We start from the raw sequence: 255,443 nt of genomic DNA on the forward strand, positions 1-255,443 counted from the left end.
CTCCGCCTGGTCAGGGCCGGCACTGCAGCGCGCCGACGGGCGGGCTCAGGCGTTCTCCGCGGACACTCGGAAGCAGCGAGGACCCCGCGCCGCTCGCTCCCGCGCCGCCTCTGTGCCTTACGCGCTGGCGTGCGCGCCCTCGCTCTCTCCCTTAGTAGCGCGGTGCAGAGGTAGCAGGAGCAGCGCGGGCGGCGGGGCCGAGTCGGCTTGAGGCGGCCATTCCTAAAGCGAGGAACGCGGCGCACTGAGTTCCTTCCCCCTCCCCTGGGCCAACTCACGCACACGGTGAGGAGGGTTGGCGAGACCCTCTGGGCACCGGCGGGGCGGGAGGGAAGGGTCGAGTCGAGCCTGGGGGAAGTGACCGTTGGTGGGGCGCGCGCCGCTGGCGGCGGGAGGTTACCTTGTCACGTGACCTGGCGCGTCCCCGCTTGAGTCAAGCCCGCTTGGGGGGAGGCTGAGTGGGCGCGCGCCGGCAGGTGCGGCTCGCGCGCGCGCACCCTGGGCGTGGGGAAGCGGCCGTGTGCGCGCCCGGCCTCCCGCGTGTCTCCTCCGGCGGCCCGTTCTCCCCTAACGCGCTTTCGCTCTCTTCTCTCTCGTCCTCACAACACAGAGATGCCCTCGGCTACCAACAGCACAATGGCGAGCAGCAGCGGGAAAGCGGGGCCGGGTAGTGAGGCTGCTCCGGCGGCAGCGGCGGCCGCCCCCCCGCAGGCAGCGACTGGTGGCAGCATCACCTCGGTGCAAACCGAAGCCATGAAGCAGATCCTGGGGGTGATCGACAAAAAGCTGCGCAACCTGGAGAAGAAAAAGGTGCTCTCCTGTCCCCCTCGGCTGGCTACCGCGGGTTGACTGTCCGTCCCCCTCACCCTCAAGGGTGGGCCCTGGGCCCCTCGGACATCCAGCCTCCTCACCCCAGGAGGTCCCCGGTTTTTGGCAAGCCTTGCCCCCAGCGTCGGGTCGCCTCGAGGGACGTTGGACAGCCTCATCCTTATTTTACTTCCTCGTACCGGCGAGACGGTATCCGGTCTCGTCGGCCATGCCCTCTTGCTCCCCTGGGCGAGGGAGCTTGCGGCCTGCTCGGGTTGTTCCCGGTGTCGCCCCCAGGGGCCGCGCGCTGGAAGGTTCCAGAAGGGCGAGCGCCCCTTTCTTGGCCGTTCGCCTTTCGGGGGTCCCGTCGCCCCTTTCGTCGGCTGCCCTTTCCAGCGGCCCTAGGAGCCGGCCGGGCGTGACCCCTATACTCTCCGTCCCTGTGCGGTAGCAGCGGAGGGCAGAGGCAGGTGGGGTCGTAGCTGTCGCCCTGTTCCAACCCCGCGGGCCGTAGCCCCCTTCTCGCTCCCCGCGAGACCCCTCGGCGGCGCGGCTCCCTTCCCCCTCCTTTTGTTTCCCTCGGCGGGGCCTAGTCCATCCCCGCGCTTGGCTCACCTCAGGGAACGGCCCCTCGTTTCCCTTCTTTTCCCCGGCAGCTCCCTGCCGCCGCCTCGGGAGCGTACCCCCTTCCGCGACCCGGAGCGGTGAGCTGCGGGCAGGGACTGCGGCGGGCCGGGCTCCCCTCGGGGCCCGTGCACATGGAAGCAGAAGCTAACATGGCGGCGGCGGAGGCAGCCTCAGCCTCTCCGGCGGAACTGCATTGTGCGAGCAGCCTGCACAAAGCCGGGGGCCGCCGACCACCCCACCCAGGGATTTTTACATCTCTCTGTTTTCATCGCCTTAAGTTCACCCCTTTAGGAGTCTTAGGTCAACTGAAAGCGGCATTTGAGAGTTTATTTTTAGAAATAGCAGCTACTAAATCCATGGTCCTTGGATGGTTCGAGTTGTGACAGAAGAGAAAAAGGGTGTCGTGGTTACTCACGGTTTATGTGGCACCCACTCAGTGCTCGGTCTTGCTAGATTAAATTTGTCTCAGAGGGCTTTCCAGCTTATAGAGCATGAGGTGTCCGTCAGAAAAATACCAGTGTACGTGTAGCCTAAAAATTTGCTTCAAAGCACTGTACTGGTAAGCTAAAATTAGTGAATAGTAAAAAAAAAAAAAATATTGTCTGCCCTAAAAATAATTTTATGTTGAAGCCCTAAATCTGTTTTTGCACTTAAAAATAAATAGGCACAATTACTATTCCAACTAGCATTCTAGATTGTAATGGTGTTGACTAGTACTTTGTATATGTACAAATGTGCAAATATGTGCAAATATTAGCAGTAAATTAAGTCTGTACGGGTGAATTGCAAATGGAACAAGCTGAGCTTCACCTTTATATATGGGTATAGTATAGTTTCCTACTTTAAAAATGGGTGTTGAATTTTCCCAGTATTTAAAAATGAAATGACAAAAAGCAGCAAGCCAGGAGCTTTTAGATAAGATTTAGCATTGGGATCTCTTCTTGATCCTTGTGTGAACAGTGTTGTGTGTAGATAGGACAAGATGTCTGTCTTGGCAGTAATACGAATGAATGTGCACACACAAGAGTACTGGTCCTCAACTGGAGAAAGAATCCTGGTCTGTATGTCTCCAGTTGTTTCAATACAGTAAAGTAGTTTGAAAACATACAAAAGACATAAAAAATATTTTTCTATGATGTTCAAAACCTGTATTTTAATAACTAAGATTAGCAGATGGGCATTCTTCTAATCTAGTCTGCACTTTGGAGTAATGTGGGTAAGCACATTCCTATTGGTGTGCAGGTCAGCTTTGCTTTCTATTTATCTTTTAAAGTAAATAATTTACACCTAATTTACACTTGGCTTAGTCCATGAATGGACTTCAGGTCAACTTTCATTGTATCTTAAATTGGGAGACTGTTAGGCAGCAGAGTGAAAATTTGTGACACTGGTGTCATGAAGGCACTAGGTTTGGATTGGGTAGCTGTGGCTGCTGTAGCGACTTTTGTGACTTGTGTCATAACAGGCAAATGGAGGGGGTGAAAGTGAAAGGCCTTTCTTCTGAAGATGGCTTCTCTTGAAATATCTCCCAGTAAAATTACTTAAAACATCCCTTTTGGGGGTACTTTATGGTGGGTGGTGTGTACTTAGAAAAGCAGAGCCTTGACAAAGAAAAGCTGGGGGTGCGCTGTCACCAGCAAATTGAAGCTCCAAGATTTCTGTGAGTCTTGATGGTCTGAGGAAGTTCTGAAACCTACTGAAGCAAGACTCATGTAAACACTATAGAAATCATGAGGTAGATTGTTCTTGGTGTATTAAGGCAGAGTTACTAATTTGTGGTCTTGAGCCTCTGCCTTGATGGGGAAATCTAGAGTTCTTTAGTAAATGTTGTGTTCTCTAATAAACAACTTAGTATGCTTTAGTAAAGAGAGCCTCATGTGCTTAAGATCCTGAAACCAAAGCTTATTGTACACATGAGCATCAGTATTTTTATTTCAGTACTTGGTAAATTTACTTAGGTTCACAAATTCATACGTTTTCCTATATTTGGGGTTTTTAATGAGAATTATTTAAAAATTTGTTTAACCATTCAGAAAGTAAAATAGTCCTGGATACTGCACAGACAGTAGTGGGTAAAACCCAGTAAACCTCATGGAAAACTTGTGCATATCTAATCCTTTCTTTGTCAGCAGCTGGTAATGAAGGCCAGTAGAGATGATTCTGAGAATTCTGTATTTGAGAACTACAAAAATATACTTAGACACATGCTGATGAAAAGTACCACCTTAGATTTGAAATGGTGTGTGCATGTTTTAGTAGAGGAATGGGCCTTCTGTGAAGAGATGAGGAAATCATGAAGTAAATTATTCAGTGTCTTGTTTCCTTTTAAACTCTGAGTATAAAATGACCTGACCTTCAAAATACATTACACAATTTGAAATCATAATATTTACAGTTTAGTTCTTCGCTGTTTTTAAAGTTTCTCTATAAGGTAGAAGTACTAGGCTACTAGGTAATACTTTCATTTTCTCTTCCTAAAAGTGATCTCATTGTCTGAAACTAGCATTTAAAGGAACTAGAATAAATTGAATTACTGTTCACAAGTGTGTGTGAAAACATGGCCTTAAGGTGTCTGTGTTCTCTTCATCTCTTTGTGCTTGGAAATGATAGGAGTGCTATTGTGTTTTCTTCCTCTCTTCTTAGATAACTAGATAATTGTGTGTGCCTGGGAGGGGGTAATTGAAGGGTATTTCCTCTACAAGGCCTTCAGACATGCAATTTGAGTCTGTCTTGGCAAGTTTAGTTAATTTAAAAGTTGAGTGAATTTCTCTGTCTAGGTTCTTGTTAGGTGTTTGATGTTAAAATCCTACTGGCTCTCCAGGCTTCCTAGGAGAAAACAGTTTGGTAAGGGCATTTTCTTCTCCCTGCTCTTTCACCCTTTTTTTTTTTTTTTGGGGGGGGTGAAGGGGAGAAATACCTTTGCAAATTAAGTCAGTTGAATGTAGATCAAACTACCTTCTTGATACAGTGACAAATTAAAAAAAAAAAAAACACAACAAAGTTATTGTTCCTTTTAACTTGAGTAATGTAGCATGAGCTGTGTAAAAACAGTTTATAAACCAATATTCCATCAGAAGGACAAAACACCTTGTTTGCTAACAGTTGGTTTAAGGTAGGGGCAGGTGATCACAAAGACTAATCTTGGGCAACTGTAAATGTGAAGTAAGTTATCATGACTTGAGCTTGGTGTGTACAGTTGAAGAGATGGCACAGTGTAGCTGTAGCTAGTAACTTGAGATGCTGTTGCTTTATCAGCCTGTCTCTGAATTTCCAAGGAACTGTAATCCTGACTGGGCTGAAAAATTGATGTAAAATGCCCCTGTCATTACATGAGAATCTTCACTGTAAGAGGAGATAGATTTTTCCAAGTTTTTCTGACTTGGTTCCATAAAATGTTGGATTTCCTATAGGAAAGAGTTACAGACTTGTAGTCAAAGTTGAGCTCAGTCTGCTGTTCTTGAAGATGCAGCTAAGGATAGCAGGGAAGCACCCTGCTTCAAGTTGTCTGTCAGTAGCACCACTCCCAAGTGCTTTTGCACCATTGATGGGGCCACTTGGGTGTTCAAGGCTTGTCTCTCCAGAAATTCTACTTGTGAAGTTTGTTTTCAAATGTAACTTTGGAGATTAAATGTGATTTTTTGAAACCAAGAAGTTAGCTTTAAAACTGTGCATTGAATCTTTCACTGAAACCTCTGTTGGGAGCAATTTTGGATAACAAAGCTTCACTCCTTGAAGAAGCAGATTTATCTGTGAAACTGTGGTGCTTGGTACTCTGGTTTGTGTGTAACTGCTTTATGTAGAATGAGGACTGTTTCTCGCAGCAAGTTCTGTACTAGATACATGAAGAATCCTATGAACTGTGAAGGATCTTCTAAAGATTTTCAGATGCTGCCTTGATGTTTTCTTTCACAAGAAAATACAATAAATGTATTGAGAAGGCAGTCTGCTCTAGAACACTCTTCTTATTTCAGAATTCGCCTGCTGTAAAAGCAACATGTTTTGAACATACATGTGTAGAACACAGTCTAGGTCTCTTGCACTGTAGTGAACTCGTAAATTCATAGTGCTTCTCTAGGAAATGATGTATGGCAATATGGTAAAAGCATGCAAAGGTCCAGAGGCTCACTCATCTGTGGCTTCATTTTGGTCTGGTTCCTGAAGTAATGGGTTTTTTTTATCTGTAGTCAACTCGTGAGAGTTTAAAAGGTTTGTTTTGCAAATCTAACATCTCCATCAGCTCTGCGTTCTGTTGGGAAGGAGTGGGTTTTAGAATCATAGAATCAAGAAGGCTGGAAGAGACCTCACAGATCGAGTCCAACCTGTCACCCTAAACCTCATGACTATCTAAACCATGGCACCAAGTGCCACATCCAATCCCCTCTTGAACACCTCCAGGGATGGTGACTCCACCACCTCCCTGGGCAGCCCATTCCAATGGCCAACCACTCTCTCTGTGAAGAACTTTGTCCTCACCTCCAGCCTAAACCTCCCCTGGCGCAGCTTGAGACTGTGTCCTCTTGTTCTGGTGCTGGTTGCCTGAGAGAAGAGACCAACCCCCTCCTGGCTACAACCTCCCTTCAGGTAGTTGTAGAGAGCAATGAGGTCTCCCCTGAGCCTCCTCCAGGCTAAACAGTCCCAGCTCCCTCAGCCTCTCCTCATAGGGCTTGTGCTCAAGGCCTCTCACCAGCCTCGTTGCTCCTAGCCTTTCTGGCATTGCTATTGCTATGTGTGTTTGGTTGATGGGGCTGCTGACCCAGCTGTCAGTCTGGCTGTGTGGCCGTCCTTGTTGGCCTCTGGGAAGGGTCAGGAATGTGTGATGAGCAGTGTGAAATGTACTAGGCAGCTATTATAAGTTTGGGATTATTTTAGTTGCTTAATGCTGTTAGTAAAATTGATGCAGTTTGAGACCTGTCAGAAGAGACTTAATAGCCCTCTCCATTGTTTCTTTGCTTGTAGTGAAGTGTGCATTCCCACTGAAGCTATTAAAGAGGTTCCCTGCTCCCTTCCACCTTGCAGCTTGTCACAAGCACTTGGGCTGCTCTACCTGGTATAAACGATTGCATTGAAATTACCTGGTTAAATATAGTGCCCCCCTCCTGCTCCTGGCCCCCTTTTTTAAGGGTTATTTTTAATCGGATCATTCCAGTGATCCAGTTTATAGCATACCACTGTACATGACTGTAACAGCACAGCTGAGTGGTCAGGCATACTTAAACATGGTATTGTTTGTGAAGCTAATGTCATGTAACTGCCTTTTTTTCCCCCCCTACTTTAGGTTCATATTTTTGAGGCAATTCAGAAGGGGTAATGAGAACTTGAGCATGAGGGAAAGATAGTTGTTACCGTAATACAGTAACTCGATTTTGGTTTCCTGTTAAAACAAAACCTGGGGCATACATAAGCAGTGAACAGCCCCTCTGCCTCCCCCTGCCCCAGTACCCTCTATGTAGTACTTTTTTCCTTGGGAGCTCCAGAATACTTCAAGTGGAAAAAGCTGAAGTGTGGTGGCTTATCTGCAGAACTGGGGTCTGCTGACTCATGAGCTGTTTAATAGACAATTTCTGGGCTCACTTGGCCACTTGATTATTTCTTTATGCTGGTTTAGCTTTTATGCTTTGAGATCTGTTATCAGTGATAAGTGAGGATGAAGTTGTCTAAGGGCAGGTAGAATTAAGATCTTTACTTCTTGCAGATACTGCAGTAGTTGCTAAGCGGGAATGTTACTGCAGTTATTTACAGCACTACTACTGCTCTGAGATTGCTGTTGGTTGACAGAACAGATTGAAAAGAAAGCATTTTCCTTCTTTAATACTTCTGTGTCACACAGCATTTGGATCTCGCAGTGTCTTAGGGGTGATAGAAAAATGCTTACTTGGCACTCCAGTCTTTCTGATAACATGTAACTACACGCTTGCTTGTTCTCTGCATTGCAGCTAAAAGGGCTTCCAGTATGCTTTCACCTTTCTGATATGAATGTTTTTTAAGGAAGAAAACATGAAGAGAAGTAAATTTTTCTGTTCCTAATGGTTAAGAATACATACACTACCTTTTGGGTTTTAGTTGATAAACTACTGAATAAAAATGAAGAAAGAATTTACACTAAACTTGAATATTTGAGCAATCAAGAAAAAAACTTAGGCACTGTTTATTTTATGGTAATCTGAAGATAGCAGCCTTGCTGCATCAAAGTTGACCTAAGTAGTGTTCCAGAATTTGTTGTTCTGTCCTGTTTGACTGTTGTTGTTTATGGGTTTATGTTGGAAACTGGATCACAGAAACAGTTGGTCTTTTGTAGACCCTGTTTAACCTGACTCTATTAGCAGTCTGTTTGCTGTGCAGCCTAACAAACAATTGCATCAGTGTGACCAAGGGAATTGTGATTTGCAGCATGGGAGTAAGTGACCTGAGCAGGTAGGGACTTTTAAACATCTCTTTGTCTGCAAAGCCAGTTGCTTGTAGGATTTAATCTACCTTGGGTGTTGGAGGCATTGACTAACTTGGCTGGCTTTGCACTGAGGCATTGCAGTTTGAGCTCTTCACTCTTCCTCTGGACTTCACAGCTCAGCTACCATCTCCTGAATCATCAAAACTGCTTCTGTGATTGTCCAGCCATGCCATCATCTATTCTAAAATTAGGATGTGGAAGAGTAAAATGACCTAGTTCCCTGTTGTGGTAGATTTCCAATATACCAAACGCTCTTCAGGGCTGGGCTATTGGTATATTATAAACTGTGGCTGCTTCGTTTGACAGCTACTACCCTGCTGGTGTCTGTCCCCATCATGAAATTCCCAGTAATGTATTTTTTGGAGCACAGGAAGTTCTTTCTTTGACTTCTTGCCTAGGCCGTTGCTGGCTCTGCTGCAGTGAAAGATGAAGTAGTTCAGTGTTGGATTTCCAAAGAGTAAACTGTTTGTACTAGGTGACATCAAAAGGGCCAGTCTCATCAGGGTGGTTATGTGTTTAAGTAAGTGATAGTGGGCATCAAATCTGTTGTAAGAGAAGATTTCCTGCTAAACCACAGACAGATTTTGATCTTTCCAAAAGGTCTGAGGTCAGACATAGAAGTTGAATTAGCCAGAAAAATACCAGTAAAATATTTCCTCTGAAATGTCCTGGAACAAAAATACTAAAGAGAGACCACCAGCAGCACCAAAACCTGTCAGTGACAAACTCTGAAACATCATCAGATGCATCAGGGTCTTAATCTTTTGACATTCAAAAAGAAGCATTGCTGTTTACTTTCCTTTACATGTTGTTTGTGCAAGATTGGGAAAAGAATTGTGAAGGATTCATTTTGAGGCTTTGCTTTTAATAAGATCAAGGAAAATTTCATAAATACACTCATATGAGTGTATTTACACAGCAATGGGGAAACCTTGGAGCTGAATAGTTAGGTGTGTTACTCCTATAGACATTGCTTCCTTTCTAAGAACCTTTCCACGTAGCCTGGAGAATCTCTGTCACTTGGTCTTGCATAAGTTTTGCCTCCTTTTGGCTAATGTCACAGATCTGCATGGTTTTGTACTTAAGCAGGTTAGAGAATTGATCCTGATGGAAATTGACCTAATGATTCCCTTTTCAGTTTCTCCCCATGAAAAAGAAATCTCAATGCTCTTCAACAAAAATATTTTAGAGCTGTTCATGTGAAGTGTATTGGTGGGCACAAATGATTAGAAGCTGTTCTAAATTCGTCAAGGCTATCATAACTGATGCAACTACAAAGAAGTTCTGAATCTTAATTGCATTGATAGTGTTCTTTTTTGCAGTTGTGTTTTTGGTGGTTTAGTGATCCAGTGACGATAATCTCTGACTCAAAACTGAGCTCAGCTCTCTGTTGTTGGGACTAGAAGGTAATGTGCACTGAGAGTGCTTTCCTCTTTCAGAAGGGTGTGTATTTCCTCAGATTCTAACCAGTCATGAAGATGCATTGTGATAGCCACTTAAGGTTAAAATATTTGTCTCTTAGGGAAGTAGTTAAATTGTTTTGACCCAGAAGTCAACTTTTCTTTGGCACTATTTTTACATGATAGTTGGGTCCTTGTGTGATGTGTTACAGTCTGTATTTAATATTGCAGTACCTACTTTTGTTAGCACAGGTAGAAAGAAGCAGTAAACTGATTTTGGCTCTTCCTAATAGCATTTTTCTTTCATTTCAGAGCAAACTTGATGATTACCAGGAACGGATGAACAAGGGAGAGCGTCTGAATCAAGATCAACTGGTAAAAAGGGGAAAAAAAATACTATCCAGATGAAAATGTTTTGTGATCTTGGTGGGGAGGGAGGAGGTGAATTTCACTTGCCTGTGTTGAAAGATAGACTTTTCTGAGCTTTTACTTTGCCTCAGTTTTTTATGACCTGAACCACCTTAATTTTTCTGTTAAAAACTGAAAGAACAGGTAGAGGAACGCGTTTCAGTGTTTTATGCTTGTTGAGGTTAGGTTGTAAAGAATCTGTGGTGAAAACTGGCATGTGTTACAACTTAGTACTGTGAAAGAATTAAATAACACCTTTGAGGATCTCTGTACATCATACTTTTCTTCACAGAAAATGTGCCCAGGGAGAACTTAAGCAGCTTAATCTGTTGGAGGTGGCTTGTAAATATGGTGCAGAGGTGGAGTTTAGACTGAGGGCTCTACAAGTAAGCTATGCCCATGTATCTGTCACAGCTGGCAGTGCAGCAGTTCTAAAACTGGACTTGGTGCATCTCTTCTGCACCTCTCCTTGTTGGGGCTGGTTCTTAAAGTAGGTTATTGTACAGTGTGTCGGTGTGAGCTGAAATTCCCCCCCCCACCGACAATAACCAGGCTAGCTCAGTCTGGAAGCAAATGAAGGCTGTATTTACAAGCAAAGTCTAAAATCTACAATGAAATGCAATGAATATGTACAAATATACAAAATTCACAACATTCACAAATATATACAGTCAACAGAAAAAGCACAACCGATCTCCCTTTGCTTCCCCCCAAGGGGACCCTCCCAAAGGGGCCTCTCTCTCTCCCAGGAGCTTCCCCCCAGACCCCCCTGGACAGAGAAGCAGAGTTTAGTTAGAGCAGAAAGTTGTTAACTTAGCTGCCAAGGTCAGTGTGTTATCTTCAGCCAGAAGAGAAGAAGAAACAGCAGCCAGACAGCCCAGCAACTGGCCCCACTGCAGAACGCAGAATGTGCAGAGTGCCTACTTTGTTTTGGGTAATAGTTCTTAAACATTTCTATCTATCCAATGGAAGTGTTTAGAACAATCGTTATTTTGCTTTCTTACACCCAATAGTGACTTATTTACATTCTTTCACTTTCTCTGTTCTGAACTTTGCAAGGAAAAATTAAAAAGACAGTTTCAAACCATCACAGTCCACCCCTTCTAAACAATTCCATTGGCTGCTACTACCATTTATCTAATCTAAAATAATATCTACAACAATAAGTGAATAAAGACCATAGTCCATTCCGGCTATCTCAGATGCAGATGATTCAAAAGAGTCAAATCACAGGAAAAACAGCAAACAGTTTGTTTCCTCGCAGATGGAGCGAAGGAAGGAACAGGGACTCTCAGGTGACTCAGGGCTCTCAGGGTTCGTGCACCGTAGATCTCATGGACTCTCGGGCGCGATGCTGTATCTGCGCAACACTCTGAATTTAACCTCTCTCAGCCAAAGTTAGATTTCTTCGTGGAATGCACTGAATTTCACCATTTTCTTGCATCACCCAGTAGGTGTGACCAGGACCTTCAGCAGAAACCAGCCCTTGGACAGGTTTGGCCTCTCCTGAAGGAGAAAATACCCAAACAGTTTTGCCTAACAGATTCTTTTCTTTGATAACAGGAACTCTATCACCTTCCTCCTTTCGCAACAAATCTGATTGGGCAGGTCCAGCTCGATTCACTGAACCTCTACTATTCACCAGCCAGGTTGCTTGTGCTAAATGTTTCTCCCAGTTTTTCAATGATCCACCCCCCATGGCTTTGAGAGTGGTTTTCAGCAAACCGTTGTAGCGTTCGATCTTCCCTGCAGCTGGTGCATAGTAGGGAATGTGGAATATCCACTCTATGCCGTGCTCTTTGGCCCAGTTTTTTACAAGATTGTTCTTGAAATGAGTTCCGTTGTCTGACTCAATTCTCTCTGGAGTTCCGTGTCTCCACAGGATTTGTCTTTCCAGACCAAGAATGGTGTTACGTGCAGTTGCATGAGGAACTGGATAAGTTTCCAGCCATCCAGTGCTCGCCTCTACCATAGTCAGCACATACTGCTTACCAGATCGAGAACGAGGTAGAGTGATGTAGTCAATCTGCCAGGCTTCACCATACTTGTACTTGGACCATCGGTCACCGTACCACAAGGGCTTGATCCGCTTTGCCTGCTTAATAGCAGCACAAATGTCACAGTCATGGATGACTTGTGCGATAGCATCCATGGAAATGTCAATGGATCTGTCACGAGCCCATCGGTAGGTTGCATCTCTGCCTTGATGTCCTGACGAGTCATGGGCCCACCGAGCTAAGAACAGCTCACCTCGGTGTTTCCAGTCAAGATCAGGATCAGAGTTTGTGTCCACCTGGGAAACTCTTGCAGCTAGATCTGCCTGATGGTTGTGTTGTTGTTCCTCAGTAGCTTTGCTCTTAGGAATGTGAGCATCGATGTGTCTCACTTTCACTGGGATTCTCTCAATACGAGCAGTAATGTCTTGCCACAGATCTGCAGCCCAGATTGGCTTTCCTTTTCTCTGCCAGCCATTCTTCTTCCAGTCTTTCAGCCAACCCCACAAGGCATTGGCTACCATCCATGAGTCAGTGTAGAGATAAAGCTTTGGCCATCTCTCACGTTCAGCTACGTTAAGAGCTAGCTGGACAGCTTTTACCTCTGCAAATTGACTGGATTCTCCTTCTCCATCTCTCGCTTCTGCAACTCTGCGCGTTGGACTCCACACTGCAGATTTCCATCTCCGCTTGTTCCCAACAAGACGACAGGAACCGTCTGTGAACAAAGCATATCTCTTGTCATCATCAGACAGATCACTGTAAGGAGGAGCTTCCTCAGCACGAGTTACTCTCTCCTCTGGAGGTTTTGCACAGCTTGTGCCTTCTGGCCAGTTTGTGATCACCTCCACCAAACCAGGCCTTTTGAGATTTCCCATTCGAGCTCTCTGTGTTATCAGAGCCATCCACTTAGACCAGGTAGCATCTGTTGCATGATGTGGTGAAGAACCTTTGCCTTTGAACATCCAATTCAGAACTGGCAATCTAGGAGCTAGAAGAAGTTGTGACTCAGTTCCAATCACTTCAGAAGCAGCTTTCACTCCTTCATAAGCAGCTAAAATCTCTTTCTCTGTTGGAGTGTAGTTTGCCTCTGAGCCTCTGTAGCCACGACCCCAAAAACCAAGAGGACGTCCTCGTGTCTCACCTGGAGCTCTTTGCCATAAGCACCAGGTTGGACCATTGTCACTCGCGGCCGTGTACAGAATGTTCTTAATGTCTGGACCAGTTCGGACAGGTCCCAGACCCATGGCTTGGACTACCTCTCGCTTGATCTGGTCAAAGGCTGCTTGTTGCTCAGGACCCCATTGGAAACTGTTTCTCTTTCGAGTCACATCATAGAGAGGTTTCACAATCTGACTGTATCCAGGAATGTGCAGTCTCCAAAATCCCACTATGCCTAAGAAACGCAGAGTTTCTTTCTTGTTGATGGGATTTGCCATGGTGGAGACTCTGTTTATCACATCCATTGGGATGTGACGGCGACCATCTTGCCACCGCACTCCCAGAAACTGGATTTCTCTGGCAGGTCCTTTCACCTTGTCTGGCTTGATAGCGAAACCAGCTTGCAAGAGAATGTCAAGGATTTTGTTACCTTTCTCGAAGACTTCTTCAGCAGTCTCACCCCAGACGATGATGTCATCGATGAACTGAATGTGTTCTGGAGCTCCACCTTTCTCCAAAGCATCATGGACCACTGCATGGCAGATGGTTGAACTGTGAATCCACCCCTGGGGCAAACGATTGAATGTGTACTGAATGCCTCTCCAGGTGAAAGCAAACTGAGGCCTGCATTCCTCTGCTATGGGAATAGAGAAGAAAGCATTAGCAATGTCTATGGTAGCATACCATTTGGCCTGCTTGGATTCCAGCTCATATTGGAGTTCCATCATGTCTGGTACTGCTGCACTCATGGGTGGAGTTACTTCATTCAAGGCACGGAAATCAACTGTCAGACGCCACTCTCCATTCTGCTTTCTCACAGGCCAGATTGGACTGTTGAAAGGTGAATGAGTTTTGCTGATGACATTCTGACTCTCCAACTGACGAATCAAGTTTTGAATGGGCACCAAAGAGTCACGGTTGGTTCTGTATTGTCTGTGATGCACAGTTTGAGAAGCAACCGGCAGCTTTACATCCTCTATCTCATGTTGTCCCACAACTGCAGATTGATCTGAAAGCTCAGGTCTAATGGACAACTTCAATTTTCCTCCATCAATTTCTACAGTTGCTATTCCAAAAGCCCATTTGTAACCCTTAGGGTCTTTAAAACGCCCTTCTCTCAGGAAGTTAATTCCCAAAATACAAGGTGCATTAGGACCTGTTACAATAGTATGTTTCTTCCACTGCTCCACAGTTAAACTTATGTCAACCTCTATCTTAAACAACTCTTGAGATCTACCAGTGACTCCCTGAATAGTTACAGATTCTCCCCCTTGATAATTTGATGGTATTATGGTGCACTGAGCTCCTGTGTCAACCAAGGCCCTGTACTTCTGAAATTTTGAAGTGCCAGGCCACTGGATGTACACATCCCAATAGATTCTGTTATCTCCATTATCCCTTACCTCCCCCTGGCGGAAGGCAGGGCACCCCTAATGGTGGGGATTACCTCCACATGTACAGCTGGCACAACGTCCAGCATCAGAATTAGGATCACTGTTGGAGCTATCAGAGTTCTGGGAAACTGAGGAAGCGACAGCTACCCTCCTGGTATTGCTACCTCGGGATCTGCCCCTCTGCAGCTCCCGTAACCTCTTGAAAAGATCAGAAGTTGGTTGACCATCCCATCTGTTCATGTTCTCACCAAACTGATCACGCAGAGTTATCCAGATACTGCCCACGTGATTGCCTCTGCTGTCTGTTTTGGTTTGACCTATTCTGGAATGGCCTCCTTGGAGCACGTCTGATCCTAACAGCTGAAACTTGTATCCATCTGGAGGAAGAGGAATCAGAATCATCCCCCTTCATCAAGTTGGATATGGAGGTTTTAAATTCCTCCTTCAGCTCTTTCATGCAATTCTCAATCTTTCCAGACAAAGTTTCAATGGATGAAACCAAAGAAGTACATGCAAGACTATCCTCCAACTGCCTCATTTGGTCAGTGAAATGGCCAACAGTAGGAGGCACTCCACCATAATTTCTTGCCACAATCCTGCTTGCCAGAATAGTAGCATAATTAGGAGGAGCAAGCTTAATGAGCTTTTTGGCAAGGCCTGTTCCAACAGGAATTTCATCAGGATTCAGAGTCTTATGATCTCCATACATTACTTCTCTCACAGCAAACTCTCTCAGACGCTTGATTCCCTCAGCTATTGTGGTCCAAGGCTTAGGGTTCCATGGTAAATCATCTCTGCTGGGGTACCTCAGCGAGACTGCCAGTAGGAGGTGTGCCCACAGAGGAGCTTTACCAATGCACTTGCCTAGATGCCCGTCTATGCCTGTATCCTTTGAGAGCATCCCCAACTGAGAGGCCGACTTGTCACCTACCACCAATGCTGGGGCTCCCATATCAAAACACCTGGCTAGCCAAGACAAGACTGGCTCATTATCTCCTCTGATGTAATCCTTTCTCACATGTCTAATTTCCTGTCTGGGTGCATTAGCTGACTGTATGTCATCCTCATCATCATCATCATCATCCTGAGGTCGCTGTCCCCATAATCCTGTTGTAATCCTCCATTGAATTTCCTTGAGTTCAGAGGCTCTGCCAGCAGTTGCTAATCTACCAGGGTCTACATCCTGACCTACATCCCCATCATCCATGTGAGGTCTCAAGAGGTCTACCAGAGTTTTAAGGCTAACCCTCTCTTCCTCATCAGAAGGATCTTTCTTAACAGAGGGACCCTGAGTAGAAGGACCCTCATCTCCATCTGCACCATCTCCTGCAGCATCTGTATCTCCTCCTGCAGCTCCTTTACGCTTTCTGGTGATAGTGGCAACCAAATTTACTGGCTTGGTTTTCACATTTACAGCAGAGTTGGAAGAGCAAGTAGCCTTATGTCTTTCTTGACACAGTGCTATCAGTAGCCATATGATTATTCCAAGAAGCAACAAAATTAAGATTACGGCTAGCACAAGATATCTAAGGTACCACTGGTTCCAAGGATCGTCTGTAGTTGTAAGAGGAGTAACAAACTCATATGTGTCTGCTAGCACATCCGTAGTTGAGTTACCATAGCTTCTTAGCCCAATAAGACCACAACAGAATTCACCAACATTCAGTAACTTATTCTTAACCCAAAGAAATGACTTATATGCCACATATCTCACAATCTTGTCTATCATGCAAGAAATGGCCCATCTGTAAACAATCACACTGATAATAGATGAAATAGAATGACTCAGAATCCAAAACAGCTTCATTTTGCTTCCTAATCTGAGCAGAAATAAATCACAAGCAATCGAGCCCCGAGTTGGAGCGCCAAAATAAAAAGTGTGTCGATGTGAGCTGAAATTCCCCCCCCCACCAACAATAACCAGGCTAGCTCAGTCTGGAAGCAAATGAAGGCTGTATTTATAAGCAGAGTCTAAAATCTACAATGAAATGCAATGAATATGTACAAATATACAAAATTCACAACATTCACAAATATATACAATCAACAGAAGAAGCACAACCGATCTCCCTTTGCTTCCCCCCAAGGGGACCCTCCCAAAGGGGCCTTTCTCTCTCCCAGGAGCTTCCCCCCAGACCCCCCTGGACAGAGAAGCAGAGTTTAGTTAGAGCAGAAAGTTGTTAACTTAGCTGCCAAGGTCAGTGTGTTATCTTCAGCCAGAAGAGAAGAAGAAACAGCAGCCAGACAGCCCAGCAACTGCCTCCACTGCAGAATGTGCAGAATGCCTACTTTGTTTTGGGTAATAGTTCTTAAACATTTCTATCTATCCAATGGAAGTGTTTAGAACAATCGTTATTTTGCTTTCTTACACCCAATAGTGACTTATTTACATTCTTTCACTTTCTCTGTTCTGAACTTTGCAAGGAAAAATTAAAAAGACGGTTTCAAACCATCACATACAGCTTGACTCAACAGCACTTTCCCAGTTGTAGTAAATATAATGCAAGTAGCAAATTGAATTTGTGTGATGTAAACATGGATATTGATACTTGCAGAGATTACCAGATGCTCAGTAATCAGCAATGTTTTGTTGCTGGTTTGTAACACTGAAAAAAGTGAAGGGAAAAGAATGTACCCTGCAACTATTGCAGCTGTTCACAATTAGAAGAATGAGCTGTTTCCCTTGGTCCAAGGGATCTTCACATCTCTCTGGGCACCACTTTGGTTTTTCTGTGCCAGCTGGAAACTGGGTCCATGTGGCTCTATTTTTTTGTGAAAATAAAACACACTAAGTTTTTTTTACCTAAGCAGAGAAGGTAACTGAAATTGCATGTTGAGAAGGGATGTCCATGATTGAGTTTTATGAAGATGACAGCTTGACTATCACACTTCATAAAGATAAAATCTTTTTTGGTTGGAGAAATGCTTTCACTTTTGTACAAATCAGTTAAGAATGGTGAATTGTGTAAATCATTTAATGTGTGTATGTAGTATGTGTAAGTTTCCTAGTTAGCTATATTACAAGTGGAAATCCTTAAGGAAAAAAAGGAAATAGAGTTTGTTCTTTGCTTTTCAAATGATGTAGAACCTTGCCTTTTCTTTGGCTCAGTTATTCTTACCAAGAGCATAGCCATCACTAATTTTGCCTTAGCAGGAGTGTGTCTCAGCTGTGGGGTTTTTGTGTTGTGTTGTTTTGTTTTTTCCCTGATTCGATTATCTCTAATTTCTTAGTAATGCAAAGCAGCTTAGGGAGTTTGGATTGCTTTCGTGCTAATCAGAATATTAGATTTAAGAAAATAGCAAATTACAAAGATTTGTGGAGAAGGGAACATCATGCTCTGTAGCATTTTGATTTTTGCTCTGACTCAGTGCATTAATTCTCAAGCCTTTATCTCTTTAGAAGTTTTGAGTTGCAAGTTTGCTCTTCTCCCCCATTCCCCCAGCCTGCCAGCTAGTTGTTGCCAGAAACTGGCTAAAGCCAACTATGGAACCAGTACGTCATGCATGTGAGCATATGTATGCTTGTCTAAGAATCTAAACCTTTTCAGTATGTTGGCCAGTGAAGATCAGAGTTTGAGTAAGAATTATTGCAGTCCCACATGTCTCACTTAAGAACTACAAACCTGGGAATTTGTTTGCTGGAAGTGTGTTTTGTTCTGGTTGTGATGGTTGACTTTCTCTTTTTTAACTTGTTTTTTAGGATGCGGTGTCAAAATACCAGGAAGTGACAAATAATCTGGAATTTGCTAAAGAACTGCAGAGGAGCTTCATGGCTCTGAGCCAGGATGTAAGTAAAGAGCAAGTGGTGCAGTGTGGGCTATCCAAACACATGGGCTTCCAATTCTCTTGCTGATACTAGGCACAATAGTTGCTTTATTTACAGAGGTGAAATGCTTATGATTTCTTCTATCTTCGGCTCCTTTCTTCTACTCTGTGTAGTAGTTTGTCAGGTTCTCTAAAGGCTGATCCCAAAAGATTCTTCAGATGGACTACACATCTCTGGCAACAACAAGAATGTGATAATTTTCTGACAAACGTGGCTGTTTAAAACAACATGGTCACAAACCAGGCCAGTATGGACAGCAGCAGTGTGGACAGCCACTTAACTGCCAAGAGGACCATTACAGCAGTTTCACGGGGCTGCTGCTTCTCTCTTTGGCAGGTGGATGAGTGGTTTCTTTTCTTTATTATCATAGGTTATAAACTCAGCAATTGAAAGCATTGCAGGTTCCTCAGGGTTCTTGCTGTCTTAATTGTGAGTGCATTTTGAAACTACAAGTTTAAGCAATTAAAAATCTCTTACTTGAAACAGATCCAGAAAACAATAAAAAAGACAGCTCGGAGGGAGCAGCTGATGAGGGAAGAAGCTGAGCAGAAGCGTTTGAAGACTGTGCTAGAGCTGCAGTTCATTTTAGACAAGTTGGGTGATGATGAAGTGCGCAGCGACTTGAAACAAAGCACGAGTGGAGTACCAGTGCTGACAGAGGAGGAACTGACTATGCTGGATGAGTTTTACAAGCTGGTGTACCCTGAACGAGACATGAACATGAGGTCAGCTTATGGCAAAGTGCCTTTCTTTATAATTATCAGTCAGTTAAAGATATATTTGTACTGAGGTAATTGGAAGACTTGGTGAAAAATTAACTCTTATGAATAATTCTTTTTTTAAGGTTGAACGAGCAGTATGAGCAAGCATCTGTTCACCTGTGGGACTTACTGGAAGGGAAGGAGAAACCAGTTTGTGGAACAACCTGTAAGTATACCCTCTGTATTAAGAGATAACACACTGAATTTGTGCCTGAAGTAAATTACAATATCTGATACCAGAACTTCAGCAGTTAATTACCTTTGAGTTTTTAGAGTAGCTACTTTTTTTTTTTTCAAACCTCAGCTGGCTTGTAACAATAACTTACTGAAGTATGAATTTAAGTGCTGGCTGCAGTATGAACATACCAAGAGGTATATTTTTATTTTTTTGTCACTGATGCAGCATTACTCAGTATTTAAGCTTAGTCCATTCCTGCTATTTCAGCAGTGTTCTGCTGGTGCTTAGCAGCAGTGCTTTGTTTTCTGGAAATCATAGAATCAAGAAGGCTGAAAGAGACCTCACAGATCGAGTCCAACCTGTCACCCTAAACCTCATGACTATCTAAACCATGGCACCAAGTGCCACATCCAATCCCCTCTTGAACACCTCCAGGGATGGTGACTCCACCACCTCCCTGGGCAACCCATTCCAGTGGCCAACCACTCTCTCTGTGAAGAACTTTCTCCTCACCTCCAGCCTAAACCTCCCCTGGCACAGCTTGAGACTGTGTCCTCTTGTTCTGGTGCTGGTTGCCTGGGAGAAGAGACCAACCCCCTCCTGGCTACAACCTCCCTTCAGGTAGTTGTAGACAGCAATGAGGTCTCCCCTGAGCCTTCTCCAGGCTAAACAGTCCCAGCTCCCTCAGCTTCTCCTCACAGGGCTTGTGCTCAAGGCCTCTCCCCAGCCTCGTTGCCCTTCTCTGGACATGCTCCAGCAATTCAACATCTTTCCTAAACTGAGGGGCCCAGAACTGGACACAGTACTCAAGGTGTGGCCTAACCAGTGCTGTGTACAGGGGCACAATGACCTCCCTGCTCCTGCTGGCCACACTATTCCTGATGCAGGCCAGGATGCCATTGGCTCTCTTGGCCACCTGGGCACACTGCTGGCTCATGTTCAGGTGGCTGTCAACCGGTACCCCCAGGTCCCTCTCTGCCTGGCTGCTCTCCAGCCACTCTGACCCCAGCCTGTAGCTCTGCATGGGGTTGTTGTAGCCAAAGTGGAGCACTCGGCACTTGGACTTGTTGAATGCCATCATGTTGGTCTCTGCCCATCTGTCCAGCCTGGAGCTTTGTCAATTATGACCTAATCCATAAACTGGCATGGCCTTATTTAGTGTCATGTTCTGTTCCTGTTCATCTCCTGCCAAAAGCATTCTGGTTTTGCCCTGTTTAGATGAATGATCTCTGTAAGTCAGGGCATGGTCCTGCAGATGGGCTGCTGTCTTGTGGAAATGTAAAATCTCACAAACGTGTAGATTCCTACATTAGACCTCGAGAAAATAGCTCAGCTAGGCAGTTGACTGTTCTACTATGGGAAATTTTTGTGGTTCTTAATTGAAAATAAATAGGAAACCTACCTTATTTGTAGGTAAGATGGCTACCTTCCCACTGCAGAAAAAAAATGAAGCATCCTTATGTGGAGTAATACTGAGCTGTTGAAAGGGCTTTTTGTGTTCTATCAAAAAAGGAAAAAGAAATTATAGCATTGGCAGTTCTCTAACTTGCTTTACTGGTGGTTTGAGGAGAAGGATGGTATTTTCTGGTTGGAGACCTGGTCAGTCACTCATACTCTGTGCAGTTGGTCTCCATATTGTGTCTGGATCTCAGGGTGAGCTTTTGGTGATGTCATTGGCAGCCTCTGCTGGTTTGCTTTGTCTTAAGGGATGAATGTTAATGTCTGTCTGTGCTTGTGCTTTCCCTGTATCTGTTGATTCACACAGAATTCTCACCTGCCTGGCAGGCATTCTGAATCATCCATTCCTAGTATGCTTTGTTTTTTGTTGGCCTAGACAGTTGGTAAATCTGCATTGCCAAAGCAGCTGATTTGTTTTGGGTTAAGATGTCACAGCATTCATTAGAGGAACTGAGTACAAGTTTGTGCTTGTTTCACTCACATGGGCTATTCTGAGCTACTTCACCTCAGGCAGAGAATCTTGGTGCAGGTGGCATCTGTGTAAGTTTGCTGGTGCTGACAGTTTTGTACAGAATCGACTTACAGTGGGGTTTGCATTAGGAAGCTGCAATCAAAGTAGTTACAGTTGAAACTTCAATGAGTTTCTGAAACTTTCCAAACTGAAAACTAAGCAGCCGTAGGTTTTTGAAACAGCAGAAATCAAAGTAGGATGATTAAATTGATAAACCTTACCTCACTTTGAAGTGTTTCACAAATACTGTGAGGAGCACTACGTGCTCTTAATATTCTCTTTGCCCTTTGGATTTTTTTAAATGGAAATGGATTATTTGTTGATATGATCTAGTAAGACAGAAGCAATTCTCTAACTCTGGTGTCTGTGGACTAGCTTGGAAGGGCATCTTCCCAGCAAAAGTGTAATAAGATTTATGTGGGACCTTTGGCAAAGAAGGAAAAGACGACTGGGACTGAGTTACTATTAAAGCTTTTTCCATATTCCTAGATAAAGCACTGAAGGAGATTGTGGAACGTATTCTTCAAACTAGTTACTTTGATAGCACCCATAACCATCAGAATGGACTGTGTGAGGAAGAAGAGGCAGCACCCCCACCTGCAGTAGAAGACACCGTAGCAGAAGCTGGTAAGAATGCCTATGACTAGCATGGTCAGTTATCTTCTACTGTCTTGTCTCTCTGGATTCACCAGAACGACTAAAGTGCAAATCCAAGTGTTTCAGTTGCAAATTCCGTTGATGTTCTGATGGGTTTTTTTCTTCTGAGACATGCTGCTTTATCTGCCTTGTCACATGGAATTGTTTTGGTTGGAAAAGCCCTCTAAGATCGAGTCCAACCATCAGCCGAACTCTACCATGGCCACTAAGCCATGTCCCCAAGAGCCATGTCCACATGTTTCTTTGAACACCTCCAGAGGTGGTGATTCCACCACCTCTCTGGCAGCCTATTCTGATGTCTGATCACTGTTGCAGGAAAGATCCAGTCTAAACCTCTCCTGGTACAACTTCAAGCAGTTTCCTCTCATTCTGTTACTTGATACTAGGGAGGAGAGACCAACACCCACCTCACCCCAGCCACCTTTCAGGGAACTAAAGAGCAGTGAGGTCTTCCCTCAGTGTCCTCTTCTCCAAACTAAACCACCCCAGTTCCCTCATCCACTCCTCACAAAACCTGTTCTCCAGACTCCGGGATGAGGTTTGTTTTTGAGCCCAGCAGATACTTAACTGTACGACTTAGCCATTTTAAGGCTCTAATTTCAGATCTAATCAATGTCAGCTACTTCAAAACGAGAGAGCCTCTCCTTTTTTACTACAAATGAAGAGTAAACCTCTGTTCCTTCTGTTCTTCTGATGATCCACAGCACTTCTTAATGTAAATGTTTTTGATAAGTGGCTACTGCAAAAAAAGCAGCAGACTTCAAAACTCCACTGTGACTGGGAGATATATTTTCATCTAAATTTCTCTCCTCTGTCTCTAAGGTGGGTTTTTTCACAGAAATGCTACGTTTTTCTTGCAGAGCCTGATCCAGCAGAAGAATTTACTGAACCGACTGAAGTTGAATCTACTGAGGTATTATTCGCTGGAAAGATTGTCATTTTGTATAGCTTTAATGCCACTTACTTTTACTTTCATACCCTTTCTTATTTTTATTTTAGTATGTAAACAGACAATTCATGGCAGAGACTCAGTTCAGCAGTAGTGAGAAGGAACAGGTAGATGAGTGGACAGTTGAAACGGTTGAGGTAAGATCTTGTGTACTGCAGGTAAAATTGCAATCCCTGTTTCTGCTGCCTCAATTCATGATAGGTTTCAGCATTGCACCCTTTCTCCCCCAACATGTGCAAAAATATGTTTTAGCAGTCTCAGATCACTACTACTTCAATTACATATTTATTTAGCTGAGGAACACCTCAAAGAAAAACTGCAGAGGCCAGCTAAGTTTGCAGAGAACTTGGGTTTGTTCAGTAGTGGCTTGCTTGGGAAAAATAGGACTTAAAAGGATTCAAAGACTTAAAATTCTTTTGTTGTTTTATGGGTTTTTCTTTGTTTGAAAGCTTTTTGTTGTTTGATTCTTTTTTTTTGCTTATTTGTTTTCATGTTTGTTTTTCTTTTGAGAGAACTCAGCTGTAAATCTGAAGTTTATCTACCCAGCTGCTTAGAGCATGGTGTAGCTGTTTGTTTTGTTGAGCAGCTCCATGGGGAGGGAGCTGGAAATTAGTAATTTAACTAATATCTATTCCCGATTTCATATGCACATATTTTGATGTTAAACTCTGGTTCTATGTGCATGTCTGCTTACAAGAACTACAGCTCTTCAAGTACTGGACTTCTTACTCCTTTGAGTGATTGTTCACTTGTAATGTGTGTGATACGTTCCCAGTCTAATGATTTAGACTCTAGATTTACCTGTGTGTACAAATCCATTGTATTGCACTAGAATGTGTCTTCTTCACATACTGGAAGGGATGAGTCCCATGGAGTCATTCGTGTGTTTAGTTTGGTGGAACTTGAGTTGTATCTGTCTGTGAGGAATAGCTATGAGCAGCATCTTTCAGGTGCTGGAGACTTCATTTTTGATTCACCTCTGCATCCTTCTGCAGCAGCAAATTACAGGTGGTCAGGTTTTAGACTCTCTTCCTTGGTGTTTCCAGGCTCTTCTAAATGTAGGAGCAAAGTGCTCATGATTTGTTCAAGTGGTGAAAAAGAGCATTTTTATCTCATCTAGCTGCTCATTTTTACATTGTCTGGCTGAAATTGACACCAAGAGGTTTAATCATACTTAGGATGGGTGTGAAGCTTCTAGAGCTAACCAGCCAACTTTGTCATTGTGTGAATGATCTTGGTAGTATCTTGTCAGAGTATCCATTTCCTTACTTAAAAACCCTGAAATATCACTGCAATTCTCATTAAAAATTGAAGCAACACATGAAAGTTGTGCTGGATTTGACTAGTCTTACAAGACACAGTGTGTTAAAGAGCTAGTACTTGATTGGTTTCTATCTCAAATTACATCTGGGTTTTTATCAAATGTCCAGAGCAGCTCAGAGGTTCAGTTCTCTAGTTTTTAGTGTAGGTAGTATGGATGAATATGTTTTCCACACATCTTTGCTAGCCAGCTTAATCTGGATTGTATCAGCTTTGTATCCATAGAACAGTGCAGAGAATATCCACATCAGTTGGCTGTTCTGTTCCAATTTCTTGGACTATATACAATGAGCAATTTATAAAAATTCAGTTGAGGCCTGCTTCCTTGTAATGAAGTTCCTTGTTCTCTCAGATATAATATGAAAAGGGGGAATTGAGAACCTGCCTCTTGCTGTTCTTACTGGCATGAAAAGTACTGCAGAGTACTGCATCCAGTTCTGGAGCCCCTATTACAAGAGGGCTATGGACATGCTGGAAGGTGTCCAGAGAAGGGCCACCAGGATGAACAGAGGACTGGAGCTGCTCTCCTATGAGGACAGACTGAAAGAGTTGGGACTGTTCAGTCTGGAGAAGAGAAGGCTCTGAGGTGACCTTCTTGTGGCCTTCCAGTATCTGAAGGGGGCTACAAGAAAGCTGGGGAAGAACATTTTAGGATATCAGGTAGTGACAGGACTGGGGGAATGGAATAAAGCTGGAAGTGGGGAGATTCAGGCTGGACATGAGGAAGAAGTTCTTCCCCATGAGAGTGGTGAGAGCCTGGAATGGGTTGTCCGGGGAGGTGGTTGGGGCCCCATCCCTGGAGGTGTTTAAGGCCAGGCTGGATGAGGCTCTGGCCAGCCTGATGTAGTGTGAGGTGTCCCTGCCCATGGCAGGGGGGTTGGATCTAGATGATCCTTGTGGTCCCTTCCAACCTTGACTGATTCTATGATTATATGAAAATATTCTTTCTCAGGGGAATGTAACTGAATTGTCCCTAGGAAAGGTGATGGTCCACATTTTGTAGAGCCTTTGTGCTCTTCAGCCCAAGGCAGCTGTGGCATCACAAGTAAGAGTGTGAGTGATTGCAGTGAGTTTTGGAAGCTGATCATACTGTGCAAGAGAACATTCACACAGAGTTCCACAATTGTTCATCAAGAGGAGGGCTATCACAAACTGGTTGCTCTTTCAGTAACCCTCAAGTAGATCTGATACCACACCACAGAGATCTGGAGTGTATGTTTGTAGTTTGAGAAGTGCTAGTGTCTCTCAGGGCCATTTCTGTATGGGCCTTTCATAAGTTTCAAACTGAAGAACTTGAGAATTGCTGAAATGTGTTTGCATTTGGATGATATGCTGATTTAATTTTGGTGAAGAAGTCCTTTATTGGTACTAATGGTGCTTTTGTTTGGGGGTTTTGCTGTTGTCTTGGAGGTTTGGGGGAGTTTTTTGTAGTTCCTTGGATTTTTTTTTTTGTATCTACTTGTTCTATAATAAGTATCTGAATTTGCTGGTATCCCAAGTTCTTCATCTTAGATTATAGAACTTTTGGTTGATTTGATGTGGATTTTGTGTAGAATTGGAAACTGTTGTGTTGAAACTGCCAGAATGGAAGTTCGTTCTGCTTAGTTTGTGGTTTCATTAAGTTTCTCTTTCTACCTTTCCTCCTTTGCCCCTTGGCCTTCTCTACCCTATCATTCTGCTCTGGGTAGTTCTGCCTGCTGAGAAGGTCAGGGGCAGAGTGGCAGAAGGTGCCTGTGCAGCTTGAGTCAAATACCATTCTGCAGAGAGGTTTATCTCCCCTAAAAGTTAAGTTTCACCTCACTGCTGTGCCCCCAGGATAAGTAGAAATGTGTGGTTGGGTAATAACTTGCTTATCTGAGTAGTCTCTGTACCTTTATCATGCAGCAGGCTTAAAGCTGTTAACTTCAGAACTACATCCTGTCTATTGACAACTTCACATACAAAACTTGATGTTTTTATGGTAGTTTCATCATACTGTGCTTGTAGTAGGTCAAAGTTCCTGGTAGTGATAATCAGACTAAAAGAACAGACTAAAAGAGCAGGCCTTAAAGAGTTGTTCTGGTCATTAAAAAAAGCTTTGAAAAAGACACCATGCAATATTAAGCATCATCTGAAGGTCACACTGTACTGTTTGTCAAAAGGAAAATGTTTGATACAATTCTGTCCTTCTTCTGTGTTCTTGATTATTCCATCAGCTTTTTTTTTTTTCTTGAGGATACTGAATTGTTAGAAATTACTTGAGAAGCTTAGTGCCAGTACCCAAATAATCAAGGACATTTGTAGTAATAATTATGAAGGTGATGGGTAGCTGTTGCTTTTGCTTTGTCATCTGGCTTGCTTTTGGTCTTCAATTTTAAAACTTTGTGATTTGCAAGAAGCCTATTAAATTATGTTTTGGGGGAAAAAAAAAACAGTAATTGCCACTTACAGGCCTTGATGTTTTTCAAGCTTTGTGACTGATACAGCAGAGCAGTTTTGCAGTGTGGACAGCCCTAGGATAGACCTCCATGGGAATTGTCAAATTGCTTCCTGTTGGATGGCTAAGAGTGGAGATTTGGGTCTGAGGGGCATCTTGAAGAATGTGGCTTGTGGTTGGTTTTTAGATTGTTCTTTAGAGGTATTTTTTTATTTTAGTTGTTAAGAAAAGTTTGTTAACAGATGGCTAGGGATGGTAGACGGAAAGACTCTGTTGGACTTCATGAGGCAATTGTGTGTGTGAAGTCACAAAACTGGAAGATGCTGTAGGTTTGAGAAATCCCAGAGATGTACAGTCTTTGAGAATAGATAGGAGCTGAAGTTCAAAGTTCAGGCCTGTGATGATAGAACTGGTCTAAAGTAGGACAGTTTTGTTACTTGTCATGACTACTGTACAAAAATGTCTTCAGTTCTAATAAAAAACCAAATATTTTACACAAATGTTGAACTTCAAGGTGCATATGTGCTCACTTAACACCATATACAACTGTAAGTTAAGGCTTGTTTATCTGGAAGGTTATTAATAATTGAAAGCTCATGGGGACAGAGAAGAGAGAAATTCTTGACAGTGAGCTGCTTTTTAAAGGACAGTATTGACATGAAAGAAATTTAAAATGGCTCTATTATGAGAGTTTTGGTAAAGAACAAAACTGGTCAGGGACATGACAGTGCTGTTTTGTGCAGCTCAACCACCGTTAACTGTCTGTCTTCAAGTTATTTGGTGATGGATGTTCTTAGATGCTCATGTTCAGCTTTCCTGGTTGCTCTGCTGTCTTTAAGGTGGTATTTGAAAGCATGTTGCTGTTCATTGTACCTTTGTTTTTCTGCACCATATTGAAACGTGTCCAGTAAATCTGAGCTTTCTTGCCTGCTATGAGTTGTGCTTCTGGGCTTTTGGTGTCCTCCCACAGTGCAGTCTTGCAGTGATTCTGTCATGCAGTGCTGCCCATTGTTCTCTCTGATCAGCTGGCTAGGGTAACATTTGAGAACTTGGGTCTAGACATGGCCATGTAAAACCAAAATTCTCAAGTCTTAAAGAGCTGGAAGTCCTGGCTGTACTAACTTGTATTTACCAACCAGATATGAGAAGTTTGTTCTCCATCTGTGTACAGCTCAGAAACTTGCTCTTCCCTGGCTTTCTTTACACTTCCAAACGTTGATGAATTGCTGTCTTAAATCCTGCTCTAAAAACATCACTGTAATCATAGAATCAGAATGGGTTGGGTTGGAAGGGACTTTAAAAAACATGAAGTTCCAACCCATTGAACAAATTTTTTGAGTGGTGTTCTTAATGGGGAATGAAGTAGGTGGAGAGAAAACAGAGCACAGTCTGAACTTTATAGTCCTGTGAAGTGCTCAGAACAGTAGCTGGCCACCAGTATTGGCATGGCTGTAGGAGGATGTGGTATTTGTCTTCATAAACACTACAGTGATTGCATCCATAATGAATTGGGCAATAGCAGATCTGTGCAGTTTTGCCTTCAGCTGGCATTTCAGTTGGTTGCTTGTTTCCCATTAGGTTGTAAATTCGCTGCAGCAACAGACACAAGCTACATCTCCTCCAGTTCCTGAACCTCACACACTCACTACTGTGGCTCAAGCAGATCCTCTTGTTAGAAGACAGCGAGTACAGGACCTTATGGCACAGATGCAGGGCCCCTATAACTTCATGCAGGTATGATCAACCCACCCTAATCTGGACCTGGAACCAGAGAAACAAAACAGTACTTTCTGGATATTAATCATAAAATAAAGAGTCTGCTGTAGTTTATTTGAAAGATAAACTATTCTTGCCAAAGCCTGCAAACCTGTGTTGCTGTCAAAGTAGAATTAGTGGTTCTTAGCTTCTCAGTCCCTGTCTGTACTGCATCTACAGAGAAGGCAGCAGATAGTGCCTAACTGGGTGCTCTATGTTCTGCTTCAGTGGGACCAGCTGTTAGATCCCCCTCCTGTATCGAGTTCTGAAGTTTGTTGCAAGAAACTTCTGCAACATAAGAAGAGGCTACTTGTTGGGTCGCTTCTTGGGGTCTCTCTTAACCTCTGAAGTCAGACTAGGAGAGAATTGAGATAATCCATTATCTCAGAAAAAGCTGCTCCTCCAGAGAGAATGAATAGACACCTTGGTAACAAACAAGGCATGCACCACTTTTTTTCCTTTTTTTCTTCCTACAAAGTGCTGATTTAGGATGTAGTTCACAATCTATTCTGTCTTGCTGTTAAAATCTCCCTCCAGTTACCTGTTTGTCAGATAAGGTCTAACTTGAATACCTGGGCAGAGGTTTTATTGTGGTAAATAATTTTTAAAATATTTATTTATTTATATTGGACTTCTTATTGATTTAAATGTAAGGTAAACCCAGCAGTTGTTTAACTGTTGGTTAAGCTTCCTTTATTGTGGCCTGGTCATTTCTCTATTCTGAATGTTGCTATTTTTAAAGTACAGTAAATCTGAGTTGATTTTTCTTACTTGTTTTGTTTTCCCAGGACTCTATGCTGGAGTTTGAGAACCAGACACTTGATCCTGCCATTGTATCTGCACAGCCTATGAATCCAGCACAGAATTTGGATATGCCACAAATGGTTTGCCCCCCAGGTTTGTAGTGGTTACTCTTAAACATAAATACTGGGGAAGCCTGGAGGTCTTCTGTTAGAAATGCTTTGGTTACTGCTGTGCTCAGCACGAGTGATCTCACACTACTGTGTGGTAGGCTGTGCTTCCTTAGAAGTGTGGTTGTACTTTGGAAGCATGCTATTTGTAGACTTCTGATACTCACTTGCTTGTAGGTTCTGATTGGAAATGTGGGATGGTCAGAACTTGTTTGTTGCTTAGTCTTTTGGAAATTGTTGGATTATTTTGCTCAACTGGAACAAATTTGTTTTGCGTAGAGATGGTAGTTGGTATTTTCAGTATAGCTTTGCCTTGCTGAAGACATAATCATCTTCAGTTATTGAGCCTCTAACACAAGAAGGACATGAAACTGTTAGAGCAGGTCCAGAGGAGGGCCATGAGGATGATCAGATGGCTGCAGTACTGCTGCTGTAGAGGCAGGCTGAGAGAGTTGGGGCAGTTCAGCCTGGAGAAGAAAAGGCTTCAGAGGAGACCCTAAAGTAGCCTTACAATATTTGAAGGGGGGACTACAGGGCAGTTGCAAAGGCCTGTGGTGACAGGATGAGAGGGTAATGGCTTCAGACTGGAAGAAGCTCAATTTAGATTAGACACAAGGAAGAAATTTCTCCTGAGGCTGGTGAAGTACTGGAACAGAGAGAAGCTGTGGAGGCTCCAAACCTGGCAATGTTCAAGGCCAGGTTGAATGGAGCCTTGAGCAACTTGTTCTAGTGGAAGGTGTCTGGGCCTAGGGTAGGGGGCTGGAACTAGGTGATCTTCCATGTCCATTCCAACCCAAACCACTCTGGGATTCTTTGATTCTTACAGTGGCCACTCTCATTTGAATTAGGTGGGATAGTGATGCTGTGCTGTAAAAGGTTTAATGGTGTAATAAGTGAAATTCTTCTACTTCAGTTCATGCTGAGTCAAGACTTGCCCAGCCTAATCAAGTTCCTGTGCAACCAGAAGCTACACAGGTAAAATGTTTAGTAAGTTATTGTTCTGGATTTTAGGTTTGCTTGCTGCTACAGTAGGATTTAGTTCATAGCTATGTGAGAGACTCCAAGAGCTGAAGTTCTGGTTATCTCCCTCAGCTCTGGGGTGCTGTCACTTTGAGCCTTACTGGGTACAGTTTTTATACTATGCAGACATTGCCTGTTCTCTGTACTGGAGTCTTATCAGGCATTACCCTGTTTGGAAAACTGTCAGGTTCAAGGCTGAAGTGCTAGTTTATTGAGGAAACTGCATTGCTGATTAGAGGCCTCTTAAACTGAAAGGCACAGAAGCAGCTGCAGTTTGCACTGCTCTCTCCATTGTCTCTGTGTGGACTTCCTCAATCTGTGCAGCTCAGCTTGATCTTCAGAATCAGTCTGTGGATGTGATTTTCACAATTTAACTTCCATGTGCCTGCATGTCAGGCTGCCATCACTCAAAATCTGTTCCATGTGAGAGTGGTGAGTTTTATTAACATGGCTGAGAGGAAGGACTTTGGACACTGCTCTGTGTAGTCTGACGCTAATGTAGCACTTCAAGAATTCTTTCTGCATTCTGTTGAAGGTGGACTAAGGATCTGACTTGTCAGTCTTGGCCAGTAGTGTTCATGCATAGTGATGTTCTTAATTTAGATAGAAGCAAGTTGCCTTTTGTTTGCTTATTTGCAATAGAAATGCCAAAACTGAAATCACTTAAAGGGCAGCCTCAAGTGGTCATCAGACCACAGCTAGGTGTAATAGATTAAATCTGTAGTCTATTCCATACTCTTTACTGTTCTCTTAACCATTAGTCCCATCTGTTTGCTTGGGATAGTATTTTAATACTGGAATTGTAGAGCAGTCAGAATGAGTTAAAAAGCTATTTTCAGTTGAGCATTCCCACAACTTCCTATTTAAGTATGATATCTTCAACTTCCTTCTGCAGTGCATAAATGAGCACTCACCTTGATGTGCCAGTTCCTCACTGAACTGTTCAGTGATTAAAGAACTTCCTGATTTTTGTACTAAGAATATGTGGCACCTCTGAAGGACTCTGCTGGTCTCAAATGATGAGTCTGATCCCTGTAGGTATTTGAAAAACAAAAGAAAAAAATCTGGTTAGTAATGGTAGTATAAATTGCTTCCTCTATCATGTCCAGACTAAATCTGGAAGTTTTGAGTCACTCATTTGGACAGAAAAAGGAATGTGTTGGGTTTTTTTTCCCCTTGAGTTTCCTCTTTGTACCTGCTGAAGTAGGTGTTCATCAGTTTTGTAGATGTAGAATAATTTTTCTGGCAGAGTTCTCTCTGCGTGACTTTCACCTTACTGTTAAATGATGTCTGTGACTTACTCCAGTGGGTTATTATTTTCCTCACCTTAGCCACTGCTGCCAATGATTCTCTTGGGGGTCTTGCAAGCAGTAGCTAAACTTGCCTCTTTCCTTTTGAATGTTCAGCAAGGTGATGTGAATACACCCATCAATGATTATCAGTTGCCTCTGAAAGTTCCTGATATCCTTAATGCACAGTCCTTTGCTTTGGTGGCCACTGGACTCTGTGTAGGGGAGCAGAGGAGCAAATTCAGTCCACTGGAAACCAGCACTTTTCTGTTAGTGTATGAGCTTGGAGTTGTCTCATATAAACCTCTATATTTCTCTGTCTTGCCCCTGCTTTCCTTTTACTACTGTAGTTGGGCTTGTGTAAGGAAATGAGGAAAAGGATGTTCTGCAGTAAAAGCAAACACATGTCCAGTTGATCCAGAAATACCCAGAGTACAGGTGGCAGGGGGTGGGTGGTGTGACATGTTAGAATACATGTCAGGATGAAGTGGTTAAACCTCTGCTTGTTGAAGGATTTGATTTTTATGCTGGAATACGTTCTTAACTAGGAAATGCTATTTGGTCCAGAGCTCTCTGATCATTGCAGAGCTCTCTGAATCTTTCTATAAAACTGTGTGAGCATCAGCTGACTTTTGGGGGCTTTGGGGTTTATTTTGTCAGGTTCCCTTGGTTTCTTCTACCAGTGAGGGATATACAGCCTCCCAACCCATGTATCAGCCTTCTCACACAACAGAGCAACGGCCACAGAAAGAATCAATTGACCAGATTCAGGCAAGTCAGCTTCCCATCCCTGTGGAATTACTTTCAGATGTCATCAAATGTTAGTTTGTGTTTCTCTATAATTAAAATTTTGTAACTTTTAGTTTGAGCCTGTCTGTGACCAGGAAGTCCTTCACAGTAAGACTTAATTTACAAGTAAGATCGTCTCTTCAGTTACAAGTAACCTGCCGACATCAGCAAATGAGCATCAATCTTGTCTAAAGAAATGTCATTTAGTTTTTCATATTGGCTAGCAGTTAGCCCAGAAATTTGCTCATTTTCCCCTCTATTTTTTGTTAGTTGTGTTTCAAGTTAAGAAGGTAGAAGACACCAGATTTTTGTGGTTTGGTTTTGTTTTTTTCCCTCTGCCACTCTGCTGTTGTGAATGAGGCTCTTGGGCTGCAGTAGAAATTGCTCATTTTGTCACTCTGTTTAAAGGGAAGTTTTGAAGCTAGTGTTTTGATGTTACTCAAAAGCAGCTAAAGCATTATTATATTTTATTTATTAGGCTTCAATGTCACTGAATGCAGACCAGACCCCATCATCATCATCACTTCCCAGTGCATCCCAGCCACAGGTGTTTCAGGCTGGATCTAGCAAGCCTTTGCATAGCAGCGGAATCAACGTTAATGCAGCTCCATTCCAATCCATGCAAACAGTAAGTAGTGAATGAATACTGCATCCTATAAATATTTTGGTAGTTAGTCCTCTTGTTGTTACGTAGATACTGGAATCAGTTATGCAATACATAAAATAGTCTTTGGATATTCACATCTCAGACTGAGACTTCTTGATGTGATATGGTGAAGAGTTATAACAAATAAGTTGGAGCAGAGCTATTTTTCTAACCTTGTAGGTGTTCAACATGAATGCTCCTGTTCCTCCTGTTAATGAGCCAGAAACCCTTAAGCAGCAAAATCAGTACCAGGCCAGTTACAACCAGAGTTTCTCCAATCAGCCTCACCAAGTAGAACAATCAGATCTTCAGCAAGAACAACTCCAGACAGGTAAATTAACAAAACCTAAAGAGTCAGCAGGGCAGACTTCAGGCTGTGAAGTCCTAGGTGCTGTAGCAGAGCATGTCATGTGTTCTCTGATGTTCTAGTCTTGCCAAGCTTTCCCCTGAACAATACCAGGTTTTGTTATTCTGCCTTGCTTTGAATAATCCACAGGGGATGAAATTTAGGATGTAAAATTCCAGCTGTTGTAAGAACTTTGCCACTTGGATCAGTTTTATGTGTTAGAAAAAAAAATACAGAAACCAAAAACCACAGAGAGAATTGAGGATTATTCTAAGGATGAAAGCAGTACTATGGAGTACTTGTTCTGCTGATTTTTAAGGTTGGGTAATCCTTAAATTTGCTTTAAAAACACAATTACACTATTTGAGATGATGTTTTACAAAGGAAATAAGGAAGCTAGAATTGAGAGCACAGATGGACTGCTTTTCACAGATGAGGTCAGGCTCACCAAAATCTAGAAACTTTTGCTAAAAATCAGGTAGACAAGGATTGAATACAGCAGGCAAAATGCTTTCCAATGTAGCAGCTTCAAAAAAAAAACAATGACATGGTAAAATAAAGTCTGTGTACAAACCTATTCTGCCTCCAGCACTCTCTTCAGCTTCCACTGAGCTAAAATTTGCAGATGCAGAGAGGAATTTTGAGTGAACATAGGACAGGTGACAAAGGCAAAGTGCTAACTGAAGGTGAAGTAAGGAGAAAAAGGATCAGGCTCTTTCTCTGTAACTGGTTACAATCTCAAAATTGTTTAGGTTGGTTGGTTGTTTTTTCCTTGCAAACTGGAATACTGGAGTGGGTGGATGAGGAGAGGGAGAACCAGGTGTTCACTGTTGATCTATAGGGGGGTTTTTTGAGCTATATGCAGCAAAAGGCAGAAAGTCTGGAGAATGCTGGCATCAAAGGTGGGCTGTGCAGTACTCAGTGCTTTACTCAGTGTCAGTCACAGCCTCGGCTCTGTTACAGTGTTACAGCACTGTTACAGCTCCACCTCAGAGAATTTAGTTAAGCAAGACAAATACTTTAGTGGCTTTCTGCCAGTTCAGGGGGAGAAAATTACAGAAGTAGGTTAACTTACTCATGCTGCTTTTTTTTTCTCTAGTGTGCATTGCTGATTTTTTTTTTTTTGAAGGATTTGAAATGGCACAGAAAAAATGTACCTGAATTAGTAGTGCTTGTTGCTGAGCTTGTGCTGGAGGCTTCTTGACTGACTTAAACAAGCTCTGTACCAATTCTGGTTTTTTTTAATACTGTGGAATGTTTGAATGGTAAACTCAACACTCAGTTCTGCAGGTTGTTTTTCTTGGAATGGGTGAGCATTTGTGGCTGTGTTCAGTGACATTTCAGAGCTTTGAGTGTCGAATTTGAAGCAAACATAGATGGGAATATAAACACACACAGACCTCACTACCTTTTTCCCCCAATTCCACTCTAGTGGTTGGTACTTACCATGGTTCCCCGGACCAGAGCCATCAAGTGGCAGGTAACCACCAGCAGCCTCCGCAGCAGAACACTGGATTTCCACGGAACAGTCAGCCTTACTACAACAGCCGAGGAGTGTCTCGGGGGGGATCCCGGGGCGCACGGGGCTTGATGAACGGCTACCGGGGACCTGCAAATGGATTTAGAGGTAAACAGCTTGGACTGCTTTCTGGAAACACCCTGGCAAGATAGCAAGTGTTACTGACCCACTTAACTAACTTGAGCAACTTCCATTTCAAGCGTTCAGTTGTGCTTCCTCATAGGATGTAAAGCAAGTGGATTTTTTTCTGTGCTGTGCCAAAGGCCTAGTGTTTGATTAGGTATCTGCTGCAAATGCAATCCAACATGGAGCTCTATCCAACAGAATTTCTCAGCCATCAAGTGAGGTACTTAAAGGCTAGTTGATATTTAGAAAAATAGTTTCTCTTTCCAGTTATGCTGGAATTCTGTGCCCCATCCTATTGAGAATAGTCTGGGTAACGTACAAATAGAAGAGCAAAAAAGTCCCAGGAGCTGAGGATGAATAAGACAACTCTCATCCTTCCTGGAGGCGGCTGCCAGTGTTACAAAGATGTGTGTGTCAGAATGGGGGGGAGAGAGCGAGAGAGAGACTGGTTCCTTCTCAGATGTTGTGGGGTTCAACTAATGAGCACACCACTATCTGCTTCTGTCACATTCTCTTCCTCATGTGGTTGGTGAGTAAAGGAGAAACCTGTATAATAAAAATACAACTGATGGTAGTCAAAAATGCAGTAGTCACTACATGTCTGGATAAAATTCATCTGGATTCCAAGTGTTAGACCCTGGGTACCAGAGCCATCCTTGGACATGGTTCACAGCCATCAGAAGAGTCATGGCTTAGGAGCAGCTTCTTGCCTGAGGTGACTCCTGTGGCCCTGCAGGTCATAGCTGTTCTATTTAGATCCTAGTGTTACATTAAGCTTTGGATTGAGTGTTCTGTAAATCAGATCTCAAGTTACTGCAGAAATGCATTGAATTGCTGTCTCCTCCCAGTTTTACATCCTTGTTCTTGTTTCTTCTAGTAGTAGTATTGGCAGTAATGTTGCAAATGTTTGCTTGACTGCAGGGGTTTTCCCTTCAGATTTAGGTGAAGTGCTGGTACTGCTTTTCTCTATGTGGTAGCATGAAGTAATAGTTCTCACTTGTGCCCTGTTCCTCAGGAGGGTATGATGGCTACCGTCCTTCCTTTTCCAACACTCCAAACAGCGGCTACACGCAGCCCCAGTTCAATGCTCCTCGGGATTACTCCAACTACCAGCGGGTAAGATTCCACCATGCTGCAACACCTTGGAAGTGGGAAAAGTCCCAAGCAGCTGTGGGTGAAAGTGCTCAAATCTATTAGTGATTGTTTTCTGAGAGGTTTTTGATTGCTTCTGAAGACAGACGTTTTGGGTACTAAACACATGCTTGGAAGCAGTGTTTTAAATGGCTGGTTGTAATTAGGAAATGTGTTCTGCTTGCCTGGTTGATCTCTAAATGAATTTGTCTGGTAACTACAGCAAGGCTGAGTGAATTGTAAAGGACTTTTTCTTCAATGTATTTTCACAGCTTTGTGAGAAACACTTAGAGAAACTTAAGTCACTTGAAATTCTGAAACTGATGCTGATCTGTTACTTTTGAGTTCTGTTGTTCTGAAGGAAGCCTGCTTAGTTTGTTCAAATCTTAGGCTGGAAAATGCCTGCATATCCCCAGACAAGTATTTGTAATCAAATGAGATGACAGATTCTGAGCCTTCATTTATTGATTGATCCTTCAGCAAATTCATCTTTGATCTTTGTGTAGTTTGAAAAATATGTTTGAATCACATGGCCTGCAACTGGAGAGAAAATTTGTTATTGTAGGGTTTATTATTTGTGTGGGGCTTTTTTTTTGTTTGGGTTTTTTGAATTATTTGTTATTGTAGGGTTTATCTGTTGAGGTACTGGAATGTGTCCAGAGAAGGGCAACAAAGCTGGTGAGGGTCCTGGAACACAAGCTCTATGAGGAGAGGCTGAGGGAGCTGGCGTTGTTTAGCCTGGAGAAGAGGAGGCTCAGGGATGACCTCATTGCTCTCTACAACTACCTGAAGGGAGGTTGTAGCCAAGTGGGGGTTGGTCTCTTCTCCCAGGCAAGCAGCAGCAGAAGGAGGGGACACAGTCTCAAGCTGTGCCAGGGGAGGTATAGGCTGGATATTAGGAGGAAGTTCTTCACAGAAGGAGAGGTTTGCCATTGGAATGGGCTGCCCAGGGAGGTGGTGGAGTCACCATCACTAGAAACATTCAAGAGAAGACTGGATGAGGCACTTAGTGCCATGGTCTGGTTGATTGCTTAAGGCTGGGTAATAGGTTGGACTGGATGATCTTGGAGGTCTCTTCCAACCTGGTTGATTCTATGATTAGACCTGTCAGCTATTAATAGGAGTAAGAATTGATGTTTCTAACACAATTTAAAGCTATAATAAAAAGATCTGTTAGTCAGAGGTGTGTGGTGTTGGTATGTATAGGCTCAGAAGCCCCTTACTTTACTAGCAGTTAATAGGTTCCTGAAACACACAAAATGCCCAGGTTCTACATCATAAGTTTTTGTATTTCTCACCTTCAGGATGGATATCAACAGAATTTCAAACGTGGCTCTGGACAAAGTGGACCTCGGGGAGCTCCTAGAGGTAGGTCTTGAGCATTGAATAATAGAGTTGGGTTGAAGGGAAATTTTGATCCATCTTCTGGACTTTTGGATTTTAAAAGCAACCTTGCTCCTTATTCAGCAGGTCACAAGTCAAGAATAAAGTTACTTCTCAGAACCCATAACTGACCCTGCTTTTGAACAGCCTCTTGAGGTCCATTCTGACTTGAATCATACTGTCATCCTTTGAAGTCGTGATGGAAGTTGAGATGGTTGTTGAATGAAGAGTTCTTGAAAAAGAAGTTAAACCAACAATTGCTTTTGACACTTTAAATATAACAGAATTATTTAGTTGCTTTTTATTAATGGAAGCCCTAGGAAAGTGAGATTTATGACTGAAAAACCTCATACTAGGTGCATTAGTATGGGGCTTGAGCTGACTGTCAGCCTTCAGAGCTGTCTGTTCTAAAAGATGTCCTACTGCATCTATCTGTGAAGAGCTGTCTAACACTGTGCTCATCAGTTCCTTGATCCTGTTAGGGGTGTTGATTTTAGCTTATGGAGATGTCTTGTCCTGTAGCTTCCTAAAGAGTGTTTGCCACCTGCTCATCTGAGAAAACAAAACAAAACCCTGCTGTGTAACGAGGCTGTAGCTCAACTTTGAAATGTAATTTTAACTGCCATTTCCACAGTTCTTTTCTTTGTTTTCAGCAGACTTTTGGTGATGAGACTGCTGTCTGTTTTAATATAGACTGCTCCATGAGAATCTTGGGTTCTCAGCAGAGCACCTTGTCAAACAGAACAGCTTGAGGCTGTGTGAAACAATAGTTCTGTGTGGTACTTCGGTTTAGTGCTTGACTATCTTGGTACTGAAAGCCCTGTAGCGTGCAACTGTGGCCTGAAGTTCAGTATTGCAATGGCTGTGATGAAGCCTGATGGCATATTGTAGGAAGCACAAGAAAAGTCTCGGTTTGTTGTCAGGGATGTGCAGGAAAACATGGAAAGAGATTCCCCAAGTGAGCTACAATTCTCATATCATGAGTGTGTGAGCCACAGGCAGTCTGTTTATGCAAGAAGAATGGAAGTTTAAACACAATTAGTTAGCTCACAGTACTTGCATTTAAAATATAGTAAACCAATTATTGCCTTTTGTTACTGCTAAAGCCCTTACTTGAAGTGGTTACAGCAGTTCTGGGAGAAAAAGTATGGGAATAAAGCTAAAAACTAAAGACAAATTACAGCTTTTGGTTCTGGAGGAGCTTTCAGAGCCATATATAGCTTAGACACACACTTAAGAATTAGAGCTGCTTAGAGCAGAGCTGCTAGGATTTATGGGTTTGGGGTTTTTTAAATCGCCTGGTTTCACGCATAATTCAAGAGCTTTTTTATATGTTTTCTAGGTCGTGGAGGGCCCCCAAGACCAAACAGAGGGATGCCTCAAATGAATGCTCAGCAAGTGAATTAAAGAGCTTCACAGGATTACATTAAACGCCAAAAACACACTGGCCAGTGTACTATACATGTTACCAGAAGAGTTATTATCTATTTGTTCTCCCTTACAGGAAGTTTGTTGTAAAGGGACTACTTTCATTACCCATAATGACAGGACTACAGTTGCCAGCTTTACATTACCTGGATACTGAAAGGAACGAAACAACGTTTACTCTGCATGTTCTGTCCTAAGCATCATCTTGAGCCTTGCACATGAGATTTCAGATTCCTCACCCTTGCTAAGAGTGAAGCAAAAGAGGGAAAGGGAAAAAAAAAAAAGGCAATTTTCAGGGTGATCCAATCTCCATGGTTAACTGAAGTGGCAGGAAAAAGAAAAAAAATAGGCAAAGACTCACTTCTGACTTTTAAAAATTTGGATAAAATCTGCAAATTGGTAAAGATTTACAGTGGTGGCAGCTGACAAAATGTAGTGTTCCCATGAAGGGATGGAAAAGGTGAAGTGTAGCTTGGTAGAGCAACTGCATTTCAGCTTTTTCTTACTATCCTGAAGCACTGAAGAGTTACAGATGCATAGTGATGCCTGTCCCTAACTAGCCAAATAGGCTTGTAGCCAGTTTTGAGAGAGTAGAGCACCCCTAGCTGCAGCACTTCTCGTCACTAGGGCCCTGTGGCTAAGGATCTGAGGCTGCTTGTGTAACTGCTGCTGTAGTCATCACAGAGTTGTTACTTTGAAAGAAAAAAAAAAAAGAGCTTTGATTTGGCACTTCACTGAAATTCTGCAACAGATGTGAGATGATCTGGATGGCCACTGTATATTTGCTGTGAAGTATTTAGGTCTCTCTTTGAAACACTTCTCAGTTCCTTTGATAGCAGTGACTTCTGTAAGGAGCGGGTTCCTCTGTCGCTCCTTACGACTCGCACATTGTATGTCACTAATACTTGACCTTGCTGTATTATCACCTAAATAACTGATGCCGGTACTGATGGAAATCTCTCATGGATAATCATAACACTTTTGGTCACATGTCCTTTTGTCTTTCCTGCAGCCTTGAAGGTTTTATGAAATCTCAAATGCCCGCTGCTGCTGCCCTTTTAATCGCTCTCTTTTGAAAAGCACCAGTATGTGTTTGAATTGATTTCCCCTTTTCAGGGAAATGACAGCCAGCAGTTACAGTTCTAGTGGTATAAGCAAGACAAATAAAACATGTTTATAAAAATTGTATCCTGGAACACTGGTTTTCAACGACTGAAACGAATTTAATGTGATGGGGTTGGCATTTCGTAAGGTTTGTGTTTTGGTTTGGTTGTCTTCTTCCCCTGACTAGATGTACCCTTTTGCTTTTCTGCTTTTATTCCAATAGCTGTGACTTCTGGGAAGCGTTTTCTTTTGTGGACTTTCCTTTTCATCAAGGCAGCAATGTATAAAAGAAATGGCATAAGACTAGGAGCTGGAAAAGGCCAAGTCTTACTCAAGTTGTACTGCATACTCGTGGTCTGATCTTTGGGAAATCCCTTGTGCCTGCCTCTTGCGCACACGTTCTCTCTGCAGCGGGGAGCATCTATTGGTAGCTGCCTCCATAGAGGTGTTGCTTCTGTTGCTTTCTGTAGCACATGCAAGAAGAAAAAGTCCTAGATACCTTAAGTATTGCTCATCAAAGAATTTCCTACCTGTGGAAAGGTGAAATCAAGGAACAGCTACCTGTTTGACTGTTCTGTACAAGGCCTAAGGTCGTTACCACTCAGAGGTTCATTTCTACTTTGTATCACAACCAAACTTTCAGAACTCCTAGTCAGGTATTTGGACTTTGTTGTGAAATAATCTGAAACTCCATGCAAACAGGTGGTAGTATCACTTTTTCCATCTTCTGTGTGAAGAGCACAAAAGAGACATGTTTTTACTGAGAAAAGCGATAAGCTTGTGAAGACAACAGTACACACCAGAGATCTGGCAACGCTGCTGTGGGCTAGAGGCAGCAGTTGTAGTCAAGGCCTAGAAACATTCCGTACCAGTGTAACAACACAAACTGCAGTCAGGTGAGAAGTTGCTGTTCTGTGTCTTTTTAGGAAGCTGTTACTAAGATAAGTAGTCCCAACTGGTTTTTGTTTGTTTGGGTTTTTTTTTAATTAACTAGAAAAAATAAAAAGACAAACCTAATGTTGAACTGATGTAGGAAAACAGTGAATTCCTTTTCAAAAATACTTCATTTTTTGTGTATTGGCTCCTAAAGCAGCTGCTAGAACATCAGCTGCCCAGCTTTTTCCCCTGCACACCAAATGCTTCTCCAATAGCTAATTGTAGTTTGACAGCAAGCTTGCAGCAATACCAAATTAAAGATCTCTGGATGGATCAGAACATTCTACTTAAGGTTTTGGGGATTGGGGTTTGTTTGGGGTTTTCTCCAGCTTCAATTTGTTAAAATACTGGGTAGTTGAATGGCATCTTAATTCAGCCACAATTTGTAAGCTGCTTTTACATGTAGGGAAACGGTCTTTAGAGTAGCTGCTCTACTGTACACTGATGGAGGTGTGTTTTAATAATAACCATAAACCAAGTAGGTAAGATATGTTTAAGCTGGGGCCTTGCACAGGTTTTCTAACCTCAGTGCAACATTTAATAAACTATACTGCAGAAGTGGCCTGAGACCCAGTGTGGGACAGAGCTATGAACAGCTGCTCCGGCCTGGGCAGGGCAGCTGCTGCTGAGAATCTTCACTGTAACTTAGCTCTAGAGCTGAGTTACAGCCAGAGTGCAGCACTCCTAGATGTTTCTTCTTCAGAAGATCACCTTTTGAACAAAGACCATTGTAAGAAGTGCTGAGGTGAACCAGAGGCAGTTCTTGGGCTAGTTGTGCAGAGTCCTTCCTGGATGCCAGAGCTGAGCTGTGTTCATTCTAGTTAGGTGCTCCTTTAGTGTCTGATGCCTGTGATTGGGAGCATGAGCAGAACAAAAGTGCTACTTCTGAGCCTGCAAACCAGTTGCACTCTTCGGTGGTTTTAATTGATTTTTCTGTGAATCTGTCTTCTGGGAGCATAACGGACCCATGATGGCAGCCTTCTTCCATGTGCAGCTACTAGGAGGAGATGCAGGTTTGTGTTTTGGTGGGAGCTTCATTATCTAGTGTGAGGCTGTGCTAACACAGTAGTATGTGTTGGAGGGCAAACTTTTACTTCCTCTTGGCTGTAATTTAAGGATTCTTGAGTAAATAACTCAAGTTCCTAGATCTTTCTACCAAAAGTTGCAGTGTCTGGAAAATGTGGACCCTTCCTAGATTTCCTACAACTTCAACGCAGAAATGATGAGCTACTGTCTCATACCTAAGGTCTGTGTTGTCCTATGTTTTACTTCTGTGTTCTCCCTATGCACAGGCTGGATTTTAAGAACAGTTCACCAATACAGTTTTGGGATTTTGCTGTGGAGGGAGTTCTGGACCTAACACCTGTTTTCTTTTCAAGATACACCATCTTTTGTATATAGCAATCTACAGCATACATCACTTGAGAGTAGCTGGAAGAGTAATGGTGACTTGTTAATAGTTAATGTTTTCTTCTGGGACTTTATAAATACTCAGAGAATTTCATGACCTGAAGAATGTGTCTTCTGAAAATGTCCTGCTGACCTTGTTTGTTAGGCAGATTCCTTGACTGGATACAGGTTACCTTCATATGTGTTTTGGAGCATGGATTGAGCTTCCTTCTTTCCCCCACATAGCATCTGAGTAACTACATTGGAGAGAGGAAAGCTGCTGGACAGGCTTTAGCTCTAGAGAAGAACTGAAAACATGTTAAATGATAGTGGAAAAGGGATTAAACTTCACATGATTGAAGGTGAATTGTGCAAAACCTTTGTGACCCAGCAGAGTAAAACACAAAAGCAATTGGTCAGAAAAATCAGTTTCTGTTAAGCGTTTATTATATTTTTTTTTTTTAAGTTCTAGCACTGCCTAAGCTGAGGAGTTGACTTTTTTCCTGGCCTTTTTGCAAGAATTGTTCCTATTTGGGCTCTGGATAAAGTCATGCCATAGTCTTCCATCTTCTGCCATTCCAAGTCTGGATACAAAGGGACGTGAGAACACTGCTCATTAACAGCCCTGTTAATGAGGCTGCCAGTCACATGGTGAAACATGAATTTCATCCCTCTTGCTGACAGAAGATCATTCTTGATTGAAGTGTAAGCAAAGTTGAAGCTTGTGTTGAAGATGCAAGTTTATAGCTGGAGTTGAGATTTGTGACTGGATTGGGCTGTGTATTTTAGTCCTTCAAATCTATGCACCTGTTTTTACAGTGTTCCATCTGTTGAGTATGGATGGGGCTAGAAAGGTTTTGAATCACTTGAGCTGGCACCAGCTAAGTTCTCTGGATGCATGTGAGGTGTTCTTCACTGACTTCAGTGCCTCATCTGAAGATCAAGCAGGAAACTATCCTGAACAATAGAAGTTTCCATTTGAACTTGGAAGATGATACTCTTATTTAAATCTGGGCTTAAATAGAGTTGTGATCATTGTTGGGACCTTTACCAGAAATTCCAACATTGCAAAATTGTAATTTTCTTCCAATCGTAGTTTTCTTAACCAACAGAAGTTGTTAATGTCTTTGTTCTGTTGCAACACCAGCATCTGAGTGCTTGATTGGTCTCTTACTAGTCTTGGCTGGCCTATAGTATGTGGCAGGACTCAGCTGGAGGAGCTTTGACATGAACTTTGGGAAAATTCCCTATTTAACATCAGATTTGCACACCTGATCATCATGAAGGCTAATTACTTAAAAGTATGTGTTTCTGTTTGGCCAATCAACTTTTCCGGGGGAGGGAGATGGGGAAGGTTCTTCAGGCTTCTGGTTTGCAGGTGCTGCATTTACACTCAAATGGTTTTCACCCCAGGCAGCACATTTTGCAGGAGGAAAGGTTTTGTGCTTTAGAGAACTTCTGTGCCTGGTGCCTTACAGTTTGATGTGTTCAACTCATCTAGCATTAAAAAAACAATCTCTGCTGTAGTAGACTTAAAGGAACCTAATGGCTCTTCCTCTGGGGAAGCAAACCTCTGACCCTCATCACTGCTATGAAAATCTTAAAAGCAGCATCTTGGCTTTCTCTCTGTTCTGGCAGAGTTTCAGAAACTGAGTGCTGGTGCTTTAACTTTTGGTGTGGTGTGGCGGAGTCTGATGAGAAAATAGTTGTCTAAACTTTTTGAGGGAAGAGGTGCTATTCTAATAACCATGTGGTTAGGCTTTTGGAACATAATGTAATGGAAATTCTGTGTTGCTCTGTTGATCAAGCCTTAACAGAGGGAAGGAAATCTGTTTTCCAAAATGCACATCCTGAAGTCACTTGGAGCAGTGCTTAAGAGAACTGTACTGGGATGACTTGAGCCTATCTTGACATTTTGTTCTGAACTAAGTTTATCTGTGTTAGCTCTTGCTGCAGCTCTTAACCCAGCAGTTTTAAAGGCTAGGTTCCAGTTCCCTCCCACGCTTCTTAATGTTCACAAAATAATCAGATGGGTATAGCTAGCTCAGCTCCAACTCTGGTGGCCACTTTCTCCTTCCTATGAAATGTGCTCAAATACCTAGTAGTGGATCAAGAGTACACCTGAAATGTTGGTATTAAGAGAAATTTTTAGAAACTGTTTGACTTCTATGAAATGAAAATGTATTTCCTTTTTCGGAGCTCTTCAATTTTAGAATGGGGTTTTAGTAATGCATCTACCATAGAGTGAAGTCTTCAGAATTTTAGTTAATTGTCAGATTAAATACTCTGATGGCCTTAAACATTCCTGTATATATGTGTCTTTGCAGTTCTTTAACGTTTAAAACACATTGGTCCTTGGCTTATGTAAACACTTGAAAAATAAATCTATTTAAATGTTTTATGTCCTTCCCTTTTAAGCAACTATTTCATACCTTAAGGAATTGTCTTGCTGTGCTTCTGTTGCATTGCTGATCTTTTTGTCTCAGTAACGGGGCTCTCCTTGGGTTAACCTCCTTGAAACAACACTGTTCTACAGCCTTCATAATTATTAATTCATTAGTTTCATCATATTTTTGCTCTATTTTATAACTTAGATTTTTTTTTTTTAATCCCTAACTACATCCAGTGGTATTAAACACCTATTTCCTACCATGTTACCTGGTTCAAATATTTTATTCAAATGTTCAAGTTCAAAACTTTGGCAGTATTAAAATCTAAGAATAAATATATCTATGCAAATAGCTTGGCTGAACTTTGGTATTGGAAGGTTAATGTTACAGACTTTAGGTCATTAGGGATACTTTTGCTGGCAGTTGGGAGAGTAAACTTAGTGTTTCTCAGAATTCTTGCTGGAAGTTGAAGACAGACAAATCATTTTTCTTGTTGCAGCTCCACTGATGTGCAGCTCAGAATTCTGTATGGAAAACCTCCAAACAGCTGTGTTCTTAGCAAACAGCAGTGTTTAAATGTTGCAAGCCACTGGTTTCATTGTGAGGTTTCCTGACGTTTCTTGGGAATGCATAGTTTAGTATCAGATAATAGCAAACCCTAAAGCTTTGTTACTTTTCAGTGTATGTGCTCTGTTTGCTCTCTACAGTCTTGCTTCTATGGGAATACTGTGAATCCAAATCCCCCATTCCCCTTCCCCCTGCCCGAAGACACCCAGTAACAGAGTGGCTGATGTAGAGCTGCGGTAGGTGGAAACGGAGCAGCTTCACCAAAATCATTAGATAGAGGCACGGTGTTCACTCCCAGCAGGGCTGGGGTTTGCGTTCAAGCAAGATTTATTTAAAACGATAAAATCCATTTTGCCATTGCATTGGAACTTGGTTTATCCCCTTTTTACAGTCAGTTACACAAAAGTCGCTGAACTAAAGGAACGACATCCATGTGGAAATTCCTGGCCCCTGCCTTTGGACTGGGCTGCATCTCTGGGCTTCTGAGAGTCTGAGTTACTTCCAGATGCCAGCTTTTTTAGGGGGGTGTGATACATAATTGAGAATTGCATTGGTAATTCTAAAAGTAGCCTCCCAAACTTCTGTATTTCTCTGGGGTGGAGAATATGAAATAATTAATTTCTGTTCATTTGCTCTCACAGGAATAAATTCTAAAGCTCAGTTCCTTCTGCTGCTGCGTTCTCTAGCCCAGTGTCAGTCAGGCCGATCTGTAACGTGACTTCTCTCTACCTTCTCACACAGAGTGCGGGTACGGCTGAGTGCGTTGCTGCCGGGTGGCTGCACTCACTTCCCTTTTCCACACAACCTCAGCTGCTGCTCCATGAGAGTCCTTCCTCCGGGAGCCCCTTACGGAGCGAATGGCAGCCGCCCATCAGGGAAGGTGTAACACAGCTCAACCCGTACAGTAACGAGTGCACCGCCGAGACTCTGCTCACTGTTTTCCCCATCTCCACCGCGTCTTTCCCATGAGGAAAAGCAGGTTGAGTGCCTAACCAGACCTGTATGTGCGCAGGCGAACGGTGCGGACAGCCTCGGGGTCCTTCCGCGGGGCGCGGCGCACGCGGCCTGGGCCGCGCCGCTCCCACGCGGTTTGAGCCGCGCGCCGCCGGAGCTGGCGCTGAGGGGCTCAGGGCCGGGCCGTGAGGGACTCGGGCTGTAGGGGAAGAAAGGTCCGAGCGTGCCGCAGCCATGCAGCGCCGGAAAATAGACAACCGCATTCGAGTGCTGATCGAGAATGGGGTGGCGGAGCGGCAGCGGACCCTCTTCGTGGTGGTCGGTGACCGCGGCAAGGACCAGGTAACGCTTTCCCTACGGGCAGGCCCTGCCTGCGGGGCCGGTGTGTGTGTGCTGATACCGGACCCGGGCTTAGAGGAACGGTTGATCGGTGATCCCCGGTAGCGGCGTTTTCCTCAGCACAGGATGAAAACAATGGCTGTCTCAGGTGAGGTAACTCCCTCGAAGGGGCTTGCACGGGGTTTAGGAGACTGTCCTGCAGTACCTGCGGATTGAGACGCTCGTAGACATTAAATGAAAGCGAGCACAGGCAAATCGGATTTGCAAACTGAGACTAAAGATAGATAGTGAAGCGGATAAAGGGTCTGGAGAACGAGTTTTGAGAGGAGCAGCCGAGGGATGTTCAGCCTGGAGAAGAGACGGCTGAGGGGAGATCTTCTGGCTCTCTACACCTCCCGGAAAGGAGGCTGGAGTCAGGTAGGGGTCGGTCTCTTCTCCCAAAAAACAAGCAACAGGGCAAGAGGGAAGGGTATCAGATTGCCCTAGGGGAAGTTTAGGTTGGGCATTATGAAAAATATCTTCACTGAGAGGGTTGTCAAGACTTGGACCAGGCCACCCGGAGCAGTGGTGGAGTTCCCATCCCTGAAGGGGTTTCAAAACCTTGGAGATGTGGTGCTGAGGGACCTTGGTTAGTGGTGACCTGGGACTGCTGGTTAATGGTTGGACTCCATGATTTCAAAGGTCTCTTCCCACCAGAAGGATTCTGTGATTCAAACCAACCTTGGATTTGAGAGTACAGTTGATGAAGGTGTCTGTGTTTTGGCAGGTGGTTATACTTCATCACATGTTGTCTAAAGCAACTGTCAAGGCCAGACCCTCTGTGCTGTGGTGTTACAAAAAGGAGCTGGACTTTAGCAGGTGAGATACTTCTTGTGTTTCGTGCTGTGCTGGCTGCTCTGTGTGAAGCAGAAGCTTTGTGACTGGTCTGATGAGCACAAGTTGAATGATTGGGCCATAGGAGAAACTAAATTAGTTCTGGGAGGGGCTACAGGAAGTCTGCTCTTGCAGAACTAAACTTTGCTGCCCACAATACAATTGTCATCAGCACTAGGTACTTCCAGTTTACTTCTGTAGCTCTTTGGTTCTGAACCCATCTCTCTCTCACCTTTTTAACCTCAAAAGGCCAGATTCAGTTCTGTGATTCCAGCCAAGTGGTTTGCAAAGCCAGTTGGTTCTGTGCAACTTGGACTGAGGGCAGATGGGAGCATACCATGACAGCAGCATCTTGGATCCATGATGTTTTCCTTGGAGGCTGCTCTCTGACTTCTAGTTAGGTCTGAGGGTAGACCTGAATGCACATTGCTCAAAGCTTTTTCCAAGGAAACTTCTCTGTCATTTTGTTCTCCAGCCACCGCAAGAAGAGGATGAGGCAACTGCAGAAGAAGATTAAAAGTGGAACTTTAAGCATAAAGGACGATGACCCCTTTGAGCTGTTCATCGCAGCCACAAACATTCGCTACTGTTACTACAACGAGACTCACAAGATTCTTGGTAACACTTTTGGCATGTGTGTGCTCCAGGTGAGGATGGGGAGATCTTGGGCTGTAACATCATTGCACTGAGATCTGCTTTCAGCTCCAGTGTTGCAGGAATAGATTTTGTTGCTTTTGTCATTTTAATTGCAACAACCTTACTCATCTTTTACAAGCTCTGTGAGGGTGAGGCAGCCTTGCTGGCAGGATTTTAATGTGATGTTGGTCAATACAAATGTGAACTCTGAACTAAATTTTCTCAGAGCTTTAGGTTTTCAGTTCCTTTTAGGAGGTGCTAATTGTGCTGATGAGCTCTAGGCAACCTGGAAGTTCTATTTATTTCCTAGGATTTTGAAGCCTTGACTCCAAATCTGCTTGCTAGAACTGTTGAAACAGTAGAAGGAGGTGGAATCGTGGTGATTCTCCTCAGGACTATGAACTCGCTGAAGCAGCTCTATACAATGACCATGGTATGTTCAGTGTAACTGTTATGGGCTATGATCTTCCTTCCATCATCCTTCCTTCTTCATTCCTCTGTCACTGAATGTCTTATGCCTAGGCAGTTCTGCCAGGCTCTGTGTCTGGGAATGCTGCTGGGTTGTAAGGAAGCAATGCTCCTCAGTCACAGGTGTAACTGTCTTCTTTCACAAGAGATTTGGAAGCTATTTATGGTAGCTGCCCACATTACAGAAAATTTAAGTGAAAAATGAGCCTTTTGAGTATTTTGTGACCTGTTTCTGGGTGAGAACAGCTTTACAACTACTATGCACACTGGGTGTGCTCAACCTAGAGCAGGAACAGTTTCTGTTAGTAGTAATGGCAGTGGACAAATTAAAGTGATGGACCAATTTTTCCTAGCATCTCTGAGGTGTTCTGTACCTAACAGAATGGACCTGTCAGTCAGGCAAGAATAAGAGCCTTGTGACAAGTGTTGGTGGGAAAAGTCCATTTTTAACAAGCCTTTGGAAAGTGAGAGTGTTTCACAGCCAGCAGAAAATCCACACTCTCTCTGGGATCTGGAGTGGATGGGAAGGGAGAACGTAATTCACAAGAGTGGAAAAGAAATTGGATTGTCCTATGAGTAACAACCTTGTAAACAATCACTGCTGCTGTTGATTCCCCAGAGTGACTTTTCCCTTTTTGCTTCAGGATGTCCACTCTCGGTACAGGACGGAGGCACACCAGGACGTGGTGGGACGGTTTAATGAGAGGTAAGGTATTAAAGGTGTCAGGGGTGTAGGCTGTTGCCCAAGCATCTGGAACAGCAGCTTGTATTCACATTAGGAAAGCATCCCATAGCTTTGCATGAGAGTGGAGCTTGGCTGCTTCAGTGGAGTTCATACGTTCTGTTCTGGGACTGAATAGAGTCTGGTGCTGGAGGAATTTGTATACAAAATGTTGGTGTATGGTACAAGGGACAAACAGACCCAAATTTGGAAATGTTCTCAGTCCCATTCTTGAAGTCCTCTTGGAGGAGACCTTTGAGATCACCTGCTCTCTAGAGCTCACAATCCTGCCACTAAACCGTGTCCCTTGGCCCCACATCCACACAACTTTTAACCCTCTCCAGGGATGGTGACTCCTCTGCCTCCCTGCGCAGCCTGTTCCAATGCCTGACAACCCTTTCTGGGAAGAAGTTTTCCTGATACCCGACCTCAGCCTCCCCTGGCACAACTTGAGGCTATTTCTTCTTGTCCTGTCACTTGTTGCATGCGAGAAGAGACCAAGCCCCACCTGGCTCCAGCCTCTTTTGAGATAGTTGTAGAGGGCAATGAGATCTCCTCTCAGCCTCCTCTTCTGTAGAAACAAATGCTCCAGGTGCAGCCAAGTTCAGATTCTTGCACTGTAAAACATGAAACTGCCTGGTGTGGAGGACTCTCTGGTTTTATAAGTCTCCTGCAGGTGTTTTCTCTGCCTCTGTTGTATCAAGCAAGCAGCTGTTACCCAGTGAGCAAGGCCTAGCTCACACCACAGGCAGACTGCAGGAATTGTTGCATTTGTGTGCAGCTGGTTACGTGATGTCAGAAATTAGATGGAAAGGCTGAGCAAGCCAGTGCTGACTGCAGGCTTTGGTGGCCAGAGCTTGTCAGAATTGCTGTGCATTCACATCTTACATTTTTATGCAGCTGCTCCCCACTTAAATGCTCTCTTGGTTGTCTGTAGTTAGCATTCTGTGGAGACAGCCTGGTAAGTGGGTGTTTGTTTTTTGGATAGATGATCCTGATTTTATGATAAGAGATACCCTGCCAGTTGTGTGAGGTTGTCATAACTCAGCTGTAAGTAGCTGTAGCTGTAAAGAAGAGTTTAAATGAAGCCCCAAAACACAGGGCTGGTGCTAGTGTTCTTGCTGAGTTGCCTTTGCTTTGCTGCTCAGGTTCATCCTCTCCCTGGCCTCGTGCAAGAATTGCATTGTGATCGATGATCAGCTGAATATTTTGCCCATCTCCAGTCATGTTGCAAACATCACACCTGTTCCACCCCAGTCACAGGTCAGTAAGCAACATCAGCCATTTGCTCCTGGGCGAAAGTGGTCTGTGCTGGCCCCACAGTGTGTTAAAGATCTTGAAAAGGAGGGAGCTTTCCCTTCACTCTGATTTATGTCAAATAATGGTCTTGCAGAGAGGAAGCAGAATGTTCTGCTCTGGTGGAGTGTGGGAAGCTGTCTTTTCTTTCTATCCTTGTTTTTTTTTCCTGTCACAGTTTGGGTTTTTTTTTTCATATGTGTGCTTGCCTGTATTGATTTTCCTGTATTGCTGCTTAGCCTTGTGAGGTGCCAGAGTGTCCTTTATTAACCCCCTTAAGGCAAATCCTGTGCTTGCAGGAGGATAGCCTGCGGCCACAGGACTTGGAGCTGAAGGAACTGAAAGAAAGCCTGCAGGATACACAGCCTGTAGGAGTTTTGGTGGATGGTTGTAAAACCCTGGATCAGGTTGGTGTGGTGGTGAAATCTGAGACACTCTGTGCTGGATGGGTCACTGTAGGTACTGATGTTTGTGTCTCATCTTGCATGTCATCAAATCTAAGTGTGAACAGTGGTGGGTGCAGCCTTGGAGAATTTCCTTGACAAATGGGTTTGGCCATGGTGGCTCAGTGATAGTATCAGTGGTTTACTTCTTGAAGTTCAAATAAGTGGCAGGACTAGAATGGAGAAGCCCACCTTTAAAAAGATGATGTGGTCTCGGGGCCTGAGCTCAGCAGGAGCTGAACCTGTCCAGATTAGTTCTGAATGGCAGCTGAAAAGACTCTTTGAACATGCTCCTGTTGCTGCCCCCCTTACACTGCTTTAACTCCAGTTTGAGAGTCACTGACCCTGTTGCAATTGTCTTTCCTTAGTTCTGAGTATGCACTGAGAAGCTATAGTTCAGCCTGGGGGCTCCCAGAGCTCTGCACTGCTGAAGCCCTTTTGTAGTAGATCTTCTGACTGCCCAGGTGTGTGCCACATCTGGCACATCTGTCTGGGTTTTAATGTTTGTCTCCCCCATCTTCTCCTTCTCTTCTTCCTGTTCTAGGAAGGAAGATAGATACTAGTGCTAAGAGTAAGTAATGCTGAATTTAAACACAGTTTATTTTTGTGGTTTTTTTTCCTGATCATCAGGCAAAAGCAGTTCTGAAATTTATTGAAGCCATTTCTGAGAAGACTCTGCGGAGCACTGTGGCATTAACAGCAGCCAGGGGCCGTGGTAAATCTGCTGCTTTGGGGCTGGCTATAGCTGGAGCAGTAGCTTTTGGGTGAGTGAGCCCCTCCAGTCTCTCAGGTTTTATTTGCATCCATGAGCTAAAAAAGATGTTGACAGAATCTGAATATATTTGTAATTTCCAGTCCTGCATCTCCTTTTTTATTCTTACTTCTTTTGATTGCTGCATGTGCTGATAGCCAAGTTTTTCTGTTTTATAGTAGTAATCAAAGCTCAGTCTTTAAAAATCAAGATGAACAGGCACAAATTATCACAGATGATCCTTAAGGTCCCTTCCAACCCAAACCATTTCTATGATTCTAAAGGAATCTGCTGAGTTTGGGTTATTAGGTAAAATCAAGTCCTCATGTAAAGAAAATACTCCACTTAGTATCTATGTGTAAAATGTCTTAAACTCCTGCTTTATTTTTCTGTGCAGTTACTCCAATATCTTTGTCACATCTCCAAGCCCTGATAACCTTCACACTCTCTTTGAGTTCATATTTAAAGGCTTTGATGCACTGCAGTATCAGGTAAGGAGAGCAAACTATCTGCCAGTACTGTCAGGAGGGGGTTTGCATCTCACCTGTGATTTTTGTGGACTCGTATTAGCTACCAGCATCCTCAGTCCTGTGCTGCAAAAATGAGTGATGGCACAGTTACGTTTCCTTCTCTGTTTTTCAGTGGGGTGAAACAGTTTGTGAAATAGTTCTTCATATAAGTAAATAATTTCTCAGTTCTGAGGCCTCTGAAGCTTTTGTTAAAGAGGTTTTGGGTAGGAGCTGAAGGGACAGTGTGCTCTCAATGAGCTTGTTTGGATGCTGCTGCTACTTTCTTCAGTCTCAGCTTGTTCACACTGTTGTGCAATGTTTTCTGTCAGGAACATCTGGACTATGAGATTGTTCAGTCCTTAAATCCAGAGTTTAACAAGGCTGTGGTCAGAGTGAATGTGTTCAAGGAGCACAGACAGACCATTCAGGTAACTTTTGCACTCTTGCCCTTCTACTTCTTGCTCCTAACTGTTGGTGTTCCCAGAGCTGCAGCTGTTGTCATGTGAAGCCTGTTCATCTTATGTCATCTGTAACTGTTCTGATTGACTTTGCCTTAGGGCAGACAGACTTTTGCTTCTGGTGACTTTCACAAAATAGCTTATTTGTTGCTGTGAATGACTTATGCTTTACAAAAGCTGCCTTGGTAATTGCTTGTCAGCTCTTTCTTGAAACAAGAGCAAAGGGAGAGGAAAGAAGAAGAGAAGGAAGAGCAAATGTTTTGAGTGGTTGCATTTTCTTGCTTTTCATGATCTCTTGTGTAGGTGTGAGCTGAAATTCCCCCCCCACCGACAATAACCAGGCTAGCCCAGTCTGGAAGCAAATGAAGGCTGTATTTACAAGCAGAGTCTAAAATCTACAATGAAATGCAATGAATATGTACAAATATACAAAATTCACAACATTTACAAATATATACAATCAACAGAAGAAGCACAACCGATCTCCCTTTGCTTCCCCCCAAGGGGACCCTCCCAAAGGGGCCTCTCTCTCTCTCCCAGGAGCTTCCCCCCAGACCCCCCTGGACAGAGAAGCAGAGTTTAGTTAGAGCAGAAAGTTGTTAACTTAGCTGCCAAGGTCAGTGTGTTATCTTCAGCCAGAAGAGAAGAAGAAACAGCAGCCAGACAGCCCAGCAACTGGCCCCACTGCCGAACGCAGAATGTGCAGAGTGCCTACTTTGTTTTGGGTAATAGTTCTTAAACATTTCTATCTATCCAATGGAAGTGTTTAGAACAATCGTTATTTTGCTTTCTTACACCCAATAGTGACTTATTTACATTCTTTCACTTTCTCTGTTCTGAACTTTGCAAGGAAAAATTAAAAAGACAGTTTCAAACTATCACATCTCTGCAGAGAGAAAATACCCAGAACAGGCTGGCATGACCCAATCCTTGTTGGGTGACATCAACCCTCTCCCAGCTGTCTTCATGTCTGAGTCTCGGGCTGGATGGCCATGGAGAGCCCGCACAGCAAACGGTCTCTCAGGGCTCCAGCTCTGCCAGCTCTGGCATTTCCAGACCAGCTGTTGCTGCCAGTGACATTGCCCTCTCTCCTGCCTTGCAGTACATACACCCTGCTGATTCTGTGAAGCTGGGTCAAGCTGAGCTCCTTGTGATTGATGAAGCTGCTGCCATTCCTCTCCCCTTGGTGAAAAACCTGCTAGGCCCTTACCTTGTCTTCATGGCCTCTACGATCAATGGGTAAGGCTTGAGCAGCATCTGTCTGCCTGGGCAGGCAGTTGTGCAAGTGCCAGAGGACTATTTCCTATCTGCAGTAGTGTGTTTACTACACACTGCTACATCAGGTCATGCTAATTCTTGATCTGCCGTGGAACCACTCCTTAAAATAACCCAGGGTCAGTACCTGGACTTACTGCTTTGGTACCACTGTGGATTCTTAAGTGTTTGACTTGCACCTTCTCTATTCTGCTACAAGGAGCAAGTACATAAACAGGATTCTGCTGTCTGGTAGGAGAGAGGGGAGAATGACATCTTCCTTCCAGGGTGGTGAGACCAAGAAAGTGCCAGTGTAGGCTGCCCTGTCCTACATGGGCAAGAGCATCAAAAGGCAGCCATTCTCACACAGACTTCAGAATGGCTGCAAAGCTCTGGATGGCAGTCTGGTTCTGTGCTGGAGCTTCCCCATGACTCAGGATTGCTCTTTGGTTGTTTGCTGCAGACTTTTTTGTCACCTGCTTTTCAGGTACGAGGGTACTGGTCGCTCGCTGTCCCTGAAGCTCATTCAGCAGCTCCGTCAGCAGAGTGCACAAACTCAAGTCACCCTGACAGCAGAGAACAAATCTACAGCGACAGCTAAACTTGCCTCAGGTACTCCACTGCATTCTGGCCTGTGGTGTACAGCCATGATCTCTGGTGCTGCTGGCTGGCCAGCCCTGGGGTTATCACATGTGTACTTTGAACCTGTAGGAGGGTATTGGTATGGGAAAATGAAGGAATTCTCTGTTTTTCCTCATGATCTTCAGATGTAAAGGCTTTGAAGTCATGAAACCTATAGGAGTCATGATTTTCTAATCTCTTGGGAGCTGCCTTCAGGAGGACACTGATCCTGCTGGATTCTTTGCTAGCTGTGGCTTCCCAAACCTGATGTTCTCCTCTGAAACCTGTTTGCAGCTCGTACGTTGCATGAAGTCTCCCTCCATGAGTCCATCAGATATGCCCCTGGTGACCCTGTTGAAAAGTGGTTGAATGACCTGCTCTGTCTGGACTGTCTCAACATCACCAGAATCATCTCTGGCTGCCCACTGCCTGAGACTTGTGACCTGTATCCTTACTCACATGGTGCTCTGATCAAAATATGTTGCTTTTGGGTGAAGGAGGCTTTTTCAGTTCCTCTAATAGTGAGGTTCTCATGTTAGCTGGAGAACCTCAGCATCTGATCTTTGGGCAAAAGTCTATGAGGATCTCTTACCACTGCCTGATGAGGCTGGTGGGTTGTGTTAGCAGGACATTTTACTGCACAGACAGCCCTAAGGAAGGGTTGGTTGAAGGGAAGTCCTTGCTGGAGGTTAGCTTTGCAGATGAAGGGCATGAAAGCTGTGAACACTGCTCCAAGTCACTCATGCTGTAGAGTCTAGGAGCAGAAGCCAGCATGCAGGCCAGTGCTGTATTAAATCTTACTACTAAACCACTGAGGGCTTTTTCCTTCTTTCCAAGGAGGCTGTTTCCTTAACCTCTCTGGTTAGATACTATGTGAACAGAGATACACTTTTTTGTTACCACAGAGCATCAGAAGTTTTCCTGCAGAGGCTGATGGCCCTCTATGTGGCTTCACACTACAAGGTAAAGCTTGTGCCCCTTCTAGCAACATTTCAGCTAGGACTTTTATGGAGGGAGCAGTGCTTGTCTGGTTCTGTTGGCCTAAATGAAATGCCTGAACAGCTTCAGTTGCTTCTTGTTGTATGCAGATCCATGGTTTCCTTTCTCCAGGATGATCTCTGCCTTGGTGTTGGATGAATGTACTGAATTTACAGATATCTGCAGTACTTTTGCCTTGAGTAATTCTGAAGGCTAAATTCTAGATGAACCTGCAAGCTTGTCAGAGTAGTGTCAGTACAGTTCTCTAGTGCATTCTAATCTCAGCTTAGCCAAAAGAGTCCCATGGTACTACTGAAAAGAGGAATAATTAATCTCAAGGTTTCTCAAGGCCATGGGTGACTAAATGTGAGTGAAGTCAATAAGTACTGAAGTACTCAGCACTAAAAATGTTACACTTAAGATTTGGTAGTTTAAGGGATAAGTAGCTGTATAAAAACAGGGAGTTCAGTTCCATACCTATTAGAGCAAGAGGTTTCACTTAAGAAAAAGACATGCTGTCTGGAAGGGTAACAGCCATGAGCTGGCCTGTGGGCTTCAGCCATCAGCAGAACTAGTGCCAAGTTTCTTAATAGCCCCGACTTCTGAAACTGGAGGATTATTTACAAGTCAGCTACTAACATTAGCCTGGACTTTGGAGCTCTTCTCATAGACTATTTTTTCAACTTTCTGGTATGTTTTTACCCCCCAGAACTCACCAAATGACCTCCAGATGCTATCTGATGCACCTGCCCATCACCTTTTTTGCCTTTTGCCACCTGTTCCACCTACCCAGAACTCACTACCAGAAGTACTTGCTGTGGTCCAGGTAATGTTTCCAGCAGTCCTTTCATTTGCAGCATAACTGCAAAAATACAGACTCCTCAGATGTAGCTGCTTAAGAGTGTGGAAGTATTTCAGTCCTTGACTGTTGGGTATCTGGCTCTCTGCTTTCTTCCTGAAGAACACAGATTCTTAGCTGTTTGACACATCCAGTTAAATCTACTGCCTCTTAACAGGAGCAGCCCTGTTTAAATGAGAGCTGCCTGACATTTAAAGAGAACTGGTGGGACAAGCTTCTGTGTTTGTTGTTGATGGAGTACAGAAAATGCACAGAGTACTTTCTGTGCTGTCTTCAGGCTTCTGTTGCAGCCTGGTGTGGTGCTGCTGCATCAGGGGTACCCAATGTGCTTTGGGGGAAGCCTTTTTTCCCTTCATGGTCTGTTACCTTTTCTGGCAGGTGTGCCTGGAGGGAGAGATCTCTCGTCAGTCCATCATGAACAGCCTGTCTAGGGGAAAGAAAGCTTCTGGTGATCTTATTCCCTGGACCATTTCAGAGCAGGTGAATGATCCAGCTGTGTAGAACCATAGAACTGTTGAGGGTGGAAGAGGCCTCTGAGATCATCCAGTCCAACTGCTTGCCTAATGCCCTCAACCCCAGCACTACTGCTAAGACACCACCACTAAACCATGGCCCTCAGCACCACATCCATGCATCTTTTAACCCCCTCCAGGGATGGTGACTGCACCACCTCCCTGGGCAACCTGTTCCAATGCCTGAGAACCCTCTCTGGGAAGAAGGTTTTCCTAGCATCCAAACTGAACCTCCCCTGTCACTTGTTGCATGTGAGAAGAGACCATCTCCCACCTGGCTCCAGCCTCCTTTGAGGTAGTTGTTGAGGGCAATGAGGTCTCCCCTCAGCCTCCTCTTCTGAAGGCCAACAGACCCAGCTCCCTCAGGCATTCCTCACAAGGCTGGTGTTCAGGGCCCTTCACCAGCTCAGCTGCTCTGCTTTGGACACACTCCAGCACCTCAGTGTCCTTGTAGTGAAAGGCCCAAAACTGACCACACTACTCAAGGTCCTCATACCCAGGGTATGTTTCAGCACTATTCTTTGTTTCCAGAGCACCCATCTGTGTGCCTCAAACTGACTCTTCTGTCTCTTGCACAGTTCCAGGATCCAGACTTCGGGGGCCTGTCTGGTGGGCGTGTTGTTCGTATTGCAGTTCACCCGGATTACCAGGGGGTAAGGTAGCTGGGAACCTGCTTGCTCTGAATAGTCAGCAGTGGTACCATGAGAAAGGATGTGCAGGCAGGATCCAAGAGGGCAAAGATTTCAGGTGCTCCAGCTTTCAGCATTTTGAGTTTGGGAACTGAGCCAGCGCTGGCTGCGTAGGTAGAGAATGAGGTCGGGTACTGCTCAAGGGCTGCCACAGGAGGCTGGGGACATGGCTTTCGTCTGGGTGAGTGGCAAGCCAGTCCTTCTGTCACCAGGCAGCACTGTAGCATGCCAGCAGCAGTATACAATCAAGGTTTGTAATATTTATTGAGATTACCAATTTTCATGCTGATGTTTTTGTCATTTTCTACCTGTCAGAGTTAAGTACAAAGAATTAATACTCAGTCCTAAACTGCCAGCTGGGCACTCCCTAGTGATTTGGGTCATCCAGGTTCTGTAGTGCCCTGCTCTGGGGAGCTGCTGTGTAGCAAAGAAATGGAATTTTTGCAGGGAGTGAGTGGCCTCTGCCCTAGTGATTGTTAATGGGTTTGTAAGGGGAGAAAGTTGTTGTCTCTTGTTGAAAACCAGACTGATCCCTTTGCTTACAATGCCTTCCTGTTTCACAGATGGGCTATGGCAGCAGAGCTCTGGCCTTGCTGCAGATGTACTATGAAGGCAAATTCCCCTGTCTGGATGAAAAGCCAGTTGAAAAGCCCAAAGAAATTGCAACTGTAAGCAGTGAGGTATGGAGCTCAGTACATTTGTTGTGTTTTCTGGGTTTGCTTTTCACTGTAACTCTCAATAATGATTTTGCTCTGCAAGGAGGAAATACCTATCATCATTTTTAGAAGAAGATACTTCATTTTCAGATTTCTGTGAGGATTGCTACTAAACCATTTCCTCTGTGTTTTTTCAGACTGTTAGCTTGTTAGAAGAGGTTGTGACCCCTCGGAAGGACTTGCCTCCTTTACTTCTCAAGCTGAGTGAGAGACCAGCTGAAAACCTGGACTATCTGGGGGTATCCTATGGCCTGACCCCAAGATTGCTCAAGTAAGGCATTATTCCGTTTGCTAGTTACATCCACAGCAAAAATACAACTATATAAAACATTCTAATCATACCAAACATGTAAATAATACAATGTACAGGTACAGATGCAGATAGTTTGTCCCTTGGGTATTCTCTTTATATCTGCACATTTCACTCAGTTCCTAGAACTGGAACAGCTTCCTGTCCACTTCTCCTGTAAGGTCTTTTCTTGATGGGCTAATCCTGAGTGCATCCTTCAGGGTGGTTTCTCCTCAAACTCCTAAAGGCAAACCCATCCCTTCTTGGTTGCTCCTGTGAGCCTTCTAAACAGTTAAGCAGCTTTTATTGCTCAGTCCTTCTGGACTAGAGAAGAGCCTGTAATAAGCAGAGAGAAGTTAAATACTACTTCCTGTGACCTGTAGAAGGTTGAGCTCCTTCTGACTTTAAGGATAGTTGTTAGTTCCCTGGTTAATGTTTTCAACCAGCAACTGCAGCTGCTTCTTGCTTTTCTTACCATGGAGAAGCTGTATTACTGCAATACATCATTTACTAATTTTTCTTAAGGTTTAGCTCAATGTTGCAACCTAGTTTCATGTAAAAACTCACAGTTCTAGGCTAAATGAAACTCTGGGTTTCTGAGACTTTCTCTTTTGCTCCCTGGCAAGCAGGCTGCAAAGTTCCACCCAGCACGTGATGGGGAGTTGTTTAGCTGTGCAGGAGATTTCAGATGGTTGTTGTGAAATAGTTCTAACCCTTGCCAGTTATAAAGCACATGGTTCAGATGTCTTTATTTGAATGATCCCTGTCAGGGCAGACAAGGAAAGTAAAGTATTTCATTGGGTTTTTATAGTTATTTCACTGTTAGCTGTGGTGGGAGAGATAAAAGAAGGATGAACAGTGGGATGGGGAGAAGCTGGGCTGCACATGTAGGGCTTCCTGCTGAAATTTACATCCCATGACCTGTGGGGGTGGGTTGCCAGTGACAGTTGCTTTGGAGCCTGGAATCTTCCTCTTGCCTGGGATGCCATGTTTGTTCTCAGCAGGTCTCTCCATACTAGTCCTCCTCTTACTGGGCAAAATGAGTTGTAGGATCGGTTCACAGCTAAGATGGAAGAGGAAGAGAAGAATGGAAAACAGAATTTGGCTGATCAGTCTGGGGTTCTCTCTGGTCTCTCTGGGAGTTGCCAGGGAAGAATCTTCATTTGTTGGAGAGCAGAGTCTCTGAAGTGAACTGCAAATCCTCAGCCCTCACCTGTCTGCCAGTGTTTCAGGGAGGCCCTGGAAGCCTGTCAGATGCAGTAGCTCATGTACCACTCTTTGCACATCTGTTCATTCTTTGTCAGAATCATTTCTCACTCCTGAGTCAGGACCTCAGTCCTTTGATGCTGTGTTCTGTCAGTGTTCATTTCAGCAGTTGCTGGCTGTCTCTTGCAGACTTTTGCTTCCTTTTCACCAGTGCAGGAGGTAGATTGCACTTAACCACAAGTATCCCTGTAGCATCAACAGCTCCACACTCCTCAGTGCCTTTTGTCTTCTCCATGTCCCCAGGTTTTGGAAACGTGCTGGATTTGTGCCCGTTTATCTAAGGCAGACACCAGTAAGTAGCACAGAGTTCCTGAAGGCAGTCACTGGGCATCTCCATTAGCTTCTGGGAGGTGTGATTTGGGTCAGGAAGGTTTTCTGCGGTTACACTGGGGGCTTGTTTTTGTTCTTTGGGTCTACAGTCAAGTAAAGGAGTAAAGTTTTAGGGCTGTAAGTGTGGGTTTTTTAAGTGGTTTGCTCTTCAAAAATGAGAACGAAGGTGCTGCTGTTGAGGGCTATTAATAAAGTACACAATGGCCTTCAGCTGGCTGCTCCTGACTGCTTCCAAAGAGTAGCACTGGCAGTTACAGGACTTTTGGGGAGAATAAATTGTTCCATGGCACTGCATTTTGCTCTTGCTTTTTCTGTCTCTTGAGCTGTCCTTGGAATTTGCAATACCAGGTGGTTACTGGTTCCCTCAAGAAGGCAAAATCCCTCAGCACTGGGATCTAGCAAGTTCTGGAAGTTTACCTTAGGGAGTGGGGACCAGTAGCAGTCAATACCTGTGTTGTTGATTTAGAAGACCTTTGCCTTCTTCATCTGAGCACAGAGTGCAGAAGGTTGATGATGATGGTGGGAAATGTTTCTTACTTGTTAGAATGACCTGACTGGGGAGCACTCCTGCATCATGCTGAAGATGCTGAATGATGAGGACACTGAACAGGAGTCTTGGCTTACTGCCTTCTGGAAAGGTAACTTCCATTTCCATAATGCAGAAGAACCTTCTGGGCCACTGATTGTAGATGTCCACAGGAGATGTTTATTTTATCATCTTGTCCCACAGATTTTAGGAGGAGGTTCCTTTCTCTGCTTTCCTACCAGTTCAGCACCTTCTCTCCTTCACTGGCATTGAATATTCTACAGAACAAAAATACCAAGCAGCAGCCACAACCAGGTGAGTGTCCTGGCTCACAACCTTCAGGCAGATTGCAGTTCAAAGTCTTACCTGCATGTTTAGCAGAGTTCTCAAACACATGCATTGGTTGATGTCTCTTGTGGAGTGCCATGAGTCACTCTGGGTCAGGTAACAGGATTACACACTGGTTTGTTAACCACAAAAATACTTTGTGCTTCTGGGGAAAAGCTAGAAAGACATTTCATGCCACTGAAAACAGGTACGAGTGGGGAGTTTGGTGGGTTTTTTTTCCTTGCTATTTTGATTGAAGATTTAAGTAACCCAAAATTAGACTGCAACAACTAAATGCATGATAAGACATGGATGGATTCTGACAACTGCCAAACCCAGCGTGGAATTAAAAGGGAAGCCTCAGATAGCAAGGGGTCAGTACACAGAGCAGCTTGCTTAGGACCTGAGGAAGAAGGTTGTCATCAGAAATCTGGGAACTGGAACATGATGTCTTTCTAAGAGGCTTTGGTTCAGCTGCATGTTATTGGGCTCACTCCAGCACTTGGTGGGGGAAGCAAACAGGAAGTGTGACCAAGAGGGCCAGGACAGACAGTTGTAACAGACACTTCAGGCTTAAAAGCAAATTGCTGTTTTCTCACTGCGCCTGCCAGAGGGGAGTCCTCTTGAGAGGTAATTTGTGTCCTGTGGGGTTTGAGCACCTGTCTTGGTGGAAGAGTTTTGGCTGCTGCTACAAGGGAACTGTTTAACAACAAAAGACAGTTAAAGACTGGGCAGTGTGTTCCTCAGCCTCACTGTTTTCAGTCTCTGTGGCATCATCAAGTCGGTGACACTGGTCTGGTTTGGCAGTTGCAATGCCAATGACAGATGGATGTCTGTTTGAAAAGGCTTTGCATAGCCAGGCCAGCCTGAGCAGCAGGGTTGTACCTGGTGTGTTGAATTCTGAAGGGTGTTGGGAAGTGAGCCTAGGGAGTGGCACTTGGCTTTTCCTTCCTGCTGACAGAAGGAACAAGTTAAATACTGAGATCTGGGCAGCTGTGAAGAACAGTCTTGACACTTTGGTCTTCGTGTTGCACCCCGCAGCCATCAGCCGTGCTGACTTAGAATCAGTTTTCATCCCCTATGACCTGAAGAGGTTGGAGATGTACTCTCACAACATGGTGGACTACCATCTCATCATGGACATGGTGCCTGCCCTGGCCAGGATGTTCTTTCTGCACCAGATGGGAGATGTGTCTCTCTCTGCTGCACAGTCGGTATGTATGGCTGTGACCAGCCACATCAGCTCTCTTGCTGCATGTCCTAGGAATAGCTTCCAGTTTCATCTCAGCTTTAAAACAAGACTTCAGTTACTTGCTGCTTCTGGAGTCCTCTTCCTGATTTCCCCTCCTTGTGGAGCTCTTCCACCTTTAGTATTTGCTTTGAATAAAAGGTATCCAGGGGTCATATTCCATTGTGTGTTCAGTGAAGCATGCCATGCATTTATAATATGATGAGAAGGTTGGGTGCTGAGGCACTGGAACAGGTTGCCCAGAGAAGCTGTGGAGGCTTCAACCCTGGAAGTGTTCAGAGCCAGGCTGGATGAGGCCTTGAGTAACCTGATCTAGTAAGAGGTGTCCCTGCCCACGGGAGGGAGTTGGAGGTAGATGATCTTTAAGGTCTCTTCTGACCAAAACCACTCTGTGATTCTATGAACAGTGGCTTAAACCCCCCTCAGAATCTTTTGGATCATGATCTATTCTCCAGGAGAAACATGCTGACCTGTATTGAATATGGAATGCCAGCTGGCTTCTACAGAACCACTCTGGGGTGTCCCTGTGCATCTGAGCTCCAGGTTGTAGCAGGGAAGCCTTGTGTAGGGAGTGTGGAGGGTACTGTGTGTCTGTATTTGCTGGGAAAGCCTCTGCAACTGAAATACATGGCATGTCCTTAGGCTCTTTTCCTAGGGATTGGCCTACAGCATAAATCTCTGGACCAGCTGGAAAAGGAGGTGGAACTTCCCAGCAGCCAGCTGATGGGTCTGTTCAACAGGATCATCCGCAAAGTAGTGCAGGTGAGAGCATCCTGCAGGCTTTGCCTGGGGCCTGCTGGACCCAAGTGCAATTCCAGCCTGGTACTAAGAGAAGGCTGAATCAGAACTGTGTGTCTTTATCATGTCCCCAGTAACTGACTGTGAAGTTCTTTGTAAGATGGGAAAAATCCCAGTGGAAGAAGCAGGTAATTATGGCATTGATTTCTGTGGTGTTTTCTGAGGGAGGAGTGCTTAAGGTGTCCTGACCAAAATGCTGAGGACACAGCCCATGGCCCCAGCTGAGCCTGAGCCACTTGTTTATGATTGTTCAGTGCATTGGTGGCATCTCACCTCTGGGAAATAAACTTGCCAGTCTCTTTTAGGGGTAGATTTGGAGTCCAGTGAAATAACTGGAAACTTTTGGATCTGGATTTCTCTCTCTGATGTTGATTTCTTACTTCTTTTACAGTTGTTCAACACAGTCCAGGAAAAAGCTGTGGAGGACCAGATGGTGGCAACAAAGGATATTGTCATGGAGCCAACACTGAAATCTTTAAATGATGACTTGGTAATTATGAACTTTCTTCTTGATACATGTGTGAAGGCTTCATGGGGGTTCCCTTGAGTGTCATCTAAATTGTACAACCTAAATTTAATGTGCATGTTCCCTTGCAATCTGAATTTTTTTTGGATGGAAAGAATTCCACGTCACATCTGTCACATGATGCTGGTTAAAACCTGACAGCTTTGCATGCTTGTAGTCATCCTTTGTTAATCTGCAGCACAGATTTTCTGCAGAATCTGCTGAGGTGTTCCTGGAGTTCTACGCTACAAGTATACAAACATGAAAATGCAGCTATTGAAAAGGCAGAAGCTTCTCCAGACCATGTGGCATTTGGTTTAGGGAATTCAGTGGGAAAGGTGTTTCCCTTGGTCACTGCTGCACTGAGAATTTGATGCATCTGTTCTGTCCTGTTGTAGGAAGAAGCTGCTAAGGAATTCCAAGAAAAACACAAGCAAGAAGTGGGGAAGCTGAAGGACATGGACCTTACACAGTAAGAATTTGTCTGAGTCTCAAAGGCAGTTTTCCCCTGATACCTGTTTGGATGCCAGGTCACTAGCACGTCCTGCTGAGGCATGTGCACAAGGCTGTCATGGCTAAACCAGCAGCACATGAGAAGCAGCTGTGGGTGCTGTCAGCAGTGGCCGGGTGAGCTGAGCCTCTGCTGCTGCAGGGATGAGAACTTGGGGGCATTGTGCGCCTGACAGCCAGGAAGTAACTTGGGGAGCTGGTTCTGCTAGAGGCTGCTTTGTTTCACACTCAAAACATTGTTTCCTGTATGAATTGAGTGACCACTCCTGTTCAAGGCCATTCACCTGGTTACCCCAGTACTGAATTCATTGCCTGAGAGGTGTCACACTCCCAAGGCTGAACTTCCTTCCCTTTTTTTGCTTGCTGTTTTGAACAAAAAGCAAAAGCCTGTAAGCTAGCAGCTGACAGCTGATGTGCAGCTGTCTGTGTGGAGCTGTACCAGCTGAATTGTGAGGGCTGGCTCATTGTTACAGTGCTGCAAACAGAAGATGTGCTGCTGAGGGGAATGCTGGATCCATCCTCAGCTCTGTGCCAGTGCCTCTGGCATGAGCTTGAGCACATTCTTCTTTTACCTTTGCTCTCTTTTGTCATTTAAATAGGAAATTCTTAGCATGTCTCCTGTGTTAGTTTTGATCCTGGCTGTGTACAGTATGGTTATTGTACACATGGAAGTTTTGTAGCATGGAGTAATAAAGCAAGCTGCCTGGCTGCAAAACTGAGTTTCCTTTGCTTCTAGAAATTGTCATTAGTTGTCTTTAAACCAGGATACTCAGGTCCTGTTGTTTGCTGTCTGGCTTAGCTCTGTGTGCAGCTCCAGTGAAAGTAGTACCTGGCTGATTGAATTGTTCTCTGATTTAACCAAAAACCCCAGTATCAACCCCCCAAACCAAGAGAAAAAGAACAACCAAGGAGAGCTTTTCCTGAGTACACAGATGCATTTTACCTGCTGTGGAGCTGGACACTGAGTTGGGGCAGTTTACTTAAAGTGTCAGCAGATGTCTCTCTCTCTGGACTTAGTTCTACATGCCACTGATTTTCTTCCCTCTTTTTGTCTTACAAATCCTGTTCACTCTACTGACATCCCACAAAAGTCTGGTTTGGCTCTAGTTTAATCTCTGTTAAATCTGAGAAGAGGACTAAAAGCTTCTTTGACTCTTCAATTGTCTTATTTGAAGGAAGGGCAAAAATGGCTGTGACTGGACGAGACTTGCAAGTCAGTCACACTGGGAAAACAACCAGAATTGTGTGGCCTTCCAGTTTTCAGCATTGAGAGTGTTACATAGCTGCCATTTTGGAACATGTTCCCTTTTTGTTTGATGTGGTTGTTTGTTTTTTTTTTTTCCAGGAATAGATTTATGTTCTTGTCCATGAGGAGAGAGAGAGAGAGAAATCTCTTCTGAACCCTTTCAATGCAGGTTATAGAAAACTTAGCGAAGAGACAGAGTGGTTTGATTGAAAGGCTTTGTGCAGTGTAGCTCAGCCTTGTCTGAACAAAGGCAAGGCCATTCTGCATCTGTGAGAACTGGAGATGGAGAGCAACCACTCCATTTCTGCTACGTGTCTGCTTTGCCTAGTTAAATTGCCATGTAATTTCCAGGGTACTTGAACACCCAGCCAAGAGGCTTAGAACATGAGCTTATTTGAATAGCAATTGTTGTCTTAATTCCTCTTTTCAAAAGAAAGCTGCAGGTCTTCAGTTTTTCCTGGACTGTTGCAGAACTGCACTGTTGCAGCTTACTCCAGGTCTCAAAGCAGCTGCTAATTTAGCTGACTTCCCAGTGCATCCTCTTCCTTTACTACCACAACCATCCTTCTCTTTTTTTTTTTTTTTTTTTTGGAGGGGGGAAGAATTAAAAAGAGCTCTCAAGCTTTTATAAAGAAATCTATATAGTGAGTACGGATGTGCTTGTGGTCATCAGGTTTAAAGCTGCAGTGATTAAAGGTCTGCGTTTCAGAATCTGAGTGGGCAAAGAAGCCTACAGCACTGCCACTGTGACTGTTGTGTGGCCTTACTTTCTGCTCCCATAACAGGCCTGCTCCCCTCAGCACTCTGCTGTTCTGATGAGAGGCTTTCATAGAACAGTTTTGTGCTGTTTACGGTGGAGGTTCCTGAGAGAACTTCCTCTGGCACTGACCAGTTTTGGATGGGGACAGCTGTTGGTTGCCATTGACCTAGTTTGGATGGAGCCTGCTGATGGAGTTGTGACAAACTCCTGCATCTCTCTGCCAGTCTGGGTTTGTGTTTCCAAGTGCTGATTTGGTTGGGTGCCGAGGCAGTGGCTTTGTTTGTAGAGACAATCTGATCACTTTATTATTTTCCCTTTGTGCTAGCAACTTCACTTGGATTTTCCTTTCCCTTTTTCCCTTAGATACATTATCCGGGGTGACGACGAGGAGTGGGATGCGGTGCTGAGCAAAGCAGGACAGAACGCCTCCATCGTCAGCTTGAAAAGGTTGAGCACTCCCCAGAGGTCTCTCTGGTCTTTCCTGATAGCTTTGTTTTAATGTTTTTGGTTTGGGTTTTTTCCCCAAGAATTAAATGCAGATAAAATTAACTTAGAGGCCTTAACAGATTCTCAGTTTTCCCAGAGAAATCAGGCTGTGAGGAGCTGAGAGCTCTGCTGGGTACTCCTGGGGTTCCTGCAGCAGTGAGGCTGCTGCTGTGAATTCTATGTGGCTCTGACTGTCTTCATGGAACTCACTTGCTCGTTGTAACTTTTTGTCTGTTGACATTGATAAGGCTTGATCCTGATCATGCACAGAAACTGGCACTAGTCCTCCTTGGGCCACTTCTAAAGGAGGAACTCATTCCACAGAACTGTTTCACTTGCTCTGGGAGCTCACCCTGGCTGGGAGCTTGTGGCAGTCCCATTGCAGGCAGTGCAAATCCAGGGAGGAACAATTCCTTCATGCATGAACTTAAGCCTGCAAAATATTGAGCCTGCATTTCTGCAATTCCTTCCTTTTCACTCATCTTCTTTATTCTACCTTGCCCAGCATGGAGTCTTTCCTAATCTTTTCCTTGGGGATTTATAATTGGACTTGCCTGCTTGCTTGTTTCCCCTTCCTAAGGTGCCTGAGAGCGGAAGTAATTCCATGATCTCTATTCCACTCTTTGTACATTTGTGGGGGTTTCCTGAGTGCTGGAAGCTATGAGTTTCCAGAAGCCTTACAGGAATGAGAGAGTCTTGTCAGTGCTTATAAAGATCAGAGCTCTGTCATGTTTGCTCTAGTTGGAATCTAGTGCAGGAAGAAAATTCTATCCTTAAATCTGCCAGTGGTAATATTTTCCTAGGTACTCTAAATTCCAGATGCCCTTTTATGAATTGCCTTCAGGACACGCAACTTAAAGTCTTGGAAAGCAATGACAAGAGCTAAAAATCAAGGGCTTCAAAATGGGTTAGAGAAGCTGAAGACACTAGAAATCTAGGTCATACTCTTGCTCATGCTTTCTGCACCACCAGTTCAAATGACCCAAGAAACTGGAAATACTTTCTCCTAACCATGTTTCTACATAGACCCAGTCCCCCTTTTACAACAAAACCTTCCCAGCTGGAGGGGAATCTAGTGTATCTTTAACAGATATTTTGTTCCTGTTTCCCAGTGAGAAGAGAAAACTGGAAACAGCAAGAGGACCCAAGCAACAGAAGAAATTTAAGACTAAAGATATAAAGCAGAAGAGGAAGAAAGGCCTTTAAAGCCTTGAACTGAACAAGTGATGGATCTGTACTGGTCTCCTTTAAACCAAAATGCTTCATCTAGGGGGTGAGAGCTGGAGGGAAGGAAAAGCCTTGGAGGCATTTTTAAAGTTTGCACTGTGGGAGCACAGTGACATTGCCGGGAGATAGTCTGTGAAGAGTTCCTTTATGAAGTGTGACTGCAGAGCTTGAGCAAGGCACTGAGCAACACACTGGTGTGTCACCAGGGGGCTTAAGCAGCATTCCAAGGACTGTAAGCTTTCCTGCATCCTAATGGTTGGTGTCTTTATTAAAAAGGAATTTGGACAGCAAAGGACAGAAGAAGGTTAGGCTTTGGTGTGTGACTTTACCTTTTAGCACTACAGCACACCTTGATGCATGCAGCTCTGGCTCAGCAGCACTGCTCCTCCTTTGTAGTGAGGGAGTTCTCTGGTTGGCCACTCAGTGAGCACTCACCATGGTGGTACTTCAGACCCATGAGCTGGTCCTTGCAGAGCTTGCAATCAACACTCCTCTTCTGGAAGGCAGTCCTTAGTTCTGCTTGTTGTGCAGCTGTGACAAAGGCTGCTCCTGCATTCACACCACTGAGGAAGTCTCAGCATTCCCATAGCTTAGGAATTTACATTTCCTTGTTCTCAAGCAGGGCAGCAGGATTTAACAGGTGCTGGGGAAGCAGCTTTGGCCATGCTGTGTCACTGCTGTCTGCTGACCTAGAGCTGCTGCTTGGCTTTGGAGGAAAGTTTTGTGTTAAGTTTGTCAGGAAATCACAACTCTCATTCTGACATCTTGGTGATCTTCTCTTGGAGCTCAGAGGCCAGCTGAGCAAGAAAGCCACTGAAGTCCCTGCTCTGATACTCCTGCCTGGCAATAAACGCACACCAAGCTGGAACTGTGGCTTTTGTGACTGCAGAATTCCAGGTCTGGTGCCTGGCAGACTCCAGAGGCTGCAAAACTAGGGCAAACCTTTACCACGGAATATCCTTGTCCTAGACCTCATTTCCCTGGTACACTGTGCTGATGCTTCACACCATAGACCTCTGGAACACAAAGACTTACCTACAGCAGATACCCAGCTGAGTTATATTTGCTTGTAGATCTCACAGCTCCTTTTTTCCAGCAAACCCTTGAAGAAACAGTTCCATCCTGGGTAAAGACACTGTTTCTTCTCTAGGAGGTTGTTTTGAGAAGCATCTATGGTAAGTGTGGGCCTTGCACAGCACAGCCTGTGTACCCCTTTTGTTAGCAGGCCAAGAGATGAGAGTCAGTGGCCAGGACACATCCCCCACATTGTCTGGGTCAGCTGGGCCCTGCAGGCCTTAAAGGCTGGATGAGAGCCTGATCTCAGCCAGCTGTGTGGAAGAGCACCACCAGCAGCCTGCCCTGAACCACCTTTGAAGGGGTTGTGAAAGGAACAGACATGCAAGACACAAGAGGCATGAGGCTCTTCACAGCTGCTTGAGAGAGCCTCAGAAATCAAGGTGAGTGAATTCTCTAGTTCTGCTGGGGGAGGAATGAGGAGCTACCACCTCTTGGGGATGAGGTCTGCTGGGTGTGCTGCTGTCTGTGCTGCCTGACTTGGTTCTGGGACACAACCAAGTTGTGCCTTTCAGGGCACACACTCTGGCCATGGGAGTGGAGAGCAGCCCCAAGAGGGGAGCAGTGTGGCTGGATGGCTGGTCCTGGAGGCTGTTCTCTAGCCCAGGGAGAGGCTCTGCTGACCCAAAACCATGTTTCCCAGGGATACCTGTAGGACTGTGGCTTTCCAATGTCTTGCTTAGCTCAGTGCAGAAGCCTCTTGAGATGATCCCATGTGTCTGAGGGACAGTTACTGTAGTCAAAGGGGTTTATATGGATTGTCCTGAGCTGGTCACATCCTTTAGTCATGCAAGGAGGGGATGACAAAGATGTGGTTGAGGTGGTGGTCAGGTAAGGGACTGGTATGAAATAGTTACTGACTGAATATCATGGGCTTCATATTGCTTCATATTCTCTGCTTGGCAAGGTTCAGCTGTGATTTAATGGGTTGTGCAAGTCAAAGCTTTAAACACTTTTAGCGTGCTTTTAAAGCAGGTTGAACTCTGCTCTAAGAAAACAGTAATCCTTTGGATTCTCTAAGATCTGCAGACTGCCGGCTTGTTTCACCAGGGTGGGGGTACTTTGCTTGCTCTGGGTCTTACTGCCCAATGGGTTACACTATCAGAAGACTTTTTTGTTGGGGCATGTTCCTTCTAGTGCTAAGAAGATGCTGACTGAACTTCCTTAAAATGTAGAAATGGTGCAAATCACAATGCAGGTCTCAGGAGGGCTGTTAAAGCTGAGTTCTACTAATGGGCTCAAAACTGAAGTTTAAGAGAAGTTTTATTAGAGAACACCCATGTGCTGTGAGGGCTTAGAAATGGGTCTGTGTGTTTTAAGGGCTAAGCTGAGGATCAAATGGCCAAGAAGGTCACAAAAAGTTCATATTTCTGTGAACAATGTGTCCAAGCCTGTGTTTATTTATAAGGCCATGCTGAAGAGCTGTGAAGCAGGGTTTGAATTCAACTGTCCTCTGCTTCTGCTGGGACTGTGCCCGAGCTGGGACCTGCCTGTGGCTGATGAAGCTCTTGCTGTGTGTGAGCCTGAAGTCAGGCTGAGGTTTCTGCCTGTTTCAGGGAATGTGGTCTCAGGCTAACAGGCAGCAGCCATAAAAACTCTGATGCCTGACCTGATGCCTGTTGGGAGCAGTGCTGGGAAGGAGCTGATTGATGAGCATATATATATAAATCAGGGTGGCATGGAGGCAGAATGAACTGGATTCCTCAAACAGGTTAGAGACATCTCAGCAAAGCAGCACAGTTCTAGAGCTGCCTCCACTGCATCCTCCAGCCTGCAGTGATTCTTGCTTGGAGCATGACCTGGTGCATTGTAGCTGTGAAAGCCTTGGTGGCTTTGAGCTGCACTTGTGCATTTCTGAGTGGGAGCTCTACTTCAGGAGAGTTTTGCTTTTGGACAGAAGGTGTGGAGTCAGTGAAATTGGTCTTCTGTGTATGTTTATGATTCCTGACAGCTTCTTGGGTTCCTCTGCCTGTCTGTTGCTCTTTGAACAGCAAAGGGGCGGGGGGGGGGAACCCTCAGACACTAAAATGAGTGAGATGTGGATTTTCTATTTTCAGTTTTTTAAGTCTAGTCAAACCACCTTTTCCTCTGCCTGTGCTTTCCATCAGTCAGTCTGGGTTACGGTTCCAGGTAGAGTAAGGGCTAGCTGAATGCAGGCCAGCAGCAAAGCAGGAAGCCAGAAAGTGCACTAAAGATACCACACAGCAGAGGAGCTGAGAAGAGTTCTGGATTTGTGAATTTTTGAGTAGCCTTGGTTTGGAGCCCCTTTCCCTCTGACTAGCAGCACCTTTTGGTCTTCTGCAGCCTGATGCCCTGCAGATGGCGCTGTGGAGGCTGGAAGGAGCTTTGTGTCGTGTTCCTTGCAGCCCCTGCGCTGAGCTGCAGGCAAAACCAGCCCAGCTGTGCCTCCTTCCCCGGCCCGGGGCCAGGGCTGTGCACAGCCACGCGTGTTCCTGCCTCGGGCCTGTCTCCAGGTCAGGTTATTGCCTCTCTCTAATGCTCCCTGGATGGCTGTGCTGTCACCTTGGTGCAGGTTTCCCCTCTCTTTCCTCTCCTGAGCCCACAGGAGCTCCTTTCACTGGGGCTAATAGGAGCCCAGCACAGCTCTCTGCAGGTGGTGGCTAGATGTGACCTAGTTGTCAGTGGAATCATCCTGCTTGCTCTGAGACCCCTGAGCTATTTTGACAGCTGGAGTGAGCTGGCCTCTGGGTGGTGGCTGGGAGGAAGCAAACCCAGCAAGGCTGAGGCTCTTCCCCGCTGCCAGGAGCTGCTTGTGCCTGGTTGTGCTGGCAGGAGGGGTCACAGCTGTGTGAAGGTGAAGGGAGCAGTGTGGGAAGCCAAGGCTGGCTCCTGGAGAGGGGCATGGTGCAGAGGGGGCAGGAGGCACTCAGGCCTTTTCCATTTGGCCATCCTGATGTTCCCCTGGGAGGCTTTATTTTTTTTTTTTTTTTTGCTTCCACAGATGGATTTTTTTGTTTGGCTGTGTCATAGCTTCTTCCCTGTGTAGTCTCTGAATCAGGAGGCTCTCTCGTGGAGGCTGTGAAACTGAAACATGTGAAGGCTGAGCACAGAGAGATGCAGTGAGGGGTGCAGGAGGTGTTCCCCTGCCTGACCTGAGCCTGCAGACAGCACTGTTGGGTGAGCTCCTGTGCTTGCTCCAGTAAGCAGTGAATGACTCCAGCTGCAGGGCTGGTGATTTTTCCCTGCTGGGTGGTGATTTTTCATCATATGCCAGAAGCCTTTTTTTCTGCCCCTCTCTTGCTTGGCAGGTAGTGCTGAGTGCAGTATTCCCTTTTCTTTGCCCTGGATTGATGGATCCCTCAGAGTCAAACCTGCCCCTTGGGGAGACAAAATCTGGCTTTGAGTCCTCTGCCACAAGCCCTGGTGACAGCAGCTCACTGCCCCTGCTCCTCAGGGAAGTCTCTCTCCTCTCCCTCTGCTGTCTCCTTGGCTGTCTCTGTTATGGCAGGTGCAGGAAGCAGTGTCTGGCTGCTGGGGCAGCATTTGGTGAGGGCAAAGGGCCAGTTAGTAGTGGGGCTGCATTAGCTGGTACTTGCCTGCTGTGCAGAGGCTTATTACAAAGCAAAAAGGTTTTATTTTGGGCTGAAAGTCATCAAGCATGCTCAGGCAGATGTGTGAGCTCGATTTATTTCCTTGGCTCCCTCACATGATGTAATTATGGCCAGCAAAGTTTTGTGCTTCCCCAGAGCTGGGCAAAGCTGTGCTCCTATTTTGGACCCCAGAGGCAGTGCTGTGTAAACCAGAGGTGGTGTGCAGCTAGTCTGGTAAGAAAGATCTCTGTAATCTCCTTGTTAAAGTGCTCTACAGGGAAGCTCAGGTGTTTGTGTTCCATGATTTTTGAGAACAAGTTGGTGTTGGTGGCTTTCCAGGCATGCTGGTGCAAATGGCATAACACAGGAGAAAGCTCCCCCCTCTGCAGCAGGCTTCTCTTGGATGACAAAAATCCAGTGCTAAGACTTGCTTGGGATGGTAATTTATTATAGAGGTGGCCAGGGATACACTGCACAGCTCCTGTTCAGAGCGTGGTGGGAAATTCAAGGCAAGAAACCATTAAGAAGAGATTCTCAGCAGCCAGCTGCAGGTTCTGGCTCTATCTATGGTTTCCTCTGGAATGTGTTTGGTGTCCTAGGAAGTGAGTCCTGGGGAGGTAGCACCAAATTCAGTCACAACTCAACCATCCCCAAATTTGGTAGGGGAGCTGCAAGATTAATGGGGTGAATGTGGGGGGGAATGGGGCATTTCTGGGTCAGGTTCTTGCTCTGAGAGGGGAATTAAACCTGCACCCCTCTTGCCTTGTTTATGATAGCTAATGAAAGTAACTTCCCTGGCCTCCTGTACTGTTGCACACCTGCCTGTGTGTGGCTGCCAGTGTCCTTAAACAGGCCTTGCTCTGACACAAATCCTGCTACTGCCACAGCCAAGCACCAGCTGATGTGCTCCAGCCACAGCCCCTGGAGCAGGGTTTGGAAGGGACTCTGAGGGAAGGTGCTCCCTGCTCTTTTCCCCAGAAGTATTCTTTAAATATCCTTTTCTTCTCCTTGTTAGAAGAGCAGAACAAATACCAGCAGCTGTGTGGTTTTAAAATTAGGCTGTTAATAAAATCCTGGTACATTTACATAAATGCCAACATTAATGTACAAGTAAAGCAGTGGAATATTACAGCAACGAACGAGGACCTAGGTGTCTGTACAGAGAGCTGGAGCAGCTATTCCAAAGTACTTTCCAGGATAAAGCCTTTCTGGTAGTTTTCAGGCAAACCAGTGATGGTTCTGAAAGGCCTCTCTGGCTTTCTGGTAATAAATAGAGTTATTGAAGCTGGTGATCTCCAGGAGTGGACGTGGACTAAAGCCCAGATGAAGCATGCCCTGACCCACCTGCCTGTCAGCTTGCTGAGCCTGCACTAATCATTCTCACCCTTGCATGCCATTTGCCTCTCAAGTAAATCCTGTAGGAATGAGGCAGTGTCAGGTTTTGATGGATTTGTTAGGGAGATGCTGTAGATTGTTCTCTTTCCCTTCGTCTACCTAAACCATGTCTATGGTGCTCTGGAGCTTGGGCCCAGCTGAGCCTCCTCCTTCCAGTGTGTTTAGTTCCAGCATTAATGAATTTCCATGAAGCAGCTCTCCACTGACCACCTGGTTTCCTCTTTTCCATCACCCTCCTGTAACAAATGATGGTGTCTCAGCTAATGCTGGTGGTGGGTGCCAACAGAGACCAGTGGGAACATGTGAAGGTCCTGCCTTGAAACCTGGTAAGCAGCAAGGTTTGTGGTTTGTTTTTTTTTTTTTTTTTTTACACAACTGACTGTGTCCCTGCAGCAGGGATTAGGTACAACTGAAAAACCACACCCAAAAGCACTGCTTCAGACTCAACCCATAGCTGGAACTGTCTCCTTTTACTTCTAAATCAGCTCTAAGAAGGCCTAGAAGGAGTCCTTTTGGACCAGAATCATCTCTCTGCCGAGAACAAGGGACAAATGGACTCTGGGGCATTTTGAGTTGAGACATCTTCAAGTGCTGCTACCTCAATGTTAGACTGCAGCCAGCCTCCAGGAACTGTCAGGTGTGTGCTCTGCCCAGCCCCCCCTGAGGTAGCAGATGAGAACATGGAGGTGGAGACTAGAGGTCAGAGCTTCTAATCCCAGCTAGCTCCAGAGAGAACAAACCTTCAGGTTGTGAGTTCCCCAGAGCCAGAGGGAGATTTTTATTGCTATTTATGCTACCGGACACTGTTTCAGCACAGTGCTAGTGCCTGCTACACCTGAGTCTGTTAGAAAGCATCTTTTATGGTGTTGGGTCTCACAGCTAATGGTAAGAAACATGGTTTTTAAGGTGAAAGTCATGGGGGCTATAAAGCCTTGTAGTGAAAGGTCAGACAGTTGTCCCTTTCCTCCTCAAGATGGATGCAGTTTAGCAACCAGCACAGTGAAACCTTATGAAAAAAATCCAAAGAAGCAATCTCCCCCTCCCTGCCTTAGCTGGGTTCTTCATGCTAGGTTTAAAGAGCCAGGCTAGAGTTAGTATTGGTCTCTGCCTGGCTTTGAACACCTTCAAAATCTCTCTCGCTGTGCAAAGAGGTTGGGGATAAAATTATGTCCAAGTCTGTGCCATGCACAGAGCTTGGTGTGTGCAGCAGCCTTTGTGTTCAGAGCTGCTGAAGAGGCAGGGGCCAGGGGCTCAGGCCCCTCCTCCCCTGTCAAACATCTGTGAGTAGGAACTGGGGGGCTGTGGTGGTGTGGAGAGAGATGCTTAAGACAAGGTACTGGGTGCTGGGTCCAGGTGAACTGCCTCACTTCCCCTCAGCCTGGCCCTGTGCCTGGTGGAAGGGCAGCGTTGGTCTCCTCTTCTCCATCGCATCCTCAGTTGTCTGTGCTGTGGCAGTGTTTGGGTGACAGCAGCAGCACAGAGCTCCCCTCCAGCAGTGGGATGAGGCATAGCACCCTTGCCTGGGGGGTAGCTGGTAGAGGGGATTTTCAGAAGGCAAACAGCAAAGCCACAGCTTTGCCCAAGGACACATCCCCCTGCAGGCTGAGGCAGCACTGTGCCACTGCCTTGCTCCTGCCTCACACCCTGGAGGTGACATAGACAGAGTGCAGGCGGCCAGCCAGGGCTGTCTGCAGGTCCCGCAGGGGGTCCAGGCCTTGCACTTTGCTGTTCCTGCTGTAGATCAGCTGCTTGAAGGAGTCCTGCTCCAGCAGGGAGCTCATGTGCTTGAGGAAGAAGCCTTCACAAAAAGAGGCCAGTTCAGGTGCGTTGTGAATCTGCAGGGGAGAGGAGGGTCAGTTAGAATCACAGATTGGGCTGGAAAGGGACCACCAAAGGTCACCTAAGCCAAGCCCCTGCAGTCAGCAGGCACAGCTCCAGCTCCAGCAGGTTGCTCAGAGCCCCAAACAACCTGACCTGGAATGGTTCCAGGCATGAAGCATCTCCCACCTCTCTGGGGAGCCTGGGCCAGGGTCTCATCACCCTCAGTGTCAAAAATGTCATGCTTTGTATCCAGTCTAAATCTCCCTCTTTTAGTTTCAAACTAATTGTTAATGTCTATCCCCAGCTTTCTGATCCTCCCCTGTAAGTACTGAAAAGCTGCAGTAAGGTCTCCAGCACTCCCCCAGTCCTTCTCCACAGGGCAGCTCTCAATTAACCTTTTCTGTCACAGACCTGAAGGCCATGCCTGAGCCTCTTCTCCTGGCTAATGCTTTTCCCTGTAACACCACCACCACCAGTGAGAAGCACTGGTGGTAGGACCAGTGGTGGCTGATGATGCTCTCACAGGCACAGGTGTGAGCTGGGAGGCACTGAAGCTTTTTTATTTCCTTCCCCTGATGGCCTGCTGTTGGCAGAGCCACTGCCCTGCACTCCAGTCCCTTCCTCTTACAGGAGCAGAGCAGCTGGCTGATGAGGCAGCCAAGATACCTGCTTAGCTGGGCAGGGGGCACAAAAAACACTGCACTGCCAGATGGCACATGCAGCTCCTGGCAGGAAGAATATGGTCCATAGGATGGGAGTCTGACTCCTCAGGAAGGGGCTGAATGTTGGAGACCAGGGATGTGACACTGCTAAAAAGCCTTGGGGTTGCTGGCTGGGATCTGGGTCCTTTTGCTTCAGCAGCAGTGGGGAAAGCTCAGTAACAGCACAATGAAACTGGTGTATGAAGCAGCTCCGTGCACAGCCTGCTGTGTTTAGTTCCCAGCAGGAGCTGCAGAGAGAGGAATGCTGCTCCCTTGTGGTGCCCACAGGAGGCACTTTGCTGCCTACCTTTGCATATTTGTAGATGTTAACAGAGTTCTCCAGGCTGATGGTCTGGGCACAGAGGATTTCACAGTGTCTCTGGAGGCCATCCAGTTGAAACAGGCTGGCAGCTGACAGCAACTATGGGGAGAGAAGAGAGAAGCTCTTTGAGATCGTGAGCCCTGGAAGGCTTTTAGGGCAGGAAGATGGACAGAACTGATGATTGCCTCTCTGAGTGATCTGCAGCTCCCTGTTTTAATGGCTAAGTCCTTAAAAAGGAGCAGAAAGGCCACAGAGAGCTTCCCCCTCTTAGCCAAAGCTTGCACCTCCTGCAGGAAGTGCATGTATTACCTTCTGTCACCAGGACCTGTGAACTCCAGCCTGCTCAAAGCCCTCAAAAAAAAAAAATTGTGTAGTCTCTCTCTGGAAGCTTTAGTGGCACCAGACCCCTTGTGGCTGAGCAGCATTATTGTAAGAAGACCTAGCACAGAATGTAGGGGTTGGAAGGGACCTCTGGAGATGATTAAGTCTAACTCCCCCTTCTCGAGAAGGTACACCCAGAGCAGGGAACTGCTGTTGGACACCAGGCTTTGCAGTACCAGCAGCTGCTCTGCACAGGTTCAGCTTGCAGTCAGTCATTTCTTTACAGTCTCCAGCCCCTTGCTGTGGGCACCTTTTCTGTGCCAATCCAGAAGTACTGCCCTGCTACTTCCTTCACCCAGCACAGAGAGGACCTGGTACAAAGGAGGTTCTGATCCAACTCTGGGTACCAACAGCTCTGTAGTGATTTTCCTCCCACTGCATTTGGTGGACATGATAAAATATAATTGAGAGTTCTTATTTCTAAGCAGTTGTATGTTTTGAAACCTTCAGCTCCTTTCAAAGTGTTGATTCAACTCCTGGATTAGCAGCTTGCTCTCAGCTCTTGGATTTTGCTTTTCAAGCTCTTGGCAAGACTTAGAAGAAAACACTCTCACCTCTAAGATATCAGCGGTGGGAATTTCCATAGATTCTGTTCCTCCATAGTATAAATACTGCATCAGCATCTGAAATGGGAAGAGGGCCAGGCATGAAGCTGGTACTGCTGAAGTCACAGAGGCTGTGAATGCTGAGCTCCCCTTCCTGTGGGCAGGCTGCTCCTCTCACCTCTGCTGTTTTCCCTCTGTGCTGCAAATCTGCTGCTTTCTAATAGTCTTTTTTTCCTTGGGCTCTGACAGGAGCCCTGGTGAGAATCTGAGGCTGTGACAGTGACAGTGTCTCTGAGCAACACCAATGTCCTGGGAGCCAGTTTTGTCAAGCCTTGCAGGCTGCTCACCCCCAGAGCTGCCACTTAGCTGCAGAGCTGAGACTGCCACCCTGAGCCTGTGTCTCGGGGACCTCCCAGTCACTTACTTCCCCTGCTGTGCTTCTAATCAGCTTCCAACCCCCCATCAGGGCTGGAGGAAAAGGCCCTAATTGTTTGCAGGGAGAGTGAGAGCAGCTTCTGCTCTTTGATCTGCATGTGCACAGGCCCAGCTAAACCCAGGCTTTCTCCTCCAGGGAAGGGCTGGATCTGGTGGCAGCAAGAGAGGGTCTGGGCTGCTGTGTGAGCAGGCATGGGACTGCCAGCTCTGCTGAACTTTTCTAACAGCAGTGGTGTAGCAAATCCAAACTTCTACCTTTAAAATTGCCTTATTTTATAATGGAATCACAGAGCAGCAAAGCTGCTTCCCAGCAGAGACTTGAGCAGAACACAGATCTCTGGTGGCTCAGCATCCTCCATGCACCACAACTGAGATTGTGGAGTGCCACCACCTCCCTGCCTTGCCTGATTTTATGTACCACCAAATGGTTTAATTCTGTGAAGTATTTCAGTGTTCTGACTCTTTCTGATTTGCTGCTCTCTCCAGTGAGGCAAAAGTTTATCTTTAGAAAACTCTTGATGTAAAAATGTTGTTAGGGAGGCTTCTTTTGCTGTACCTGATCTGTGTTTGAGCTGCAGCTGTCCTCTATACCCTACCAACATGTTCTTATGGGCAGCTTCATTCCCTCTACCTCTGACTACTGCTGACCAACAGCTTTGCTGTTCTGTTTGCCTAGAGAAAGAGCAAAAGCCTCAGCCCTGTAGTGAAACAGTCACACAACCTGTCCTGCACCTCACATTTCCCTGCTCTCCACCTTTCTTCCAAATCTGAATTGCAGATGGCAAGCTGAAATAGCTGAACTATCACATTTCACTGACTTGGCTTTTTCCCTGGGTGTGTGTTAAGTACCCTACTTCCCTCCATCATGAAGGAGCCTCCCTTAAGTCTGTTTAGTATGGAAATGTCATAAAAGCAAAGTGCAAGTCTCCATTTTGAGCCTTTCCTGAAGGGGACATGGATGATTGATGACCATCTGATGTGAGTCCCTGGGGAACCTGGCAGTCCACCTGCTGTTAGTGAGCTCACTTTCTGCTTAGCCCAGCATGAAAATGGTGCCTTGAAAGTATAAAACTACCTGGAGTAGAAGACCAGTGTCTTATGGAGGAGTCAGCACTTAGTGAAAAAATAAAAATCATAGATGCATGGAATGGGTTGAGTTGGAAGGGACCTTAAAGCTCATCCAGCTCCAACCCCCTGCAGGGACACCTCCCACCAGCCCAGATTGCTCAAGCCCTCATTCAGCCTGGCCTTGAACACTTCCAGCGATAGGCCATCCACAGCTTCCCTGGACAACCTGTTCCAGAGTCTCACCACCCTCACTCTAAAGAATTTCTTCCTCATCTCCAGTCTAACTCTCCCCTCTTCCGTTCCCTCTCATCCTATCACAACAGGTTTCTGTTTTAAGGTTGGACCTAGGTGAAAAGTTCTGACAAAGACCAGAACACTCCTGACATACAGGTGTGGTGAAATGAACTCCACCACTCCTTGCACATTACCTCTGATTTCAGCCTTGGTCAGTCTTATCTGCCAGTAGTATGTGAGAAGATGATAAAGGAAAGGTAAGTAACTTACCTTGAAAATATTGTATTTCATATCACTGATTTCAACAGTCTTGCTGCCATGGCTGTCATGGTCTGTTTTATTGGTCATTAGTGTCTTGAACCTGAGAAAGGCAGGAAAAGATTTCTGTGTTAGTGCTTCAGATACTTGCTACTCCTGACAACCAGCCTGAGCAAGGGGAAAACAAAGACCCTCCCTTGTTCCCATTTACAAGCTGGAAATGGAAACATTGCTTTTGATTTAATTTATTAAATTAAATTGGAACTTCAGGGACAACTTAACCTGCAAACTGGTTGGGTCTGATCCAGTCCCACCTTACAATAGTTGCAAATCACCATTGCTATGCCAATAACAGAAAATACTAACTGCAGGTCTGCCAGGTCAGATCTCCAGGTAACGTGGAACAAGTGTAGCCCTAGCTGGCAGACCCTGAGAGAAGGGACAGGAAGGCAAGGAAAGGCTGGATAAGTACCTTCCAAGTGCTGCACAGCATTTTAGGGACAACTACAGGTTAGCTTGTCAGCAGAGCTCATGGAATCTTACCACACACTCTCACTCACACAGAGTGCCTTGAAAAACTCAGCTTTCCTCTCCTACTATCCTTAGCAGTAGAAAAGAAGATGTGGCTTGGTCCTGCAGACCTGAGGTATGGTCTGCTGTCCACATCCTTGGCAGCTGCCTGGAGGCTCAGACCTTCCTTTTCCCCTTGGCTCACCTGTTAGATGCAGTCACCAGCAGCACTTTGTGTGCATAAAACAGCTTCCCTTCTACTAAGAAGGTCACATCAGACATCTCTTTATTGTTGAGGAAGTGAGGATCTGTGAGGGAAGGGGAAGAAGAAAAAAAGAGGGTGAGTATTTTGGGGAGCTGTGGATGCTTTCTAAATAAAAATCCCCAGCCCTGCAGTGTTCAGGTGAGACACTGAGCTCCTCACCTAGCCGAGCCGGCAGCGCCTTGCGGAGCTCAGGAATGCTGGGGATGGGGCTGCTGCCATAGCAGTGGGTGAAGATGGCTGCCAGCTGCTGGCTGATGGAGTCATTCTGTAAGGAGGGGGGACAGGTACCAGCAGTCAGCACTTTGCATTCAGCAGCTGTCAGACATGCTCTAACAGTTCACAACTGCACCCTACAAGAATAACCTCAGAGGGACAGGAGCAGGGTCTGAACAAGTGTCCCCACAGGATTCTCTCAACAAGAGTTTATAAGGCCAACCTCTGTCAAGGGCAGAGTCCATCAGCACAAGCTCATCCCTCCACTTCTCTAAGAGGTGAGCCCAAAGGTGTGCTCTCAGCAGGACTGGACTCGTGGAACATGAACCAAGTTCTGGTGTTAGTTGGCCACTCTTAATTTAAAGAACATTTACAATGTATGCTGTAGTGCCTGGTTCTGGAGGTCTCAAGAGCTGTATGAACTCCTCAGCTGGAGAACTCAGCTGCAAAATAGGACAGCTGAACTATTCACCATGCATCTAATCTGTTCTAGGACGTGCTTTGAAAAGCAAGGAAAAAACACTCACAGGCAACCTTTAAATAAATAAAAGGTGAGGAAAATGTTGCTGAACAAAAGCAACATTCAGAAAACTTCTAGAAAATACTCTTGAGAGAACCCGAGTTGCCACCACTGCTGTATTGGTTCCTCTCCCATTCACATGGTCTCACAGGCCAGTTGCTGAACTGGACTTCAAGAGCAGAGCTTTCCCTTCTCTGGAGATGAGTGGCTTTAAGTGAAGGCTGCTTTTGTGGGCTGCATGTACACTTAGGTAAATGCTCTGAGGGCCATCTCATGCCATGGCTCATTAAGGACTCCACAGAGGACTTCCACCTGTTCTGCACTGAACACAAACCAAACACCTGAGACTGTTACACAAGCAGTATTTACCTTGCTGGTTTTGAGGATGTCAAACATGAGCTGCAGCCCTTCACTGACCAGCTCTTCATTGTAGTCCTCCTCTTTAATGGTGACAAACTCCCTCAGGAGGGTCTGCACCACTGAGTAACGAGACTGGCAGAAGGTTGTCCGCAGTGACTCGATCCACACGTGGAGCTTCCATGGGACCCCTGTGGGCACAGCAGAAAGGACAGTGGAAGGTGATGAGTTGCTGAAGCCCCTGTGGGTAGACTGTCCTGCTGCTGTGACTAACACAGAGCTTTACACACATCTTGGCAGCAGATACACATCTCTCTCAATACTACAGGTGACTGAGGTGGACCATCTCCAACAGCAGAGGACTGGTACCAGGGCTGGAAGTTAGGACTTCCTAGGTTGGTAAGGACTACAGACTCCCAGCTGCCTATTTTGCTTCAGGATTAGTCAGAACTACAAAATAAATCTGAACTGAACATGTAAAGACATCTAACTCTACCCAAACATGATGTGAGGTCTCTTCTGCTTATCTGGAGCAGTCTAAGCCACACAAGCTTCAGAGCTTCTCTTTCCTACCATTGGATCAAATCTGTTCTTTCCCCTTAAGCCACTTAAGCTCTGAGGTTTTATTTGGTTTTGAGGCCAGGCAGCCTCTTTAACACTGAGTGGTAGCTGTCAGAGTGTCTGATGAAGAGACATGCCCCTTGCTTTTGATACTTGGGAACACAGGATCCAGCCAAAAGTGGGGGACATCCCAGATCAGTAGGAATTTGTGGGTAGCTTGAACCACTTTAGCATTTAAATTAAGGCAGCTGGTTTCCATAAGCTTGGGACAGCTTGGCAGTTGGGCTTACAGTTCTCCTCTGAGAGAAAGGGGCAGAGAGAAAAGCTTAAAGCCCTCACCAAGTGCCCTGAGCTCCATGGTGATGTCCACGTAGCCGTGCTCAGCACTGTAGTACATGGCCTCCTGCAGAGCCTTCATCCGTGTCTTGCAGAGCCTGACCTGCCCCTCAGTGGAGCTGCCCTGGCTGGAGGTGTCACTCTCCACTCCCTCAGCTAAAATCTCCTCCAGGGAGAGGACATCATCCTTCAGCTGCTGGGGCTGGGTCAGGAGCTTGCGCAGCACGTTCCTGAGGAGGAAGAAGAGAGATCACTTCATGAACAGCAGCAGTTCAAAGAGGACTCTGCTGAGTTGGGTTTAGGGGCTGGCAGTAAATACTCATTTCCCTCTCCAAACCTGACTGCTGGCAGGTATGGAGCAGCATTCAGCCCCCTCACCCTTCCCTGTCCCACGTGCTAGAGACTGATGCCCTGGTGGCAAGGGCAGGAGCATGGAATATGTTCCTGCACCTCAGTGGTCCCAGGGCATACTTTGGAGTGCTGGGGCAGCCTGGCTCTTATTGCAGTTTATACTTGGACCCAGGAGCATGTTTCATTCTGCCAGCCCCACTGTGGTAGTATCTCTAGCTCTGATGTTAGATTTACCAGGGCCTCTGTTAGCACTCCTGCAGTTCCCCCAGATGACCATCCTCAAGCACTGCTACATTGCTTTAGTCAGATCTGCTAACTCTATCAGTAAACAGAAACCATTAAAAAACAATAGTTCTGCATCACTAACTCCAGGGAGAATTCCTTTGGGTTGGAATTTCACACTGCACTTGCAAGGAAGAGTCTTTCTTGTTTGTGTCCAGCCACTCTGGCAAGCTTGCATCATTGGTGTCCCCACAGACAGCTGGAGCCAGCTGCAGCAGACATTCCCCAGCCCAGTACTCAGATGTGCTGCTGCACTGCCATGGGCTGGTGCTCTCTTTGCAGCCACACCACTCAGTATGGCTAAAACCAGTTCAGTTTGGGCTGTGGGATCACCCTGCCCTGTCCATGGATTTCGGTTTGCAAGGTTAGCTGTTGCAGAAGAGTGTGGGAGGGAACCAGAAGAGTGTCTTGTGTAGTCTTACTCTGTGAAGAACTGCTTGAGGCTGGTCCAGCTTTGCAGAGTTTGGGCCTCATTTGAGCTTGGGATGTTTTCTGTGTGTATCCTGATGTGTGATGTACCTGGAAGTGCAGTTCTGGCATCACTGTCAAGCAGAGCTGTGTTCAAGCAAGGGAGCTGCTACCTAAGCTGCCAGCTCTGCTGCTGGGAGCCTCTCTCAGCGCATCTGCAGGGCTGCGTTCAGACTGGTTTCATTGGCTTGCTACACTAACTTCAGGGTTTATTTTTTTTTTCTGGGAACAGAAGGATTTCTGGATGAGTTTGTAACAAGTAAGTAATGTCTTATTTCAAAATAACTACCCTGAAAAGAGGGTTGGAAAGCCCAGGCTGGCTTCTCAGCATTTCTGCATTTCACATCCAGAAAACAGAGATGCAGTCAATTTTGCCATGGATTATTTTTGCCACCTTAATGCAGTTCTGTCTTGCAACACAAAGCACTACTCTCTATCTCATAACCTCCCCAGAGGGAGAACTTACTCTGCTCAAATAGCAAAGCAAAGCCTAGCAAACCAGCTCCTCACTCTCAGTGCTGCAGAACTAGACTGGCAAGGGAGAGAATAAGCCAAGAGCAAAGATCTTTTTGTTGTAGTTTGTGGTTTGACTAAAATATAATCAAGGAGAGATTGAGCCTGGATATAAGAAAGATGTTTTTTAGGCTAAGGGTGGTGAGACCCTGGCCCAGGTTGCCCAGAGAGGTGGGAGATACCCCATGCCTGGAACCATTGCAGGTCAGGTTGGCTGGGGCTCTGAGCACCCTGCTCTAGTTGGGGATGTCCCTGCTGAGTGCAGGGAGGTTGGACTGGTAACCTTGCAAGGTCCCTTCAAACAATTCTTTGATAATCCTTTCCTTTTAGCAGTTGTAGTTGCTGAATAATGAACATCTTGCATATTTTTTTTTCCTCAGCTACCAGTTTCAAGAACCTTTTTGTCCCCCAAAACTCTCCAAAGGCACCTCACAGCCACATCAGAATAGTCTGAGGAGCTGTGTGTGTGTGGCACTACAGATGGCTTGCTAGCAGGGTGCTACACCACCTTCTAAGCCAGACCCAGGGGTTTGGGTGTAAGACATGCCCTGTACAGTGACAGAGGAACAGCTACAGTGGGAGCCTTAGGCTAAAAACCCTCTTCTGAGCATGAACCAGACTCTACCTGTGCCCATGTGCAGCTGAGTGGCTGAAGCAGTTCATATCTTCATGAAGTGATGAGGACATCCCATTGAGTTCCAGCATGCTGAGGAGGGGGTCAGCACCCCTGCTGAGCAGTAAGCTGACCAGCTCATAGTTCCCTAGGGAAAAATGGACAGAGACATCATCCTGATTCCATGTGTCACCTCTTGGAAAGCCTGCAACATAGGACTGGTAGCAAAGCAAAACCTTTATGCTACCACTAAGGCTTTCAGTGTCCTGCAAGCATCTGTGAGGCTTCCTAACCTCTCAGAGAGAAACTGAGCCATAAAGCACTTAAATTGCCTAAAAAAAGGAACAGCTAAGCCAGAGGCAGAGTGAAAAGAAAATTAAATTGGTCTGGGTGCTTTCAGCACAGCCCCAGCAGGGATGTATGCAGGCAGTTTAACCAGGATCAATCTCAGCTGCTCCACTGGTGGATGAGGCAGGATGGGAGCTGCTCTGTGCTGTGCTTGCTGAGCAGAGGTTAACAAAGCCACCCTGCAGACAAGCACACTTGTGTGGGCCACCTTCAGCCAGGCCTCCCCTCCACTGCTTCCATTAGACATAGCACTGGGTGGTGGCAGGAGACAGCACAAGGAGTGTCTGTGACTGGGAGGGGAGGAGGAGGAGGAGGCCCTTTTTGATCCCTTCAAACGAACATTGGAGCAGAGCAAGCCAGAGACTTGTCTTCATAAAAGCACAAAAATGAAGTCAAAGGAAATAAAGGGGAGAAAAAAAAGTCAACCAAGCCAGCTAGAGGTGATAAGTGTTGGAAAGCAGCACTTTTATGCACTTCTAGGCTAGCACAGACTTGTTTGCAGAATGCTAAACTCTTCTCCTGACAGCTGGGTAGAATTGCAGAATTTTACTGGTATTTAATAAATCCTAAACTCAATTTCTTGATGCAGCAGTTGTTTTTCCCCAGGCTGATTTTTAAACCTGTTCACTTTTGCATCTGGAAGTTATTTAGGTCCAAAGCATGCTGAGGCTAGGGAGGAGCTGCTCTATGCTTCCTGACAGTGCCCTGTGCAGAGTTGTTGGAGTCAGCTTTGCTCTGGAGGCTGCTGGCAGGAGGGCAGTGGTGGCACTAGTCCCAAATGCAGACACTCAGTGCCCAGCAAGCTCTCACTGCATGATGACAGTTAGTAGTTGCTGCCAACCCAGACAGGGTTCCCTCCAGTTTTTTAGAAACGAAAACCTGCTGGCTTTTGGCACTCTGGCACCTCACAACACAGTGCCAAGGGACTCCTTCCACAGGCACCCACCTGAACTGGCTGTAGCTGTTCTGGGGTAGCAAGAGAGTGTGCTGAGGCTGCCCTGAACCCACCTGCTGCTGAAGCCAGCTGAAGAGGAGTCTCAGCATAGTTGTCTTCTCCACTGTTAACAGCAGAGCCCTCTACGTGGGCACCAGCATCCAAGAGCAGCTGCAAGAGACACAGGAAAGACAAGGAGCTGAGAAAAGAGCAATTCAGAAGGACAAAACAGAAGAGGCTGTGTGCTGGAGAGGAAAAGCAGTAGCTGTCTGTAGAGGGTGTGCACCAAAGGCACCATCTCCAAAACTAAAGCAAAATATCTGTTCCAAGGCAAATCTCTCCTGCATTTCCTTGCCCAGCCTAGGGCTAAAGCCTCCACCTGAAGGACAATTTAGAGTTTTCATTTTTCTTGTGCTTTGTTGTGCTCTCACCATTGAGCTGGAAAGGTGCTCAGCTGGCAGCTTAGAGAACATCACCTCTTTTTTTTTTTTTTCCCCCCTTTTTTTAACCTCCCTTATGAATATGGTTTTGCAATTGTAATTTCCCAACCCCAAAGAGCTTTGCAGTCAAAGCTCCTCTGCAGCACAGGAAGTCCAACTGATTTAGCTTCATGCTGGGCAGGAAACAAGGTTCCAACAGGGAATTAGCCCTGGAGGCCAAACATCCCTCTCCTGGGCTTCCAGGCCCTGGCAGCTCAGTGATTTGTCACACACAGAACCTGCTCTCTCTGAACTCACTGAGCTGCTCACAGGGGAAATTAAACCTCTCCGAGATGATGGAGAGGAGTTTACAAGACCAGGAGGACCTTTCATGGCCAGGTAGGGCTGGCAGACAGTATCAGAGCACGCAGAGCACTGCTTGCTGCTGCAGAGTGGTGGCTGCTGCCCCTCTCCCAAGGCAGGGAGGACAAGCTCTGCATCTCCAGCACTGCTGGAGGCTCTCCTGCTGGAGGCTCTCCTGCTGGATGTAGGAGTCCAGCTGGCTTTATCAGACCACACTGACACAATTCACCAGCTTCAGCCATCCCCAATTAGTGATGACCTTGGCCTTGGAACAAACAGCAGGCACAGGCACAACTTGATTATAAAATGTGGTTTCTCTCTTGAGACAGCATCTATTGCATGCAGGTACCACAGGGCAGGTAACGAGAGAGGCAATTTCCCACAGCCAGCTCAGCAAAAGCTGACATCTACCCTTTTGTTGATCACTGCCAGTTGAACAAAGCTTAGGGAATATTTGGAGGGTGTAGCCAAGATCAAAGACAGAAACGTTGTGGGGGATGCAGTCCAGCAGCAGCTGGATTGTTTTCACTACATCTCCTGAGAGAACCACGCTCTCCTCTCCCCTGCAAACCAAAGCTGTCCAACCTCTGCAGCAGCAAAGGCTGCCCTGGCCCTTTGCTTTGTGGTTATTGAGAAATCTCCACTAAAATAAGCCTCTGCAGCATCACTTTGCTTTCCCTCCCCCCCGACCTCTTTCAGCAGAAGGTAAACAACTGACTACCTGCTGTGATCAGTTTTGAATTCCTCTTGCAGTTCAGGGTCAGATTTCCAGGCTTCCATCCCATTCTGCTGCTCCTTATGTTAATTCCCCAGAAAAAGGAGCAGGGAGGATGTCAAAGGCTCAACTCCCAGGACACTTACATCTTTTTCATGCAATTCTCAAGGATTATAAAGGAAGTTACAGATGACTTGCTGCCATTAGAGCAGAAATCAGCATAACCTAAATTTTTTGCACATGCAAATGTACAAAGCAGGTCACATCCCCTGTCAGATAGCAGCCCCAGCCAGCAGCCTATGTGAAACCAGTCTGTGTGACACCCTGGGTTATCTAATAGCACAGAAAGGACTCTGCAGAGCTTTCTGAAGTGGTAAACCATAGACCAGTATTGAAACCAAAGAGAAATAAGAAAACATCCTGTGTTTTGTTATCCATTACTGTTAGGAGTTACATCACCAGTTTGTGGTCTCCCCCTCCCAGAAAACCCCAGCAGTGCCATTCTCCTCATTCTCCAAACAAGTCATTTCTCAGTGTTTTTTTAGGAGCTTTCCACAAACTGCACGTGGAGCCCATGACAGATCCACAGCTCAGGAAGCCTGGGGTGCTGTGCTTCAGTCCCTCTGGGTCTCTGTGACTGCAGGCTTTGCTCTGCTCACCTGAACAACGGAGATGTGGCCGTGCAGCACAGCAAAGGTGAGAGCAGTCCAGTGGCGGCTGTCAGGGTGCACTGAAGGGTGCCGTGGAGAGGTGCTGGGAACCTGGGGGAAGGAGCCAGGCAGTTACTAACCACCACAGACTGTCTGCCATCCTCTTTGTACACAACTGCCTCTTTCCTTTGGAAGTGACAGCCCCAGGGAGCTGCAACTTAGGCCATTTAGAGAACACTGCCAGTGCTGGCCAGTCCCCAGGGCCTTTTTAAAGGGCTTAGTGGTTTCTCCTAGTGGCAGCTCTTTGAGGAGGGAGACCCCTTCACCCCCACCCTGCCTATTAGACTTGCCAATGCCAATCATCACTGGAGTCACTGAATGCTCCAAGAGGTTTTGAAGGTTTTCTTCCCCCTCCCAAATCCCCAAAGTGATGATTTCTGAAAGAGTGGCTTGCTTAGAAGCCTTCAGAAATGAAGCCTTCAGTTGCTAGGAGAGGTTCCATGACTGTTCTTGTTAGTTTACAGATGAATAATCATGAGGGGAGGCTGCTCTGGTACTCACTTTTATATCTAAATTTGCTCCAGCATCTATAAGCATTTGCACCATGGCTTCATCTCCAGCAGCACAGGCATACATAAGTGGGGTCATACCCTGCAGAAAGGAGACAAAAAGTTATCTTTGATTACTTCTCATCAGTGAAACTGTCACAGCCCCAGTGAGTTGGACTCCTGATGTACAGAATATTGTGTGTGTGCAGGTGTGTAGGGGCAGCACATGTGTATGTTCCAAGCATTTGGGGTTCTGTGTGGGCACAATGTACTTGTATTGGAAAGTGAGGTGGACAAAATGATAGGGACAAAACTGCAAGGATCCCTGAAAATCTCAGCCCTGTGTTGTCCACAATCCCTGAGCTTTCTCAAGCTGCCTGACAAGAAAGAGCATTTCTTGGATCATTTGTAGCCAGATGAACCAAAAGCAGGAAACACAAAAAAATACACAAGATTGATTTATTTGGCAGCTTACCCCTACTGCTAAAATCCTGCCTGCCACAGTATTTCAGCATTTCAGTCCCATCCCTCTCTCTGTCTGTTTAACCAGCAAAGCATGACAGCTCAGGGATGAATGATGAGAGAAATGAGCCCTTCCTAGGGAGTGCATTCCAGAAGGAGCCAAGGACAGAAGGGAAATGGCCTAGGAAAATCCATTCCTGCTCATACCTATGGCTTCTCCCTCCCTCCTTAATTACTGTGCTTGATTTTTTTTTTCCCAGGCAGTACCTCTGCTGCTTACTGTGTTAGAACAGAGCTTCCTCTTCAGAGAGGGACACAGCTCATAAACCAAAGTTATATCTCACACTAAGGGCTTCTGACCTTGTATCTGCAAAGCCATCTTCTCAAAACAGCCACAGCTCAAAGCCTCCTGCACTGGAGGCAGTCACACAGTGGAGGGGAGTGGCTGAGTTTGGTTTTTGAGGGGCTTGGGAGGATCTGCTCACTATAAACAAGTAAACTTAATTAAATCAGGAGGTGGTGGAGTCACCATCCCTGGAGGTGTTCAAGAGGGGATTGGACGTGGCACTTGGTGCCATGGTTTAGATAGTCATAAGGTTTAGGGTGACAGGTTGGACTCGATCTTTGAGGTCTCTTCCAACCTTCTTGAAATGAAAAAAAAAAAAGAAAAAAAAACACACCCTTGGGTCTGCAGGCACAAGCCCATGTTTACTACCACAGTCAGGCTTCTAAACCCCCCAGATTTGTGCAGACTTACCTGACCTTTCCTTGGCTTCTCAGTTTTTAGTATCAGTTCTCCATTCCCTGCATGTTCTTCAGTATGCAAAGGGAAGCAGAGATTGCTTTCTAAACACCTCAAATGCTGTGAAACCAGAGTGCTGCTTGGGCCCCACCCCAGGAGAGTGCAGGGTCCTGCTCCAAGCTCAGGTTCCTGAGGAAATGTTTGTGAGCTCTCTCCCTCTCTGCACGCATACAGGCACAAGCAGGTCTGAACACACAGCTCAGTGCTGGACATGCTCACCTGCTGGGAGTGGGGAAAACCTGAAGCCTCTGTGTTAAACTACCTCAACAGCTCTGTCTCATGTAGGACCTGCACCAAAGCCTTGCCTGCACTGAGATGGTCACACCTGGCTGTGGCACCTCAAAGGTGCTGCCCACTGTGCAGTGTGTTTGGAGGACTCATCATGAGTCCAGCTATGGCAGAGTCCCAGAGTCTGGATTTAACTGGCAGTGCAATGGACACTTGCTCAGCTGCAGGTGAGCTGCCCCAGAATCCCCTGGAGAACTTCAGAGCAGCAGCATCTCCAGAGGGAGACTCTCTTGCCCTCCTTGGCCAGTGCCAAAACACTGCTCTGAGCATTCTGCAAAGAGCCCCAGCAGGCTGTGATCCTCCTGCTCACAGTGGGACTGGCTAGAGGATGACTTCAACAGGATGGCAATGAGACCATAAACCAGTGACAGCAGAAACTCCTCACACTGCCTCCAGAGCACAGAGGCTTTATGGCAATGAAAGCCAAACAGCTCCCAGTTTGCTGCCTGGCTGAAGAGAGGTAAGAAAACTCTTTTCAGATGCTGCCTATGAGAAAACCTCTGCTTGAAGGTAAATCCTTCCTGCTGCTAAATGCCCTGTTCCTGAGGCATGACAGCTCATCCCCACTGCTGTGACAGCTAGGAGTGTTCATGGGGGAGAGCTGTGGGCTTTATTTTCAATTAAAAGCTAATTCAAGGCACTGAATGATGCCCCAGAGAACAGACTCTGCTGTTACTTGATGGGACTGACAGCACAAGCAGAACAAACTAAAGACTCCTCAGACTATCACATCCCTGTGGCTCAGGGTAGCTGGGAAGGGAACAGGTCAAAATGAAATGAAAGAAATGGCCATGATGGACTTTGAAGACAGCTAACACTGACTGGTCCCAGAGCCACTGGGGGTCAGTGCTCTATGTCAGACCACCAAGCACAGCTAACTCACTTCACACCTGAAGGCCATCAGACAGTAACACCTCTTGGTCAGTCCTCACTGACCCAGACTGGATTTGGGCTGCTCAACCAGAAGAGTGTCACTGGCAAGAGCCACATTGCTTTGACATTGCCTTAGCTTTAAGACACCATCAGAGCTTCCATCTGCAGCCTGAGTATCAACCTGGCTTCCATCAGTGCCTGCCTCCCCCCCAGAGAGGAGGCCATCCAAGGAGCAGACCTACATTCCAGCTGATAAAGAAATAACTCCCTGCAGGCTCTGTCTGGCTCTTTGAAGGGGGTTATTTTTGTTTGTTTGTTTTCAGGGATGCATTTCCAGACTAAAGCAGGAGCTGGAATTAGAAAAGCCTTGGAGAGGCAACTAACACAACCTCGGGCAGTGATTTGCCACATGGAAAGGAAGATGCCAGAGAATTTGTGTGTGGTTTCCTGGTGCACCTGATCATCCATGGTGTTCACCCCCTCAGGTCCCAGGGCATCAATGGCTTGGTTGATCAGATCTGTCCTCCCACAGTTCAGCATTCGGAATCCCAGGTCCTGCTGGAACTTCTCAGTAGCAGCCTTAGCATCCAGCCTCCGGAAGGAACTGAAGCAGCATTCAGGTCTGGCAAAGACAAAATTATTTCTGGGTTTCTTTTCTTTTTTTTTTTTTTTTTTTAGCCTCATCTCCTATAGAAACCAGGGCTAGGGATTGTCATGGCTCTGCCTAGCATATACCTTCCCCCTGAATATCATCATAATCCCTGAAAAATCTGACTGACTGCACTCATGCTGGAGGTGGAAGTTTAAGTTCTTTGAGACAGAGTTCAGGTAAACGCTGTGAAGCACAAGAAATGGTGTCCAGGTAGCAAAACCTCCTCACTCCAAAGGCAAGGCAGGAGGAAATCCTTATTCCTTGCTCAGAGCAGTAGTTTCCAGCCAGCTCATCACTACAAGGGTAGCCCTGGACCAGGCACTGCTTCTGCTACATCTTACCCAGCAAACTGGGAAGGGGATACCGGAATACATCACAGCATAAGGAGCCCTGAGCAACTGGGGTTGCTGCAGCAGCCAGGGTTGTTGTGGTGGGTCAAGTGCTACCAGCTGCAAACCTGCAGCCATCAGGTTTCTTAGTTCTACTGCTCACAATAATACAAACCCCCAAACAGTCCCCCCCACCCCTAGCTGTTTTAAATAATTAACCACAAGGCTGAGCAGAGGGCTGGAGCTCCTCTCCTGGGGAGACAGACTGAGAGAGTTGGGGCTGTTCAGTCTGGAGAGAAGGCGGCTCCAAGGAGACCTTTTTGTGGCCTTCCAGGATCTGAAGGGGGCTACAAGAAAGCTGGGGAGGGAATTCTTAGGGTGTCAGGGAGTGATAGGACTGGAGGAGCAAAACTAGAAATGGGGAGATTCAGATTGGATGTTAGGAAGAAATTCTTCCCCATGAGGGTGGTGAGAGACTGGCACAGGTTGCCCAGGGAGGTGGTGGAAGCCTCATCCCTGGAGGTTTTTGCAGCCAGGCTGGATGTGGCTGTGAGCAACCTGCTGTAGTGTGAGGTGTCCCTGCCCATGACAGGGGGGTTGGAACTGGCTGAGCCTTGAGGTCCCTTCCAACCCTGGAAATTCTATGATTCTGTTTTAGATCTTGTATTTGTGTTTTCCTGCTTTTTGTAGGACAGTCAATACACAAAGGGAAATTGCAAGGAGGTGAAAGAGGTGGAAAGTGCACCTGGTAAGACACCAGAGTGGCTCTAGGGTGAAACAGTTATGGTGCCTGCCTATCAGCCTGGCTGCTGCTCTCAAGGAAAAGGCACTTCTGACAGACAGTGATTCTTACTCTCCTTTGGAAAAGAAGAACAAAATTAAAACAAAACATGAAATCAAAATCTAATGCAGGTAGTGGAAGACTCTCAATGCTTCTCCAGTGCCTCAGTAAAAGGAAGTGTGTTAATCCTCCTCCACTAAATCCTTTAGATGACTATCACATCTCATTTGGAAGGAGCCCAGGGATTACTGTAAATCCTCTGGTTATCTGCTCGGAGTCTTCTGAATTCCAGAGCTGGAAGTGTCTCTGCTCCATTGAAGCACCACTGCCAACCTGGAGGTGTTTCCCATCAGCTGTGGGTTGATAGGGGCAGCCCTTTGATGTTATTTCAGGTTGGGTTTCGTCTCCACGAGCTGTCTGGTTTTCAGCACAGGCTCTTGTGCAGGCTCTCAGAGAGTGAGATATCAGCCTGCCAAGTTCCTTTGAAAAATGAGACTCTTTCAACAAGGCTAAACTCTTCTGGAAACTTCCTATTGCCTGCCAGCTAAGTTCAGTCACTCTTGAGAGAGCAGATCCAAGATTAATCTTACTCACATTTTAATTCAGCTGGTAATTTTGTAATGCCTCTAAAACTTGCCTTGATGGGGGGGGGTACAAATGGTGAGCAGATGCTGTGAACAAGAAAGATCTCTCCACAGCCTGGTGTCCAGACACTGTACAGGGCAAACCACAGCAGCTTTCAGAAAAGGAACCATCAAGGGACAATCTGGGGACAGTCAGCAGGGAAGCCAGGTGGCAGCCTTGGAGTCACAGCTCTTTGGGGAGGCATCTGCACCTAAAATATCTCTCCCAGGCTGCTGAGTGCAGCAGAAGACAACTCTGAGGCACCCAGGTACTAGACGAGGGCACATAGAGCACAAGAGGACACTGTGGTAAAATGCTTAATGCCAGACATGCACAAATCCTAGAGCTAATAAATTAATCACCTAGTTCTATTAAGGCAATTGGCACAGCACCATGGTACTACAACACCACAGAGAACATGATGCAAAGACTTCTTATAATGAGAAGAAAGAAGGAAGAGTAAAGGAAGAGGAAGATCCTGTGGGGGGAAAAAAGTGAAATAAGATTACAACACTTGAAATCCAGTGAGGCTCAGAAAGTGGGAAGGGATGGAGCCTGTCTCTGCACATTGCTTCCACACTGCTTCCACCCAGTGCCACTCAGGTGCATTGCTGGATAGAGCAAGGGTGCTGCTGGGACAGTTCACCAAGGAACCCTGCAGAGCAAACAGCACAACAAACATTTGCCAAGAGCTGCCAGAGACCCAGCTAAAAGGTAACTGGCCCTTGGTGTAAAGCTGCCAGGAGGCCAGTTCAGGAGTGAGAATTTGCCCTTCCAATTTGTGAGCTTCACTCCTGAGGGACCTGTGGGCTCAGCCCATGCAGCAAATACTGACAATGTGCTCTTCTGGAACAGATGGAAAGGAGCTTTTGCCTTCAGAGTGTGATAAAAGCATCCTACCAGAGCTGGGGGAAGAGCTCTCACACACACAGCTGCTGTGCAGCAGCTGTAACCACAGCAGGTTTTCCATGTGGGAGCTGTTATCCTGTGCAGAGGAGAAGCAAACTCCTGCATGCTTCCTGGAGTAAAGCCTGTGCCCTGCAGCTGCCCAGACAGCAGCTCCCACCTACACCCAGCTGTGCCCAGGGGAGACACTGGAGAGCTGAAGGTGGACCAAGAGACATTGAGGGGACAGAGCCCAGGGAAAGGGACAGAGCCCAGGGAAAGGGACAGAGCCCAGGGAAAGGGACAGAGCCCAGGGAAAGGGACAGGGCTTAGATCCTTGTTTCAGAAGGGATGGTTTGAAGATTTTTTTTTTTCCCCAACCAGGCAATTCTACAGTTCAGTGATGAGGGAGCAGGAGACTGGTGTGCTCTTTGCTCTTTATGTTTCATAAGGAGTAGCTACTACTACAACTATTGGCAGTGAATGATTTAAATTTGGCCTGGAGTGAGGAAGAAAACGATAATAATAATATTAAGTTACTATCACATGCTGCTTTTTAAATTAAGTCCCAACTTTTATATTTAAGTAGGTGGAAAAGAAACACAGTTCTCTCTCTAGTATTTAACTGGTACCAGGTGAGTACTGAGGATGTTTATAAACTGTCTGGCAAGCATACAGCTGATGAGAACATCCCATTGGAAGGCATCATCTACTAGGAGACAAAGAGTGGTTGTGGCAGCCTGGACTGCCCAAGCAGTCTAACCTCATGGAACAGCTATTAGAGGTCTGAATTTCAGGTTATCCTAATTATACTTCATTCTTCTGCACAACTTCTCTTTCAGGGCTTTCAGCACACTCTACCTGATGCATCACCACTGCAAGGAGCTATCATTAGGTGACTTACAGCCTGAGCATCATGAGCAAAAGGGAGCTGTAATTTCCCTACAGCCATACAGGAAAGCAGGGGGAAAGTTGGCTTCAGTTCAAAAAACAAACAAATAAACCAACCCTAGGAGTGCTGCAGTGGCTCAGCAGAAATGCTGCTTGAAAGGATCATATCATGGGCACTGGAAATGAGGCACTGACCTCTGCTTGGGGGATTTTTCCTGTTAGTTTCAATCTTCCATGCAGCAAAAAGCCAATGGTCCTTCCCTCACAGAACATCACAGAGCATCCTCAGACTTAAGCAAGACAGTTCCGAACAAAGAACCTGGTCCAGCTTAACTTTGATTTACTTATTTTTTTTCCTCTACAAAAGGTGTTCAGGGCCAGGTTGGATGAGTCTCAGCTACCACATCTCAGGAACTGAGAGCTGAGGTGAAAACTAGGATCCAACTGCAGCCAACAAACATTCAGTCATCTGAATGCACACCTCCACACTTGCCAACTAATTTAGCTCCCAGTGAGGTTTTGTGGGTAATGACTACCACCTCCCAAGTCACAGATGGGGAGAGGGAAATGTAGCAAAGAGCAAGAGCCTCCTTGGCTGCCAGAAGGGAAAGGTACAAAACAACAAAACCAGATCCAGGACTCCTGATTAAAAGCCTCTTGCTGCTTCTATTGCTCATGAAAAATGATTCCAAGAGTAATGGGGTATTGTTATCTTTTGGGGTGATCATTTCAGCACTTAAGAGCATGATAAAAGTATTGCTTAGTGTTATTAGTGTGTGCTGCCCACTCATTTAACCCATCTGGGGGACAAAACTCACTAAGGAACAAGAATTTACCTTGCACCAAGTTCAAGCAGTAACCCTCATATCAATCCCCCTGCTGAGCACAGCAACTTCAAGGACCACAAACCTGAACAGAACAGCTGTGATGTGCTAATGAATCAAGCTCATTACAAATCCCCCTTCAATATAAAAGGCATTCAAAGGTACTGATACTGTTCATCAAGGTATCTCAGAAGGCAAAGAATGATCTTGTAATTAAAGCTGAGGCATAAAAGGGACAAATATTTGTATTTCAGCCTCTGACTCAATCCTCCTATGTGACTTTAGGGCAACAAAGCTGCTGAAGGGTCTGGAGAACAGGTGAGAGTGGCTGAGGGAGCTGAGATTGTTTACTCTGGAGAAAAGGAGGCTGGGGGGAAACCTTCTGGCTCTCTACAACTCCCTGAAAGGAGGTTGGAGGTGGGGGTTGATCTCTTCTCACAACTGATAGAACAAGAGGAAAAGGCCTCAAGCTGCACCAGAGGAGGTTTAGGTTGAACATTAGGAAAAGCTTCCATACTGAAAGGGTTATCAAGACTGGAAGAGGCTGCCCAGGGAAGCCAGGGAATCACCATCCCTGGATGTATTTAACAGCTGTCAAGATATCTGCTCAAGGCTATGGTGTGGTAGTGGCCCTGCTAGAGTCAGGGTGAACTTGATGCTCCTGAAGGTCTTTCCCAGCCACAGTGATTCTGCAGCTTTTAGCAGGACAGAATCTTTCTACCCCAGCTGCAGCGTTTGGCCAAAGTCTCTTTATCTCCTGGACTACCAAAAGATGAAACATCTACCAGCTGTGTGTAGTGCCTTGAGATCTGGATCCCACGGACTACAGAAAGCAGGATATTGATGTGAGAATCAACTTAGCTGCTTGTAAAGCTTAGTGCACATACTTGAGCTGCCTGGGCTCGCAGTCCAGCCCAGGCAGGAGCAGTCTGGCTGTCTGCCTGACGTCATCACTGTCCACCGTGAGACTGCGCCGGTGCTCCGCGTAGGTGATGGCCACCCTCATCCACTCCATCAGTGGGGGCAGCAGCATGAAGGGGCTGTGAAGCAAGGGGAGAGAAGAAGAATTCATCATGGTTACCACTGGCTTGCTGTCTTGTACTTGCGGTGCACAAGGACACCTTGGCACAGATAAAACCTACTGAAAGAGGCCAGCTCCCAGCTCAGCCCCAGGGGCATGGCACAGCAGGTAGAAGGGGTTGAAATGGTTCTGCTTTGGTTGTTTGAATTGATTCTCACCTAAAATGTGGTCACACTGGGTTTGTGCAACACATTCCAACCTGTGGGCAGCTGGGGCTGGATATAAGGAACCTACACAAAATCACAGAACTGTTTTGGTTGGAAAAGCCAAAGGCTATCAGCTCCAACCAGCAGCCCAACACCACCATGGCCACTAAACCATGTCCCAGAGTTCCATGGCCACAGCAACCCCAGGGATGGGGACCCCACCACCTCCGTGGGCAGCCTGTTCCAATCCCTGGACACTCTTACAGGAAGAAATCTACATCTGCTATTAGCTACAGGTCAGATCCCCCCCAGCTCAGGTGGCCAAGTGCTTTGATTTAGATCAGGAGAGCTCTCATCTCAGGGCTGCAGCTTCTATACTGATGGTGTCTGATGATCTAGGTAAGGCTGCTCCCCTGCTCAGCAACACTGAAAACATTCCTGATTGTGCACTAACTCCATTGAGTTATCACTAATCTGATCACTCTCCTGCATTTCTTACATGCAGACCATGCCACAACTGACCCCCCCCCAGACCACAGCAGAAGTGTTGTAGCTGGTTGGATGTGAACTGGTTTGCCAGGGAGGAATGAGTAGGATCAGAGATAACTGAGCTGGAGACATCCCTGTGCAGGAACAAATGTCTCTTACTTAAACTGAAAGTAATTTGTGGCAAAGCAATTTATCTGTACAGCATCCAAAAGAATGAGGTTGCAGAGCAATCCAGGAATAGGAACAAGGTTCTCTATTAAAAATATATATAAATAAGGAATATAAATAATGTTCCAATAGCAACAACAGCCATTCTGGACAGCTGGGTTATGAAGAATGAGCACTGTACTGAGATCACACAATAATATATAGGAACCATAATACTCTCATACACAACACATCTCAGCATCCAGCCAGACTAATCCATTATTTGCTTAGTTTTCCCCCTAAGGATGCTTTGCCACCCTGATGGAAGGCTCAGAAGTGTCAGCTGTAATTGAAAACACCTTTCCCATTTCCAGTAAAGAATTTATATTAACACTGGGAGGGGAAAAAAAAAGAAAAAGTAGAAAAGCTCTTTTCATTTAAGCATTCAAAAGAAAATAAATGAGAGTAGAAGGTACCAATCCCTTTATCAAGTTGAGAGGGGCAAAGAAGACAGCTACCAGCAACTATAAAGTGATTTTGGCATTACTGAGAGGAGCTGATGCCAGAGAGGCGTTCTCTGAAACATGCATGTCTCTGTGTGCACACATGTGAGTGCAGGCACAGTAAGCAGCTCCAATCCCCTCAGAAACCATTTCCCACTAATGGGATTTGCCAGCAGAACTCCCTTTGTGTGACTTGGAACATCCTTCAGGGTGGAATAACTCCACTCTGTAAAACACAGGCCATCTGTTTCCATTTTGCTGGTTGCAAGGTGTGCTCTGAACTGCTGCCATTAGCTCTTTACAAACAAGTGCACTGTGTTCCCGCTGCTCCTTCTCTCCCCTGAGGAGAAAAGCAGCATCTGACTGAGCCTGGGCTGCTGCTGCAAGGCTGGCTTTAAGAGGGCATCTATTTACTGCTTTCACATCTATTTACTGCTTTTACCAGTCACGTCCATCCTTTAGAAACTCACCCAGCAGCCCAGCACTTGGAAGACTTTCAACTCTGGAAGCTGAAAGGCTTTCTGGACATGAGGAGGAAGTTCTTCACAATGGTGGGGGGGGAATACTGGAACAGGACACCCAGAGGTGTGGTCAAGGCCCCATCCTTGCAGACATTTGTGGTCAAATTTGGCCAGCCTGATCTGGTTGGAGATGTCCCTGTTGACTGCAGGGGGGGTGGACAAGATGACTTTTGAGGGTCCCTTTCTGCCCAATGCATTCTATGATTCTATGAAGCTGAACTTGAATCCCCAACCTGTTCAGGCTTCCTAACTTGTCTTAGACCCACAGGATGGGATGAATCCCTCCAGCACAGCCAGTCTGGAGCTGACTGCCTTCCCTAACAAGGAGCAGCCATCACCCACAGGCATTTGGGAGATGCTTTTCAGCAATCAGTCCCAGAGAACATCAACCCTTACCTGGCCTACAGCAGGGGCATTTACATGCAGGCATTTAAGAGAAGAGCCTAAATTAATTACCTAGACTCTCTAATTACACAGCAGAGCCTCTAGGATAGGCCTGAAAGCTCCTGAGATGTAGTGAGGCCAGAGAGGTAAGGTAAAAGCACCAGAATTAAAAGACTCAGATGGGGTGAAGAGATCAGGAGCAATGGAAAAACCTTACAAGGGACTCTGCCTATCCCCTTTTGTGGTAGGGAAGGTATTTGGGCCACATCAGAGCTGCCATGACACTTTCATGGGGAGAACACTGCTGCACAGAGAGTCATATGGATTGAGCACAGTCCTGAGCATCTTACTGGGGAACAAACCAAAACACCTAACACTGGGCAGCAGGAGACTGTGGGCAGCCAACAGCAAATACCATCCAGTCTGCACCAGAAATAACCTGGGCTCTGAAGGAATTTCCAGTCTGTAACAGATTCACATGTGCCAGGGTTATAAATGGCTTCCATGCACAAGCAGACCTTGAGGCTGGAAAACCTGGTTTGGGAGGAATGTGAAGGAGGGAGAAAGGCTTTTTTTTCTTTCTTTCTTTTTTTTAAATCTCAACCAATTTTTTCCAAAGCCAGGAAAACTCCCAGGCTCAACAGAGCTGAGCCCAAAGAAGGGCAGACTTTGGACCTCAAAATGAAATGGCAGGAAGGATGTTTTTCTCTTACTGCTACCCTGATTTGTCCCAACTCCAATTTCTATTTTTGCTCCAAAGACTTCACTTCTGTTGAAGGTTGCCAGCTTGAGGATGGAGTTTCTACTCTCCCCCCTAACACACACTCTTCTTTTACGCAACTCTTTCCTCTCTTCATCCTGTCAGAGTGGGCATGCCTGCAGGAACAGCTCTGGTTTACTTTGCCCACTGACACTGCATGAGCTCAGCCACCTCCTCCCTTGATCTGAGCAGGAGGAGATGCAGTGCAGCTGAAGGAAACCCCAAGCCTGGGCTGCACTGCACTAACAGTCAATGCAATTATTCTTTTTGCAGGAAATAAAAAAAATTATCCCTTTGGCCCTTACCCTGGGCATCTGTCTGCCTCCAGGGAAACACTGATCATTCCACAGGCTGAAAAACTCTGCAAGGGGAGAAAACCTTCATGGGAAATTAACTGGGAGGTGCTGCAAGCTAAAGAATTGATTTGCCTCTGCATTTCTGGCTGTGCCATGCTCTCTACTGTGCCTTTTCTTCTTCTGGACTTCCTGACGTTGAGAAGCATTTGGCAGCTCATTGAGCTCTGCACAATGAAGTGATGCAGCCTGGGGGACCTGGCAGCAGCTCCCGGGGGACATTCTCTCTTTGATGAGAGGAATGCCACCACTGCTTTGGGCAGTTTCTTGCCATGAAGTTGTCCTCAGTGCTGCCTCATGTAAACTGGGAAAGGACATGGAAGTGGAAAGTTAAGTAGGCACTGTTCATCTGAGAGACATCTGGGTAAAGAATCACATAAAGGTCTGACTTAGACTGGAGATTTTTTTTTTTTTTTAAGGAATAAGCCCCAAAGTCCTCCTGTGCACCTGCAAGTTCAGAGCTGTTCAGGGCTCCTGGGCAAGTACCAGACAATCAGCAGAACTGTGTAAGGGACAACCAGGTGGGGAGAAGGCTAATATGCAACAAAATGGTGACTGGTGTAGGAGGGAGGTTAGGAGATGATGTGGTGATTGGAGTTTTACACCAAGATGGAAAATCCCCACAGATGGCAAGCGAGTCAAACAGAAAACAGAGTGAATTCTCATGGCCTGGAGAAGGGAAAAGACTCTGAGGCAAGGCAGAGTACCCAAAACCTAAACTATGTCCTGTTGATGTGGAAAACAGCAACATATTTACAGTTGGGATTCTCAAACACTAAACCTTTCTTCAAGCAGCAGAGGAAAAAAAAAAATAAAATCACTCTCAGTCTGTAATTATATGTGAATTAAATAACAACAGAAATGGTGATTTAAAATAAAGATAAAGTCTTTGCTCCCAAAACACAACCAGCTTAAGCAGGAGTCACTCCTTTCAGATTCAAAATAATCTTCCTGAATTTGCTAAATCCTCCCACATTTAGAGAGGAAAGGCAGGAATTGCCATGCTGGATCTGATCCAAGAATCACAGAACTGTCAGGGTTGGAAGGGACCTCAAGGCTCAGCCAGTTCCAATCCCCTGCCATGGGCAGGGACACCTCACACCACAGCAGGTTACTCACAGCCACATCCAGCCTGGCTGCAAAAACCTTCAGGGATGAGGCTTCCACCACCTCCCTGGGCAACCTGTGCCAGTCTCTCACCACCCTCATGGGGAAGAATTTCTTCCTAACACCACCTCAGCAAATGCCATGCCTTTCAAAGGAGGCTGACCCAGATTTTCATGGAAAAGGAAGAAATTTAATCACAGCCAGCTGGCCTCAAGTTTCCTTCTGAAGTGCCCTGAAACAAGAACTGCCTCACATCTTGGAAGATAAAAGTCCTCAAGTTCTAGTGGATCATTATCAAGTTGCTAAGGTCCAGGCTTGGTTGTGCAACACCACAAACAGCTTAGAGAGTTACCCTTCAGTCAGACACCAGTGGAATGAAAACCATCTGGATAATATTATATTTATTGGGATCCTTTCTCCACTGAATCTGCCTTCACAGTGGTACAAGAATAGCTTCAGTCTGGAACTGGCAGCTCTGATCTTTCTTAGCAATCCTGCTAACCACAGACAGAAATAGCATCACCTTTTCCACCCTTGTCTGCAAAGAAAGAAGGTGCAGCATCAGACAGGTTTTACTTCATGCCAACTGCAAATCACAGTGAAAGCCAAATTCAAGCTCTCTAAACCCCCAAGAAGTCAGCATTAGGAACTCTGAACCTCAAAAAAAAAAAAAAGGCAGCCTGTGGTTTATTTATTATAATCACATTTTACAAACTTTGTTTTAGCAACAGGGGAAAAGATCCCATTTTCAGGCTGGAAAGGAGGAGCTGTGCAGCTCTGGAATGTGCCATGTGTCTCATTAGGAAAACATCTTTGGAACATCTACATGCCCTGGCAGAAGGAACTCTTGGTTTCCAGCCTGACAGAAAAGAATTAAAACCAACTTCAATTGTATGTAGTTGATGATAAGAGTCAGATAGACAAACACAACATGGCCATAGGTACATGGTCAAGGATGGGACTGCTTCCATCTGCCTCCCCCAGACACACCCAGAGCTGTCTGGTCCCTGGTGGGCACCATCAGCACACACCTCAACAGAGGAGACATGGAAGAAGGGAAACCACTGATCATGCTCCTCTTGCTCTACCCAACAACTTGGCATTCTAAAACTTGCCAGAAGCTGAAAAGAACTGCAAGCAATCTGGGAGATGAACTATTCTTGCCTGACTCTGGACCCAGTTGCAGCCTTGCCCTCAGCTAATGTACAGGTGGGTGCTGAATCACTCAAGAGCTCAGATGCAACTCTGAGGACTTGCTGAACCTCATAGCAGAGACAGAAAGCAGCACTTCCCATTGACCTCTATGTGCCAGCTGGCACCACCCAGCCTGCAGAGGTCAGTTCTACAGAGTTCTGAAGGGCCTGGATCTCAGCTCCCATCTCTGAGCAGCCAAGAGCATTCTCACATCATCACTGAGACAGAGACTCTTCCCACCACAGACCAGGCTCTGGCTGGGTCATTTCCATCAGATCTTCCCCAGCTCCTCAAGAAAAGGTGATCACCTTGGCTTGCAAGTCATTGTCACAGAATCACAGAATGGTTGGGGTTGAAAGGGACTTTAAAGATCACCCCCAAACTCTCTGCTATGGGCAGGGACACCTCCCACCAGCCCAGGTTGCTCAAGGCTTCATCCAGCCTGGCCTTGGATACCTCCAGGCAGGGGACACTTTATGAGGACAAAATGCTTTCTAGACAAGACCTAACCATGGCCCAGCCCTTTCACAGCAGTTCCTCTGAAGGAAGCAGTGCTGCTGCACACTGAGCAGGTGGGATGGGAACACATCTGCAGACCCCCAGAAAGGACACTTCACATCTGCATGTCCCTCAGAAGTGCCTGCCTGGCAGTCCTGATTTTACAATTTAAGTTTCTGAAAGCCCCAAGGTGCTTGTGCTGAGTTGCAAACTGCCTCAAAACTTCAACATCTACTCACATGGAATAAAATTATTTGAAAAGCTCCTTTGCGTCCTTGTTTTAAATGTGACTTAAAAAAAAATATTAAGTTAGCATCATTATCTAACAGCAATATGAAAAGAGAAAGGTTGTTCCTATGGACTTCCCAGGCTGGGCAGTGAAAGAGGTGCAGGGAATTTTGCAGGAGGTCCAGAAATATCTTTGGAGACTCAGTACCAGTGCCCCAGCCCACAGAGGCACAGAACTTGCCATGTGCAAGGATTCCTCCTGCAGGCAAAACACTGGCACAGTTTGGAGCAGGCCCTGAATACAAAGCACCTGCATCAAAGAAAGGAGCCTGTCACAGCTTGCTGTGCAGCAGCAGAGATACTCACCGGCAGGGAGCCAGGATGGGCTGAATGCTGGGCTTGGATTAGCCCTGATCCCGTGGGCAGGAGAGCCCAGGGGTAACTCCTCTGGTTCATTCCAGCAGCTATGCTGGCAAACCAAGAGAAGAGCTCACCACTAGCTGTGACCTGAGTTCTCTGAGGTCAGCACAGTGCTGAGACTCCTCCATCGTTTTTCCCCATTCCCCAAAGCACTAACAGGGCTGAGATAAGAGGCCCTTTAGTTCTGACTTCAATCTGATTTGTCAATGTGCATATGTTAAAACCATATGCTGAGGCTGCAGCCAAAGCCAATCTGCCAGGCTGACTCACAGGACTCATCTTCAGAGCCCAGCTGTAAAATCCTGGAGCTGAGCATGGCCCTGCTGCTGAAAACTCCCTGAAGCTGCTGGGTTACAACTGTGTGAACAAAGAGCCAGGAAGAAAAATAGTTGTATGCAGTTCTGGGATACTGAGAGGTGTGTTACTTAGAACTGCAAAAGTCTGTTCAGCTAAACAAAGACAATCCTCCCCAAAGCAAGGGTTCTCACAAGAACCAAGGGAAATGTTTACCATCTACCTGACAGCACAAGCCAAAGCTTAAGTGGTATTTCCAAAAGAGAATCTTTCAAACACAGAGTGATATTGAGAGGCTAAACATTTCAAGGTCAAAGAAGGATTCTTTCCTTTTGGGGACTAAGCAAAATTTGATGAAGTTTCTATTTTTGAGTGGCTGGAGTGATGTCAACCCTTCTGTGCCATGCCATGCCGCTGTGAGCATGGTCCTCTTGCAGCATCACTCTTGCCTGATGCCAACATCAGTGTTTTCCTAGAGACAGTCTAAGTCATCTTTTGGCTTTTGGGATCTGAGAAGTTCCAGAAACTACTTTAGCATGAAGGCAGGAGGGACACACCAGTACCTGTGAACAAAAAGAGCTGGTGTCATTATACAACCCTGAGTGTCATTATACAACCCACAGCTCTGGCTGCTGTAGAAGGTCCCCAAAAGAGCCAACATTTAAAAGTCCTCTTCCTGACTAGCAGGCAATTGAGCCCACAGCAGGCATCATTTGTGAATGGATAGGCAGCAGCCTCCTCTCTAAACCAGCACCAGGAAAGACACATTCTGTCCTCAAGGAAAGCTCCCAAAGAGGAGTAACATGACTGCTGGATGGAATGGATGCCAGTGTGGCATGGGTTTGAGGACTATTTCACAAGAGAACATTGCTTGTCCCACTGGCCAGCTGCTCAAGGAGCAGGTTTCATCTGTCCCTTAGAGGAGCTTCTGCTGTGTCCCTCAGTTCTTGTCTTGAAGTAACTGAAGAGCTGCTGTGCAGAAGTGAAGAGTGTTTCATGCAAAGATGTTTGGTGCCAGGGCTGAATGAATGGCTTTCTGGTTTTGACTGGGAAGCATGAGTTGTGTGTTTGCATTTTGCCTTAAGTTAAATAAGTGTAAGTGGATAAATAGGAGAAATAGTAACAGCTGTGTCCTGAATTTAAAGAGAACAACTGCTGGGATAAAGCCCATCCTATGCCAGACTAGGAATGTCCTCACTCTTCCATTTGGTGTTTAATATTGTGAAATCTCCTGATTTCAAACTCTTCATGCTTCAATCACTGTCATTTACATCAACGGTCTTACCCATGGACATGGAGGATCCTGTGCTGCACTAGGAATGGAACACAGATCCTGACAGGTGGACTTCACTGGCCAAGCATCAGGGAATGATATTAAATAGGACAGTGTCAAACATGCATCAGCTCTCACACCAAGTCCAATGTGCAATTATTCTTTTTCAACTTGGTGAGAAAAGTACAATAGAAAAATCTTCATCTGCTCTACACTTCTCATGAATGAAGCTTTCTGCCAACACCCAGAGCTCTGCCTCCCAAACACAAAGGAAGAGGAATCAAGAAACAAACCAATGAAAGATGTATGAAACATGTTAAACAAATACCTTTCTTCCCAGAGTTTTTACCTCAAAGGAACAAAATTGAGACATTTTCATTTGCCTTTCTTCACAGCAGGTACTCCTGAGCCCTGACTAACCAAGCTGGGCAGAGCCCAAGCTAGCACACAGCACGAGGCTAGGGCAAAGGCTCCTCCTGTCCAGTCAGCTGAAGTTATTTGGCCACTTAACCTGAGAGCATTTGGAGTGTCTCAACAGAGGGTTTAGCAGGCTAAAAGAATTTCCAATCTGAGCTAACTAAACTGTTGGAACTCCTTGCATAAAGAATGGGATGGCCAGTTGGAAAGCCACTTCAGGAACATTTGTTTCTGTTATGTTCTATCACATCAGCTCTTCAGAGAGCTTTCCTGAAGAGTTTGGCAGCCAGGAGAGGGAACTGAGCACTGACTACCTGACACAGTGCAGTGCTGCACAAAGGTAACTCTTAATCACTCAGTGATGCTGGAAGCAGCACAATTGCAATTAAGATACCTTCTAAGCAGATGACATTAGGCCTGGTAGCACTTCAGGCTAATGTGCTTATGTTCCTCTCAACCAGCTTAACTGCCTTCTCCCAGTACTGCATCATGGACATCTCATCCTTCCCTGCTGGAAAATCCTAGCACTTCTGAAGGTCTCAGAAGGACCTCACGTTTCTCTGAGAGGAACTTTTGCCTCTCTGAAGAAGTAGAAGAGGTGAGGAATAGCTAAGTGAATTCCTTACAGTAGCAGAGAGTTTTCCAGGCATAAAAGCTTAGAGCTTCTGTCTGCCCTCTCTGTTCTCTAGCCATTAGGAGATACTTTCTGACCCATGGAAGAAAGAGCTTGAGTGGAATCTCTCTACTGGAACTGAACTTCCCAGCAGCCTGACTCCAGACTGAAAATGCCACTTTCAGCAGCATCCCTCCAGAGGCACACTGCAAGAGCCAAACACACCTTGGTCTCTTCCCTCTCTCTCAAACACGTTAGACCAGCAGGCAGGGTATCAACACAAGGTTGCTGAGCCCCAGAAGCATCCACGAAGCTGAATCAGCTCAGACATGCAACTCATTTGAATAGGATTTGTCTTGCAGAGCAGACATGCTTGTTACAAGAGCCAGGTCAGCATTTACTGTACAAGCATGATGAAAACAGCAGGGGCTAGGGCCACCAGGCCATGGCAGCACAGGGACTCAGGTAGTTGTAGGATGAGGAAGTGCAAACTGCCAGGGTCTCCTTCAAAAAGGAAGCAAACCAGAGCCAGACCAAACCCCAGGGAAAGCTTAGTTCTAATCCCCACAGGGTCAAAGAGAAAGAAATTGTTGCTATTATCATAAATTATACCCAGAAATATTTACTCTTCAGAAGAGCTGAGCTCTTAGCTCTCTCTGGTAGAAAGATGTCAGGAACAATAGGAGCAAACCCCCACAACCTGCCAGCCCTGGCTGCTGCACAGCAAAAGCTCAGAATTGTCTTTTTAGTCACAGCAAGCCCCTTCCTCAGGAAACAGGCAGGTCCTGCAAGGGAGGGCTGCAATTCACTCCCATAGGAAACACATTAACTCCAGTTGGAATGTTCAGCAATTGCTGAAGAAGAAACTCATTGGCTTGTCACCATCATCATCCTCTGCAACATGCTCAGAACCTTCCAGCCACACCCACTGCTCTGCTCTTCTGTCAGTTACAAGAGCACTATGTTGGTACCATAGTACTACCTTTAAGGATCTAAGCCTAGGAAAATGGAAGGAAAATGGAGACAGGCTGAAAAAAAAGGAGCTAGGACCCCTCTAGCCCCTAGTGAGGCTGCTCCTAGAGTACTGCACCCAGGTCTGGGGTCTCCAGTTCAAGAGTGACAGGGAAGAGAGTCCAGTGGGGGCTACAAGGATGATCAGGGGCCTGGAGCATCTCTTAGGAAGAAAGGCTGAGAGCCCTGGCGCTGTTTAGCCTGGGGAAGAGCAGCCTGAGAGGGGATCTGATCAATGCTCAGCAAGAGCTGAAGGACCTGTGGGGGGCAGGAGGATGAGGTTGGGCTCTCCTCAGTGGTAGCCACTGATAGGACAAGAGACATCAGGTACAATAGAGAACACAGCAAGTTCACTTGAACTTAAGGAGAAACTTCTTTATTTTGGCAATGCTGGAGCCCTGGAACAGGCTCTCCAGAGATCCCTTCCAGCCCTCACCATTCTGTAATGCTTTGATATTAAATGACAGCAGACAAGCAAGTCAGGTAGAGAAATTGAGATTCTCAGTCAGTCTCAGGTGGAAAAAGAAGGCAGGAGACTTTGTCTTACTCATTTCTGTGTTTCTAGAAAGCCTCTTGAAGGACACATGCTCCCACAGCCTTGTTTTAAGTTTCCCTGCAATACTTTTTGTTCATTTTGGATGCTAGCTTTCTGCTGAGCCTTCTCATCATGAAACAGCCAACAACAAACACCACAAAGGGTGCCTACAGGCACTGAAGATTTCAGCTTGCACCAGCCCTGAGAAAGCAGGCAGCTCACTGCCAGGTTTTCCCCTTGTTTTTTTTTCCCCTCACTTTTTTTTTTTTATTTTAACAGATGGAAAGTGAAGAGCAGAAGCCAAGCACTTCACACAGACTACTTCACAGCAGTTACAGTGATTACTGTAGCTGCAGTTGTAGTAATTGCAGGGTGGCAGGACACACACACATGCACAGTAGCTGTCATCTCTTCATCACTGAACAAGACAGGCAAAGACCATCAATCAACACAGTTTGCAAACATTTCTACAACCAGGGCACGGTCACCAGAAATGTCTGAGGTCAAAGAGCCTTTCTGGGGATTTCCAGCAACCTCCAGTGGCTACTGCAAACTGCCTGGGAAAGCAGAATTAGTGGTTTCCAAACAAATGGTTTGTAACTGACAGGACAAAGACTGCTAAATGACTTAGGACTTCTCCAGGTAGGTAATCAGGACCACCTACTGCCTGCTGCCTGCCTGAATCACAGATTGGTTTGTGTTGGAAAGGACCTTTAAAAGGTCATCCAGACCAATCCTCCTGCAGGCAGCAGAGACATCTGCAACTAGAGCAGGTTGTTCAGAGACCCAAACAACCTGACCTAGACAGGTTCCAGACACAGGGCTGATACAGGTAAAAAACCTCTCCACTGTCAGTAGAACTACAGAAGTACAGATCAGTTGAGGCTTCAAGACACTCCTGGAGCTCAGTTAAGCAAAAAAGAGTTAGTTCCTTACTCCAACCCAGGGTCAGCTCGAGCAGGTTGCCCAGACCCATGTGGGATTGGTACTTTCAGGTGACCTGTCCCTGCTGCATCTGCAACACCTCAGACTCCTCACATTTAGCTGTGGACCCTCAGTGCATAAGCAGGGCAAGGCTTCAAGGCAGCCTAGGAGCCTGAGGTTTGGCAGATGGCATCACAGAGAGCCATTAGCTCTCTGTGTGCTCTTTCTTACCACCAGCATCAAGGCTGCTGGAGGGAGGAGGCAGTCTCTGTACTCTCCATTAAGTCTGCTCTGTGCTGTTCCATTTTGTGTACAGGTTTGCAGAGGATTTAAATAATCTGTTTGCACCACACCCCTGCTCTGATACAGAAAGATCAGAAGACACTTTGGAAGCTACTTTGGATGCACTCCAGTAACACTACAAATTACTTGCAGCCAGCAGTATAGAAGACAGGCCAGGCTGTCCCAGGTGTGAGCTACACACTTTGTTTATACAAACAACATAAAAGAGAGATGGGGGATGAAAATAATCTAATCCAGGGTAGACTGAACTGCCTGTTTCAGCAGTTGGATGAATTCACTCCTCAGGGTCTGCAATTAATTCCCTTCTCCACTGCCAAGGTCATCCCTCACATTCCAATTGCTGCAATCTTTAAACTATAAAGAAATGAAAAATTAAAAAAAGAAGAAAAAAGACACTTCAAAACACCTCAAGAGCTGGTGCCAGGCAAACTCAGGAATATTTCCAGGAAGCCAAAGATATCTACTGCCTGTCATCTACTGCCTTGAATGTGGCTTGGGTTTAATTCACTTCAGATACCCAATGGTTTGGTGCCCAGAGTAATTTCACCCTGGATTTCCCTTCAGGCTTTCAGTTAGGATGCCAGCAGGACATGTAGAGGAGTCCCACAAGCCCAGGCTCTGACTCTGTTAACCAGTCAGTAGTTTCTGAGCATTACTGGGGTTTAGTGGCTGAAGGTTACTGCTGAGCTATGTGCTGAGGTGGCACTGTGAAGAGGAAGGAAGGTGAAAGCTGCTCACCAAAGTGTGAGAAAGGTGCTGAGTTCCCCTGTTGAATGTTAGGTATTTCACTTCTCAAAACTGGGCAAAATGTTCCATATGCAACTGTTTAGTATGGGCTCAACATGAGCACCATCCTGCCCAGGGGCTGCAGTAGCACTGCCAGGGAATTGCTCAGGAATGCAGACTCACAGGGGTGGGAAAGATCCCCAAGATCATGGAGTCCAAGCATCCACCTGAGACCACCATGGCCTCTAAACCATGTCCCAAAGTGTCATCTCCACACATTTCTTGAAGAAGGCTTAGTGGTGACTTGGGATCTTAAAGATCTCTTTCAACCCTGACAATTCTGTGATTTGAGGAACAGTTAATTTTAATCAGCAGATAGACCTGGAAACAGATTCTTGGCCTCTGACATAAGGCTAGTCACTCCAGCTTCCTTGTAAGCACCTCAAAAATCACAGTTAAGTCTGAAACAGGCAAAACCCCCACGGTAACAACTTCTCTCCTTAGTGCTGGTGAAGGAAACTGATCTCTGCTCATAGCCTTCTTCTAAGAAGTTTACCAACAGCTTGCAGCAATAGCAAACAAAGAAGGACACGTTTTTTGTTTCATAGAATTGTCAGGGTTGGAAGGGACCTCAAGGCTCAGCCAGTTCCAATCCCCTGCCATAGGCAGGGACACCTCACACCACAGCAGGTTGCTCACAGCCACATCCAGCCTGGCCTTAAACACCTCCAGGGATGAGGCTTCCACCACCTCTCTGGGCAACCTCTGCCAGTCTCTCACCACCCTCATGGGGAAGAACTTCTTCCTAACATCCAATCTGAATCTCCCCACTTCTGGTTTTGCTCACTGCCACATCTTTCTGTAACCACCTTGCTGACTTCAGGGCTATTCTGGGTGGATTTCAGTACTGCTAAGCACCAGGCTCTGATTAGAGCATTATTCTCTCCCAAGGCAAATGAATCAGGATCTAATGAATGATTCTTATGTACCTATTCTGGACTGGTGAGGCAGCTGTAGATAAAATGGAAGGTATTAAAATCTCTCAGACAAGAGGTCTCAGAACTTATTTTACTGCAGACCTTTTCAAAGGGACAGCTCATGGAACTAAGAGTATCAATTTCTGTTCCTGATGCAGCCTGGTAACAATGAGACACAGCTATAAAATACAAGAATTCAGACATAAATACATTAAATTTGAATTATGAAAGGCTAGGCCACAGATAAATCTAAAAGACAGACAATGATGTAGCTATTGCACTTAAAATTCCATAAAGCTGCAGTTAAAAAGAGTAGAGGGGAGGAAAAAAGCCTCATGACAGATCAGTGAGAGTCTGGAAACATCCATCTGGAGAAAAGATTTGTCCTGGACAGCCTCAAGCAGCCCTGAAAGCAGTGATATGTCTCAGTGATGCTCTCTTCTTGGGGATGCTGAGGATGAAGCTCAACACAGGTAGCAGGGCTCTGCAGGAAATTCCTGATTTTCTTTCTTTTCCTGCCAGCTGGATGCCCATGCAACAGAGAGCAAGATTTTTCTGGAGACAATTCCCATTAATAACTGGGACTTGAGTATTTGCTGTAATAGGAATTGATATTGCTGTAGAAATTGGATCCATGGAACTAAACTCCTCCTGTCCCAAGCAGTTCCAGAAGGAACATTTATTTGTGCCAGGGATTTTCTGAACGTGGGGGGAAGAAAGCAGTTAAGTGTGAGGGAGAGCTGAAGGCTCTGATTACTTCTAATGGTGCACCTAGAGGGAATCAAGTCAGAAGGAACTAAGCAAAACTAAAGCAATGCTTTTTCAAAAGGTGTGGTGAGGAGGTGGATTCAGAAAAAGCCACAGCACAAAAGGCTCTGAAAGAAGGTTGCAGTGAGGTGGGGGTTGGTCTCTTCTCCCCAGTCTCAGGTGATAGAGCCAGAGGAAATGGCCTGAAATTGTGCCAGGGGAGGGTTAGGTTGAAGGCTGGAAAAAATGTCTTTGCTGCAAGAGTGGCCAGGGACTGGAACAGGCTGCCCAGGGGGGTGGTGGAGTCCCCATGCCTGGAGGTGACCACGTGTGGACACTGCACTTGAGGACATGGTTCAGTGGCCATGGTGCTGTTAGACTGATGGTTGGACTCCAGGATCTTAGAGGTCTTTTCCAACACAAACAATTTTATGATTCCGTGATTCTAACCACTGCAAAATTCTTGCTAGGGAAACTGCCAGAAAGCTCTGGAAAGCAGCACTGTAGGAAAGCAGAAGAGAAACTCCATGGAGATTCTTTTTCTCTCAAGAGAAGTCAATAGTTTGCCTCTGATGTATCTGAGGAGATATTGAATTTCACAAAGTATGAAAATAAAGTAGGATCAGGAGGCCATGGTGCTGCTCAGTCTGGTCTGGGCATGGATGAGTTTGAATCTAAGAGCGTAACAGGCCAGGAATCAAACCTGATCACAACTGACCCCAGGGATGTTTGGACAGGATTCTAACACTATCAGGAGCTATTAATTCTGTTCTATGCCTGTTTCCACTCTAGCCAGGATTACCTTGCATTGTACAATCCAAGACCAAAAAGATGAAGTTTTCTAGCCAATGCCCATTTAAATCAACAGCTCAGCTGTCAGCAGAACACAGCAGTTGAGCAAACACCACTCAGAAATAGCATGGCAGGGCTACAATCCTTCCTTCTGCCAAGGTCAGAGGCACTTTTCATCCTTTCCCAATAAAGAATCTTTCCAAGCAGGCACTGCTGGAAATAGTCCACAGAGGGAAAACCCAAGAGAAGAGCTCAGCTCCATCCTCCTGCTGCCCAGCTAATGTGGCACAAGCAAGCAGGCACTCATCCATTTCTAGAACCTCCTGAAGAATATGGTTTGGATGCTGTGTCGGTGTGAGCTGAAATTCCCCCCCCCCCCCCCAACAATAACCAGGCTAGCTCAGTCTGGAAGCAAATGAAGGCTGTATTTACAAGCAGAGTCTAAAATCTACAATGAAATGCAATGAATATGTACAAATATACAAAATTCACAACATTCACAAATATATGCAATCAACAGAAAAGCACAACCAAGCTCCCTTTGCTTCCCCCCAAGGGGACCCTCCCAAAGGGGCCTCTCTCTCTCCCAGGAGCTTCCCCCCAGATCCCCCTGGACAGAGAAGCAGAGTTAGTTAAGCAGAAAGTTGTTAACTTAGCTGCCAAGGTCAGTGTGTTATCTTCAGCCAGAAGAGAAGAAGAAACAGCAGCCAGACAGCCCAGCAACTGCCCCCACTGCAGAACGCAGAATGTGCAGAGTGCCTACTTTGTTTTGGGTAATAGTTCTTAAACATTTCTATCTATCCAATGGAAGTGTTTAGAACAATCGTTATTTTGCTTTCTTACACCCAATAGTGACTTATTTACATTCTTTCACTTTCTCTGTTCTGAACTTTGCAAGGAAAAATTAAAAAGACAGTTTCAAACCATCACAGATGCTTATCCACAGGCCCTGGATCATGGGAGGTAACAGCTGTCATGGGAGCAGAAAAACTTTTAGGTCCCTTGGGTGCCCCTCCATACAATGTTCACTTTGTAGGTAAGAGCCATCCAGCTCAAGCAGAAGGAGCAGCAGCCTCCTCCTGAAGGTTTTCATGAGACAAGGGAGAAACAGTGAGCCCAGCTTTGAATACAATCACATCACAAACCAGAGTCCTCTAGGGAAGTGGTAAACCTGAAGCAAGGTTTCTAGGTGCTGGAAAACAGAATGAAGATTTCTCTTCTTTACAAGGTGGCCCAACTGGTGGCCCTTGGCTTGTTGCAGTGTCCACAGCTTTTCCAGCTGCAGAGCTCTGAATTTCCATCAGACTGGCCTAGCCCCAAATTTTACTGCTGGCAGCTGACAAATCCAACATCATCCCTGGAATTTCAGCAGCATTTTCCTGGATTTTTCCTGACAGTCAGATGGGTATAGGCTCTGTGCTTCTGCTGATGTAAATTGTTTTATACTGACTGACATTTGGACACCAAACAATGCACCAGCAAGCTCAGAGAGATGTAAAACCTGGCACATGGATGGCTAAGGACAGGGTCAGATCCATGAGAGTCACAGGACAAGGGGCAATGGATACAAACTCCAGCACAGGAGGTTCCACCTCACATGAGGAGGAACTTCCTCACTGTGAGGCTCACAGAGCACTGGGACAGGCTGCCCAGAGAGGTTGTGGAGTCTCCTTCACTAGAGGCTTTCCAGCCCCATCTGGATACCTTCCTGTGTGACCTGTGCTGGATTCTCTGGTCCTGATCTGGCAGGGGAGTTGGACTCGATCTCTTGAAGTCCCTTACAACCCCTGGCATCCTGTGAGGCTGTGATGGACAAGCCCAGAATCACTTTCAGAACATTCTACAGACCAGCAAAATCAACAACAGGCCAACACAACTTACAGGTGTTTAAAGAAGGTATCTGGAAGAGGAGGAAGCTCAGCCAAGCAAAGACACAAACTGCTCAGCTACACAAGGAAGCAGGAGCCAACCTTTTTTTGCCTGTTCTGAAGCATTAGATCCTACACACTTTGCTACCTAGTCAAAAAGAGATGGGATGAGGGCAGTCAATGTTGTGTTGGTTAACCTAGGGCAGAGTAGTCCACCCAGTTGTAAAATGCCACCACTGCACTGACCTCCAGTTGTGCTCCTCAAGGAGCAGACCAACACTCCTTAAGCTAAGTCTCACTGACAGAAGAGAAAAGCTTTTATATTCCCCTTGGGGAAAAGTGATAAAGAAACTTCATTTACCTTTGGATGGCCCTTCTCAAGACCCAGTATCCCAAAGAATTCCAGCAAATGTGCTCTGCTGCTCTGGGACATGATCTCAGCCTGTGGAGTGCTCCCAAGCTCAGCCAGCTTGACATAAGCAATAGGAAAAAAACCCAGACCAGAAAGAGAGCCCAGAGAGGGGGAGCACCACTTTTCTGCTCACTCTTTGTTGTCCCAAACCACACTGTTTGACCCCTGACACCATAACAGTGATCTCAGAAACTCCCAAAGCCTGACTACCCAGCAGAGAGACTTTTCTGTAGCACAAAGGTAGATGTGCTGTCTGATGACACAGACAAGCTGCCAGCCCCCAAGTGTGTATATGCTGTGGAAAGCAGCTTGCTCTCACCTCAGGGTCTAATTCCTTTGCCAAAGTGTTGCACAAGTGGCACTCTGTGTTTGCACTTCCTCAGGTGGCCTATTTGACACAAAAGAGCAGCTGGTTTAGTGTCCATGCAGTGCATAAGATCATTTGGGGGTTCCAAGTGGGTCCTGGCTTGGTCAAACATCCAGGGACTGCATTCATTGTGGAAGAGTTTCCTATCTTGTGGCTAAAATGCCTCTCTGCTTTCTCTCCAATCCTGCCTCCTCTTCTGCTGCTGCAATGCCTTTACCTGGAGGGAAATATCAGAACCAGCCATAACCAACCCACAAATTTCCTGCAGTTTCAGTCTATTGGTGTCCCAAACTATTTGCTTGCTAGGAGCCAAAAGAGAAAGGTCTTCAATCTGCAAGCTCTGGAGATGACTGCATTCACTTCACTCCTGCAGGACACTTTTACTCACCTCAAGTCTTCAGCAGCCAAGGTGTAGAGCATGGATAAGGCACAGAGCTGGCTCTGCTCAAGGGGTGCCTTGCACCCCTAAGTGCAGAGTGTGTCTTTTCATACCTTGTACAGTCTGCTGCAGGCTAAGCTGAGCAGCTCGGTGAGGTTTTTCACAGCCCTTTATGGCACATGAAGCCCTCCATCACCCATGGGTTCAGAACTATGCTGCCCTCACCTGTGCAGACCACCCAGCCCCTGCAGTGCTCTGATTCCCACAGCACTTTGCATCAGTGTGACATGCAGAAAGCTTACAAACAGACAGCCAGGCAAGGAGGACAGAAGGTTGCCAGGTCTCCAGATGGACTAAACAACCTCAGCTCCTTCCACAGATCTTCCCAAGATCAGCTTTTACCACGTGTGCAGCTCTCAGAGCCTCTCCTTGCCCAGGAGTGCTGTGCAGCAGTGCTATCACTGCTCCCACAGGAGCCTGGGGACTGTAGCACAGGTCAGCACTGCTGTCCTTGCTTGTGACCCAGATTTTGTCAGCTGCACACACACTGGGATTGCATTGCACATGACAAGGGTGTTCCAGAGAGCACAAAGGCACAAAAGAGCAGCATGGGATCCGCAGCTGATTGAGCACAGCTCAGGAGAGAATGAAAGAACTGAGCTGCAAAGCCTCTCCAAGTCACGTTAGGTCAATGTCCTCATCTGTCATGCCACGAGTCCAGCTCCCCACACACAGCCTCAACTATCTCTCCTCTTAAGCTATGACAAATCAACTGTCTCCTGCATGAAGTGCAGCTGGCAACATGTGCCCAGCTGGCTATGCTAAACACAGTGCCCAGAGCTCAGTACAGCCAGACTCATACAACCACTACCTTGGAGCAAATGCAAGGGAGGCTTGGATGTTAATTTTTGCTCTGCTGGGCAGTATTCGTTTCATTTCCAGGTTTCATAAACTTTCAAAGCCAATTCACAGGCTCACAGGATGTCAGGGGTTGGAAGGGACCTCAGGAGATCATCAAGTCCAACCCCCCTGGCCAGAGCAGGACCAGAGAATCCAGCACCAGTGGCACAGGAACACATCCAGATGGGGCTTGAAAGTCTCCAGAGAAGGAGACTCCACAACCTCTCTGGCCAGCCTGTTTAACCTGATAGTCCTCAGGTTCTCTTTTTCCTCTAATGTCAGGTTTTGCTCTGTTTTAATATGCCCTCTGTAATTTCCTTTACAGCTAAGCACTGGTCAGAAAATAAAGAATGGCAGAAATTTCCCTTACACCAGCTGCACAGGATCTAGGGAGGATTTTAAAACAAAATAGAGTTGCAGCCTGCACTCCAAAACCACTCCAATGAACCATGTGAAAAGCATTGTTTGGGAGCAATTGGAGAGAAACCTGCACTCCTGATTTAACTCATTTATTATCCTCAGTGTACAAAACAAGTAGCTGCAGCAACATCATCATACTGAGAGCACTGAAAAGAACACAGCACAGGAGGGCTTCATCTACACTTCTGATATATGAGCAAGTCAGCAGCTTCAGCTGACAACTGTGGGAACTGGAGGTCCAACCTCACAGAATCTGGCCTCACAACATCTCTCTTTTTGCACAGTGAGCAAACATGAAACACAAGACCAACCACCTTGCACCGGGAATTTGATGGAGATTAGTGATCCCAAAAGGGCTCTGAGTCTCTTCCGATTCCTATTTTATTCAACTTCACTGAATTCATAGAACTGTTAGGTTGGAAGAGACCTTTGAGATCACCAAGTCCAACTGCTCACAATCCCAGCACTACTACTACACCACTACACCTAAACCATGCCCAAGAGCACCACATCCAAGCATCTTTTAAAACTCCTCCAGGAATGGTAACTCCATCACCTCCCTGGGCAGCCTGTTCCAATGCCTGAGAACCCTCTCTGGGAAGAAAGTTTTCCTAATACCCAACCTGAACCTGATTTCTGAGCTGAATGTAAAACTGGATATGCATTTCAAATGGGAAACTTAAGAAGTCTAGAGAGACAGGATGCAACTGCAAGGCAACCAGATACCAGTCTGCCTTGGAGCTGAGGAGCTGCCTGACCTGTCCAGGAACTCCAGCTGTGACCAGGGCTCTGAGACTGCCACCAGCCCGTCAGGTGGACTGCCAAGGAGCTGGATAGGAAGGAAACCAGGGAGGTTTCCACCAGAAAACTACATCCCCCTGGAAAGTTTCTGCCCACTCTAATAATGGGACCTGCTTTCAGAGTTAGTTCAGGTGCTGGCAGAAGGCAGAGGGCCCCACTGCACTACTCTCCCTGGAGGTGCTTGCTCCCTATACCAGACACACAGCGTAAACTCAAGTCACCCTTAAGAAAGATGATCACAAATCCCTCCAAACCTTTCCACAGCAAACGAGGCTGCTTTTCCTGAGAAGGCTGACAATTGTTAATTGGTGCTATTCAGAAAGTAACATTTTCTTTGGTGAGGTCTTTACTGCTTTAGGCAACCACATGGACTTTTGGCAGCCTCTCTGGCCAAGCCTTGTTGGCAGCAGCAGGACTCTGCCTCGCTCGGAAAGACTGCATGAAAAAACAGCTCTCACTTTCCAGTCCCGGCTCCAAGGCTTCGTAAACTTGGCCCTGCTGACCACAGAGCCTGGCCTGGCTGCAGGATCACTGCTGGCTGCCAGGCAGCAGTCCCCAGCACTGCCCTGCACACGGAGCGCTCGGCCCAAGGAGAGCTTCGCAGCTGAAGTGCGCGCACGGCGCGGCCGAGCGACCAACTCACCGCTCGTTGTTCAGTGTCATTCGGGGAGGGTCCAGGTTGGGGTTCTCCATGGACTCCATCTGAGGACAGCGCAGGAAGTAGTAGAGGGTGTGGAGAGCATCAGGAGCCCAGGAGATGGGTTGCTGCTGCCGGGGCTGCCGCATGGGGCTCATGCCTGGGCGGACGGTGTTCAGGCACTGCATGTGGTGCATGGCTCGTGACACCAAGTCACCTGCACAGAGAGAAAGAAGGCAAAAGCATCTCTTGCACTGCTCAGCCACTCTGCCCTTAGCTCTGCTCTTCTGAGCTAACCAAATGGCTTGTGTGGGTGCACATCATCTTTTTCCTCCAAAAAGCCATCAGCTGTCCCCAGTCTGTGACCCTGCAGGTGTCCTACAGCAAACCTAACTTTCTTTCAGGTGACAAGCTCCTGGTTACAAAGCACGGAGTGAAACTTCTTTCAGTAACCACAGGTTCAGAACAGTTTAACAGTGATTTTTCCATCCTGCTCCATTGCTGGGTTTCTCCTCTTGCCAACCACGCACACCAGCTCCTGGCTGCCTACAACACCTCCTGATATCACAGCTGGAGCACTGTGTCCAGTTCTGGGCTCCCCAGATCCAGAGAGACAGGGAACTGCTGGAGAGAGTCCAGGGGAGGCTGAAAAGCTGCTGAGGGGCCTGGAGCATCTCTGTGAGGAGCAAAGGCTGAGAGCCGTGGGGCTGAGAGCCTGGAGAAGAGCAGCCCCAGAGGGGATCTGAGCAATGCTCAGCAAGAGCTAACAGCTGGAGGGTAAGAGGATGGGGCCAGAATTTTGTGCCCAGTGACAGCACAAGGGGCAGTGGGAACAAACTGGAATCCAGGAGGAAACATAAGGAAGAATATAAGGAAAAACTTCTTTGCACAGGCTTCCCAAAGAGGTTGTGGAGTCTCCTCCTTTGGAGAGCTTCCAAATGCCCCTGGCCATTGTGCTCCTGGGCAAGCTGCTGTGGGGGCCCTGTTTTAGCAGTGGGGGTTGGATTGAATGATCTCCAGAGGTCCCTCCCAACCCCACCATGCTGGGATTTTGTGGTATGCCCAAGATGGGAGCCCAGCTTTCACAAGGCAAATCCAGCAGCACCAGTACAAATCCTGTCCTCTCATCACCAGCATCACCATCTTATGTTATGAGATTGTTCCCCCATCTGTCAGCAGGGCTGTGATGTTCTACCCTCCTACCCAGGCACCTGGGACAAATTAATGATCTGTTCAGTATAGAAATCTCTCCTTTTAGGGGCCTGCTTCTCTCACCCTTACTCCAGCTGCAGGTTTCTCCAGAACAAGACCTGACTCTCCTGTTCAAAAGCCAATCTTCATCATGCTGACTGCCACAAGCTGGCCAGAAACTCGCCCATGAATCTTTTAAGAAGTTGAATCCAGGAGCTTTCTGAGCTGCTCAGTCCCCTTGGTCTTTGAACTTGAGCCAAACAGCCTCTGTGTCAGGGTACCGGTGGACTGGAGGAGGTCTGGAAGACCCTGACCTGTATTACACAGCTTCTACTCAGGATTTTAAGATTGCAGATGTTTAGGAAGTTCACAGAGCAATGACCCACAGACTGCAGCTCTACAGCCACATCAAGCTGGTCTTTGTGCAAGAAGCTGTTTTGGGCACACCCTGTTGACTCTCCTTTTATTGTGGTGCATTACAAACTCTCAAGAGCTTTGCAATGAAGACTTCAGACACTACACCTTTGAGCAGTGCAACTACCATCCCAGAGAGCTGAGGGATCACTATACACAGCTAGGATCTACTTTTTCCCTCGGGACAATCCTCTGTGCTTTATGTTTTGCAGTCCCCTAAAATCCTCACAGGAAATCTTACTCTATTGTGTCCTACAGTTACAATACTGGGAAAGGATGGAACTGAAATAGTTGCCCCATCACAAAGGTGGTTCCTGAGAAACGACCCCAAAATTAGCTGTGACATGTGCCTTAGTCTGGAATTCCTAGGAAGTTATTTTTAGTTCATTGACATCTAACAGCAAATTTTCCAAACAGCCTCCAGCTGAACAGGTTAGGAAGAAAGCTCCATGTCTGAACACAACTTGAGAGAATCACAGAACTGGGTCAGCTGGAAAAGACTCCTAGGATCATCCAGTTCAACCATCAACCTAAGACCACCATGGCCATCAAACGATGTCCCAAAGTGCCATGTCCACATGTTTCTTAGACACCTCCAGGGATGGTGGCCACCCTGGGCAGCCTGTTCCAGTGCCTGACCACTCTTGCAGCAAACAAATTTTTTCCAGTCTCCAACCTAAACCTCTCCTGGCACAATTTCAGGCCATTTCCTCTCCTCCTATCCCCTGATACTAGGGAGAAGAGACCAACCCCCACCTCACTGCAACCTCCTGTCAGGGAGCTGTGGAAAGCAATGAGGTCAGTGACCCAGAGTGCTGAAAATCTCAGTGGGACACTTGTTTGTTGCACAGTACATTTGGTTTGAGGACCTACTTCGGAAAGTAAAACCTTCTAACATCTCTGCCTTCCCCCTTAGGTAACTCCTGACTCTCCAGAAGCTCCACATTTTAGGCCTATTGTGAATCCTCTGTACAGTCAGGGCAGAAATTCATCTGGAATTCAAATTTTCAGTTCAGAGTAACGTTCCTTCTCCCTTGCACACTCACCCTCTTTATTTTTTTGGCAATGTGCAGCAACTTAAAAAAAAAAAAAAAAGAAAAGAAAAAGGTGGGGATAAAAAAAAGTAGGCAACTGTATCAGGAGATCTATTCACTAAATGTAATGCCCAAGCTGGCCAGAGCAGGGACATGAGAAGAGAAAGAGGAAGCTGTATTCAATCTCAGGCCTATGCTACAAATGTTCTCTTGTGTTCCAGAATAAACAGAGGTGTGTTCAAGGAATCTGAAAACCTCAAATGAAGGCAGGTTGCAAAATAAATGGTGAAAGCCACAAGCTTCTTGCTGGCCCTGACACTCATTAGCATTCAGATGGTGGAGGCTAAGAAAGTGATGCCAGCAGAAACGTTGCAAGGGGAAAAGTAGACCAGGAAAACACAAATCATTTTTGTTTACTTTAAAGGGGCTTTGTGAGTAGTCTAGGAATGGAACATTTCATTTGGTTAGCATTAAGAAGGAAGGATATGAACAAGTTTTTGTTACCAAAGTGCTCTCAGAATTTTTTCCCCCCACTTTTTGTTTTTGAAGTAACCAAAAAGCTTTTCCCTGAATTCCAGCACCCTTGACATTTCCACTGCACAAGCACTCAGAGAGAGAACTCTTTGGTGTCTCAAGGAGGTGCCACTGCTGCACTCCACAAATGTACAAGAAACCCTCCAGAAGCATCTAGGCAGTTTGAAACTGGAGCAGGTAGATTTAGGTTGGGCATCAGGACAAAGTTCTTTACTGTGAGGGTGGTAAAACATTAGTGCAGGCTGCCCAGGGATGTGGTTGAGGTCCCATCCCTGGAGACATTCAAGATCAGACTCAATGTGGCTCTGGGCAGCCTGATCTAGTTGGGGATGTCCCTGCTGACTGCAGGGGGTTGGACAAGATGAGCTTTGAGGGTCCCTTCCAACCCACAATCTGTAAACATGTGAAAGATGATGAGAGGACTGAACAGCTACCTTTGGAGCAAGGCTGAGAGCTGGGTCTGTCTAGCCTGGAGAAAAGAGACTGAGCAGGGAGCTCATTAATGCTGATCAGTAGCTAAAGGTGAGTGCCAGGCAGATGGAGACAGACACTTCTCAGGAGTGTTCAGAGACAGGACAAGGAGCAGTGGGCACAACATGCAACACAGGAGGCTCCACATAAATGTAAAGAAAAAAATCTTTCCTTGGAGAGCAGCAGAGCTCTGGAGCAGGCTGCCATGGGGTTGTGCAGTCTCCAGCCTTGGAGGCATTCCAAACCCACCTGGATGTGTTCCTGTGTGATTTACTCTAGCAGGGGTGTTGGGACTGGATGATCTCCAGAGGTCCCTTCCAGAATCCACCACACTGTGATTCTGTGTGAGACATCCATCTTCTGTCTGCACTAAGGCCAATAACCACCTACAGGCTTGAACAGCCACACCTGCTGCATCTCTCAGGCCAAGTAAACATAAAGCAGCTTAAGGAAGCAACTTGCTTTTCACTGCCAGTGCCATCAGACAGCTAAATCTTACCCCACATTAACCAAAACTCCTCTCACACTGCCAGCAGCCACTGACCAGCAGTGAGGGACTGCCTCTCCTGCTTCCCCATGAAGCCCACGTTTGATTACTTACTCAGCTCAGAGATGCTTCCAACACAAGTTGCCAGCAGGGATTGCTCCAAAGTTCGGAGTTCCAGCTGAGCATAAGCATCAGCTCGTCCATCAGTGCCCACAGAGCCATCGTTGTATGGGCTGAAGTAGGCAGGCAGAGAGAGCACACCTGGGGGGAGAGCAAAGAACAGCCCTGTCACAAGTGATTGGCAGCAGAGGAAAGGCAAATCTTCCCTACTGCTGCTCTCAGCAGACACCTGAGCACCTCTGCACCTTTGCCGGTGGGGACTTGGGGTCTTTCAAACAGTTCCAATAAAACAGTGCTGACAATACCACTGGAGTAGCTGAAAGAGTGAAAACCAGGCTCTAGGGAGTGAGGCTGGATGTTTCCACAGCCTTTAAAAAACTAGAAACAAATTGCAGTTGAGATAAACCTACATGAAAAGATTCAGTGAAGCCTCTCATATTGTTTATGCAACAACTCAGCTGTATGCAGGCAGCTTGCTCTGCAACAGCTGTATGCAGATTGCTGGATAGAAAGGCCTGGGTTTGGAGGTGTGGAAGATAATCTCAAGGTAAATGGGTAGCTGCAGCCCTTGCCACTCTAAAAACAAAGCCATGGGCTCTGCCAGCTCTTTGAACCTGCAGTTTTTCTACATGTGCCAACCTCTGGGAACGCCAAACTGCGCCCACGGGTTCTGAGGTTGAGTAGATCTTCATCTCTGTAAATGACCTCTGCAGCAGAGAGGGATGGGGAAGGTAATTGCGCTGCACACACATTCCCCACACCCCCCTCCCCCCCTTCCACTGCAGCTTCTTGCACACACAGATGCACAGTAACTGAACAGCACAAGGGATCTGCAAGGCAGTTTTTTGCAGTTATTGGGACCCCGTCCTGCTTTGGGAGTTGGCTGGAAAATTAGAGACCATTTGGGTGAGTTAGCTCAGAATGGAAGCTGCTGGGAAGTCTAAGGATGCTACAAAGCCCTTGGCATACAGGCTGGAACAACGTGGAGGCCAGCCTCTTCTCCCAGGTAACGAGTGATAGGATGAGAGGAAACAGCCTCAAGTTGCAGCAGGGGAGCTGTAGATTAGATCTTAGGGAAAATTTCTTCACCAGAAGGGTCTCAGGGCACTGGAACAGGCTGCCCAGGAGTGGTGAAGTCAACATCCCTGGAGGTGTTTAAAAGCCATTTGGGTGAGGAAGCTGGGAACATGGCCTAGCAGTCGTGGTTATGGTTGGACTCAATGATTTTGAAATCTTTTCCAACCAGACAATTTTATGATTCCATGGCTTCAGACAAGGACACTTACAGCCACAACTGCCTGTGGCAGTTCCCACATGCCGTAAGATGAGCCGGCGGGGAAGACGACCGGCCTGGATGAGCAAAGAGCTCCTGAAGGATTTAAGGGAAAAAAAGAGGGTTTATCGCCTTTGGAAAGGGGGGGAAGGCAACTAGTGATATGTTTAAGGATGTTAGATCATGTAGAAGAAAAATTAGAGAGGCAAAAGCACAGTTAGAAATTAAACTGGCCGCTTCTGTGAAAGACAACAAAAAGCATTTTTATAAATATATTAATGCTAAAAAGAGGGGCAAGAGGAGCCTCCACTCTTTATTGGATGTGGAGGGTAACATTGTAACTAAGGATGAGGAGAAGGCTGAGATTCTAAATACCTTCTTTGCCTCCATTTTCAACAGTAAGGCAGGAGGACTTCAGGATAACTGGCCTCCTGAGCTGGTTGATGGGGTCAAGGAGCAGTGTTGTACTCCTGAAATCCATGTGGAATTAGTTCGAGACTTGTTGAGTCACTTGGATATTCACAAGTCCATGGGACCTGATGGGATTCATCCTAGGGTGCTGAAAGAGCTGGCAGATGAGCTGGCCAAGCCTCTCTCCATCATTTTCCACCAGTCCTGGCTCACTGGAGAGGTCCCAGAAGACTGGAAACTGGCCAATGTGACACCCATCCACAAGAAGGGACAGACAGAAGAACCTGGGAACTACAGGCCTGTCAGCCTGACCTCAGTGCCAGGGAAAATCATGGAGCAGATTGTCTTGGGGGCAATCACTGCGCACCTGAAGGATAGCCAAGGAATCAGGCCCAGCCAACATGGATTTAGGAAGGGCAGGTCCTTCCTCACCAACCTGATCTCCTTCCATGATCAGGTGACCAGCCTGGTGGACGTGGGAAAGGCTGTGGATGTAGTCTACCTGGACTTCAGCAAGGCCTTTGACACTGTCCCCCACAGCAAACTCCTGGCCAAGCTGTCAGCCTGTGGCTTGGACAGCAGCACTCTGCACTGGGTTAGGAACTGGCTGGAGGGCAGAGCCCAGAGAGTGGTGGTGAATGGTGTCACATCCAGCTGGCAGCCTGTCACTAGTGGTGTCCCCCAGGGATCAGTGCTGGGCCCCATCCTGTTCAATATCTTTATTGATGATCTGGATGAGGGGATTGAGTCCATCATCAGTAAATTTGCAGATGACACCAAGCTGGGAGCAGATGTTGATCTGTTAGAAGGTAGAAGGGCTCTGCAGAGGGACCTTGCCAGGCTGGACAGATGGGCAGAGTCCAACATGATGGCATTCAACAAATCCAAGTGCCAGGTGCTGCACTTCGGCCACAACAACCCCATGCAGAGCTACAGGCTGGGGTCAGAGTGGCTGGAGAGCAGTCAGGTGGAAAGGGACCTGGGGGTACTGGTTGACAGCCGCCTGAACATGAGCCAGCAGTGTGCCCAGGTGGCCAAGAGAGCCAATGGCATCCTGGCCTGCATCAGGCATAGTGTGGCCAGCAGGAGCAGGGAGGTCATTGTACCCCTGTACACAGCACTGGTTAGGCCACACCTTGAGTACTGTGTCCAGTTCTGGGCCCCTCAGTTTAGGAAAGATGTTGAATTGCTGGAGCATGTCCAGAGAAGGGCAACGAGGCTGGGGAGAGGCCTTGAGCACAAGCCCTGTGAGGAGAGGCTGAGGGAGCTGGGACTGTTTAGCCTGGAGAAGAGGAGGCTCAGGGGAGACCTCATTGCTGTCTACAACTACCTGAAGGGAGGTTGTAGCCAGAAGGGGTTTGGTCTCTTCTCCCAGGCAACCAGCACCAGAACAAGAGGACACAGTCTCAAGCTGTGCCAGGGGAGGTTTAGGCTGGAGGTGAGGAGAAAGTTCTTCACAGAGAGAGTGGTTGGCCATTGGAATGTGCTGCCCAGGGAGGTGGTGGAGTCGCCATCCCTGGAGGTGTTCAAGAGGGGATTGGACGTGGCACTTGGTGCCATGGTTTAGATAGGCATGAGGTGTAGGGTGACAGGTTGGACTCAATGATCCTTGAGGTCTCTTCCAACCTTCCTGATTCTATTCTATTCTCTTACTCTGCTGAATCCTTTACTTCTGCCTTCAGCTTCGAGCATGCACAGCCATGCTGATGTATTTCATTTCCTTCCCACCCTCACCTTCTGACCCTGGTTCAGTTTCAGACATGGAGACACCTCACCCCTGCTGCAGTGACCTCCAGTCACATAGGTGCTGTGAATTCTTGTCAAACAAAGCCCTGCCAGCCGGGAGGCAGCACCTTGTGCCAGACCTTTGTTTCTTTGTCTCAGTGTTTTCTTTTGAAATTTCATGCTGAACTGATCTCTCCTACCCTTTTCACATCCTCCTTGCATCCTGCTTGGTGGTAAAAATCCAAGGGCTGCATCAAAAACTTCCTGGAGGCTTTGAGGATAAGGGAATAATTTATCCTGTGGTGGTTCTTCACTGTACATCACTGTTAGCTAATGGAGAAAGCTCTGCCAGTGCCCTCTGCAACCTGAATAATTAGGAAGTGGAGGCTTTAAGGGCTAACACAAGCGATGCATGCAAACTACAAGAGCTTGCTTCAAAAACACTCCAGCCTCCTATACAGAGCTGAAGCCACTTCCTTTTCCATGTTAAGGCTGTGAAAGGATGTTTTAAGGACATATGGATTGAATTTATGGCAGAGGAAAGATGAAAATAGACTGATTTGTCAAAAGTTTCAGCTGGAGACATAATTCTACAGTAGGGAAAACAGAAACTGGCAGTTACATAATGAAGCCAGGCAGAGAAGGGGGGGGGGGGGGGGGGGGGAAAGAGGGGGGAGGCTCATTTTCTCTGGCAGGCAGTTTTGGTTGGTTCTGTTTTCTAACAAGGAATTAAACAAAAATTTGCAGAATGATTTCAGCTGGCTCACAAACGAAACAGCCTTTTCTCAGTTCCTCAGTTAGCAGTTTTCCAGGTGCTGTGGGGAAGAGGAAACAGGGCTGATTTATTTACTATTGGAAAGAAAATCCCCTGTACCAGATAGCTGTGGACAAGATTTATGTTCTTGTCTGCCCTGGGACAGCTGAGGAATATCCTCAGTGAACAAGACAGAAATAAGGATCTTACTGAGACTCTGGCCACCTGCCAGAGCCCAGTGATGCCACCTGGGATTCTCCCTGGGATGGCAGTGGGGTATGAATCAGCCTCTCTTTACACCACATCTCCTGAAACCTGGCAGGTCTCAATAGGGCTGAACAGACCTGGGAATGAGAACACAACTCCTGACACAGCTCTGAGACAGAGGGAGAGCAGTGACTGAACCTGCAGAGTGCCCCCAAAGGGCAGGACCTGCTCTGCTCCCACCCGGTTCAAGGAATTTGCAGTCCAAAGGTGCTACTAGGAATAAGTTCCTTGCTATGAGGGTGGTGGAACAGTGGAATGGGCTGCCGAGGGAGGGGATGGAGGTCCCACCCCTGAAGACGTTCAAGGTCAGGTTGTTTGGGGCCCTGAGCAACCTGCTCTAGTTGGGGATGAAGGCTGGATTGGATGACCTTGAAAGGTCTGTTCCAGGCCAAAGCATTCTGTGATTCTATGACGGTATAAACCACAGGGGAAGCTTCCATCTATTTGCCATTCCCTGCTCTGCACCTTTATAGCTGTGGCAACATTGCTTCCAGTCAGGGCTGGCTAAACAAACAAAACTAAGTGAAACAAACCAACTCACATCAAAACACTTTCTTGTCTGATCACCTCAGAACTGTCAATTTCTTTCCTGGCCTTTAAGAATGTGTTTTCCCTACAATCCAAGCCTGTGGAACAGCAGGTAATGACCCCACAGGAAGGACGCAGCACTGCTCTCACAGGCTTGTCTCTGGTGGGGGCTGGGCTGTGTTCCCTGGCTGCATCCTGGCATTCTGGTCACAACTGATTTATTTTTTTAATTGACCAAGTGTGGCATATTAAGAGCACAGACCCCTGAGGTATCTAGGAAGAGGACTTAGTGAGACTTGTGGACAGCTCAGGGAATGGTCAGGATCCCTTTATTGTCCCCACAGCTTCTACATCCTCAGCAGCAGCTGAAAGCAAGTCTGTTTCTAGCAGTACTCTTTCATCCTAGCCACACAAAACTTAATCTAGGTTAAGCATTTCAAACACTTCCACTACAGGGGTCAACAACAGATGTCCTTTACCCTGTCTGCTCTCTACCCCAGGACCTCCCAAGGTTTTGTTGTAATGAGCACGTCTGTTTCTTTACCAGAACCCTGTGTTTCAGACTCTGAAGTGATTAACTCGTTTTCTTCAATCCCCACAAGCAAGGTTTTAAGCATGGGATCCAAATCCAGGTGAAGTTAGTGAGACTCTGTTCCTCTAAGCATGGCTGAGAAGTCACCTCCTTAAGACTGGCAGGAGGCAGCCCCCTGCAGCAGCCTGATGGAAAGCACCTTTGTGCCATGAAGGCACAGCTGCTGAACAATTTAAATCCTCCTATTTCCACAGCCTTTGAAACAGCAGCTGGAAAGAAACCCAAATTTACTCTACCTCAGCTAATAGACCAAACCTGTTCACAGGCACTTGCTGCCAACCATCTTTAAAAGGCAGTCACGACTGGGTGAAATTTCAGTTCAGCAGTTCCTCAAACTCAATTATTTTCTGCTTGCCTCAATATTTTGGAATTGTTGTCTGCAATTTGATGCTTTTTAACCGAAAATGTTTCCATGGTCTGAGCTAGACCCAGGGAAAAGTCTGCTCACACTCCTGGAGAGCTTTCTGCTGTCAGAGGTTCTGTGGGAGGTTTGGCTGCAATGTGCTTGCTCCCAGGAGCAGGACTGTGCAAAACTCTGCTGTGGTTTCCTTCACCTGGGCCACAGGTCCAAGCCTCAACTGTGCAACTTCTGTAAGGAACTCTGGGTCCATCTCTGAGTGTTCCATCGTAATTCAGAGGCTGGCATCAAGTTCTGTTCTTTTGATACCAAGACACAAGTCAATATAGACTTTGACGTGAATTTTGTTTGAAGATTTGAATGTTTTAAAACCTTCTCTCAGTCTGTGGAGTTCCCACTCCATGCTGTGTGCATGGCACGTTCACAGCAAGAGCAGCCATCACTGTTACCTTGCTGTAATGATCTCCTCTCTGTTTTCTCTACCTCAATTTAAATCCTTCACTCCCTCATGATTAACTCATCAGCATTTGATGACTTTCAAATGCTTTCACGATGTCTGGAGGTTAAGATGGGGACTCTCAGATGGCAAAGGGTTAAGGAGGCTTGTTTGGAAAGCACTCACATTCTGCTGTGGGGATTCCTTGTGGAAGTTGCCCAGGATATTAACTCCCTTTCAGAAATGTGCTGGCTGTCTTCATGACAGGTTAGGCAAGGAATCAGGAATAAAATTAGGACAGGGATATACACTGCACACTACTGTGGTTTTTAATGAACCTAGCAAAGTCTACAAGACAATCCAATGTATATTGATTTCTCCCTTTGGTCAGAATTAAAACAGGTTAGAAACTATTTCTAAAAACCCTTAATACTGCAAAAAGCCACAAAAGTGGAGTCAGAACTGCTATAAAAATCTGCTGGGAAGCCAATGATAGGAGGGGGAAGCACCATCAGTGTACTGCTGCAGTACTTGTCTTGTGGTGAATTCCACGAGGAACATGCTGTGAGGTGAGAACAACAGCTGACCCCAGTGAACTGAGCTGTGACTTGGAAGGCCAAAACTTTGAAGGCAAATTACAGAATGGTCTAGGTTGGAAGGGACCTCCAGAGGCTATTCAGTCCAGGTTGTTCAGCCTGGAAAAGAGGAGGCTCTGGGGAGACCTAATAGCAGAGTGATAGGATACTGTAGTGATAGGATAAGGGTCAATGGCTTCAAACTAGAGCAGAGCAAATTTAGATTGGATGTTAGGAACAAGTTCTGCACCATGAGGGTAGTGGAACACTGGAATAGGTTGCCCAGGGAGGTGGTTGGAGCCCCATCCCTGGAGGTATTCAAATGAATATGACCTGACTACAAAGTGAACAGCCAAATCCCCTGGATGGAAACAGAGCCACTGAGACCCTCATCCAAGTGAGCTGCAGCTCCCACATTGGCACCTGACTGGGACATCAGGATGGCTGTCACTGCACACAAACTCTAAGTCTTCATGGCAAGGAGCATGCAAGGCTCTGCTTGGTTGTTATTCCCCACTCTACCAAGCAGCACACCACTACACAGTTCCTTCTTGCTGACCAGTTCAGAGCACCCAACACCAGCCAGAACTCATGGCAGCTGCTGGAGCTCTGTTGAACTGCTGCTGACCTGCCACAGCTAGGAAAGCTCAACCCTTCTTTAGTTTATGAAATGAGACAGGACCCTTCTGACAACACAAACAGTGCTTCCCACCTCTCAAAAAACAGAGTCTAAAGTGGTGCTGGTAGAGCTCACTCAAACAGAAACACACCAGGATCTATAATCAACTGCAGCCACTTTGTAGATGGTGAGAAAGGCTTGTGATCAGCAAACAATGCAACTGATTGCTCACATGCAGGAAAATGCTGTGGCTTCTGCTCTAAAGCAGGCAGGCAGCTCTTTCAGTTTGTCTCTGCCAGCAGGAAGAAAAATCAAACAGTTGCCTGTATCTGCATCCACATTAAACAGTAATCCTGTAATTGGAAACAGGAGGAAAAAGCAGAAAGGGAACCAGCTTCAAGCAGAGAGAAGATCTTGTAACCTCCTGCAAGTGCTCAACTGAATCTGCCCATTGCAGAGCTGCTGTCCTGCTTTGGCACTCCTGGACAGATCTGACTCACACAGCCCTCATGTGGGCTCCCTGGTTTTAGTCTAACTCCTTGTAGAGACAATGCCCCTTTTAGGTGAACAAAATGCAGCTTGCCTAGGCTTCAGGAATGTTATCATAGAATCAGAACTGTCAGGGTTGGAAGGGACCTCAAGGATCATCCACTTCCAGCTCCCCTGCCATGGGCAGGGACACCTCACACCACAGCAGGTTGCTCACAGCCACATCCAGCCTGGCTGCAAAAACCTCCATGGATGAGGCTTCCACCACCTCCCTGGGCAACCTGTGCCAGTCTCTCACCACCCTCATGGGGAAGAATTTCTTCCTAACATCCAATCTGAATCTGCCCTTTTCTAGTTTTGCTCCATTCCCCCCAGTCCTATCACTCCCTGACACCCTAAAAAGTCCCTCCCCAGCTTTCAACTCTGTGTCATCTTAAAGCATGCAGGCTGGTCCTCCACACAGGACAGAATGTCAACAGACACTGACACACTGGCAGCATCAAACCACCCCCAGGCAGAGTTTCAAAGCACTCACAAAGATCTGCTACTGATTTTCCAGGATCAAGGACACTGCAGCACCTCATGGCCCAAGAGCAGGGGAAGCAACAATATTATGTGAGCTGCACCATCACCCTGCCACAGAAAAAGCAGAACCCTGCTGATGGGCACTACAAATACCAACACTACCTCCCTACTCCTAGGTTACTACCTGTGCCCTGTCTTCACCCCACCCTTGCAAATGACTGACTTGCTTCCCCTGACTTCTGCTCTGAAAATGGTGAAAGGGGCTGGAAGTTGGAGAGCAGAAGGACTATGACATTTTAATCCAGCTGTGACACAGATGATTGTGAGTGACTATGAATGCAGGAGAAAGGCTTTGGGGTTGTACTGAGTCAGTATTTCCTGACTCATCAATCCCACTTCCATATCCCTGTGGTCTTCTGGACAACCAGGAACCTGGCTTGGCCCCAAGTCCTTAATTGAGCATAAGCACAAGGGAACATATCCTCAGCTTGTCTTGTAATGACTGCCAAAAAACACAGCCAATTTTATCTGCAGCAGCAGCACACTTTGCAAGATAAAAGATATTAGTAGTTCTGTGAGATAGTGACTGTCCCCATTCCCATTCCTAGATGGAGAAACAGAGACAAAAGGCAAGGAAGCAACTACCAAGCTCATGCAGCAGAAACAGCTCTGTGCAACTCCCAGTTCAGAATCCCTGTGCCATTATATCTTGCCTGGATGAAAGCATCCAACACAGAGCCATTGCTCTCTAAACCTGGATCCAGAGACTGGAAACAAGTGGCATGACTGCAAGGCTTTAGTCTGGGTTTGTAGAGCCACACCAGACTAACACTGGTGGAGAGATAAAACTGGTAGGTGTTTCTAGGACTTCATTTTCAGGATCCAGTAAGGAGCATTAAGGAGAAAACCTCATAGTGGGCTATAAATAACAGTGGGGGGAAATCCACAAAAAGCCAGAAAGGAAATTTCATGAGGCATGGTAATAAATAGGTTACAAACACTGTGAAAGAAACACAAAACCTGAGTGCTGTGCCCAAGAATGACTGTGGTCCAAGAGGCTTAGCATTAATTACTTGTGAAAAGCCCAACCAGTTTCCTCAGTGTCCCAGTTCACTTAGCTGGAAAATGGGGATGTTGCTTCATTCCTCTTAAGGATGCTATAACAGAGGCAGCATTCTTGCTTCATTCCTCACTCTCACCTTACTCCTCCATGCTTCTCAACATCTCAGCAGCATCCCCATTGCCCATAGGGGCCAACAGCACAGTTTTTGTCCCTTAGCAACACTCCATCCTTCATTCACTCAGCCCTTTTTACCTTCACCAATTCCAAAGGTCTGAGACACAGCTGCTCCTGAGGTGGACACAATATTGTGACAATGAGCAACTCCACCCCAGTGGAACTTACAACACAAGCAGAGAAGCTTTACCCAACTGAGAGGGTTGAGAAAGGCAAAACGGATTTTAGGCTAACAGAGATTCCAATGTGAATACAATATTGGGAGAGTTATTCTGACAAATATGGGGAAAATACCATGGGAAATGATAAAGAATCATGGAATGGTTTGGGTTGGAAGGGACCAAGATCACCTAGTTCCAACCCCCTGCACAGCATACAGATGTGTAACAGAAACATAGGAAAGCTAGAAACCAAACTACAACAGGTAGACAATAACTCCAGAGACAAAAAATCCTTTAGCAGAATTACTTTGGGATTAGAAACCTTAGGGAGAAGAGATTTGTATCACCTTCTCCATCCTTGGAATTCTTTAGAAGTCTCCAATGTAGTAAAACCAAATTCATTGAGTAATCCATGGGGCTGCAGTAACTGCAGGCACCAAGTAGAGCCCTCATACCCTCTACAATGCCCTCTTCTAATCCAGTCCTCATTGTTCACTGTCCTTCCTGAAATATGGTCTTTGAATCATGCCCAGTTCTCCAGATGTGGTCTGACTGAGCTCTTTGTGCATGCCATAATGACCTCTCTTTACTTGTCTTCAATTCTTCTATTTATACATCCCATGATCTGTGTGCTTGCCAAGCACAAAGAGGATAGCAAAATTATATCCTCTGTCCCTCCCAGTTCCTTTTCTTAGGGCAAGTCTAGAAGGAGAACCTGACTAGGGCAGCACTGCAGAATAATGTCCTGCAATCCCTTCTCAGCTATTCCCAAGTAGTCTTTTCAAAGTGCTCACTCTACATGACCCCTACCCAGCCACCTTGTATACAGGTGAGCTGCTGGTGAGACAAAATCTACCCAAGACACTCCTTGCTGCAGCAAACATGCCGTTAAAATAGAATTGTGGAAATCCTGGTCACTTAATAATAAACATAGACTACAATTACATCAGTTAATGATTTAAAATATCAGAGCATCATAAGAGCTGTTTATGTCACACTTGGGAGAAAGCCAGGAGGAAATAGGACCTCAACTGCTGCTCCTGCAGCTGGCTCAGGGCAATCCCAGGCACCAATACAGGCTGGGCAGGGACTGGCTTGAGAGCAGCCCTGAAGAACAGGACTTGGGGGTGCTGGGGGATGAGAAGCTCACCAGGAGCCAGCAGTGAGCACTTGCAGCCCAGAGAGCCAAGCAGCACTGCTGCAAGAGAAGTGTGGCCAGCAGGGCCAGGGAGGGGATTCTCCCCCTCTGCTCCACTCTGCTGAGACCACACCTGGAGCTCTGTGTCCAGGTCTGGAGCCTCTGTTACAGGAAGGATCTGGAGGTGCTGGAAAGTGTCCAGAGAAGGGCCACGAGGATGAGCAGAGGGCTGGAGCTGCTCTGCTCTGGAGACAGACTGAGAGAGTTGGGGTTGTGCAGTCTGGAGAAGAGAAGGCTCCCAGGAGACCTTCTGGTGGCCTTCCAGGATCTGAAGGGAGCTACAAGAAAGCTGGGGAGGGACTTTTGAGGGTGTCAGGGAGTGATAGGACTGGGGGGAATGGAGCAAAACTAGAAATGGGGAGATTCAGATGGGATGTTAGGAAGAAATTCTTCCCCATGAGGGTGGTGAGAGACTGGCACAGGTTGCCCAGGGAGGTGGTGGAAGCCTCATCCCTGAAGGTTTTTGCAGCCAGGCTGGATGTGGCTGTGAGCAACCTGCTGTGGTGTGAGGTGTCCCTGCCCATGGCAGGGGATTGGAACTGGCTCATCCTTGAGGTCCCTTCCAACTCTAACCATTCTATGATTCCTAAAGGACTGGTCCCTTTTAGACAACTCAAGGATTGTCTCCACCAGCACCACTGCCCCTCTGATGCACAGCTGCACAGTTTGGGCTTTGCAGGGTGAAATCTGCATCTGTCACTCAGCATCAAATTGAAATTTTATCTAAGTGAAACAGTGCAGTCCTGAGACTGTAAAGCCTGACCTCAAGAGGGCAAGGCTCGGAGGCTTGCTTGGATGATCACAGGCATTCCATGCCTGCAGAGCAAAGTGATTCAGGTTTTGAGTCACTGGGCAGACACAACACAGCTCTGGATGGGTGGAACCTGGGTAGCTTACAAGAGGAAAAACAGTGCATAGTAGATTTGATACCTAAGGTTTAATCTCCACTCTTTTTATCAGTGTAGCTACAGTCAATTGCCCACAGCAGCATTTACACACATGAGCAGTTTATGAATCACAACCTTTGTCATTTTCAGCCCAAAACTGCCTGGAGCCCAACATTAGCTTTGATGAGCACAAGTTTTTTGGGACAAGTATCAGCACAACCCCCCCAGACAGATAACAATGTTTGTGTTTGACAGGCACCACTGGACAGAGTTTGCTATCCCAGAGTATTTTGATAGCTCTAAATGCCAGCAACAATTCTATCTCAAAACAGAAGCTATTCCTCTATTCGTTTTTATTTCGTCAAACACACACTTGGGAGTATTTGGTAGGTTTTTTCCCACAGTACAGAAAATCAGTCTCTTATTAATAACAGCATTTTGCAACCTTCTGCTTCCTCACATCAAAGCAGCCCAGAGATCTTGTCAACAATGACTAATTGTTCAGAGACTCAGAAGTGGAGTGGAGGAATTCCACTTATTCACAAACTGCTGAATTTTGCTCTCTGTCTTTGCAACACCTCAGCCTGTTTCTCACATCACTTGTGGTACTGATGGACCATCTCCTCCCATCAACATGGCATGATGCAGGCCTCTTGCTCTGGCTTCTAGCACCTATTTACTCTCTGCTCCTGCATCTCCATTCTTCTTTATTGTCCTGCTCAACACAAGAGTTAGATACAAGACCTATTCTTGAATGTACTCTTGAGGGGTAGTGACACTGAAAGAATTTGGCAACGTTTGTAAAGCCAGCAATAGAATAAACCAACTCCACTCCAGGGCTCTAGGCTGTCTCTCTTTGAAATGCATGTCCAAGTCTAAGGCTCTCAGTTGCAGCCATTTACAGTTTGTATGAAAGGCAAAATTTGTACACTTCCATTAGAGCCCTAAATATAACTGCCCTCAGCAAGAATTCACTTCTCACACAGTACCTCTTTGAATTTTGTTTTCAAAAGGATGCTGTTGCCAGTGTATTATTTATAGACATTTATGTTAAGATCTAAACACTTGGGCAGGAAACCAACTCAGATTAATGGATCCCCAGCACTGTTTTGGAACTAAATAAGCTCAGAAGAAAGTCAGGTGGGCTTTTTTTTTTTTTTTTGTTAATTCTAGAACAGTTTTGGTTTGTTTTTTTTGCACAAGAATAAGAAGCGGTAATGTTTACAGTGCTAGACTCATGGCTCCTGGATGAATCTGGAAACACTACCAGCACATCTTGGTGAGACACTGGCACAGGTTGCCCAGGGAGGTGCCCAGGAAACCTCATCCCTGGAGGCTTTTAAGGCCAAGCTAGATGTGGCTCTGAGCAATCTGATCTGGTGTGAGGTGTCCCTGCCCAGGGCAGGGGGGTTGGAAGTAGATGATCCTTGAGGTCCCTTCCAACCCTGACAATTCTATGATTCTATGTTTAGTCCAAATTACTTTATTAGCACTTGGAACAAATTACTTGTTGAGGTGACCTCCACCTCAGGATGTTGAGATGATGAAAAAAATGGGGGAAATTGCCTTATGGCAGAAGCACAAAAGAAAGTATTTCTTCAAGCAAGACAGGCTCTTGTTGCTTTACAATGCTGAGCACACCCTGGGACACTGACAGTGTCCCTAGGACAAATAAGACTGCACAGCTCAGGGAGCAAGCACACACCTGCCAGAACAGCTTTGGCAAGAGCACAGCCAGCAGCTCTCCAGAGACCAAAGTGGTTCTTGTCACAGACAATAAGCACAAAGAGCATTGTGATTTTGTGCCCAGAATTCCTACCACAACAATTTTCCTTACCTGGTATGGAATCCTTGCTGCTAACTGCAAAGTGAAGTGGCAATTCCTGCACTTTGGCCAGAGGGGCAGCTCAGCCCCATTCCCATCACTGAGTATATCACAGAATGTTAGGGGCTGGAAGGGACCTCGAAAGCTCATCCAGTCCACCCCCCCTGCCTCCCCGATGGCACTGCTGGCAAATCCTGTTGGACCTGAGGTGTAGCAAACAAACTCTGGAATATCTACCTGCTTACCTGTGGCTGCCTGGGCCACTCTTGCCAATACCCTTCAAGATCAGGAAGCCAATTACCTCTCAGGTAATCCTGAAAGATGTTGTGCTAAAATAACTAACTTGCTGAGGGTCAGAGCCAGGGGCGATTCCAACAGCACAGCAACCTCTCACCAGCAGTGAGCAGAAGGACCCAAGCCCACTGCCAACAGCAACAGCAGGCAGGTTTTACCACTTCGCACCCCTCTCCCCCTTTTTGGGCAGCACCCATTTCCAACAACAAATGAGCCTGCTCCTAAGTGTGAAGGTATTCCTACAGCAGCATCTCACACACAGGTGGTGAAGATTAAGATTCCAGAGTACTTCCTACAATTCTTAGCAAAATAATGGAAGCACTCAAGAGGAAGATCCTTTCACTGCTGAAAAATAGCTGGGAAAACTTCTCTTTCCTTTTTCTTTTTTTTAAATAAGTGATCATAACATTAGCTCTGTCTATAAAATTTCCACAGTCATTAGGCTGTAAAATGAAATTCGTATTGATTGTGTTGGCTCCCTGCTGGACCCAGACTATGCTGCAGTTCTCTCTTCCGACAGCAACCTGCAGCATCCCGTGGCAGTTTTAGGCTGATGCCCAGGAAGTCTTCCACAGCTTGAGTAGAAGGTGGCAGAATGTAAATAAATCACCATTGGATGGGAAAGAAAAATACTGATAGGGTCTAAATAATTAATATAACTGATAACTAACATTGGTCTGATAACTAACAAAATTAGTTGTGTAAACTCATTTTCTCTCTTTTTGGCTTCTTTCACACCCAATGGTAATTCATTTACATCCTACCATCTTCTGTTCAAGCTGTGGAAAATTTCCTAGGCATCAGCCTAAAACTGCCACACAGCCCTACTGCTGCAGAGCAGAGATGCACAGCATGAAAGTACTTGAAAACCAGAATATCCCTACCACATAAATAACCTCACACCACATCAGTAATCACTGCTTAGATCCAGCTGTTTGTATGCGACCACTAGATCCCAGTAACAGTCATACATTTGACTATTGCCAAGGAAAAATAACCTGAGAAGGATTTATCATGGAGCACAGCAAAAGCTAGAACCATGGCAGATGCAGATTTGAGGAGGCTCAACTGAGAATGCTTTTTGTCCTCAAGTGGCACTTCCTTCCTTTCACTAAATTATTGAAGCAAAGGTTCCAGTAAGAGGCTGGAGATAAAGCAGGAGAAGCTGGTAAAGGCTAAAGGTGCAGCTTCCACTTAGGGAATTGCAAATGCAGATAGGAGTAAAGATGGGGATAGGAGACAGGACACACCTGAAACCTGAGTGCTCCACAACACAGACTTGTTTGGAGTTCAAATTTTACTTTAGACCAAGAATTTTCCCCAAAAGAAATACAACATAACACAGGAGGAAAAAAGGAACATGCAAGAGGTTTAGAGGCTGGAAATGGATATATGGAACAAGGACTGTGGGAAAGAAGGGGGGGGGGGGCGGAACTAAACACTCCCTGACGAAGGAATTAGTGCAAGACTGGAAGAGTCCAATAAGGAAGAGTCACTTCTGCTTTCTTAGCTGCTTGGAAATAGTTTATATTTCCTTAAAAGTTTCAGGGTCTTGAGTAACTTATAATGCTCCAGATCTTTTAACACCCCCAACACAATTTGTCTCTGCTCCCCTCACCTCCTTCCCTGAAAAGTGGCACAATAAACAGAGCCCCAGAGTCCAGAGCTGGACAAGCCTCTGCTTAATCCCAGTGGAACCTGATAGCCACTGTAACTGGCAAAGTCATCCAGCTCCCACATCTACCTTTGTGGGCTAAATTCAAGGTAACCCTAATAAAACACAAAGATAAATGAATCCAGTTTTTAATACTGTGCTTTCAAACCTGAAGATCCTTGGGTTTGCTCTGGCTTTGCTGTTCTACAGTTCTTTAGGGCAGAATGAACAGAAAAATACTGCTCTCCTAACTACCTATTTTCTTCACCTTCCATCCCTGCTCTTATTAATAAATCACTGAGTCTCTGCTAGGGCCCTGCAGGCTCCACCATGGCTGCTTCATCTCAGTGGGAGCCAAATGATGATTGAGATGCCAATATATTAGGCTGCCCTGATTCAAAGAAGGATAAGGAACAAAGCATTTGTGCAGGGCAAAGATAAATGAATATAAATCAAGTGCTGAGCCGTTTTCTGTGATGGATTAGCACCTTTCTCTGACCTAATAATGTCAAGGGGTCTCCATGCTGACAGCAACTAAGGGGGAAATCTCTGTGCCATGTAAAGGCAGCAGGAATCCTGATCTCCAGCTGCACTGTTTCCCTGTTTGTATTTTGCTGGGTGTCTCACTGAGGTGTATGTAATCCATCTCCTGCATATCACCTTGAGAAATGTCACTACAGTGTCCACCAAACTACCTCTAGTGTACAGGAGAGAGGATTCTTCTACTGCTCTGAGTTTCTCCCTGTAATCTCATTTTAGCTGCAAGCCAGCAGGTCACAGATAGCTTTCACCTAGCCAAGGACAGGATGGAAAAGTTTTCTCAGTACCTGTGATGTTGCTAGTGAGTAAAACTACACAGAGCCATCAGCTTTGGATCAAAAATAGCAACCACATTTGGACCAAAACACAATGACAGACAAAATGGCATGCACAGAGACAACTTTACTGGGACATAAGTCCAAAGCTCTCAGTGTTGGCCACAGACAGTAACTAAAGCTAGATTCAAGAGTGTTTAAACATCCAATGGATCACTGAGAGGTGGCAGGAGCTGCAGCTTTTGAGAGCAGAAAACACAGCCGAGCCCTGCAGCTATTGTAGCCTCCACTACTCTCACTTCCCAGATGCAAAAGAGTTGCCTGTTCCTTGTTCCAAAAGAGAGAAGAGCAATGCTTGTCCTGTGTTTGCAACACAAGCCCCTGTTTTATGTGCCTGGACACTTGAGCCAGTTAAAACAAACTTCATCCCCTGGCTGTTCTCACAGCGAGCTCTGGAGCTGCAAACAGATGGGACAACACACAGCTCTCAGGTACCCACAGGTGACTGGCACTTGCCTGACCTGTGTCTAGAGACTGAAGCACCTCTCACCCTCTCTAAAGAGCTGACCTGGTAAAGGAGACCTAGGGCACCAAAAATGAGCTGAAGGCTTGGGACCTGCATTATCACCCACTCTGTTTTGGAATTCCAGTGAACTATCTCTAGTCTTAGAGCAGTCATGCTCCTGCCTCTCTCCTTTGACCCCAAACCTTTGTGTTCCTGGCCTCTGCTTCTGTCAGAACTGGGATGTGTGGAGTTGTATCTAAGATGCCTCCCTCTTTTGTTATCCCCTCTCTCTCAGCAGGCTTAACTTTTTGGTTCCATCAGTTCCTTGCCTCAGCATAAGCACTGTATGAACACATAAATGCAAGTGCAGGCATAAAATTGGCAGTGGGAACATGTTTGGGAGCAAAGGGGATGGATGCAGCTTAGTTTGGCTTGAGCTGCCACCAAAAAAAACCAAAAAAAACATACCCTTACACTGCAACCACCTCTGGTAGAAGTAATTTGTGATTTTCAGTATTTCAGCAGTTTCTGTTAAGTAAGATCCCTTAAATGTATCTCTTCTGCTTTTAGATAAAATAATAAAAGACAAACTTCTAGTCATTAATCAGAAAACTTATTCACGGTTCTGGCACTATGATGCAAATTGAATTTGCCAAACACAAGAAGTTGTTTATAAGAAAAGAAACAGAGAACTGGAAATAGTTCCAGAGAATTTATGATGATCTACCTGATTGTAGCCAACATATTACATCAGCCCAGACAGCCTGAGAACTGGAACAGAACTACTCCCAAATTAGCAAGATGCTTGGTACAACAGGCAGGGAGAAATGGTTTTGCAGGAGGTCTAGGTTCTCTCCCCAGCTCTGCTAGGGACCAAGGGCAAGGCATAGAATCACAGAATGCTGTGATGGGTTGGAAGGGACCTACAAAGGTCAGCTAGTCCAACCTCCCTGCAGCAAGCAGGGACACCCCCAGCTAGCCCAGACTCTTCAGAGCCCCATGGGGCTGGCTCTTCAATGACTCCAGGGAGGAGGCCTCCACCATCTCCCTGAGCAACCTGTTAAAGGAAAACTTGCTGAGGCTGCACTTGCTCCCACTGTCTGCTCACTGATGGAGACATTAAACAGGACTTGTCCCAGTACTGACCCCTGAGGGACACCACTTGTTATACATCTCCATCTGGACACTGAGCCATTGACCCCTACCCTCTGGGTGCAACCATCCAGCCCCTTTCTTATCTACCCATCATCCACCCATGGAATCCACATCTCTGCAACCTAGAGAGAAGGATGCTGGGGGGGGGACTGTGTCCAAGGCCTTGAAGATGTCCAGATGCATCTGTTGGCCTTCACTTGTCCACTGCTGTAGTCATTCCACTGTGGAAAGCCACTAGGTTCACAGGGCAGGACCTGCCCATGCTGGCTGTCTCCAGTCACACAGGTTCTCAGCCAGCTTCTCCGCCTCTAAACTTACTACCTGTAACCAGAAATGAAGACATTTCTGCTCTTCACTCCTCAGGCTGCTTTCTGGTTGCTGGTTTGTTGTTTGTTTGCTTTTAAAACATCTTAAGGTTCTTAGGACAGTGAGAATCTCTTACTAACACTTCCAGAATTTGCTTCTTTCAGACATGAGCTCTCTTGATTCATGCTTAAAGATGGCTGAGGGCAAAGGCAGCCCATCCAGATACCTGTGAGGCAACTGGTGATGACAATTAAAGTGCAATGCCAGTGTGCCAAGGAACTCTCTGGGTGGTGCTGTACCTGAAAAAGGAAAACACATCACATACAAAAGGGTCGATCCTGCTTGACTCTTTTACAGCTCATCATTAAAGAGCACTTGGCCAATGGTTAGCCAATTTCACTCCAAAATAAGACCCAGCACAGCTCTGGTTACAGCCTGACAGCTCATCTAGCAACATTCTTCTCCTCTACCCATGCAATCAACGCAGGCATGCTCCTGACTTCAGCTGGAGGGTGGTTTCTCTCATTTAGCACAACTGATCAATGAGCTCTTTATGAGAGTCTAAGCAGCCAAGACTCAAACTCTGATGGAGCTGGCACGACACCATTAAATCTGAACCAGGGTAATGGATGCCTTTTATCTTGAACTATCTAAAGAACTCTCTTACACATGAGACAAGGTAATTCACAGGCAGTGCTTCCTGGAATAACGAAATACAGCCAGTGCTGGGCTGAGAGGAACACAAAATCCAGTAGCTTGCCCACACACAGCAGTGCTGCCCTACCAGTGTGTCCTGCAGACATACAGAATGTTTGGCTGCTCCTCCGAACCACTCCGAGAAGTCACAGCTGGACCAGTGCATTTGGCAAGCCCAAAGCACTTCCCAGTGCCACAGCTCATTAAAGCCCTGACTGCTCAGGGTTCCTCCTCTCTCCTTCCCCACACAAATGCCACAGAGAGGTGGGAAGCATGGAAGAGCCTGTGCTCAGTGCCACAGCACTCATCCTGGGCTAGCCAGCACACATACTGACAAGACAGGCTTGTCTGCCACCACCAAAGAGTGCTGGCTGTGCTCTGCAGGTCTTAGCATTGGCCTTAGGAGAAGAAAGAGAAGAGAGGAGAGAGAAGCCTTCGCTCCTTAGCATTCAAAGAGAGCAATCACTTCAGCTAGGCAGAAGTTCCTATAGGGTTTCAGTCCTTCAGGACACAACCTGAAGCTTATTCTTGTACTGTTATTTTCAAATGAAAGCAAAAACTTGTGCAGACACAGGATTCCCCAAGTGAGCAGTCCTGCTTGTGACTCAGTCTGGCATGGCCACTGAGGAGACAAAGGCTCAGAACCAGATGGAACCCACAGGCTGCTTCTTCCTCACCCTGAGCAATTAAGCTGTTTTCTAAAGTGCTCAACTGGTGAACCAGATCTGGTGGTGCAGTCTCCAGGTACAACACCTCTCCACCAAGCAGTTTTATGCACATACTAGATGGTAGCTGCATGACAACCTAAAAGCTCAAGGCATTTCCACATGGATTTAGTTTATTCAGTGTCTTCAGCTGGGAGCACAAAAAAAAAACCCAAAAATTCAGTGCTAGAGTCTTCTTCAGTATTGCTTTGGTTACTCTCTAGCTTCCTTTCTCTAGGCTCCAAAGGGACAGAGCCAACAAGACCTGCACCACTCCAAAAGAGAATAAGGACCCTGGAAGGACCAGAGGCAGTGAGTCTGCCACCTCTCCTGCTCTCTCCCTTTGTTCAAGTGTCACTGCCCTGCTTTGCTGCTTCTGTGCACCAGACTAAGGGCTTCCAAGATTTTTCCACAACAATATCCAACCCCCTGTTCCAGCGGAGCACTCTGGATGTTTTTTCCAGTGCACACAGACTCCCCAGCTGACTTCTTTCATTTCCAAGTTATTGTACCATTAGAATGACAGCAGTGGATTTATTACACTGTGGATGTATCTTAAATAATCCAGAGAGGCACTGACATTCCCTGCTCTGGATGGGGCTGCTGCAAACCCCTCTCTCCTGCTGGAAGGACAAGCTAGGATCAGACTGATGTGGAGTTTTTCAGCAGGGGATGATTAAAAATTAAACAAAACAAAAAAAACCACCAGGGGAGGGGGGAGGGGAGGTATTTTGAAGAAAAACTTCTCTGCTCTCAGAAGAAAAGGTAAACTATTTTGAGGCAGTGTTACAAACAAGAGTGGGGGAAGACTTCACAGGCTGTAAAGGCAACAGTAGGTTTAGTACGTAGCTCATGGGACCCAGCACCAGAAATATTAAATTTATTCCAGTCTGCCACTAAATCATGTGAGTGAGGCATTCCCCTTGGTCTTCTCATCTGTTAAGCAGTTAACAATACTGCATCCACTTATGATGCCTCAGAGATGCTTTGAAAACGCTCATCATCTCAGATGCAGAGGAAGCAAGAGCTACAGCCAGACAAAAGCTCTCAGTCTTCACAGGGACAAGATCCTATCAATGTGAACAGTAAATTCATGATCTGCCTTAGTTTGCTGTTTTATATAAACCAGAAAATGCAATACTATGGATCAGAGGACTGGCAGCCCTGCTACGGGTGGAAATTTGTTAAAGCCTTGACTAGAGAGGGCTGAGAGCAGACCTTATTACCAGGGAGCAGCAAATGAAAGGGCTCCAGCAGGAGGATGGAGACTCCCTTCTTACAGTGTGTGCCCTGGAACAGACAGGATTGATAAGGTACAAGTTACTCCTGGGGAGCTTCTGACTAGACTCCAGAAGAAGCTTTGTCACCATGAGAACAGTTAGAGATTGGAATCATCTTCCATGGGAAATAGTGAATTCCCCCTGCACTGGACAGATTCAGCTTGGCAGGGTGCTGGGCCAGCTCATTTAATCTCTACTATTACCAGGTTGGACCAGACGATCCTTGGGGTCCCTTCCAACCTGGTATTCTATGGTATCAGCCTCAGAGCAAAGCTACTTCATAGTTCTGGTTGTCCTCCAAAGTACTCTTGGGGAGCAAAAAAACCCCAACAAGCAAATCCTTGGCAAACAGAGCCAGTCATGAGAGTCAGCTGCTTTTCCAACACAAGTACTAACCTGAAGCAAGCAGGTTAGAGTCTAGAGCAAGGTAGGTGTTGCTGCAGTTACCGACTGCTGGTATTCACAACTAAAAGCCTAATTCTCCTCCTCTACAGATCAGAGCAAGGGAGGAGCCTGGAATGTTCTGTCCAGACCCACCAGCAGGGCTGAGCAGTGCCATCTGTGTCCTGGTCAAAATGCAATCTTTTTATATTGAGAGAACACATTTTTGGACACCAATTATTCAGCAAAACTGGCCTAGAACAAATTATGAGATAAATCTTTGTGCTCCCCTTGGCCTTTTAAAAGGCTGCAAGATGAAAGGCAAGCCTGGGCATGCCAGTGGGAGCAGGCAAATGACTTCTAAGATCCCCAGTTACACACATAGGGAATTCTCTTTTATTGCAGTGTCTGACTTGGGGGGGGTGGGGGGGGGGGAGGTGTGTGTGGGGAAGAAATTAAAAAAAGAAAAAAAATAAAATCAAAGCCAATCTGTTGTGGTTAGACTGAAAGTCACAGAGCCCCACCAGACATCTTCACATCATGCCTTACACAAAGCTGCACTGTGTGTGAAACTCGGAGTCCTGCAGCAAGAGACGAGCGCAGAGCTTGGTCTGTCACAAGGTAGACTACAGAAGGATGTTGTTCCTTCCAGACACAGAAACAAGGCACTGCCCTTCATGGAGTAAATCTCCTTTGGGTCTTTTGTTCAGGGTCTTTGGGATGTTTTACTTCATGTCTCCTTTTCCACAGTAGGAACTAAGGAATTAAATACTGGCATCTGCAAAGGCCTCTAATAGAGGAGAATAGAGAATATGTGTAAGGCTAACCACTGCAGCACAGCTGCTTCCTGGCCAAAGACCTTTTCTGTTTCCTGGGTATAGAATTGCTTTGGTTGGAAAAGACCTTTCAGATTATCCAGTGCAACCCTTAACCCAGCACTGCCAGCTCACCACTAAACCATGACCCTCAGCACCTCATCTCCAGGCTTTGAACCCCCTCCACCACTGCCCTAGGCAGCCTGAGCCAGGGCTTGACAACCCTCAAGGGGAATAAACTTTTCCTGTGTCCAACCTAAACCTCTCCTGGAAGAACTTAAGGCTCTTGCCTCTTGTCAACTGATTGTTTTCTGGGAGAGGTGACTGACCCCCACCTGGTTCCAACCTCCTTTCAGGGAGCTGTGGAGACCCAGAAGGTCCCCACTCAGGTTCCTGTTCTCCAGACCCTTCACTAGTTTCACTAGTGAAACTGGACAAGTTCCAGCACCTCAATGTCCTTCTTGGAGTAAGGAACCCAAAACTGAACCCAGGATTTGAGGTGTAGATTCATCAGTGCACAGCACAAGGGAATGATCCCTGCCCTGGTACTGCTGGCCACAATATGCATACACCGGTTACAGACACCAGATGAGCCAAGCAGAATGGGGCAAGGGCACCCTGGAAGAAGGGCTACAAGCAGATAAGAGTCAGAGTGTGTTCAGGAAGGGACCTCAAGAGATCATCCAGTCCAAGCCCCCCACCAGACCAGGACCAGAGGAAGGTATCCAGATGGGGCTGGAGAGTCTCCAGAGAAGAAGACTCCACAACCTCTCTGGACAGCCTGTCCCAGTGCTCTGTGAGCCTCACAGTGAAGAAGTTCCTCCTCATGTTGAGGTGGAACCTCCTGTGCTGCAGTTTGTATCTATTGCCCCTTGTCCTGTCACAGGGTGCAGCTGAGCAGAGCCTGTCCCCTCCCTCTTGCCCCCCAGCCCTCAGATATTTATAAACATTTATTAAATCCCCTTTCAGCCTTCTCCTTTCAAGACTAACCAGCCCCAGGTCCCTCAGCCTCTCCTTACAGGGCACAGCAGAACAGGTTCCACAGCAGAACAGGTTCCTGTGGGTGTTCAGAGAGCTGAGGCTCCAGAGGACAGTTTACCATAACTCTGCAATGAGTAATGAACCTGCACAGCTTCCAGCCACAGCCTGTGAGCCATGTAGCTTCTCAATAGAGGAGAAGGCCTCTCCCTGCCACTGCATGACTGGTCTGGGTAGCCATCAGCTGAGCTGTGCTCACCTGGCTCCACCAGCACCTCTTGCATGGAACCAATCCCTACCACAACTGCACTTCTGAACAAAGTACTGAAGAGAAGGCTCAGCTGCCATCCTGAAATGAAATGAAAGTTATTTCTTTCCTTTGCAGCCTGCCATGTTCCCTGTCTGGTTTTGAGCAACCTCAACTTCATCTAAGGTTAATGGCATCTCCTCTGTTGGGACCTGCTGCTCCATCCCCTCGAGGTGCTCTGGCACAGTGAGTCTGAATTGCATCCAAGTTTGTGCCAGGCAGAGTTATCCTGTCTCAAAGAGCAGCCAAAGAGAAGCAGCTTTATTTCCTCACGTGAAAGAGGTGACTTTTATTTTAGTTTTATTCCAAACCAACTTCTAAAAATGAAAGGCAAGGAAATGGTCACAGTTCAGCTTCTCCACTCCCCGTCACAAGGCCATGACTAAGGCTTGGCAGGCTCACAGACAGACCCTGAGATGGATGCATTTCCTCTCCCTGCTCTTTTAAAAGGCATAACATCTTGGCTCACCCTAATGCCTCTTTAATCTCTGTTCAACGTTCTTGCATCCACCCAACCAGCTAGAATCAAACTGCTGCTGCATGGTCTCTTGATACATCACCATTCCTTCTGCCTGTCCTCATTTACATCACCTGTCTGATCCTGCACAGGGGAGGCAGAACCATCTCTGCAACGTTCCCAGATCACATCACAAACTAGCCTGAAATGACTTTTTCTTGTTATTGCTTTGTTTTCCAGCCTCTCATTGCAAATAGCTCATCCTGCCACCTTCAGAATCTGCAGAACTGCCTGTTTCAAAACAAGCATGCAGCACCAGGACAAGGGGTGATGGTTTGAAACTACAGCAGGGTTGACTTAGGTTGGACCTTAGAAGTTCTTTGCTGTGAAGGTGGTGGAACACTGGAACAGGTTGCCCAGGGAGGTCGTGGAGGCACCATCCCTGAAGTCACTCAAGGTCAGGTCTGATGGGGCTCTGAGCTTTGGGGATGTCCCTGCTGACTGCAGGGAGCATTGGACTGCATGACCTTCAGAGGTTCCTTCCAACCCAATGCACTCTGATGCTAATGAAGCAACAGAAGAGCCAAGATACTGCCTGGAGCTCCTAAACTGGAAGCAAGGGCTGAGGCAGTGACAAAGGAGCATTTACAGACTATTTTAAAGATAATTTGGCATACTGGAGAAGAAAGATATCAATTCCACATGCAAATAAAGAAAGGAAAAAAAAAAAACAGTTATTTATGGAAGTGTAACTCTGACCTCCTGCAGCTTCACACAGTTCCTGCTTTGCTTTCCCTGGCACAGCAAACATTCAGAAGAGATGTCAGCCTTGCTCTATCTGGCACAGGGAATGCCAGACTCTCTTTCCAGGTGCTTTGGTTTGGAGACTTCTCTTTTAACCTGACACTTTCCCAAGATGCCAAACACAAGTGTCATGGAACTGACCTCACTTCTCATCTCAAAGTGATCCTACATCAGCTACACTTTTGCTTCATGCTGGGCAAGGCAATCCAAACCATCTTCTCAAATCATCTTGCACCAACTACAGCATCCAAAGCTCCAGGCTTCACAACTATGACACCAGGAACTAGAAGTGAAACAGCTTCTTGGTGATCTCTCTTACATCTTTTGAAAGGTGAACCCCAGGGTGAGAGTGGCTCTCTAAGTTTCTTTAAGGCCACAAAATCCTACCTGGGAGTCTGTTTGGTAACACCACATTAGAGGCTAAAATAAAGCATTACAGCTCCAAAAGAATCAGGGCAAGAAAAACCCTTCTACCAAAAAAAGTCTTGGTTTTGCACATTAGATTGCATCAAACTGAAGCCTCATGGCAAGGGGAGGGAAAGGGTTATTCACACTCTAAATTCTTTTCCAGTTTTTGTGGTTTATCAGTCACATTTTTCTGCCTAACACTTCTCTGCTCTTCTGCTTCCAGACAGAGCCTTGCAAACAATAAAACAGTTTAAAGGATTACAGAGTTCCATTTGAAGCAATTAAACAGTAACATTTTAGTGGGAATTCACATCTGGTCACTGGTGAGGCTGGGGTCCCTCTCTCCCTGAGCACTAGGCAGATGTCTGAAGCATCTGGATCCCTCTGGCTGACTCAGCACACTAGGCTCATGCTGGACATGCTGCTCCTGCTGCTCACCAGGAGCTTGGGCTGGTTGCAAACACATTTGGTGAGCAGCTTAGGGACATGGTCTAAGAGTCAGGGAGATGTTAGGGTATGGTTTGACTCAATAACTTTAAGGTCCCTTCCAAAGAGGTGATTTTGTGATTCTGTAGTTTGACTCTCAGCTGACAAACAGCAACCAGACATGGAGGTAAGTCCCTTCTTGGCCCTTCCAACAAGTGACACTGGCTGCATCCAGAGCACCTCCAGTAAGAGCCTCACAGCCCCTGGCCAGCTGCACCAGTTGCACCAATACCATCCCAGGGCTACAGCTCCAGTTCTGCATTGCCCTAAATGACTGCAGGGGGCTCACTGAAGATAGGCAGCAGGATCCTACCTGACAAGGAGGCAATATGCACAAGCTCAAGCCCCAAGATAAGAGACCAGGGCAGACAAACTTAATGCTTCATTTCTGGGAGACACTTCACCCTTCCCTGTTGCACAGGAGTGACTGAGGGCAGAGCTGTTGAGCTCAGACACAAAAGCAGGAGGGGGCTGTTTAAATGAAGAGAGCCAGCAAGGTCACATCAGAAGCAACCACGCTGGTGCTGCTGTGCCAAGCAGGCTGAAGCACTGGTGGCATCGTTTGGTAGAGGAAACTGCAGGAAGATCCAGAACAGGCATGAGGCTTGTATTAATGACTAGGTTTGTGGTAAGGATTGAGGGAAAGAGGGAAGAGAACAGGGATATTCCCTAACTGGATCCTGGCTTTGGAAGGAAAGATGAGGCAGTGCTCTGTGTGCATGCACACATGAAAAGAGGAAAGAAAGCCAGAAAACCTTGTCAGAGCTGACCACACTTGCTCTCCACAGCTGAGGTTTCTAGCCACCCTTTTTACTACAAAAGGAACTACACAAGAAGAAGCCAAGCAAAGGATTTATGTGAGCTCTGTGGGTGTGGGAGCAGGACACAGATGACATAAGCTGGTATCACAGCAAGACTGTGAATCATATGGTAATCAAGTGAGAATTCCTGCCCAAACAATGCACAGTGTTGGGCTACAGCTCTCATAGGCTACAGCACTGAGCCCACAGATTGAGGGCCAGGAAAAGCTCAGGGTGCTGACACGGAAGCCCCCAACACACACAGTGAACAGCAAAAACTAATGAAAGACATCCTGGGCTCTGTAACAGTCACAGTTTATCTGTCTCTGAGACAGAAGAATCTCAGCATCTACAGAGCGAGCTTTGGCTCCTACTTACCACAGAATCACAAAGGTGTTTGGGTTGGGAAAGACCTCAAGGTCACTGAGTCCAACCATCAACCTGAGACCACCATGGTCATTAAACCACATTCCCAGGTGCAATGGCCACAGGTTTCTCAAACATCCCCAAGGACAGTAACTCCACCACCTCCCTGGGCAGCCTGTCAGGGGTTGGAAGGGCCCCTCAAAGATCATCCAGTCCAAATCCCTGCCAGATCAGGACCAGAGAATCCAGCACAGGTCACACAAGAAGGCATCCAGATGGGACTTGAAAGTCTCCAGAGAAGGAGACTCCACAACCTCTCTGGGCAGCCTGTCCCAGTGCTCTGTGAGCCTCACAGTGAAGAAGTTCCTCATGTTGAGGTGGAACCTCCTGTGCTGCAGTTTGTATCCATTGCCCCTTGGCCTATCCCAGGGTGCAGCTGAGCAGAGCCTGTCCCCTCCCTCTTGCCCCCCAGCCCTCAGATATTTATGAACTTTGATAAGGATAAGATAAAGGCCTGGATGTCACCACAACCTCCCACAACTCAGAGAAGAGACAAGAAGAGACACTCAACAAAATGCAAGGAATATGTGAGCTTGGACAGTAAATGCCAGATAAAAGATTAAAATAAATCACAGCTGAAGCACATCCAGTGAAAACCACCAGCATAATAAAAAGCAGACAGAGAAGTGCAATAGAGCTGGGGCACCAGCTATGAGTTTTCCCTGATAATGGTTCCAGTAAGTCCCCAGAAAATAAATCTTCTAAGAACAGCTCTCCTGAGTTACAAGAGCATATCCATGCCCAAGTGCATGGGACTGAGACTGAGAAGTGGGGTTTAGGAACCAGCATGGTTTGTGACTTCTACAAAGCAGTGTAGCTGTGCAGTTTGCTCCGCAGTAACATCTGTAGGCACTGTGGGGAGGCAGAAAGGAAATACGCTCCTTAAAACCACGCTCCACTGCTCTTTACAAGCCAAACCACATAGACACTACCTCTGTCAGCCCCTACTGTAAGGCCAGTGTGACCAGCAGCTCCCTGGAGCCTCAGGCTCTCCTAGTTGAACATTCCAAGAGTCATGGGAGACCTACAGGAAAGGCCATGTCCAGAAGCTACAAAAGCAAACAAATCCCAAATTGTCGTGCTCTTTGCAGCAGCCTTGGCTTTCCCTGTGAGAGGTCATGGCACAAGCTGGAGCTGGATCCCTGGGACTTCGCTTCATCAGCATAGCCACTGGCAAGTCAAGAGGCATACTCCTGCCAGGGACACCATGGGGTGAAAAGCAGGACCCAGTTCTATGGACAGCAGGTAGCTGAGCTGTTCTGCCAGGCTAAGCATCCACAACTCCACTCTTCTGTCCAGCCAGCCCCTGGTTTCCTCTCCTCAGGCCACCTCCTGCCACCTTTTGAACTTATTTCTTTTCCTGTGGTTGTCAGAGCTGCTTGTCAGAGCTCATCTCAGGATGACAACACAGTGCTGTGCAAAGGAGCTCTTGAGCTACAGAAACAGTGCACAGAGCTGAGTTTCGGATTTGGTGGAAAGCTTGGGATGGGCTGGTCCTGCTTACAGATCATCAAATCCAGTCATTGACCTAACACTGACAAGTCCTTGACTAAACCATGTCCCTAAGAACTACATGGCCACAGCTCTTAAATACCAGCTCACCTTTTAATCAGCTTCTGCCACAGGTAGCTAAACTAAGGATGGTCTCTTCCTCACTGTAACAACAGAGCACACTGGACTATTAGAGCAACAAAGCTGGGGAAGGGTCCAGAGAACAAGTCTCATGAGGATGCCTGAGGGAACTAGGGGTGTTGAGTCTGGAGGAGACTGAAAGGAGCCCTCATTGCTCTCTACAGCTCCCTGTAAGCAGGTTGCAGTGAGGTGGGGGTTGGCCTCCTCTCCCCAGTATCAAGTGCACCAAGTTGCACCAGCAGGGGTTGGAGACTAGGAAAAACTTCTTTCCTGCAAGAGTGGTCAGGAACAGGCTGCCCAGAGAAGTGGTGGAGTCAGTAGCCCTGAAAATGTTCAGGAAACCTGTGACCATGGGACATGGTTTAATGGCAAAGGTGGACTCAATGATCCTAGAGATCTTTCCCAAGCCAAACAATTCTGTGATTGATTACAACTCTGCCTGAACTATCCCAGATGGAACCACAGACATATTTAAGTAGCCCTCTGAATTGCACTGAATTGTCACACTGGAGATTGCCAGCTGGGTGGTCCTGTTGTTGCAGTAGGCTGTGTCCAGGAGGTTCTCCCATGTAAAAAGGAATAAAAGCCCTGTTTCTCCTCTTGTGCACACCAGGATGCTGGGACACTTCTGACTTGTGCAATTGAAGCACCACCATCAGTATGAGCAAAATGAGGCTGAGACTCAGGCACTATTCTGGCAGATGAAAGGCTCTGCACAAAAGCCCAGGAGCTGCACACACTATTAGCTGCAGACATGCTCGTTACAGCCTGAGCAGCCTCCAGACCTGTGGCCTGAAAGAAACAACAGTAATTATGTGCAAGGTGATTTGGTAGTTGTCCTTATTTTCCCTGTCCAGTGGCAGATTAAGCTTGGCACTATTCTTTCCACTCATACCAGGAGAAGCCCCATCCCTCACAGAATCATTTAGGTTGGACAAGACCCTCATGATCCCCAATTCCAAGCATCAGCCCTACTCTGCCAGTCATACACATGAGCGTTTCCCCTGCACTGGGCATGCAGCCAGTGCTGCACTCCTGGGCCAGTTACTGCCAGGTTAACTCATCAGACTTGCTTTTGATGGCCTGTGTCCATTTCTCTTACTCACACATCACAACTCAAGAAGACTCTGGTGAAAGCAAGGGAATCCATCTACTCATCTTGCAGAGACTGAGAGTCTGAGTTGTACTCGGAGGAGGAACCGGTGAGAGGCTGGCAAAGGTAGCCTTGCACAACCTCCCTGCATCAAAGGCTTGCCAGGCTTTCCACATCAGATCAAAATCTGACTCTGCAGCATTTCCACTAGAAACAGCCAAAACTCAGCTATCCTTAGAAGTGATTTTTGATTCATGCTCAAGTCTTAACCAAGAATCTTCCTTCACAATCCCTGTCTCTATTTTGGATTAAGTAGGGCAGTTTCAGATAAGATTACTGATATTTAGTAAATCAACTGATAGGTCTTCTAAAGCAATTGCTTAAAATGTCTGAACCCATGCAGAGAACACCAGAATATTAAACAGATGACCTGTAGAGTGAGGCATTTCTACAGGGAATTAAGAAGAGATAAGAAGGGGATGAGGAAAGAGGCTAAAGCTTAATCAGCAGAGGGGAAAACCCAGCCTTCTGCTTTGTACGGGTTTTGGAGAGGCAAATAACTGACCTGAATGAACACACAAATACCTGCTTACTGTGTTACATTCTGCATCATGAATAATGCATAGCCCCCCCCCTCTGTGCTGAAAAGAAAGCTCTCACTGGAGCTTTCCTAGTTACTGTGCAGCTGGAGAGCCTGGAGATTAAATGACATCCTTAGGTTGCAGGGGGAAAACATGCACAGTTTTGTGGCTTGTCAGTGAAACAGGTTTGTGTTTTAGCCCTTGTCCCAACCCATGAAAATCTTGGGATACATCTGGAAGATGTTCACTATCTAGAGGTTCATTGTCCATGGTGGGAGAGGTCTCAGCAAAGAGAAGCCACATCCTTCAGAGCCATCCTGATCCAAGCATCACAACAGCTGCCAAGCTCCAAACTCACAAGTCCACAGCTCAGGGACAGAGCTCCCACACACAAGGAATGTTACTTGCTCCTGGTGTGCAGAACTCACACCCTATCAGCAGACCACATCTCACCACATCCATGGGAATCCAGCAGGAACTCCTAGCCAAGGAGAACATCTTGTGGCAGCAGGAATGAGAGCTCTGCCCCTTGCTGGTTCCAGTGGGATGAATACCCACCCCACCCACCTCACACTGTTCCTCCAGCCACAGGGCAGAGGCCACATCCACAGCACCTATTTCTCATTAAGAACACTGCAGCCAGGCCAGGGAATGGACTGCAGAGAAATTCACAGCATGTTTGTGAAGGCTGAACACCCAAGGGTAACAACAAGATATGAGGAAGAATTTTTTTTCCACTGAGGATGGTGAGACTCTATCCCAGGTTGCCCAGAGAGATGGTAGATGTCTCATCCCTGGAACCATTCCAGATCAGACTGGACAGGGTTCTGAGCAACCTGATCTAGTTGCAGATATCTGCAGGGGGATTGGACTAGATGAGTTTGAAAGGTCCCATCCAACCCAAACCAGTCTGTGATATATTGTGAAAGAAGAGCAGAGGTGATGGATACCCACAGGATTCAAAGTACACTTTGGCTGGGGTCCCTTTCTGCACAGACAGGAGGAGTTCCTAAATGCCTCTGTTCTTAGTCACTTAGGGAAGACAAATTACTCAAATGGAACAGATATAGAAGCAGCAACAAGGATTAATTACCACATAATTAATTGATGGGAAAGTCTAGATGAAATGATAAACCAGTGGAAAGATTAAAAAAAATTACTGTGAGATAGATACTAAGCAAAGGGATCCATTTATTACCATGAACACAAACAGAGCATGATTCTGCTTCTCTCTCTGCCATATAAAGTTATATTTAATTATGCAGCACAGCCATGGACACCTGAGATCAAGTCACTATCAGCTATGTTCTTACAAGGCCAGGCTCTGAGAGGAGAGAACTTTGCAGGTACCTGACACCATCTCAGCATCTGTTCCCTTGGCAGAGTATCTGCTTAACAGGGTAACCAACTCACACAGCATAGAACCAGAGAAGCATTGAGGTTGGAGAAGACCTTTCAGATCATCAAGTTCAGCCATGAACTCAGTACAGCCACGTCCCCCACTAAGCCATGGCCCTCAGCACCACATCTCACCAGCTCTGAAACCCCTCCAGGGGTGGGGACTCCACAACTGCCCTAGATCTACAGCTGCAGGGGGGGGGGAAGGGAGGGGAGGAGAGGAAGGGGAAGGAAGGGATGCATTTAATTTCCCAATCTGCCCCTCATAATTTATCACATCCATTTTATGAGGTCTGTGAGGCACAAGGAGCTCACTGACTTGTGGCCAACCATCTGACCATGCCCTGTGTTTAGCAGGAGATTCCCTTTGGGACTGCAGAGTCCTGGAACCTGTTGGACAAGCACAGGCAGAGCTATGCTGCACATCACAGCGTGAGGCACTTTCTCTCTACAGTGCAAGATACAACAACTTTCACCTCATGGGGTCCCAGAAAGGAATAACAGAAGGACTGTGAGATGAAATCAGCCCAAACTGGTAATGAACTCCAGGTTTGTTTTGAACTGAGCTCATTCTTAAGCTGTCTCCCTTGCACTAAGTGACTGGGGGGACTGGTTCGGAATCAGGAATGTTTTGAATTGCTGTGTTCTGGATTTCATTATTCCCCTCTGGGCAAGTGGATGCATTTGAGAGCCTGAAACTTCATTTGTGGAAATCCTGTTATAGCTGGAAAAGCAGGAATCAAACCAACCAGGACAGAATATGTGCTGATGTCTCTGAGTCAGCATTCAAATTCCTACTCCAGCATTCACCAAGTCTAGAGGGGGCAAGGAGGGGAAAATCCAAGACAAGAGGCTTTCCTTCCAGTACCAGCAGCACACAGCCATGTGTGCTAGGGGAAAGAGCCTTGGTCTCTGCTTTTCAGAAACTTTTTTCTACATGAAGCAGCTCGTTGTGTAATACCTACAGCTCTGTTCCTGTCCTGGTTTACAGTTTCTCACCTTCCTGCCAGCTGCTGGCTGTGACTGCTGCTATCTCACCAGTTAGGGAGAGGTTAGTCTTTTTCCTCTTGACAGGAGACTTGTTGCTGCAAGTTTGCAATGTTCCACATTCTTTCTACCTGGTTCATTTACTAACACACAGCAATCAGCTTCCAGAAAAGACCTAGCTCTGTCTGGCTCTTCGTGTTTTCGTTTGTGAAGTAGAGGCAATAAACACCTCCCTACTTCAAAGCACCGACATGCTTTGAGATCCTCCTAATGAAAGCAGACAGTAAACAACAGTTGCGATCTGCTGTGGGATCACTGCAGAGCAACACAAACTTGCTCTCAGATTTACAGCTCTTTTACACATCATTCATTCTACTTTTTGTGTTACAACTGAAGTAGCTGGTCGGTAACTTGCTGAATGCAGAAATGCTACTGCACTCCTTGGAGTATTCCTTCTTGGTTCTCTCCATCTCCAGACATGTGTTAGTAGTTAGAAGCAGTTCACTGAAGCTCAAAGTTTGACAGAAGCAGGGGGGGAAAGGAAAAAAAGTAACTATCCATGTTCAAAACACCACAGAACACAGAATCACTGAATATATCTGGTTGGAAGAGACCTCAAAGTTCATCCAGTCCAACCCTCAACCCAGCACTGAAGTGTCGACACTAAACCATGTCCCTAAGTGCCACTGCAGCACGACTTGAACACCCCCAGGGGTGGGGACTCCACCATTGCTCCGGGCAGACCATTCCAGTGTTTGAGAACCCTTTCAGAGAATAATTATTTCCTAATATCCAGCCTGAACCTCCCCTGGCACAGCTATTAACCATTTCCTCTAACACCTAAAAGGACATCCCTTGTCTCCCCCTACCTGCTCACTCTTCTTGTCTCTATAGAAGATTTTTAGTTAAGGCCAAGAAACATCTAACCAATAGAAGTAGTAAGCAATGGAAGCAGCTCCTATTACTTATACCTGTGATTGAGTAAGAATAACAGTTAAACAATGAAAGCACACAGATTTTGGTCAAATACACAAACTGTGCACTAGCACAGAGCAGGAAGAGTTATCTCCTAACTTCAATGCCAGTATCAGTACAGTATCTACAGTGGTTACTTGAGTAACTTTGCTTTTGTAGTTGTCTGTACTACAACTTTGCTGCTGAGATGGGAATCTCACAGGTAGGCTGAGCCCTGCATCCAAAGTGGTGCTCCCTAACAGAAGTTCTGAGGAGCAGCAAGGATGACACATGACTACTAAGTGGAAAGGAAGAAGTCCAAACCTGCTGCTAGGAATCACTGCAAGACAACAACAGTTATCCTGCCTCCTGATTTCCTTTATGTCAGAGACCTGAAGAAGGTAAAGGAGATAGCTGAAAGAGTCACTGACCTCTCTGAGCCAAGGTCAGCTACATAGAGTGATCAGGAGCCAAATGAGAAGAAACTGGTTCACAGCATCACAGGATGTTAGGGGTTGGAAGGGACCTGTGGAGATCGAGTCCAACCCCCCTGACAGAGCAGGGCCATAGAATCCAGCACAGGTCGCACAGGAAGGCATCCAGACAGGTCTGGTTGTGGGTAAATGTGCCAGCAGGCCAGGGAATGCCATCTGTGAAATGCCAACTCCAGTCTTCATCACTGTGACAAAACCCAAGCCACTCTGTGCTCACAAGTATCACAACACAGGCAGCCATATGCTGCTACATGCATCGCTTCAGACCCAGGAGCTGATGGGAACCACAGCAACACCAAACTGGTGCCTACTGGAAGAGGGATCCCTATCTCAGCCACTTCCTCGGAAGCATGTCTGTCACACAAGCTCCAGAACCGCTGGCATCCTGCCCAGAGAGCACTTATTCAGCCAATTCAATTAGCATTATCGTTAAGTCCCAACGTATCTCCCGAATGACACAGCCAAGCCACTTCTTCCTATCCCAGCATTTCCCCCCGGAGCAGTGGCGGTGACGGGATGCAGGGAGCAGAGGCTGCTGCACGGCCAGCAAGGAGCGGATAAGGAAAGCTAACCCAGCCTGGGCAAATCAGCTACTCTGCTCCCACACTTCCAGAGTGGAACCTGGGAATAGAACTGCCACCTTGGCTGCAATCTGTGCAGAGCCTACACCAGACTTTCTCACGGCAAACAGTGAGTCTGAAGGGAAGAGTTCAACCAAACCAAAACTATTTGAGTTTTCCACATTTTCAGTCAGTTAATTAAGGAGAACCTTGGAAGCCTGGGACAAACTATTTTTGTGTTTGTGAGCTGAAAAGGTGTGTGAGGGGAGAATGAGTCAGGAGGAAGAGGAGATGGTTTGCCACTGCCTCTCAGGTACTCCCAAGGGCATCTCTGTCATGCTAAACATATTGATCCTGTCAGCAAGCTGTCCTCATGCCTCTCCTGGGATGGGAACAGGAGAGGGCACAAGATCCACAGCAGTGTTGACTGTGGCACTTCAGTGCTTCCTTCTGAGTCAGTCTACACCCAGATTGCTCTACAGATTTTACAACAGGTAGGGAAGGCACAGCATGCACCTCTGAGGTGAGCTCCTGGGCAATACTGCACCAGCAATGACAGTAGCTGAGTCTCTCAAATCACAGTCACTGGAACGGAGAAGACTGCCAGGGTCTCATCTCTACTGCAGTTAAGGACCTCTTCCTTGTGTTTCAATCAGCACTTCCCTGCAAGTCTGCTTGACAGAGCAACAGATCCACTGCCAGAAAACTCTTCTCTCTTGATATTCAATTTGAAGTTCATTTTTTTGCTTCCTCTTTTTTTCCTGCCACTTACCTCTCTGGATTACTCTACACAAATCCTTCAGCGTTTCCATCTTTAAAGTAATATGGCATAATTGACTCCAGGGGAATAGCTTTCACCAAACTACATCTATTTATCTCTTTTAATCTTGCGTTATTAATTTCACCCTTCCAGCCAGTCCCTGAGTTGTTTGGGTTGCTCTCCTCTGAGCTCATGCCAATTTGTTAGCAGTTTTCTGGTGACCCAAATAAAGCTGAGAGCAGTGTGGTAGGTGTGGTCTGTTCTGAGCCACAGTGAAAAATCTCAGTGATTTGAAGTCCATTCTGCACCACAAGGAATGACAGCACATTCAAGTACTTCCTAAATGGAAGCTAATTCCCACACCAGCTCTCTGAGGAAGGGAAGTAAGAGTCTGACCTGTTTTACAGACTGGAAACAAAACATTTTACCTGTGGCCACGAAGCAATGTGAGAACAGTGCCTGAAATTCAGCATTTTCCCTTTAGTCTTGAGTTTAGGCCACTCCTGTTGCTCCACGAAACAAAATCAAAGGAGCTCCAGAGAGAAAATCTGCAGACAAAAGTAGCTTAGTCCCAGCTGTGCTGTAACTGCTGCTAGCACTCTGCTCTTGGATCATCACATTGGCTCAGCTACCAAGTACCCATTTTGCTTCCCATGGTTCAGACACTTACGATACTTGACTTGCCTCCCTTATTCTCATCCATCTGAAACTGCAGTCTGAATCTACCAGCCTCTGGAGCCCAATTCATTTATGCTTAGGAACATCTGCCAAAACGCAGCACACCAAAGCACAAGACTAAGAACATGCAAGGTCTCTGAAAAGCCACAGTGCCAGCAAAATACACTCTACAAAATCTAGAAGTCACAGAATCACACAATGTTAGGGGCTGGAAGGGAGGAGGTGGTAAAAGATCCTAGAAGAAAAGCTCCTCCAGAAAGGTGGAAACTCCTGAATACACAACCCTCCCAATCAAGGCCAAATGAGACATGTGAGGAACCAGTTAAATTACAACAGGAATGATAAATGCTCTCAGTTCTCAGGAGGTAGTCATCATGCCTGTATCTGCACGGGGAGGAACACCATTGGAGGGCAGATTTCATTCATCCTGGAACCTAACCTTTCCTTGGGGAATCATTCCCCTCCACAAAGCTGAACACAATACCTCTATTCATTGGCCACTTCTTCCATTAGTTGCTTGGCTGTAGGGAGTCCCTTCCCTGCTCAGCCCTTCCCTCTAATCCCCCCTCCTCTTCCCTGCACCACCACCAGGGCACTCGGTGAGCTGTGGTACTTTCTTCCATCCTGTTATCCTTGCAGTATAAAGTTGATGTGCTTGGCATACAGAACTGCTCTCTGTTTAGACTAAAACCATCTTGTCATTTGCAGGAAAAACATACAAAGCCATGGCTGAGTGTGACAGAAGAAAGCTACCCCCAGTTTTGGAAGCTGCAGAGTGTCCCTACTGGGAATAGCCCAGGACCGTCTCTATTACATTAACCAGCAAGAAGGGAAAGGGCTGAGGTTCTGCTGGTCCTTCCACTCCATGCTGCAAGAGGCCAATCCTTGTTCCCCCCAGCTATGTAGGGTGAGCATTTGACACATACTCTCAATTCCTACTTAATGGCTCTTCCATCCTTTCAAATCATTCTCTCCCCTCTGTCCAGCCTGTGATTTATGGAAGCAGAGCAGAAAGGAATGGATTACACAGCTAATGAAGGAATCAAACCAAGCCAAGAGGCTGGATGATTGGGTTGTTTTTTTTTTTAATGGTGTTTCTACTCCTTAAGGTCTTTGTGCTTATATTGAGGTTTCAAAGAGCCAGAATCCAGTCAGATACCACACTGTTAAAAAAAAAAAAACCATGGAATTTTTCCATGTGGATCTGCTTTCAGCAGGGTTGCCTTCATCTGAATTAGCTGTGATGGATGCAAGGACTTGTTCTCTGGACAGAACAACTTTGGGAGCATTCTCTCTCTCAAATACAGCTAAAGCATCATCTTGCATTTCTAGCCTAATAGTTCTCTTGGAAAATATCCAGAGGGATGAAATTCTGAGGCTCAAATTTTGCCCTTCAGCAGTAATATCAGCCTCAACTTCTAAGCTGGATAAACAACCTACCCTACAGGGTGGGGTACCTGGAGACTCCAGCAGGAGCTGCAGACTTGCCCCAAACTTGCACCCCAACAACTACCTTGGATAAAAGCTTTGCTTTCACATCATCCTGAAGAACCACTTTCAACATCACAGCCTATTAGGCTTGTGAACCACAGAATGATAAGGGTTGAAAGCAACCTCTGGAGATCATTGAGTCCAAAATCCCTGCCCAAGCAGGAACATAACTAAAATCACCTCCTTTCAGACATAAGTAGTAATAGCCTTATATGACAGAGAAGAAGAGAGAGTTCTGTGCTAAAACACTGCAAAAGTCGTGGAAATCTGAGTAACTGAACTAAGTTCTGCTGTGTCCCAGCCTCAGTTTACAAACTGACTTCATGTGACAGCTTACAAGGCTCCAACTTGGGCAGATTGTTTTATTAATTGTGTTGCTCCTAGGGGATGTGTACCTCAGGTCTACTGCTTTGCTGTCTTAGGAGAAAAAAAAAAAAAAAACAACTCTGACACATGCATTTTCTAATAGCAATTTCTTCCCACCAAACCTCAGAGGGTTTCTTGCTACGGCTTTGACTTCACACAAATCATTTACAGGCACACAAAGCCAGGGGTTGGGGCTGGATTTACAGAATCTCCTCATGCAAGCTTTGGGTTTGTGTGATCGAAACCACAGATGGTCTTCATTCAGGTCTAACTTCACTCAGCTATGAAACGTGGTTTGGTTTGGTTTTCCTGAGAGAAGAATTTAGAGTAGTGGTTTAAATACAGTTTAATTTCCAACCTAGTTCTGGACATGGAATTCCTAGAGTGGAGAATGGAAGTAAATCTAAGAGGAGCCCCAAAGGTCATCAAGTCCAACCCCCTGCCAGAGCAGGACCAGAGAATCCAACACAGGTGGCACAGGAATGCATCCAGATGGGGCTTGAAAGTCTCCAGAGAAGGAGACTCCACAACCTCTCTGGGCAGCCTGTCCCAGTGCTCTGTGAGCCTCACAGTGAAGAAGTTCCTCCTCATGTGAGGTGGAACCTCCTGTGCTGGAGTTTATATTCATTGCCCCTTGCCCTGTGATCCAGCACCAGCTTCCAGGCTTGCTCCTCTCCATTCTGAGTTCTATGAATTATTCCAAATGGATAGCTCCTGCAGACCTCAAGTCATTCCATAGTTTGTTTTTTTTTTGTTTTGGTGGTGTTGGGGTTTTTTTGGTTTGTTTGTTTGTTTTGTTAGGACTGCTTAGGAGAGTGAAATGTTATCTGAGTGGTGTCCTGTGTAGATGGGAAAAGAGAGATAATCAAACAATTTCATGCATGATACTACAGGATATGCTTAATTAGACTTCACCATTCTGAGCTGAAGAACATCTCAGCAGCTTAGCCATAAATACTGACCAAGACTGTGCCTTTTGCTGCCCAGGCACTAAATTGTTTTTACTTAACGGGTCTTGTGAGATTCAGCCTTTTGGTAACAATCACATTAACTATTAGCTCCCAGCACTGCCATGACAAAACCTACTTCTATTCTTGGCAATTAATATAATTGATTGAACCCTGCTCTGCACTTCATGCCATAGGGAAAAAATAAGTGGCCAACAGCATTTCTCCCTTTCTCTCCCCACAAAGCCTGACATTTCATTTCATCTGGGCATTTGATTGGGTCTCACATCTGGATTAGATAAACTGAAAGCATGGTTTTCAATATCATTGTTGCTTAAGGTTACAATATTTGACAAATCCTATTCACTGGGCTGTCAAATTAAATTACCATGGGCAGTGGAGGGAGAACAAAAGAATAAAGAGGCTAAGTTTTAGTCCCTTGTGCTCAGAAAGTGAGACACTTAACGCCTCTGAAAGGGAAGCACCAACCCCAACACATGAGCCTGCTGGAGTGGTACCAGGCAGCATGACATAGATCCAGAAATTCTCCTGGCTGGCATCTCAGATTAACTGGCAGGTGCCAGGCCAGGTTCCCATATACAGAATCACAGGAAAGACTTCTGAGTGCATCAAGTTCAGCCTATGACCTAACACCACCACATCAGCTAAGCCATGCCACCAAGAGCCACATCCAACCTTTTCTTAAAGGCCTCCAGTGATGGTGACTCCAGCACCTCCTCCCTGGGCAGTCCATCCCAGTGCCTAAGCCACACTTCAGCTGCCCAGAGCTTCCCATCTGAGGCATCAACACTTTATGTTCTACCATCAGCTACAGTTTGAACCACAAGCCACCAGCAAACACTTAAGTCACCAGCTGCATGTAATGCTTCCTCCACACTGAACTCTTGCTGGGCAACACTCTGCAAGTCTTGTTCAAAGCACAGACTACAGCTCATGTATGCTGCATGATGCTCACCTCAATACAACAAAATGGGCTCAGCACCCAAGTCCATGACTGTCAGTGAAGGAAGAGACAAGACAGCTCTTGAAACCCTAGCAGTGAAGCACTTTGACAGGAAGGACTGAAAACAGATGCCAAGGCAGATTCAATTTCTCCTGGTAGTTCAGCATAACAAGGCTGTCAGCCCAGCTGAGCTCTGGTGACCCTTATCATGAGATAGAAGCAGCTTTTAATTATTTACAGTGTGTCTGACTGTCTGGCTTCCAAGATTAACTTCCACATTTTGAAGGCTTCAGAGGCAACACCTTCACAGCTATGATGGCATTTCTTCCAACTACCTGCAAGGAACCTGGGGGGAAGTGACTTCAGCTCTGTGCAAAGCAGTGTTAAACCTGAGTAACATCTTTGTATCTTAAACACCTTCATGTTCCAAGTACAGAGGTTACACAGAGCCCTTACTGAACAGCCTCATAAAATGGGGATTGGTATCTTAGGAAATGAAGGGAACAACAGCAGCTTGGCTGTGGAGGTTTGCTGTTGTTACTGAAGTCTGTAGGCTTAGATTGAAGCTTCTTGTAGCTTCATGCAAAAAGTTAAGGGAAGTCACTTGACATGGGATTGTCAGTGTGAAAGAAGAAAACAATCAAACCCAAACTGTGTGGCAGGCTGCTGTCACAAACCATACTGCCAGTGAAATGCTGGCAGGCAGTGTTTGCTCCTTCCAGCTGGCAATTGGGAACATGCTTTTGCTTATCTTAACTGCCTGCCGACAGGAAACATGCATAAATGTGATCATCTAAACAGAGACATGGGCAGAGCTTTAAAATCACCTCCTTATGGCAGAGCTGAGGGAGTCACAGGCAGTCAAAAGAGCAGAGAACACATGCCAGCAGTGACACTGTTCCCCTGAGACACAGTAAAGCAAGAGGTATCTGTCAGGAGATAAAGGAGCACAAGCAAAGGCTTACATCTTTCTTGCCTGTCTACAGATCTGTACCCAGATATTTGACACTACACTAACAGTCTTGGTAAGTATTCTTAGATATAGTCATCATGCTGTCAAAAGGGTACCAAAGCTCTCTACAAGCCCCAGGAGGCATTGGCAATGATCAAAACCAACTCACAGCTGAGATCAGTTAACATTACAGCCACTCCTTGGATATGTTTCTAATAGTGGTGGAATCACCATCCCCAGAGGTGTTCAAAGGACTTTTGGATGAGGAGCTTAGGGATGTGGTCTAACAGCTGTGTAGAGGAAGATGTCAAGTTAGGGTTGGACTCAATGAGCAGGTCTTTTCCAGCCCCTGGCTAGAAACTGCTCTGGTTATCTGGGATTCTATGAAAAGGACATAGTAGGGAAGGGACAACACAATGAAGTATTGGCCAGTATGTGGAATGGAGGTATGGAAAGGGTTGGGAATCTCTCCAGACAAGACCCCACAACTTCTCTGGGCAGCCTGCTCCAGGGCTCCAGCACCTTTACAGTAAAGAAGTTTTTTCATGTTGAGGTGGAACCTCCTGTATTCCAGTTTGTGTTTGCCATCCAGTGGAGCTAATCCTGATCTTTGTCAAAGTGGTTCAGACTGAGATGAGATCTTGCCAATAACAAAGTGTGTCCATTCCACTACTTCATGTACTATGAATCAGAAAGATTAGACTAGACCCCAGGAGTTGAGAGGATAAAGCATTTGTTTTCACCCTGGAAACTGTTGTTTCCTTCTGGTTCAGTCAGTCAAGAATCAAGAAGGTTGGAAGAGACCTCAAGGATCATCGAGTCCAACCTGTCACCCTACACCTCATGCCTATCTAAACCATGGCACCAAGTGCCACGTCCAATCCCCTCTTGAACACCTCCAGGGATGGTGACTCCACCACCTCCCTGGGCAGCACATTCCAATGGCCAACCACTCTCTCTGTGAAGAACTTTCTCCTCACCTCCAGCCTAAACCTCCCCTGGCACAGCTTGAGACTGTGTCCTCTTGTTCTGGTGCTGGTTGCCTGGGAGAAGAGACCAACCCCCTCCTGGCTACAACCTCCCTTCAGGTAGTTGTAGACAGCAATGAGGTCTCCCCTGAGCCTTCTCTTCTCCAGGCTAAACAGTCCCAGCTCCCTCAGCTTCTCCTCACAGGGCTTGTGCTCAAGGCCTCTCCCCAGCCTCGTTGCCCTTCTCTGGACATGCTCCAGCAATTCAACATCTTTCCTAAACTGAGGGGCCCAGAACTGGACACAGTACTCAAGGTGTGGCCTAACCAGTGCTGTGTACAGGGGTACAATGACCTCCCTGCTCCTGCTGGCCACACTATTCCTGATGCAGGCCAGGATGCCATTGGCTCTCTTGGCCACCTGGGCACACTGCTGGCTCATGTTCAGGCGGCTGTCAACCAGTACCCCCAGGTCCCTCTCTGCCTGGCTGCTCTCCAGCCACTCTGACCCCAGCCTGTAGCTCTGCATGGGGTTGTTGTCACTAACTTGAAAAGAGAAGCACTCACCCAGAACACTAAGCTGGGCTGCAGCAGGTTTCTTCCTGCTTCTCTGAGACAACAACAAAAAAAAAAAAAAAAAAAAAAGGTGTTTAGAGCTTGTTTAGAGCTTTGTTCCACACCCTCTGATAAGAGCTGCAGGGAAGCTGCGCATTTACTTTTTTTCTTTTTTTCCTCTAGGAAATGCTCATGATGTAAGAGGTGCTCAGCACTGCAGGTAAATGCATTGCCAAGGAGTGAGTCAGGGAGCCCAAGGATGTTGGATTTGCCTACTCAAATTCCACCCATTCCAGTGTTTCCACAAGCAGTGCTGTAACCACACAGGGCAGCTCACACCCAATAAAACAGCACTGGAATCTCACCCTGGAGGTACCAACTCATACTTTTGAAAGATCCTAAGTATTCTGTATCCTTAAAACAAGATAGAATCAGAGTTTGCAAACAAGGTCACAATTTGACATTATGCTGGCTGCTGTTGAGAGGTGAAGTCCTATTTTCCTTTTCCCTAGGTCCATATTTTCACCCTCAATCTCACACAGGATCATAGAGTTTGCTGTCTCAGGTCAGCAATCCAATGGCAAACTTCCTTGTAGTTCTGAAAGCAAGTTTTCCATTAAGTCAGCAAACTGATCCAACCTGCCCACAGGCAGAGAGTTGACAGAGCAAACAAACAGTGAAAACACATGGCTGGCCCAGGGAGAACAGGATCTTGTCTCATTGGCAGCCTAAACTTAGACTGAACTCAGTGTCACATAAAACTGCACCCTGAATTTTCTACAGTGCTGTTTGCTAGCTGCATCCTGTGGCTCACAGGGTAGCGAATGGTATCTCTGGACAAGAATGAAGAAGTAGGTGTTTCAGATGTGGCTGATTCCTCTTCCTCTTGTTTGAGAAAACTAAACATATCAAGTGTTGTTAGGAGTTGTTAGAACAGTTTTCAGCTGTAAGTGCTTACAGAGGCTGGCACAGAACTCACAGGTGGAAAAGCAGAGGAACAATCTAGCCATGAAAGGTTCCTGATGGAACCTGATCCACATACTGTAAAAACAGTGTCTTACCTTCTCATCCAAGCTAAAATGCAGTGAAAACAAGATACACCCACATCATTCAGGCTGCTCAGGGAGGTGGCAGAGTCACCATCCCTGGAGGTGCTCAAGAAACCTGTGGCCATGGCACTGCAGGACATCATTTAATGGCCATGGTGGGCTTAGGTTGAAGGCTGAACTCAAAGGCCTCTTCCAGCTGAAACAATTCTATGATTAATTATTATGGAAGCTCTTAAGAGCCTTCAGTGTGAAGTCAGGACTCCAGTACAATATTGGGTTAGCCTCTTCCAAACTGAGCAGAAAGTAAATTGGTGAAGATGGTAAATTTGTGCAGGGTTTGAAAGCTGGACTAGAAATTTGGTTGTTACAAGTCACTAACTGCCAGTTTGACAGCAACAGCCTGAACCTCATTTTGTCCAGCACAGCAACTCCAGCCCAGTCTGGACTGGAGCACTCTTAAGTGAAGAAAGAATCTCCCAGCTGTGACAGATGCTCATTGTTCAGATGCAGAATCCTGGGGCAGAATATTAAATGTTCTTCTTTTTTTAAAAAAAAAAAAAAAAAAAAGGGCAAACAAGAAACTTTCTAAAGGTGAAAAGAGCTTTTCATTTGAGAAACAGCCCAGTCAGTCTGACAAGAAAGTCTGATTTGGGATCTAATTCTAAAGGACAACATTCTTTAGCATACAGGCAGGTTTTACACAAGCTTTTGAAATGGCTTTCACATTTATTTTTCCTCTACATGGCTGACAACACAATACCAAACTGCTTGAATTTAAAACATGCATTTAATTTCCACCACAATGGATTTATCATTCTAGCAGATGTCATTTGGAATACCCAGTGCCTCTAAAATGTCCTGATCTGAAGTGAAATCTCACTGTGTACCAATACCTTTTGGGTTTTCCCCCCCCCCCCCCCCCCCCCCCCTTTCTCTAGTGAAAGTGATTTCCTGCAAATCTAGTTCCCATCTTTGTGCACATCAAATGTGCAAAGCCATTTGTGGGACAGCTTGAAAGCTCCAACACCAGGCACCAAGAGGGAGTGTCAACATCCCTGTAGATTCCAGAGCAATACTGATTAGTCAGTGGGGTTGCAGCCCCTGCTCTGAGGGCAGCTGCTGGAGCTGTGCAGAGTGCAAGATGCCTTAGCTGACCAATTCCTTAGCTGCCTAGAGCAAGACAATCACATCCCATGTGTGCCAACAGCAACATCCTCACCTTGGCACCCCTGGATGGGAACATGCTGCAGGAGCCACCTCCTGGACTCGTTGGCACCTCTCATTGGGAAAGGATTTTAGCTTTCAGTGTGGTTGGATTTTACTGGGTAAGGATTGACAGCAGAGAGTACAGAAACAGCCACTCTGAGCAAGTCACAGGGGGTTAGGGACAGCCTGGGACTTCTGCTTCTGTTAGCTGCTTCTGGCCAGGGCTTTGGTGTGGGGATGCTGCCAGGGATATGCTCAGGACTTCTGGTAGCTGCTTTGCCTGTAGACTACTTTTGTAAGTGGGACTCTACAAGGCAGCAATAAAGGACTTCTGAGCTTCTCTGCTCTCTGCATTTCTAGAATCTCAGTGCTGTATGGCAGTGGGGTTGGTGCCTTCATTCATCACCCAGTGGCCCCAGATCAGGATAGAACAACTGGGGTTTCTCACCCATAGACCAAGGTTTCTCAGCATATCAGGTTTCTGTGTTTGGAGGAATGGCTTATTTGGAAAACTGTAGCAATATTCCTCCTGGAAAACACTGAGGGCAGTTCTTTGAAAAGCAGAAGCTGACCTGAGTGTCAGGGCAGGAACTTCAGCTGCTTGATGCAATTTTTATTAGGGAGTCCAGGAAAAATGCAGAGCATTTGTAACAACAACAAGTGCACAAGCACTTCACTAAATCAGTGCCTCCTTACCCCTTGGTAACCCCTTCTTCAAAACTGGAATGTTTTGAAGCCCAGAGCAGGTATTGGTGTAGTTCCTTCCCTATTAACACTTGGCACTAACTATTTTAACAGTGTTTGCCAATCCTCTATTCACTGTAGCAACAGAAAACCCAGAGTCTGAATGCTGTACAGCCAAGCCCTCAAAGGTCTGACCTGCAAGCAGCTGCCTGCATACAGGAACCTCACTCTGCTTCAGAGACTGACTCAGGTTTTGCTGTTTCACTCTCAATTTCTCTACAAAACCCTCCCACTGATTTTCTTAACTCATAGTTGACTTCTCATATGCACACACCTAGAGCTATCATTCTGGCCTCTGCCACTGATGATCTTAAAGGTCTCTTCCAACCAAAACCATTCCATGATTCTACGGCCACACAATGCTCAGAACACTGAGTATCTATACAGAAACTAAAACCAGCCTAGAGGTGAAAGAAAAGCAGTTTGCCTTCTCTCCTTTTCAGGATTTTCTGAGCTAGTAGCTATGTGATGCTTCCATGACAATTTATCTTGCTTTAATATTAGTTTAGCAAGTCCAACAGTCTAGCAAGCCAGACAGAAATGCTAAAAAAAATTTAAAAAAAAAATTCTTTGTAAAATGAACTCTGGTTTTGTAAGTTAAAAGCTACTTAAAAACAAACAACAGAAACCAAATACAACAAAATGGTCTAAAATCAGCCACAACCACAATGATAATTAAATTAACTTCCATCAAAAATTTAATATCTGGATTTCAATTAAGTGTTAATTGTTCACTCTTAAATCATAATCCATCAAGGACTTAAAATAAAAATGGAGAGCTCAACCTTTGATGCCAGTTTGAAAGTTGCTGAGCTATTAATCAGTAGTTCCCAGTTTGCCTCAGATGACTAAAAGCCTTTGATATAAAGGAGGGGCCTGAGAGCATCACATTGTTGTGCTATCAGTCTCATCATTCACTACATTGAAAGAGCTAAAATAGTTGAGCTAGCACAGCCTGCAAGGAAGGATAACTTGGCACCATTCATTTCTTTCTCCTCTTTGCCAAGCACCATCAGGAAGGAGAGAGCCTTGGAAATGGGAGTTCCAGGAGCTTTTGCCCACATCCCCTTTTATATTTTTCTCCACAGTCCTGGCATTTAGCAAATGAAAGAGCACCAAAAGCATTCAGATGTAATAACTTGAACCTTGGCTACCCACCAGTGCCACCCAGCTCTGCTGCCCTTCTACTCATCTCCAGAAGCCACACAACTCTGTTTAAGCCTCTCATCCACAGACCCTCACACACTGAGCCAAGCCTGCTTTTCTTTCTCTAAGGTGATTAAAAGCCAAGGGAGTTGTCAGCACGATGCAGACATGACAGAAGCTGTTTAGCCTGAGGAAAGTTTGACATTCCTTTGGATTTCAGTGGATATATACTTCAGAAAAGCAGAGTCCTGTGGCAGTTCTTTCCAAAGACTGATTGCTAGGTTGTTGGTTTTTTTTTTTTTTCTTTCTATTACCTTCCTATGAGTAGGATAAGATTTTCCCTCTCATCATTATGTACAAAATGTCAGATAAAAAGTTGTTTACTTCTGGCTGGTTACTAACCAGCACACTACAGTTCACCAGACCTATTTAATACTACTTAAATTGTTCATTCTTAAAGGGACACAAAGGAGTATTAGGGAATGGAAACAGTTTCTCCCTGTTAGTTGAAAATAATTTAAGTCTACTCTTTAATTTGCAGTTTATCTAGTCAAAAATTAATACTGCAGAATTAATGCTGGGAAACTCAGAAAACATCATCTATGTCTAGTCACCAGACCTTGAAGCAGTAAAACAAACTGAACCTGTATAAGAAATTGAGTCTGTAGGTGATAGTGAGCAAAACCAGCTCCTCCCTCAGCCACACAACCACTGGACCTTTGCTTTTCACTGGACCTTTGCTTTTGTGTAGGAGCTCAGTATTTGGCTAGCTCATGAATAAAAAGTAATCCATAAACATGAAATATGTCTATAACCAATGTAGATGTGCAATCTACCACTCAGTTTAGGCTTGGAAACATTTGGTGAGCTCAGAGAGAGCAATTCTTAAATAAATTGATGCAGGGATGTGCAACCTGTGTGAGGTGTCCCTGCCCATGGCAGGGGGGTTGGAACTAGATGATCCTTGAGGTCCCTTCCAACCCTAACAGTTCTATGATTCTGGTTAACCTTTGTTCCTGGTCACTTTAATTTACCTAAAAGCGTAAACAGAGTTGGGGGCAGGGGGAGGTAGTGCTCCAGTTCCAGAGGTAGCTAACCACATGCCGGATGAGGATTATGACAATTTATTGACACCCAAGATCTGCATTCCACCTAAAACTGAATTAGCCTTCAGCCTTAGCTAGATCCCTTGGATCTGAAAGGCTCCACTAATCTGAAGGACTCATTCCTGATTTGAAGCACAGCTAGGGCAGAACAATTTATTACCTGTGCTTTCTAAAGAGATGTCACTTGCCCTGCAGAAGGAAAGCATTCCTCTTTCACATTTCCTTACTCCACAGATAATCCCTTTAGTTTTTGGGCTGACATACTTCATAGAAATTCAGAACCACCATCCACAAGACTTATTTCATACTGCAGCCCTTTATGGAGCTCTTCAAAGGGCATTCTTATTCCAGAGAGATAAGAGAGTTCTTTTGTCACATTGACATACAGAGTTTATTATGCTTTAATGGAAGCTTCATCATCTGTGGCAGTTTTGAACCTAAGGAGGTTTATGCTATTAGACACAACAAACCTGCTGCTTTTAACTGGCAAAAGCTACAATTCAGTTGTTTCCACTTTTTTTGACATGCTCTGATGTTATATAAGACATTTGCTCTTTTCTTCCATGCAACTCACACCATAGGAACATCCAAATTACAGTCCTCACTCAAAATACAAAATAAAAAACCCAAACAACAACAAACTTGCAATTTTTAAAGACAAGAGGAAAACTAAGAGCTTTTCAGCCTTGGTTCTGAAACTTGGTAGCATCAGCTTCTTACCCTGAGAAATAATGCTCTGCAGGTCAATGAAGAACTACAGCTACTTTGACAGCTTCTTTAGTGGATGGGTCAGAGCACAGAGCTTCTGGAATAAGAATCACTCCAAGTGACAATTAAGCTTTGTGAATAGCAGCCCCAGGTCAGTGCTGTCTATCCAGTAAGAAATGCTGCCTGTTGTTGTTTTATGAAGCAAGGATCAATGTGACAGAGTTCAGGTGAGATTCTGGAAGCCCCACCAAGTGTTTTATTCTCATTAATATAATTGGCTGGAGGGAGACAGCATGAGGGGAATTGGTCAGAGACCTTCAGAGTTTTTGCTGGGTGTCCAAGGAAGAGTTCACTTTCATCTCCTTCAAGGGTCCCTTCCAACCCAATGCATTCTGTGATCTTCATTGATCTGCTGGAGTTCCTGTGATGCCCCTACACAAAGGCTGCAACTTTGCATGCAGCAGATACTGGGGCTGGACTTGGAAAGAGACCAAACCTGCTTGCCAGCTGATCATGCCTTACAACCGCAAGTGCACTTCAAGCCACAGTGCCACCCTGCTAAAGGCTGTGGCAGAAGAACCCTCAGGGGTTAACAGAGGCTGAGAGAGAAGTGCTCATCAGCACTTATCAGAATGGTATCCACACCCAGTAGGATTTTACTATTTCTTATCATTTCTAACACTGAATTCTAACTACCTTCAAGAACAAAACAAGCTTTTTGATGCTTATTTAAAACCCCCTTTTTCCCCCCCTGTACTTGCACAATGGATTAAACAATCTTAACTCTTGTGCTCACAGAGCTCCATTGCCTATCATTTGAGAGGATCAAGAAAAGGAATGGGCAGTGGGGAAAGTAGGACTAAGCCCTGGCTGTGCCATGTAAGCAACAGGTTTTGACACTGGGGGCAAGTGGGCAGCATGCAAATATAAACATCAAAAAATGGGAAGTCTGGAAAGCAAGAATGGCCAAAAGCAGCTACACAACACAGCCAAGTAAGAAGTAGGGCTAGAGTAGAGCAGTTTAGTACAGGCACAGTCATTTAGTTTGGGCTAAAACTCAAGACTAGATCCAGACATACAATTCAAATCTTTGTCTGAAGATGAAATGAAGTTGGGAATGTGCAACCTCCTGGAGCACCACAAACAAGTGATGTGTACTTTTTTGCAGAGGGGGGAAAGAAAGATCCAAGGAGGGATACTCCAAATATTAGTCATTAAAAGTGTCCACTCGCAACCAAAATTTCACTCCTGCATCTCTCTGTGGTGCCAGAGAGCACAGTGCCTCCCACAGCTCCATCAGCCCTGCCAAACACATCAACACAGCACGGATTCGAGTCAAGAGAAGGCATTCAGCAATTAATTAGGAGCAGCTCACATGACACACTTCAAATTCTACTACCTGGTACTGCCCATATCAGTCTGTTTGGAGTATAAATCCATTCTGGAAAGAGAGCTGACACCCCAAGCTGACAGCAGCTATTGGGAAGGCAATTATTAGTTGAAAGGTGCTCATTATTGCTAAATGATTCCTCTTGGATAGGACCAGTACCTGCAATGCACTCCCAGCAGTGAGCAGCTCCTAACTCCTCATTTATCTGATAACATAACTGCTCTGCTCAGATACACTGTAATTAAATTTTGATTCTATAAAGAATAAGCTCTCCCAGCTCTCTCTGTGGAGAGAGAAGTGCTTTATTTGGACAGGGATGGGAATTTTTTTCCCCCTAGGCAAAGGGGGAATCCTCTAACAGGGGATTGCTTTCTGAGAACTTGAACCCAGTGGTTTATGTTGGTGATGTGCTATTCCCTGTCACGTGTAATGGGACGTCTGTCAAGCTTTGCTTCCAATAATTTGTTTTCAAATTTTCCTTCCCCTCCCAAGCATTTGTGCCACTGCTTCCCCCCACCCCAGCATTCCTGAATAATTAATGTGTTTTTACAAATTTTGTAACTAAAAGACCTGCTGGAGATACTGTAGGAACAAAGGCCTGCAGAAATCCATTGACTAAAACAAAAAACAAAACAACAACAACAAAATAGTTGACTGCTTGGCTTTGATATTTTCTCTTTGTTCAGTGGTATTAAGAATACTCAAAAGATATTTTTTTCTCAGCTGCAGAGTTCAGTTATGTTTCAAGGCTTGCACCATTAGCATTCACCAGCAAGCCATGGCACAAATGCAGACAACTTTGTGTGCTGTTTTCTTCCTGGGAACAGCCCTAACAAATGCAGAGCAGCTCCACTTACACAGTTTTAAGAGGGATTGTCCTGAATTTTTGCTGCCACTTGCTTACCCTTGAAGCCTCACACAGAAAAACTCTCAGTGGTGATGCAGATCTTAGGAAATACTTCTCCAAAACTAAAAACCAATTCAAGTTGCAGGAGCAAAACTCATTTCAAAGCAAGGCTGATCTGGATGGTGCAGTTAAGTTGTTTTATTGCAATGTTCTATTTGGGTTTGGTTCCACTAGAACCTGACTCTGCAAGTTGCCATTTCAAGACTCTTTCCACTTTGACAAATGAGTACAGAGCAATGAAAACCTCTCACTCAGCAGCTCTGTTCCTTCTTAGGCTGTGTACAGACAGAGCCAGATCAGTAGCTCTTAGGGCACAGATCAACCCTTTCTTGCTTTTCTGTTCAAGATCCAATATAAAGGAGAATGTGTTTATGCTAATCATTGTATTTTAACTATGCTGACAGACAATATAAGCCCTTGCATGCTACCATTACACTATGTTACCCTGGAGAAACTCCTGCAGTACAGAAAAGGAATGGTGGGACATGGAGAGGTCCTTTTGCCCCATGGCTTCAACTTGGCTGTGTTTTAAGTCACTCAACTTATTTTCAATGGAAAAAAAAAATTACATCAGAAATTTTCACTAGGAAAGAGAGTCCACCAGACACAGACTGTGAGTCACAAAGAAAAAGACCACAACAGTCTGGGTCAGAGGTGGCTGTACAGGATGAGATTGTATTTACCATGTCCTATCCCGCTACACACAGGTGTTCCTTGCTGTGGGATCCCAACCCATAACAACAGCAGAAACACAACATGCTGCAGTTGCCACCCATGTTGAAAGGGCATAATTAGCACTCCAGAACCTATCCTGGGAAAGGACGAACCCAACTCAGTTCTCAGAGCCACTGTACAGAGCCAAGTCTGGGATCTGTTGCAAGCAGCAGTGACGGAAGCGAAACACTTCTCCCGTAAGAGACAATCACCTTTTGTGTACTTCTTCACATTATTTACTGGCATCTTCTTGAAAAACATCTATTTGATGGGCAATTGTCTCATTTCTTTGCAGCCATAAGATGAAGCAATCGATCTGAGCATCAGAACAGAATCATAGAATTGTCAGGGTTGGAAGGGACCTCAAGGCTCAGCCAGTTCCAATCCCCCTGCCATGCCCAGAGACACCTCACACCACAGCCAGCCTGGCTGCAAAACCTCCAGGGATGAGGCTTCCACCACCTCCCTGGGCAACCTGTGCCAGTGTCTCACCACCCTCATAGGGAAGAAATTCTTCCTAACATCCAATCTGAATCTCCCCATTTCTAGTTTTGCTCCATTCCCCCCAGTCCTATCAGTATCTGGCACCCTAAAAATACTGAAAGACTGGAAAGTTCTGCATATCTCTGGTGTAACCACTACCCTGGGGTGGCATGGCCCCATTTGGTCCTCATCATCAATCATGCTAAGCCACAGGGACTCTCTGCAGTCTGAATTCCTCAATCATGCAGCTCTAAGCCTACTGGAAACTCCTGTTCTCCTTAGAAGAGAACTTAAGTGCCCAGACAGCCAGGCATATCAGGGAGGAGGTAGAGAGATGCAGTCTCTCAAGTCCCATCCTGCCTTGTGGTAGGAACATCAGGAAGGTGTTAGACCAGATCTGCAAAGCACAGCAGTGAGCAAATCCACCCCACAGCTTCGGCATAACCAGCAAGACCAACGATTTAAAAATGCCATGGAATCGTTTTTCTCCAGAGGAAGAGAGATCTCTGAACAAATTTAGCAACAAGGAAATTCAGCCACTCATAAATCAGTAATGATTCCAGGCTTTTAGCACAGCTTAAGTAAAAAATCTGTTCTTTAAGGCTGCTGTAACCAATTTACTAAACTGGGTGAATTTATGGTCACACACGGTTATGGAATGAGCCTCAACTTCCATGCAGGAGTTTAGTTTTATTTAGTAAAACTTAGTTAAGGTAACTGCTTTTGATTGGTCTGGAAACAGGTTCCTTTGCAGATAAGAGAAAGGAGTCCAGATGTTCATTTCAGATACTCTGCTGTAACCAAGATAAACATCACATCCAATTTATGAAGTCAGAGGCTGAAAGTAATAAATCACCACTTTTTTTTTTGTTTATATATAAGTTATGCTGATGAACTTCCTCAGCCCTTTGTATTTTCGTATTTGTAACTAAGATAAGAAACATGATTCAGAATCACAGAATTACTGAGGCTGGAATAGACCTCTGAGATCATCAAACCCAGCCTGTGACCTAATACCACCACACTGACTGGATTCATAACTGATTAATGACAGAACCTGTCTTTAACTAAGCTAAACCAGCTCTTACTTAATATAACACTAAACTGTGTCCCAGGCCTAAAAGGAGCCACAAATGCAACAAAGGCTCTGTTTCTTTTTTGATAGTGTCTTTAAGCAGGCAGTAATGAGCTCTCCATGCAGCCCCACACATGCAGTAGGTATAACAAGAGCAAAAGCCAGCAGCAGATGAAGCTTCCTTCCTCTTCAGCATCTACCATAGGGCAATAAAAAAAAAAAATTATGAAAACACTCTCCTTTTTGGGAAGGCCCAAATGGAAATGGGATGAGATTTCATTTTCCACATGGAAAGGAGCTTTGTAAGCAGTTCATAGGTGATGCCCTGAGAATTTGCTCAGTTTGAGAAGGTGGCCTGCTTCTCAGCTTGCTCAGCTGCAGGATCATTTCTCCCCAGCAAAGCTCACTGCAAGAATCTAACCATAATGATGTCTTAAAAATACCTGGTTAACACTTTGTAAGTCTCAAGCAGACCACCCTACGTTCTAAAGGCTGTTCAATACCAGAAGGAATGTCAGGAAGCTCTCATCCCATTTCTGGTTTGGAGACAGAGTGAAGTGCTAAAGATGCTTAGCTGTGTGGTGTCACCCCCTCCACTGCCTGTGGGCTGTAAATTCAGGCAGTCCCAGGGCTGCCCTAAGAACATCTCACAGGCAGAGAGCCGGTGCAGGACATGACTATTTCATAAAACCAGTCAGGGTTGGAAGGGACAAGGCTCATCCAGTTCCAACCCCCCTGCCATGGGCAGCGACACCTCACACTATATCAGGCTGGCCAGAGCCTCATCCAGCCTGGCCTTAAACACTTCCAGGGATGGGGCCTCAACCACCTCCCTGGGGAACCCTTTCCAGGGTGTCACCAACTCTTGATGAGCTGGCAGAAGCCCTAAACTAGCAGCATGAGGTAGTTATCAATCACCAGTTATTGATGCATACTGCACAACACCAACTGAGACACAGCTGAGGATTTCCTTCCCAGTTTTGCCACTTTGCTCTTTGTGCCACTTTAACCAAACCACTTCTGCACACATTTCAGATTTTCCTAAGAATCACAGAAGGAGTTGGGTTGGAAGGGACCTTAAAGATCATCTAGTTCAAATCCCCCCACCATGGGCAGGGACACTTCCCACCAGCCCACCTTGCTCAAGACCTCATCCAGCCTGGCCTTAAACACCTCCAGGGAGGTGACATCCACAACCTCCCTGGGCAACCTGTGCCAGTGTCTCCCCACCCTCACTGGGAAGAATTTCCTCCCAATACACAACCTAAATCTCTCCTCTCCCAGCTTCAATCCATTGCCTCTCATCCTATCATTACAAGCCCTTGTAAAAAAGGCCTTTTTCATTTTAGGTTTGCAATATGTTCCTGCCTTACTAAGGTGCTACAAGGGTTAGTTAGTAGTTGTAAAACCCTAACAAAAGGTACTTTGTAAAAATCACAAGTTATTTATTATAATAACAATAAGCTTTATGGCTCCCAGTTTGAGTCCTGGCAGCACTTTGTAAGCAGGGTATGAAGCAGAAGCAGCACACAAACTCTCCTAAGTCATCATCTTCACAAGAGCTTCTCCACCTCTTACTAGGCTGCCTGCAGTACTTGGTGGGCTGCACAAACACCTAGTGAGCCAACAGAGCTTTTCAGTAGAGCTGAAAGGGAACAGGGAGAGGGTTTCCTCATGGCTATGGTATGCTCTAATTCTGCTCAGCTGTATGACAGTTAAAGACTGATGACAACTGCTCTGACATAGCCACCAAGAGTCACCATGGATGTGACACAAACCGAATCCAAAAAATAGATGACTATTTCAGAAAGAAAGAGACCTTCCCGGCATCTGTGATAAGGAAACTACCTCTGCTTACCAGAAAGCAGAAGTCAGATCTCTGCTGGGCTGAGCAATCCTTTGTCACCAGAGGGGTGCGTGCAGGCTGTTACTGGATGTGATCTCTGGAGAGCTGCACCAACATGCCTGTGCAGTGAGTAAGGATGGTGGTTTACTTCTCTGCAGCATGGCAGTGCTGCCCAGACGTGGGTGACTGTGCTCTGAGAAGCATTCCTTCAAGTATTTCAAAGTCATACTCTACATTTGTTTCTAGCAGGTCCCTTCCAACCTCTACTGTACTGTGATTCTGTGACACAGTTGTGGTCTCAAAGACCTTTCAGCCCAGCTGGGTCCAACTCCACATTCAGGGAGCAATGCTCAATGCCAGCTGGCCAGGCTAGCCACCTCCTGGTCTCACCCCAAAACCTCTCCAGCTACTGGCTTGTATTTGCAACAAAAATAATGGAACCTCTCAGACTAATTTACTCCAAGATGTGCACAACAAAAAGAAAGCCTTTTGCCTTCACAACTCAAAAGTCAAGTCCCACTGACTCAGCTTCATTGCTTCAATGGGCAGGTCTTGGGGAAGGCTCTGGGATTTTCCTGCTCCTAGGAAAAGTCACCAGATAGCACAAGAGACACCTTCCTGATCCTGCAGGATTTGCCAGCACTCAGTGTGCTGGATAAAACCTGACAAGTTCCTTCTTAACACTCAGGAAGAGAAAGCAATTAGCAGCAAGGCTCAGTTCTGCAATGAGAAATGTTTAATTATTAATAGGTTTCAGCATCATGCAAAGGTGGTTCCTCTCTAATCCCTTTGCTAAAGCCTAGGATCAGGAAAGCCTGGGAGAAGCTCACTCTTTCTGTCTGGCTTTACAAGCAGTTTACCTGCACAAACCAGCCCCTGAGACATCACAAACATCCCACTGGCCAAATCCCAGGACACAGATGAGTAGTCCCATGGGCTGCTTGCAGCAGGCTGAGTTGCTTTATAAAAGGCTTTTACTAGCACATATTTTGGACAACTTGAAAACTCAGCAGTGGCTTCCTGAACAACGTTGCTGGCCCAAACTCCTACCAATAAAACTTTTATATCAGACCAAACTGCCACCTAGTATTTTAACATCACATATTAGGTAGGGAAGCTGTTTTAGAGAGCTTTAAATGCTATATATTTGCTCTACTTCCTCAGGTCCCCAGTGATTCCTTAACTGCCAAGAGCAAATGGTAGCCAGATGTACAGTCAGAGACAAAAATACAAACAATTCTCAGGTCACCTTGGGGGAGTTTGCTCTGAAGCATAAAGACAAGAAGTCTCCTGGAGCCTCTTTTCCACTGATGTGCCCTGTCTAGCCTGAAAAAGCACTGGTCCATTTCTTGACCTCTACCATAGAGAGAGCTTGTCTGTGGCAAATTTAAGGCCAGAGCCTGATTTCAGGTATGTGCTTTTAAGTTAGCAGAGCTGTATCCCACAGCACATGGGAGGGAGCAGGCAATCCTGGCTGTCAGCCCTCTCTGGCTTCTGAATCCTTGTGTGCCACAAACGAAAGGGCTGGTCACATCCAGAGTGGAATCAATGAGCTCGTCAGAAGATAACATTTTGCTCCACAACACCACTGCTGTGGATGCTGAAAAGCTCTGTGTTTGTGATGTGAGTGTGTGTTTCAGAGGGTGCTCTGGACATCTCTGGAAACTGAAACTGGCTGCATTCTGAAAGTTAAGTAAAAGCAGAACCATGGGAGAGAACCCCCTAATTACCACATAGCAAGGCTCCTGATTAAAACCATCAGGGCAGGGATCCTGGGTTTCATTAAATAAATACACCAAGCTCAGCTTTATTGTTATTTTAGCTGATGAAGGGAAAATAAAGTCTACCTCTGCATGCATGAAATTACCTAAATTCAAAGCCTCACTAGCAAGAGGCTCCAAGCAGCGCAGGAATTTTCCCTGATGTTTGTATTTAAGTAGTTCACTACTGTTACTTGGGGGTAACATGGAATACTGAGGCACAGTTAACCTCTGGCATTTCCACCTCTGTGCTGAGCCCTTTCTTTGCATTTCACATGGCAGGGTGTAACTAATGAATGCAACATTACAACACTATTGGAGTAAGTTTTTGAATGAGAAGCGGAGAAGAACTAAAGAGCTTTTTGGTATGGTGGACACCAGCACCTCATTTGTCCTCAAGCTTATAGGGTTGGGGTTTTTTGCTGCTTTCTGGCTACGGCATTGAGTATTCAAAACTGATTGCCAAGAGCTTGAGCAAACACAGCCTTAGAGAGGTCATTTCTGGGTATTGATTTCATAGAGGGTTTACTTCAATTAGAGCAAGACATGAATTTGTATGTAGGAGCAAGTTGCTACTAGCAAACTCAGTTTGGTTACACTACTCAAGACATGGGAACACCATTTTCATAGAATCATAAAACAGTAAGGGTTGGAAGGGAGCTCTGGATATCATCCAGCCCAACCCCATGCCAAAGAAGGATTACCTAGGGCAGGTCACACAGGAACACATCCAGACAGGTCTTGAAGGTCTCTAGAGAAGAAGGCTCCACAACCTCTCTGGGCAGCCTGTTCCAGTGCTCTAGAATCATCACAACGAAGTTTTTCCTTATCATAGAACAGTCTGGGCCAGAAGGGACCTCCAAAGGTCACCCAGTCCCACCTTCCCACAGTCAGCAGGGACACCCACAACTAGATCAGGCTGCCCAGAGCCCTGTTGAGCCTCATCTTGAATATCTCCAGAGATAGGGCCTCAAACACCTCCCTGGGCAACCTGTTCCAGTGTTCCACCACCCTCATGGCGTAGAATTTGCTCCTAACATCCAATCTAAGTCTGCTCTTCTCCATCTTAAAGCCATTACCCCACTGCAGGCCTTTGTAAACAGACTCTCCCCATCCTTCTTGTACCCCTTCAAGTACTGGCAGGCTGCTATTAGGTCTGCCCAGAGCCTTCTCTTCTCCAGGCTGAACACCCCCAGCTCCCTCAGCCGGTCCCTGTAGCAGAGCTGCTCCAACTCCTTGACCATTTTTGTGGCCCTCCTCTGAACCTGCTCCATCAGCTCCATGTCCTTCCTCTATTGAGGGCTCCAGACCTGCACACAGCACTCCAGGTGAGGTCTCAGCAGGGCAAAGTGGCAGAATCACCTCTCTGGGTCTGCTGCCAATGCTGCTTTGGATGCAGCCCAGGATGTGATTTGCCTTCTGGGCTGCAAGCTCATACTGCCTGCTCATGTCCAGCTTATGCTGAGGTGGAACTCACTGGGTGCCAGCCTGTCTCCATTGCCCCTTGTCCTACCACAAGGCACCACTGAAAAGAGCCTGGCCCCTTCTCCACACCCACCCTTCAGACATTTATAAACATTAATACATTTCTGGGGTGTACCAATACAAACCAAACTGGAACCCAGAAGATTCCATCTGAACATAAGGAAAACTTTGCTGTGAGGGTGCTAGAGCCCTGGAGCAGGCTGCCCAGAGAGGTTGTGGAGTCCCCTCCAGAGGGATTCCAAACCCACATGGACATTTTGATCCTGAACAACCTGCTGTGGGCAACCCTGCTTTAGCAGGGGAGTTGGACTGGATGATCTCCAGAGCTCCCTTCCAACTCCTGCCACGCTGGGATTCTGTGAGGCTGTGAACTGCTAAGCCCAAGCAGCTTCCCTGCTGCCAGTGGGGACATGACTCTAACAGAGCAGGTACCCATGACATGAATCACAAAGAGCCTTCCTTAAGCACTGCTTTGGTGTCAGCTTGTTGTAAACCCAGGACATGATAGAGGGAAAGGGAAGGTGGGAGCACATCATTCACTGCCCAGAAAAACAAATCCAATGTTCATTAGAGGCCTGAACATTTTGAGCAGTGCTTAATGCCTTCAGCAGTGCTGCCTGCTCTGTCTGAGTGTTATCAAAATGCAGCTGATTACTCGGCATTAGGAAGTTGGGGCCAAGGAATAACGTCTCCCAAAGCAGCCAATTGGAAAAACAAAATAATCTGTGAACAGCTGTGTGATTGCTGCACAAGGGCTGCAAGAAAGCAGTGCAGGGAGGTCAGATTCTGATCATTACATCATTGTATCTCAAGACAACCTCTACTGCAGACAGAAACCATTAGAGATGTAAAATAAGCTGAGAGTCCAGTCCACAGGCTGCAGGACAGACAGGAGAACAGAGCTCATTAGCATAGCTACACCACTGCCATTATTCAAACAAAATTATGACCACATTGCTCTCAACCTCAGCTACTCACTGCACCAAGCCATGTGTATGGGAAGAGAAGACAATTCAGACCCCAAGAGATCTCATTCTGGTTCACCTCATCAGCTTCTGCTGTTAGATCCAATTAAAGCTGCCAGTTCCATGAACCACTATACGTTAAAGGATGCCACAAACCTGACTGCACCCTCCCATTAGGTGAAAATGCTGCCCAAGGGTCTTCCTTCAAAGCTGAAGGAAAGCTTGACCCTGTGGTTATGATCACATGGGCTGCAGGAATTCTGTTTTGCTCCTGTGCAATCACAAGGCAGGTTTCTGACCAAACCATTCAGTCTTTCTGGAAGTCACCTACTGATCCCTCCCCTCCATCTCAGAACAAACCTAGGCTTTAACTCATCCAGTTACTCACAGGGATCAAAACTCTCTGCAACAAACAAACATCATTATGACTTAGGGAGCTCATCCATCCCCATGGAGGCAGGCTGAGAGGGGGGCTGTTCAGCCTGGAAAAAGAAGGCTCCAGAGAGAACTTAGAGCAGCATTTCAGTACTTGAAGGGGGCTACAGGAAAGCTGGAGAGAGACTTTTTACAAGGGTTTGTAATGAGAGGATGAGGGATAGAGGCTTCAAAGCGGAAGAAGCTTGATTTAGACGAGACATTAGGAAGAAATTCTTCCCTATAAGGTTGGTGAGGCACTAGACCAGCTTGCCCAGAGATGTTGTGGAGGCTTCGAGCCTGCAAGCTTTCAAAGCCAGGTTGGATGGGGGCTTGAGCAACCTGGACTAGTAAGAGGTATAGGAGGAGGAACTAGGTGATCTTTAAGGTCCCTTCCAAATCAACCCATTCTGTGATTCCATGATTTGATACCACTAGGGCTACACAGGGGATATACAAGAAAGACTTTGCCAAGGAATGTAAGAGACTAATACAGAAGTTGACTTGTGAAATGAGCACTGGGGCTTTTGAGAAGAGGGGAGATGGAGAAATTGGTTTATTTCCCTTTTTCCTCTCCTGAAAGACTTGCAGGAAAGTGAAGGCTTCTGCTCTGCAAGGATTGGACAAAGAGAAGAAGTCACTGTGCCAGGACAACAACATACATGTGGTAGCTATGGAGCTGACAGCAGCTCTTTAGTTGGGCAGGTATTTACACAGCCACCTTCTGCTCCCAAAAACGAGTACCTGGAGAGCCAGTGCTTCATGAGGAAGGCATTTTGGTTTTCCTCCCTCTTACAACTTTGTTTGATGCCCTCAACCTGTAGATTTGGGTACATAACATATTTCTAAGCATCCCTGACATTCTGAAATTAATAATAGGTGCAAGGAGGGGGTTTTAAAACAATAAATTAAGGTCAAGCTAAGTGATTAATGTGTTCTTCAATGTGCTATGCTGATTTTGTTCCAAAATAAGCAGCTGCTCTCTATGAACTGCTTCATTTCTCTTCAACAGCAAAGCACAAGTCGTAGAAATCACTCCCACACGAGTCTTCCACAGCTCATGAGCAGCACAGAGTAACCTGCTGCCCCTGAACAACACAAGTGTCCTCAGATGAACCACTCCTATACTATGAACATTACAAATATTCACTCAATGAGCTCCTTCACAGTTATGAAAATGCTAAGTCAGGAAAGCAAACTGACTCTTAATTCATATCCATCTTCAGACCCAAAAGTCAATTAGGATCTGTCTATCAATCCCTATCAAAGGCAAATAAAACCACAACTTTTCTGTTGTCTTCTAAAGCTCACTATGGGTGGCAGAGTCAGATGAAGCCAGCCCATGCAAGCTTCATGAATATTTTGAAGCAAGCAATATTGTCTCCCCCTCACAACTGGCTCAAGGGACTTTGCAGAAGATCTCCTACCTCTGTGCAAAACACAGACTGAAAATACAAGTGACAGGAGCTTTTCATGGCTGTGGAGTAGCAGGAGAACAGCAGATTGTTCAAATCAGCCTTACTCAAACACACCAGCATCCTTTGTTATGTATTCTCATCAGAGAAATACTTGGCAGGGTTCAGATATAAATCAGCAGCAGCTTTTTGGAGCACCTCTTTTAAGGCAGAATGGGCCCAAACATCTTGGAATGAGGATGTTTTGCTTTTCAGAAACACAATGTGCTGCTCAGGCAGATGGCTTGGCTGGGACAGTTTGCAGTTTGAAAGTAGCCTCCAGTCAGATGTAAAATAAAATAAATAGAAATCAGCAAGTCTGAGATGATATTACACACACAAAAATGAAGCAGTTGTTGGAAGATACAGGGTCATGAAATAGCCTCCCTCCCTCACTGATCCCAGCCCCAGGGTTAAATGCTGCCTCAGTTATTTGATTTCTAAATGGGATTAATTGGTAGCTTCACTCTCATTCTTGGCAGTTACATCACCACTGCAGCCAGCAACATTTGGCACTGGAGCAGGCAGCCCTCACCTTGCTCCTGTTCACAGCTCCACTCTTCCATGCAGCTTAACAGGGGCTACACACACAGCTAAGGCAGGCAGGAAGCAGTTCTCACAGCCAATAAAAGCCATGGTTGGGAAAAGCTCAGAGAACAAACTACCCTTTCAGTCAGAATTAAAAAAACACAGATGGGGCTGTGAGAAAAAGTTGGAGTTTGGGTTTTTGCCATAAGAAGTTTGCTGAACTCCTATTGGTTTAGACCATGGTACTGCCATGGCATTCAGTGCTGGTTTGTTGTTCTTTTGTAGCTAAGAAGTAAACTACCACCTAAGGAGAAATTATTCTCTCCCACCATCCACCAACGGAGCACAATTTGAGCAGTTGTGCACTGCTCTTCACATACTAGCAGCTTTGTAAACAGGGCAGTTCAGTGCCTGCAGATTCCTGTGCTTGCCTTCTCATGCACAGGTAAGAAAACTGCTCTCCAAACCACAACCCCCAGCAGTCCCTGCCTCAACACATGGATAACTCTGACCCTGTGCTCTACCCAGAACTAGAAAGCCATCCTGCTCTGCCAACCAAACACCTTCTCTGTTCCTGTCTCTTGACAAGAGGCAAGGGCCACAAACTTGAACATAGGAAGTTTCATCTAAACATGGTGAGGAACTTTACTTTGAGGGTGTTGGAGCCCTGGAGCAGGCTGCCCAGAGAGGTTGTGGAGTCTCATTCTCTGGAGAGATTCCAAACTCCCCTGGCCACTGTGATGCTGGGCAAGCTGCCCTGGGTGGCCCTGCTTTAGCAGGAGGGTTGGACTGGACGATCTCTAGAGGTCCCTTCCAACCCCTACCATTCTGTGATCCTGTGACAGACCATTCACAGCCTCTACCAGCGATATTCTGCACTGTGTACATTGATGAGCCCACAGAACCCAAGCCTGCTTCCCTGAAGACAGAACCAAATCCCAAAGCTGTGATGAGCCTGGGGGAAGAAATGAGGCAGGGCTATGCTGTTTGACAGTTGAGACCAAACTCTGTGTGGTCACTTCACCTGTGTCAGGGGCTTGATTCTGCACTGCTCTACTCTGCTTTCTGAATGAGGACTGAATCAGGCCCCTCGTATGTGAGCAGAGCATCTGAAATTATGCACATTACTGTACGTGGAAAACATTCCAACTGGTTCTTGGGTTTGTGTTTTGTTTGTTTTTTTTTTAAAGGAGCATATAAAATATAAAAAGAGGCTTAAAGTACGTGCAGGGGCAGCACAGAGGGCACTTCTCCTCTGCAGTGCCTGTGCAGGAGAACAGATAGCCTGTTCTCTGCCTCCCTTTCAAACTGCAAACCTTCCACTAGCTGTGTGTGTTTTGGACCCCTTCCCATCCTACCATGATTTCCTGTCTGAGTCTGCAGCCCATGGCAACAGCAGAAAATTGGAGTGCAGGCTTTGCAGATGGTGGCAGGCCAAATGCCCTCTGCCAATTTACTATCTCCTGCCACAACATATGTATTGTCTTGAGTCCTGGCTATATAGCAAGGGTTACCTTCCTGCTAATAAATTAATTTTAATTTATAAGTTCTGCTTGCCTTGGGGAAGCTCAGGTCTTCTGCAGCGAACAGAGAAATCATGCAGCCTTATGTATGCATCATTGTACTTTAAGAGGGAAATGATATTCTGAGCTGCTCTCAAGGTAGAAGACAATTCATCCAGTTTTATCATTCAATCCCAGCAAGTTTCAAACCCAAGCAAGACAGTCCCCTGCCCACATGCATCGATACTGAGGTGCAGCAAACGCATCATCCCACAAAGCAACTTGGGACAGAGCTGCACTCTTATGTCTGCAACAAAAAAACAGACCCAAGATTATACACACAGGGAATAGGTGCCAGAAACAACTCCAGGGTTGCTTTGCATTGGGAAATGCAGTGTTAAGCATGAATCTTCTCTGAGTGGCTTTAATAATAGGCTGCATCTGGCATGGCCCCAAGAGGGCTGCGGGAGGGAGGGGGGCAGTAGGAAGGGGGACAGACATTTTTTAAAGGAGTTCTATATCAACCAGAACATGTCAGTCACCCACACCTCACTCACTGGTGTGGCTACAAAATTCAGCATAAAGGTGGTTTCAATCCCCCCCTGCCCCCCCCCAGCACACACTGCAGGAGATCCAAGTTTTCCATGGAATAAATGGTCACCATCAAAGCTTCTCCCACCTCGACGTGTAAAGCCTTTAAGTTTATTACAAAGTACTAAACCAAAACTACCTCAGACCAACATGTGGCCTCAATCCAAGTGATTGCAGTGGAAAAGCCCAGGCAGCTGATTCAGAGAAAAAAACCCAGTCTTTTCTGATCAGTCAAATAATTCCTATGCTATTGTTAGGAATCACAGACTAAAATCCCTAAACCACTGCTCTACTCCATGATGAAACTCTCTGGTCTCTCAGAACTGGTAGACAAACCCATTGGACTCTGCCCACCCTCCCCCAAGTCTGTTTCACAACTCTGATCCATTTTCCTGACTTTCTGTCATGTACTTCCACCTTCTACCTCCTACCAAGTAGAAGCATTGTTCAGAGCTAAGAGTCACAAACCCACCTGGAACCTTTCCAGGGCAGATTGTTTGGAGCAACCTGATCTAGTTGAAGGTGACTCTGCTCACTGCAAGGGCTTAGACTAGAGCACCTTAAAGGTCACACTTCCAACACCAACCAGTCTGTGCGATTCCATGGTGCTGTTCTGGATACTGACCAAAAGCCCTTTAAAAGGTAATGGAAATGATTTGTTTGGCTCCAGCAAGATCCAGCTGGCATGGATTCTGAGCCTGCTTTCAGGGGCACTTCACTGACAACTACTCTGACAAATTTCCTACTTGATGATCTTACTGTCAGCACCCTCAAGCATCTTCTAAGTTCAAACAAAACCATTACTCAGTCAAGCCAAAATTTCCATGTCTATCGTCACAACATAAAAGACCTTTTCAGATCACTTCTTGGGAAAATAAATAAATAAACAAACCAACCACAAACTAAAAAAGCCAAAATAGCCATGAGCCCATAAACAAGCTTTACAAGTTTTTATATATTGACTATAGAATGAAATGGTTTATTACAACCAAATAATAAAAATTATGTGTCTTACTTGCCCACTATGAGGGTTTTCCATCTTCTTCCCCTCCTCCCCTAACTTAAACTATCACTTCAGTAAGAACATCCAAAGACACTTTATAAATTTGATACAACTTAAAAGTACTGAAAACCATACTAAGACCACAATAAAACTCTATCTGTTCAAGGCTGGAGGGATTTTTTTTTTTTATGATCTCTAGACTAAACAAAACTGCTGGTGCAAGATGAGTGCAAGGGCAGGGGGCAAGATAACATTCAAGCCAAAGAGCAGAAATTCTGTGTGCCATCACCCAGAAATCATATCCTCCCCCAGAGAGGAAGTACATTTCATTATATGTTATCTCAGATTATTACAGCATACACCCATCTGTAACATTTTGGTCAGACCTTGGGTATTAGCTAGGGAAACTGCACAACAACTTGGCGGGGGGAAGGAAGGCTCTCAATCTTTTGTGATGCAGAAACAGATGAGCCCTTCAGAGGACAACTTTACAACACACACCAGTCCATTAATGGTCTCATGACTCACATTACTCAGCCTTCCCCAATTCAGCACATGATAAAACACCTCAAAAGACCACCTCTGAAGACATCACCCCAGAGCAGTGGTACCCAGAGGAGTGTTCTCTGCCTGCATGTCTACCTAACTGCTCCATCTCTCTGCTCCTCACAAGCATCTTGACACCACTCCTCACCCCTCTGGGAAGGCTGAGACCTATTTCAGGTTAAAAGAAGCTGCAGGACCATCAGAAAAGCATCCAAGTGGAATCCAAGTTAAAGATGAGTGGACTGTACCAAAACAACTAGACAGCCAAGGGTTTTGCTTGATAGGTAACAGGAGCTAGCGGTAGAACAAGAAGGAATGACCTCAAGCTGCACCAGGACAGGTTTAGGTTGGACACTAGGGGGAAAAAAAAAAAAAAAAAAAAAAAAAATCACTGAAAGGGTTGTCAAGCCCTGGCCCAGGCTGCCCAGGGAAGTGGTGGAGTCACCATCCCTGGAGGTGTTTAAAAGCCATGGAGATGTGGTGCTTGGGGATATGGTTTAGTGGTGGACTTGGTAGAGGAGGGTTAATGGTTGGACTTGTTAATCTTGAAGGTTTTTTCCAACCTAAATGATTCCCTGATTCCATCAGAATGTTATCCCTGGCCAACCTGGCAGCTGGAATTTTCTTCTCCTAGGTTTGAGATGAGTGTGCAAGGCAGGGAGAATTGGGTAGTTAGTTAAATAAAACAGGCAGACAAGAAACTGACTTCTACTAAATTCTATGAAACATCAAAACCCCAAAGCAGTTTGAAGAAAGAATAAGAGGCAGAAGTGGCCTATTTCCTACTTCAGTTGTTTGCCAGTACTCAGCTCCTGCCCTTCATCTGAAGCAGTAATGTTCACAAGCAGCAAAATGTAAATACTAGAAGGAACTCTATTGGCTGTCATCTTGGAAATCATCAAAAAAAAAACCTGAGCTATAAAGGAGTAACAACAGAATTATGCCTCTGAATGTTTATCTTTTTAATGTCCAAGTCCCAACATAAACACTGAGTCATGTCACCATCCTTATTCTCCAGGTCCTAGGCAACAGATTGCAGACTGGGCTAGAAATGAAAGTAACAGAAGTACCCAGCAGGGACTGTAATGGTATAAACATTGAAGAAGGGGACAAGCAGATGATGTCTTCCATAGTGTTCCTCTCCTCTCATCCCCCAGATATCACAAACAATATTTACTTTGATCTTGCGTAGCCCCACAGCAAACTTATCATTTGTTATAAATCTACATGCATGGACTGCAGAGCTGGTCTGAAATGTTTATTTGGCTTCAGTTCTCATTCCCTACCACATGATCATACCACAAATACCCTTTATCATCTCAAGCATTTGGTGTCACTACACAAACCCTACAGCAATTACTTAAGCAAGTTTTCCTTTTTTTTTTTTTTTTGCTTATGTCAAGACTTTTTCAGTATTTTCGGACAGTCTCCTGCTAGACTGCTGTGCCGTTTTGATCACCTGGAAGCATCTCTGTCATTCTAGGACAGGGAGAATCAAACACAGTCTCCTGATAGACTACTGTGGGGAAAAAAAATGCCATTTTGATCACCTGGAAATATCTCTGATATCCTATTTTTTTAATTAAAATAAAAAAATAATCAGGGCTTAAATTTCAATTTCACTTTCATAAAGCTACTAAATAGCTGACTTGCTACTTGTGTCTAAAATAAACCAACAAGTAGAGATGCATATTCCCAGTAGGAGTCAGTGTAGAGAGAAACCCTCACACAAAACACATGAAGGATGTGCATTGACCCAAGGAAGTTAAGACAACACTTTGCCTTCCATTGTCTCTATCACTCCACAGCCTTGAAAGCAATCTGCACAGATGACTTCATGCAACTTTGCAGCATCCTCCAGAAGCTGCTATTTGGATTAGTTTGCTCAGGTTGTGCAGCCTGGTGAACATCAAATGAGTTTCCAGGAAGAAATGGTCCAGGTATAATAATTACACCACCAGAACAAGCCAGACAAGGGCTTACAACTAACCTTTGAGCTATCCAGATCAAACCCACACCAAGGACATTAGACAGCTTCTGCTTGGGCAACAAGAAGGTAAATACATTCACAGCAACCCCGTCAGCTGATTTCATGATTTTTACAGGTCACCCTCCAGTGTCTCAGCTCTGCTCAATATCTATTTCCAAGAAATGTTTCATGTGAAGATCATAGTAAAGAGCAATCCAAACAAATGTCTCCCAGAATACCACCACAGAACACATCAGCTAGGCTGTAGTTAACGAAATCACATCATTAAGCAACAGGTTTTGAGCAGATGAGGAGGAAGTTTACAATTCCAAGGGGCTTTCATCTACAAGTACCACATAAGCAAACAGGTTTCAATAAACAAGGACTTTATAGCTGAGAATTCCATTTAACTTGAATTGAAAGGGCTGATCTTCAGTTTCCACCCCTGAAGACATTACCAGTTACAACAGACCTCTCCCTCTTCAGTTATTTTCTCACTATCAATTCTCTCCCACATATTCCATGCTCACAAAAGCTGCAGCCACCACCCTGACAGGCTGCAGGCAGACACAATAATTATGGGTTGACAAACAACCCTCAGCTGTGCTCTGCCCATGGCTGGTCTGTCCCAGTGCTTGGTCTCTCCTCGCCCCAGTTGCAGAGCATACCAAGTCACACCCACCAGAGCCAGAAGTTTCCTAAGGACCAGAATGAGCTCACAGTTCCAGCTTGGTTATGACCTCAGTCAGAAACAAGTCTGGATGTGCTTGGCTGAAAGGAACAAACCTTTCCACATTTGTGCATCCTTTCCTCTTTCTATGATTGCTTTCTTGTGACAAACTTTCTCGTTGACCTGTGCTGCCAGCAAGGAAACTCCATTTACAAGGCTCTCCTTGCTCAAATGCACTATCTGGAATCCTTCACTTGAGTTAGATGCTCTCAACAAGCTCCAGAAGCTTTTTTAAGTTTTAAAAGCAACTCTCATTCTGCAAGAGAAGGAATCAGAGTTTTGTAGAAATATTTCTGTCCCAACTTGCAAATTAAGAAAGCATGAAGCCACCACTGTCCTGGTGTTACCATAGCCTCAGGCTTGCTTAGATACAACCAAATGTCACTATGGCACTCCCATTCAAAATAAGATGTAAATTAACCCCATTAAAACAAGAAGGAACAAACAAGAAATTACTGATTTCATTCTTTTGTTCATAGCCTGAATTCTCATAGTTCAGTGTGAGCAAATGGATATTTCTTCTGTAGACTTCTAGCTGCTGGAACACCTCAGCAGCTGTTTGGATGTTTAACTGTGTCTGTAGATGTGAGCACATACACACAAGCACTAACATTTAGGCTTGAAGAAGTTGTCCCTGTGGGTTTGTGGATAGAATTCCAAGCTCTTGAATGTGTAGAAGGCCATAAGGTATGCTGGGTGTACTTCTGAACAAAGGTGAATGAAGCCAGGATCAGAGCTACAACCACCAGCTCATCTAGCTTGGGAAAGCCCACATAAGTCATAAGCCACCAAGCAACAGTCGGTGGTTTCCTTTAGTCTGAATTGAGGTTTTTTTGTCTCCATGCTGTGGTTGGGTCAGCCTCCCCAGGCGTGGCCACACAGTGTGAAATACTTAGAGCCTTCTTAAAACTGGTGCCTGTTGTGGATCTGAAGTGGATTAGACTGCCTTAGAAAAGCAGGCTGAGAAGGCAACACCTCTTATGTACCTACAGACACACATGGGAATGCTTTGTGCATGGCTGCACCAAAAGATGCCTTGCCAGCAGATCCAGAGAGGTGAATCTGCTGCTTTGCTCTCCTTAGGCCTCACCTGGAGTGCTGTGTGCAGATCTGGAGCCTCAATATAGGAAGGACATGGAGCTGATGGAGCAGGTCCAGAGGAGGGCCACAAAAACAATCAGGGGGTTGAAGCAGCTCTGATACGAGGACTGGCTGAGGGAGCTGGGGGTGCTCAGCCTGGAGAAGGTTCCAGGGAGACCTAACAGCAACCTGCCAGTATCTGAAGGGGGCTACAAGAAGGCTGCAGTGACAGGACGAGGGGCAATGTCTTCACACTAGAGAAGAGCAGATTTAGAGTGGATGTTAGGAAGAAGTTCTTTACTATGAGGGTGGTGGAATACTGGAACAGGTTGGCCAGGGACGTGGTTGAGGCCCCATCCCTGGAAATATTCAAGGTGAGGCTCAATGAGGTCCTGGGCAGCCTGATCTAGCTGGGGATGTCCCTGCTGACTGCAGGGAGGTTGGACTGGATGACCTTTGGAGGTCCCTTCCAGCCTGGACCATTCTATGATTCTGTGATTATTATTTCTTTTCAAATAGTATTAAAATTTTCCTTAGGCATTTAGAGAGTTTTAAACATCACCCTTCACACACAGCAGGATGTGTTGATTACAACACATTTGCTACAACACAGAGTATTGTAAGAGCAGTGGCTGGACTATGGTCTTTGGCAGGAGATTAGGCACTGCAAAAATACACATCTAACCTGCAGCCTCTGGAGACTTCTTGAGATTTATGTATTTACTGACTGTTTCTGAGCCTCCAAAGAAGCACACGGTCCTGATCTAATAACAAAACCAGTATCCAATAGATCCCAATACCAGAAAGGTCCATTATGATAATCCAGTACACTGCCGTGTGTTTCATCCAGAGACTGCTACACTCGGCTGGAGTTAGAACTTAACCTCCAAGTGCTTTTTATCTTTGACATCAAACTCAGGGCTATAAAACAAAACATTTTGCTTACATGCCAACTTCACCATTTATAAGAGCTCCATTAAAACACTCTTGCTATCAAAGAAACAAAAATGATAGTACAGCCAGTTTGCCTGCCCCTTGTACATATATACATCCATATATACAATACATCCGCTTATTTTACTGCTAAATATACTTCAAATTGAAATGAAAGTGAAAGAGAAGATCATTTGAAAGCACTGTAGTGAATGATGTGAGTACTACTCATTAACAATTCCTAGAGAGAGAAGAATAAAGAAGTTATTCCAAGCTTTTCTGCATCCCTATAAAACTATCTCTGGCCTTACAGCTGCAAGAAAAGCCATTTAGAAGATGCACTGACTTGTGTCAGGTAAAATGCTCGTGACAGACTGCCACAGGAAATTGCAGAATACCTTCATGTGTGGTTTGATTCAATTTTCAGACTTAAGAAATGCATTCAATTATTGACAGCATCGATCTGAAAGACAGGAACAACAAAAGATGCAACAGAAGCCAATCCTTCCAGGTCTGGCAGCTGCTTGGTATTACCCTCCAGGAGTGTTATCATAACTGACCATTTGGTGGGTTGAATATTTATAAAGCATTTTCCTGCACAGCCACTCCTCTTCCCATTCAACACCAGCTTCCATTCATTCATGGCAATTTTTTTCAAGGACATTTCTCTCAAGAGGAAAAAAAAAAAAGAAAAAGCAGTGAGGGACAGACTTCTCCTCCATTTCACACACACACAGAACCTGTGTGGCAGGAGCACCAAGTAGAAAATGGCCAAAGCACACATGTTTTGCTTTACAGAAGCACAATATTTTACTTCAGGTTCCCTAAATAAGGGATGTGAGAGAGAACAGACTCCTGTTTTAGGACCTGGTGACAAATACTCCCATGGTACATAAAGAATTATGGCAAGTGTTTTGGCAGAGGACAAAACATCCTCATACCTTTATAGTCTTTCATCTAAAAGCATTTAGTCAAAAATATAGATGCCTGTGCCTGACTTTTAGAGTTACAGTTCTGTCTTGTACCAGTGCCAAGAGCACATCCCAAAGGGCTCTTCAGATTTATTTCACATACCTTCAGTAACACTGCCAGCACAGAAAGGGCAGCTGGAGTGCACAAGAGAGGTTTTGTGAGCACTCTAAGAGCAGCCATCCTCTTACACTTTAATTTGAACCACGCTGATCCAGTGGTGAGAGTCACTGCAGCCATATACTAGTGACCTGAGTTGTGACATTATTGCTTTGGTATGGGAAAGCAGCAAGCAGTGTACCCAAGGAGCAGAAGCTGAGTCAGCCCTTCTCTGACTGTTTCCTAACATTCACCTAAGGTACATTGTTTTCCCCTCAAAGAAAACCTGCTCCTTTACTTGTTGGAAGATCATCTTTTTGAGAGGAACAAGCCACTTGATGTTATAAAGAGTTAAATCAGAAAGGTATCAAGCATGGAATATCTGACCAGCAGAAGTCATGAAACTGTGTGTGGTACACAGAATAGTTTGCTAAATTGAATGTTTCTTTACATTTCCCGTGGAAAAAAATATGGTACCGCTCAGTGTGACAATGCAAGATAAACACTGCAGCCCCTGAATAGAGCTGTCACGACTTAAGCCTTTCAAATTGCTCCTCAGTCTCCAAGGAAGATGCCAACATTCCTTTATCTGCTTATTTCCTTCACTGCTCCAGAAGTCTGCTTTCTAAACAAATTAGAGAGGTAAACATCTTAATGCTACATTATTCTCATAGCTCAGGCACCATCCTACATACCCAACCTTGGCAAGCCAAGCACAAGCCTTTGTTTAGCCCACGAGTTAATTACAACACAGGTTCCTGATGAGCTTGAAGGAGGTCTAAGTAACATGCAGTTACAAGCTTTTGCTCAGAAACTGAATTTTACTATTGCAAATAAAAATAAAAAATGTTGTTTTCCCTCTCCAGGCTGTATGTGGGAATAGCATCTTTAAGATCAAACTGACAGATATTGACTAGAACGTAAGTTTCGTTTATAAACAATAGCGATGTTTGCTGAGAGCAGCTTGTAAAGCACCTTTCATTCTATGGTTACAGAGAAGCACATTTGCGTGCCACTTAAGAGTGAAATGCCCACAACAGCAACTGGTATAAAGTCAGGAGGGGATGGGGGGGTTAGGACAACAGGGCTTGGTTTTCCACAGCCTCTGCACCTTGTATGAACAGATACATCTTAAAGCAGCACCATTCTTGATTGGTGAAGCCCTCACATCTGCTTTACACATGCACAAACCACAACTAGATGCAATTTAGACAAAAACGAGGGAAAAATAAACCACCAACAACAAAACAAACCCCAAGTCGTTGAAACCAACTCTTTTCACTATAAAGCCTGCTAGTATGAAGAGAAGAAAATGTAAAAGATGGAGCTTACCATTAGCATTTTTTCCACAGATGAGATGCTCATAAGGTTGCAACACTCCCCAAAGTTCTGCATCGTTGTTGATAACCATCTCCAGAATTTCAGCTGAGATGTCCCCTCCTCCACCATCCGGGCTCTGACTTGCCAAAACCCTCGCCTTGATCTCTTCTACAAGGTTTTCCATGCAAGCAGTTAGAGAGATGGCTGCATACTCGTGGATCCTAACCGAGATCCTGGTGTCTACCATCCACCTGAAAAACCTTCCCACTGAAAAGGTGAGGCCACATCGAGCTGATTTACCTTTCCTCAGTCCGTCTCCCGCACTCATGCTGTAGAGAGAGAGCGCTTTGACAGTCGCCAAGACACAGCTTTCTGACAATGACCAGCTCTGTATGAGCTTGATGGCGCTCTGCACCTCGAACCTGGTGCACTTGGAATGCATGACGCTGAGGCGCTGCGCTTCCCTGGAGACCCTGATCAAGACGCGCCTCAGGACCTGCGAGAGCCGCCTGACAGCTTCCTGAGAAAAGCCTCTGCTATTGCCATCTCCCTTCCCTTTTCTGAGTATTCTTCCAATGTCTTCATCAGTCCAAGGATATTCCTCTAGATCCGGCAGCTTAGGACACTTGGAGAAGATATCTGCAACCTCGGGGTCTTCCGGCAGGACAGTGTTCACTGTATCCCAGCTGTTATTCCTACTGTTCATGGAGCCCGAGTAGTACCACCAGTTGCCTCTGTGCTGAGAAGAGGTGAAGGCTTGGGAGTTGGACTTGGAAGAAGAGAGACTAAGGGACCTGCAGGAATCCCCTGCCCCATAACCAGAGTCCAAAGTTAAATCCTCCAGGGTCTTCAGAGTAGAGCTGTATATGCCAGCCATAGGAAAGACGGGTTAGGCCAACCGCAAAGAGCACGAAAGGTGAGGCTGGCGCAGATGCCTCCTGCGCTTACCGAGCCAGAGTCGCCTGCCCCACCAGCAGCTCGGGAGGATTGGCAGCACAGCGGGAAGGAGCCCTCCCGACACGCCGGCTCCGCCGACAACCAACTACCTCCATCCCGCAGGGAGGCTGTGCTCAGCCATCTTCTGCCTCGGAAGGGGAACGGCTGGCGGCAGCCGGCAGTGGGGAGCCGAGTCCTGAGCTCGGCCAGCTGTCGGCCGCGCGGGGGGCGCGGGACGGGCGGCGGGAGCCGCGCGGCAGGGCACTTAGCGGCGGCTCCGACCCAACTTCTCCGCGCGGCTCTGCCGGGGCGCTCCGCACCGCCGCATACAAATCAGCTATGGGAGGAAAGCACCAATCAGCGACGGCGACCGAGACGGTCTACGCCAATGAAACCCGATCTGGGCGGTCACTATGCAAATAGCACCGGGAGGGCGGGGTGAGGGCTGGGCGAGCTGGGGAGCGCCGCCGGCTTTGCGGAACCGGGGGGCAGCCGGCTCATCGGTGCCACCTGCTCCGCTTGCCTGGCGTGGCTGCCCGCCCTCGGAACTGCGCACAACCAGGCCAGGTCAGCGCTGTGGCGGCTGCTCGGGGCGAGGGTCGCGCACGCCGGGACCCGCGAAGGTCACGGCTTGAATAGGGAGATTGTGCGGGGGGCCGCGGAGCCATTGTGGCGGCTCCTGAAAGGAGCCTTTGTGCGGCAGTTTACACAGTGCTGACCTTGAACCATGAGCTGGGTACGAAACAGAGTGGGCTGGTTTGTGTCTGCCTCCCTCCCTCCCCCTTCCCAGGCCGGCGGTGCAGGGTGCGTGGGCCGAGTGTGCCCTCCCGAGGCGGCCTCAGGGAGCGACAGCACCCGTCTGTGCGTTCTGGACGTGGTGGGGGAGGTAGGAGAAACCTCACTCTTCTGCATCAGGTTCTTGCAACGTAATCCTTACCTGCGGTTTTCACACCTTTCTACAAGAAGTAATCACCACCCCCCTTCCCTTACATCACAAGTCCACTACCATTCAGGGTCACCCTACCATCATCATTGTGTTTCCACAGGTCGTGGAGCAGTAGGCAGCATGGGTCTGACAAAGAGAGCAAATTTAAGAGTCAAATATTATCTTTCCACCCTGACAGCTCTATTTAATCCTATAAATTAGGTACCATGGCCCAGTGCAGACTTTTCAGTCGTAACTGTCAGTAGGTCGCTATGTGGTGTCCATAGAATCATTGAATTGTTTCAGTTGGAAAAGGCCTCTGAGATCATCCAGTCCGACCATTATCTAACTCTACCTTGTCTGGACCTAAACCATGTCTGTCAGCACCACATCTCTGGATCTCTTAAACACCTCCAGAGGTGTTTTCTAACTCCTCCTTTTCAAACACCAGCGATCGTTTAAGCACCTCCTGTGCTACGTATGAGCCACGGAGGCGGAGTCGAACCGACCCGAGTCGAGCCGAACAAAGCCGAACTCAGCCGAGCCGAAAGAAGCCGAGCAGAGCCGGAAAGAATCGAGCCGGGCCTCTGCGTCCCGCCGCTGCCGCTCTCGCGGGAGGCTTCCAATGCCCAGCCCGGGGGGCACAGGCTGCAGCGGACCTCCCGAGAGCCGGCGTGTAACGAGGCTCTCAGCACTCCCGGGTGCCTGCGAGCCGCCGCTCTTTCGGAAGGGAAGGAAACCTTTCCCATTCGCTGAGAGCGCTTCGTTCTTTTTCTCTCTTACACAAGGATTCAGCAAAGCGATTGATCAGAACTGAGACACATTTTAGAACGACTTATGTAAATAACGGACTTTGGAGTTGCCTCATGTATAGCTTCCTTTTAGTTTAAATAGAAAAAAAAGTCGGAAGAAAGCTGTCTGCACGTCCCGTGTTCCACAGGCAGTCTAAGCAGCTGCTCTGTGCAGCCCGGAGACTGTAGATAAGCGAAACTAGAGAACTACGCCTAAATAGTCTATTTGTAAGTAGGTTTCTAAACTGCCCATAAATGCTATTTGTAGCAAGGTTTTAAAACCTTGACCCTCCCCTGTAAATATCTCTCTGTCTCAGATGTTCAAAAGCCCCCACTTACCCTTTTCCCCTCCTGATTTGGGGCCGGTTGTCCCAAACCGGCACTTTCCCCTTGCAGGCGTCGGCACAGCCCTGCGGGTTGCTACGGACGCGGCGCACACGGTCCGGTGCCCCGTGCTCTGCTGCTCACTGCTGCTGCCGTGTGGACATGGGCAGGCACTGCTCGCTGCCACCGGCAAACTCTTCTTATGTCTGGGCAGTGTGAAGGTATCAATAAAAGCTTAAATTTGTACCCCACCAAAAAAAAGTGACGACACGGAGCCTAACAGGCAGCAGCGGTGTAAGTAACTCAGGTTATTCATAGCAAAATTCACTTGCTTTATGGCACACAAACACTTATGTTTGAAAAAAAATCTGTCCCAACCCTGTCATATATTTTGTTCTGCAGGAACATCGATGAGATGCAGACAAAGACACCGACCTCTGCTCCCAAAGACACTGAGATCTGAGAGCCTGCTAAAGGAGATCCATCCATTAGGCACCTGCCAGATTTTCTACTAGGATGATGGTTTTAAAACCACAAGATGGCATTAGGTGCCCACACTCACTTTTTGTTCCAGAAATTATGGCAGTCACACAAACTCAGAAATGACTGAAACACTGGTCACAGATTGCATCGGGTTGGAAGGGACCCTCAAAGGTCATCTGTTCAACCCCTCCTGTAGTCAGCAGGGACACCTCCAACTAGATCAGGCTGCCCAGAGCCACATCAAGTCTGATCTTGAATGTCTCCAAGGACAGCTCCTCAACCACATCCCTGGGCATCCTCTTCCAGTATTTTACTGCTCTAATTGTGAAGAATGTCCTCCTTATTTCCAATCTTTACCATGCAGTTCACCAGGCTGTTTTCAGGTGCTGACTTTAGAATAATATCTTTAAAGTGTCACTGTTAGGCACAGAGAGAGCACTGGGAGATGATCCCAGGAGGCAGCTATCAACTACTCACCCATTGGCCTGCTGCTCCTGGAAGCCCTTCCTGTGCCATGCAAACAGACAAGTGAATACAGTCAGGGAGTTCCCCTGTCTTTCTTTGGACAGCTTCCAGGGTTTAATAATTGGATCCTTTTTCAGTCCCCATTTCCCAAGTATCACTGAAACTCCTCTGGAAATCTTTGAGAGGCACTGGAGAAGGGTCACTCAGGATGAGATGGCAGCATAGTTCAGACATCAGAGGTCAGAAGATACATAGACCCTTTAACCACCATTTGGAATAGATAGTTTGAGAAACCTGCATAGGCCCTGGGCGTAGATTTTTTTTTTTTCATTCCTCTCATCCTCTTCCCATCAAGAATTTTCAGGCATTTCGAGCGTTCAGGGCATTTAGAGGTGAGGCAGGCAGCACTGAGCACTGATGAGGCGGCACGCACCGCGGCAGACACTGCAGTACCAATAAGTATACAGCAGGTGGCAGCACTGAGCACTGACGGGGAGGCTCACGCCGCTACAGCACTGCATTACCGAGAAATTAACAGTGGGTGGCAGCACCGAGCACTGACGGGGCACCACCTGCCGCCGTTTGCGGTGAGCAGCTCAGCTCCTGGGGCTGCCTCATTCGCCTCCTCCAGACCATCACTGCAACCTTCACCTGCAACCCGGAGGAATCACAGAATGTTAGGGGCTGGAAGGGACCTCGAAAGATCATCCAGTCCAACCTCCTTGCAGAGCAAGATCACCTATATTAGATCACACGGGAATGCATCCAGACAGATCTTGAATATCTCCAGAGAGATCTTCCTCTATCTCTGAGCTGTCCTCTGGCTATGACCTCCAAGGGCTCCTCTGCTTACTTTCTAGCACAGCGACGAGGGGTCGGTGACATGAGGGCTGTTGTCTGCAATGCCAAAATGCCTCCCTCCTCAGCTGCCCTGGGCAACTGTGCATGCAGACAGGCCGTCGGGCAGCTTCAGGTGGTGGACAAAGCTTGTGGGGGCCCAGCAGCAAGCACAAGCACTCCCTGCAGGGGGGTGTACCTCAGCCTGCACCTCCCAGGCTGGGCTCCCAGGGGAGGGGAGGAAACAGGCTGTTAGCCCCAGGCCATGCCAGGAGCTCAGACTGCCTGGGCAAGCCTGGGTGGCTCCACCAGAGAGCAGGACTCTTGCCTTGCTGTTCCTCACGGTGTGACTGGCTGCTTGTGGCTTTGGAAGAAAACATTTTTGCCTGTGGCTTGTGTGAATTGAAGAGCAGCTTGAAGTACTGATGTGCATCAGGTGGGGAGGGAACAGAAACAGCTAAAGCTGGCTTCAAGTGCATAGAGGCCAGGTGAGAAATGCTTACTTGCCATCCCCAAATGTGTGATGGATATCACTGGTGCCAGTGGCACATTGAGACTGTCCCCAAGGCCCTTCTGGGATTGCTCACTGCTTTTGCAGCTCTCTGCTGTGGAGTGACCTGCCCCTGTTGAGATGGTCCTACAGAGCCCTACAAGCTTCAGGAGGTAATTTACAAAAACAGGTTGCAGCTGACTTTGAGGAGAGAGGGCCCTTCTGCCTGGAGGGGCTTTGAGTTTGGGTCTCTCTAGGAGGCAGTTCTTGACCCTGGATCACATCAGGTCTTAATGCAGGGGCATTAATTAAACCAAGCAGCCAGGATCACTCTTAGAGCCAGCCAAAGCCATACTTGCACTTGGGCTCCTCGTTTACCAGCACAGGAGTCAAGCACAGTGCTCACAGAATGGCTCAGTCCTGCTTTCTCCACAGAAACTCACAAAGCTCCTGTAGCAGCTGCTAATAGTCACAGCTGGGAAACAAGGAACAAAACTGCAAACCCACAGGAGCTTCATTTTGATGGCTTTTGAACTCACATTTCTCCCCTTCTCGTTGTGACAAGATTCTCTGAGCTTTGCCTAAAAATAAAAACATCAACAAGGACAAAAGGGATTTATTTGGGTTTTTTTTCTTGTAAAAGTATTCCCTCCCCTTTCAGGTTTCTGCATAGCCAAGAAAAGCTTCAGTATCTCTATGTGTGTGTGGGTGTGTGTGTACAGAGAGACTCCATTTATTTATTGACCTGCTATAGACACAGTTTGAAATCAGTCCAAAGCAATTTCCATGCTTTGGTGCTGAGCAGCAATCCAAGCCAGCAACCAAGCACTGGCTGCCAAGCCCTGATGGCTGTAGGATGCCTCAAGCTTTTCCAGTTTCATCTCAGCCTCAGATGCTCCCCACAAATGTTTAGGCTTCTGTTACTTGGTGGTTACAAGCTGTGGCTTTTCTCCTCACTGAGTAGCAATCTCTAATTCCTCCCACCAGGAACTTTGCTGCAAACTGCTGTATTTGTTAGTAGTCCTTGGGGATTTTTCTTAGGCCACTCACATTTTACAGCCAGAGCACGAAACTGTGCTGCCTTCCCAACCTAACTTATTGTTGACTTCCCAGTGCTGGGAATGAGTAGCAGGACAAGGCTATAGGATGCACCACTGTAGGAAATCCCAGCTCAGTGGCAGCCCTGGCATGATGAGGCATGAAACCAGTGTGCCAGGGCACCATGTCCTTGAGGCTTGGGACCTAGGTGGTGAAGGCTCCTCACCAGAGCCAGCAATAGGCCCAGAAGTCAGACCTGGCACCCAGCAACCCAGAAGGGGCACCAAAAATGTCTTCCATTGCCCCCATCCATCCATGCATCCCTGCATCCATCCATGCATCCATCCCAGGCCCTGTCAAATTAGGCTGCATCGGCACCATGGCTTGCCATGTGCAGCCTGTCCCTCTCCTCACCCCAGCCTGGCTTCTGCTGGAGAGCTGCTCCTGCATGGTGGGGAGAAAAAGCAGATCCTGTCTGCTCCGTGGGGCTTCTCTGCCTCTTCCAACCCCAGGGGCCACAGCCATCTCCACCCATGGCTCTCCACCAGGAGCCACTATTTGAGCTTTAAAGTTGGGTGGCAATGAAATCCATGGCTAGAGTTCAGATTAGGCAACCTCCCAGCCCAGTCTGAAATGCAGATGGCTCCAGATGATGTAGGAGCCTCCAGGAAGGGGATCCCCATGCCAAGGTTTTCCAGCTATTTTCAGGGTCCAAGCTGGGGCCAGCAAGGCCATCCCCAATGTTGTTCCTGTTGTCCGTTTCCCTGCCTCCCAACCTATCTGTGTTCTTTCCTCCCCACCTCTGTCACAGCTCTCACTTCAGCTTGTCCATGCCAGAACCATCCTGGTAAGGGGAACTAACCAGCAAAACAAAAGGGGAAGTGAGCCTATCCTTATGGAAATCACAGACCTCACATCAGAAGCTGCCTTAACTCTTTATTTCCTGAAACAAACAGCAGCTGCCCTGTGCCACCCAAACTGGGACATAACCATGTGCCAGCACTCCTGGGCAGAACCAGTTCACTATCATTGATACCAGCTTCCTGTGCCTGAGAAGTCCTGAGCAGGAGATGCTTTTCCCAGCTGGTGGCACCATGGACACTGGGAGAAGGCCAGGGGTAGGGTAGAGAAGGCTGTTGAGGGTCCTAACATAGGTGTTGGTATGAGGATGTACCAACAGGAACACCTATGCCAGGGGATGGCCCACACTAAGGGGAACCTCCAACCCCACCAGTGCCTGCCCTAGGGGGTTGGCAGCTTTTCCCCCAAGAGAGAAGGGAGATAAGCATTGCACTGACCTCCACACCAAAACCACACTGCACCAGCTCCCTGCTCCCTCTCCTTGTTGCTGCCATGAAAAAAAGCCTTGGAGTTAGCAGCAAAACTCATGAGACCAAGGTCAGATCTCAGCCCATCATGTGAGTGAGATTCCAAGGCTGTGGGGCTGGGGCAGGTCCCTTGTATGGCACAAAGGAGGCTGAGTCACCCAGGAGCAGGAGAGATTCATCTCAGAGGGAGTCACCCAAGCACCAGCCAAGGGAGATCCACACAGTGAAGCTCCCTGGGCAAAGCAGAGAGCTGAGGGAGGGATTTCTCCCTGCCCCATCCCTGAAGAGCAGCTTCCATGAGGCCAGGGAGCTTTTGCCACAGGGAAGTGATGAGCTCCAGACACCTCCAGTTTCTGTGCCCCACCTGCTCATCTCAGCTCTGCTCAGTCCCTTCTCACATTCGTCAGCTCTCACTTCTGCTTTCCCTTTTGTTCATTCAACCCCAAAAGGAGGAACCTCCCAGCAGCTGCACCCCTCAGCCTCTTCATTTCCCCAGCTCCTGCCTCACCACTCAGACATTTGCTGAGGCCCCTGTGCCAGTTCAGCCATGGGCTGGGCACTGCAGGGGGTCCTACTGGTGTGGGTGTTGATGGTTTGGGTGAGGGGGGCTGAGCCTTCCCAGGAGCTGTCCTCTGCAGGGTTTCTGGACTGCAAGAAAGCCCTGAATCTCCCAAGCCTGGAAGTTCTGCCAGGTGGGGGCTGGGATAACCTCAGGAATTTGGATATGGGCAGAGTCATCAGCCTCAGCTACTCACAGTGCAAGACCACAGAAGATGGAGCTTACATCATCCCAGACGAGATCTTCACTATCCCTCTCAAGCAGAGCAACCTGGACATCAACTCTGAGATCATTGAGTCCTGGAAAGATTATCAAAGCATCACCTCTGCCTCCATCAACCTGGAGCTGTCCCTCTACTCCTTCATCAATGGCAAGTTCTCCTCCGACTTCCACCAAACCAAGACCCACCAGGTGAGAGACCAGGCGGTCACCACCCGGGCACAGGTCAGGAACTTGGTTTACACTGCCAAGATCAACCCCGGGGCAGCCCTGGACAAGGGCTTCAAGAAGCAGCTGCTGGCCATTGCCAGCCACCTGGAGAACAACCAGACACGGATGGCTGATTACCTGGCTGAGGTGCTGCTGCTGAACTACGGCACCCACACCATCACCTCCGTGGATGCTGGAGCCACCTTGGTGCAGGAGGATCAGGTCAAGGTGACCTTCCTGAAGGACAACTGGGCCACACGCAGTGCTGTCACTGCCTCGGCCAGCGTGGCCTTCCACAACATCATCAGTGTGACAGCCGAGGGGTCCCAGAGCGCCAGCTCTGCACTCACCAAGCAGTACCTGGAGAACCGCACCCACTCCCGGGTGGAGAGCATCGGGGGGCCCCTCTTTTACCCTGGCATCACCCTCAAGACTTGGCAGGAGGGGATCAGGAACCAGCTGGTGGCTCTCGACCGCTCGGGGCTGCCCCTGTACTTCTTCATCACCCCCAGCACCCTGCCAGAGCTGCCCACCCCCACGGTGAAGCGGCTGGCCAGGAGAGTGGAGATGGCTGCCCGCCGCTACTACACCTTCAACACCTCCCCAGGCTGCACCGACGCCACCTCACCCAACTTCAACTTCCATGCCAACACTGACGATGGCTCCTGCGAGGGCTCCATGGCCAACTTCACCTTCGGGGGAGTTTTTCAGGAGTGTGTGGGGCTGGCTGGCCCTGACACCAACATCCTGTGCCAGGACTTGGAGCAGAGGAACCCCCTGACTGGGGCTTTTTCCTGCCCCTCTAACTACACCCCAGTGCTGCTGGGCGTGCAGGAGCGGGAGGAAGGCCACAGCCATCTGGACTGCCACAACAAATGCATCCTGAGATGGTTCTGCCACTGTGAGTGCCAGGACGTCTTCCAGCTCTCCCGCGTGCAATTCAGTGCCTACTGGTGTGCCACAAGCAGGTCAGTGGCCCCGGGGTCGGGGTACCTCTTTGGGGGGCTCTTCAGCACTCACAGTGCCAACTATGTCACTGGTGCCCAGTCCTGCCCCTCAAGGTATTTCCCACTGAAGCTCTTTGATGAGCTCAAGGTGTGTGTGAGCCAAGATTATGAGGCAGGTGGACCCTATGCAGTGCCCTTTGGGGGCTTCTTCAGCTGCCAGGCGGGGAACCCCTTGGTGGAGAAGCACCAGGGCACCACCGAGAACCCCTATGCCAAGAGCTGTCCCCCGGGCTTCAGTCAGCACTTGGCACTCATCAGCGACAGCTGCCTGGTGCAGTACTGCGTCCAGGCTGGCATCTTCACAGTGGGCTCACTGCCACCTGCCCGCCTGCCACCCTTCACTCGACCCTCCCCCAGCCTGCCAGCCACTGACACTGTCCTGGTGAGCAGTGGGGATGGGGCCAGCACCTGGGTCAAGGATGGGCAGAGCCACACGTGGCGGCTTGCCCAGCCAGAAGAGATCCAGCACACGGCAGAGATGCTGAGGGGCCGGGGGCTGACAGGGGGCGAGGTGGCTGGGGTCACTGCAGCAGTCCTGGCAGGGCTGGCCACCATCCTGGCCACTGTCTGCTACAGCCGCCGGAGGCACAAGGCGAGAGGGTACTGCAGGATGGGTGAAGGGCACAGCCCAGCAGCTGCCCCCCCTGGGGACAGCACTGTGCTGAGTGTGGGAGAGGGCTATCAGCAGGAGACCGAGGGGCTGACGGCGTAAGTGTCTGCCCCCCGCTGCTTGCCAGGCAATGCCTTGTGCCTGAAACCCAGGCAGAGCCTCCTGCCCACCCTCCTTCCTGCAGGTAAAGCTGCATAGTGCACCAGCCCCCTGCCCTTCACCTCCTGAAGCTGCCCACAGCAGCCCCAGGCTGACCCCTCACAAGGTGCCAGCAAGATCCCTAAGCTCCAAAGCCCCTGGCAGGCTCCACGGCCCTTCAGGCATTCCTCTCCCTCTGCTCTTGAAGGCCAGCTCCCAGGGGCAACTTGGCATCAGTCCCCTCCATGGCTATCCCTCCACCAGCTCCTCCTGCACCTCCATGGCTACATCTCCATGGAGATGGGGCCCCAGGGAGAGGTGCTGCAGGGTTAGCCACCAGTTTGTGCTCAGTGCCCCTGGAAGTCGACCTGTGCCCATGTGCACCTACCAGGGCAGCCAGACACAGGCATGCAGAGCAGCACGGAGCAGCTTTATTTCAGCCAGCAGCTAACTGTGTAGGCAAGACAGCATTAAAAAAGAAACTGAATGTCATGAAGAGATTGTGTCATGTTGTAAGTCACCCTGGCACCCAGAAGTCACCCTTCCTCCCCCACGTGATGGGAAGGTTTTGCATAGCTCCAACCAGGGTTTTTTTTTTTTTCTGCAGTGAGGGAAACCCCAAGGCTTGGGGTGGGGGAGGAGAAATCACACTGCTGCACTTCCCCGGGCTGCAGAGCCACCCAGGGAGGGTTCTGTTCTCCTGGGGAAACAGGATTGCTCCTTTGAGGTAGAAAAGAACATCCCCTGCTAAGGGCAGCTGGAAACAGAGCAGTACAAAGGGGCAGTCAGGGGGATGAGAAGGCCTGGTCGTCCCCCCTCCCACTGTGCCACCTCACTCACCTGGGCACACGGACGACAGACAGAAGACAACAGAGAGGCCAGACCGTGCAGTGTCCCCTGCTATCTGCTTTATTGATGCCCTCTCCCCTCTGCAGAGTGCCTGCCTGGGGCTGACACACATTTCCCAGGCCAGGGAGAAGAAACAACATCAAGGACAACAGAACGATGCACATCAGGGTGCCCCCACCCCATCCCACGCTGCCATCCCCTGGGACACAGGGCAAGGTGAGCCCCCCCAGGAAAACCAGGAGGTGAACACAACAAAACAGGCTAGGAGACCCCAGGCTGCCCTGGGAGCAACGGTGCAGGGCTGGGGGCAGCCTGAGCAGTGCCCTCCACTTCGTTCTCCAACCCTGGGGGTCTCATGAGATTAGGGACATGAGCACCACCAGCCCCTACCAACAAGAGGAGTGCCCTAAAGGGCAGTCACAGTCAACAAAGCCATGTGGACCTCCACCACAGGTGACTCTGAGAAGCCCTATGAAGTCCCCAGGGGCTAGCAAGGGCTCCAAGATGCCATGCAACACCCATCCCCGCGTTACCCATGCTGCCCTCCCCACATCAACCACCCTGGCCCCAGCTCAAAACCACTGTGCCAACCCATGTCCAGCCAGATGCCCACCACCACCCCTCAAGGCCTCGCCAGGAACCTCTGGCGACAGCTAAGCCCCAGTGGGAAGGGGACTCACACTTGCACCTGGCCCCATGGGGACCCACTGGCGACAGCCCCACTGTGGGGCACTGACCCCTTTCCAGGGTGAGGGTCCCTGCAATAGGGGAGTGGTGCTTCCCCGACTCCCCACCAAGTGTCACAGGGCTCAGCCTCCAGGCTGGCCACAGCACTAAGCTCTCCCAGCCCCCAGCACCTCCCCAGCACCTATATACACAGACACACAACACAGCCCCAAAAGGTGGGGCATAGAAAGAGTCACATGGGGACACCCCCTTAAGAAGTTCAAGGAACCAACTACAGGAGGGTGGCAAACAAGCCAGGAAACGTCTGCCCCTGCCCCTGCTTCCTGCCACCCAGCAGCCCCTCCCCAGGACAGCCTGGGGGTGCAGCCCAGGCAAGGGGACCCTGCAGGGCACAGCTCAGACACAGCCAAGAGGAGATGGGGGCATGGGGCTGTGGGGGCCAGATGAGGCAGACCTGGGCCCCCCAACCTCCATGGACACAGGAGAGCAACAAGGAGGTACGAGACAGGACAAATGAATGAGGAGAAAGTGGAGGGACAAGGCAGAGCAAGGGGGACTCCTGTGATCCCACTCCTACCTGAGGCCAGGACCCACGCCCAGGTGGGTGTCAGGGGCATGAAGCCAGACTGGGATGGTCCCATGCATGAGGAAGGAGGACATTCTGGCACCCCTCAAGCCCTCACCATGGTGGCAGTGAGGATAGGACACTAGGCAGAGGGTACAGCCAGGCCAGCATAGAACACTGTGGCTCCCTCCTTGCAAGAGTGAAGGGGGACGACCTGTGGGACCTGCTCCCATGTTCCTGGCCAGCCTGGAGATGCTCCCACTGGGCAGGTGCCACCAGGACTGGGGGGCTCTAGGTGCCCCCTGCAAAGCCTCCAGGTGAGTTTCTCCAGCAGCTTTATCTGAGGGAGGTGGGGACAGCAGAAGAGGGGCACAGGCAGCCCTTCCTTTGCCACCCTGCTGCCATCTCAGTCCTTCTCCTGTGCCAGGCTCTCCTCTGTGATGCCCTGGGCTGCAAGCTCAGCGAGGACATTGTCCAGATAGTTGATGTCAGGGTAGCCATGGCCGGTGAGGTTGGATCCGAACTCTGTTTTGTGGTGGATCTCGTTCCAGATCACTGTGTCCGACTCGCCTGTGGTGCTGGAGGTCCCAATGGCAAAGATCAAACGTCGGTCCCAGGCTACCAGCAGCAACTTCAGTACCTGTGGAAGGGAGAGGTGGGGCAGGCAGCAAGGGGAAGCACTCCCTCCTGATCATCCTGGCACAATCTAGCAACAGGGACAATGCACAGCAAAGCTCTCCAGGCAGCTCCAGATCCCAGCTATTGGGTCCTACTCCAAGCAAATGAGCAGGACCAGGCTGCAGAGCTCCCCCAGCACCTGGAAATGCCACTGGGCTCCTGCACAGCACACTGGATGGCCACGAGGAAGACCTCCACCCAGGTGTGCATGCATAAGCCCAACCTGCTTTTTGCAGTGCTCCAAATAGCTGCTGACTCCCTCTCCCCCTCAAGACACCCTTGAGCATGCCCTGGCCAGCTCCAGGTGAGCCCTCACCTTTCTGCCCTTCTCGCTGTCTGGCAGGTAGCAGTGCCGGGGAAAGCCGCGGGCAGTGAAGCTCTTCCCAGGGTTTGGATGCTCTGGTCCCTGCAGTGCGTGGAGTGGGACAAAACCCTGTTGGAACTCAGCAGGATGCTCTGGGCACAGTGTAACCCCCCACCCTCAGTGGGTGGCCCTAAACACCAGCAAGCAGGCAGGGCCAATGCTTTCATGCAGCTGTACCCCAGACTTTGCACACCTTTATGGGTGTGCAGCTCCAGAGACATCACTGAACCCACAACCCCAAGTCCAGGCATGAGCTGCAGCACGACCCAGAGGATGCAGCAGTGACAAGGGCCACCAGCCCCCAGAAGGGACAACCACCCATGTACCCCCCTGAGCATAGGGCTGGGCCACACCTGCACCCCTGGGGGGATGTTGTAGATGATGCGAATGGTTTTGCACTCGGAGTGGCCAGGCAGGGCATGAGGGATGATGTGATACTCCATCTTCCCCGGGGGCTGTGTCCCTGTCTTCACACCATAGATGGTTTTACAGGTGGGACACTGCAGGCTTCCATCCTGTGAGCAGGGAAAGAGGGGAACATAATGAAACCAGCACCCTCCAACCTGGGCACTTCAGCCCTGAGCAGCACTGACACTGTGGCCATCCTGGAGACAGTCACCTCAAAACCGCTCAGGAAGCAGGGGGGAGGGCTGGAAGAATCTGCTACAGTGACACAACTTTCACCAAAAATCCAAAGCCTGCACTTCTCCTCTTGTTTTATAGTCTACGATCACAGAGTCACAGAATGCCAGGGGCTGGAAGGGACCTTGAAACATCATCCAGTCCAACCCCCCTGCTAGAGCAGGATCACCTAGAGCAGATCATGAACACATCCAGGTGGGTCTTGAATATCTCCACAGAGGGAGACTCCACAGAGGGAGACTCCACAACCCCCCTGGGCAGCCTGTTCCAGTGTTCTGTCACCCTCACAGTGAAAACATTTTTCCTCATGTTCCCATGGAACTTCCTATGCTTCAACTTCCACCATTGCCCCTTGTGCTGTCACTGGGCATATGATGCTGTAGCCCTAGGATTCTGTAGTCCTTACTACTTTCCCTACCTCTGTTCTAGGACTTGGTGCTATCAAAAACCCCCCAATAATGTGAAATGTGTTTTTCTGTGCAAGCTGAGCACAAAGGCCATTTGCAGGAGGCTCAGGAAAGTCCACCTACGGCTGGAAAAGCACTGCCCAGCACCAGATGTGAGGCTCTGCTCAAACATGAAGGGATCAAAGTCCACTGCCACTAACCCCGGGAAGGAATGCAAGGAGGTTAAACCGGGCACAGCAGGAGGGATAAAACACACCCACGCAGCCCTGGCTTCTGCCTTCCTGGTCCCAGGCACTTGCTGCTGATAAAAACTAAAACTCTTGTCAGAGTGGGGAGGTCACAGCCCTCTGGGGCAGCAGGACTCAAGCACTGTCCCACTAAGGGCAGGTAGAGCTCAGCAGAGGTCACTGAGCCGGGGGTTCATGCATCCCCTGGGGCTGCAGCCTTGCACCTTGTTGCCGTTGTTGTACATGGCGACCAAGCAGTGGAGGTGGAAGATGTGCCCACACTTCACCAGCTTCCCCACCAGGTCAGGCTTGACAGCTGGCTGGGGTCCCTTGTAGCCAGAGGGTGCAGAGAGGCGCTCCATGCAGATGGTGCAGTCCTGCACAGAAGAGGAGGAGAGGGTTCAGCTGGATGGATGCAGTCAGAGCCTTGCCGAGAACACAGGACTGAGGAGCTGCCCTGCTCCTGTCCAGGAACCAGCACACACCCCTGGCACGGTGCCACCACCCTGGGCCATCACAAGGGCCACACACAGCCCTCTTTCAAGGGGGCAGGCACAGGGCAGAACCATGAAAGGCTGCAGGAGCCTCCTGCACAGCACCAGGGTACCACCCACGTCCCCAGTCACTCCTCCCAAAGCAAAGCACCCCAGAGACCCCTCTGCACGACCCCCACTCGTCTCACCTCATCCAGAGGGTGCCGCACCTTCTGCAGGTATTTCTTCAGTACCTCCTCTGGGGTCTTACCTGTGGGATGCCAAGAGTCAGAGGGGCTGGAGGGCAGCACAGGGGAAAGCCTCTGCTGGCGGTGGCAGGAGGGGGCAGGGGGACAGAGGACCAGGTAGGGATGGTGGCACAGGAGCTGGGGTCAGCTGGCAAAGTGCCTCTCACCCTTCTTGGCCTGTTTCTTTGTGGTCTTGCGGCAGGTGTGGGAGATGCCAGGGATGGACTGGATTTCACTTTTGCTGACGGGTGGGGGGTGCAGCACCAGCTTGGGGGGCCGGGTCAGGCAGACAGGCAGTCCAGCCGCACTCATCAGGATCCCTGTGATCCCTGGTGAAGGGGGTTGAAACTGCACTGAGGATCCAGCATCACCCCAAACAACAGATGCCTCCCCACAAACCACCCCACTGGGGCTGGCTTGCCCCCTGGGAAGGACAACACAGAGCACTGGGTGCCCTGCTGCAGCCTCCTCCTCACCTGCCAGTGCTGGGTTGACCGGGCTGGAGCCAGTGAGGTTCTTCACGGGGACAGTGGGGACCCTGTGAGGAGCCAGGAGAGACCATGTCAGGGCCATGGGCAGGCACCCAGGTCTCCACAGCCCCCAGGAGCCAGCGAGGGCCAGACAATAGTTGCCTGAGCAACTGCATGAGCCCTGGCTGGAAACAGAGAATGCACCGAGAGGGCGACTGTGCCCACCCTGCTCCACCGCCGCCTTGTCTCTCACTCTTTACAAACTCCGCCTGCATCTCCATTCACAGCCCCTTTGTGTCACTGCTCCCCAGGACAGGCTCTTGTGGGTTTTTCCCCCTCTTTTCTCCTATGGCCACGCCGCTGTCACAGCTCTTTCCCCTTCCTCCCCTTGAAGCTCTCTTCCATGGGAAAGTTTTCCTGCGGGTCAGGAGCGGAGGGAAGGGGGAGGATGCAGAGGGAGAGGAAAGGGGCCAAGCTGCGACAGAAGGCTGACGGCAGAGCCAGACAAAGGGGAGAAACAGACTCATTAAATGCCCACCCCCTTGGAAAAAAAGAAGTGTCTTCAGAGTGCGGAGGTCTGGAGGGACCCCTTCTCGTGGGGCTTGAATGCCTTTTCTTTGGGCCTTTCGCATTCCCCCACCCATCCCCTGCCACCAAAAGAAAGGGCAGCCTGAGCCTCCTCATTGAGATGCAGGAGCCACACCATCCCTGCTCCAGTCTCCAGGCACCCATGAGGAAGGGGCCCAGCAGAGCCCTCCAGCTGCAGGACTGACAAAGCCATCTCCCACCAGGCTCAGGGGTGATGGCACCTCTGCAGCAGGCAGCCCCATGGCACTGTGGCTTCCCTGCACCCTGGCAAAAGGGAAAAACAAAACCACACTACCCCTGTTCTCCCCATAACTACCCTCTTGCTCACACATGGCAGGACTCACCCAGAAGCAATAAGCACCCGGGACTGGGCAATGGCCAGGCGCTGGAGGTGGCTGCGGTTCAGGGTGCCCAGGGCAGGACGGGAAACCTTGGCAGCACCCACACCAGGAGGGCTGGCGGTGGAGCTGGCCAGGCTCAGGGCAGGAGTGCTGGCTGCCTGCCGCTGGCCTCCTTGGGCTGCCAGCGGCTTCAGCGAGCCACGCACCGTGGCCATGCCATCAGGTGCCTTGGTCCCTGGGGCCGGTGCCGGAGCTTTAGGAGCGGTGGGTGGCGCAGGGGGTGCTTTACGGGGCTGTAGGGTGGCAGTGCTGGGGCCAGCGGCTGACACAGTGGCTTTGACGCTCATGACCAGGAGACACTGGGGACAGGCACAGGCGGGCACTGGGGGAGCCGCCGCCGCCCCGGGGCTGGCCGGCCAGGACTGTGACTTGGGCAGGGTGCCCGAGACCAGGGGATAGACCATGTCGAGGCGGCGGCGGATGCGGCGCTGGCGCTGGGTCTGGCGGTTGATCTGGCCCATGGTGGCAAAGTCAATGACGTAGCAGAAGCCGATGGTGCTCAGGTCCACCCAGGGGTGCTGCTTCTCGTAGGCACGCTGGATGGTGATGCCCACGTCCATGTCGTAGGGTGTCCAGGAGCCGCTGTCGTTCTCCCACTCCCACACCACTCCCTTGCCCGGCGCTGACGAGGGGTCATAGTAGCTGCGCCGGACGGGGCGGATGGTGCCTGAGGGAGGGTAAGAGGTGACATCAGACCCTGGTGCTGGCACCCACCTGATCCACCTGCAAGCAGGGACTGAAACTGCCCCCAGCCTGCCCCGCTAGTGCCATTCAGCACGGGGACAGGATGGCTTTTCAGCTCAGCTGTGCTTTGGCTTCCTCAGGCTGCTGCTGGTGTAGCAGAGGCCTGGGAGCCCCTTGGGGCTTATGTGCCTGGCATTGGGGTCACCCCCAGTGTGAGGGAAGGGCAGATTTCATCCCCATCAGTGGGTGGCTGCCCTCCCAGCCCCAGTGTACAGTCACTTAGCACTGACGGTGAAACACAGAACCACAAACTTAGCTACTCCAGTCTGCTCTCAGGGTCCTTCCACAGGAGCTTGATAAAACCAGACAGGTAAACACCAGGAGTGCTGCAGCACCTGCCACAGCCCTGTCCCCCTCTCAGCTCTAGACCAGAAAATAAAAGATCGATGGAGCAGCTGTAAGTCCCATGGTGGTGACATATCAGGCACCCAGATGTGCAGAGGTGGAAGTCTTGTGCCAGCTCCACTGTCTGTGGCTGCCAAATTGGCCCGAAAAATCAGCCCACAGCACAAGGAAAACCCCTGCAAGGCTAAGCAAAGGATTTCAAGTGGGTCAGCTCCTGCTCCCTGTCAGAGAGCATTAGGAGTAGGATGGGAGCACAAAGCACGAAGGTTTTGTAGTCTGCATCCTTATTTTTGCTGGGCAGTTCCTTTCCCACCACTCGCAGTCCACTGGGACACAGTGGAAACACAGACACAAAGTTTGGAAGCTCCTACAATGAAGCAAAAGCTTTCCTCTTCAGGACAATTCAGAGCACAGCAGGGCAGGCTAAGTATGGCCAGGCTCAGCCCTGGGGTCCCATCCTAAACATGCTACCAGCACCTCGAGCTGCTTAGTTAACAGGTGAGATGAGCTCACAACATCACTGACCCCACGCTCTGCTACAACAGCCTGTGCTGGCAGGAGGAACAGCAAACCCAAAGGGGAGAAATGAGAAGTCTGCTCCTTTGGCTTTTCACCACATCTGGGTAAAGCCTGCAAGAAGGTCAGTCCCATTTCACCCCCCTCTCTCTGCTGGGAACAGCCACCACCGTTAGCCCCCACACAGGACCACTCCCCATGAAGAAGTGGGCAAAAAGGAAAAGCTGTTTATTAGTGCTAATGGAAGCTGCACCTTGAGCACCCTGCTATGGATCAGGGGAGCAGCTGCACACCAGGTACCCTGCTATGGATCAGGGGTGCAGCTGCACACCAGGCACCCTGCTATGGATCAGGGGAGCAGCTGCACACCAGGCACCCTGCTATGGATCAGGGGAGCAGCTGCACACCAGGTACCCTGCTATGGATCAGGGGTGCAGCTGCACATCCAGTACTCTGCTATGGATCAGGGGTGCAGCTGCACCCCAGGCAAGCCAAGCCCAGCCAGTCCTTCACAGGGACATCCAGGGGAGCAAAGCTGTTGGCAGTGGCAGCACGAAGCGGGGCTGGAGGGGCGCAGGGCAGTGATTTATCCTAATCCGGCGCGGGGCGGGGAGGGCAGCGGCAGCATGCGGCATCTGGCAGCCCCTGAGCAGCGGTGTGGGAATGCCGAACGTCCCCCCAGCCCGGCACAGCCAGCCGGCCTCCCATTCAGCACGGGAAGAAAAGGGACAATAGCTATTCAGGGCCTGCCAGGGTCACGACCCTCCCAAATCAGAGCTTTTAATGACCCAAAATACCAACATCCCCAGCAACCCAGGGACAGACAGAACAATTCCCCTTTCAGGCCTCCTCCCTTGGTGACAATAGCCCTCAGAGGCTGGCCCCCAGCCTCACGGCAGAGGTCCCTTGGCCCCCATAGCCCTCTGCAGGAGAGGGTCACTACCAGCCCCTAGGGCTGCTGGGGGAAGGACAAAGAAGGGTGTCCAGCGTCTCACTACATCAAATACCTTCACGGAGGTGTCAGCAGAGGCACAAGTCCCCTGCGCCAACCTCTTCCCCATGGGTGCCTGTGTCCCACATCCCAGATACCTCCAGGGCTGTATGTGTCCCACCACACTGACAATCCCTCCACATCCTCACTGCCCTTGTCCGCCCCATGCCTGCCTGTTGCCTACCCGCCCACAAATGCCCCCCTTTTCCTGTCCAAGCCACCACCCTTGGGACTCCCCCACTTACCACTGCCTTCCCTGAGCATCCCCCCACCTGCTTGTGCCTCCAACCCTGGTCACCCTCATGGGCTACCATGACTCAGAGTGAGATTTGGCCCCCAAGTACCACACAGCACCAGGCCTTTGGGGTTGAGGACGGCTCAGAGAGCTCAGGGAAGGGTTTGCAGGGGACAGGTGCTACACAGGAAGGGAATCCCAGCTAGGAGAAGAAGAGAACATAGTGTGCAATAGGGCACAAGGAGGCTGGGCAGCATGACCCCCCAGAGGAGCCAAGAACATGTGGGCAGGGCTGAGCAGCATGGGATACAGCAAGCACGTAGGGACCAGGTGAGGTGGCATAATGTAAGCTGGCTACAGGCAATCCCAGACTGCAAGGGTTTAGGCAGCAGCATGGGACTGGGCAGCGAGAAGCAGAGCTGTGAGACTGCAGGGCACGCAGAGCAGGATGGTGCGAGGCAAGGCCAGGTGCAATCTGGAGCCAGGCAATGCACCTGTGACCAGGCAGTGCAACCTGGGACCAGGGAGCACAACACAGAGCAGTGCCCAGCAGCACAGCAGAATACAGCCAGCAACACCACAGCAGATCAGGCAGTGCAATGCAGCATGGGACCCAGCAGCACAGCATTGTGCAACACCGTGCAATGCAATTCCAGGTCAGGCAGCACTGTGCAATACCAGATCTGGTTGCAAAGCACTGCACGATGCAACTCTATGCCAACCAGTGAAATGCAGTAAGGGACCTGGATGCACAGAAGACCCAGATCAGTCGTGTCAGGCACCTGACCGGGCAAGGCAGCACGGGGCCTGGCACCCTGACCCTGTGCTGAGGGACCGGGCCAGGGCAGCTCCGGACGGGACCCGCGGGCACAGGGCGGTGCTGCGAACTGCAGAGCTAGGAGCACCAAAGGGGGCGAGACCAGGAGGGGCTGGGCAGCACTGGAAGGCACGACAAGGCGCAAAGCAACTCTAGGGCAGGCAGCACTGTGCAGCGCCAGGCCGGGGAGCCGCAGGCAGCGGGGACCGGGCAGCGCTTCGCGGCGCCGGCCACCGCAAGGCCAACCAGCGGAGCCAGGGCAAGGTGCAAACCGGAGCGGGTCCCGACAATGCAGGGCAGCGCAGAGCAACGCAATCGCAGGCCGGGCAAAGCTGGCGCAAGGCCCAGCAGCGCCGGGCTGGACAGGGCAATGCGCGCCCGGACGGCGAGCGGCTGCCCAACGGCTGTCCCCTGGGCGGACTCACCGGTGTCCTGGCGGAACTGGTGCATGGACTGCAGGTCGATGATGTACGGCGCCAGGCGGCTGTCGGCCTGGCCCAGCACCACGCTGCCCCCCGCCCGCGGTCCGGCGCGGGCCACCGCCTCGATGTGGTGGCTGACGGCAGGGCTGTATGGCCGCCACCGCCCGTGCTCGTTCAGCCATTCCCACACCACCACGGCCGAGGCCAGCAACATGGCTCCGCCGCCCCGGGCCGCCGCTGTCCCCGGCTCCGGCTCGCCGCTGCAGCCCGCCCCGTCGGCACTCGCATGCTCGGCGCCGCGCCGGGCTCTGCCTGCCCCCGCCCCGGGGCCGGCCGCCGAGCGGTGCGGAGCGAGGCCGCCCCTCAGCGCCAGGCGGACCGCAGCGCCGGGCGGCCCCGCCCCTGACGTCACAGCGCCCGGCCGCGGCCCGGAGGCATCGAGCGTCCCGCCGCGGGTCCGGGAGGGGCAGGCGGCGCGGCAGGGACCAACCGCTCCGGCCAGGGGCGGGGCGAGGCGCGGCCCTGTGCGCCCCGCGAACCCCGCACCACAGGCCAGAGCACGCAGTACGCTCTGAGCCTCAACCGTGCAGCCCGAGGACTCCGCGGGTGCTCCCAACACCCCCACGATCTCGGGGTTCCTCTGGCCTCACCCTACACCCATGGGACCCCTTCCAGTGCCCTCTGTACTCCTACCCCTGCACTCCAAGGACCCCACTAGTGCCCTCCACACTCCCACCCCTGAGACCCCAAGGTCCCTGTTGTTCCACAACCTTAACTAAGACTGTAGCCTCACTGCTGGAAGAAGACCCTAGCTTGGTGGCCCCAAGCCCACCAGCAACAGGAACCAAGGTGTTGTACACCCAACCCAAGGCAGGACCTCGAAGACAGCCCCTACTTTATGTGCTGTGGCAGAGAAACATGATCTGAGAACTCTGACTATCTCCTTCCTTGTACTGCAGCACCTGTGGGGAGCAGCCTCATGAACTACCCCCAGTCCATGGTCCACAATATATTAGCCATGGGGGTAGGACTGTCCTCCCTCAGGCTCTTTGCTTCTGCCTCCAAAATCAGCAGCTTCAGTCACCTCTAGCCACCCAGCTCAACTTACCTTCATCCTGGGATAATTCATATCCGAAGAGCCTCCTATCAGCAAGGGAGCTTGGTTGTCAGGTGCCCCTGCTCTCACCAAATCAGTTACCAGTGACTCCCTTCATGGTTGCACAGCTGAAGCATAGTACTGAAACCCAGCAGGCTCAGAGGGCACGAGCTCTCTGCTGCACAGAAGGGGCTTGTCAGGGAAGAAAGCTTGGGCCTTGGAGTCTCTTGCTCAGCCAGCCAGACCAGGGGGGTTTGGAGGAGGGTTTGCTTTTGTATGTTTCTGGTCACAGTGGCCATTTCAAAGCATTTGTGAGTGCTTTGCAAACACTTTTTTGCTGCTGGTGAAGTAGCAAGGATGGAATAAGGCTGGTTATAGAAGTGGTGAATTGCACTGCGGAGGACAGCCTAGGGAAGCTGCAGCACCATACTGATCCACCTTCAATACCCTGCTTTGACTCCCAGGGTGTGATTGTAGCAGGCAGAGCTCAGCTCACAGCAGCACCTGACCTGGAAGGGTTGAGTTGCATGGATCTGTGCCAGGGCTGGGGCTGGCTCCTCGGAAGTGGCCTCACACCCAGGCCACTGCAATGGGAAAAAAAATGGGTCTGGTCCTGCCTGCTTGGGGGACAAGGTTCAGGGACATCCATGCAGCGTTTGAGAGGGACACACCTGCCTTTGGGCAATGAGGGGCAGCGGGCAGGCGAGGATGCCAGCACCTGGCCACTGCTGAGCACAGAGATGCAAAGGGAGAAAAGTTAAGATGCCTTCAAGTGCACAAAGCAGGCAAGACTGGGAAACAGAAATACTTGTGGGGAAAGGGACTTACTTTGACTAATCCTGAGAAACAGAAAAGCCTGAAGTTGTTAATCCCAAATGCAGGGAAGCAGAAACATTACAAATAATCCACCCTGAGCTGCAAAGCTGCGGTCAGGCACTAAGGTGCTCATTCTTCCCCTTGGGTGTCACCAACAAAACAGGCACCACTAAACCACCCTTGGCCAGACTGCATGGGGCCCTTCTTGCCTTGATGTGGACAATGGAGAGGGCAGGATGGGTTACGGTAGGGGCTCTGTGCCTCAGCGTCACCCTTTGTCCTCCCACAGTGCCTGGGGCCCCCATGCCCATGCAGACAGCACTGCTGCTGGGGTGGGCACTGTGCCCAGTGTCACCACCACCCACCACAACAAAGACGCTTTGTATGGGGCCAGCCAGGCATGGCCCCAGCCTCCTCCCCACCTCGTGCCCCTGGCGTCCCTCTACATTGCCTTCCCTCTCACAGGCCAGAGAGGAAGGCAGGGCCACGCCAGGATGATGCACAACCCCACTCACTCCCCTCCACCACCTCCTCTTCCTTCATCCCCAGCTCCATCTTCCTGACAGCCTCCCAGCAGGTACCACCAGCCCCGAACCTCCCGCCCCACCAGGACAGAACCTTCTCTGCTCAGGCTCTCTGGTGAAGTTGAGCCCCATTGTCCCACCTCTCCCAAGAAATCACGTCACCCCATTAGATCTCCCAGCCCTTTTATTCACTCTGCAGCCAGCAGCCATCACATCCATTCAGCAAGAAAACCACAGCCTGGGCAGCTGCAAAATGTCACAGCATTCCCCTTCAAAGGGTAAGCATAGGTATGGTTGGGGCTACTTAATCCTCTGTGCCATTTCCAGTCCCCACATAACCCCTGGCAGCACAAACCTTGCAGAGAGTCTTCTGAATCACAGCCTTCCATTAAAAGATCTCCATTATTTTGTCTGAGTGGTTAAGAAATCCCCTCCTTATCATACTCCCACACCCCCTCTCCCCAAAAAAAAAGCCCCCAAGCAGTTAGAGCAGAAATTCAATGTGCAGAAAATGTGAGCCAGGAGGGAGAAAGGAGTCCATGTGAACATGGCCAAGTCTTGCATCTTACACCTAGGGGGCAGGTCCCCAGCTTTCTTCCACTGGCAGTATTTGTCTGTCCTTTTGCTCCTGCCTTGCCTTTGCAAGAGCCCCAAGGCAGCTTCTCCCTGCCAGTGGCAGCATCTGGCCATAGCAGGCCAGATAGCAACTGGATTTCAAAGGAAGCCCACTGAGGACCACAGCCTCTTGGCCCTGGGATAAGGACCAAAACTGCTTCCCAAGGGATAATTCTGACCCTGCAGCAGGCAGAGTCCAAGCCACCCCTGAGGCTCACCCCACCTGGGTACCCCAGCTTGCTCCAGGGCAGAACGGTTCATAGGCTCACAGGATGTTAGGGGTTGGAAGGGACCTTCAAAGATCTACCAGTCCAACCCCCCTGCCAGAGTAGGACCATAGAATCCAGATCAGGTCACACAGGAACACATCCAATGAGTCTTGAGAGTCTCCAGAGACTAAGGCCCACACCTCAGTTTCTCCCCAGAGAGTGGTACCAAAAGCATGGGGGGGCCCAGGGGTTAATGACTTGGTCTCTCCCATCCACACCCCACCCCGAACAACCTTCTGTGCTGTCAGCAGCCCTCTGCAAAGGTTGCAAGGAGCCCCCTGCTATGCCCCAGCAGGACCCAAGCCCTCCCAACACATACCCAGCTTCAAGGGCTCTCATCTGGGCTGGGCGCCGAGCTGCTGCCCAGGCTGGGCTTGGCAAGCTGCCGCAGGTCCCGCGCAGACCTGACTGCCCACTGGGCCAGCTCCCGCAGCACCCCCAGGCCCCGCAGCTTCCTCTCAAACAGGCCCAGCTGGGAGGGGGGTGCTGGCACAGCCACCTCCTCACTGGGGGTCCCACGGCTCTCCAGCTGCAGCAGCTCCTCAAGGTGGTAAGTGAAGGCTGAGACCTGGAGCAGGACAGCCGCCAGTGCCCGGCCCAGGGCAGTGTCAGCCTCACCCAGCTGCTCCTGCTGCTCCTCCAGCATCTGTGCCAGCAGTACCTGGAAGGCTCTGTATGCTGCCAGGTTCTCCAGCAGCCGCTGGGTCCCAGTCTGCTCATCCCAGCGCTCCACCGCTGCCACCGGCACGCCCTCCACTGCAGCCACGCTGGCTGAGGCATCCAGGCCCTGCCATTCCACCTGCAGGGCACATAGCAGCTGAGAATCAGTGGTGGAGAGACATGGGGTCCCTCCAGGGGTCAGCTCCTGCACTGGCCAGGAGGCACTCAGGGCAGTGTCAGGCGAGATGCCTAAGGTTTGCCCAAGAAGCAAAGCCTCAGTGCCAGCAGGAATTCATTTCCCATTTCTACTGGGGGCCAGCCCTCTCATGCCCCAGCAGAGCCACATCCCCCAGTGACTGCAGGCCTCCCCAGCAAATGCAGTCCCCCCCAGCAGTGCTCCCCATCCCACCAGCAGGCAGAGAGGGCACAGCCAACTCACATAAGTGTCCAGGAGGTCCATGACATCCAAGCGCATCTTCCCGGCCAGGCGAATGCCTCGGCTGCAGAGGTCGCGCCGCCGGAGGCCAGCAGAGGGGCTGTCTGCTGCCGCCATGGCCTGGGCAGCCGTCACGGGCACCACGCTCAGGGCACGGTGCCTGCCCAGCCCAGAGAGGACAATCCTTTGCTGAGCTGGTGCATTCCAGCCGAGAGCTCCGCTCACGCATACGCTGGCCTGGCGCTACCCTCCTTCTGCGCCCGGGGGCTGGCACGATGCTGCCAGGTCTCGCCTCTGGGATCAACAGCAACAGATTATTGCCCTAATACCCACATTACTCCTCCAAGAGCTTGCCCATGATGGTCTTGCCTGGTGGCAGCAGGCTCCCAGCCCCACCAGCCACACAGTGAGATTAGCAGCACACTAATGCCCCCAGCTCATGCCATGGTGCAAGAAAACACTGCCGGGAAGAGGCTAGCAGAGCCCAGACATTGCTCAACACCTCGGCCTGGGCCGTGGTGGGGCACAGCACAGCAACCAACAAAGGACAGAGGGGAGTCCCTGGGCTGGAGATCCAGCAGCGGCTGCAGCCTGGCCTGCAAACCAAACCACAACAGAAGGCTGCAGGGGCCTGTGCCGGTCATCTCCAGTCCTCTCATTTTCCTGTGGCTGCATGGCACTTGGTACCCCAGGTCTAGCTGCCCTTTCTCAGAGGAGCCCTGCAGGCAGAGAAGGAGGTCCCAGCCACCCCAGGGCAATGCTGGCCGCCCACTATAGCAAACTGCATGCATCAAGACAAAAACAGCCCTTGAGGTTGGTTCAGGTTTTTTTTTTTCCTCAGTATGTTTATTTTGGTTATGTATTACCCAGATTAAGAGGGGAAAAAAAAAACAAACCAAAAAACAAACCCGAAAACCGAACAGGGGTTGAAATGCCGTTTCCCTTTAGTATCACAGTACACCAAGCCTTGCCCCAGCCTGGCTGGGACACTGCCCCGGCACCCCCAGGTCCGAGCTCCCAGGGCCGGTGGCCAACCAAACAGCATCGTTGCCACCTGGTGGCTACTGCAGAAAGTGCTGCTGAGCTCCGGAAGCCCCCAGCTGGAGCTGGCACAGCCCCCGGCCCCAACCCTGTGCCCTGGGGCTCCCTGCCCACATGCCACTGTTCGAACTGGGTACAGCACCTGCGAGTTCCCCAGGGCACTGAGAGCAGGCAAAGGGCCCTGCACTCCCTCCATTCCCTCCCTGGGGAGGGGGAAAAAAATAAATACAGGGGGGAAAAAATACAAAAAAGTTTATTGCAAACTACTATAATAATTTATTGAAGCAAACTGCATGCGAGTGAAGGAGAGACATTGAGGGGAGGAGGAGCTGCAAGAGGGCTGTGTCAGTTTTAGGGTCTCAAATGGGAGTGGGAAGGAAGCTACACCAGTCCCTCCTGCACCAGGGGTTAGCAGGCTGTGGTTAGAGGACAGACAGGCAACGGGCTGAGCCCAGAAAAGGAAAAAAAAGAGAGCTAAGAGAGGTGTGCATGGAAGGACAAGGTGGGGAGCAGCAGGGATCAGAGGTGTCCAGGCTGGGAAGCAAATGAGCTGCTCGACTGCATCCCAGAAACGTGGCTGATGGTAAACTCTTTGCTCTGCTCAGAGCTGTTGGGGCAGATGCAGATGAGGCAGCCTCCCTTGCCTCCCAGCCAGGTGCCAAGTGTTGCATCACCAGAGGTGAGCAAGCCCTTGACTCAAAAATATTTTAAGTGCCATCTCTCAGAAAACAAAACCCCAAGCTCTCCATTTAGTGTTCTGTGCCAGGCCCTGCCTGCCTGCACCTCCAGGGGCATGGGGGTAGGGCACGGAAAGCAGCTCCAGCAGTGTGGTCTGCAGTAAGTGTGGGGATGACTGTGGCCAACCTGCACTACACCACCAGCATGTCCGCTGCTGGTGGCAGGATCCAGGCCAGGAGAGATGCCAATGCCACCACCACACCACGGGGCTCAGTCAGCCCCAAGCCTGCCCAGACAGAAGACCACACTGCTGGGACACGGAACCACCCCAGCTGAGTTTGAACACATCTCTGCTGTGCTGCAAGGGAGCCACCTGGGAGCTACCTGCTGGAAACCACACTAACCTGATCCAAGTAAGAAACTGGATCATCCCAGCTGCAGAAACTGGTTAACAATGTACCACCATCAACCTGACATTCACCATTCCAGAGACCCACGTTCAGGTACTGGAGCCCTCAGCCTTACCTCCAGGAGAGGCTCATGGGCAGATGCATCTCCCTACAGGCATGGGAATCATGCTGCTGCCAGGGTGCAAGAACGTGTAATGCCCACACCCAGGACTAAGACACCAACCACAGCTGAAAACTGCTCAGCCACAAACCACCCCAACACCAGAAGTGTTTCGACTTGCCCTGACAAAGCCATCAGTATAAAGGGGAAAGGGGAGAGGGGCAGTTAAGGACAAAAGCTGTCAGGCTTGGCCCACTGATTCATTTCCAGGCAGCAGAGGGGACAGAGTGAGTGTTCAGAGTCAGTTTCCTGTCAGTCTCCAATTAAATTCCCTGGTTTATTGCCATTCTCCAGCCCCCAGGTACCCAATTCTGCCTAGCTGCTGTGTGCCACAGACCAGTTTAGCCAACCTTGTGCTCGAACAAGACACCTCAGTTCTCTGCTCCCAACCACACAACCCAAAACCCAAGCAAACAAAAAAAAAAAGCTCAGGTTATCCTGGCTATCCTTCACCTCTTCCAAAACACAGTACGAATTCAAGGCCACTGAATTTCCACACAAAATTCAGGTAAGAGCAAAAAGATCCAAGTCTCCATAGCAGACACATCATACCCTATGTAAACTTTTCTGAGGGCTTAGAGCTGTCCTAACCACACCAGCAGACAAGGCTCGAACCTACAGGCTTCATGGAAAGCACAGAAGAGAGAAGTTTTGAGAACGTGGCTGTTCCACCCCCTTCCCCCAGAATGGGTCTGGGGGAGAGATGCTGACAGCCCCTTTTGTCCCCTTTGTCAGTCTATTGCCTTGGATAAACAAGCCTGAGACAACCAAATCCCATCCCTGCTTCTGTATCTTTGTTCTAGACCAGGAAAAAGAGAGGCAGAGTCGAATGAGGAGCACATCCCCCAGCAGCAAGCAGCTCACCACTGTCCTGTCACAAGAACAAGTTCCTGGCTGATGATGTTCTTCCCTGAAAGGCTGGGGAACAAGGGGGAGGCATAAAGAGCACTGAATGCAAGCAGCTCACCCCTAGCTGGGAGGCAGGCAACAGCCAACTCTTCCATCACTCACCGCATCCTCCTGCTACAATGCTGCTGCAGAGACTCCCACCACAAGGAGGCTCTCCTCCAGGGGCTCTCCCTCTCCTCTGGAAAAGCTGAGACATCCGAGTCCAGAAGGCTGCCTGCACCCCAGCTCTCCCAGCGACCTGCTCCCTGCAGCTCGCTGGTGCAAAGGAGCCTCCTGGGAAATAGCCCAAACTCCTTCCACCTCCACCACCTAAGAACATAACTAAAAATACCGACCCTTTTTTAATCAATAAATAAAGGAATCTCGTTACCACAACACAAAAACGAAGCATGTTCAAAGTGCAAATTACTGTCGTCACACTGGGATGCTCCTCCTTGCCTCTCCCACGCAGGGCTCCCGTAGTCCCCGGGGCTCTCCAAGCAAACATGATCTATGAGCCAGGGCGTTCCCTGCACTTCCTGCCCCAGCTGGAGCCAGGGCGCGCGGTGGGGAGAGGGACGTGCACTGCTTCACAGCTCGCCCTGCCGAGGGGGGCCCTAAAGTGCCAAGCCAAACTCCCAGCCCTGGGAGAAGGAATCAGTCTGTGAGGACCAGAGTGCAGCAATGCATAGAAGTTGGGACCAGGGGCCAGAGGGAGTCCTAAGAAACCTGTCCAGAGCCTATCAAATACTTTCTAGTTTGCAAGTGGTGCCACGTCAAGGAGCCAGAAAGGCAACTGCTTTGGGGTAGAGTGAAGGGTCTCAGCAGTCCCCCCCCTGCCCTCCCTTGCAGAAATCCCTCACTCAGTCCAGCTTGCTCTGGTAATGGCAGCACCTGCCCCTTCCTACAAAGGAGCAGTGGGAGAGAGAGAGAAGTGGTTGGAAGAAAGAGGATGTGCTGTGATCCACACTGGAGGGGAGCAGACCCTTCGGTTATTTACTAGTACTGTAAGTTTTGTTTAACTTTTCTCTCTTTCAGTGTCTCTGTTTTCGTTTGTTTCTTTCTTTTCCTCTTTTTAAATACAGCGTCCCAGCACCCAAGGTGCTCCCCACCCACACTAGGGTCCAGCGGAGTCTGAATCTTCAATGAGCACCTCCGTGGTGGCTCCCAGGATCTCTGTGTTCATGACCAGCCCCTCCGGGTTGGCGCTGCTGCCGCTGCCCACAAAGAGTTTGCTGTCGGCCACCAGGCTGACGCGCTCCGCCCCGCCACAGTAGGGCTTTGGCATCCCGTCGGGGCCCAGCAGCAAGCACTCCGCTGGGGCAGTGCTGCCCAGGGGGTCAGGAAGCAGGGGGAGGCCCTGGCCGTCGGTGGGAGGCGCGATGGCCTCGGGGTTAGTGCCCAGGATGTCAGTGCTGGTGATGAGGGCACCTGCGTTGGCAGCCAGCGCTTCGGCGATCAGCACCTCGGGGTGGCTCTTGGCCTTGTGGGCCACCACGCTGTCCTTCTTCTCAAACTTCTTGCCACAGATGTTGCAGGAGAACTGGTAGAAAGAGTCTGCATCGTGCTTCTTCATGTGCCAGTTGAGGGAAGCCTTCTGCCGGCAGGTGAAGCCACAGATCTCACACCTGGGAGAGGAGAAGGGGGAGGTCACTGCAAAGGGACATCCCCAGGCACTCACCAAGGCGGCAGCAGCAAAGAGGCAGCCCAGGAAAAAAATAACAATAATTATCTGGTGCTGACTGCAGCTCTTCCAGTTTTATTTGCAGAGGGCTTATGTGACTCAGATCTCTGCTGAAACACTGCCCCAAGGAGCAGGTGAGACAAGTGGCAGCTCAAACGCTCCTACTGATGTGTGTTTGGAAAGCTGGGATGCCAAGAACAGGCTCTAGCCCTGACTTCAGAGCTGTCCCTGCACTCAGTGTGTATCCAAGGGGCTGTTTAGTGTGAAACAGAGGAGGTTGAGGGGAGACCTCATTGCTGTCTACAAATACCTGAAAGGACTTAATAGAGAGGCTGCTGCTGGTCTCTTCTCACAGGAAATTAGAATCATAGAATCAGTCAGGGTTGGAAGGGACCACAAGGATCACCTAGTTCCAACTCCCCTGCCATGGGCAGGGACACCTCACACTAGAGGTGATAGAACAAGAGGGAATGGCCTCAAACTGCCACTGGGTAGGTTTAGACTGGACATGAGGAGTTTTTTTTTCACAGAGAGTGAACAGGGATTGGAATGTACTGCCCAGGGAGGTGGTTGAGTCACCAACCCTGGATGTGTTTAGAAGTTGTTTGGATCTCGTGCTTGGTTATATGGTTTAGGGGTGACCCTTGTAGAGTAGGGTTCTGGGTTGGACTTGGTGATCCTGAAGGTCTTTTCCAACCTGAGTATTTCTGTGATTCTGTCCCTCAAAGCAGGAGAGCAAGAGACAGGCAAGAGGTACTCACTGCAAGGGCTTCTCGCCCGTGTGGATCATTCGGTGCACTGCCAGGTTATGAGAACTCTTAAAGGCTCGGGCACAGTACTCACAGATGTAATCCCTTTGATCTAGAAAGCAACACCAGTTGGAGCATTACTTCCCTGCAGACCTGCTCGCTTTCCCAGCTCTCACACACCGCAGGTAAAGCTGCCCAAGAAGCAGCAGAACTAGAAGTGCTGGGAGGCCAGCAGGCATAGCAAAGGAGGAGGTGTCTCACAATACACCCCAGCAGCTGGTCAGGAGAGTTAAGGCATGATTAAGACTCCTAAGAGCTAATTATCCATTCTGACCAATACTGAAGGGCCAGCAAATTCGGTTAAAGCTTGGCTTGGTTTCTTCCCCTGCACAACTCCCAAGTGATACTTTACAGAGGGAGAACTCAAAACTCCATAGCCTATTTCTTTCATTTCCTTGAAAGACAGCAATCCAGGACACAATACCCTGCTGCTGCAATTATCCCACCTGCCTTGGCTTTACTCTCCCCAAAAGCCCCAGAGGCTTTTCCTCCCCTCCCTCTCTCTGTTCACTGACCTGAGGAGTTTGCATCATCCATTCCCCACTTCCCTGTACCTGTGTGATGCTTGGCGTGCCGCAGGAGCTGCTTCTGGAGGCGGAAGAGCCGACCACAGGAGGGATGAGGACACACATATTTTTTCTTCAGCAAGTGCTGGTACTTTATGTGATGCTGTAAAGGAAGAGTGAAAGGCTGTAGACTCTTTACATGGCTAAGAGAACAGCTGAGACACATTGACTCCAGGGGATCCCTCAGCAGACTCCAGTCACTGACAAGACACTGAGGTGGACATCTAGCAACAGGACAGGGACACAGATGGCCACAACTGATTACACCTACCATACAGACAGTGTTAGGAAGGAGTGCCCCAGTGCCAGCCAGTGCAGGACTGGCTTGCCTGTCCCAAAGGTCCTTCCCTGCCCTCAACACTTCATCCAGGAAGTGAAAAAATCCTTAACCAACCTGCAGGTAACGTGGGTGAGCAAGGACTGTGCCACAGCCTTCCATCTCGCAGCGGACATACTGGATTGGAGGCTTCTTCCTAAGGAGTCACCAGGGAGAGTGGTTAGCTGATGCAGCTGGAGCCAGGGCAGCAGCAAGATAAATGAGTGCCAGTGCAGCTTGGTGATGTCAGAGCAAAGGTTTACTGCTCCAGTAGTCCTCTTTGGGCTATGCTGATGAAGTCTCTGCCTGAGAGTTCCCTCTGCTCCTAGGACTACCTGAGGAGTCTCCCCAGAGCTGAGAAAACCACAGGGGACACACACATCCCAGAGCCTTATTTCTGAGCAATGCCAGGCTAGAGATCAACTTGGAAGTGGGGAGGGGGAGGTGGGATTGGAGTGCTGATTCAGTTGGATGAAACCAAACCCACACCTACAAGGAGAAGGAAGGAAGTCAAGGCACAGTGCTTTATTTTTTTCCCCTCCTTTTAAGGCAGATTCCTATCCTGCACAAGTGATAGCTTTGAGACAATCAACACATCTGCACAGGATGCAAGGGAAGCAAGTCCTGAGGACAGAACTAAGCAGAGGGCACTCACCTCCTCTTGGGCAGCCTTGGACTTTTGTCATCCTTTCTCCTCCTTCCCCTCCTGTAACAGGGTTACATAAACAGAACTGAGAGCAGCTTCTTTACAGCATTAGTGGGCAAGACTTTTCGAAGTCTATGCTAGGAAGCAAGAGCAGGATGTATAAAAAAAAATACTACAGTGCTCTTGTGCACTTTTAGGCTGAAAAGTAAGGCTGCACCCAGCAAGGCAGCTGCTGTGGCAAGCCAGCCACCTGCTGTAGATCACAGTGCCTGAAGAGCACTTAAGGAAACAATCTGGTCAGAGCTGGGCAGGCTCCCTGAAGCAGCAGAGTACCTGGGCCTCTGTGCAGCCTGCTCCTGCAGCTCTCTGTGGAGCTCTGATCCCCATGTTTCTGACACCCAGGTGGCAGTTTCTTTGCAGGACATTGGGTGGCATGTGGCAGAGCTCAAACCACCCTCAAAGCAGCCCAAACCAGGCTGTTGCTGCATGTCTGTCAACTACTTCCACTGCACAACGTTCCTGCACAGGGTTGCCTCTCTCCAATGTGTCTCACTCACCATTCACCAGCACACAGGCCAAGGGGCAATGGATATAAACTGCAGCACAGGAGGTTCCACCTCAACATGAGGAGGAACTTCACTGTGAGGCTCACAGAGCACTGGGACAGGCTGCCCAGAGAGGTTGTGGAGTCTCCTTCTCTGGAGACTTTCCAGCCCTGTCTGGATGTGTTCCTGTGTGACCTGTGCTGGATTCTCTTGTTCTGCTCTAGCAGAGGGGTTGGACTGGATGCTCTCTAGAGGTCCCTTCCAACCCCTAACATCCTGTGTGTGTTTCTTTCCTCTTGCTGTCTCTAAGCTGCTGCACACTGGATTCTTTTTTCTGTTCAAGATGGCTGCCTGGGGCTCGTGGTGATGTTGTTTGTATCAGATGCTGCTGCTGCTGTGCATAATAAAACCTGTGCCATTCTGAAAGCTTGGCCTGAATGCTGAGTGCCTGCTCAGCATCTTACTGGCATGGTTGCTGCTACCAATAAAGATGTCTCAGTATGGTGTAGAAAAGACTTCCATCAATCTACTGTGTGTGTCTCTGCAGCAATGTGAGCAAGCAGGCACAGTGCTCTGGGCAGAGCTACTGCCTGGGAGGATGCATCCTGCAACTAAGCACAGGTCTGCTGAGACAGAGCAGGGATTCTTTTTGTCTTGACAGGTGTACAACCTGCTGTGGTTAATTCTGAGGACTGCAAAATAGCTGCTAGGTCATTAATCTCATTCTTCCTAGTTGTGCAGGCTGTTTTTCACATGAAATGTTAGCCAACAGAGCAGAGGAAGTGGGGTGCAGCATCAGTTGTGGACTGTGTTGGCAAAATTACCTGTTTATAAAACATGCTCTGGGAGCTGGAAGGTGATGTGTGAGCAAACCACATGAAGGAAACCACAGGAATCTGCCTCTGACCTGCACTCTATTGATTTTTTTTTCCTTTTTCCTTTTTTTTTCCCTCCTCTCTAGAGCTTGCAGCTAATGAAGCAGCAGCAGCTTGCTAGCTGTCTGCAGCAGACACTTACAAAAGCAGAATGTTGAGCGCTGATGTGCAACCTAGAAAAGGATGAATTTAATTCTAACATCCAAAGTTGTTTGGACAGTTGCAGGTTGAAAAGAAAAAAAAATGGGAAGGGTGTGGTGCCTGGGTGAGGGCTTTTAGAAATGCCTTCCTCACTGCACTGTGCAGGAGTTGGTCACTTCTGAACACAGCCTGCTGGGCTGTGGCTGGCTGATACACAGCCTCACAGGATGTCAGGGGTTGGAAGGGACCTCTGGAGAGCATCCAGTCCAACCCCCTGCCAGAGCAGGACCAGAGAATCCAGCACAGGTCACACAGGAAGGCATCCAATGGGACTGGAAAGTCTCCAGAGAAGGAGACTCCACAACCTCTCTGGGCAGCCTGTTCCAGTGCTCTGTGAGCCTCACAGTGAAGAAGTTCCTCCTCATGTGAGGTGGAACCTCCTGTGCTGGAGTTTCTATCCATTGCCCCTTGGCCTATCCCAGGGTGCAGCTGAGCAGAGCCTGTCCCCTCCCTCTTGACCCTCAGCCATCAGATACTGACAGACATTGAGCAGATCCCTCTCAGTCTTCTCCTCTCCAGACTGAACACCCCCAGGGCTCTCAGCCTCTCTTCCCCAGGCAGTGCTCCAGGCCCTTTGTGATGGTTTGAAACTGTCTTTTTAATTTTTCCTTGCAAAATTCAGAACAGAGAAAGTGAAAGAATGTAAATAAGTCACTATTGGGTGTAAGAAAGCAAAATAACGATTGTTCTAAACACTTCCATTGGATAGATAGAAATGTTTAAGAACTATTACCCAAAACAAAGTAGGCACTCTGCACATTCTGCGTTCGGCAGTGGGGGCAGTTGCTGGGCTGTCTGGCTGCTGTTTTCTTCTTCTCTTCTGGCTGAAGATAACACACTGACCTTGGCAGCTAAGTTAACAACTTTCTGCTTAACTAACTCTGCTTCTCTGTCCAGGGGGGTCTGGGGGGGAAGCTCCTGGGAGAGGGAGGCCCCTTTGGGAGGGTCCCCTTGGGGGGAAGCAAAGGGAGATCGATTGTGCTTTTTCTGTTGATTGTATATATTTGTAAATGTTGTGAATTTTGTATATTTGTACATATTCATTGCATTTCACTGTAGATTTTAGACTCTGCTTGTAAATACAGCTTTTCATTTGCGTCCAGACTGAGCTAGCCTGGTTATTGTTGGTGGGGGGGGAATTTCAGCTCACACCGACACACTTTTTATTTTTGGCGCCCAACGTGGGGCTCGATTGCTTGTTTGATTTATTTCTGCTCAGATTAGGAAGCAAAATGAAGCTGTTTTGGATTTTGAGTAATTTTATTTCATCTATTATCGGTGTGATTGTTTACAGATGGGCTGTTTCCTGCATGATAGACAAGATTGTGAGATATGTGGCATATAAGTCGTTTCTTTGGGTTAAGAACAAGTTACTGAATGTTGGTGAATTCTGTTATGGTCTTATTGGGCTAAGAAGCTATGGTAACTCAACTATGGATCTGCTAGCAGACACATATGAGTTTGTTACTCCTCTTACAACTACAGAGGGTCTTTGTAACCAGTGGTACCCTAGATATCTTGTACTAGCCTTAATCTTAAATTTGTTGCTTCTTGGAATAATCATATGGCTACTGATAGCACTGTGTCAAGAAAGACATAAGGCTACTTGCTCTTCCAACTCTGCTGTGAATGTGAAAACCAAGCCAGTAAATTTGGTTGCCACTATCACCAGAAAGCGCAAAGGAGCTGCAGGAGGAGATGCAGATGCTGCAGGAGATGGTGCAGATGGAGATGAGGGTCCTTCTACTCAGGGTCCCTCTGTTAAGAAAGATCCTTCTGATGAGGAAGAGAGGGTTAGCCTTAAAACTCTGGTAGACCTCTTGAGACCCCACATGGATGATGGAAATGTAGGTCAGGATGTAGACCCAGGTAGATTAGCAGCTGCTGGTAGTGCCTCTGAACTCAAAGAAATTCAACGGAGGATTAAAATAGGATTATGGGGACAGCGACCTCAGGATGATGATGATGATGATGAGGATGACATACAGTCAGCTAATGCACCCAGACAGGAAATTAGACATGTGAGGAAGGATTACATCAGAGGAGATAATGAGCCAGTCCTGTCTTGGCTAGCCAGGTGTTTTGATATGGGAGCCCCAGCATTGGTGGTAGGCGACAAGTCGGCCTCTCAGTTGGGGATGCTTTCAAAGGATACAGGCATAGACAGGCACCTAGGCAAGTGCATTGGTAAAGCTTCTCTGTGGGCACGCCTCCTACTGGCAGTCTCGCTGAGGTACCCCAGCAGAGATGATTTACCATGGAACCCTAAGCCTTGGACCACAATAGCTGAGGGAATCAAGCGTCTGAGAGAGTTTGCTGTGAGAGAAGTAATGTATGGAGATCATAAGACTCTGAATCCTGATGAAATTCCTGTTGGAACAGGCCTTGCCAAAAAGCTCATTAAGCTTGCTCCTCCTAATTATGCTACTATTCTGGCAAGCAGGATTGTGGCAAGAAATTATGGTGGAGCACCTCCTACTGTTGGCCATTTCACTGACCAAATGAGGCAATTGGAGGATAGTCTTGCACGTACTTCTTTGGTTTCAGCCATTGAAACTTTGTCTGGAGAAATGAAGAATTGCATGAAAGAGCTGAAGGAGGAACTTAAAACCTCCATATCCAACTTGATGAAGGGGGATGATTCTAATTCCTCTTCCTCCAGATGGATACAAGTTTCAGCTGTTAGGAACAGACGTGCTCCAAGAAGGCCATTCCAGAATAGGTCAAACCAAAACAGACAGCAGAGGCAATCACGTGGCAGTATCTGGATAACTCTGCGTGATCAGTTTGGTGAGAACATGAACAGATGGGATGGTCAACCAACTTCTGATCTTTTCAAGAGGTTACGGGAGCTGCAGAGAGGCAGATCCCGAGGTAGCAATACCAGGAGGGTAGCTGTCGCTTCCTCAGTTTCCCAGAACAACTCTGATAGCTCCAACAGTGATCCTAATTCTGGTGCTGGACATTGTGCCGGCTGTACATGTGGATGTAATCCCCACCATTAGGGGTGCCCTGCCTTCCGCCAGGGGGAGGTAAGGGATAATGGAGATAACAGAATCTATTGGGATGTGTACATCCAGTGGCCTGGCACTTCAAAATTTCAGAAGTACAGGGCCTTGGTTGACACAGGAGCTCAGTGCACCATAATACCATCAAATTATCAAGGGGGAGAATCTATAACTATTCAGGGAGTCACTGGTGGATCTCAAGAGTTGTTTAAGATAGAGGTTGATATAAGTTTAACTGGGAAGCAGTGGAAGAAACATACTATTGTAACAGGTCCTAATGCACCTTGTATTTTGGGAATTGACTTTCTGAGAGAAGGGCGTTTTAAAGACCCTAAGGGTTACAAATGGGCTTTTGGAATAGCAACTGTAGAAACTGATGGAGGAAAATTGAAGTTGTCCATTAGACCTGAGCTTTCAGATGAATCTGCAGTTGTGGGACAACATGAGATAGAGGATGTAAAGCTGCCGGTTGCTTCTCAAACTGTGCATCACAGACAATACAGAACCAACCGTGACTCTTTGGTGCCCATTCAAAACTTGATTCGTCAGTTGGAGAGTCAGAAGGTCATCAGCAAAACTCATTCACCTTTCAACAGTCCAATCTGGCCTGTGAGAAAGCAGAATGGAGAGTGGCGTCTGACAGTTGATTTCCGTGCCTTGAATGAAGTAACTCCACCCATGAGTGCAGCTGTACCAGACATGATGGAACTCCAATATGAGCTGGAATCCAAGCAGGCCAAATGGTATGCTACCATAGACATTGCTAATGCTTTCTTCTCTATTCCCATAGCAGAGGAATGCAGGCCTCAGTTTGCTTTCACCTGGAGAGGCATTCAGTACACATTCAATCGTTTGCCCCAGGGGTGGATTCACAGTTCAACCATCTGCCATGCAGTGATCCATGATGCTTTGGAGAAAGGTGGAGCTCCAGAACACGTTCAGTTCATCGATGACATCATCGTCTGGGGTGAGACTGCTGAAGAAGTCTTCGAGAAAGGTAATAAAATCCTTGACATTCTCTTGCAAGCTGGTTTCGCTATCAAGCGAGACAAGGTGAAAGGACCTGCCAGAGAAATCCAGTTTCTGGGAGTGCGATGGCAAGATGGTCGCCGTCACATCCCAATGGATGTGATAAACAGAGTCTCCACCATGGCAAATCCCATCAACAAGAAAGAAACTCTGCGTTTCTTAGGCATAGTGGGATTTTGGAGACTGCACATTCCTGGATACAGTCAGATTGTGAAACCTCTCTATGATGTGACTCGAAAGAGAAACAGTTTCCAATGGGGTCCTGAGCAACAAGCAGCCTTTGACCAGATCAAGCGAGAGGTAGTCCAAGCGATGGGTCTGGGACCTGTCCGAACTGGTCCAGACATTAAGAACATTCTGTACACGGCTGCGAGTGACAATGGTCCAACCTGGTGCTTATGGCAAAGAGCTCCAGGGGAGACACGAGGACGTCCTCTTGGTTTCTGGGGTCGTGGCTACAGAGGCTCAGAGGCAAACTACACTCCAACAGAGAAAGAGATTTTAGCTGCTTATGAAGGAGTGAAAGCTGCTTCTGAAGTGATCGGAACTGAGTCACAACTTCTTCTAGCTCCTAGATTGCCAGTTCTGAATTGGATGTTCAAAGGCAAAGATTCTTCACCACATCATGCAACAGATGCTACCTGGTCTAAGTGGATGGCTCTGATAACACAGAGAGCTCGAATGGGAAATCTCGAAAGGCCTGGTTTGGTGGAGGTGATCACAAACTGGCCAGAAGGCACAAGCTGTGCTAAACCTCCAGAGGAGAGAGTAACTCGTGCTGAGGAAGCTCCTCCTTACAGTGATCTGTCTGATGATGACAAGAGATATGCTTTGTTCACAGACAGTTCCTGTCGTCTTGTTGGGAACAAGCGGAGATGGAAATCTGCAGTGTGGAGCCCAACGCGCAGAGTTGCAGAAGCGAGAGATGGAGAAGGAGAATCCAGTCAATTCGCAGAGGTAAAAGCTGTCCAGCTAGCTCTTAACATAGCTGAACGTGAGAGATGGCCAAAGCTTTATCTCTACACCGACTCGTGGATGGTAGCCAATGCCTTGTGGGGTTGGCTGAAAGACTGGAAGAAGAATGGCTGGCAGAGGAAAGGAAAGCCAATCTGGGCTGCAGACCTGTGGCAAGACATTGCTGCTCGCATTGAGAGAATCCCAGTGAAAGTGAGACACATCGATGCTCACATTCCTAAGAGCAAAGCTACTGAGGAACAACAACACAACCATCAGGCAGATCTAGCTGCAAGAGTTTCCCAGGTGGACACAAACTCTGATCCTGATCCTGATCTTGACTGGAAACACCGAGGTGAGCTGTTCTTAGCTCGGTGGGCCCATGACTCGTCAGGACATCAAGGCAGAGATGCAACCTACCGATGGGCTCGTGACAGATCCATTGACATTTCCATGGATGCTATCACACAAGTCATCCATGACTGTGACATTTGTGCTGCTATTAAGCAGGCAAAGAGGATCAAGCCCTTGTGGTACGGTGACCGATGGTCTAAGTACAAGTATGGTGAAGCCTGGCAGATTGACTACATCACTCTACCTCGTTCTCGATCTGGTAAGCAGTATGTGCTGACTATGGTAGAGGCAAGCACTGGATGGCTGGAAACTTATCCAGTTCCTCATGCAACTGCACGTAACACCATTCTTGGCCTGGAGAGACAAATCCTGTGGAGACATGGAACTCCAGAGAGGATTGAGTCGGACAATGGAACTCATTTCAAGAACAATCTTGTAAAAAACTGGGCCAAAGAGCACGGCATCGAGTGGATATTCCACATTCCCTACTATGCACCAGCTGCAGGGAAGATCGAACGCTACAACGGTTTGCTGAAAACCACTCTCAAAGCCATGGGGGGTGGATCTTTGAAAAACTGGGAGAAACATTTAGCACAAGCAACCTGGTTGGTGAATAGTAGAGGTTCAGTGAATCGAGCTGGACCTGCCCAATCAGATTTGTTGCGAAAGGAAGAAGGTGATAGAGTTCCTGTTATCAGAGAAAAGAATCTGTTAGGCAAAACTGTTTGGGTATTTTCTCCTTCAGGAGAGGCCAAACCTGTCCGAGGGGTGGTTTCTGCTGAAGGTCCTGGTCACACCTATTGGGTGATGCAAGAAAATGGTGAAATTCAGTGTATTCCACAAAGAAATCTAACTTTGGCTGAGAGAGGTTAAATTCAGAGTGTTGCGCAGATACAGCATCGCGCCCAAGAGGAGAGTTCATGAGATCTACGGTGCACGAACCCTGAGAGCCCTGAGTCACCTGAGAGTCCCTGTTCCTTTCTTCGCTCCATCTGCGAGGAAACAAGCTGTTTGCTGTTTTTCCTGTGATTTGACTCTTTTGAATCATCTACATCTGAAATAGCCGGAATGGACTATGGTCTTTATTCACCTATTGTTGTAGATATTATTTTAGATTAGATAAATGATAGTAGCAGCCAATGGAATTGTTTAGAAGGGGTGGAGTGTGATGGTTTGAAACTGTCTTTTTAATTTTTCCTTGCAAAATTCAGAACAGAGAAAGTGAAAGAATGTAAATAAGTCACTATTGGGTGTAAGAAAGCAAAATAACGATTGTTCTAAACACTTCCATTGGATAGATAGAAATGTTTAAGAACTATTACCCAAAACAAAGTAGGCATTCTGCACATTCTGCGTTCGGCAGTGGGGGCAGTTGCTGGGCTGTCTGGCTGCTGTTTTCTTCTTCTCTTCTGGCTGAAGATAACACACTGACCTTGGCAGCTAAGTTAACAACTTTCTGCTTAACTAACTCTGCTTCTCTGTCCAGGGGGGTCTGGGGGGGAAGCTCCTGGGAGAGGGAGGCCCCTTTGGGAGGGTCCCCTTGGGGGGAAGCAAAGGGAGATCGATTGTGCTTTTTCTGTTGATTGTATATATTTGTAAATGTTGTGAATTTTGTATATTTGTACATATTCATTGCATTTCACTGTAGATTTTAGACTCTGCTTGTAAATACAGCTTTTCATTTGCGTCCAGACTGAGCTAGCCTGGTTATTGTTGGTGGGGGGGGAATTTCAGCTCACACCGACACACCCTTCAGCATCCTTACAGTCCTCCCTTGGACTCTCTCCAGCAGATCCCTGTCCCTCTTGAACTGGGCAGCCCAGAACTGGATGCAGTATTCCAGGTGAGGTCTCATCAGGGCAGAGTAGAGGGGGAGGAGAACCTCCCTGGATCTGCTGGACACACTCCTCTGAATCCCACCCCAGGATCCCATTGGCCCTCTTGGCCACCAGGGCACATTGCTGTCCTGGGCAGAACTTGTTGTCCACCAGCACTCCCAGCTCCTCCCCGGGGCTGCTCTCCAGCAGAGACCCAGGCCCCAGACCAGCAGAGGGAGGCTGGATTGTTCCAGGTGCTCAGAGGAATGAAATACAGCAGCTTTTTTGTACTTTTCACTCGACAGCTTTTTGTGTTTTGAACTCACCACCCCAAAGAATGGCTGTGACAGACACAAACACAACCTCCCCCAGCTGCCAGAAGGAAAGCTTCAGTGCTGAGTTCCAGTGGCAGCACACCCAAAGGTTTGGAGTCTCCACTCCAAGCACCAGACACTGACTAGGTAGCAAAAGTTTGTTCTTTCACTTCTCCAAAATGAGGGAGAACACAGCTGGCTTTCCTGAGCCCTGGCATGTTAGTCACCAGTGTATGAAGAGGACACTTAGCCACACAACAGTTATAGAATGGGCTGGGCTGGAAGGGACCTCCAAAGCTCATCCAGTCTGCAGGGTTGGAGCACCTCTGCTATGGGGACAGGCTGAGGGAGCAGGGGTTGTTCAGCCTGGAGAAGAGAAGGCTCCAAGCAGACCCTAAAGCAGCCTTCTAGTACCTGAAGGCTGGAGAGAGACTGTTTGCAAAGGCCTGAAGGGACAGGACGAGGGGCAATGGCTTCAAACTAGAGAAGAGCAGATTTAGACTGGATATCAGAAAGAAGTTCTTTACTATGAGGGTGGTGGAACAATGGAACAGGTTGCCCAGGGAGGTGGTTGAGACTCCTTCCCTCAAGGTGAGGCTCAACAAGGCCCTGGGCAGCCTGATCTAGTTGGGGATGTCCCTGCTGACTGCAGGGGGGTTGGACTGGATGACCTTTGGAGGTCCCTTCCAGCCTGGACCATTCTATGACTCTATCAGAACAAAGGCTTCTGCCTTAGTATCTTTCAGGACCAGATGAGGAGGAAGGAAGTCAACAGCACCACCGCAACATTGTGATACCTAAGCAAGGCTGTAAAACGAACAACACTCTGCATAACTGCAGCTTTCCTTACTTCCTTGGTGGTTCTTCATCTTCCTGAAACTCACTCTCTTCTTTCACTTCTACTTTAATTTCTTTCTGCTTTTCTTTTTCCTCCTTCACCTTGTTAGCTTTTCTCCTCTGCTTTGGTGCTTCCCTACAAAGACATAAACACAACAGATTACTCCAATACCCTTCCCATTGTTTGCTTTTTAGGAAAAAAAAAAATCTACATTGAGGTATGTTTATCCAAGCCCCACTTTTAAGCAGAAGTCTGAGCAAGGATTAATAAAGAACTTGGCATCCAGCAGGGTTTTAAAGGCTTTAGTCTGTTAGAGAAGCAACATTTAGACAACACTGTGTCCACTGGGAGCCATTCCAGCTTTACAAGTAGCAGAGGTTCCTTGGCTCACACAATGCTCATTACCTAAGATGTCACTTCTACTGTGAGTGCCTAAAAGCAGAGCAGACCTAACCCAACATACTTCTCTAGATGGGGCCGGTACGTTTCATCTCTTGGATCATCTTTGAAGGGAACTTCTTCCTCACTGATGAGCATCTCCTCCTCATCTTCACTGTTGGGAGAGGCAAAAAAAAAAACAAGGAGGAGAGAGGACTTTACAGAATCACAGAAACATGCAGGTTGGAACAGAGCCTCAGGATCACCAAGCCAAACCACTGACCTTTCTCTACAAGGCTCACCCCTAAACCATATCTCCAAGCACCACATCCAAACCACCTTTAAACACATCCAGGGGTGGTAACTCCACCACCTCCCTGGGCAGCACATTCCAATGCCTGACCACTCTTGCTGGGAAAAATGTTTCCTACTGTCCAGTCTAAACCTGGCCAGTGGCAACTTGAGGCTGTTCCCTCTTGTTCTGTCACTAACTCCCTGTGAGAAGAGACCAGCACCAACCTCTCTACAACCTCCTTTCAGGCAGTTGTAGATAGCAATGAGGTCTCCCCTCAGCCTTCTCAGTCTCAAACTAACCATCCCCAGCTCCTTCAGTCACTCTTCATCAGATTTATTCTCCAGGCCCTTCACAGCTTCCTTGCCCTCCTCTGCACTGGCTCCAGCACCTCCACATCTCTCTTGTATTGAGGTGCCCAAAACTGAGCACAACCCTTGAGATGTGGCCTCACCAGAGCAGAGTCCAAGGGGACAATCCCCTCCCTAGCAGCAACAGCTTAAGCACTGCTGCAAGAATATTCCTCCATCATCCCCTAGAATATGAAAAACACTGTTCCACAGCACTTTCTCACCCAGCATGACCTTGGAAAGCTAACAGTTTGCACTGACTAAGAAGCACAATGACAGCCAAAACAGACAGGCCGGGCAGAGCAGTCCCCTCTGATGTGCCCAGCTAACCACAGCACCTGCTCCTGTAGGAATAAAGGTACCAGGTGAAATGCCCAGACCAGATCTCACTGTCCACTTCTCCACAGTATCTCCTGACATCTGCAGTCCATCTGGAATCCAGACTGAGAATACAAAGACCCAGGACTGAGTAAGAACAGAACTACTGACCAGCCCACAGAGCCTTTCACAGAGGACATCAACCAGGGCCCCCTGAAATAAACTTGTCCCTTCTGGAGGAACAAAACAGAAAGCAAACACCAGGAAAGTGCTTCCTACCTGATTCCAGCTGGAGACTGATGCCCTTCCGTGACCTCTGAAAGGAAAAGTCACCATTAGGTTTCAACCTGTGCTCGCTGCAGTGAGCTCATCTGTCTCAAGATACCTCCACTGCCATCCAGTGCCAGGAGTGCTGGTGGCAGAAGGTATTCGTGACCAAGAAGCACCACACCTCTACCAGCCACAGTCTGTATGCAGCTCATGCAGTTACACCCACACCCAGCTCCCTTCAAAGGCTTCCAGGCCCTGACTACCTCCAGGCACTTTCGTGCCAGGGCTTCCCACCTACCATACTCCAGCTGGTCTGTGTTTGGCTCCGACTTGCAGACGAGCTGCAGGGAGGCAGCCTTGGGCCGGGCCGCACGCGAGAGCTCAGGGTCACGCTGGCGCCCAGCGGCTGCCCTGCTGCTGCGCCAGCTCCTGCTGGGCCTGGCTGCGCTGGCAGGAGAGCCATGGCTGAGCACGCTGGAGACTTCCTCCTCCTCCTCCTCCTCCTCCTCCTTCTCTTCTTTGGGATCTGAAACACCCATGGCAATCTCTTTAGTGATAAAAGGCACGGATGCTGCCATTGACTCAGGCTGCCCTCCGCTGCGCAGCGCTGAGCGGCGTAACCGCCTGCCCCGATGGGGAAGCCACCAGCTCCTGCCTACAGAGCTGCAGCACAGCTCTGCACAGCCAAGCGGGGCACACCCCAGGGCCTCACCTCAGCAAGCCTTCATTTAAAGCTCTCCTCACAGTTCCTGCTACCTCTAAGTAAGGATGCAAAGATGTTAAAGCAGCTCACACCTCCCTCTGATAAAGGCTTATAAAAATCACAGCCTCACAGGATGTTAGAGGTTGGAAGGGACCTCCAAAGATCATCCAGTCCAACCCCCTGCCAGAGCAGGACCAGAGAATCCAGCACAGGTCACACAGGAAAGTATCCAGATAGGGCTTGAAAGTCTCCAGAGAAGGAGACTCCACAACCTCTCTGGGCAGCCTGTTCCAGTGCTCTGTGAGCCTCACAGTGAAGAAGTTCCTCCTCATGTTGAGGTGGAACCTCCTGTGCTGCAGTTTGTATCTATTGCCCCTTGGCCTATCCCAGGGTGCAGCTGAGCAGAGCCTGTCCCCTCCCTCTTGACCCCCAGCCCTCAGATATTTATGAACATTTATTAGATCCCCTCTCAGTCTTCTCCCCCCCAGACTAACCACCCCCAGAGCTCTCAGTCTCTTACAGGGCAGTGCTCCAGTCCTTCCAGCAGCCTTACAGTCCTCCCTTGGACTCTCTCCAGCAGATCCCTGTCTCTCTTGAACTGGGCAGCCCAGAACTGGATGCAGTATTCCAGGTGAGGTCTCACCAGGGCAGATTATTCACTGGCTCTGATCTCTAAGCACATGACAGACACCCATGAACCTCAGCCACTGCTTTATGACAGACTAGCTTCAAACCTGGGCCAAATTAGAAGCCAGGCTGGGAGAATCCCCCAAGCATGTATTTAACCAGATTTGTGCACCTTGTAATTACCCTGAGGAATCTGAGCTGGATGCTCCCAGCCTTATGCTCAAGCCAAAGGCATCATGAGCATTATTAGCCCAAGGTCTCTGCACTCATTTATAGCTTCTGCAGGTGGTTTCGTTTTGGCTGATGGCTGATCTCCAGCCATGTTTTGGCAAGATAACAGAACTGGCTAAAATGTTTGTATGTGAGAAAGTTCCTCCCTTAAAACCAGCATCTCCAAGCCCTTCTCTGCAGCACTGCTCTCAATTCACTCATCCCCCAGCCTGGATTGATACCAGAGGCTGCCATGACCCCGGTGCAGGACCTTACACTTGGTCTTGTTGAACCTGGTGAGGTTCACAGGAGCCTGATTCTGGAGTTTCTCCAGGCCTGACTGGAGAAAGCCCTGAGTAAAGTGATGTGAACTCTGTTGAACCTGTGCTAAACAGCAGGTGGGACCAGAGATATCCTGAGGTCCCTCCCAACATGAAATCTTCACACCAAGCCTTTTGAACCCAATGTTCCTTTTCCTTCTAGCATGTAGTTTGCTTTGTGTGACTCATTCCCCAATCCTTGATTAACAGAGTGGGAATAATCACCACCTGACTGGAATACAGGATGCTGAGGCATCACAGTTTCACTGTAGAACAGCAACCAGGGCCAATGCCTTGCACATATAAAGCCAGTCCATCATCAGAGCATGAACTACATTGACCTACACACCCTTTGATTTCCTGGTTAGCAGATCAAGGTGAGCTATGACTGCTTTACGTTTTCAGTCCTAATTCTGCACACCTCTAGTTTTTTTCTGGAAAGCTAAATCAAATCCAAAGGCACTTAAAATCCTTCTCTTAGAAATTTTCCCCTCACACCATACCCTGCTGCCAGTGCCAGCACACACAGCTGCTTCTGGAAAAGGTTTGCTCCCTTGGAAGGCTCCCCTGAATGAGGCATTCAGCTGAAAAATCTCTTAGCAAGAGATTTTCTAAACTACTTGGGGTATTGGAACAGATCTCTGCCAGAACACATTTCTACAAAGTACACCGCTCACCATTCTGCTTCACTCTTCTGCAGTGAAGGTGTTTAAGATCCTTCCTTTTCACTTCTTCCTCTGCCTCAGCATGACTCTGAGCAACCTGATCTAATGTGAGGTGTCCCTGCCCATGGCACAGGTTGGAACTGGCTGATCCTTGAGGTCCCTTCCAACCCTGACAATTCTGTGATCTCCTTCTTGACATTGAAAAAAAAAAAAAAAAACCAGCAGCAATGCCAATAAAAAGTGACACACTGAAAGCACACAGGAAAAATAAGTTGCACAAAACAAACCTCCACATCATCTGCTCTGCACAACACCAGCAGAGCAGCACCAGGCACAGAGTCAGTAATCTGAGTGCTCATTCATGGGATGATACCTTTGCACCAACGCTTCCAACCCCACCCTCTTTCTTCTTACTGTGGCAGGAGCAATCTTCTCCCAGTCTGCAGCTCCAAAACCCCAAAGACAAAGCACAGGTGGATGGGGACACAGAAAGACAGAGGGGCTCTAGCACTAAGCACAAACCACTGCTCCAGCACTCCCTCCAGGACAGCTATACAGCCTGGTCTTTCAACTGCTACAGACAAAAAATTTCACTCAGACTCTTAAAAGTGATTAGTAAATAGCAGAGGCAAAAAAATCTTACCAAAAAAAAAAAGAGGATAGAGTTTGAAACTGGTTTGGATGTAATATTACATGGGAGAAGTGGATTTTGTTTCACTGCTAATGTGACTTTAAGAGTCACACTAAGCACTGAATTCTCAATCCAGTGATGGAAGCCTGTAAAGGATATTCACTAATCTATATTCCAATCATTAAAACTATTCAGGCCTAACTGAAATGAGTATCAGAGCATCGTGGGAAGCCAAATGTGACTCCTACTACATAGCCTGACTCCAGCTACATCAATTAATTGATAAGCTGAGATGAAATGTTCTACTTCTGCAACTTAAAGGTCTACACAAAGAGGAGGGAAATATTAGCCCCTGCATGGCTGAGCAGGCAAGACAGGGAATGCAATCAGCACAGCACGCCAGGGTGAGAACAACCACATCCCAGCTCTGACACAACACACACCTTGAACCTTCCCATCATCTTCCCACCAGACCTGCACATTCAAACCTTTGTGCCTGTGCTCCCAAGCAAAAAAAGCCCCTGCCCCCATGGCACTATAGAGAGTAACACCACAGCCACTGTCAGAGCACCTCGCTGATAATCAACAGCACAACCTGAGCCATGGCTGCACACATCACATCCAAGAAGAGGTGGAGAAGGACCTGGGAGTGCTGCTGGACAGCAAGTTCTGCATGGACAGCAATGTGCCCTGGTGGCCAAGAAGGCCAATGGGATCCTGGGGTGCATTAAGAGTGTGTCCAGCAGATCCAGAGAGGTTCTCCTCTCCCTCTACTCTGCCCTGGTGAGACCTCACCTGGAGTATTTCATCCAGTTCTGGAAAGCTGCAGTTTGCTTACATCTGAATAGGCTTCTTCAAACATTTTATGCTACAGGCCAAAAAGGAGGGAGTGGGAGGGAAGTTTCTGTCCTGCAAACTGCATGATCTGTCTGAGGAAGGCACTTCATTTGCTCTGCTTCCATGCCTTCCCCAATAAGCACAAGCATGGTGCAACAACCTCATCCAGTGTGCAGCTGGAACACAGAGGCACAGCTTTCTCACTTCTGTGTTTTTAGAGACTGAAAAAAAAACAACAAACAAAACAAACCCAAAAAATCACCAAAGCAGACTTCCTTTAGACTCCTCAGTGACAATTTCCATTTTGACTGTGAGACTCATCATAAAAAAAAGACCCCAAGAAACTGAATAAATACTTTTTCCACTCTCACATTTAAGGAGAGTTGATCTTCTCAGAGCCTAAAGCTAAAAACCTAAAAAGGCTGGAGTGCAGAGAGCCCCAAATGTGGGAATTTTCAGACTAACATTTGCCATTTTCAAGTATGTCCCAAGGAAAAATGGGCTTAAAATGGAACTATTCTGCCCATTTTCCACCCCTACTACTCCAACATTTCTCCTGAAGGGTATCCAAGACACTGGCCTCACCATTAAGATGTGATGTTGACACTATACATTAAATGAAGACCCCAGGCCTTTTGATACCTTCTTGCACTTCTGCCTTGACCTAAGAGGCTGAACCTCTCTTATAATAAATACGCTGACCACCCCTTATGCAGCAAGAGACAAATGCACACAAGTGGGGACTGTGCTAAACACACATTGGTTAACTCTGCAAAAATGCACCTTGCCAGCTGGAATTCTGATGGATTTCAACACTGTCCTGGCTTGAGTTGAACCTGCTGCTGATTCAAACCAACACAAACACCTAATGGAATAAAGCTGGAGACTTGTAGCAATAAAGAGTTACTGAATTACAAGACTAAAAGGCACCCTTCAAGATACAAATGCCTGCAAACAACTGAACAGCTCCAGCAGAAAGGTGAAGTCATTTGCACAGGTGTCTGACCTTCTTTCCTCACCATTTCATTTCTGTGACAATTCTCTAGGGCCAGATCAAAACCAACACTATACAAAACTTGGAGCTGTTCCAGAAGTCGTCGCTGCATGAGGAACAAATCCCTGTAACATTTTGTTTGGACAACGAGTTGTTAAACAGAGAGGCAGACTTCACATGGCTGGCACTGACAGAACAAAAGTTCTGCCCCTGGCTGCATCCCCCCCAGTTGGGGCTTTCTTGATTAGACCCATCAAGCTACTCTCCCCCCTTCAAAACTTTTCTCTTTCATCCTTGAAGACATAAGCATGAGAAATTCACCATCCACCAAAGCCAGAACATGACAAGGGTAAATATTTGAATATTCTTACTTCAACATCTCTTTCACATGTCTCTTGAGGACCCACACCTGTACTTCAACACCAGCAGCATTGATAAGAGCCCTGGGTTTGCTACCTCCTGAGAACCACTGCATAACAAGAGCTGTCAAATGGTGTGGCCTCAGCCTCCCACAGCACTGCAAGACCCTAGTGGTTATCTAAAAGAGTAACTTTTTGAAGATAACCAGCAGCAGTTTATTGCAGTTCCAGAGTCTTGACAGAGACTTTGGAAAGAAACAGCACATCATCCAGCAACAAAACACTCTTTAAAAGGGCTCCAAGACACGCTTAGCTGCCTTTGTGGGAAAACTCTGCCTTTCTGGATGGAATACAACAGGAAGAGTGATTCAGCTCTTACCTTTACCAGCTGCTTTATCTGTGCATCTGAAAAAGTACAAAACATGAACATGAGAGAGCTTCTACAGCATGGCAGCAGAAGCAAGAAAATGGATGATGCTGAGAACAACCCCTAATTCCCAACTTGGGGCAGACCTATTGCCAAGTTCTCAAATCATTTGTTTTGACCCCATAAACCAAGATGGAATGCTTCATCCAGAATAAGTTTAGGTGAGCTGGAATAATAAACTAGCAAAAGCCCACTCTGGCCCCATAACGAGACTAAACTGGAGGGGCTCTGGTCAGAGAAAGGCAGCTCAGCCCCATGACCAAGTGCCTCAAGCAGAGTGGTGCTGGTGACTGCAGTGGTGACTGGTCTGCTAGTCCAGAAAGAATGCAGCAATGAGATGCTGTCATCTCCTCCAGGAAAACAAACGCCGCCACCGCCTTCACCGATGCCTGGGGGCACACAGGGCCAAAACAAGCTGGGGACCGAGCACCGAGGAAGGCAGATGCTCTTCCCCAGGACGCCGCGCGGCCGGCGGCTCAGAAGAGGCTTCGGTTCGACTCACAATCAAAGGCACGACTGCCGCAACAGGCAGGGCGGCCCTGAGCACTTGGTACCCTATTTTTCTCGGGAAGAGACCTGGGGGGGCCGGCCCGCAACAAAGAGACAGAGCGTCGGGGTACCCCGCAGATGGAAACAGGCCCCGGGGCCTAAGGCCACCTGAACGGGACAGAGGAAAGGCCGCCCGTCCAGGGCAGCTTCCCAGCCTCCCACCCCCGATCGCGACCCAACGGAGAGCAGGGACCAAGCCCGGTGCTGCAGGGCACTCACCCGGCCCGAGGAGCCTTCTTGGCCGCGGGTGACGTTTCGGCGGCGAGCTGCTCGGCGGCGGGCCGGGCACCGGGGCTACTCCGCCGGCGCCGAGGATACTCGGCCTTACGACGGCGAGAAACGGCGGCAGCGGCTCCCCCCACGGCCGAGGCGGCAGCGGCCCGGCCCCGTTCCCGGCCACCCCTTAGCACACGGCTGCCTCCAGACTCCTCCCCCTGATCGGCGGCGGCCAGGGGCGGACGGCGGCGGCCCGAAGGCGGCGGTCTCTCAGATGCCGCCGGCGGGCCTTGGGCGGGCGGCTGCTCCTCGACGCCCGCCGGCTCCTCGGCGCCCGCCGGCATCGGGGCGGCGAGCGGCGGGACCGCAGCTGCTCCTGCGGGCTCCACCCTCCCTCCCGCCAAACCTCACCCCGCCCGCCTCGGCCGCGCCCAATCACCGCCCGCTGCCCACCTCCGCGCGGGGCAGCAAAGGGCCCACCTCCTCCCGCGCCCGCCAATACGCGGGCGGAAAGAGGAAGATAGCCAAGCCTCCCAGCCCCACCTCCTCCTTCCAGCGACCCTCCCGCCCTTCTCCTCCGCTCGCGCACTGCCTGGCCAATGGGCTGCCCGACTGAGGCGGGGCCCGCCCCCTCCACTGTCGTGCGGCCAATCAGCGGGCCACGCCCCGCGTGCCTGGGCTTGCGCCACGCCGCGCAGGCGCCTCTGGGGCCGCCGCGCTCGCTCTCCCACTCCCCCCCCGGCCGACCCCGCCGCGGCGCCCACCCGAGCGCGGCCCCTTCAGCTGCTGCTCCGCCGGCTCGCCGCCCGGTTTGCCCCGCTGCCGTGCGGCCGCCACGGGGCGCTCGGCCCTGCCAGGCTCCCTACCGCCGCCGCTGCCTGCGCCCCTCCGGCTGCCCCCAGGTCCCGTCAGCCTGCGGACGAGGCCTGGCAGGGGAAGCTGTTCGTCCCCAGCCCCGCGCGGCCGCTCCCTCCCGCAGGGCTGCGACGCCGCTCGCGGTTCCGGCGAGGCCTGGCGGCGGAACCTGTTTTTGGCTGTCGCTTCTCCTTTAAGAAAAAAAAAAACGCCCCGTCGGGCGGCGGGTGAAAGTCGGTGACAAAATGGCGGCCGGCGCAAAGGGGGTGGGACTTGGCTGTTCTGTACCGCCCTCTTCCGTCCAGCTTCCGCGCATGCGCGCTGCTTGCCGGGAGATGTAGTTCCCGGCAGAGTAGGCGCGGCCCTGCCGGAAGTGCCCGCGGGGCACGCTGGGAGGCACGGGGTGTTGTGCTGGGCCGGCCGACCCTTCCCGCGGACGGCAGGATGGCGAGCGGCGGGCCTGCCCAGGGGCCCAGACAGTGCCCCTGCGGTCGCAGGATCTCGATAACGGATGAGCACGACCGTTGCGTTCTCTGCCTCGGAGTGGGCCACGACCCGCTGCGCTGCGGGGTCTGCGCTGGCGTGGCCCCCTGCGCCGCTCGCCTTCGCGGGGAGCAGCTCCGCGTCCTGCTGCAGGCCCGGCCCGGCGCTGTTACTGACCTGCACCCTGAGCGGGTGAGCTGCGGAGCAGCAAAGGGGAAGTCCACCAAACGCCGGCATGATCTCGCCTTCCCTGCCTGTAGTCAGGGCTCTGTGACATCACTGCAGCCGGTGACCCCGCTGTGCCTGGCGGCAGAGCCTGGGAGAGCGGCTCCACTGGAGGACCCGATATTGCTGTCTGCCCAAAGCAAAACTTTGGCAGTACCTGACAACACATACTCCCCACAGAAGAAGCACTGTCATGTAAGAACCAAACAGAATCCAAAAGCTGCAAGCCCACAAATGCTGAAGCCACCACCTTCAAGCAGTTCTGTGTCCCAGTCACCACCCCATCCCCTCCACCCACTATCAGGACCAGAAGAGCCCTCTGGGGAATCTCAGTGGCTGGGCATGCTCTCAGACCTGGCCAAATCCATCCTCCTAATTGCCGAGGCTGCCTCAAGACCCAGAAAGCAACCTTCAGAACTTGCTACAGATGCTTTGGTGAGCTCCAGTGCATCGAGGATGCTTTCGGAACCGAGGATGTCCTCTGGATCTCAAGAGCTGTCCTCGCTGGATATAGGAGTTACCTCCAGTCGGATACCTCTTCTGCCACTGGTCTCAGAACAGCCACTGTCACCCCCCTGTCAAGCAGTGTCCCCTCACCCCACCTCACCAGCAGTGGTTTGCGACTCATCCAGCTGGAACCCAGGTGTTGCCTTTGGGCATGAAGATTGTTCCTCTGCCTCTTCTGGAGAGGAGGATTTGGCAGATCTTAGCCATAACTTCAGAACAGAAGAACAGAAGAGTACTACTTCCACATCAGAAAATCCATCTTTCCCCCAGTTTTTGAAAAGATTGGCTAATCTGGTTGGATTTAATTTAATTCCGTTCCAGGAGTCAACAGGGAGCCTCATGGATCAGTACCTGGATCAAAAACCCTCCTGCAACAGAGTTGCTGTGCCCTTGCATCCTGTCTTGGACAAGCTGGTAAAAAAAGTGTGGCAAACACCCCACAGTGTTCTTCCTGTGTCACAGGAAGTTGAGAGGAAGTACCTCCTCCCTGAGGAAGCAGTGGGTTATACCTCTCAGCCCGCCCACAAGAGCGTGGGAGTGGAAGCAGCACCAGTGAGGGAGAAAGCAAGATGGGAGCACAGATCTGCACCCCAGAGCCCAGAGCTGCAGCACCTGGACTCCTTTGGGCAGAAGGTTTACCAGTCGGCGGCTGCAGCCCTTCGTGTGGTAGACTATGAAGTCTACATGGCCAGAGGGCAAGCCGAGCTCTGGAAGAAAGTTTCTGTGCTGACAAAGAAACTTCCTCAGGACCTGCGTCAGGCCTTCCAGAACATTGCCCTCGAGGGCACCGACCTGGCCAGGCACCAGCTGCGAGCAGCCTTCGACGCGGGGGACACTGTGGCAAGAGCTGCTGCCTTGGCAGTGGATGCACAGCGGTCTGCCTGGCTGCAAGCCTCCAGCTTCCACGAGGAGGTGCAAGCAAAGCTTGAGAACTTACCCTACACAGGGGAGAATCTGTTTGGGGAGCAGGTGGAAGCCACCTTGCAAAGAGCTGAAGAGAGGCAGGCAACGCTGCGCTTCCTGCGCTCTGTGTACTGCCCCTTGGCCCCCCGCGGCATGGCTGGGAAGGGGAAGGCTCCGCTGCACAAGCCAGCATTCACCTCCACTCTGTGCTTCAAGGGCATGCAGCACTCTCCTGGGAAGGGGACCCCACCACAGTAGCAGCACCAAGTGGTCTTTATTCCCTCTGCAGATAGCAAAACCAGAAGGGGAATTCAAAGAGCCTGAGGTATTGAGCTGATAAATCAAGTTCAGTAAACTGATAGCCATCAGTGGGAGGACCTGGGCTGCCTTCTCTTTCCTTCCACTCTTGAGGTTTCAAGTCCTAAGCTTTATTATGTATGACTAGAAATGTGTGTCCACATCTCCATTCCTCAGCTGCTGAGAGTGCTCCAGGGAACCATCTGACTGTGGAGGGCTGCATACAGTCTGGTTCCTCTTATCCAACCCACCAGGCTGTGGGGAAGAGGACATCCTATCGTGGAAAGAGCCAGACGAGTTTGGGATCCAGGGGGATTGCTCTGTCCCTTTCAGGCCAAGGCGAGAGGTTGTGTGGATCCAGCCTCCTGCAGAAACTGTGGCAGTGCATTTCCTAAGGGCCATGCACAAACCTACTCCAGAGTTGGTTGCCTGGGTGGCTTGAGGTTGGTTTTCAGCACAGACAGCTTGGCTGGCTCTTGGCCTTTGTCAGCCTGTTGTTAATTTATTTTTCTTTCAACTAAAATGTTTCTCTCTCAAGGAAGAAATTAAGTAATGCCTGCTACTGCTGTTTGTATTGTAAGTGGCTGAAACTCCTCTCTCTCTCCCCAAGGACTTGTCTAGGTAGAAACCTGATAGGCAGCACTTCCCAAACCCTTCTGCTGCAGGTAAGCCATCCTGGCAGCTAGGGAAGGACTTTGCCTTGATTCTTAAATAAAATCACTTTCATTGCAAACTAAACAGTCTGCATATGGGAAGTTATTCTTAGGTTGCTGTTGGGATGGGTTTTTGCCTTGCAGCTGAGGCACAAAGCCTGGTACAATGGCTTGGCTAAGCCATGGCACAAGGACAGAGCTCAGGTCGGGACCCAGCTCTTGGGCTGCTGTTTTGCAATGGGAACATTTGCAAGAGGAAGCTTCAGCTCCAGACAGTCATTCACACTAGGGCTCACTTTCTGACTAGAGGGGGAGAGCAAATCACTGAGAAGTCTAAAAATAAGCCCAACCCTTCCCCAAACAGGAAGATTCTGTTCTCTGCAGAAAGGGAAGTGCCTGACACAATGGCCCTGTCTTGAAGCAGCTGTAAGGGAGCGATAGAAGCAGTACCTCCTCCTGGCTTTGAGGTAGCTCTCAGTATTGCCTGTCCTGAAACATAGCCCAGGACTCAGAGTTTAGCATCCCAAGTGACTTTTCCTGAGGTGAGACCCTTGGGATGTCCCTGCTGCTGGCAGGTAATGAAAGACTTGGTACCGGCATGGAGTGACAATAATTAAATGAACCTCAGCATTCCAGCTTGGTACAAAGGGACTGAATTTGGCCCTGTTCCGCCCTGATCATGCAGATGGGATCAACAGTGTGTAGGAAGGGATACCCAAAACCACATCAGCTTGACCTGTACAGCAAGTATTCATTCCTCAGTGGAGCAGGATGCTGCAGGTCCCATGGCACAGCATTCAGGGGACTCCTGGAGAGAGGGCGGACGTGGAAGGAGCAATCCCAGTCCAGTCTGAGAGACTCTGGCTGCCCATGACATTTACAGGTCCTGACTGCATCCTGCTAGTCTGCCCTTACTCAGCCTTGGAGTGAATCTCTCCCTCCACAGGATCAGCACTGTTCCTGAAGCAAGCACATTTTTGTCTTGCTGGCAGTAATGGTTGCAATACAGCACTGCCTTTCTCTGAGGATCTTCTGAAAGCTCTCCTGATGAGGCATAAAAGCTGCCACAGCAAAGCTGTGCTCAAAACTAGAGCTCCTCCTGCCTGGCAATAATGCCTGGCAAACAAACCGGGTTAATTTGGCTTTGGGAGGAATTTCTCTGCCAGAAACCACCTGCATTGCGCCTGTCTCAAGATACACATTCAGGTGCCCAGGGGCTCCTCACCTGAGATGGCTGCACAATAAGCCTGGAAACCGAGCAGTCTGGCTGAGGAGAAGCAGAAGAGCCCCAGTGGTAGGTAAATCCCCCAAATTACCAACACAGAGCACTGCCCCAACCTGTCCCTGGCTGTTGTACCTGGCTGGCAGCGATGTGCTGAGCACATGTGGTACCTCTGGGAGACTTCTAAGCATCAGCACAGGGAGCATTTGGAACAGGCAGCAGCTGTGGCAGTGCCACCACCACCTGCACTGCTGCAGTCAGCCAAGCCCTTGTGCTCAGGTTGGCTTTAAATGACAAAAAGAGCTTTGCCATTAGCTGGAAACACAAGAGGAGGTTCCCAAAACATCCACTGGAAGGTGAGGCTGTGCTGGAGCTGCCAGCACTGCAGGTCTTGTGTCTACTTCCATCACAGACACATTGCCACCTGGTGCAGGGATGCCACTGGTTGTCACAAGCAGCTGGTGGCATCTGGGCAGGGCCTGGGTGTGCAGGCTGCATGTGCTCAGGCTTCCAACTGAGGCTGGGGCTGGTTTTAGCAGTCAGGAGCTCCCCAGACAGGTTGAGAGCCAGGCTCTTCCTTCTCCAGACCCAGCTTGGGGATGCTTTGGCTCCCCTTACCCCAGCCTCTGCCACTGCTTTCTTCCTGTTGCCCATCACGTGGCACAAAGCACACAACCCACAAAGGAAAACCTCCCCAAGTGACAAACCCCAGCGCCAGAGGGGGTGGGGGTGATGCTGGAGAGCGGAACTGAAAGCCTGGGTGGCTTTGGCCTGTAACCTCGTGCCCCGCGGGTGCTGCCCCAGCCCCTGGGACCCCAGCCACGGCAGGATGGAGGATTTAGGTAAGCTGGGGCTCTCCAGGCCAGTCCTGCACCCAGGCTGGGGAAAGGGTCTTGCCTTCAGCAGCTCAGAGGAGCTTTTTCTTTCTGCTGCCTCAGGGTAGGTTGGGGTGGCCCCCGAGCACCCTTCACCCAGCTGCCCATCCCCAGTGCAGGATGCGGCCACTGCAACAGTGCAGCTTTCCTGAAGCCTGAGGACTGCTTGCAACAGGGATCCTGCTTTCCCCTGCACCATCCCTGGCTTGCCAAGAACCATTCACCAGCCCTGAAATTCATTCCAGCACAAACCCCAGCAAGGCTGAAACTCGGTGCTCTTTGCGTATCCAGAGAGGCCCTTCTTGCAGAGAGCAAAGTGCTTGCGTCCTGCTTTGGGCTGTCCCTTGGCATCTCACTGCCCCGCCCCCACGCTGGGGGCGCAGGGGGATTGCCCCCAGTCCAGCGCAGCTGTTTCTCCGACCCCGTGCCTCCCACCCCGGGGCAGGGCTGATCCCCGGCTCCCTTAGACCTTTTGCCGCACTCTTGGGGCTGCTCAGCACCGCAGTGTGCAGCCAGGATTTGCATCGCTGCTGCCGCAGCCGCTTCCTGCCGCTCCGTTTTTGGCGAAGTGCTCGCTCAGCCACCCTGCTCCATCCATCCACCCACCCATCCCCCGAGACAGGTGAGGCGGTGAAAGGCTTAACGATCGCTGTAATCATTAAGAGCATGCAGGGACCTGCAGTGGATCGAGCCAAAAGGCCGCGAGCCCCGAGCAAAGCTAAGCGCAGCTCTTAGGTGGAGCTTAGCGATAGAGATGCGTCAGAATCGCTAAAAACTTACTTCACGTGGATGAGGTCCTTCAGTTCCTGGGTTTTCACTGTCACCTTCTGCTCTTCCAACATCATCGCTGCTGCAGCTCCTCCTCCTAGTTGAGTCTTCTTGCTGGTTTCCAGACAATCTTTAAGGGGTGAAAACTTTTATCTTGGTCTCTCCCTACCCAGCAGCTTCAATTTAACCTGAGCTCAAGACTGGACCAGTATCTATGTTAATTAAAATGCTTTTATTTATGCCCAAAAAGCTATCTCATGTGCTAAGACTTCTCTCTTACCCTGCTAGGAAAGTTTTCTCACAGACAGAAATTCCAATAGAAAGAAAAACACTGAGTGAAAAACAATTAAGGAATCTCCTTCCTTCCCAGGGGAGACACAGCAGGGAGAGCAGCTCCGTTGCTGCCCCATCCACAGCATCCATCCTGGCCCCCAGGGGCCTGGCACAAGGCTGTGGTGCTCCTTTTGTTCCTGAGCTTTCAGGAGCAGCACAAAGCCATGGTGGGGAGCACAGAGGCAGGGAAGGCAGCCAGGGGCTGTGGTACCTGACCCAGGTCTCTCTGTGCAGATGCTCTCCTGGCAGAACTGGAGCAGAGCTCTTGCCCAGCCTCTAAGGACTGTAGGCTGCAGGTGCTGAGCTCCTTCAAGCAGGATCCAGTCCCAGATGAGCCTCCCACCCTTTGTGGCCCTGAACCCCTTGCCTCAGCAGCCCTGAAGGTAACACCTCGACACGGTGGGGCTGGGGGCTGAGAGCAGGGGTGGTGGTGGTGCCAGGCAGGCAGAGTGTGCCAGGGGAGCACACTGCAGGCTTGGCCACAGGGGTTTGTCCTTCTTGGCACAGGTGCCACCTCAGGCTCAGCCTCTACAAGAGACTTTGAAGACAGCACCCAGGTAAAACATGGCCTCGGGAGGGCAAAACCATCTGGGGCTCCACTTTGCCTTGCTTGGGTATTATCCTCTGGGGACACCTGACCTACACATCACACCACAAATCAGGCCCACGAGCTGGGGTGGGGGGTGGGGGTTGTATCCTGCATCTCTGCAGCACTGCTGGAGCGAGGGCTGAGGCTTCCAACAGCTCTCTCCCTGCCACCTGTGGCCAGCCCTCGACAGACTGTCCCAAGGGAAGTTCCCTACAGGGAAAGGACAGCATCTTGTGGGGGTGGATGGTTCTAAGCCCCAGGTACTTCCTGACCTTGGGGTGAAAGCCACAGCCCCCCTCTCTCTCTGCTGTGCCTAGCAGCCCCATGCCAGTCCCACAGCCGCTGCCCTCCTCGCCCCCACCCACGGCAGCTGCCCAGCAGCTGGATGAGCTCCTGGCTGCGCTGGGCCAGATGCAGAGCAAGGTGAGAGCCTTGTCTGGGGGAAGGACAGGGGGGAGCAGCCCTCACCAGCCCCTCACCCTCCTCCTTCCTGGCAGCAGGGCTGCTTCCTGGCAGAGGCTGCAGGGGAGGGAGCCAAGGTGCCAGCAGAGCCCTCACCCTCTCTGGACAACATGCTGGGCAATCTCACCCAAGACCTGCAAGGGCTGGGCATCACAGCTGCCCCCACAGGCATCTGTGCCGCCTGCCACAAGCCCATCGCCGGCAAGGTGAGCCCCCACCTTCCATCTTGGTACTCCTCTCTCCTGGCATCCCCTGGAGCTGTTCTCCCTCCTCCTCGCAGGTACTCACAGCCCTAGGCAAAACCTGGCACCCTGAGCACTTCACCTGTGCCCACTGTGGGCAGGAGCTGGGCAGGCAGCCCTTCTTTGAGCGGGACGGGCAGGCATACTGCCAGGAAGACTACCACCAGGCCTTTGCCCCCCGCTGTGCCTACTGTGCTGGCCCCATCCATGAGGTAAGACACCCCTGGGCCCCCATGTGCCCCTCTGCCTCCACCGACCACCTCACCCTGCCTCTTCCTGCAGAAAGTCCTCACAGCCCTGGGCCAGACCTGGCACCCTGAGCACTTCTTCTGTGCTCACTGTGGGAAGGTGTTTGGAGATGATGGTAGGTCCAGGGCACAGGTGCCCATTGCCCCTACCCCAGGTACCCCCTCCAAAGCCCAGCCCCCACACCTGTTACCCCACCCAACATCACCCCATTTTTTTACCTTGTCCCCTGCCTCCCATCCTGGGCATCCCCACAGCCATGCCCCACTGTGAGCCTTCCCCTAGCAGGGTGCCCACCCTCATGCTCTGCCCACAGGTTTCCATGAGCAGAACAAGAAGCCCTACTGCCACCAGGACTTCCTAGCCCTGTTTGCCCCCAAATGCCAGGGCTGCGAGCGCTCTGTGACAGACAATTACCTGTTGGCCATGAAGGGTGCCTGGCACCCTGAGTGCTTCGTCTGTGCGGTGAGTGGGCACCAGGGCAGTCGAGACACTGAGCAGGTGCCCGAGGCTGTGCCAACCTTCTCCATCTCCTTCTACCCCCTCAGGAATGCCTGAGTGGCTTTGCTGGCAGCTCCTTCTTCGAGCTGGAGGGGCGACCCTACTGCGAGCTGCACTTCCACCAGCGGCAGGGCAGCATCTGCCAGGGCTGTGCCCGCCCCGTGACTGGGCGCTGCATCACAGCAGCAGGGCGCAAGTACCACCCTGAGCACTTCACCTGTGCCTACTGCCTGGGCCAGCTGCAGAAGGGCAATTTCCATGAGCACCATGACAAGATGTACTGCCAGGCCTGCCACAAGAAGCTCTTCCTCTGAGCCCTCTAGCTGGAGAGGTCCCTGGCATCTTCCCCAGCACTTCCCCTGCCAGGTCAGCTTGGCATTGTCCCTGCTAAGCTAAGCATGCCTCCTATTGTCCTTACCAAGCCCCACAGCCTGGGCATTGGATCCCTTGCCCTTTTAAAGCAATAAAACAGCTACCCCTGTCCCTGCCTCTGCTCTGCTCACTGGTGGCTTTGGGGGCAAGGGGCCAGGGCAAGGTGGGAGGGCTGGAGGCCCCCAGGGCCAGCTGCATCCATCAATGCTGCCCATGGGTGCAGCAGGTCCCCGCTCCCCGGGTGACTGTGTCACTACCCTTTTCCCCATAGCCCAGAGGCCCCCAGCCCTGGCCTCCCAGGAGCAGTTCAGGCTCCAGCTGTGCTGCACCATGCAGGAACTCAGCACCACCCCAGCCCCACAGCCAAGACTTGCTCTGCACCCTGGTGCAATCCTGCCAACAGCAAGGCTGCTGCAGTCAAAAGCTGCTGCACAGCAGAAACCAGACAACTCCTCCCTAAAAGCTATTTCCACAAAGCTCCAGCATTTCTTCCTATACTTTCAGACACACACAGGTAAACATGGAGTCAGGCTGGTGTGTGAGCCTGGCTTTGGTATTCCCCAGCAGGGGATCCTGCTCGGTGGCAGCCTACTCCTGCTCTGCCAGGGCAGCCCTGGCTAGAGGGCTCCCCCTAGCAAGGCTTTTGAAGTGACATCATCACTTGTGCCTGCCTAGGC

At 48.0% G+C, this 255,443-nt stretch overlaps 8 protein-coding genes across 9 annotated transcripts; 4 read left to right on the top strand and 4 right to left on the bottom strand.

Annotated features, from left to right (window-relative positions):
- The first annotated feature begins 612 nt into the window (after nt 1-612).
- On the top strand, nt 613-39,998 carry CAPRIN1 (cell cycle associated protein 1). Of its 2 annotated transcripts, XM_054390711.1 has the most exons (18): nt 613-810; nt 9,592-9,654; nt 17,937-18,023; nt 18,549-18,787; nt 18,907-18,989; nt 21,460-21,597; nt 22,488-22,540; nt 22,627-22,713; nt 27,891-28,046; nt 28,856-28,964; nt 29,892-29,953; nt 31,948-32,058; nt 32,555-32,704; nt 32,903-33,053; nt 34,501-34,695; nt 35,729-35,829; nt 37,149-37,212; nt 38,570-39,998. In XM_054390711.1, the coding sequence occupies exons 1-18, from the start codon at nt 613-615 to the stop codon at nt 38,632-38,634; spliced, it is 2,112 nt and encodes a 703-aa protein (XP_054246686.1). In that variant the 3' UTR covers nt 38,635-39,998. The 2 variants fall into 2 exon arrangements, with proteins under 2 accessions (XP_054246686.1, XP_054246687.1); XM_054390712.1 differs by lacking the exon at nt 22,627-22,713.
- A 6,231-nt stretch (nt 39,999-46,229) lies between these two features.
- Nucleotides 46,230-67,926, top strand: NAT10 (N-acetyltransferase 10). The gene is made up of 28 exons (XM_054390468.1): nt 46,230-46,337; nt 47,101-47,192; nt 47,683-47,854; nt 48,154-48,276; nt 48,956-49,017; nt 50,181-50,295; nt 50,628-50,735; nt 51,402-51,535; nt 51,920-52,013; nt 52,361-52,459; nt 53,592-53,728; nt 54,231-54,355; nt 54,659-54,809; nt 55,231-55,327; nt 56,052-56,168; nt 56,580-56,681; nt 57,292-57,366; nt 57,966-58,082; nt 58,256-58,389; nt 59,917-59,965; nt 60,548-60,641; nt 60,734-60,844; nt 61,898-62,070; nt 62,748-62,867; nt 63,295-63,393; nt 63,807-63,880; nt 66,288-66,371; nt 67,523-67,926. Exons 1-28 carry the CDS (start codon nt 46,230-46,232, stop codon nt 67,614-67,616), a joined length of 3,060 nt encoding a protein of 1,019 aa, XP_054246443.1. The 3' UTR covers nt 67,617-67,926.
- Nucleotides 67,927-75,294: 7,368 nt separating this feature from the next.
- ABTB2 (ankyrin repeat and BTB domain containing 2) lies at nt 75,295-195,386 on the bottom strand. The gene is made up of 17 exons (XM_054390478.1): nt 194,522-195,386; nt 122,272-122,418; nt 118,033-118,243; nt 96,687-96,839; nt 91,270-91,435; nt 88,402-88,491; nt 87,850-87,951; nt 85,768-85,864; nt 84,424-84,559; nt 82,188-82,414; nt 81,300-81,478; nt 80,357-80,462; nt 80,138-80,240; nt 79,435-79,525; nt 77,437-77,505; nt 76,487-76,600; nt 75,295-75,492 (listed from the first exon to the last, which is right to left on the bottom strand). The coding sequence occupies exons 1-17, from the start codon at nt 195,384-195,386 to the stop codon at nt 75,295-75,297; spliced, it is 3,054 nt and encodes a 1,017-aa protein (XP_054246453.1).
- A 7,287-nt stretch (nt 195,387-202,673) lies between these two features.
- MPEG1 (macrophage expressed 1) lies at nt 202,674-204,833 on the top strand. Its single transcript, XM_054390445.1, has one exon. It carries the CDS (start codon nt 202,674-202,676, stop codon nt 204,831-204,833), a length of 2,160 nt encoding a protein of 719 aa, XP_054246420.1.
- Nucleotides 204,834-207,376: 2,543 nt separating this feature from the next.
- Nucleotides 207,377-215,752, bottom strand: DTX4 (deltex E3 ubiquitin ligase 4). The gene is made up of 9 exons (XM_054390511.1): nt 215,542-215,752; nt 211,412-212,135; nt 210,486-210,547; nt 210,177-210,338; nt 209,971-210,032; nt 209,513-209,665; nt 208,366-208,527; nt 207,965-208,054; nt 207,377-207,610 (listed from the first exon to the last, which is right to left on the bottom strand). Exons 1-9 carry the CDS (start codon nt 215,750-215,752, stop codon nt 207,377-207,379), a joined length of 1,860 nt encoding a protein of 619 aa, XP_054246486.1.
- Nucleotides 215,753-219,183: 3,431 nt separating this feature from the next.
- On the bottom strand, nt 219,184-220,071 carry CNTF (ciliary neurotrophic factor). Its single transcript, XM_054390446.1, has 2 exons — nt 219,958-220,071; nt 219,184-219,657 (listed from the first exon to the last, which is right to left on the bottom strand). The coding sequence occupies exons 1-2, from the start codon at nt 220,069-220,071 to the stop codon at nt 219,184-219,186; spliced, it is 588 nt and encodes a 195-aa protein (XP_054246421.1).
- Nucleotides 220,072-223,978: 3,907 nt separating this feature from the next.
- On the bottom strand, nt 223,979-245,577 carry ZFP91 (ZFP91 zinc finger protein, atypical E3 ubiquitin ligase). The gene is made up of 11 exons (XM_054390289.1): nt 245,237-245,577; nt 244,421-244,446; nt 238,994-239,221; nt 238,705-238,741; nt 237,551-237,640; nt 237,100-237,222; nt 227,162-227,212; nt 226,585-226,663; nt 226,179-226,293; nt 225,577-225,676; nt 223,979-224,759 (listed from the first exon to the last, which is right to left on the bottom strand). The coding sequence occupies exons 1-11, from the start codon at nt 245,575-245,577 to the stop codon at nt 224,249-224,251; spliced, it is 1,701 nt and encodes a 566-aa protein (XP_054246264.1). The 3' UTR covers nt 223,979-224,248.
- Nucleotides 245,578-251,207: 5,630 nt separating this feature from the next.
- On the top strand, nt 251,208-254,708 carry LPXN (leupaxin). Its single transcript, XM_054390553.1, has 9 exons — nt 251,208-251,220; nt 252,589-252,737; nt 252,862-252,911; nt 253,261-253,372; nt 253,462-253,611; nt 253,686-253,859; nt 253,930-254,011; nt 254,210-254,358; nt 254,442-254,708. Exons 1-9 carry the CDS (start codon nt 251,208-251,210, stop codon nt 254,706-254,708), a joined length of 1,146 nt encoding a protein of 381 aa, XP_054246528.1.
- The last annotated feature ends 735 nt before the right edge of the window (nt 254,709-255,443 follow it).

Source organism: Indicator indicator, chromosome 21 (assembly GCF_027791375.1).
Source record: "Indicator indicator isolate 239-I01 chromosome 21, UM_Iind_1.1, whole genome shotgun sequence".
In the NCBI taxonomy this organism is placed as follows: domain Eukaryota; kingdom Metazoa; phylum Chordata; class Aves; order Piciformes; family Indicatoridae; genus Indicator; species Indicator indicator.

Coding starts and splice junctions, on each gene's coding strand:
- CAPRIN1 (XM_054390711.1), top strand. CDS start 613: ATGCCCTCGGCTACCAACAGCACAATGGCGAGCAGCAGCGGGAAAGCG. Junction 9,655..17,936: donor GTCTGAATCAAGATCAACTG/GTAAAAAGGGGA, acceptor CTTGTTTTTTAG/GATGCGGTGTCAAAATACCA. Junction 18,788..18,906: donor GAACGAGACATGAACATGAG/GTCAGCTTATGG, acceptor TCTTTTTTTAAG/GTTGAACGAGCAGTATGAGC.
- NAT10 (XM_054390468.1), top strand. CDS start 46,230: ATGCAGCGCCGGAAAATAGACAACCGCATTCGAGTGCTGATCGAGAAT. Junction 53,729..54,230: donor ATGGCCTCTACGATCAATGG/GTAAGGCTTGAG, acceptor CCTGCTTTTCAG/GTACGAGGGTACTGGTCGCT. Junction 54,356..54,658: donor GACAGCTAAACTTGCCTCAG/GTACTCCACTGC, acceptor ACCTGTTTGCAG/CTCGTACGTTGCATGAAGTC.
- ABTB2 (XM_054390478.1), bottom strand. CDS start 195,386: ATGGCTGGCATATACAGCTCTACTCTGAAGACCCTGGAGGATTTAACT. Junction 118,244..122,271: donor TGGAAGCATCTCTGAGCTGA/GTAAGTAATCAA, acceptor CTCTCTGTGCAG/GTGACTTGGTGTCACGAGCC. Junction 80,463..81,299: donor ACATCCTCAAAACCAGCAAG/GTAAATACTGCT, acceptor CCCTCCTTACAG/AATGACTCCATCAGCCAGCA.
- MPEG1 (XM_054390445.1), top strand. CDS start 202,674: ATGGGCTGGGCACTGCAGGGGGTCCTACTGGTGTGGGTGTTGATGGTT.
- DTX4 (XM_054390511.1), bottom strand. CDS start 215,752: ATGTTGCTGGCCTCGGCCGTGGTGGTGTGGGAATGGCTGAACGAGCAC. Junction 212,136..215,541: donor CCAGTTCCGCCAGGACACCG/GTGAGTCCGCCC, acceptor ACCCTCCCTCAG/GCACCATCCGCCCCGTCCGG. Junction 210,033..210,176: donor AAAGAAACAGGCCAAGAAGG/GTGAGAGGCACT, acceptor GGCATCCCACAG/GTAAGACCCCAGAGGAGGTA.
- CNTF (XM_054390446.1), bottom strand. CDS start 220,071: ATGGCGGCAGCAGACAGCCCCTCTGCTGGCCTCCGGCGGCGCGACCTC. Junction 219,658..219,957: donor TGGACCTCCTGGACACTTAT/GTGAGTTGGCTG, acceptor TGTGCCCTGCAG/GTGGAATGGCAGGGCCTGGA.
- ZFP91 (XM_054390289.1), bottom strand. CDS start 245,577: ATGCCGGCGGGCGCCGAGGAGCCGGCGGGCGTCGAGGAGCAGCCGCCC. Junction 237,223..237,550: donor TACCGGCCCCATCTAGAGAA/GTATGTTGGGTT, acceptor ATGTCTTTGTAG/GGAAGCACCAAAGCAGAGGA. Junction 227,213..237,099: donor GATGAAGAACCACCAAGGAA/GTAAGGAAAGCT, acceptor ACCCTGTTACAG/GAGGGGAAGGAGGAGAAAGG.
- LPXN (XM_054390553.1), top strand. Junction 252,738..252,861: donor TTGCCTCAGCAGCCCTGAAG/GTAACACCTCGA, acceptor TTCTTGGCACAG/GTGCCACCTCAGGCTCAGCC. Junction 253,373..253,461: donor AGATGCAGAGCAAGGTGAGA/GCCTTGTCTGGG, acceptor TTCCTGGCAGAG/GCTGCAGGGGAGGGAGCCAA.